The sequence below is a fragment of the Apus apus genome, chromosome 1, assembly GCF_020740795.1.
Source record: "Apus apus isolate bApuApu2 chromosome 1, bApuApu2.pri.cur, whole genome shotgun sequence".
Classification (NCBI taxonomy): Eukaryota; Metazoa; Chordata; class Aves; order Apodiformes; family Apodidae; genus Apus; species Apus apus.
Genome location: NC_067282.1, coordinates 97,078,637 through 97,366,994, shown reverse-complemented (window position 1 = coordinate 97,366,994; position 288,358 = coordinate 97,078,637). Strand labels below are relative to the sequence as shown.

The following is a 288,358-nucleotide window of genomic DNA, read 5'->3' as shown; positions in this document are numbered from 1 at the left end:
TCTTCTTTCCTCAGTAAGGGATGCCTAGCATTTTCTGCCAAGCCGACAGGCTCCCCAGCAGCATCTATTGTGGTTCTCCTTGCTCATTCATGTGGACAAGCAATGATTATTGACAATTAGCATCTCTCTTGATGAAGCCAAATTAAGTGCTGTGAAAAACCCAAAAGCCGTACTAAAAAAAAAAAAAAAAAAAAAGGAAGAAGGGAAAGAAAGTGCACACTGGCTAAGCTAGCATGCATGTCATTTAGATATTTTGTAATTGAAAAGCTACCTGGGCTTTGCTTTCTGACTTACTCAACAAAACCTTATTAAATGAGGCTCCAGGTGAAATACAGTAGTGATTAACACAGTATCCCACTGTGATAAAGCACAGTACTGTAGGGAGGTAGGAAATTAGTAGGTAGCAGAGACATTCACAACAGTAAAATGCAAGTTCAAAATAGGATTTCTGATTCATAGGCACAGTGCTCCAAAGGAAACAGATACAGTCATTATCTGTACTGGTTTGAACTTTGGCTACCTTACAGTCCTCTACCATCTGGGGAAAGCGAAGTCACAAGGTAGTACAGACGTATTGCCAGTACTTCTGTACTACATTCATCACTGTGATTTCTGAGCAGCTTTCTAATGCTAGATCAAATGTTAGGAAGTGATGTGCAGAGAGGAAGGAAGAGCAAAGGGAGTTAGTTTGCTTGCCATCAAAGAGCACAGTGGCACTCAGTCCCAGAACTCAGCACTTCTTGGTTGTTTCACCAGTTGGGGTCCACTTGCAAGGTCACAAATCCTGAAAAGCAGGAAGGGCACTGGCAGAAGGAAGGTGCACACATGTTCATGCATTAGGAGGAGGACATGGCATACATCTGAAGCCAGAGGACTGGTTCCTCCCAAGGCAGTTTCTTTAATTGCAAGTCCTGCTAGGGGGTACAAGCATACAGGTACTCAGCAGGGCCACAGCTTCCCCTTGTTCTGGGGGTGGTAGTTCAAACAGGTCTCCGTGCTGTCATGGGACCTGCAGAGAAACAATAGCCCCTACACTAAAAGTGTGCTAGCTGGCAACACCACAGCAGAGGATCAGGAGATTATTCCCAAAATATTTGAGATCAGCATTTGACACCATGCTTGTGGCCAGAAAGCTCTGTGAGATACTGTTTCTGCCTTCAGTTTAGGATTCCATCTGCAAACCTTCTCTAGAGCTTTGTGATTTTGTCTTACTTGATCAGAGCTGACCATTTGCTAAAGAAAAGTGTGGGCTGACCCTCCCGCTGAGTCATGAGGTTCAGACTGAACTCCCTTGCTTTCTAAACTCCTTCTCAGAGAGGAGTCTGGGTGCAGCTGGATCCAGTCTTAAAAGAAAAGTTTGGACACTAGGTTCTGTCAGAGTCTGTTTATTGCAACTCAAGCTGGGTACCTCCAAAGAGGAACCCCAATCATACTTTACCTGTGCCTTTTAAGGCCTCACAATCTGACCACATGCTTGATCATGTAATACGCATGTGACTGTTCATTCATTTACCTTCCATAATACTTACATCTTCCCTTCGTGATTTGTTTTGCCCTCCTCTATCCAAGGGTCTGTGCAAGGGTCTCTGTTCACCTTCAGTCACTTTTTGTCAGGACTGTTTCTCTGAGTTCACCTCTGGTTACTTCTTGTTGGGATAATTCTTCAACAGGCCAGTTTATCAAACCTAAGTTTCAATTAAACCATCTTACTATCATGTAAAACAATATTGACTAATCATCTGGCTGTCTGTGTCTCGTTTCATTGTTGTTCCAGGTAGTCACAGTAGAAGTTTCATTAAGGTTTCCTCACAAGAGTTCAATTGAAGCTTCATTTCTTTTTTCAGCCTAAGGCCTTATCTCTTCAGCTACCCATGCTAAGTTAAGTCATTTTGTCAAGCAGTTTTCAGTTTGCACAATTCTTAAACATTTATACAATTTATTCCAATATTCCTTGGATCAATCTACTAATCCAAATGCTCCTGTAGTGAATCAATCTCTACTTTCAAAACTGTCTCAGCAGCCCACAGAGGACAAAACTTAACTTGCCTACAGAGTGCAGTCTAGGCACCAGGCAGAGTGACAAAAGACATCCAGAAACTCAGGACATGAAGACTGGAGCTAGCAGCAAAGAAGCTGTGAGGAACTGTCCCACGTTGGCAAAACCAACTGCACCCTGTAAGCTGCTTAACTACCTTCAGCACTGGTCCATGCCAGCCAGGAGTGCTCATTCACTCAGCAGCTGCATCTCAACTGAAGTAGTAAACTAACAGATGACAGTTTAAACAGGACCTTGAGCCTTATCAATCGTCACAGAGCTGTAATTGCCAGAATTACTAGCAGAATAGGGGTTTGGAAGAAGATTGCCAGTCATATGCAGGCTGGTGACTAAGTCTGTTCTGAAATCTTCCTTCTCCTACAGGGAACAGCTCACCAGATTCAGCTGGGCAAGTCTTGGCTTGGCTGTTCCTTGTGCATGTATATGCATGGTTCAGACATAACAGCAGGTAAGGAGCCTTGCTGGGCTAAGGTTTGTGCCAAAGTACACAATGTAGACCCATTTTTGTCAATTCTCACTGCTATAGAATCCTTATTAGGAATCATGAGAAGGATACTGTGTACACAGAGGAGAGTTAAAGCATTACAAGTCCGACAGAAACGTACAAAAACTAGAGCATTAGCATCGCCTGAAAGCTCAGGTGGGCACATGGGTTAACTCAGGTGTGTTCAGCTCATAAGAACACTTAAAAGGGAATGCCCATGTGCTTCAAAACAGCAGAAGCACTCTTGTGGATGGACTCTGACCTTGGAAGGAAATTTGGCTGACTATGTGTGTGCCCAGCAGTGAGAGGACATAGGTATCAGATTGCTGGCAGTGAAAAAGTGTCCTGTACTGTAAGCACCTAGAGAACACATGCTGCCCAGTTTCCACAGAGCGACTGCACTCTCGGCAGGCTGCATCTGTATATCAAAATATATGCATCCTCTCAACATGGCAACACAACCAAGGAAAAGATGTTGTAGGGTAATTAGCTTCACAGAGCTACGGTTTGTTTTGTTTGTTGGTTTTGGTTTTTGGGTTTTTTTTGTGTGTGTGTGTGTGGGGGGTTTTTTGTGGTTTTTGTTTTTGTTTTTTTTTTAAATGTATGCTTAGAAAAGCACGGCACATGAAAGTGGAAGAAAGAACAAGTGGCAGGCACCAGTGCCCCCATGTCTCTCTCCTCAGGTACCATCTTCTTTGTCATCCTGCTCTTCAAAGTAAGAAGTTCTGCTGGGTGGGAGACTTCAGCAGTGTGAGCACAGCTCTGCCGCAGGGCACCACTAGGCAGATGTCACCAAGACCAAACTGAGGGCAAGAAGAGATGCATCAACCTCCAGTTGAGGTCTCAGGCTCTGAAGGCTCCTGAAACATACTCGTTGGAAACAAGCTGAAAAACAAATCAGAAAATATGCAAATGTTAGCAGAGCAAGAGTCTTTTAATACAAACATCCCCCTCTAACTAAGTGCTTCTTCCCTCCTGCTTGAGCATTCCTGTCTCTGCTCCTTCTTACCTCCATGGCCTCTATCCAGCTTTTTCTGCCTTCTGCCCTCAGCTAGTGCAGTCAGCAGCTGCACAAACTTCACTGTTGGCCATATTTGTTCTGATTTTCTATAGATGAAAGGGTAGGTAGGTGCCTATCTTTATCTCTGATTCTTCAGATTCCTCGGTGTTCGTACAGTCTTACAAGGGCCAAGGTCACCTCTAGCAAGCAGCACATACGCCACCAGCTCAGTTGCATGCACCAGCAACTACAGCCTGCTGATGTGATTCATGTACTAGGCAACCCAGCAAACCGTCTCCCTCTTTGCATGTCTGGGTATGCTGGTGTCATGCTAAACATTTGGAGTGATCAAACGGAGCAGGACTGAATCCCCACAGGTATCAAGTATGCTTTCTGTTCAGTCCTGAAGCAGGGATAATGGTGGGTAAAATCATTCCTCTCTTCTACAGATTACTTTCTAGAACTCTCAGCGTGAGAAAAGGATCAAGCAAACACCCCAGGACTCCTTGATTATTTGGCATGCATTCTTTAACTTATTTCCTGCTTTGTTTTAGCTATATATTCCATAATAAAAATAATGGGGGTGGGGGGACGGGAGGAGAAGGCAGAATCAGCATGAAAAATGTTATGTTGAGTCAGAAAATTGATCCTATTTTAATCAAGAAAAGAGGACTTGCTAAATCTAATGAAATATAGTGATGATCATTATTAATTTAGTGTAACAAAACAGCAGTTTCTGCTTAGGAGATAACTAGTGGATTCATACCCATATTTAATTTTCAAACTAATAATTTCTTCCTTACTTATTCATAACAATTGAGGAATGGCTGCTGCCAAATTAAGAAAAATGCACCCCCAGGAATTTAGTTTTGTTCATTTGGGCTTTTCTGAACATAGAAGGTGATGTTTTTACTAAGACATGAGCGAAGTTCTCTACAAACTGAAATCCTCACTGACCATGATTCTCATAATTTCTGAGAAAATCAGTGAGAATCAGTTATCTAGGCAAATTCTTTCAAAATGAAATCCTATTCCTTAGTTAGACTAAGTCCACGTGGTGTTCATCAACAGCATAATCTTATGTAAGTTTATATAGCTTAGATCTGATATACTGGGCCTTATGGTACTATCCTTTTCTAAAGAGAGGTCTTCACTACAACTGTCTCAAAACTGATGGCATATATTTTGCAGATTTCTGTACAGCAGCTAATGTTGTTGGGAAGCTTAAAATAGCACCTTTAGTGCCTTGGGAAATACAGGAGTGTTGGGAGTGTTCATTGTACCTTATTATAGGCACCTACCCTAGATGTCTAGTCTTCTCAGGCCATGCCAGAGTTACTGGAGAAAGACAGGCTTCTTTGACAGTGGTCCAGAGTGAGTAGCTCAGGTTTTGAATTGTACTCTCTCCCCCCAAAAAACCTCTCTCACTTTACAAAAGACAATCAATTCCTAATACTAAATCCCTTTGCTTCTTTGTTTTGGCTTACTTGCTTCAGGCACAGCTTTCAAACCTGAATGTCCAGCAGTATCCCTCAATCTATAGCTGAGCATGAGAACACTTGTTCTTCCTATGAGAAATGTGTGCATATTCAAGTCTTATTCTGCAGCAGAGTAAAATCAGGCTTCTTCAAGTCTTTTGGGAAAGAGAGAGCAGGTTGTCTGAGAAAGGTCAGATAATCAGTGGCTGCGGGATGCAAAGTAGCCAGGGTCAACCTTCTCTGCTACATGCTCTGTAGTAGACACTATGCTTCCCAGGTGACAGCCTGAGCCTTTCCTTTAGGATATTTTGGAAGGAAGAGATGTATCTTGCTCTTGGTATCCTCCCTTTTACCTCTTGTCTTCTATCTCTTAGATTCTTTTCTGGACTAGAAACACGTAGGCTGATTAACATGTGTGATTTCTGAAAGCAGTGTATGCCTGAAAATGTCCCAATTTTTCACACATTTGACAAAAACCACTTCCAAAACCTGAAATACTCCAACTTGTTCAATTCTTACATCAATATTTAAATATTCAAGCCAGAATGTCCCTCTTTTCAGAGGTAGTGAACACCCCAAAATTCAGGCTAAGTACCTAACGTTTTGCATTTGAACATGCCCAGGAAACTGAAGTCTGGTAGTTCACATAATTGTCTTAGAAGAAAAAAGGATGTTTGAGTATTTTTAAATGCAAGAAATCACTGGCTACAGCAAACCATTGGAGAGCCTAATTCACTAAATAAAAGGTCTTTCCATTTATAAAAACAATAGCTTTAAAAGATAATGACTGTTTCTATTCAGCTCACATAAAGGTATTTCATAGAGTTTTACATCTCAAGACATTTAATACTATTTTTATTATGCCAGTTTAGTGTTATTGTCATTAACTTCATCTATTCCTACTTGCTATTTAAACCCTTAACTTAAACCCCCATAAGTGGGAAAACGAGGCATTATATATGAAATGTCTAATAACCATGTCTACAGAGAGAGACAATAAATAGCATTTTGATGGAGAGTAAAAGAATATTTAAAGAGACAGGCTTATGAAATGAGTGGGAGTGGAGGCTCACGATCATATTTGATACTTCTGAGGTTATGACTGAGCATTAATTTTTACTTCTAAAGAGGCAGGAATAGTACTGCAGACTGTAAGTGAATTAATTTCTACAATTACTTCACTAATAGAAAATGCTGATCAAGCTCACTGCGATTTTGATCATTAGAATGGACCAGTTAATATATTAACAGGTCTTTAGTCTGTAATTTAAAATGAGCAGAAGAATCACTAGTAAAAAGGCTGAAATGAGGCCACAGCATTGCATTGTTTTTCCACAGACAGCAAGCATAAGCTATTCTGATGTCCTAAGAAGATAAACTAAAAACATCTCTTCACCTTATAACCCAGCTGCTCAATAGATTTATTAGGATGCCGAAACAGTTCCTGGCAGTGAACAGATAAACAATAATCTTCCATGCATACCAATTAAAAGGTGAATCAATTAGTCTTCCTTAATGGGATTCTGCTTCACAACAAAACCACAGCTGGTTTATTTCAAAATAAGAGAGCATGGAGCCTGAAAAACACTCCGAGCAGAATGAAATGCTGGCTGCCAAACATTTTTTTAATCCCAGGCCTACTTCTTGGAATTAAAAGAGCAAAATGTACTGCTATGAAAAAACTCTGTGTCCTTGAAATAGATTATTATTTGTATCACCAGACAGTGTATTTCTACTACACTAGACCCACCATACTCTTATAAGACAGCTAATTAAGTTACTGGAGAGCACTCACTCATTAAAAATATCCGTTCCAAATCATTAGAATCTTGACCTGTTTTCTCATTATCCAGTGAGACTTGTTCAAAACATTTAGACAAAAACGTTCAAACAAACCAGCTGCCTTTCTGTAAGTTTCACACTGCTGTTCATACTGGGAGTCAAACTTTGCTTGCCTTGCTGTGCTGATTCTCAGCTTTGGATCAATACAAGATCTCCCTTCCTCCCCACAATACTATCACACACAATAACTGGGCTGACCCTTGTTGTTTCTTTCCATCCTTTCAAGGCCTGCTTTCCAATGACTTACCCTTTTCTTTTTTCCCTCTGGTCCGTGTAAATGCACCATACATTTTTCCCTAAGTTTTCTTCCTACCCACTTCTGCTCCTTCACAGCACAGGTCGTCATGTACCCTGTAGGCTGGGCCATCCCTAATGTAGATATCTACATTATTTCTATCCTATATATTACTCATAATTATCCATATCTATAACAAATGCTCTTTTATATGACTAAACTCTTCCATGTGAGGTTATTGACACCAACTCCAGGAATAAAAATATTTTCAGCCTGCACCCCCAGAGAATCATAGAATGGTTTGGGTTGGAAGGGACCTTAAAGATCATCTAGTTTCAACCCCCCTACATGGGCAGGGACACCTCCCACTAGATCAGGTTGCTCAAGGCCCCATCCAACCTTCCTTGTGGCCTGGGATAGCCCCAAGGGAGGAGCTGGAAGTCTGAATACATGAGGATATGGAAAGTACACAAAGCTCCTGCTTCCTGGCTTCATTCGCTGTCCATGAGCAGTGGCTTCACACCCACCACTATCACTTCCAAGGATGGTCATGGCTCAGCTTTGTAGTCTTGACTAAAAACATTCAGACTTACCTGTCAGAGCCAGGAGAGAAGCACCTCTTCATTGTGCTGGTTGAGACATCTGTCTCAGGTTTGAAACATAACTTTGTACTAAGATTTTGTTATTTACTACTTCGTTTTGTCAGTGATTGGTGTCATGAAAACTATGAATGTCACCCTGATCAGTTCTCTGCATTTGCAGTGCAAGGAGCCAAGGGTGCCTCTCCCACCTGGGGGATTTGAGGGATTCTGCAGGAGTGGCCAAAAGCTTGAGGCTTTGACATTCCCCAGTTCTTCTCACCCCTTTTCTCAGCAGCAGTGGCTGGCTGCCAGTGCTTCTTCTCAGTGAGCATGGCAGTTTCTTGATTTCACTGCACTCTTGCTAGTATCATAGAATCATAGAATCATTAAGGTTGGAAGGGACCTTAAAGATCATCAAGTTCCAACCCCCCTGCCATGAGCAGGGAACCCTACCACTAGACCAGGTTGCACAAAACCTCCTCCAATCTGGTCTTAAAAATCTCCAGGGATGGGACATCAACAACCTCCCTGGGCAACCCGTTCCAGTTCCTTACCACCTTTATAGAGAAGAATTTCTTCCTAATGTCTAATCTAAATCTCCCCTCTCTCAGTTTAAAACCATTACCCCTTGTCCTATCACTATCTTCTCTCATGAAAAGCCCCTCCCCAGCTTTCCTGTAGCCCCTTCAGGTACTGGAAGGCTGCTATAAGGTCTCCCTGGAGCCTTCTCTTCTCCAGGCTGAACAGCCCCAACTCTCTCAGCCTGTCTTCATAGCAGAGGAGCTCCAGGCCTTTGATCATCTTTGAGGCCCCTTTTCTGGATCCTCTCCAACAGCTCCATGTATTTCTTGTGCTGAGGGTACCAGAACTGTGCGCAGTATTCCAGGTGGGGTCTGACCAGAGCAGAGGGGGAGAATCACCTCCCTGGCCCTGCTGGTCACACTTCTTTTGATGCAGCCCAGGATGTGTTTGGCTCTCTGGGCTCCAGTGCACACTGGTGGCTCATGTCGAGCTTCTCATCTTCTCATCTAAAAGCATTCAATCTGCTAGAGGGACCGGGAGGGTCACACATACTATTGATAAAGAGCAATAGCTACAGCATGATATTTAATGGTGTAGAGATGGGATTCCTCTTCTTACTGCTCCTTGTAAATGCCTCCAGGTCCATTTTTTCAGTCTATAAACTGTTTTTTGTACAGCTCTTATACAGCTGGATCTGGCTTCAGAGCCTGGATACAACCAGCGCAGTTGGCATTTCCTCTGCTATACAGCGTGCTCTCATTGAAGAAATGTTTCTACTATGCATGAATTTTTACAGAAGCCATCTTCCATGGTGTATGTTGTAGGTATTGTTTTACTTCATCTCTGGGAGAAATACAATCTTCTGAAATGTGCTTATTAGCTTCATTACACAAATAATATTTCCTATATACCTAAAAGATAAAACTTTGACAGCTGAGTCACAGAGAATGCACATGCCATCTAATTCTTATTTTTGTGACCAACAGACTTTTGAGAAAACAATGCCTTTTGTGACAGGTTCTTGCAAACACTGGGCCAGAGAAATCCTAACACATGCTTTATTCAGGCTAGCCATGAAGTTTGATAGTAATTTCTTCTGCTTTGGTGAAGCTGCCATCAGCACACGCCATCAGCACATACTCAGCATGGGAGAAGGAGGAAAAGTGCTGCATACTATGAATTAGTCTGAATCTGGAGCAATATAGATCCATGTCAGGGCTGTGCAAAATGGCACCTTATTCCCCTAAATGGACTTTCTAACACTGATGGCCACCCTAACCAGACTGTATGTCCCTTGGAGATGCTGAAGTCATCCAAGGAAGCAGAGGATAGAGTCAAGCTGAGCAGTTATTCTCAGTAAGTTATTTTATAACAAATGAACTTTGGAGAATAATCTACTTTCATACTCCCACCTCCCAGCAAGTACTCATGAGTCATGGGTAGAAATTAAGAAGCAAAGAATAAAACTTAAGTTGGAAGGTTACTAGAGCAATTTCTAGCATTTATAAGCTACATAATATAACATCATAGTTTTCTGAAATATTTTATTCTAAACAGGTGAAGACTTACGAGCCCAAGCTAGGAGTCCCTTCCATCATGTGTGCTTACATACAATTTAAGAATCTAGCTATGAGGACATGAGAAAGGTAGCCTAATTGCAAGAAGTGTTGAGGTAGCTTGGCATGAGGTTACTTCAAAAGGTATGCTGTAAAAATCACCCTAAATCTATTTTCAACCTTTGTATCAATGGCTACACATGCCTCCATTTAAAATTACAATTACAGGTGACATGAAATCACTATGCATTTCACTCAGCTTTCTAGACATCTCATAGAATTAATATTAGCACAAAAATTAAAATGTGACAACAATTGCTTTCACTACACCTAACACCACCTGTTAATACACCTCATGAAAATTGCAGCCAATCTTTGCAGTTTGGTTTTCACTAGCACCACTTTATCTTCAATGACTGATTAACCTTTCTGGAGAAAAACAGCCTTCTCTGAAGATGTAACTCTCTCCCCTTAAAGTGAGATCAAATCCATTCAACACTCCCACTCACACTGCTCTTGAGAAAAAACAGGGAGGAGAAAATATATTTTAAAATCATGACCAGATATTTCTTAAACAAGGTAAGGTGACATAAAAAGCCAAATCTTGCAAAAATATTTTGTATATCACTGTTCATAATAGCTTTCTCACTTGTATGTGTTCTTAATTCAGATCTATTATTTCCAGAACACGAGAGGAAATATTGGTCTTATGTAGTGCTGGATACCCACTCAGAAGTGCTAAGGTCCATTCTGTCGACATCACTGTGACTAAAAACCCTAAAAACAGAGGTCCAGAGCAAAGCAGAGAGGGGCCATGTTGAGGTTGAAACAGAAACCAGGGCAGGAGTCCAGAGGCCCAGGTGGACAAGGGAACTAGAGCAGGTTGCTCACCTTAGGGGAGGGTCCCATCCTCGCGGAGAACTCCAGGAGGAAGAGCTGGGGAGCACTTCTCCTGATAAGACACCACTTTTGCACTGTGAGCAGCTGGGCATGATGACAATATGCCTAGATACAGCTGGTCTGGTTCAGGGCACCAGCTGTACAGGTTAAAAAGCAGTATCTCCTGTATTTCTGATTGGTAACTGGGAAGTTGACTGGTAACTAACTGGGTTCTTGCTGCCCCTCAGATCAAAGCCCCACACAAGGAGATGGATGCAGTGCTCAGCATAATTTCTTGCTGATATCAGCATATTAAAACTGCAATGCAATATTACAAAGATGGTAGTCATGGAGTGCCAGACACCAAGAAAAGTAGATCAACAGGTAATACCACCTGGAATGGGACATAAATCTTCAATACGAGTTTGCCTTCAAAGACACGTTATCCCCACTACTATCCACATAACTGTACAAGAGCCAAAGTCTGCTTCACATTTCCAATCCCAGCACAAATGTCATAACACATTTAAGCCCCTTCTAGCCACAATGATGCAAATTCCCTGGTCAGAGAGTGGTACTGCACCACTCTGAGATGCACAACACCTTATGATGCTGAAGATGACCTAAACTCCCCTCATGCAGATGAGTCTCCCTAGAGCTGCATGGGGCATGGTGCTGAGAAGGGGGGAACTGCTGCATTCTCTTCCACTGCCTGCAGCCAGCACACCTCTGCCCTGGAGATCATCCTCCTCTTCCCTCTCACACCCCTTCCTCTCAGTTCACGACCCAAAGCCCTGGCTTTCCCCTCCAGCTCCCACACAGCTGCACTATGATGCAGTTGTGCCCAATGCCAGAGACTGACAACTTGTAGGGATGGCACTCAGCTTGCCCAGCTCTAGGCCCACAGGAGCATCTGAAAAAAGTGATCTCCAGAGGAAGACTTGCAAAAAGCCTCTCTGATGTTTAGAATCAGATATAGAGTGAAAACAATAAATAATGTAATTTCTTATAATGTATTTCTTACACAGTGAAGAGGAGGGAAGTAATTACAAACAAATTTACCACTTGAATGTTTATGTCCGGATTTCTAGACAATTAAATTGACAAGGTATTTTAAATAGCCCCTGAAAATTAACTTGAGCATCAACTACCCATTATAGAGAAGCAACGCAAGAGTCAGCACAAGCCTTTCCTTGGGTATAGCTCAGCGTGTTCTCACTGTTGCCTTGACAACCAGCCAGCTCTTGGCACTTGTACAATTGCTGTGGATGCAGCAACTTTCATGTGTCTTATTAGAATGTTATTATTGTTATAAGGCACAAACAAAAAAGCTGAAGGAACAGTTGTGTCAAGTTTAGCCTATGCACCCAGGTAAGCAACACTTAGAAAGTCTGACTTTTAAATAGCTACTAGTGACTGCCTAATTTTAGAGAACTGTCAATCAGCAAAAATATCATAGGTGCTTTGATTCCTTGATGGCAAGAAACCTCTAACTACCTAGACAGTCAGATGTTGAAATGAGAACTCCCTGTCTGGATTTCTGAGCCTAGGACACATCCTTGTCTTCTGAGACTAATCCCCTTTATTTTCTGAGTAGGTAGGCTGATATTCGTGCTAGTGATCCTATTGGTTACATTTACTTGTTTTGCAGAGCTTAAAAAATTCTCTTTGGTCTAATGTCTTGAGCATAACAATTCTACCCCAAGAATCCAAAAGAGGAGATTTTTAAAACTCTGAGACTTGAAACAAAATGAAAGCCTAGATTTCTCAAAGGTATAAATATACTTAAATTCAGTCTTCACCCTATCCTTTTTTCCACTAAATTGGAAGTCTGGCCATCATAATCTTCTAGACACCTGGGAAAACACAGTTATTTTAACAGTTTATCCCAGGTGGCAATGTTTCCTGCAATACACATAATAATCTAAATATAGTCTGAAAGCAGCCCAAAGCAATACTGCTCACATTTATTTGACTGTCACCCAGCCCCCACTACTGTTTCCTCCCCATCCATGAGAAAGGGCAAACCTGTAATTGAAACACTTCTGGGACATATTGTGCTCCCAGCTGCTCTGGTGTAAACCTGGAGCTATTCCATCCAAATCCCAGTTATGTAACTCCACCTCTGCACAAGAATAGTGTATGGCTCTCTATGTGCTTTTATCCAGTTCTTTGCAAGCATACTAGAAAGCACAGTCCCTTCATCTAACACATTACCAGATATTGATTTATAATGCACATTATAGAGCCTTGGCCAGAAAAAGCAGGCATGAATCAGCTGTGACAGCATGTCTTCTGCTAGCACACCATCATCCAGAGACCACTGGCACAGCCACTGAGTGGTGGCTGTTTACATCGTTGTAGGTTTTAAAGTTTAATGTCACGTGTATGGAGAAGGTATCATTTCACTCTCACCCTCTTCTAAGTAACCCACTAAGTTACCCACACAGTCCATGTTCATTAGTATGCAAGCAAACATACCATCTTGTCATTCTTCTTGCTCCTATTTATATTCATTAGATTATTAACATCTGTACTTTTTATCAGAGGCTCTTTTCATGCAACAGAAAAGACAGATGAAGTCATCATTCAATTGTAACTTTTAAGCTCAATTGTTACACACTTGATTTAGAATCTAATGGGTTTATAAATAGAGCAGAACAAACAAGACTGAAAACCTCTGTCTTCTCAATTTGAAGTAAACCTCACAAAACCCATCCTTTGTATCATGCTCCCCCAAACATCAACCATCAAAACACCATACTATTGAAAGGCTCTTGTCTGGGAAACACATAGGATGTTTTGCAATGAGTGTACATTGCAGTTCAGCCTGCAATCTGTCACTCATATGAAAGAAATTCTTTTTTGTAGGATCCTAGAAAGACTTACAAAGAGAAGAAATGTACTCAGTAGATACCCAAGTTGTTTTACAATCTCTCTAGTGTCACCACTGCACTCTGCCAGACTGACTACAGCCTCTTTGCACCTTCTGTGCAAAACAGCTTTGGAGCCACAGGATCCACACACTCGTGGTTCTTAGGGATGGTGCCTACCTCTCTGGAACATGGGATCTCATCATAAAACAAAAAGAACAACCCAGTCACAAGGCGATAATTGCAAGGATCATCAGAAAAACATTAGGCTGAAGAAGAAATAATCACATTTTTGTTCATATGTTAATGTAACAAATACACAATGGTGCAAATTCTCTTGCCTCTATCCAAACTGATCACGGTCGAGAAAGCATGAGGCTACCAACTACTCAGAGAGAATGCCACCTCACTGGTTTCTAGGCAAGCAAAACCTGAAAAAAAAAACACTGGACAACCAGTATGTTAGACATATTTTTTAATTAAGTGCTACAAAAATCCTGCCCCGATTGTAAAATGAAGTGATAAAGTTACTCCTTTTGGCAGTCTATTTTTGGACTTAGTACAATATGCTAAGAATGAACACATTAAACTTCCTTTAAAGCTTTATTTCCCAATCCATTATAAAATTATAGAAGATATTATTGCCTGGTGATGAGCATGTTCAGTACCACAATGAAGTACTAGTGAGAGATACTTTCCATCAAAGATAAAAACACTATATGAAAAAAGGCCCCCCAGTGTCCTGAGAACAGGCCACAAGGGATTTTCACTGCACAGAAAACATGGTGAGAAAACTATCAGTACTGTAGCAACTGCTTACAACACACTCCTCTGAGTAGTGCAGCTCCATAAGAGCTCCTTGGAGTTTGTAGGTAAAAAGGTATGGATGAGGACATGTTTCCATGAGGAACTATTTCTACTGTTCTCATTGAGCAGAATCCACTGGTGAACAAACCTTGCCCCACTTATCTAGACCATGGTGCAACCTGGGAACCGAGGATTTGTGTCTGTCCATTGGTACCACTGCCCCAGCACCTGAGGAAGAGGCCTTCTGCTTTTGCACATCCCCAGGTAATGCAGTATGCTGCAGACCCTTTCCTGACAGGGTAATTTGGGCACATCCAACCTGCTCTGGCCTTTCTTCAATGGCATCCCACTGAAATACTGGTCAAATTAAAAATCTTGTCACCCTCTGTAAAGAGTTAATAAGTCATTTACATTCACCATCTCTAAGTTAGACAGTAATGTGCAGATGATGCTTCCAGGAAGCAATTCTGCTCCCTCAATTCAATACCATTTCCGTCATAAGGTTGAAGATGTGGCACATTTCTTCCACCTTTCATTCTCAACCATGTACAGACAGCAACACGGACCTTCAAAAATCATTTGTTTAGCAATCTGATACCAAAATACTACACAAAGAAGACAGAATGAATCAAGGAAGCATCTGAGTACCGTGGTAGTGAGGGATGGTGTAAGGTCTTTAACAGAGTAGGCTAATAAAACAAATTGATCTACTAGCAAAATGAAAGGGGTAAAACTTCAAGTTCAAATAATTAAAATAAAGCTTCTTCTGAATGGCAAATGAACAAATCTGTTGAGTGCATGCTCTTTTAAAGTTTTTAACTTAAATCACAACCTTAAAGTTAGACACAAATTTAATTACTTTGTTCAGACAGAACCCTTGAGAGCTGTTCACCCAAATGTGAAGTGTAAAACGAAGTTTAATAGACACATTTTCAGGCTCTCTTAATTGTCACTGCCATAATTCAGTTTTCCCTTAACAACATTCAATGACATTTTCACATCAGCACTGCATCCTACAGCTTTCCAGAAAAGCAAATACTAGCAACAAAATACCTTAAAAAATACTGTGCTGTTCAAAGCAAGGTGTGGTTTGCAGGGTGAACTGTTATTATTATTACGCATAATTATTGTTACTTTATTAACTAGACAGCAGATCTAATCAGAAAAAAAAATTCTGGCATAAATTCTTCTTCGCTCAAACTATCATCTCCAATGCAAGGACAGAGACATTGCAATTCATTACAGAGAAAATACTGGATGGTGACAAGACTAACAGAAACCAAGGCCACCTGCAAAGACAGCACAAAGAAAAATGCCAGCAGAGACAGAGGAGCTGGGCAGCATACTACTCCTGTTGAAGAAGCTGCATCTTGCAACTAACACAAATGCAACAAGTGTGGTGTTCATCTTCTCAGTTCAATGTTTTGGGCAGAGGGTATAAAAGTAAAGTCCTGCCTTGCAGTACTTAGATGATGACCAAATGTCAGTTATTTTTGACCAGGTCTTTCTCTCCAACTTACTGTGTCCCCCTTTCCCAAAAGCCAGCACCCACTCTGGGAGATACTGCAGGCAACTCTGAGCACATGGTGCATGAGGGGAAGCCATTACAGTGGGAATGCAGAGGCATGTGCACGGAGCCAGGTGCTGTAGACCCCCAGCATAGACTAGGACACAGAGTGCCAGGGTACCAACAACTCCATCCCTGGCCGGCAAATCCCCACAGCGCAGCACAGCCTCCCCAGAGCCACACCAAAAAAATCAGATCAAGGGCAGCTCCCTGACCTGATCCTGCCACGCCTGCACCAACTAGATCGAGGCACATGGGGTTCTGCAGCTGCAGCCTTTAAGGCCGGTGCAGACTGTGGCATGCCTGTTGGTTGCTGAGTTCAGGTCCTCACTAAGATCAGTTATTACAGACTATTGAAAATTAACCTTGTTCTCTTCCATTGTCTCTATTTCAGTCACCATAAGGCAAAATATAAAGAGGAATATTAAGAATATCTGCTAGAGACAAGAATACAATGTGCAAAAAAATGTCCCTCACACAAATTGATTCCCCTTTGTGAAGTCTCTCTCACTTATCCTTGTTCATTTGTGTGTAAGTAATAGTTAATATCCAGCCTGGATTTCCCTTGTGTCCTGAATTTTTCTGTCTTCTTTAGTCAGAGCTGCCAAGGTTCATAAAATCAGAGCTCTCTATAATTAACTACTATATGAACACAAACCTCTGTACTGCTTTGCTCACTGCCAAATCCTCTCCGTCAAAGCAATGACTACTAAGGTAAAGGAAAAGAGAGACTACAGATACTTCATGGGTGTGGTGTATGTCTATGTACCCGCAAGGTGATAGGAACTGTGCTCCTCTTAATCTGTGGGAAGAGACAAAAAGAGAAGTTCAGAACAGGAACTCAACAGAGTCATGCTCAGTTATGGGTTCCTAAAAGAACCCCAAGATCATTTGCTACCTGACACAGCTATTGTCAGCTCAGCCTTTTAGCCAACACACCTCTATGCTATCTCTAAATGCGTGATCCCTGCTTTGTTTGGCCCAACTTCCGTGACATGTTCTCTGTCAGCCCAGCAGATGCAGCTGAGCCCTTCTTGGACCACTTCTGCTTGAAGACAACTAAATGCATACACGGTTCCTGAGGTCTGGACAAATTCTCTTAGGGGCTTTCTGGTACTCTGTTTCACTGAGGTTATGAACACCTGTGTGATCTCTTCATGCAAGGAAATAGCTGCCTGCAAAAAAAAAATAAAATTCTCTCACACACAGAAGCTGTAGCCTCCAAGCTTAAAGCCTGTTTCCTGCTTCTTTTGTGCATACTTGCTTTTCATTTGGATAACATATGTGTCACCACCAGCTCTAGTGTTCCCTAGACAAGTATAAAATAACTCATTCTATTTCAGAGTTTGCAGTACTCCAGCTTTTTGAAGAGATAAAAGCATACACTGTGTAACTAGTCTTTACACATATGGACAGGAATACAGTTAAACTGAACAATAAAAACATATGCTGGTGACTTAATCAGATGGAAAAAATACTTTTCCACCACTACTAAAGTCAAGGAGGACACCAGCTCTTCATTTCTTGTGGGCATCCTAGGATATATCATGTTATACATTTTCAAGTTTCCACCACTGTGCAATGACACTGAGTATCAGCTGAGGATGTCTCCCTGGCTGTCCCAGTCCTGCACAGAATAAGATGCAAATTATTGTCATTCAATTCAAGGAGCCACAGAGGATATTTAGGTATCAGGAAGTCCACGTTAAGCCAAGGCTGTATTCCTGTCCTCATACATTTGCTGTAGCACCTGGAAAGATACTCTATCTCTACAGCCAAGTCTACGCCTTGAGTGACCTTTTGCAGAAACGGTATTCAAACAAATCCCAAACTGGCATATTTTGCGCTACTCTCCTCAGTTGACAAAAAAGAAATTTAATTTGCACTAATTAGTCTGAAGTGATCGGAGCTTGAAATTAACTTCACACTGAAATTTAGAACCTAATAATGTTTTCTGTTTAACCCACACATGAGAAATCATGAGCTATACTGAGACTTCTCCTTTTAGACACGTTAAGTGTAGCATTGCCACACCTAAATTTTAGGCTTCTCACCCCAGCAGAGTGATAAAGACTATTTAAACTAGATTCTTACGTGATCTTGGAAAAACAGAATCAAGTGCTTCTAAAGGCCTTCAGAGGGCAGTTCAATAAACCTGGATTGACAGAGCAGAGTCCACACTTTCTTGTAAGATGATTCACAGGGTAAGCCTTGCAATTCAAAATGCTGAGTTGTATTTTTGCCTGTTGCATGGAAGAAGCAGATACCCTTTATGAGTTAGATTATTAGACACTTTAATTGCCAGAAGGGGACACTGAGTCTGCCAGCCAACCTCAGCCTACCACAGACATACAAGTGTTTTTTTTCTCCAAGCAGGAGATTGCCTGTTCATCCTTATGTTGTTAGTGGTAGGGGATGCAGTCCTATGCCATGCAATCTGTCAGCCAGGGAATCTGGGTGAATATTGATCTTGGCTATACTAGATATTTAGGGTTGGGTGACCAGGACATTGCACCTACAAGAGGCATTTCAACTGCTTTTTGCATTTGCTGATCGAGAGTCAAGTCTGTACTTGCCAGCCAACCTGGATTCCCTTCTACTGACTTCATGGAGCACGCTCCAGCAGTCTGCCAACACTGTATCCTGGTGTATGCACTCTTTCCTTTCTTCTTCAGCTTCTATCAGTGTCCCTATTTTTACACCAGTTTGAGGAAAACACAATTATTTGGCTGGTGTACTCAAAGCATATTGTTTGGACACAGTTTTGATTGTCACATGGCCCTGTCTCCTGCACAGATCCTCAGCTCTGGAATGCCCTTGGCTTCAGTAAGGCTATCCAACTTTTTTATCAAGACTCATAGTTAGCTTTAAAAATAAAGTTCATTCCCATCAACTCCAGTGCTGCAAGTGCTTAATTAACAGGAATGGAGACAAGAACATGCTTAAATCTTTTGCTAAATTAGTGTCCTAGAGAGGAACAGGATTAAGGCTCGTGTTTATTGATTGCATGTGATTTGAAACTATTGTACGTTCTACTGAAGTTTCTCATTAGAAAGCACAGCAGGTCATTAACTTTGAAGAGCACTATTTATTTTATTTCATTATATCAGAATGCGAGGAGGTTTTTGAGCTTGAATCTTTTTACAGACTCTATGCAGCTTTCTCCACCTATGAAATCAGCAGCTTTCCATTTGCTTCAGGGGCAAATAAACCACTGAACTCCAACCTGGAGGGAAATTTTGGAAATTAAGCACCTTCCCAGGCTTCAGCTGAGCCAGTTTGCCTCCCTGCTCCCAGCAGTCCAGCAGCCAGCCCTCTGCAATGTCCAGAGCTGTCCAAAGAATCGCAGGGCTCTGGCACCCAGTGTAACTTCAAGGGTTAAAATGCCTGCTTCACCATTCCTAATTGAATATGCAAATTGAAAAACCTACATTAACATCTCAGAAACGTGTGATTCTGTACCCACTAATGTTTATTTGCAGTTTGAACAGTTTGTTTCTGAAAGAAGCAAAAAAAAAGCTTTCAAGCTTGTCCATTATTCTACCAGCTGTCACTTTATTAAAAAGTCTGCAGTTATTAATAAAACTACTTTAAACCACTCACCAGAAATTCCAAATTTAAGAACAAGCTCTCTTCCCCCAAGGCTTCCTTGGAAAGGTTCTTAGCTTCACTGACAACCTCAAATACATGTGCCTCATCGTGCCAATATTCCTGTGTGCAGCACAGCAGAATCTAACAAGAATATGAACGCAGATTTTCAGATCTGAAGGTGAGGAGGAACAGAATGGATTTGTTCTGTGATAAAAAACTGCCAAAACACAGTACAGAAATTCTGAGAAAAGCTGAAATTTGAACTAAACATTTGGTTTTTGGGCTGTTTGTGTATATAATTGTGTAAATTAAGAAGTAAACCAGGAACAAATAAAGCACCTGATTTATAGGAGATGAGGGGAAAATGAAAGAATTGTAAAGCAGAAGATGTAACCGTCTCTTGTGTACCATAGAGGAATATATCAAGATTCATCTGAAAAATTAGTTTTAGGTCAACAGGAGTCAAGAAAGTAAAAATTTATTACCAGCCTCTGTCATCCCAGTTCCTCAGCTGAAGAAACAGACTTCTAATGAAAAAACAAATTACAGTAGAAATCCCCTCTCTTCTATAGGCAAAACCAAACCAAACCAAAAAAAACCAGAAATAAATTATGTTAAACTTATCAGTTCTCCATCACATAAATAAACATCAGGTTTACATGTGACATCAGGTTAATAATTTGATAAAATCTAAGGTATTGGGCAGTTGTCAAAGGTCTGCTTGTGTGGATTTTGATAACTGTGCACCTCTAGCTTACTAGGTTGCTATCTAGAATTCATCCAACTGGGACTGCAACAGTTCATGTCCATTTGTGCTGAGCAGAAAAGAAAAATGGAACTGCTGCTGTATTTGAGCCACAACTATCTCAAGTGTGGGGCCAATGAGGCAAAGACCAAAATGATACCCAGAACATAAGTGCTAAGGAAAGCCTGGAAATGGGGAAAGGAGACAAATGTTCTCTTTGTAGCACTGCTATCAGCAAGGAGGAGGGGGAAATCTGCTACACTTCTATTTCTGGAGAAGCAGATCACTGTGATCAGTCACTGTGATTATTTCCAGTTTAAAAAAACAACAACAACAAACAAAACAACAACATTTCCTTGCAGGGAGAAAGACAGAAATAAAAAAGAGAGGACACAGAGGGAGCTAACACAGATAAGGTTTTTTGAATGCCTCTGTGATTTTTTTTTTCTGGTGAAAAGAAAAATTACTTACTGCATCCAAAATGAGCAGTTGATCCTGTCTACATAGAAATACAAGCAATTAGTAGATCAACCACCAGCATGCAGGTTAGTCAGACTTCTTGCTCATAGATGTTTTCCACAGATTTTTATTTGGTTTTGGTGGTGGTGGTGGTTTTTTCCAGCATCTCATTCATCCTTAATTTCTTACTAAACATTAAAATTGTATTCAGTCTGTGCTGAACAGGCTGAACAGCACTTTCAGTCTTGTAAATTTTGACAGTGTTCTTGTTCCAACTGATAAGCCCTCTGTGATGGTGCTTCCACAATGTTCTGTGAAGAAAAGTAACACCACCAGATTGGCATGAAAAGGGGTCTTCCGTGTGAATAACTAAAAAGGAACAAAGACATTACATCTCACAAGACATGTCTTTCTATTTTGGAACCTCCCCCAGACTTGTCATTCATCTATTTGGATGCCCAAGAGAACTACCCCACCATTTTTCTTCCTGCCTTATGTTAGTTCAGCTTCTTTGCTCTCTGTTTAGTCAAACCAAATCCCATCAAATCTCACAGTGTAGTGTTTTCAAACTGTAGCTTATGTCATAATTTCCATTTCTTTCAGAAACCATGTGTCATCTGCAGGATCCTAAGTTCAGGGTACTTAAAAAAGGCCAAGTCTGGCCTTTTTAGAAAATTCCTTGTCGCTGGACAGGCAGATTGAATAACCCTCCTTTTTTTCACACTCAATCCTGAGAATGGTAACATCTGCAAGAAGTATTTAAGGGTAACCATAAGACATGGAACATCACTAAAAAGCAGATATATCTTTTATAGCAATAATGATATGAAAAATGTCTCATTTGTAGGGTCATCAGCATTTTCAGACTCTACCTCAACCAACAAGGCACCATTCAATGGTGTATTCTGTCCTAGGAAATTTGAAAAAACTCATTGTTTACATCTTTGGATGTTGCAAATTCTTATCTTCAACCACTGGAAATGTTTGAGATTAATTAACTCTACTTCCTTTACATGGTAATTCTGCTTGTTTGTCTCCAACTGCTTCCTTCAATTTTAAATAGATTGTCTAATAAATGTAGAGAGTGATGTGTGACAGTCATTAAGTTCTAATTGCTCTTTCACAGCATAGATCAAAAACATTCAAAATTAGTCAAACCAGAGGTTGAAAGAGCTGCCAAGAAAATTCAACAATAAAAGAATACAAAGCGAAAAACAAAATTAGCTCATCAGTTATGCAGAGAACCACACTGTGAAATGCCTTCTCCACATGACATTGTCCTGGACCTGACTATCCCAGCAGGCTTGACAGCTGGCCTCAACCCGGACCCCCACCCACAGGCCCAGGAGCCCCATTTCATCTCAGCCTGGAGAAATCAGTGTCTCCCTGCCTCCTGTGTGGATCTTGACTCTGTGCTGTGGTAGTTAATATCCTGGATGGATCCCTAGGACAACCATTGTAGCTTGTCCCCTGCTCCATCTCTGGCCCTGCTCCCTGGATGAACTTTGACCTCACATCATCACCTTGTTTCCACCTCTGACCCTGGTTGTGGCCCTCACCCCATCTCTATACTGGACCCCGAGGATGGACACTAGTTAATCCCCTCACTGCATTAGGAATGGTGAAATGGACTCCGTTTTCCCTTGGCTTTGTCTGCTGAGTCAGGGCATCGCAGACACTGGGGTCACCTTGGACCCTCAGGAGCAACCAGCTTTTGTTTTGCCCTGACAGACTTTTCTAGACTTGAATTTACTAACTCTGAGCTGCCTACCTTCCTTGAACAGTTGAGATGATCCATTTAGAAGCCACAAAAAATTGCTATTTTTGTCTCTTTTTCCCAGTTAACTTTTATAACATTTTGAAATGAAGCAGCAGCAGGACATTTTCCTCACTTCCTTTTACCTTGTTCAGCATCTCGTTTGTGACAGCAGGCTGAAGTCTGGGTGCAGTGTCTGTAGCAACTAATTCCTCCAAGTGTGCGATAGCTGGACATGAAGCTCACAAAAAAGCTGCAGCATTAATAACAAAAATCAAAACTGCAAAGAGGAGAAAGATCCTCTAGAAACTCTTCACAAAATAAGGCTTTTAGGAAGTTCTTTCCAAAATCACTTGCACCAAAATCTTCTGTGTCTTCAGAAATTCCTAAAATAAACTTACCAGCTACCTCTCCCTGTTGTCCAGCCCACTTGGTATTTCAGCCTCTCTCATAGTCTCCAGCACACTCACATGCTGCTTTCCAGAAAAAGCAGCCGGTAGATTTCTATGGTCCTCAGCCTGGAATAAGGAGGTGTTGCTCACACTCACAGTGAGTCCCAAAACAAGATGAGTTGCCACGAAGTACTGGAAGATGCAAAAAGGAAACTGCTATATCTTACTTCCTGCCCTGTTGTCCTTCATTGTAGCCCCAGCGTCTTGAAATGCCAAACAACTTGGGAATTAGTTTATTGCTCTATTTTCATTGTTCACCTAGGTTGCATAGAGCCTATACAGGTAAATGGAATATTTGTGCTGTTGTGAATTTAGACTAAAATATTTATGTAGCAAATCTATATTTTTATTTTAATGCCACTGCCAGCAAGATCTCACATGGTAATGTCACAGTACTACTACAGGTAAAAACTAAAATATCACAATTAAGGCTGTCAGCCTAGAAATCTTTGGCAGAACACAGTTTTATGTATGCGCACTACTAATGTATTAGAAATTAAGATTACAAAGAAATATGTGAATCGAAGAAATGTGTCTGTCTTTCTGCTAAAATTTTATGGTGTCACAGAATCTGTCACTGTGAAAAACTGAAATTATTAAGCTTTCAATAGAGTAACAGAGTGACTAAACATTTTAATACACATGGACTATCATTTTCAAAATGACAAATCTAAAATCAGGCTTTTAAGCTTTGATGCAGGGGATTTTCAAAAATACTCATGTGAGTTAAGAGTCTCACTAAATTCAAGACATGTTTCTTACTTAAGAAGTGCAGTTTCCATAGCTCTCATGACTTGCTGAAGCTATTAGAAAATGTTACCAGACAGATATGACATGGACAATGTTTATCAATTACCATTTTTAAGGGTGTTTTATTATTCACTGTCTTTTAATGGCAAGCATGAAGCTAAGCAGTAAAACAATTTGTATCTAAAAAGAAATTCTACTACTTATTACAAGTATAATAGAACAGGTACAAGACAAAGAATATTCAAAACTTAGAATTTTAATGTATGATTTAAAACTTGTCTGTATATATTAAAACTGATTTTTCAAAAGTATACATACAGGCATGGAGGTTCTACCAAAGACCTGACATGAGGCTGTGGAAGAACCGTTTGCTAAAATGTTTTTCTCTGTTCTAGGCCCATTTCTCTGCACTGATCCAAGACTAAGTCAGCCTAAATAAAATTATATCCATTATCAGAGCAAGCTCCAACCTGGTATATTTTTGTGCATGTAGATTGCCATATTTTCATATTATTTCTGTTAATCAAAAAAGTGGAGATCCTGTGTAACCAGGTGTCTTCAAAGGATGTACTAGATTTGCTGTTAACCACATCACTCTCATCAGCTTTGTGAAGCACCAATGCACTCCCTGTGATCAGGTAAATCTTGTCCTTCAGAAATGGGTACTGCCATGGCATGTATTGAGTCCATGCAGATCCAAATCTCACCTGCTTCTGAAGAACTACGTAAGCACTCCATGCTGGGACCACCCACCTGGGATTCAGCTATTTCATGACACATCCAATCTGTGCTGATAAAAGAAACAGTTCTAATTTAAGATGCTTACACAACAAGGGTGGATAGAAAATAGGTTGTAGAGAAGGTACAATATACCTTTGATAGCCTTTAGGTGGTTTCTTCATAAGGAAACTTTCCCTTTATAAAAACAATATAGAAAACATTCAGACTTTGAAATCACGAAGAACTTATCAGAACAGAAATATTTACATTCTGGTAGAAAACATAAACAGTGAGTAATTTCTGGGAGTGACTGGCTCAGTTCTTCACTGTTGTCAAATCAAATTAGCCTCAAAGAAATTAACTGAATAAATATACCTCAAAGGTAACCACAGGCTTCTCAGTGTAGAAGGAACAGAAAGACCCTAAATTTATTTTTTCTTCCATTCAGGTCACAGTTTTTTTTACACAGTCTACACAGTTTACATTTTCCTTCTTCCTGGAGGAATATAGTGCAAAAATTCCTTTCTAAACCCACTTTCTTGCCTGTAAACACTGACCAGCTGGGGAAGCCGTTAAGTATATTCCTGTTTGAAAATTGCATATTAAAACAAGGAGTGTTACTATAGAACAGCTTCTCAGTATTTTCTCCTTGATAAGACTTTTCACAAGGGAAATTCTCAAATGTTTCCTTGACAGTCTCAAACAAGAGTGTCTTGCCTCATTCTGTGGCTAGGCCTGGCTAGCCTCTATAAGAGGGTGTCATCTGACTCATCAAATGTCTACTTGTTAGACTGCTTGTTCACTTTTTCTCCAAAGCCAACTGAAATCTCAACACTGCCATAAGGCAACACATCCTGTCCTCAAACAACTGCATCAGACAGATTGGCTGGACCACCACCTGCAGCTGTCTCTATGGGTAGCCTAGACAGCGGGACTCCACCAAGCACCTGCAGTGTGAAACACTTGACATAGGTCTCCAGTGCCAGCTGATATTATCTATTGTGTCTTGCTTGAATGCCTCTCCAGAAGGTCCCTGCCCCTCCTACAGCTTCCGTGTCTTTTCTGCCAGCTTCCTATGAATGCCTCAGGTCTCCTACAGTGTCTCAAATCCCGTAGCATGCCTGTACTTTGGTGACTGAATCATCCTCTGCTTAGATGCCATGTGTTTGCTCTTTGACATAATCTATTACATATGGATACATTAAAATTATGTTCACTCTGCATCATTCCCATTGACAGAATTACCAGGACACATTTCCTTTTAAACAGGGGTTGACACAGTACTTTGGCCAGTACTACAGCTAAGGATGCCCACATCCTTGTTGCAAACATGTTTTGGGGTTCCTGTCCCCTATCCGCTCCTCAGTCCCAGTCTCCAGGCAGTATCATAAGCAAACTCTTAACCAGGCTGTCTCATTCTCCTTCATTTCTTCCAGCAACCCTTCACTTCTTTTAAATTTCTTGCCATTAAAAGCAGGGGTAATGGTACCATGGTCATGACTGACATCATCACTTCTTTTGTTGCTATGGCAATGAAGTCATCATTGTCATTGTCACCACTTATTTGTACTCATGCCAAGACACTTCAGTTCAAAACTGGAACCTTGTTCTGCTAATTTGAAGATACAGTAAGTGCCTTAGAGAGCCCAAAATCTAAACACAGGAGACTGAAAGTAGGAGAAAAAAAAAATAAAAAAATTAATGCAGACATCCATCTGCATAAGCAGTGTCTTCATCACAGTTTTCATTGAGGTGATTTATCTTGAAAAGTTATCAAGGCTGTAAATGGCAATAACTGTGCTAATATATGTCCTCCAACATAGGCCCTTGTCATCAGAGCCCCTGCATGAGGTTTCCAGCACCACGGGGGGACTTTGTCATGAGACCTGCTAAACAGCTCTGGATCCACCTACCTCTAGTGCATCCCAGTTTAAGCTCAAGCTGTGACAGATTCTTTAACAAATGAAGCAACTAACAAAACTCTACATGTATCCTGAGACATTTTTTACCCATGGCAGGATTTAATACAGTTGACAAGATAAAATAATTGATCAACATTAAAAGACAGTAATAATGTAATATAGAGATAAGCATATCTGTCACGTGAGTATTTTTAATTTAGTGGCTTAATTTAATATTTTAGGAGACTAATCTAATATTCTCTGTTCCTGTTTTGTGGATCCATCAGCATGTTTTAATCATTCTGTTTGATTTTCCGTTTTCCATTCATTTATGTCAGAATAGTACTGCTCTAAGATTTCAATAATCTAATCTGTGTTTTTTTTTCTTGTTGGCTTATAATTTAAATTTAAAATTTGGTTTGACCTTTGATAATTTAATCTGGTTCTTAAACAAGTAATATATGGTACTGGAGCCTAATCTCTGTAACAGGAGACAAGAATCTTCCTCTCTTTTTAGACATCATCTTTCAACCCTCTCAAAAACTTTACAAATGTGAATAGGCTCAGATTAACTTGTTTATTCTGAAATCAGCTTTCTGAACATCCAGTAGGAAAGAAGAGTTCCTCCTGACACACTGCTGACTCCTGCAAGGATTATGGGAGTACTTCACAGCGGATCTTAGAGCCACAGGTCTTCAGCATGCTCATGTGAAGTTTTTATCTTATTCCGTGTTTTACCTTATATAAGTGAACACACTTGCAAAAATAACACAAGCATAATGGAACCCCTGTGTCAGTCAACCAAATAAAAGAAGATAAATACATTAACTGCCTAAAAATGTAGGCTCATATATAAAGGTGTTATTACAAAGAAATAAAAATATGGTGAACAGGAAGGTTTTTATTTGCTACAATTAAAATTGACTGAACCATTATAAGAAGACCTAATTTTCTAAGTTTTTGCCTCCATGGGATTCTGCAGCAAAATATAAATTTTTATAATGATTGAATGCATCAACCTTGGTGAGGCTCCCTATTCAGTGACTATTATCTTAGAAGAAAGCAGGAGAAGGAGCACTTCCCTCAAGAGTTTGATGAGGGCAGGAAGTTAAAGTGAAAAACCTTACTGTAACTTCCATTTCACCTATATGCTGACATGTAAGTCGAACTCTACTTTCAAGTCTGAATTAAAAACAAAGTTAATCTTTTGGAGAGGCTATGCAGGACAATTTGATATGTGACTTTACAATATGGGAAGACAATAACAATACAGAGGCCAAGAAACAACGATTTCAGAGCAGTGTGAGATTATTTTGACAGCCAGTGAACTCCAATGTTAGCTGAGATAATTTAGTCTGCATAAAAACTTCAGGCATTTCAACAGTCTGTATCGCAACTGTACCATTTGCAGTGTTTTCATTTATTTCATGTCATAGGAAATTCTACCTGGAAAATCTCCATGTTTTTATTATACTACTAATGGTTTGTATTGCAATCCCATGACTTGTCTCATCAAGATTCCCTTGATGACTATCTGCCTTCACTTACTCTTGCTTCCAGTCCAAGTACACTTGCCTAGGCAAAATCTGTGGCTGCTGAGTCCTGGTATCACCCCCCAAGCTCCTTTCCCAGCTGTCTTCCTTTCTGTTGTTCTTCCCACTGTATTTTGTTTTCATCTCTGGAAATTATGTGCTAGGTTATAGCTTCAGTAGCAGAGCCACTGAGAACATCTCCCTTCTTTCCCCAAAGAAGAATGGACCTCAAGCAACCTGCAGATGCCTGAAGCTCTAGTAACAGGAAAGATCCTGCTCAGCTTATCTCTCAGCTGGAACACACTCATGGACAAGAAATTGCAGAAGGATACCTCTTGCTGAAATCCATGTTTAAGTTCCAAGCACACAGGGTGAATATTTACTTCAATAAAATATTATAAAATGTTTAACTGGAGAGAAAACCACATTTTTTTTCATAGAGCCTCTTATTGAAGGTAAATGAATTGAGTCAAGGTCTCCTCTCTCCTTCAAAAACATCCACCTAAGGCATATTGCTTGTCTGAAAAAGTTTCATTCAAGTGAAATTGAAGTTCAATGTGCATATAAGAATTAAATCATAGAATCATGGAATCGGTTTGGTTGGAAAAGACCTTTAAGATCACTGAGTCCAACAGTTAAACTAATTCTGCTTTTATGTACGAAGTAGTAAAAAACTTGAATAACATTGAATGGTTCCTCCTCCTCTAGTAATTTCAATTTACTTTCTTTGAGTGCATGGGGAACTATACTATCCCCGGAAGTTTGCCAGTGATATCTTACCCTTACTGGATGGAGGGGGGAACTTTGCAACTAAAAATGAGGAAAAGGCTGAGATACTTCATGTCTTCTTTGCTTCCATCTTTAATAATCAGACCAGCCACCAGCAGGGTATTCAGCCTTCTGAGCTGGAAGATAAGGATGGGGAGCAGAACAATCCCCCATAATTCAGGAGGAAGCAGTAAAGCATCAGCTACATCACCTGGACACTCACAAGTCTGTAGGGCTGGATGGGTTGCACTCAAAAGCTCTCCACTGGGAGACCTGGCAGAAGAGCTCACCAAGTCTCTGTCTATCATTTATCAACAGTCCTCATCCACAAAGGAGGTCCCAGACTACTGGAGACTTGCCAGTGTGATGTCCATCTACAAGAAGGACCCAAAAGAGTGTCCAGGGAGCTACAGGCCTGTCAGCCTGACCTGGGTTCCAGGGAAAACCATGGAGAAGTTCTACTTGAGTGGGTTCACACGGCAAATGCAGGACAGCCAAGGAATCATGCCCAGCCAGCATGGGTTCAGTAAGGGCAGGTCCTGCTTACCCAGCGTGATTTCCTTCTATGACCAGGTGACCCATCTGGTGAATGAGGGAAGAGCTGTGGATGTTCTGTATCTGGACTTCAGTACAGTGACTTTTACTCGGCACTGGCGAGGCCACACCTTGAGTACTGTGTTCAGCTTGGGGTACTACAAGAAGGATATTGAAGTGATGGAGCAAGTCCAGAGGAGGGCAACAAAGCTGGTGAAGGGTCTGGAGAACATGTTCTGTGAGGAGAGGCTGAGACAACTGGGATTGTTTAGTTTGGAGAAGAGGAGGCTGAGGGCCGACCTCACTGCTCTATACAGCTACCTGAAAGGAGGTTGTAGTGAGGCAGGTATTGGCAGGTATCTTATCTCAAGTGAATAGTGACAGGATGAGAGGAAATGGCCTGAAGTACCAGTAGAGGTTTAGATTGGACACTAGGAAAAAATTATTTACCAAAACAGTGGTCAAGCACTGAAACGGAAGAGTCACCATCCCTGAAAGTGTTCAAGAAACTTTTAGGTGTGGGCATGGTAGGTTTTTTGGGGTTGTGTTGCATTGGTGATGGTTTTGTGGGGTGTGTGGTGGTGTGGTTTTTCCTTTTTTTTTTTCTTTCCTTTTTTCTTCCCCCTGGGTGGACTGTTGGACTGGGTGATTTTAGAGGTCTTTTCCAACTGTGACAATTTTGTGATGAGTTTTCAGTAAATGTCTTTTTCTTTCTTTCTTTCTTTCTTTCTTTCTTTCTTTCTTTCTTTCTTTCTTTCTTTCTTTCTTTCTTTCTTTCTTTCTTTCTTTCTTTCTTTCTTTCTTTCTTTCTTTCTTTCTTTCTTTCTTTCTTTCTTTCTTTCTTTCTTTTTAAACAAAGTAATAGCTGAGAAACTACTGTGAATGTTTCATTTGCTTGTGAAGAAAGAGAGTCTGGCCATATTACCTTTGTGAACTAATGTTGTTCTGTGTATTTGGATCCAAAAATGACACATAGTTTCATACTTCCTACTGCATATATGGGACAGTCATTATATGCTACTTTAGAATCATTCAGGTTAGAAGAGAAATGTGAATCACTACTTGTGGTGTGTCAAGATTAACAGTTTGATGTAATATAAATACTCTCGGAAGTAACTGCACTTTTTAGAAAAACTGTGAGATTAAATTGCAATACAAATTAGCTAATGAAGAACTTAACTAGTAATTATTTAAATTCAAACACCTAATAAGAAAAAAAAATTAAATTACTGTTACCTAGCCTGTGAAAAAAATAAATAATTAATGCTATATAAATAAATAGAAAACCAAATAACTGTAGAAATGCAAGAGGTGTTATTCCTTAAAATGCAAAGTACATCCACTGCAAATTCACAGATACTGGTCCAGTTTAATCAAAGGAAAAAACACAATTGCTAGGAACTGCAAGCAAAACATTATTCTGAATAATTTATAATATTCACAGCACAAAATATATATTTGAACAGTTTCTTAATGAACATGACCTTAGTAACTCCACATGGCATATTTTTCTAAGACATCATTGTTTGGAAGTACCTTTGTGAACTGAAGTAAATCACTCAGCACATTAAAAAATGTATTTACATTTCAGAGGAAAGAAGGAAAGTGCCTGATAAGTGCTCTGACCCTAGTCTCAACCAATGTAAACATATACAGTGTTTAAACAGCCACTTGGTTGTAAGGAACTATAAACCACAGTTTGGCTACTGTCCTTCAAGAAGAACTCAAGACAGCTGTGGAGATACTTGCCCTCTTCCACCTCTCCACCACAACAGTGTCCATTCAGCCTCTCTTGGCTCCCCAGACAGAGCATAGTGAATGATTTTGGAGAATGCATCTCCACTCTCCCCTCAGTCAAGGGCAGGAAGATCTCTCCTGCCAGGAACACTGGTTTCAGCCTACCAGCAGCTCAGTCCCTATCCCATTCTCCAGTGATGTCACTCCTCAGTTTTCTCTTTGGTGGTGTGCATAAATTTCTGCTATTTAAAAAATACTTCATTTATCAGTTGCCTCTTCAACCGTAGAAGTTAAATAGAGGAGGGAAAAGCAGGCTGCTTCTTTGCTCCTCAAGTTGTATACAGAACAAAACAACTCGAAGGAGATGTTACCAAACTTAAATAATGTGTGTGAAACACTATGAATGGTGCTGGAGAGTAAAAAAAACAGTTTGTTTGCATTCTCAGATATCCTCTCCTGAAGACTTTCCAGGTTTGCGTGCTACAAAATCCATGTAATGTCACCATTCCCACAGGTGCATTTGTTCCTTCTATTCACCTGTCAAGCCAGTGCAACCCCAAAATGTGAAATTCACGCATGGGGCCACAAGCTGGGAGATGTCCATTCACATAACAGGAGGGCACATCTACTCCATGAGCAAGGAAGGCCACAAGGTATAGCTGCTGGAGGGGAGTGCAGGGATGTATGGAGCACAGCCTCTCCTGCCGTTGTGCACCAGGTGGAGTTGGGAAACAGGCTCCAGAGTTGTCTGTGAAGACTGTGTGGAGAGGAGCCCTGAGTGAAGGAAAGGTAGCAGCAGCTGCACTAATGTGTGAGATGTGGCATGGCAGTAGGCAAGTGTGAGGGGCCAGGTGCTAAATGATCTTGCACTCACCGCAGAAGACTTAACAGTTCTATTGGGCATAGCAGAAGGAGCAACAAATCCATCTGGAAGCCTTAAGTGCAGTAAGGAGTGGCAGATCAGGCAAGAGGTGTCACAGAAAGGTCCAATTCCTTGAATTCTAACAAACTGAGAATTCACAACTTTCAGCACATCAACAGGATAAAACAGGAGTGAGACAAGAGCCATGCCCACCTGTCTGCTCCATATCACCATACCTCCCACCACCAGAGACCACATGCAGTTGGCTGATAGGTACAGAAGAACACAGCTGCAATGAGTGTCAGCTATTCCCATTAACCTACAGTGCACTACTGTTTCTGCACAGATTTACTTCTGACTGGCTTGACACAGTAAAGAAAAGCTCTAGCTTCTTCTGCTTTACAGAGACCTGCAAAGAGAGCATAAACTGATTCCAAAAACAATTCCAAGATATCTTCATTCATCCTATGTGTCCTTTCAGAGCTTCCCAGAAATACACACACTGTCTGGTGTCTTCTAACCATTGCTGATTATTTTATAAGTATTTAATAGTCTCCCCCCAAACTGTTCAGCAAGAGGCTGATTTGTGACAAAGATCCATGTCCTATGTCCTTTGTCTTCCTATTTGACACAGTCTGAAGAGTACTGAATTATGGACATAGCTTCTATTTACCCATAGCAATACTGCCTCTGCTCTAGAATAATCATGTTGTTTCCAAAACAGAGAGTTCATTACAGGTATTTCAACAGATGATGCCTATTGATTTGGGTGTGATACATAAGAACCCTCACAAGGATCCCTACAGAATTGTGTACATCCACAGGTATGTGATGGTTGCAAGAGCATTTTAATGAAGCTCTTCTCAAGCTTGATGGAAAAAGGCAACTTAGTTTAGAAAAAGGCAAGTCTGAATTACCCAGTTATGGAATGGTCAGTCTTCTTGTTGCAGTGATACTGAAGTTCAATTTCTGTTGAAATGTGGAATAATTCTTTTTACAGAAATGCCCACTAAGATATACCTGAGGATAAACAAAACGTCACTGAAGATAAAAGTTCAGTTCCTGGCATCTCATTTCTTTTGATAACTTGATAAAGGAATAGAAAAGATACTTATTTCCAAATGTAATTAATACATATTTGTCAATAAGGATGTGTTATTTTGACTTTTTCATAAACCACTGAAAATAAACAGACCCAGCACTTTCAGAAGCCAGCTTTCCATCTATAACTAAGAGTGTTTTCTTTTTCTCAGAGGTTTGACCTATCTTCTATAAGGATTTCAATAACACTGTATATTAGCCTCTTTATTATGTCTAATATGTCAATCTGTCAGAAACACAACTTAAAATGCAATAACTGAGAAAAGAAAGTCACAAGCTTTAGCAAGCAGTAACTCCCCAGTCACAGCCTAATCTGAGAATACACTATGTTGTCATGCAATCCAAAGCAAAAGATTGGTAAGGAGAAACAGGAATGTGTCAATATTGCCAGAAATAACTGTGCCGATATGATGCTATGGTACATCAATTAGTGTTTAAATCTTGACAAAGATTTAAATGAGGAAAAACTAGTAAGGTTGCCAGCTAAAGGTAAGATGGATATGGGAATTACACACCTGATTTATATTTTTTACCCTGGTGGAGCAGAAGATAAAGGGAGAGGAGTCATTAAGATAATCTGCAATTGGGAACAAACTAGGCTTTGTAAGAGTGGACTCAAAGACATTTTTGGAGCTTCTGGTGAAACCCACTTTCCCAATTTTTCATGTGAAGCAGAACTAATGAGACTAATTTCCTAGAGATATGTGTTGTCCTTCTGGTCATTTCTGTAGTCCCTCTTTCTAGTACTTCCTGGATCTTGTAAGACACCCATCTAAACACGGGGATGCAAAAAGAGGTATGGATTGTACAAGCACAAGCCACAGTTCACAATGAGGTCAGTTATTTACAAATATTTTACCTATCATGAATATCTGTTAGCAGCTAATAGTTTAACAGTGCATAAATGCTGAGTTCTGCCACACTGGGGCAATAGCTTGTGTCTCTCACACACACTGAAACTGATTTTCACTCAAGTGACAAAATTTTACTTATCTTAACGACTAGCAAGTCAATTTGCCCAGCAGATTTGAAAGACATGGAAGGTGGTAAGACTCATTTATTTTGGAAACCAGGCTAACAAAAATAAATGTAAATTGCTTCTGACTTGATTCTGATATCTGGTTTGTGTACTTGATAGGAGTTCAAGGGAAGCAAGGGAGGATTGGTAATAATTATTGGTGATCTTTCATACACTGGCTCAGTAGGTGCTTTCTTCAGCTGGCAATACTCTAATGCGTAAATTTAGGTATCATTTATGGAGTTCATACCAGCTGTTTAATTTTATCTTCTTTGGCATTTGTTGCACACAAGATGTTGAGACAGGCTTATACTCTAAAGCTTTAAAGGTTCTGCCATCAAGGCTTTGGAAAAAAACACCAAAGAATCTTAAAGCATACAGAGCAGCAAGCAGAGACCAGGCTGCAAGACTGTTAGCGGAAAGCCTTTGATACTACAGGGGTTAATTCACCCATGGAACTGTGCAACACATTGCACTATTAACATTTAACTTGCCATTTGTGGAAGTTGCTCAGAGCACTACTTCAGAGTATAAAAGTCAGTAAACAAAACAAAACTATGTTATTGCATTCTGCAGCACTGTCTGTTCCCCAGCAGCGTAAATCAATGTCAGGAAACAGTGCTCCTGCAGCTGTAAGAGCTTAAAAGCAGAGAACCTTCTCTTCCTTGACCACTGATTTCACAGAATCACAGAATGTTAGGGGCTGGAAGGGACCTCTGGAGATCAAGTCCAATCCCCCTGCCAGAGGAGGACCACCACAGAATCTAGGGCAGGCCACACAGAAATGCATCCAGACTGGTCTTGAAAACCTCCAGAGGAGGAGAGTCCACATCCTCTCTGGAGAGCCTATTCCAGTGTTCAGAGCACCAAAATCACCAATTTGAGCATTTTAGAGAGTATGAGTGCCCTGATAGCATTATAGCTATAGTCAGCTCTGTGCAATGCTCTGGCAGGCTCACATCTTCTCAGTCCATTCCGTTTAAGTTGTGTCCCTAGGATGTGGCCTTTTCTCACAGGTGAACTATCCCACTATTTTGCAGTCCATGAGTATGAATATGAACATGAGATGTGGACTGCTGAAGGCCGTCGTTTTCTGGAGTATGTAATAACAGACATAGATATGGTGAACACGTAACAAATGAGCAAGTCTTGTGTCCAAGGTCTGCATGTTACAGAATCATAGAATGGTTTGGGTTGGAGGGGACCTTAAAGATCATCTAGTTCCAATGCCTGCATGGACAGGGGCGCCTCCCGCTAGACCAAGTAGCTCAAAAGCCCATTCACCCTGATCTTGAACACTTTCAGGGATGGGAAATCCACAGCTTCCCTGGGCAACCCGATCCAGTGCCTCAACACTCTCATACCAAAGAACTTCCTACTGTCTAACTGAAATCTACCCTTTTCTAGTTTAAAGCCATTCCCCTTGTCCTCTCACTACATGCCCTTGTAAAAAGCCCCTTCCCAGCTTTCCTGTAGGTGTCTTCAGGTACTGGAAGGCCACTATCAGGTCCCCCTGGAGCCTTCTCTTCTCCATGTTGAACCACCCCAACTTTCTTATCCTGTCTCCGTAGAGAGGTGCTCCAACCATCTGATCATCTTTGTGGCCCTCCTCTGCACTTGTTCCAACAGCTGCATGTCTTTCTTATGTTGGAGATTCCAGAACTGCACACAGTACTCCAGGCGGGGAGCATGCAACTTTCAAAGTATTTTTTAATATCTAATTCTCACCTGCCTTCTCAGATGTATAGGCTGTGATGGGTTTAATCCTAAGACATGCAGTGTCAAAGTCGTTAAAATGAATGCAATGTTAAACAAAGTCCTCAGTTCATTTGCCACAGATGGAATTATTCCATTTCAGTGCAGTCAAGGACCTGGTCATGTTGCAGAATAAATGAGACCAGATTAGGTTGTCAGTCAAAGAGACTCTTCAGTTCAGTTTGGTCACCTGCTAGAATATATGCTGTTCAGTCCTGTCTATATGAGAGCAGGCAGTCCTCTGGTACAAACACCTCCCTCCTCTATGTGGGTCATGCTCCCAGAGCCACTGCACCTGAAATCTGGGCGGTTGCAGGGCAGGACACAGCCACAGCCTTTACACAGACTAGAAAAATCAGGGGGTCCCAGTGAAGGGCTAGAAAACTAACGTGCCTCCTTATTGAATCCACTTGCATTTATATTTTAATTAGCCTAGTACTTTCCTCTGCCGGGTCAATAGGACACCTGTAAAAGTTCACTTATGACAAGGAAAATAACACCCTTGAATGAGAACTTTCTAATGAGAAAAACATCCTTATGCAGGATAAGGAGGTCATTTTAGATGAACAGGAATATGAAATTCCTGACGGATAGATTAATCTGAGGGAAAGCTAAATGAAAAAAAAGGAAAAGCAGACTTCTTTAGCAATTTGACAACAAGAAAACATTGAGGAGTACATTTATTACATTTGAAGCAGAAGGAAAAACAGATTAATTCTTCGTACATTTTCCACCAGCTAAACTTTCTGCATTAGTCACAGTTTACACTGTGCAAGAGGCATCTGGCAGATGCCACACTCTTTCCTTCCATGTCACCTGGATCTAAAAGCCGTGAACTTTTCCGATCCCTCTCCCTATCAGACTCCTTATATCTTGGGTACATGATCTGTGACCCACAAGCAATCTCTTGCCACCATGCAAGAGGAAGGCTAGAGAACTGCATGCAGCTGTAGTGCTTGTGCCTCTGAGAGCACCCCTTGCTCAGGAAACCCCTGCTAGAAGATGACTTCTTGCTGTGGCATAGTGCAGCAGTTTATTTCCCATGTTGTGATCCTGCAAGTCTGTAAGTGCCAGTGTACATGCTTCCCTCCCAAGCATTAGGGAAGCAGGAGGCTGTGAGTTTGGCTCAAGTTCTTTAGATCACCAGCTCAAGGTAATATTTCTTATTGAAAAAAAATCGTATGAAGGATGGCAAAACAAAGAAATTCTCCTAGCCTATGAACACTGCAATCCTCCGTAGTCTTTCATGTAACACCCGAAAAGGCACCTGGGTCTCAGTCACATCTTGAACGTGGTGTTGCCCAGGGTCTCATTTCTAACAGAAAATGGTTGTGTGCCAGTGAGACCAGACAGAAAGGCTGTTGTCTGTTCTGCCACTGGAAACACAGTCTGACCTTACCTCATTCCCAATTCTGGCAATACAATGTGCTATCCTGGAACACACCTGCCTTGGAAGAAAAAAATGCTGTAAAACATGGATTTCAGCTGAAATTCTGAAAAGGGTTGGTAGGGATATGTTGCTGGGTGGGAAGCAGCTCCAGGGCCATTTAGGAAAATGGTGGCAATGCTGGAAACAGTTGTTGTAGCCATTTTGGAAGTGGCTTGGTCTGATTCTGTAGAAACCAGAGCTGGTTTCCAAGCTATCCATCGTGTGACTTGTACTAGCTTCATTCCTCTCCCTATTGTTTCCTTCCACAGCAGAAGAGCTGTCTGTATTTAGTTAAAAAGACAACTCCTCCTCTACCTGTTGCTCCCCTCTGCTTGAGCACAGAACTCAAATTATCATCTGATCTGCAGCAGAAAGTCCTTGCTGGGGTCCTGGCCTCACGCCACAGTTGGTAGTCATGCTGTCTTTTCTTTTCCACCTCTCCACTCGGGTGAGAGTGATTTAGCAGGAGGAGACTCCTGAAACACTGCAGAAACTCGAGTGTAGCTCTGTCATAGAGGGAAGCAAGCACACTGATCCGAGCAACAGAAATGGGCTGGTGGGCTATGGCCCTCTCAGTCCTCCACATCACCTGGTGTTTTGTACTTGAGAAGACAGATTGGCTTGCTTCCCATGACTGGCATCCCTTACACACTACACCAACAAAGTACCACTGTGGTTAGGAGTACCGGTGTCATTTAAACCAATGAGCTGACCCCACATGAAGCACAGCACAGGACAAATCAGCCTGTTCTCCTTCTTCAGATTTATATCTCTGTATTTCTCTCTGGCATCATCTCCTGAATGTGTCAACATGACACAAGAGGGGCAAAACCAACCTTTTCTTTTCTCTTTTTTCTCTCAAATATCTCTATTTGCTAGCTCACCCAGATAGGTGCTGAAGCAATACAATAATGATGTCCTCCATACCAGCTTCTGCTTGGGCTGCTGGCTGCTTGTGGTGAACTTTGTGGCCTAGGGCAGGCCACCATTGCTCCGCAGCACATTGCAATTTGTAAACTCTTTGAAGAGAAGTTTCTCTGGAGTCACCTCTCAAGTTACAGGGATAATCAGCAATTCAACACTCGCAACAGTCCACTGTATCTGTGTCCCATCAAGTGGTTTCCCATTCTACTCTGTTTAATTATCCCTAAGAGTGCATCAAGAATTTGTCTTGGATCCTTTCCCAAAGGAAGATGCTGGCTGCCAAGAGTATCTCCTCACATATGGGCCCCCAGTCCCCTTACACTCACACATGCATGTTCCCACATGTCCGATGAATCAAAAAGCCTAGAAAAGAGTGGGCAGATTCTGTTGAGGTTACTGTACTCAGCTGCACTTGTTGAAGTTAAAATTGCAGATTTATTTTTAAAGCACCTACAGTTGAATTTAAATTTTATTTCCTCTAGCAGCAAAGTTAATGGGCTATATTTTTTTCTGCACAGAGCTGTAAGTTTCTTACCCTTAATGCTTAGTAAACATGAGATTGTTTTCCAGGTAAATTGCTTCCTCACTCATGCTCCAGCTCTCCTTTGGCATCACAATCCTGCAGCCTTCAAGCACTGAGACAGGAGAGGGTAGAATTTGCCACTTGGTCCTTTTTGGGGCACTTTGAACCTCTCAAAAACAATAATCCCATTTAACAGCATTATCTAAGCTCCTGTTAATTTCTGCATGTAAACATGTAACTCTGTCTACAGGCAGTACCTCTTAGGACACTGCAAGAGGCAACATGTAAGAGAGTACACCGCTGTGCAGGGGACAGATGTTTGTGACTCCAGTCCTGTGATTCTCACAGCATTTATGGGCTTCTACCTGTGAGGTTGCCAGGCTGGTTCTAATGTTTGAGCGAGCCTGGGCTTTGTATCACAGGGTGTTTTTTTAAAGAACAGTTTGCTGATTTTCCTTTTTTTTTTCTTAACAAGCCCAGCCCCACCTCCACCCTTGGTTCAACTTAATTCCTAGTATTGCTTTTAATGTGTAAGGAGATTTTGTGTTGATATTTTCACTCTTATAGTCAAGGAATAGTATTGAATTCTCCTCCAGTTACTCAAAGACACACAGACACAAGGCTCATAATTAATTCTATTCACTCTTGGCAACCAAATGTTCTGAAGGGGGCAACTGAGGAGCCAAATAGGTTTGAGTGATGTCTAAGGGACATTTTAGTACAAAATATTTTCTAGTGAAGTGTATTGTATTCAAGCTTGGAGCCAGGAGGAAGAGTTTTCCCTGCATCACAAGAATTTTTAATATTCTAAAAATTCTCTCCTATGCCAAGACACAGTATAGATCTATAAAAACCAACTCCAAAAATGAAAAAAACTGAACAACAACAAACCAACCAAACCTCACATTGTGTAGTTTTGAGTTATTTTAATGTGTTTTTTTCTTAATCTTACTGGTTTGGTTTGGTTTTTGGTTTTGGTTTGGTTGGTTTGTTGTTGGGTTGTTATTTTTAACTAGTTAGTGCTTGAAATTTCTTGGGGAAAAATATCAAAGTAGTCACTCTGATACTAAAAATGAAGTTTTCTGGATCAAAATAGTCCAATACAGTGTCAATTCTGAAAGTTTTTCCAAAACATTTACAGCCAGGCTACTCATTATGACTGCATCTGCTTTCAAATGTGTTTGGATTTTTTTGGAAAAAAACCCCAACAAAGCAATAAACCCAAAATAAACAAAAATTAAAAAGGAAATTAGTTGTTCAGTGAATTGCTGTCAAGCTCTATTCAAGATATCCAAAGTACAACATCTGATTCCATTCTGCATCACATTGTATCAACATTCTGCAGCCAAAGCTGCCTATTTCTACAGAGCATTACGAAGACCATATTTCCATGAGAGTCACTTGGACTGTGGGGCATATAGGAACCAGACCAAAAAAGTGAAAAATATGGGAAACAAACAGCCCAGCTGGCAGAAGATAACTCTGCAAGCTGACACTTTTTCAAAATGATATCAGGAATGTATGTTTGTCTCAGCAGTCTTTAGATGAGAAATAATCTGTCCCCCAGACCCAAGTTGGATCTGGCACAAATCCGTATCATATGCTCAGTCTAATTCAAAGAAATGTACTTGGTTGCTCACCCCTAATCCAGCTGAAATGGAGGCTACCAAGTTAGTGCACTGTCCAGTATAAAGAGCCTGAATGAGTACTTGGGGCTGAGACAGTCAAAATGCAAAGCTGTCTCATACATGCACTGCCTCATTGCAAAGCATGTGATTTTAATAGAATGTTCCATCACACTCTCAAATCCCAAGCTGAAAATTTGGAAGTACCTGCCTAATGATTAAACACAGAAATTAATTCACATGTTTTATACCTAGCACTGCAGGAAAAAAAATTACCACCTAGTGTGGATGGCTGACAAAAATATTCCCTTAGTCCCTTTGCAACAGTCAGGGAGTGAAGGCTGCAAAAACCTTCCTTCCTCTGTTCATTCCTAGAATGTAAGATGACAATAGAACATTATTACAGCCATGCACCAGGCAGATTTAAAAATTAAAGTCTGTATGTTTCCGTCGGGAAAAAATACACAATTTCCAGTCAGATTGCATTTGCCAGGAGACTGGGGGAGCTGGGGACACCAGCACAAGGTTAGAAAAAAAAACTCAAGTCAAATGCAAAGTGCAAAGAAGACAGAGGAGGCAGGTAGAAGGAAAGCCTTATTCAGTAGGGAATGTAGTTGCAAAAACAAGCTGTGCCTTCTGCTTTATGGCTATGTGCCAAATTTGCAGTTGCTTTCTTTCCCATCTTGACTGCAGTAGGCTGAAAGGGGTGCAGGAGTAATTCAGAACCTCAGGAGCTGGCAAGTGTCCACAGGTCTTCGCAACACAAAGCACAAAGAGACCCTCCTCAGGATTCACTTCAACAGTTGCATGTCCTTCTTTTGTTCGGGGCTCCAGAACTGGACGCAGTGCTCCAGGTGGGGTTTCACAAGAGACAAGTAAAGGGGAAGAATCACCTCCCATAATTTGCTGGCCATGTTTCTTTTAATGCATCCCAGAACATGGTTGGTTTTCTGGGCTGCAAACGCACATTGCTGGCTCATGTTGACCTTCTCATCCACCATCACCTCCAAGTCCTTCTCCTCCAGACTGTTTTCCACCCGTTCTCCACTCTGCCTCTATTTGTGCTTGGGATTGCCCAGACCCAGGTGCAGAACTTTGCACTTGGCTTTGTTGAACTTCATGCAGTTTGCACAAACCCAACTCTCAAGCCTGTCAAGGTCCCTCTGAATGGCATCCTGTCCCTCCAGTGTGTTGAGCTCATCACAGACTTTGGTGTCATCAGCAGACTTGCTGAGGCTGCACTCAATGCCACTGTCCATGTTGCTGACAAAGATGTTACACAGCACCAGTCTGAGTATCGTCCCTTGGAGAGCACCACTCATCACAGGTCTCCATCTGGGCATCAAGCCATTGATCACCACTCTTTGAGTGTGACCATCCATCCAGTTCCTTACCCAGTGAGTGGTCCATCAATCTAACTGGTACTGTTCCACTTTTGATACCAGGATGTCATGCAGAACAGTGTCAAAAGTTTTGCCCAGGTCCAGGTAGATGCCGTCAGTTGCTCTCCCTTTGTCCACCGATCCCATGACCCCACTTTAGGAGGCCACCAAGTTAGTCAAGCAGGATTTTCCCTTGGTGAAGCTGTGTTGGCTGCCACCAATCACCCCTTTGTTTTCCACGTGCCTTAGCAGAGCCTTCAGGAGGATCTGCTCCATGACCTTGCTGGGCACAGAGGTGAGACTGAACTATAGTTCCCTGAGTCTTCCTTTTTTCCCTTTCTTGAAAATGAGAGTTATCTTTCCCCTTTTCCAGTCAGTAGGAACTTTGTCAGACTGCCAAGACTTTTCAAATGTGATTAACATAGACTTGTGCACCTTCAGGTCCTTCTGATGGTCACAAACCTGCTCTTCTCCTACAGTGTGGAGATCTTCCTTTTTACAGTCCATGCCTTCACATTCTCTAACCTGGTTGGTCTGACCAGAGCCTAAGTAAACATAATTTGTAATTGCCACCAATTCAAAAGAAGCATTTTCATGTTTAGAGTTCTTGCATAAGTTCAACTCCAGATCAAGAGACAGAGTGCAGAAGGTTAACAAAATCCTATGGCTCTGACACTGGTGCCTGATAGGAGAAAATACAGACCACCATGATAATGGGAATAGTGGGTAGAGTGAGAACCATTCAAGCATCTTTTGTTAAATCAGTGCCTAGCTAAGATACACCTTTTGGTGTATCCCATGTCTGTAGCACAGCTAAATGTCATCAAGTTCTTTGCAATGAATGGATATAGTTTTGATAGGGTTATATGGGTATTTGTATGTAAAGACAATAAATGAATAAATCAGCTGATGAGGGGTGGGGGAGGTTTTTCTAACGACTGCTAAGTTTTTCCCATCCTTTTCTAGGAAATAAAAAGAAGGTTTTTGTAATTGTGCAGTTTGTCTGCCCATCTCCTAACTCCCTCCAATTGCTTTTGAACATTTCACATGAAATCATCCATATTTGGTAATACTGGGCAGCCAAACAGTGCTGATAGAACAACCACCATATCCCTAGTTGCAGGAGAAGAAAATTGGAGGCATCCATAAGACATAACTGTTGGGAAGCAGGTTTCATCAGGTTAGACTTGACTGCAGTTTTGCTACCATCAAAACTCTGAACATATTTATGTCAAGTGTGCAGGCAGTCTCTTGTCAGCTCTCAACCTATCTATACCTGCACAGCACTCTTCAAGTACTTTTTCAGCATATAACCGGCATAGCAGCATATAACCAGCAACACTCTTCCGGGTGGCTAGAAAAAAACCTGTGACATTATTTTTGGTACCTTGAGCTGAAAAACAACAAGAAATTTAACATTTGCTTCTTGCATGCTCTGTATGGATCCCAGACAAGACTCAAGATGTACAACAGTGGCCAATCCACCCCAGAAAGGTGAGAAGTTGCTCTGCAGCACCCCGCCTCTGGGTCACTGATTGCAACCTGCAGCAGTGAAGCAGAGCCAGTTTCAGAAGCAAGGAACTGAATGGACATACTTGAGACCTGTGTTTACAATACAAGAAGTATGCCAATAAATGCATTAACCACAGAATTGTAACTATCAGATACTGCAAATGGTAATGATGTCCATAAGGGAGGGAAGGGTGAAAGGCAGGTCATTTTCAAGTGCTCTGATATGACTGCACAGCTACTGCAGACTTCATTGCAGGTCTTTTGGGATTGGGATTTAGCCTTCAGCTATCTTACTATCTGCATATCTTAAGCTTACTATCTACATACTCTTTACAGGCTTGTTTCACAAACAGAAAAAAAAAAAGTCGAACAGCTTTGGCAAGAAAAGGTGATCTGTGCAAGAGCTAAATGGGACCGTCATAAGGTCCCAAAATGTAGTATTGCTCAATTTGTCAACAAATAGTTATCTCCTTAGCTACTGAAAAAAAGGAACTGGTGAACTCCTGTCTTCATTGAATTATTTATTATTTCCTATTTGCATCTCCATATTAATTACTTGTAAGAGGTTTCCTGCAGAGATGTCCTGTTTAGCAGATGTGACCTAAAGATTTTGCTTCCAAGAGCCTGTGCCAGAGAGTAGAGGTGGTGGGATTTGACTCATCTGCCCAAGAACGAGTACAAACTTGCAGCTCCCAGAGATTTTTTTCCTGCCAGCCTGCAATCTGCATTAATTTATTCAAGTGTGATATAAAAATAGAGCAAATATGTAGTATCTGATGGAGCGATGGCAGGACAAAGCAGATGACCTGCTGGAATTTACAAATTGTCTGTGACAAGTGAGCACAGCACCATGTTTCGTGGAAGCAGTGAATTGGACACTTGCCTGATTCAGCAAAGAAACTGTCTTTATTATTTGCATTTCACCTAAATTTTATCTGTCCCTTGACTTTATTTCCAAGAAGTTGGCTTTCAGTAGGCTGATTTTTTTCACCCTCTCCAAACTTCATCTCCTTTGAGATATTTTTTTAATTAGAATTTGTATTTATCAGTTGTCAAGTATAAAAAATATTTTGATTCAACATGAAACATAATTGTGCTACAACAAAGCTGAAAGACTGACTCAATAGCGAAAGTGCTTGGAACTGAACAGCCAGTCTTCAATCCACATTGAAAAAGGATGAAACTTTCCAGTATGTTGAAAGCAGAGCTGGCATTTAGTCAATGAAATGCACTCAAGTAAAGTCCTATTTTTAAAAGAAATTGTCAGGAGAGTAATTCTTAAATAAAATAAAATATCGGTTGTCAAAATTAAGAAAAAAAAAAAAAAAAAAAAAAAAAAGAACCAAAACCTAAGCCCAAGATGTACTCCATCTGGGGATCCTGAAAAGGAAGAGGGGATAGTGGGCGGGGTGAAATATTTTTAACATGCTTGCAACTACTGGCCAGACTCTTTATGCAGCTGGCCTTTGTCTCCATATTTTGCATTATTAGGACCAAATGCAATTGTACACAGTCAGGGGGTTGCATATTCTTCAGATATTAATCTAATGTAAATGTCCAGTGAAGTTTTGTGGCTACTTTTCATTGCTGGAATGCTGGTAGAACTGATTTGGAGGGTGGATAGACAGATAGTCTCTATGCTCCCAGATTTCTCTGGCTCTTTCACGTAGCAATGCAAAGATGCATTGTTTCTAACACACATCTGAAGCCATGCACAGCCCTTATATGTTCTTGTTCAAGAAAACTGCTTAGGGGAATAGATGAGCCATTGCACCTTAACCTTGTTTGGTGGAGAACAGAACCAGCTGGGTTATAATACTTCATAGTGTTTAAAAAGCGTTAAAAAAATTTGTTAAAAAAATTTGAGTACTTCCCTCTGATTCTTTACTGTACAGCAGGGAATACAGTACTTGGCAACATAGATGGGAGATACAGTTGGGACTGATTAGAAGTGGTTGAAAGGTTTCTTATTTGTTCCTAGAAAATCACTGTGGAATAGACCAGCAAATTAGGAACATAAAAACTAACCTAAAACCAAACCCTGCAAAAACCCAAAACCAGCCTACACAAAAGTGTTAAAATGGCTGTGTTGGTGTGAAGAAGGGTTTTATTTAAATGCAAACCAAAAGTCTTGATGGTTGGATTAATATTTTAAAATAATACTTTGGGCTTCACGAAATTGCAACCAAAGGAAAAAGATAGCAAATATTTTCACTACAGTAAGGGAAAAATGTATAGAGAGTTGACAGACTTAACAGTCACTGCATAGCACAGTTTCTGGAATACACTGAGTCTTTAGGAGAAAACTGAAAAAAATACTGAAAACCAAAGAAGAAATCTGAAAACTAGGTAGTGGACAAGGCTATTATACCATGTCTAGATGAATCACTGCATGAAAAATCCATCTTTGGAAGATTAAGCTAAAACTACAAGACCGCTTGATACAAATCATAAGCACAGAAGATTTAAGTGTAACATGTGCTAGATTTTTTAATCAGATAAATGAAATACACAGATGCCTTTAAAGTACATTCAATGTGAGCCAAATTTAGACCCAGTTTTGATCAAGGAAAAATAACAATGGACTTTACATCAGGGCCCAGGATGCTACTGTAATAATTTTAAATATAGACTGAGACTGTATTTTATTTACATGCTTTCTAAAACCAAGAATGAGTGATAGAATCTCAAACAAGCACAGTCTAGGCTATATTTTTGGAGTAATGAAGAGGGAGTGCCTGCTCAGCTGCCTTCCATGGCCAAGAATTTAGGATGTCTAGCAGACATGAATTCAGGGGGAGATAGTACACCATGTGAGCTACTCATATCAAGTAAGGAAAAGACAAATAGCTCTCTACTTCAGCAGCAAGTAACACAAGAGTCTCCCTTACAAAAGGTCTTCTCTGCCCTTTGCGACCCACCATTAATCATTAGAATCTTTGGTGCATTAGGAGCTGATTCTCCCAATATGAGAGTCTTCGCTCATAGCATTCACTGTCAAACCCTCAGAACTCTAAAATTAGTCAAACATGTGATATGATGTGAAATTTCAGGTCCTAGCAAGCTGCAACACCAGTAATACCTCAGGATGCCAATCACTGTAACAGCCCTACAGATCTGCCAAGGCATTTCCTTTCATCATGGTCTGCAGTAAAGGATTTAAGCTACCTGTTTTAAATCTACTTACTTAATTTGATAATTTAGAGCACCATGGCACTCAGCTGCTGTCACAAATTCATTTCAAATTCCTGCCAAGGTGGTGCTGGAACAACTGCATGGGAGAGGGGAGGATTACTGGTAGCATTGCCACTAGGAAAAGCTCTGGTGGTGCTTACCAACTGCCAGTGCCCCACACAACCAAAGGGCAGGGGTGGGACAACGAGGCAGAGCAGCCAAATGTGGCATCCTGGATAACATATGCAAAAGCTATCCCTAAGACAAGGACAACAGGTTTCCACCTTTATGTTCACCTCTACATCAAATTATAAGGTCTTTTTGTCAGGGGTTATGCCTTCACAGGAGGGCATATTCTATCAAATCCTGTGGCAGCATTCAAAATATTTTGTTGATCAACAGGTCTAGCATTTGCATTTGCACAGAAAAAAAAAAAAAAAGACATTATCATGACTTAATGGCTTATGTAGAGCTTTACAGATGCTGTCTTCAGTTAGTATCACTTACATGTTGGCTGAAATCCACCATTGTGCCACTCCTGATAAAAATCATAGATAGTTCTTAGAGCATGTAAGCCTGGAGGGTAACTGGTGAGCAGACATTGTACTAGTACTTTACACAAGAGTAAATGTCATCCCATATGCTGATGTGCCTTGAATTGTCAAAGCAGATGTTAACTGAACTCTCTTTTTTTAATAGTCTTCTCTGTATTTTAGTGAAAGAATAAAAATATTACATGCCTTTGGCTCAAAACATTAATGAGCTAACAACAAAAACACTCTTTATAATAATTCAGCATTCTTCTCCTTGTCATAATCCTGATTTTAAATGAGGACCATAGTCAGGTGACACAGTCCTTTGAGACTACTCTTTTCAAGGAAAGATGAATAATTTTTCCTGTTGCCACTCTTGTAGCTGGCATTTTCTGGAGAAAACCTACTGCAAAAAATGGGAAATCACATGAAATGTTAACCTTCATAATTCAATGAAAGTGCTAGTCTAATAATAAGTGGTGGATAACCTGTGTGGTTTTTTTGCCTATTTTAGAATCAAGATAGTCATATAGGCCATGATAGTATAAACACGTTTCCAGAGCTGGAAAGACCTCACAACAAAGGAAGTAGAATATAATAACCCAGGCTGTAGCTGAGGCTTCATTTAATAACCCACTCAACATCAGCAAAACAATTACTTTGTTGATTTCAATGGGAAGAGGATAGGATACAGCAAAAAAAGGTCCAGCACACAGCAACGAAGGAAGAGCCTAAGTTGAATGGAAAATCTGACAAGTCTGGAAAATCTGACCAAGTCTTGCTGATCTACATCTGCTTTCCATTGTAATTAGATGCCTGCATGTTGGAGAGCTGATTGATCATGTGTACTTGTGGGAGTCCTTGCAGCATCCATTTTGTCGATCACCTAAAATATATCATACAACAATTCCTTGATGTGTTTCTGTGCTTGGCATAGACACAGATAGACACAGCAATCCCTGGCCCAACATGTCTGCCTTGTGAAGTAGTCATTTTGCTCATTTTCAGCCACTGCAAACTGCAGCTTGTTAAATTCAGAAAAAGAAAATAGAAATGCATGCATGTGAAGCACTGTTCTCCCTATTCAATGTTCATGTAATTCAGCCATCGCACTGTGACCATCAGAGCACATTTATCTTTAAGCACATAAGTAATCATACTCATGTCAATGCACCTGTTCAAGTGTCCTACCTTCCCCATGTTTGTGTTGTATTGACCAGTAGGAGCACCTTTAAGCTGCAAGGAGAAAGAAGGGCTTGAAACATTCCCCATATTCTCACATCCACCCAGGATCCAAGGAACACAAATGCCTCTCAAGTCCTACAATGAAAACATAAAATCCATTCTCCTGATTTTACCCTCTGAGCCCTGCAGCAGGACAGCACTACAGAAACTTTGTATTTATGAAACAGAGGAGCTCAGCTTTGAAAACCAGAAGATTACACTATATTCAAAGTGGTTCTTATGCCTGAAGGGGACACAATATAGTTTTGCATACAGCTTCTGAGATTCTCTTTCAAGTAATCATGGAGACGTTTCAGCAACCAAATGTGAATTCATTCCTTTTCCTTGGATCTAGGAGTGTTTACTTTACAGGGATTGCTTATACAATGGTGTAAAACCACAAGGAAGCATGTTTAAGATATGCAAGCTGGAGCAAAAGCATTTTTGGCAGGAACAGAGCTACATGAAAAGGTTTGTACAGGTGTAGTGCAATGGACACAGAGGTTAGTGCTGCTGGTGTTAACACAGCCATGCTAGAAAACCATTGCTCAGTGCTTGTGTAATTCTCTTCTTCCCTAAGTCGGTTTTCCTGTTAAACGAGGACAATGCCCAAGTCAACGGAAACTAAAAAAAAATTACCTTTTTACACAGTCCAAGAAACAAGGGAAGCATCTCACATAAAAACTGAAAGAGGAGAGAAAACCTTCCTTGCTCTTTGCAGAGGAAGGCAGAAGAGGTGTTCTTTTCCTCTCACTCTCTTCACTCACTTCTGAGGATTATAACATGTCTACTCCCAGTACACAGGTATTGTAAGGGTTAGTTAGCTAATATTTGTATATTTCGCTGATGGAGAACACTATGCAAGCATTATCATTACATGGAAAACCTTACTGCAAATGCTATCCACAGCAAGTGGAATAAACCAATGACTTCAAGATGGGATGTGACTCATATGCCTATAATGATAGGCCTGAAGATGCTGATGCTTTCAAATACAAGCATCAGATATCAGATCAAGATTAATAATTGTAGTCCTGTTCTAAGGAGGACAAACGCAGAGGGACTTGGGCATGCAAGTACAGAGGAATCAAGAGTCAGCATTATTAGATGTCACCAAAATAATCCAAAATCACTAAAACTTTGCAATCACTTTCCACCAAGCATAAACAATTCACAGAGTTAAAACAAATGTTACACAAACAAATGTTGAGGGGTTTTTTAAGATATAATGATGGGTTGTTCACAGATACATTCAGACTTTGCTGGAGGATACTGGCTGAGACTATAAAATATGTTGCTTATCTCCATAAAGACACATTTTTAGCTTGAATTTGAAACCCATTCAAGTCAATGACAGCTGCCACTTCTACAAACAGTCCAACCAGGCCACCAGAAAAAACAAACATTGCCTTGCCAGGTTTATCAAGTAACAATCAGAGCAAAAATACACAAGCATTACTATAGGATAAGAATTTAATATGCATCTCCCCATTTCCTGTAAGCCTCCACTAACATGAATATTGCAGGCAGAAAAGGAAAGTTAATTGGAGTCAACTCAACCAGCTTTCATTGAAGAAGATACACGTGCATAAATCACTTCCTGTTTTGCAGGGAAATATAAAGTACACACGAATCATCATCATCTATCAGCTGTTGTATGAAGATCTGTTACCCTGTGATAACCTGTTTTGCTAAGTCCTCTGTAAATACAGCACATCTGAGTTTAATTTGTTGTAAAATCTCTCTTTAGTTCCTTTTCATCTGCTCAAATTTTTAATAAGCATAAGTGTATTCCTATATAAAATATAAAGGTAAGTTTGGAGGAGTTGTTACTAGGTCTGTAAGCAGTAATCACAACCTAACAGCTGTACAGGGTATTGTAGCTAGTGCATTTTTATGTTTCACAACTATGAAAGAAAAATGGTGGTCTTTTGTGGTCCTTTATGGAAAACCTGCACTTGTTTTTCAGTGTCCCCACATTCTCATTTGGAAGTAAAACACTGAAAATAAGAAACAAATTTGTTTATTTTGATCACTGCCATTGTCTACTCCTGATTCAGGATAAATGGAGACATTCAAGGATATCTGTAACTTCCCCAGCATGTACCAGTTGAGTGACTCGTAATAACTCTCTTCAACAATAATTTTTTTTTTTTAGTTTCTGCATTTGTCTCACAGCATCTAGACACTCTCTTGAAAAGTATACAACAAGAAATCTCGTTACTGCAGCTATTCATGTTGTCCATCAATGTTTTCAGGTCCACGAGGAGCACTTTAGATGTCACAACAAATTGGCAAGATAGCATATATAAAAAACTGATTTTGTATGGTAACCTTTACAAATGAGATTCATCTCACATAGTTTAGGCACCTCTTTAGTGTCAGGCAATTGTCTGGGCTCCATTTAGAGAGAGAAGATAGAGACAAAAGACTCCAAAAGGTAATATAGCTGTCTTCAGTGATGATAGACAGGGACTGGAAACCAGCATAGATTAACATCAACATGAGCTGAACATGAATAAGTGAGCCAGCTGAGAATAGTGTAATTAAAACTTTTCTGATACAGAATCATGCAAACAGCTGTCTCTGCATAGTAATGTGACTTAACATCAGGTCACTTTGCCAGAAAGCAGCACCCACCCAAAAAACAGTCCTGATGACAACGTGTGCATTTTGTGAACATACAGTTCTTCCAATAACTGAGAAATCCAGTACAGCATTTTTCAGAAATGTGTAGAGAGGCTGACCCAGCTGTACAACCCCAGGCTTCAATATTTAGCAGCATTGGGATTTTGTTGTACCTGCAATGACCATGTCATAATTTACCTATTACTGTGTAGGACTAGGAGAATGCACACGTGCGTAACAGATACATTTACCCTCTGCCATCGTCTTGCCCTCATTTTAACAGCTCTGAGAATCCCAGCACATGAGGAGGTGGTAAAGGATACTGGACTCTTTTCAGTGAACTCACAAACACAGGTGGCAGATGCCATTAATTTCAATCCTTAAATTGCTTCTGAAAAAGAATACTTTCAAAGTGCAGTTATGTAGTATTTGTCGATACACGTCTAATATGCAACAGTAAGGGTAAAAATCACTTTGTTTGCTACTAGGCAAAACATCAGTTGATTTGACATCTCAGTGCTGAGCTAAGCCCCAGATTTAAGATTTAGCTTGCATTTCAACACAAATATGTAAAATAAAGTCCTTTTATAGCTTTATTTTGAGAAGCCTTCATTGTTCTAATCAGTCACATTGTTTGAAAGGCACTTAAAAGAAACTGGAGCAAGATCCATATAGGTCATTGAATCACAAACTTTATACGACTCACCACCAGTGCAGAACACATTATCTAAAGGTAATGGTTGGTAAACAATTTTATTTTGACAGGGAGACATATGCTTTAATGTTGACTTACTAGGTGGTGTTTTAATTGTCATACATTAGTCTAGTGTTTGCACGTTGCTTTCTTCCAGCTCAGGCTCTGTTGAATGAGCTAAACATGTGGCACTTCCAGTGATCAGTTCTCAGTAAGTCCTGCATCCAGTCTTCTAATCCTATTCAAAGACATAGGTCTCCTTGTTTTCCTGTGTATGCTCCAAGCTGGGGAATACAAACTACCAAATTTAGTTTGAATGATTGTTTCAGACAGAACCTAGACAAAAGGTGCCACAGTTTTCATACAAGGCTTTTTTAATAAGTTGGGTTAAAACCTACCTTGAATTTGAGCTATTGTAACAGTGAACTGGATTTTAAATGAAAATGTTAAAGACTGGACTCTGGAGGCAGAGATGACAACTAAATTACTAAGTGCCATTGAAAATGGGCAGGAGTTGGGTACTTCATTCCCCTATATGACATTAATCACCTCCCACTAAGCCTTTCTATTAAGTACTCAATAAAACCTATTGTTTTCTGAACTTCACTTTCCTATCTGAGTCTTCTCTTACAAAATTAGTTGAAAACATTTCTCCAAGTGTTGGAGACTTTGCCTGTTTCTTCTCGGAAATGGCGAAGAGAACAAAAAATCCACAAGATCTTATTACACAGGTGGTGGTTATCAGCCTGAGGTAAAACTTTTGGAGGCATGTATACCTTCTGGATTGAAAATCAGCCATGGTATTTTAGTTTGTCTTCAGTTCATAGAAACATAGAGAATGGTAGGGGTTGGAAGGGACCTCTGCAGATCGTCTAGTCCAATCCTGCTGCCAAGTATGTTCACGTAGAGCAGATTGCACAAGACCATGTTCGATTGTTGGGCTGATTGGATCTTTGGGCTAATGTCAATGGTATGGGCTTCAGCAAGGCCAAGTGCCAGGTCCTGCACTTGGGCCACAACAACCCCAGGCAACGCTACAGGCTTGGGGAAATGTGCCTGGAAACCTGTCTGGCAGAAAAGGACCTGGGGGTTCTAAGTGACAAGTGGCTGAATATGAGCCAGCAGTGTGCCCAGGTGGCCAAGAAAGCCAATGGCATCCTGGCTTGTCTTAGAAATAGTGTGACCAGCAGAAATAGAGAGGTGATTGTCCCCCTGTACTCAGCACTGGTGAGGCCACACCTGGAGTATTGTGTGCAGTTTTGGGCACCTCAATTCAAGAGAGATCTCGAGGTGCTGGAGCGAGTACAGAGGAGGGCAATGAAACTGGTGAAGGGCCTAGAGAATAAATCTTATGAGGAATGCTTGAAGGAGCTGGGAATGTTTAGTTTGAGGAAGAGGGGGCAGAAGGGAGACCTCATCAGTCTCTACAGCTACCTGAAAGGTCATTGTAGAGAGGTTGGTGCTGGTCTCTTTTCGCAGGTAATTAGGGACAGAAAAAGAGGGAATGGCTTCAAGCTGCAACAGGGGAGGTTTAGACTGGACATTAGGAAAAAAAATTCAGACACTGGAACAGGCTGCCAAGGGATGTGGCTGAGTCACCATTCCTGGATGTGTTTAAGGAATGTTTGGATGTGGTGTTGGTGGATATGGTTTAGGGGAGAACTTTGTAAAGTAGGGATGATGGTTGGACTTGGTAATTACAAGGGTCTTTTCCAACCGGAATTGTTCCATAGTTCTGTGGTCAGGCAGGCTTTTAATATCTCCAGAAAATGAGACCCCACAACCTCTCTGGAAAGCCTGGGTCAGTTCCCTAGTAAGCAGCCTGCAAGGCAACTGGTTCCCAGTCTGACTTCTCATGAATGAACCATGCTGAGGCCTCGCTGTGAGCAGGACTTACTGTCACGCTCCCTCAACTGGTCCTAAGTGTTCAACCTACACTCAAAGTCAAGGGGCATTCAAAGCACCTTGTATTATACTCATTGAGCCTCAGAAGTGTCAAAAAACATACTTTAATCTGTAGCCATCTATACCTTTCTTGCCACATGTGTTAGATCACCTGATTAGGTTCATGTCCTGGAGTACATTAGAAAGGAGACTGTTTCTCCTCCTACAAATGAAATATTAATAAAGCCCTTAGTAATATTGCAATTACTCTTTCTACTACAACTGAATTGTGTAGGAATTATCTTCTGCTCTGCTTTACAGGTACATTGTGCATTTGTTCCAAATGCACTTTTTTACCCCTTGAAAATCACTCTTTTCCTCAATGAATCAGTGTAGTTTTGGCTTATTCATGGGGGAAGAGAGAGGGGAGGGAATTTGGCCACCTTGATTTAATTTTGCCTGTGAAGTGGAGCATATTTTGATTAGGGAGACACAAAGAGACATTTCATGTAGTGACCAAATATTTGAAATGTAATTTCCTTCTTACTGAGCAGTTATGTTGTTGTTGCTGTTGGAGTCAACAGTTAGAACAGCTGACCAAGTGATGAAAAGACCTATTTGAATGTGCTGTGACTGCAATTTTAATTTGAAATTTCCTGCTAATGTTTCATGAGTTTTCTGACAGAGATTTGCAGAATTTATTATATAGTAATTTTGAATAAAATAGAGTAAGCCAATTTTCAAATGCATAAGACTAGCTACCTGTGCAGAGTAAAATGCACAGCAGTACAGGTATAGTAAAATTCTGCATCTGGATGTTTAACTCTCATTTACTAATTGTTACTAAGTAGAGTTTTGAAGCCACAGTCCATGACTGGTCAGTGTGCAACGGATACATACAACCGGCTTTATTTTTTCTATATAGCTCTCAAGGCTACATTTTCCTTCTCTCTCTTCCTCTGCACTCCCTGGGTGTTCAGCAGCTGTAATGCAGTGAAGTTAATTAAAATAATAATACTAATAAAATATTCTAAATCTACAAGAGCTTCCTCTCACAGGGGGAGGCAGGCCTATCCCAGTCCAGATAATTTTGTACTCAGAGTGCCATGAACCTTCTTCACAGCAAGAAAGACTCCACTGTGTGCACCACTGGAGGGGAGCAGGAACAACTGCTGTCCCTCTGCTGTGAGGCTTTGTGTGGTTATGCTGGACAATGACAGACATTGGGAACTTTCATGTAAGCCTGAATTAACTAGGAGCAACCATAGCGTTTGTTATTTTATACACACACATGCACACAAGATCACTTGTAATCAAGACAGTTACTACCAATCTGAGACTGTCTTGCTGTACAATATGATGCCATAAAACTTATGTGATGCTCAGGCTCTAGAAGTAATTCACACAGCTTGTGACTCAAATAGGGCATGTAAGGTCTGCAACATTTTTAATTCAATGACAATACTCTTACACTTGAGAATAAGCACTATTTTCAGTGCTGTGCTAGACTACAGTCATAAACTTGTTGCATCCCATTAGTCCTGGTGGGAACTAAGGGAAACATAAAAAATATCTTTTGGTAAGGTAATGAAAAGTTTGATATCTGTGCTACAATAAAGATTCTTCAAGTTTATCCAGATTTAAAATACTATCAATGAAACAGATGAAAAAACAATATGAATTATAAAATATATAACTAAAAAAGGAAGTATATTAAGTAAAGTAGCAAATACAAAGCTTAGTTACTTAAATAAATGAGTGACTAGTTAGAGACAGGGGCTTACGTGGATAGCCATTTTTCAACCGATATAAAGATTAGTTAATTGATGAAAAAAAAATAAAAGGACAAGGCAGAGCTTTACTAAGTTTTCCTTTTTGACAGCTGGATTACACAAGAAGAAATTCACTACTTTCTCAATAACTCATTTCTTCTAGCTGTGAAATTAAATGTAAAGGCAAGTCTTGAACAGCTTTTCTCTTAAGGTTCATAAAATAAGAGCAATACTCAGAACAGTTACTAAAGAACATCCACAGCTTTTATGCTTATTATTTTTTCTGGTGATGTGCATAGTGGAAGCACATATCAGACAATTGACTATAGAATATTCTCTTCCATATTACAAGCAAGTGCAGTAAATTGATATAATACATGCAGTGTAATATCACCAATTCACACTAATGGCTGGCAGATGAATTGTGAATTACCATAGATTGCTGGCACCGTTTGACTCGGGTCCGACAACAACGCTCTCGATCCCCTCCCCCTCCCACCCAGGTAGGGAAGGAGAGAGAGAAAAAGAGACACAAGTGGCTGGATTGAAAACTAAACTACACAGCTTTAATTAAACACTAATGATGTAAGAGAATATATACAGTTATATACAGATATGTTCAGGTATGTGCAAGAGCCTCTCACCTCCCCCCACCCCCAGCAACTCCCCCAGCACTCCCCTGAGCTGTGAACAGTCTCTAAGAATCCCGGAGCTGCTGCTGGAGAAAGCGCAGAGAGATGAGGGTCAGGAGAGCTTGAACTTAAGGGTTGACGCTGATGGATGGACCGAGTCCTCCCCGGATGCCAGACATGGATGGAAGTGACGGAAAGAAGGAGAAAGAAGGAAGTTATCTTCTGTGATCTCTGACCTTCCTCTGAGCTTACGTAAATATATGGAATGGAATATCTCTGGCCAGTTTTACTGTCTGTCTAACTCAGCCTCCTACAGGGGGGTCATAGATCTCCATGTAGTGTCTGAGCCAGCAGAGTAAAGATGTGACCTTGAAGACCCAGCAGTTACAAAAACAAGCCACTGTTTATTATCATTCCTAGCTGGAACACTCTGTGACTAGTTAAAAGATAGCTTGCTGAAGAAAATAAAAAATCAGTAAAAGGAAAATTAGCCTCATCCTGGCTTAAACCAGGACAATTGCAAATTGATGAATAATCAAAGACAAACAATAAGCAAGCATAAAGCTTCACATAATATACCTTCTTCATTAATGCTCATAACCATCCCTAAGTTCTCTTAGTTATGTTAATAATTCAGAGGATTGTCCTAGGAAATGAAGTATATTAAATTTTTTACCAAGTCCCACAGTTCAAATAAAAAGACTTCACTAATCGTCTCACACATATATTTCATCAAGACATATTGGAGACTAACAGATTCTTGCTGAGCATCATCAAATGCACAGACAATAAGGCAGTGTTTCACTTGCATTTTAAAAACTTCTCTTCTTTTTTTTTTTCCTCCCAAGTTATAGGAAAAACAGTTGTTCCAAATCATCTCATTTATAATGTTGTGCACTCAGTCATGAAGAGGTGAGCCCATAGGGTAAATCTCATAAGAAATTCTGCAATATGTGAAAAATAAAACCCAGCCTGAAAAGGTCAAGCAGGTCTATCACACACATTTTTGCAGTAGCATGCTTTGGAAATGTGCTGTGCTACTGATGTTTGAAGGGTTTGAGTTTGAGTTTTTTCATCACACACTGAAAAATAATTTATTTCCTCTCTGAGTTTTTCACATTGCCACACTGCACACAAACTAGGGATTTTTCCCTTACTCTCTTAAGTATTAATTTTGTAATTTTTACACATATCATCTTGTAAGCTGCATGCTCTGCCTCTTGCTAGTCTGAGCTGCCTTTCGGAATTATTAAAAACAGTGAAGATTTAAATTGGTTCTTTGGAAGATAATAGGTTTGAGTTCACATTTATAAAATAGTGTTTCCACCTTTAATCATAAAGCAAAAAAAAATCATAAATAAAAAAAAAAGGTTGTTCTAGGTTTTGCAATCCTATTCTTGAAGCTAACAAATGCCATTTACATCTCAGCACTTTCCATGGTGACCAAGTGTTGAAAATGCCTATGTGCAAACATTCAAATAGTTATTTTGAGAATGGTACAATATAAAGAGAAAACTCTCTTATAGGTCTTAATTCTTATTTTGCTAAGTAATTTTTTTATTAAGAGAGTTTCAAGTAATTCTATGTGACCAGAGATCCACCTGGCTTGTTTAGGTTTTTTAATTTGCAGTCCTTTTTATTGTTATAATAATATTCCTCCTTAACTGCTAAAAGAGCGTATGGTATGCTTCATTGTTTGTGAGGCTTGAGGTCTTGGAAGGCTTTTGGGGGTTTGGTGTTTGGGTTTTTTTTTCTTTTTATGGATTTTTAGAACCCCAAGGTTGTATTTCTTTTATTCAGTTCCTGTCTTGTCATTTGTTGAGCTATAGCACATCCCATCCTCACATATTTTGTAGAAGGATGGAACACACAAAGCATATTTCTTCTCCTGACATTTTGTATCAACTCTTCTTCCAGCACCCTGACACCTCTATACTTACAGTCTCTATGGTGGCAAATTAATTAACATATGGGTGTGATGTGAATGTGGATTATGTAGAAAGGGGAGATGAAAATCTGTGTTGTCTGTTACCTTTATCTCTGCCCTCAAAAACAAAAAGAAGCTATATACGATATCCTGAGCTTCCAATCTGCTTACATATTGGGTTAGGAGACACAGTAGCTGGCATAACACCTAAACCTGCAGCTCACACTAAGGTTCTGGTTGACAGACTAAGGGGACATTGGTTCGAATGGAAGTTCTTTGGTAGAACGCATCTACTGTTCACACATCTTGTCTTTACCAGTCTTTCCTGTGAGCAAAAGATCACATATAACTACAAGTTCAAGCAATTCCTTCCCTGCCTAGAAATAATCTGATATTCCTACCTTCTGAGGAAAAATAATTCTGCTGGAAATTTGCTTGGTAGAACCATTCTTTGAATTAGGTCTCCAGAGTTTTGAACTGAATAAATTATTTGTTATCAGCAGCAAACGCTTCATGCGTATTTCTGTTTGCTTGCCTAATTAATTTAATCCTCTTCACTCATGCTCTCCTCCTCTCTTAGCCTTCCACAAACTTGAAGATAATGCAAAGTGCTGTAAGAATACTTCTGCCTGAGAGAATAATAAATGATTTCTCAAGAACAATCCCTGTTGTCTGAGTCTACAATTTAATGATTTCTCTAATGCAGGAGAAATGACAAATAACAATTCTCGATATGCATGAGGTACTTAACAGCATGCGGTGAACAACGTAGGTTGGGTTTAGACTGAAAAGGTCTTGGGCATCATTCAGCTCATCCTAAGGTAGACATTTCAAAGAGATTGAGAGCAACAGAATATCTCCCGGGAAATAACTAGCTATCTTCACTGACTACAAAAAGTCTCAGATTAATAGTACAGATGTAGATTCCTATGTTGGATTTGGCTGAAGTTGGGTAAGGGAAATCCCACCCTGAGGGCTTACACAACCTTTAGACAAAATAATAGCATGAATTCTCTAAGGAGAAATTACAAAACCAAAGAAATGTTTGTCACTCAGTGCTCTAAGGGTCACAATTCCATGTAAAAGTTCCAGTTTTCACTCAAATTATCATAACCTAAATTATGCTATAAAATTGCAGCTCCTATGACCCTTAGCTGTTGTTCAGGGACTGCAGGTTTCCAGTTCCCACACCCTTCCTCCACTGGATATGTTTCCTGGATAAGCAAAATCTTCTCAGATATCTCTCTGCAACAAGCTCTTTTTTTTCTTTTTCTTTTTTTTTTTCCTACAGTGCTCACTATTGTCTTTTGCTTCTGCAAAGGTGCTCCCTCCAAGTTGATCCCTTTTCCAACCCCTAAGCTCTCATTCACCGAACTGCATATAACAAACGTCCCATATTGGTCTCTAAACTGGAAAGATATGAAGGATGGACTATTAGGTGGGTAAGAAATTGGCTGGATGGTCACACTCAAAAGAGTAGTGGTCAATGGTTTGATGTCCAAATGGAGACCAGAGATGAGTGGCATTCCTCAAGGGTTGGAATTGGGATGGGTGCTGTTTAACATCTTTGTTGAGGATATGGACAATGGAATTGAGAGCATCATCAGTATGTTTGCTCGTGACAACAAGCTGTGTGGTGGGGTCAACACACTGGAGAGATGTGAGGCCATCCAGAGGGACCTTGACAAGCTAGAGAAGTGGGCCCATGCCAACCTTATGAAATTCAGTAAGGCCAAGTGCAAGGTCCTGCACCTGTGTCAGGGCAATCCCAAGCACAAATGCAAGCTAGGCAGAAAATGGTTTGAGAAGAGCCCTGAGGAAAAGGACTCACGAATTTTGGTTGATGAGTCATCTATGTGCACTTGCAGTCCAAAAAGCTAACCATGTCCTGGGTTGCATTAAAAAAGCATAGTCAGCTGGCTAAGAAAGCTGATTCTTCCCCTCTACTCTTTTCTCATGAGACCCCATCTGGAGTACTGTGTCTGCTTCTGGAGCCCCCAGTATAAGAAGGGCATGGAGCTGTTGGAACTAGTCCAGAGAAGGGCCATGAAGGTGATCAGATGGCTGGAGCACCTCACCTATAAAGACAGGCTGAGATAGTTGGGGTCATTCAGCCTAGAGAGGAGAAGGCTCCAGGGGGACCTCATAGTGGCTTTCCAGTATCTGTAAACAAGATGCCTTTTAAGTCAGCCAAGGCCTTCTGCTGATTATACCCAGCTAACAAACCAAAACCAGGCCTGCTGCTCAAGGACAAATGAAAGCTAAACAAAAGATGTGTTACAAGACAGGAAGGATGGAGAACAAGTTATGAATTGCCCCTAATAGTTACTGCCCTAACTTGGGGCTCATGGATGCAACTTGGCTCTGGACATCAGTATGTTCATGCACTGCAGCGGTGACACTGGCTGGACAGGGGGTCACGGGGGTATAAAAGGTGACAGGTTCAGCAAGTTGAGAGAGGCCTGCTCAGACGCTTCCTGCGTGGAACACCCCCCTGCTGCTCCTCGGACTTGCCCTGCTGCCGAGTCTGGCGCCGGGACTCTGCCTGCCTGCCTGCATGCCCAGGAAATGAGTCTGAGTGGTGGCTGTGATCGTGCCAGAGTTCTGACCCCTGGACCACTGGGTCCTTCCTGCAGCCATCGGGGCCGGGCCCAGACCTCCCGCTTAGGGAGGAGCTGCCGAGCCACAAGGGGCTGCACCCCCAAAACCATGGACTTTGGGACCCTGCCAAGGGGCAGCCACCACCGCAGCTGCCTGCCAAGAAGAGGAGTCGCCGCCGCTGCCTGCTGAGGGGTGAAGTCGCAGAAGCGTCCAGACTGTCGGTAGCCTCTGTGAGGGCATCTGCTTGCAACAGAAGGGACCTTGAGGAAAACTGGGGAGGGACTTTTTAGAAGGGCCTGTAGTGAGAGGACAAGGGGGAATGGCTTTAACTTGGAAAAGGGGAGATTTAGTTAGACATTAGGAAGAAGTTCTTTAGTATGAGGGTGGTGAGATGCTAGAACAGGTTACCCAGGGAAATTGTGGAAGCCCCATCCCTGGAAGTGTTCAGGACCAGTTTGGATGGGACTTTGAGCAACCTGACCTAGTGAGAGGTGTTTCTGACAGTTCAAGGGGTGTGGGACTAGAATATCTCTAACCTGTCTTGCAACCCAAACCATTCTATGATTGTATGATCAGTCTCTGCTTGTTCTGCTTTTTCTGTCATATTTCCGTAACATTTGGAGCTACAGATTACAAGAAAACCTTTGAGTGGTTTGGAGCTTTCTGGATTTCAGACTTCTCTGGTGCTACACTGCACCTTACAGCTTTAAAAAAATAAGCAAACTTATGGTTAGCTGGTCTCTGCTCTCTCCATTAGAGTCCATGTAGAGCAACTGTTGTCTAAATGCAAAAGGACTGCAAATGTATAAAATGCCAGCCTCTAACCACGGGTGTGAAAAATCTCAGGCACAAAATACTTGATACACCACACCTTCTTCTAGTTGACCACAATTTGGACAGGAGATTCAATATAAAAAAAAGTGTGTTTTTTTTCCTCTGTTCTTTCACACTCTGTAGGTCGTAGTTGTACTGCAGTTATTTTTAACAGTTTTCCCTAGTGAACCCCAAAATACATCTTCAAAAATCTCTTGATTTTTCCTTAGACTAAAATGTACACTGTGATTGAATATGAAATGGGCCTTAGAACTGATGCTGTGGCAAACACTTCTCCTTGCATTAGGCCTCGGTACCTGCAGGTATCAAACCTTTAAGTACAAAGCTGATGAAATCCCTGGTTAGAGTCATGTCAGCTCCACTGTAAATACTAGGCTTTTGCTGATGCTAAGTAGTCTAAACCCTGAGTCAGCTATCAAAACTCCACAGCTCATAAAGGATCAGGCTGTGCTTAATATCTTAACATTCACATATGAATTGACTTACAGCTCACATTAAGTAAATATATTCTTAGCTCTCCCCATCAAACTCTGTTAAGAGACATGGAAGCAATGATGAAACCTGTGCGGTAACTTTAGCTGTGTTCGTCATCTGACTTATTTACTGTTGCTAGGTAAAATAATTTTCTGAACGACTGAGTGAAAAATCACCCCTGATATATTGAAGGCAAAAGGCATGCATGAAAATGCAAAGGGACAGGATGAGTCAGGGTACCAGTGTGAAAATCTTTTCTAGCTGTGCCAGCAATGTACAACATTTTTCCCAGACCAACGGAGACTTTCAGTTAATGCTGCTTCTTTGAATGATGCTATAAAGAAAGTTGGCAGTTTTGGTTCAGCTGTCATAGAAAAAGGCCTCCGCATCACTCAAGTCACCACCGTGTCTAAGATCAACAGCCAGGTTTACCTGCAGTTAGGAAGTGGGAAAAAGGGTGAAACTAAGGGAGCAAACAACTGAACGACTTACCCCTGCATACACAAGTGGTCCCTCCAGGAAACAACTGCCAGGGAAGCTCTTAATGCTTTATGTGCTGTGAAGACCAAAAAAACCTCACAACAACGACAAGGGGGGGGATAGGGAAGGAAGGAAGTATCTGGGACTTTGCACCCAAACAGGCTCTTTATGATGACACTTTCAGCTGAAGCTGAAAAGAAGACAAGAATTTCCATAACAAATTTTCATTTACACATTCACATCAAGCTTAAGAAAAAACAAGAAGAAAATAAGTCTTGTCATGTAGCCAAGGTAATGAATTCTATCATGCATCTTTAATTTATATTTGGTGATGCAAAGTTTAAAAAAATGTATCATCTTCAATTATTCTGCAGGCAATATGGACACACAGAAATCCTACTCCCACACAACTCAGTTTTGAGGCCAGCAATATTAACAACTAAAAAACCTTAGCAGAATTTAAACAAACATACACTATTTTTGTGAAATTTTTCATCTATTTTTGTTTTTCTGATAATTTAACCTCAACAGTAACAAGAACAGATGCAGTGAGATGAGTTCTCAGCTGTTGAAAATTAAGTCCATGGGCATAATCCTGAACAAACTTAAACACAAAAAAGAAGTCTAGAGTATGGAAGCAAGCACAGGTGGCCTGGGAGGAATATAGAGAAAGTCTGAGCAGTCAGGGATCATGTTAGGAAAGCTAAAGCTCACATAGAATTAAATCTGGTCAGGTACATCAAGGGCCACATGAAAAGCTTCTATAGGTATAGCAGGAATAAAAAGACAACTAGGGAAAGTGTGGGCCCTCTCCAGAAGGAAACAGAAGACCTGGTTACTTGTGATATGGAGAAGGCTGAAGTATTCAATGACTCTCTTGCCTCAGTCGTCACCAGCAAGTGCTCAAGCCACACCACCCAAGGCACAGAAGGCAAAGGCAGGGACTGGGAGAGTGAAGAACCACCCACAGTAGGGACAGATCAGGTTCAAGACCATCTAAGGAGCCTAATGATGCACAACTTCATGGGACTTGATAAGGTGCATCTGTGGGTCCTGAAGGGACTGGCAAATGAAGTTGGTAAGCCACTTGCCATCATATTTGAGAAAGAATGACAGTCCAGTTAAGATCACACTGACTGGAAAGGGGAAGCACAATCCTCATTTTTTAAAAGGGGGAAAAAAAAAAAAAAAAAAGACCCGAGGAACTACAGTCAGTTTCGCGTCTGTGCTTGGCAACATCAGGGAGCAAATCCTCCTGGAAACTATGCTAAGGTGCATGGAAAATAAGGAGGTGATTGGTGACAGCCAACATGGCTTCACTGAAGGTGAATCATGCCTGACAAATCTGGGGGCCTTCTATGATGAGGTTACAGCTTTGGTGCATAAAGGAAGAGCAGCTGGTATAATCTACCTCTAATTGTGCAAAACATTTTATACTGTCTTGTGTGATGTCCTTGTTTTTTAAATTTGAGAAACGTGGATTGACCACTCAGTGGGTCAGAAATTGGCTGCACTCTAACAGTAACGATCAACTGCTCGATGATGACTAGCAATGAGTGGCATTCCTCAAGGGTTGGTATTGCAACTGGTGTTGTTTAACATCTTTGTCAATGACACGGACAGTGGACTTGAGTGCACCCTCAGAATGTTTGCTGATGACACCAAGCTGTGTGGTGCGGTCAACACACTGGAGGGAAGGAATGCCAGCTAGAGGGACCTTGACAAGCTAGACAGGTGGGCCCATGCCAACCTCATGAAGTTTAATAAGGCCAAGTGCCAGGTTCTGCACCTGGGTCAGGGCAATCCCAAACACAAATACAGGCAGGATGGGTGGTGAGACACTGGAAGAGGCTGCCCGCAGAAGTTGTGGATACTCCCTCCTTGGAAGTGTTCCAGGACAGGCTGGATGCAGCATTGAGTAACCTTGTGTAGTGGAAGGTGTCCCTGCCTGTAGCAGCGGGATTGGAACTAGATGATCTTTAAGGTCACTTCCAAACCAAACTATTCTAAAGTTCTTTGATTCTTTGATTCTAAGGTATTTGAATCACCGAAGCATGTGGCACAGAGAGGTAATTCTTTCAAATGAAGAACCACTTCACACTTGTGGTATTTAGTTGAGTAAAGTCTTCTCAAATTCTGAAAAATCAGACTTCTTACTAAAGACAGCTTTGCCCTTTCCAGGTCAAGAACTTTACAGCATTCCGTCCAAGTACTTTTATTTTGCTGCTGTCTTCTGTGAATCCATTAAAGTAGTAAAAATCAGCCTAGTAATCAGACTCATAGTGCTCAGCAGACCTAAGGCATGTACCTCTAATTTTCCCTCCTTCCCATCACTCCACTAATTCCCTTTACACAGAGGTATCTACCAGTGAACCTTAATTTGATTTAAAAAAATTAATTAATTGATAAACCAACAAAAATTCCATCTCAATATGCTTTCTTTTTATTTATTTTTGAGCTATATATAAAAATATTTGGGGTTTTTCTCTCAGTAGCAGGCAGCAGCAGGGCAAACAAACCAGATTCTGTGTCAGTACCTCACTCATAGGTCTCATACAAGAAAATGTGAACTGATGTGCTCTGTTCCAGTTTCTTATTAAGTAAACCTGTTCATTTGCAAATGAAAATGCTGAAACAAGTATTAACCATTACTCCTTCTAATAAATATTTAGAGCTGTGTTATTTATCACTGCATAAAATTCCTGCATGGTTAAAAGCTTATTCATAAAACCAAAGTTTGCTGTATTTCAGAGTAGCCTAAAAAATTATGTACACTTAGAGTCAGGATTTTTTATATATAGCAGAAATACAATTTACATTACACATGTGAATAAATATGGAAAGTGGAGTGTAGGACTTCCCTGTCATATTTATTTGGAGATAAGCTTTTACATATGTGTTTGTGTGTATGGAAAAGAATTAGTAAACCCATTAATATATTCAGTGTCCAGCTTCTCTGTTAAACTTATTTTTCCATAATCTTCCTGTGTTTACCCTATATGCAGTCCTGTTTAAATTAAATAGATATGTGGAAATACATAGAGGTTCCACATTTTGATCACTTTGGTGACCCAGTAAGTCACTTTGTTACTAGTAAATAACTGCTCACTGTCAGTACACCAAGCAAAACGCTTATAGTACTTTGTATAACTATGCTTTTAAAGATGTTAGCAAGCAGCAGTCATTATGCCTTGGTTGACTTGCAGCCAGTACTTGATGATGATAAGCATAGGATGTATACGGCAAAGGCTGGCATATATGGTTTTTAAGAATAAAAGCAGAGTTTTGCACCAGAAATGCATTTTTTTATCAGAATATAGAAAAATACATAAGTGAAAATTAAGCATGTAGCAATTTATAACTCTCAATACCCTTCTATCAAAAATTTTCACGAGTTAAATAAATTCCTTTTCAGGATACATTTTTCCAGATTCCAATCTGGAAACCCAATCCAATCCAACAGGAAAAAATTCTGTTTAGAAGAACAACAAAAAAATCTCCTAAGGCATCTTTTAAATTGTGAAGAGCAAGATAACAAGGGTACCCAGTGAAACTGTATATTTCTGTATATAAATTATCTGATTACTGAAGGACAAGAAGTAGAATACAATGCTGCAAATTACGGCCTACATCATAAGCACCATGAAGCCCAACATGGTAATACCTTCAAACAACTTCTTTCCAATAATGAATTTAAAACTTCAACACTACTAATAGAGCCATCTCTGTTTTATATAGTGTCATGTATCAGGGATGGTGCTCAATAGGTTCAACATTAATATTAATGAACTAAAATTAAAATCCACAAAGAGAGTAAGAGGGTGGGAAGGAAGCAAGGAAAGTTAGGAAGTTATGTTTCAGAAATTATGCTCAGAAGACTTCCTGTTTTGGTCAATCTTTTATGATTTCAATGAATCCTGAATCATATTCCTGAGAGATTTATATACTGCAAAATCTGCAGAGACATTTTTATAGGCACACTGATAAGTATTTCATTCAATGTTTACAAAGTATTTTAGTATTAAAATCTAATTAATAACAGAAACAACCGTAGTTTTACACCATAATTGCATTATGTGTAGTTCACCCCTGTTGTCTCCTTACCAGGTGGTGCGCTGGTATGATTTACTGCATATATATATAAAAGATGGATTTGTACTGAAAAAAAATCAACCTTCACTTGTGAAATGCATTTTACATTCCACTACTGATTTCAGGACAAAAGTCTGAAATGTAAAAGCTGGAAAATCAGCAGAGGGAAATAACAAAGGAGTATTATAGTGCCATACAAATGAATCATTGCAATTCATGCTCTTCACAGGCTATAGTTTTCTGCATGCTCAGCTCTCACTGGTGTAGCAAGAGTGGGAGACATAAAATCACTATTTATGAAATTTTTGGAGGACATAACAAGCGGTAAATAATATTGAGCACTGATCAGTTATACAAAGCAATCTGAATTGCTTGTTAAGCTGAACATATTGAAATGTTACCCAGATAAATACTGGAAAAACAAATTTATAGGATCAAAACTTGATGTTCAGCTATGAAAACCTGTAAAACCCTGAGAACAGACAATGGAGCTTTGACTGGCAGACTTATGCAATGGTCTCAAACTCACAGGAGTCACATAGCTCAACAAAATATATTATGTTAATATGTTATGTTACATGTTAACACACACATGTTAGTATGAAATTTGGAAAAGTAATAAGAAGATAATTTTACAATGGCAGTGTTAAGAGTGCTATGGGTTTGCTGTATTCAGCTATGGTCCACATTCCAGCAAGAATACATGAAAAATAGCTACAGGAAAAATAAATATACTCAATGGCTGGAGAAGTCACTGTACAGTTTGAGAGATGGGGATTTAACCAATTGAGAGAAGAGAAGAGAAGAGAAGAGAAGAGAAGAGAAGAGAAGAGAAGAGAAGAGAAGAGAAGAGAAGAGAAGAGAAGAGAAGAGAAGAGAAGAGAAGAGAAGAGAAGAGAAGAGAAGAGAAGAGAAGAGAAGAGAAGAGAAGAGAAGAGAAGAGAAGAGAAGAGAAGAGAAGAGAAGAGAAGAGAAAAAAAAATTTCTTGATATCTAGTATAGACTTCCTTTGGTGCAGGTTTGAACCACTCCCATGCCTCATATCACTGGATACCAGGTAGAAAAGATCAGCACTTCCCTCTCCACTTCCTCTCCTCAGGAAGCTGTAGAGAGCAATGAGGTTGCCCCTCAGCCTCCATTTCTCCAAAGTAGAAAAAGCCCAAAGTCCTTAGCCACTCCTCGCAGGACATGCCTTACAGCATGTTGCCCTCCTCTAGACACATTCAAGGGCCTCACATCCTTCTTATATGGTGGGGCCCAGAACTGCACACAGTACTCAAGGTGAGTCCACATCAACATTGGATACAGCAGAATAATCACCTCTTTCGACCAGCTGGCTATACAGTGTTTAATGTGTCGAGATAGCAATGTAACACAACTACTATTTCTAAATATCTTGAAGATGAGAAAAAAATTGATAATAGAAGAAACTTCAGTCTAGTGCAAATGGGTCTTGTGAATGATGGGTGAATAAATTCATATCAAATTTAAGACATTTCTTTTTAACAGAATTGTGATTAATGATATGAGAAAAATACCATTATGCCTTCCATTCACAAGAAGGTGAGGGCGATTATTTGGAGTATAAGCTGTAATCAGAGAGTCAAAAACTGGGTAAAATTATTTGATAAACCTTTTGTAGGATGCAATATAAGACTGGGAGGGGATCTTTCTAAACCTTAAAATCTCAACATGGTATTTATGGACTAAAGGTAGCTGACAGATTTATCTTACAAACACAGAAATCAAGGCAGAGATGCCATTTCTTAAGTCAATGAACTATGTCAATTTTTGCCCCCCCTATAACAACACAGATAGAAAATGTATGGGTTTTTCCTATTTTGTTTTCTGATCTTTGAGATCTATTTTTTTTCAGTTAAAGAAAATACTAGGAACAATGTCTATGTCTTTTTCTTCCTCAGTTATTATTCATACAATCACCTCCAGTGAAAGCAATTTAATCTTAAACACAAATGCTATTCATCACTGAAGCTGGGATGTTTATGGGAGTTAGAATTTTTAGTAAGATGTAGACCCATATTTCCCTTAACTCCTTAAGTGCAACAAAGAACTGGAGGGTTTGGCTGTTAATCCTGGAAAAATGACAGCCATAAAAAGTGTTGACTCATCTCACCAACAGATCTATAAAACCACCATTAGACTGCTATCACTAGGAACAACACTGTGTGGGTTGTGCATGTGCAAATGAGCACAGAATCACAGCTGGTATTTCTAATTCTGTCCCACCAGAGAGATATATGTTCTCAGAAGTATCTGAGATAATTACACGAACTAAGTCAAACCCAAATACTGAATTCCCAAGTGAAAAAAATCTTTAATATGTGTCATATATAGCTAGTGAACCGTTTACTTTCCATCTGTGTAGTGCCTTAATTTTTCTTGTCACATATTCTAATTACGAATAATGCTCATAATCAAACACTTGTTTACACCTCTTCCATCTACCGCTCCAAACCCTGCTTGCTGAGAGAGTAGACAAACTTGTTACTATAGCATTCTGTCCAGAGCGATAGCATCATAACTCAGCTTGCAACTTCAGTAAGCATGAAACCAGAAAATTATTCTTTTTTGCAAAGAAGTGTTTCAAAAAGTATTTTGTATGAGCAGAGTGGATACTACAAAATAAATTGCTTTTTGAGTAAATGATCTTTCTGTCACTGGTTTGTCACCTTATGAGGAAAAGCATTACTTTTCTTACTCCCTTCAGATACAATGCAATAGTTATAATTACAGATTTAAATGCAGGCTGGAGCTGGTCTTGTTACAGTGAATGCAATTCATATGATTTTTTACAATAGTAACAGTGAGAATACATCTTTTCTAACGTAGCAACTCCTACTGCAGCATTTCATCTTTCCACAATGCGGAACACAGAGGCTTTTCAGCACAAGAGGGACTTGGAGATTTCTATAAAGCCTTATGCATGTGAGAAGAGGAATTCAATGCCAAGGAGATGGAGTGAAAGGGTAAAAACTTGTGGCACTGTATACCAATTCAATCGCTAGAGCTCTGTTTATGCTAAATGCAACCCTGCAAGCAATTGACTCATGAGTAGCTCTCATGTTATATGCAAAAAGTAATTAACAGAAAAAGCAGGCTGGAGATAAATTCTTCTATAATTCAAGCTGTGAAAATATCAAGCTCAATGTTGAGTAGAATGAATAGAATTTATTTTGTTTCATTCATAATTTGTTTTCTTTAAAACTGTTTTTTGAAATATTTTTAAAATCGTTCACCAAGTTTTATATACTGTGATGGGGCATAGATTCTGAAAATACCTTTTAAATATGCATAGTAGCTGTGATATCTGTGATACACACTCAAGAAACGCCACTTCGTATTACATACCTATATTTACATACAGGTTTGTTAAAAAAAAAAAAAAAAAGAGCAAAATTTTGTTTTGTTTTATCCTAATCATATCCAGAAGATGTACAATCACAGAGTGAACAGAAGCCCAACCTCCAAGTGACTCGCTCCAGCTGTTGCTGCTTAACCAGTATTGGCCATAGTCAGGGCACAGTTCTGCCCAGATATTCATGCAAGTCTATTTCTAAAGGCATTAGGATTTGCTAAGAATGGGTGACTATAGTGATAACTAAATCTGAGAACTAAAATAATTCTTTTTGTTAGATTGCATACATTTTTCTCCCAATGTGTATTCCAATAAGCAGGGAGAAGTCTCTTATTCAGCACCTCTAAATAAAGATGCTGAATAAGTGACAGTTCATTTATGAAATATTATATAGTTTGGTATAACTACAGCTGGCAAAAAAAATTCCTTAAACATATGTGATTGTTTGCAAACATGCCCAGTGAAGGTGAAAACAATAATATGTTTTCTCTTTAACCTTTTGCACCTGAAAAATGTTGGATTTAAATAATGAAGTTTTACAAGTTACATTTTTTTCAAATACTCTGCTTAAAATGCACACAGAAAATATATTCTAAGCATACACATAAGCAGTTTTCATTGTATTGTGTGTTTGATAGATGGGAGGGGTTCATACAAGGCTTTAGGATGCATTTTTTGCAAAGCAGCAAGGCTCCATCACTGTGGTTACTTTTAAGTAGCTTTAGGGTTAAGCTGAAAGGCAAGTTGGTAAACCACGAATAAACCATTTGCCCTTAGAAATGTATTAAGAAGCAAGTTGAGTGCAAACCCATTAGGAAGGCTGAGAAGCAAACTCCAACTCTGCACAGCACTGTAGCAGGGCACCCAAATGTGCTCTTGTCTGAGAAGATGAGCTCTGCTGTGCTTTGCTTACCCCAGCTTTCTGCAGTATATCCCATCTGGTATCCCAGCTTTGTCATATACAAGCCTGACACCAGGCAAATAAGAGGGCTGGTGTCCCTCCCGTGTGGCTGCTAGAAGCACCTACTGGCAGAGCAGATGGGATTTGTTGACAGCTTGAACCTACATAGACTACCTGCCTGACAAAGCTGGGTCTGAGGGGGTTTGAGGGCCATCTGAGCATAAATCCACACTCTAGCCTGCAGCACTGTGCACGGAGACTTTTATCTGACTGACCAATTCCTTTGCAAAAGATAGGATATTCCCCTGGTCACATATCAAATGATTGACAGAGTTAGAAATATAATCCAGGAGTCCCAGGTCAAAGTATCCTAATTTATAACTAATGGAGACAGAAAACCACAACAGGAGGGTGAGGGTTCCTCGGTCAGACTTCTGGGAGACTCTGGCTGACAAGGAGCAGTATTTCAGTATTCAGTGAAAGTAAAAGTTTGATTTCTAAATGAACAGACACACTGAGAAATTATTACTTAAGGACTTCCTTAATATTTGCATGTTTTCTGTCTCCACGTCCCCCGCAGTTCAGCATGTCATTAGAACAGTGCTGATTTTAATGACTGGCTGCCAGAAAATGGTACAACTGGGAGAAAATGGGGAGCTGATTGTGCTGAGTAAGCTACCGTCATTTACTCACAGGGTGGACATGGAGTCACAAGTACAGAAAGTTCACAAGTTCAGGCTGTCTTCCTTGCTTCATCTTCCAAGTCATTGCTTCATTTTTCAAATTATTTGGACACCTCACATCTCAGAAGTAAGTGTGAAATAGAAAACAGTCAGCATTTCTATGATGCAACAGCCAAATCCATGTAGCAGACAAGAAGTCTTCCACTGAAATAAAACCAATGCTGCCCGTTACGGCAGCAGAAAATCAGAGTTGGGAGAACTTAAGGCTGGTTTTAAACCTACAAAGTTTCATATAGAATGAAACATCTAGCTGTTTATCTAAACAGGAGGTGTAGATTTTATATACCTACGCATCAGTATGCAAGTGAATGCTACAATTATAATTTTATGCATATTGACTTTTAATAAATTGTGCTATATAGCTGATGAGCATAAACCATACTGTATTATAATGCCATATTTTCATGATACCCACAGAATCACAGAATCACAGAATCTTAGGGGTTGGAAGGGACCTGGAAAGATCACCCCACCCAAACCCCCTGCCAGAGCAGGATCACCCAGAGCACATCACACAGGAACGTGTCCAGGTGGGTTTTGAATGTCTCCAGAGAAGGAGACTCCACAACCTCTCTGGGCAGCCTGTTCCAGTGCTCTGTCACTCTCACATTAAAGAAGTTTTTTTCTGATATTACGTGGACACCCATATATTAAGCAGCTCCTCTTTACCATGAATGGAGACATAAAAGTACGTATCAACTTCTGAAGTCATTTTACTGGAGAGTGCATCATGACTGCTAGGTTAGAGGGGAAAAAAAATCTTATGGACTGTCAAGACTCAGTGTCCTGAGAAGCTTCTGCCACCAACAAGCAAGAGAGCACTTCAGAGATGATAAAACACTACATAATTATTTATATTAATTTTTTATATATATATATATATATATATATATGAAAATTAGCAAGGTCATACATCCTTAATATTTAACTCATTTCAACACTGTTGAAGAAATGCTTTTTCAAAGACAGTTAAATATAGCCAACCAGTAAAATGAATCAGTCTATGAAGACATAGAAGAGGTGACCATGTAGGAGGTGAGGGGAAATTATGACAGTTTATGAAAAAGAACCAGAGAAAAGTGACAACTGCATAGTTCTGCTCATTTCCCAAGCAAGTGAGATGGTCTCTTGTAACCGCTGACACAGTTCTATATCCCCAGATAATTAGGGAGAGTTAATATGTTTCTTTCAATAAATGTGGGTTGAAAAATAAACTTCATAAATTAACAATGAGGTTTTTTCCCTACAGAGTCTAGGCAAAGTCATCCTGTGTGATACAAATGACACCAAAGAGCACATCATGCATTTGTATCCAAACATTCCCTAATTAGTATCAGCCACTAGCCTTCAGTCAGTGTATCACTGAGGTCAGGACTGAGGAGTTATAATCTAACCAATTTACACCTATCTCCCCACAGAGTCAGGACTGCAGAGTGGCCTCTAATCATAAGGGTTTCCAATGCAACCACAGAACATTGTATAAAGTCATGAGGTCCAATTAAAATTCAACTCAATCTGTACAGCTGGCCTGTGCACAGACCAAGGTAAGTTTCCTATTTAGCTGAAGGTAAACTAAGGCTACCTGCATGTGTTTCAATCAATACTCATTTTCAGTACGAAATTAGGGGTTTGGCTAAGCAAAAAAATCACTAAAATTATCTGCTGCTAACAGAAAATAATATGCTTTTTACAAAGCTGACTACCAGAGAAGTTTTCTTCTTTCCAGCAGAGGAAAACCACTTGAAACATTTTTCATGAAAATCCAGTTTTCCGATACTCCTGTGTCCCTATTCTGGATGGTGAGCTGAGCCACCCAAATCTCCAAAGCTGTGCCATGGGCCCAGGATGCAGAACAGGGGCTCAGTGAAAAACTGTGGTGGACCAGTAAACTAGTATTGTAGTCTATTAGCCCACCCACAAAACAGTGGTGACAGGAGACATCTAAACTGTAACATCTACTACACACAAATATGTCTCTTTGCAGCCAAAGTTTTTACACTGAAAAAATACCATTTCCTAAAAAATCTTATGACTGAAGCAAGATGGTCAAAAGTACAAGACATGCTGTTGAGGCAGAAAAGTGCAAACTTTCCTCTCAAAAACATCAGTACTCTCAAAGGACCTGATTCAAACCTATTAAGTCAATGAGACTCTTCTTAATAACACCAACTGGCTTTCCATCTGATCCCATGCAGCAGGATGGAAAAAACTTATGTGCATTAAACAGCATTTCCAGTGAAAGGGCCTTCATCCTCTCCTATCACAAAGTTGTAGTTCTGCTATTCAACCAGAAATCCTGATAGTTTAGCTCCATGTACTGTATTGAGCTCCATGTTAAATCTTTTAAATATTTTGTTGGACAGAGGGGAGCACAGAAGCTGCATGAGTGGTAGTTCCTTCTTTGCTTGAAAAATGAACTATTTGCTTTCAGTACTTGTGCTGTTCTAACAGAAAGTGATTTAGGCCCTGGCAAATCAGGAAGAATTCATCAAATTAGTGGCAGCTTAAACTGTCGAGTGCTAGAAAAGCCCTGACTGCTTCAGGCCACTGCCCAACATTTGTCGGGGGTACTAACAAAGGATTGAAAATTTATAGCTATCCTCCTTCTTTTTTATAAGACATTCTTCTAGATATCCCACTGAAGAGTAAGGATGCTGGGAAGCAAAACAAAGCCAGGAAGACATACTGATTAGCAACAGAACAGTGGCAGGGACAGGAGTAAAGTTAGGAAACAAAAGCAGTAAGAGATGGATACCAGAGAAAAAATAACCATCTAACTTGGCAGCCACTGGATTCCACCCAAGGAGTCTTGCCCAGAGTTCTACATGAAAGTGTGTCTGGGAAATAAGCCCATGGATACCTAGATACAAAGTCCTTTTCTGCAGTGCTTCTTCCTGGGTGGGACACAGACATCTACATCACAAACAGGCTGACCAAGCTACATACAATAGGAACTTCCCCGCACAGATCATAGCACTGAAAACAGCCCACATGTGACTTCACAAATGTAATTAGGCATGGCATTGGGGAATGAGAAGATATTTCTGTGTCTGATTTCATTGCAGTCTTTGGCTTCTCTCCGGAGGCTACCAGCAAGGTTACCAACAACTGCCAAGCATAGTGATGGAGTCATTATGGAAACACCTGTCCACAGGACCACAGCAATACAGCTCACCCTTAAAGGCAGCCAAACAACAGATGGTAGCAACTTTTGATGGCTACCAACATGGAGTGGATTTGAACTAGTGAGCTAGAAGTAAAATTATTCCCTTGAGCATTTTTTTTCCCTGGCTAACATTATATATTATTTATTACCTTATACTGAGTACTGGGGAAGGACCTGATTAAAAAACCAACAACAACCTTCTCCTTGTTGTGTAAGACAAAATAGAACTGACAAACTTGTATGCCCACTGTTTACACTTTATAGTAAGAGGGCAATTTCACACTGTCTACTACTGGTGCTTCAATATTTCCATACCCACTTTTGTTTGTTTGTTTATTTGTTTTAACTCAGTTCATGTCAGAATTAAAATGAAAAGTCTCATAAAAAATGTCATCTCTTCTTCATTATAAGGCGTTTGTGTCAGCCCTCTGTCTTCATTTTTGTTTTGTTATAAAATTGATCTGTTTACAAAATCAGGTCAGCTCTGTGGCTGGCCTAGATAAAGCAGCAGGGATCCACCCCTCACCCAGTCTCTGCTGTCCATCAGACAACCTGTGACTGTGCCTAGATGACTACTCCACACACAGTTGTAGATCTGGCCCTAATAACCTAACTCCTTCCACCAGAACCCCTCAAGGCACGGGATTTCTCCACACCTAAAATCATCCAGTCTGCTCTCTTTCAAACATCTTCCACCGTCTGCAAAGAGTAAGTGAATCAGAGGTGAAGCAGAAAGCTCAAATTTAAAAGCATCCAAGCAGATTGCTGAGAGCATACGTGGTATGGCAGTCATGCTGCAGCCATGTGTGGGTGGCCGGCTGCTTGCCTGGCTGCCTGCCTGCCGCTCTTCCCACTTGGGCCATGCACCTCCAGGATGCTGCCCTGCCATAACCAGCCTCAGTGGCACAGACTTCAGGAGACAGGCCCAGACCTCTTGAGTTGGGAGAGCTTTTGGATCTGTGGTTATTTAGGTTTCTATTTATGAGCCTGTTGTGTAATAAAAAAGTGTGCCGGGGGAAAGAGAGTGGTTTTTCTGTGTCTGAGACATTATTACTTGGAGAGAAATTAAATTATAAGCCCTTATCGCCACTTAGGAGTGGAAAGCGCTGGAGGCTAGAAACCCCCCTGGGTGAAATCTTAACTCTGTGGAAAGCAAGGACAAAATTACCATTGACACTAATGAAGCCAAGATCTCACCCTATATATTTGTGCGTGTGCATGTGTGTGGTTTACATTTTCACAGAGAACTGGGATTACTTGTTAACTGATGTGGAGAGACTGCAGCAAAGACTGCTCACAGTATCATCAAAGCTTATGGAAATGTTCATAAGATTCTCACTTCCTTTGAAACTGCCTGTACAAGCCAAATAAGAATCTCCTAAACCCAATATGTGTTTTGGTTTAGATACAATTCATTTGTAAAATAGCATGCTTGAGTGATCACATGCTCTTTGTTGTTTTCTGAGACTAGTATGCATTTGGGAACATGAAAGTAGGAGTTCATTATTCTGTGTTTTATTAAATCACATTAGTTACTGAGCTTTAAGTGGCCTTCGAAGTTGGAAATAAATCTCACAACTTAGTCTAGTAAATTTCAACTGTAGATATTGTACAAAAGCAATGTGACTGACTGTGAATGCATTATTTTTAATACAGAATTCATTATTTTGTATCTGTAATTTCTGGCTTTCCCAGAAGCAAGATGTATGCAGTTTTTTGTTACTCTTCAAGCAAAAAATAAGAATGTAATTTTTGTACTATAATAATTCCTAACTCATCCATTTGCTTATTCTGATATCTCCATGGAACTACATCTGTGAATTTTATAAAATTCAGCTGCCTAGTTTTTTTCACTTAGACACTTTCTGGCAAAGGCTGATCATCCAGTGATGCTAATGACTACAGATTCTTGGAAATGTAACAAGTAACTCCACTAGAAATCTACTGTAGAATATTGTTATTCTTAATATCTGTGAAGTTTCACATTAAGTTAAATCTGGGTATGAAACAATTAAACCAATAGCTTTTTAAAAAATCTAAGCTCTGAATTTAGACCTGCACATTTCTCTTTGTCGTTATACCTGAACAGACAAAATACTGCTTTAGAACAAACATCCCCTGAAATAACTTTTTCTTGTCCTGACTAGAAGCCTCTTCTGCTTTGCCCAAAGATTTCTCCTAGTTGAGTGCCATCCTTGCATTGACTTTTCTCAGTTTTTCTCACAGAGTCACACTTCTGCTCCCACACAACTCCTTGGTGACCTCCTTCTGACTGAATGAAAATGAATCCCTTTTTCTAGGTTTACCTCCTCAGCCCTTTTCTTGTTTCTCAAGAAGCAATACCACTCAGTTATCTTTCAGTCTTCACAGTGCACTATATCTGAGGACAGGATTCATTTCAGCTAATTCCAGCTGTTCTGGTGCAGGTTTCTAATCTACACTGTTTGTAAAAGCCACCAGAGAGCCTCCAGATAGGGAAGCATCAGCAGAGGATAATTGATCTCAGCATTACAGCTACTGGATCCTGAACTGCCCAGGTTGCTGAGGTTTACGTGCCTGTACCTTTTCCTCATGGCAAACTCCATAAAAAGGCTGAGACAATTATGAAGTTCAAAAGTCAAGGTTGTAGTTGAATACGAATGAGGGTGATGGACTTTTAGATGGTGAAAGCTGTTATGTGACAAGAAAACACAGAACAGAAATAGAAATAATTTAGTCGCTGCCTCTTCTCTCTGCCCCTGTCCTTGTTTCCATGGAGGTCTTCGACCAAACCAAGGAGTAGTGGGAAACACTAGCCAATCCTGCTGCTACTGCATCACTCTTCCTGCTGGCTCTCATCGTTATGGCACACATCCTTCCTGATCCTCTCAGCAGTTTCTCAAGCTCTCCTAGAACCAGAAGCCCTTAGTACCATGATGAGAATTTCTCCCTGCTTCTTCTGCCTCCCCTACTCATCGGTTTCTGGCACCTGTTTCCCTGAGAAGTCTCTTGATAAGGTACAACTTCTTTGAAGAGTTCCTACTCATCCGCTCTCCTTAGAGGAAAACCACACCACTGGGATTTATTTTTTTTAAGCACAAATATTTTCCATCATAATAGGATATGCTAAGACATGAATAACAGAATGGTTCTCCTTCTCCATTGTTCACAGAGAAAGTCTATTTCACTGTGCACCTAAATTTTAGATTAATATTAACCCAATAGTCAAAGATACCAGCATATGCAGTATATAAAATATCTTACTCATAAGATGACAGGCGAGATAACAGCTTTAGCTGTATCTGCTTTTCATAGATACAAGTGCTGGTACAATGTACGGAACACTGGAAAAAATAGGGTTTCTGGTTTGTAGGAGAGTTTTTGAGGATAAACTATTTTACAATATCTGGGTCCAGATACTTTAAAAACTATTTGAAAGCATAGATTATTTAAGAACACCTTTAATTTATCAACAGTATTGTCACCTTCCATTTTTTGGCCATGAAAACCATTGACCACATGATAGAAATACTTGGAGAGGCAACAGAAAAACTGGATAGCACATTCTGTCCTTGGTTTGTAACATGTCTTGCATCTATGTGTTTTTTTGAAGTCTTTGATCCTCTAGATCTCACTTTTGAATGCTGGAAGTCCAGCAAGCAAGAAAGCGGAAACCTAATGCCTTTGCATAGATCCAATCCAATCCTGTGCCATCTCAGAGATTTTAAAGGCCTCTTAAATATTGTTTTGTGGATTTGTTGAGTTATGAGTGTCACAGCACAGAACTTGATAAGCTTTAGCACTAATCCAAATCTTGCCTAGAAATAGCATGGATAGCATGCTCCTACATGCACCCCTATCCCAAATCATGACAGGATGGGCACATGAGTATGTGTCCTTGTGGGACAGATTTAGGGCAAATCCCTCTGGAGATGTGCCAGGTGAGGGAGCCCAGGAGGGTACCCACAACTTACAATATCCCTTTGCACCATATGGAAAGGGGTGTAAGAGAGAAGGATCTCACAGTCCAACCTGCTATTATGAATAACCAGTTCACCTCCAGTTTTTTGGCAGCATATGGTTGGGACCAGTTCTTTTAGCTGGGCTTCAGAAGAGACAATCATCCAATTGCCTGTTCCTGTTTTAATGCATTATCCACTAATTGTAAACTGCCTCTTGAAGAAAGCAGTGGTAGTGCTATTTGTATTTCACTGCCTTTAATTTCTCATGAAGCAAGAGAGAAGAGTAATGAACACCACAACTGGTGTGTGATTTCACAGACTTGGATGAAAAAAAATTGTGATGTTAATCCAGTTCCTTTCTGTGCAATGTCCTTTTTGCTTAGTTCAGAATTTACAAATCAAAAATCAAAATGCAGCTGTAATTATAGAAAAATGGTATCAGGTTGTAGTTAAACTGCCAGTGTTTACAATTGCTAACACTGAGCTATCCAGCAATAGTTTGTAACTGGCATGAAGCAACAAATTCCTTTTACATTAGTCCAAACTGTTTTTAAACTAAGCAGAAACCCATTCATATTTTTGCTCTTGCTTTAAAGAGACCATGTTTTTTAAATAATTCATTTTACAACCAGTAGGTTTCTGTAGCCAGATACAGCATTTCTATCCATTTCACCAGGCTCGGTGCCAATGCTTCTATAAGGGCACCCTCCAAAGGGGCACTTTGAATACAGACTTTAGCCCCTTTGGGAATTGTCTGTAAAGGATGGGTAGATGGAATCCATCTTCCTTAAAAGCCCGTCAGCAGAACTGTCCTCTGTGGATGTCATTCAGTGTCAGGGTGTCTATTTCTGATTGATATAATCAATTTGTGATAGTTTAACTCACTACCATGTTATATCTTAAAACTAGGGCAGGAACAAAAAAATTAGAGTAGCTATTTCTTACATGCCAAAATCCAAAGAAATACGATCTGCTTAAGATCTGCCTTCTTTTTGCTTTCTTCTTTTTTTTTCTTTTTTTTTTTTTTTTTCTTTTTACCTCATACAATGACAGTATACCCATGGCAATTTATGGGGCCTTTTTTTCTTAACTGCCACTAACCTCCTCATTGTTTTTTCCTATACACAGGTTTGTTTCTATTGATACAGATCTTTTGCATCCTTAAACTTAATGTCAGTTTATTTGCTCTTTGGAGAAGCAACAGGCAATGACACAAATGGCAGCTGTCTGGCTGAATTAACATAACAGTAAGCACCTCAAGCCCCTTTAAGAACACAAAAAGTACAGAACAGATAGAGGCAATATCAGCTTTCAAATCTCTCAATTCAGGGCCAACTCCCTGCTTATCGTGCTGAGTCAGCCTGATGTGTACTGTGTTTCAAAATATATATTTATTTTTGCAGGAGCATAAGGCTTTGGAAGTAGATATTATATAGAACCTTACTAAAGACACCAGTCTCCAGATAAAACTGTAATAAATAGTGCTAGGGAGAAAAGTAGCTACTGCAAAGCCTAATCAAGTATTTTGATTAATTTATACTTGCTGCATTTTGGCTGCTGTTTATAATTAATTTTATTATCTGATGTCTGTCAGAGCTCATTTTTCCACTACTTCTTTGTTTACTTAATTGGACAGTTTATAATAATCACTTTGGAAAAACAAGTTTTCTTCTTTGCTTTTATAACTGATCACATGAGGAGTGGCTGAGGGAACTGGAGTGGTTTAGTCTGGAGAAAAGAAGTCTCAGGGGAGATCTTATTGCTCTCTACAACTACCTGAAAGGAGGTTGTATCGATGGGGGGTCAGTCTCTTCTCCAAAGTAACAAGCAATGGCACAAGACGAAACAGCCTTAAATTGTGCCAGGGGATATTAGGATATTCAGAAATATTTCTTCACTGACAGGATTGTCAATACTGGAGCAGGCTGCCCAGGGAAGTAGTTGAGTCACCATCCCCAGAGGTATTTAAAAGATGTAGTTATGGTGCTTAAGGACATGTTTTAGTGGTGGACTTGGGAGTGTGCTAGCTTAACAATTGGACTTGATCATCTTAAGGCCTTTTTAAAACAAAATGATTCTTTGATTGTATATTCAATAAGCCTTTTTGCCCTTTCAGCTTCAATACTCTTCATAAAACTGGAAGGATTAACCCCAGGTAACAAATTAGCTTTCAAACAACAATGGCAGGGTGCTGAGCCTTGTTTCTCACTCATGGTCAAACACAGAGCTTCCTTCACCTTCCTCCACCTTTTCCTGCAATATGCAACCTATTCCTCTCTCACACCAATTTGCCATTTGAGTTCATAATAGTGAATTATTGCATCTATGGAGAAGTCCATGGCAGAAGAGTGTTTTGTGGACACAAGCAGTCAGCCCTGCCATGAAATTACTGCAGAATCACAGCCAATACCAAAAAAATCACAATGATTTTGCAGCAGGAAGGAGCCACAATCTTATCCAATACTTTACTGTAGACTTTGAAAAATGAGACTTACATTTCTGCTTTTGACTTGGTTGTTTATTTGACTTGGTTGGTTATTTCCTTTCTCCTAGTTGAACAAGAGTAATTCAGTGAGAAGGGGCCACATAGCCAAAACTATTCTATACTGCAGAGTAGGAAAGTATTAGTGAAATGTGTCAACGGCACAAAGTGAGGCACTACTGTCTATAAAACAGGAAGCCTGGGAATATCACAGTGACTTGTATGACCTTGAAAACTAGATTAATAGGTATGAGATGAGATTTAATGGTACAAATCTCAAAGTCATTAATCAAACAGATATTCCTGCCCTCAGTTATGAACATGTTTGGAGTGACACGGAAAGAGAAGGAATTGACAATATCCTCCTTAGTAAGAAAATAACACAGCCATGAGTGCAATATAACTGTAAAGAAGTAAATGTGATCCTACATCCCACCAGCTAGAATGTTTCCTGTAGGGAAAGAAGAATATTGTTTCTGTTGAACATGACATTGATGAGCCCTTAGCAGTAATGCTGTCACAACTCTGGTTCCTCCTGAACCAGTAAGATGAATTTAAACTGATACTGTACAGAGGACAAGCAGCACGCTGATAGGGAGAGTGGAGAGCTCATGGTAGAAGGGAAAATGGCAGGAACTGGTTCAGTTCAACCTAGGAAAAGAAAATCTAAGAGGGAATTAAGTTATTCACTATCAATGTTAGAGCAGATAAAGGGAAGAGAGAAAAGAAGTAAGCATAGTTTTAAATAACTGGAAAATTCACTAGCTGAACAAAAAGATTTCACCCAGATAAGCAAAATTTTCAAGTACAATGTCACAGTGAATTTCTAACCATAGAGTGACAGAATCTTAGAATAGTTTGGGTTGGAAGGGATCTTTAAAGGTCATCTAGTCTAACACCCCTGCACCAACCAGAGACAACTTCAACTAGATGGAGTTGCTCAGAGCCTCATCCGACCTGACCTTGAATGTTTCTAGGGATGGGGCATCTACCACCTCTCTGGGCAACCTGTTCGAGTGCTTCACCACCTTATTGTAAAAAATGTGTTCCTTATATCAAGTCTAAATCTACCCTCTTTAAGTTTAAAACATTACCCTTTATCCTAACCATCAAAGGAGTAATGCTTCAGGAATTGCAATAGGAATAAAAATAAATAAATACATATATACATACATAAAAACAAACAAACAAAAAAACACCCACCAGATTGGTTTTATGGTAAACAGCAATCATTAGAAGGGAAGAACTGTACTTCACAGTGCAGACAGATCCAATGACCCTGCACATTTTTTCTAGAACTCTAGGCAGTGTTGAGAATTCTTTATTAACAACATTTTGGGAAATGGGCAAGCAGAAGTAGAAATTGGAGGCAGAGGATACAGAAAGGAAAGACTAGATGGAGAAGCAGAGAAGCAGGGATGGACTGCTGTATTATATGTATAAGGAAGACCACAAATGCAGTATTTAATCTGACCTCCATAAATTTACCTGTTGAATGTTAAAATTCATAATTGATGAAATCCTAGCCAAATGAGAGCTGAAGGGATTGACTTGAGATTTAGAGTTGAAATAATTACTCATAAAAGGAGTAGAAGAGGATTAAAATTAAACAAGCATTCATTGAATAAATTTGCCTGTGGGAAAAAAACCACAATTTGATATGATTGATATGTGTCCTGCAATTTACAAAGAAAGAAAGAAAAATAGTCAGAAAGATGTCTGTCATCCAAGCATGAAGCTGTATATCAGGGAAGACAGTTTGCACATCAGATGAGGTACTTTGGGAAAAATGGGGAGATTTTGCTTCTGTGAGCAGCAAAATTCCAAGTTTGCCATTGCGTCTCTGCAATGGTTGCAAAACAGCTTTACATAAGCAGCTTTTATAATGCTCCATGAAGATCAATAGTTTTAAATTGGCTTATTTGTTTTGTTTTGTTCCCATGTTACAAAAGTACTTGATCACAGACAGGAAAGTTGCTTTGTTGTGTCAGGTCCTATCCAAAAATACCAGGAACGATAGACTTTACCCTGCAGAATACAGAAGACAGATAAAGGTCAAAGGGGAGAAGGTTATTAAAAAGTTCTCCGTAATGAATATTGGCAACTGTGACACCTAACTCCATATTTATAGCCATTTCCTATCTTGACATCCAGAAATGGGAAGGCTAGCAAGTGAAATAGGAGCTTTTGCACAATAAAGCAATCTTGAATATCAGGCAGGTTTTCAAAACAGCTGTGCTAGGTTTACCAGATTGCATTATGGAAATGTTTGATACCAAAAAATCATGCATTGATGTGTAAATAAGGAAAAAATGGGGGTGGTAGGCTGGGAAAGAGAATTCCCTCTGGTATTCTTCCTGCCAGAAAACAAAATCAGACAGCTTCCACCCACTAATCTCTCCTTATCTCCCCTTCAGTTTCCAATGGCTTGTTCTGCAAAATTTCCCCAACTCCAAGCAGCCATAAAACCTATTGAGGATTTAAAATTGCTGTTAGTTCAGCAAATTTTGACCCTTTGTCAATAATATCAGGTTGTGTGAACCAAAACTGTTTTAGCTAATCTTTAAGCAGACATTTCTAACCATAGATTTTTTAACTGTCATGCAAAAAAACTCCCAGTGTCGCCATATGGTCTGAAGCAATATCTAGACTTACACTTTCTAGGCCAGTGAGAAAAAATATAATAACGAGAAGCAAAGGAGTCTCTAGGCAAGGTGGCTTCTCCAAAACTGCCAGATTATTTGTTTCCTTTGCACATCAAAATGCCCCCAGGTCTGATCTTCATGTGTGTTTAGTTTATGATGGTGTCCAAGAACCATGGGTCAGGATCAGCTCACCATATACATACATCTTAGTCATAAAAACAGATGCTTTTTGATGCATTCAGGAGTGATTTTGATATCTCCAGGTAAGTGCTGTAATTTTGAGAAGAACACTGGACAAACTTTATCTTACAGCTAAACAGCAATCCTTTGACGAGGCAGATTAAAACCCACTGACTCTTTAAAACAGTTAAAACTCAGACTTTATGCATGAAACACTATTCTGTGGGCAAAATTCTTCTGCAGACATGTTTTTTATTCACCTACTTATTGTTTCCAGAAGAAAGGAGAAGCATATACCAAGAAAAGCAAACCCTTCAGAACCTGAAGGGAAGAACCAATAGCTCTGGCTCAGTTTCATCAGACCTCAAAACGTGTAATGCTGTTTGTCATGCATGGAGTTGCCGAAAGCACACAACAGGCAAAACCCATATATGTAGGACTGGCAAAGGTGACTTACAGTACCTGAAACCACAGTGTAGGTAGCAAGCTGAAGGCATTGCACGCACTTACAAATGTGATTTAAATAGTGCTAACGTGAAGCTATTGTCACAAGTTCACAGGATAAGGTCATAGGAATAACACATGCATTAACATTTTGTATTGGAAGCAGTAGCTCCACTGAGATACAAGCATCACAAGCTGGCAAGAATACATCAAAATCACTCCTAGAGAGGTGCTGACAAGTGTTTTTTCTATGTGTAAATGCCATGTTCCATTGGTAAAACAAAAATTGAAGGGGGATCAGATCCTAGATTATGCAGTTAGTCTCTAGATAATCTCAACACAACCTCAATGTGATTCCTATAGAATTAACAGGAATGCAAGAGAGAAAAAACCCTCCAGAGGGCAATTCAGAACAGGTTTATTCCCACTGACTGGAAAAGGGGAAAGATAACTCCCGCTTTCAAGAAACGGAAAAAAGGAAGACTTGGGGAACTATAGACCAGTCAGTTTCACCTCTGTGCCTGGAATGGTCATGGAGCAGATCCTCCTGAAGCCTCTACTAAGGCACGTGGAAAACAAAGAGGTGATTGGTGGCAGCCAACACAGCTTCACCAAGGGAAAATCCTGCTTGACTAACTTGGTGGCCTCCTGAAATGGGGTCGCAGGATCAGTGGACAAAGGGAGAGCAACTGACGTCATCTACCTGGACCTGGGCAAAGCTTTTGACACTGTTCTGCATGACATCCTGGTATCAAAACTGGAACAGTACCAGTTAGATTGATGGACCACTCACTGGGTAAGGAACTGGATGGATGGTCACACTCAAAGAGTGGTGATCAATGGCTTGATGCCCAGATGGAGACCTGTGAGGAGTGGTGCTCCCCAAGGGACGATACTCAGACTGGTGCTGTGTAACATCTTTGTCAGCAACATGGACAGTGGCATTGAGTGCAGCCTCAGCAAGTCTGCTGATGACACCAAAGTCTGTGATGAGGTCAACACACTGGAGGGACAGGATGCCATCCAGAGGGACCTTGACAGGCTTGAGAGTTGGGTTTGTGCAAACTGCATGAAGTTCAACAAAGCCTAGGTCAGGATAATCCCAAGTGCAGATACAGGCTGAGTGGAGAACGGGTGGAAAACAGTCTGGAGGAGAAGGGCTTGGAGGTGATGGTGGATGAGAAGCTCAACATGAGCCAGCAGTGTGCGTTTGCAGCCCAGAAAGTCAACCTTGTCCTGGGATGCATCAAAAGAAACATGGCCAGCAGGTCAAGGGAGGTGATTCGCCCTCTTTACTCATCTCTTGTAAGACCTGTAGCACTGCATCCAATTCTGGAAGCCCCAATATGAGAAGGACATGGACCTTATGTGAAAGTCCAGAGAAGGGCCATGAAGATGACCAGAGAGCTGGAGCACCTCTCCTATCAAGACAGGCTGAGAGAGTTGGAGTTGTTCAGCCTGGAAAAGAGAAGGCTCCAGGGAGACCTCATAGTGGCCTTCCAGTATCTGAAGAGGCCTACAGGAAAGCTGGGGAAGGACTTTTTACAAGGTGAGAGAACAAGGAGTAATGGTTTTAAACTGGTAGAGGGAGATTTAGGTCAGACATTAGGAAGAAATTATTTAGTGGGAGGCTGGTGAGGCACTGGAACAGGGAAGTTGTGGGAGCCCCACCCCCGGAAGTGTTCAAGGACAGGTTGAATGGGGATCTAAGCAACCTGATCTAGTGGGAGGTGTCCTTGCCAATGCAGGGGGAGTTGGAACTAGATGATCTTTTAAGGTGCCTTCTAACTCAAACCATTCTAGGATTCTATGAAGTTTAATTCAAGTGCATTGAGTAGGCCTCCATTTCTCTCCATGGGCTCCTTTCTCTCTCCAATGACCTAAGTGGAGCAGATTCCTAACCTAAATCCCTAAAGTCAAAGTAATATGTACCAGTCCTCTCCACCTCTTATCAACCCAAGTCTCTATTTCTACTGTTTAAAAAAATGTACTCTCCAAAACCAATTCCAAATGCCTCAAGCAGATGCAAACTTCAGTTCTTGAGATAAACTGTGCCCTCAGGCAAAGTACAAGTCTGGTGAATTCACACTGCTTTGGGACTATCTGTCCAAGGTGAAGTAGGAAGGATCCTGCATCAAAGCCCATTGACTGAAATCACCTTGAATAAGAGTTCATGTACTGCTTTGGCCTTCAACTGAAATACAATGGGACAAGAAATCTGTGCGATGTACCAGCTAGGCATTTGCCTGGGACCTTAAGAAAGTAGCAGGCATCTTTTCTGTATGTGCTGGCAGAAGTATTAATAGACTCTGAGCAGTTCTGCAGTGAGATTCATGGAGCTGGCTTAGAGAAAACTGCAACAGAGAAAAATAGATTGAAGGGGGACAGCAGGCTAAGTATAAAATAATTATTTGTGCACCTGTTCAAGAGCCATTTTCGTTTTTGTGCCCCAAGAGAAAGGTGCCAGTTGGAAAGCACAAGGGTTTGTGTAATTTAATGATGCTATTATGGTTCCAAGCTCAATGTAACTATCCATATGCTGCTCCTCCTGAAATATTTAACAATTAATAGAGATAAAAGGCCTTAACACACATCACATCATGACAGGATCATGGAGTCAGAAAGGATAAGCTCATACTTCTCCTTGTTCCACAGAAACCCTTTCTCTGTTTTATATATGCCCACTTTTCCTGCTGTGTAGACAAATGAGAGCATGAAAAATTAGTAACAAGTGGAGCAGGCTCTAGAAAAGCAGCTTCATCTTGGAGAACAGATAACTGTTCCAGAGGGTATGCTCCTAGCACAAGGGAAGAGATTTAAAGAACAGTAACTTGCAAAAAGAAATTAATAGTCATGCAAGTCTCCAAGGAAGAAGCTTCATATTGCTCTTTTCAGTGAGGTTCCCCTTTATGGAAAAAGCTTAAGAAACGATAACATTTTTTGTCAAGCACAATAGAAGACATCCACAACACAGATGAGATTTGACAGAGAAGAAAAAAGGTTCCCAGAAGTACATTAGGAAATGTAGGAAGGTATGATGAGGAAAGATGAGGTGAAAAAGGAAATTCAAACAAGGAGATTTTACAAGCTAAAGCAGTGCTGGTTTAAAATATTACATTTGTCCCAGAAGGAGAAAAAAATAAGATCACTGGTGATACATGGGCACAGAGTACAGAAGAGCTGCAGATCTGGGCTTGCAACTCATCTCAGAAGAAAAAAATATATACGTACAGAGAAACTGCTATGACTTGTGAAAGTGCAGATTGTTATTATCTATGTTACCCAAAAAGCCACAGCCCAATTCTGCTTCCCACCAAACAGGTGCATTAGTATGGAATACGAATAGTTTAACACAATGTAGAAACAAGAGGTGAAGCGTAAGGTGGAGTAGTCTGGAAAGGATCAGGAGTCAAAAAAGGTGATCAGGATGATGCCTGGAAAACGCCTTTGTTGTTCTACTTTTGAGCTAGGTTTTCTAAGAAAGGGAGGTTTAAGCAAGGTGTCTGTTAGTGTCTGAACATGTACACCTACCTGCCTGCTTGTCTGGCAGCTGCCCTCCCTGGCCAGGAACTTGCTACCTGTTGGCCAATTTCAACCAAACCAGAGAGCGGGAAAGTGATGTCAAAGATACAAACTTTCCACATATTAGATCAGTGAGGAGGTGGGTAAAGGCACAGCAAAATGTCCCAGAGGAGGTACAGGCTCGTTTGCAAGGGCGAGATGAGCCCTTATTATGCACCAGCGAAGTTCTGCGGGTCACAAACTCGGGCCTCCGCCGGTCACCTGGACACACCCAGGGCTCCTTGGAACCCTTCCCCGCGGGGAAGGCCGCACCGGAGGCAGACGAGAGGGTCCCGAGGCAGACGGCGGGGCTTGAGGCTTGCTGCCGGAGTTGGTGCCCGCACTCCCGAGACGGGGAGAGACCCGAGGCCTCGCCCCCTCCCACGCTCGCCGTGTCACCTAACCCCACGGGAGGCCACGGAGCTCTCCCGGCGGGGGCGGCCTCCCCACCGGCAGCCCGCCGGCTCCGCTGGGACCGGGGAGGCGGTACCGACAGCAGGCAGGGCCGCCCCCGCGGAAGGCACCCCGCCGCCCCGCACGGCCCGCAGGTGGCGCTGCCCGCAGCCGCGCTCCCACCAGCCGCCGCCGCGCCGGCCGGGCTAGCGCAGCCCCCCGGCGCCGGCCGCAGCCCCTGGGCCCGCCCGCGGCTGCCTCCGCGGGGCCGCGCCTCCCCCGCCCGCCCGCCGCGCTCCACGCCGCGCCGCCTCCCTCCTTTCCACGCACACACACTGGCAGGCACACGCGGTGCCACCGCGGCCGTCCGGTCGCCCCCCGCTCCCTCTGCGAAGCGGGCGGGAGTGGAGCCCCGGAACTGAGGGGTGCCGCTGCCCCGGCGGGTGCCGGTCAGCTCGGCGGCAGAGCGGAGCGGCAAGTGGGCGAGCTGAGTGAGGAATGGAGACGCCCGACAGCATCCTCGGGGCCGTGTGACAGCGAGCGGCGCTCACACAGCCGCAGGCACCCACCGGCTGGGAGCCGGAGCCGGTGCAGAGCCGGGCAGCGCCGCCCTGCCCCGTCCCGCGGGGAACCGGCATGGAGTGAGAGCAGAGTGCCGCCGCCAGGTAAGGTAAGGCTAGGAGGTTTACCTGGAGGGAGGCGGAGGAGCTACTGGCTCGCGGTTTGCGTTTCGGTGCCTTTGCCCTCACGGCTTGTTGCCGCCTCGTTTTTCCAGCACCCCCACTCCTCCCAGAATAGCCCTTCCTCTGTACTGGGAGGTATGGGTGCGTTACTTATGTAACCGGGGGGGCGAGCTGCCTCTGCCGCCTTCGGCTGGGAAAGCGGCGAGGTGGCGGCTGGGGAGCAGCAGCGGAGGGCTGGCACGGCGGGGACCCGGGCCAGCCCTGTGGGACCCTGTTTTCAGCTGCCATCGCGGGGGCCTCCCGCGCTGGAGCCCCGGCTCGGTGCCCTCGGGCAGAACGCTGCCGCCCCGACGGGGCCGGGTCTTTGCCGGCCTCCCCTCGCCTCGGGGCTCTACAGCAGGCACCCGAGGGCGGGGGCGACAAGGGATGGCCCGGCCGGCAGCCCCCTCCCCAGCTGCGCTTCAGCGGCAGCGCCGAAGCAGAGACGAACTTCAAAGCGGGGGTAAGTGGGTGGGGAGATACTGTTTTGGCTGCTCACGTCTCACTCCTCCTCTGGGAGGGCAGTGGGGGGTGGCCGTACTGCGGGGAGCTGGGATAGCACTGGGCTGCTGCAGGCACTGCTGGGGGCAGACGGGGCGAGGCTGAGGGGAGCTGGAGTAGCATTGAGGGCAGCCGGGACGAGGCTGAGAGGAGCCAGGGTAGAGCTGAGGGCAGCGGGGCCAAGCTGAAAGGAGCCGTAGGCAGGGTGAGGGGGCAGCACTGTCCCGGACCTGCTGGGGGGGCAGGGAGGAGAAAGCCTCTGCCGAGTAGTGGGTCAGAGGGAGCAGAGGGGAGGAGTGATGCTAACGAAAGGGTGCCCGTCTACTGTTGATCGGAGGGAGAGCGAGCTCGGTATCACCATGGCGACCTGAGGGAGGAAAAAGCTAAATAAATAAATAAATAGGAAATAACTCTCCCCTTCCCCTCCCTCGGCCCCCGCCCCTTCCCGGTATCCAAAAGTCCGATACCAAAGGTGAGGAGAAATATACGACAGGCAAAACTTTCATGTCCTGGTAAAGAGGCTCAGCGAAGCGCCGGTGGGCCATGATGGGGGCGGGGCAGCCCCACAGGGCGCAGCAAGCCGCGTATGAGGGGAGCCAAGTGCCCCCGAGTCGCTGTGCCCGGAGCCTCTCCTCCTGCCGCGGCTGGAGGGAGAAGCTGCTCCGAGGCGAGCTCCACATGGCTGCTTATCCATTGCTGTGCCCAGCCATGGCCCCCCGCTCCCCGCTCCCCGGCCGCCCCGCGCACCGCCAGCCCCCGCGCACTTTGCCGCCGGCTGCGGTCCCGGCCCGCTTCAGCACCGCGGACAGCGTCCGGGGCGGTGGCGTCAGCACCATGGTCAGCGCCGGGGCGGGGGCGGCGGCGGCGCGGGGCGGCGCGCAGGGAGCGCGGCTCCCCATGGCGGGCAGGGAGCCGGCCGGGGGCTTGGGATGGGGCCCACGCTCTGGGAGCACCGGTGGAGCCCCCAGCCAGTGTCCCCACGCCAGAAACGGCTGCCTTTCTCCGCTAGAACCAACGCCAAGCCGTGCCGCTCTCCAGCGGGTGGCAGGAGCCCGGGAAGGAATTACCTAGGACCACTAATCTTTCTTGAGCAGGAGCATGGACCAAACATGTTAACAAATGACATCTTTTAGACGAAATTCCTGGAGCTTTTTTCTTATGACTCTTTTACCGTGGTTCTCTGTAACTTGTTATGGCAACTGGCTCCCCAGCACGACCCTTCACATGCACAATATCCATAAAATCAGTCCTGCAGAAATTACAAAAAATACGTGTTCTCAACTCGTTTTCCTTAAAAAACTTCTTGAGGAATGGCACTTGGTGAAATTGCACTTTGAGAAATTGCACTTTTAACTCATGGAGCTAGCTCACTGCTGAGGTGCACAATTACACAGGTGGAATTTGTGCCAGACAGACACAATCAACTACTCAGAAAAACACCAAACCAAACAAAAAAAACAACTTCTGATCCAGAACAGTTCTCTCAGATAGTTGGTGACCTGTTTAAAGAAATATGCGAAGTGGGGGAAGAAAGAATTCAGGTTAGTAATAAGTCACCAAAAGCCAAGACATATTTATTCCACTGACAGGTTGTAAATTATTGGCTCAGTTTTCTCATATGTATCTCATGCTGGTAGTTACATATGCAATTATTGCTTCCGACCATGAAAAATATTCTAGAAAAGCAAATAGCATAATTAATAATATTCACTGGGGAAGACAGAGATGGATTAGTCACTTTTATGCTGTTCGCTATGTCAGGATGTTCTTTTTCCATTAAGTAAACAAGATTTATTTAATATTGCCTTGCTCCTGATAGGCAGTAAACTATAGATACATGTAGAATTATTGGTTTTCAATCCAAATCCCCACCCTCTCAAGGTTATGCTTTAACTATAATCAAGCTGTCAAATCACACCAGCTACTGGGTTCCTTCTTTGTCTGAGTTCCTTCTTTGTTATAAATTGTCTGTTTCAAATAAGTCCTAGCCTAGCAGAGACAACCACATAGGTGAGTCCTATTCATGCATGGGAGTTAGACAAGCTTTGCACTTTTGCAGACACCCTGAGCAAATTCTCTAATAATAGCGAGTTGAAGTAGACTTTTTAACTGTAAATCCACATTTTGCCCTAACTACAAATGGAAACCTGAATTTCTTAATCACATGCCTCACATTTTCAAACCTATCTCATAGGGAGTATGGAAATAAAGGACTGAAATGTAAGTATAGTCTTGGGAACTCATTTCTTTCCAGTAGGGAAATGAGGAAAAGTAGTAGATGCAGCTCTTCAGGGCAGTGAACAGATCATTTATAATATTGCAAGCTATTGATTTTGTTATATAAGGCAATAATCCTGCAGTGTCAGAATAATTTTATCAGACAATTACAAAATTATTTTGGCCTTAAGCAACATAAGAAAAAAGAAGAAGTATATAGGAACATCAACAGAAAACTCCACAACTTGAATCAGTTTAGTAAAAGACAGAATTCTTTGTGGACCTTCTGCCAGTGCATTTAAACCATGTTCAATATGACCTTCCCAAGATACAAAATTTCACTGCAGAAAATACTTACTTTTTCTTCATAAGCATGTATTTGTAGACTTTTTTATATTCATTTTACTGCAACATGGTATTTTGGAAGAAAGACAAGTGCTCTTCTTCAAACTATGCAGGAGAAATAGAATTTCATTTGTGTTTTCATAAATTATCCATCACAAGTGAATTATTTAATTATTTCACAGCTATAAGCTCTATTTTGTTCTTTCTTTTACTTACTAAGTATCACGAGCTCTGAATACTGTTGGTGTGAGATTATTTGATTTATCATTAACTTCTCATGGTATTTTCACAGACACAAATAGATTTTTATTCAGGAGTATTTTACATGCTTCTATAAAAGTAAGAAGTAAAATAATTCATATTAGCATTCTCCCAAATAAATTAAGCTTTGTCTTAGTAATAGCAGTTGAAGAGTTGTAGGGAACATATTTCTATTTTATTATTTATTTTATTTTCGTTGTTGTTAAAAGCTTGGGAGCTCTGTTCAGTAGTTTCATCATCTGCTTGCTACAGAATGTTGCCTTTTAATTGGATTAATTGAACACTTGCAGTTTTTAAAAAGAGATAGGTTTAGGTTAATATGTTTGTTACATAACTGGACGTACAGTTTTTACTGGTGGAGGCAGTTTGATACCGGAAAACAACATTCCTAGTATATTAAGTCTAAGTATTTAAATATTGATAATGGAAAAAGAGACTTCTTGAACAATGAATGGTAAATTTATCTAACAGTAAGCCCAAGAAAAGAGTTTTAATCTCATTCCTATTTGATAGTGACTTCCTGGAAGATTTTTTGGGTTTTTCACTAAAACTCTGCATTGGATGCTTTACTAGAATGCTACTGATATTCAAAATACAGTTTTATTACGTATGTATTATGAACAGCTGGAATAAAAGTACTGGACAATAGGATGTTACTAAGTCCAGTTTTTCACGCTGTCACGGAAGCTTGAAACCTTCTGACAGAGCCTTATGACAGTGTTGTGGAGTCTCTGCCAAAAGGACAGACCACATCAGGCCACCCCAACGCAGCATACTGCAGGAGGTGAACGGGAGCAGGTCTGTCCGTGCAGGGGCTGGAAGAGTAAAAACTGTGATTAAAAACTATGCGCAGAGACTGGAATTTTTCAGCCATATACATTACAATAGCAGCTGCAAAGTCACTGTCCTTCAGATATCTCCTAAGGAGACTCAGAGCACCATCCTCATTTAACTGCCTAGTAGAATATCACACAGGGCCAACGGAATTTGACAACTTAGGAAACACATCTTGCTTATATTTTAAAGGCTTGTTAGAACTGATTTTTGCTATCTAGTAACACCTACTCTATTCACAAGCTTTTACATGCAGCCAGCAGAACATCCTGCCTTCACGTACAGGACAAAAAAGAAGTAAATTTTAAAATATCTTAAAAGATAATAAATTTCTACCAGTAGATCATGTGAATGGACCCTCAGAGTCACAGTGAAATCAGTGAAGATCTGCATGAGTACAAGGTCCGTACATAGTCCTGACTGCAGAAGCCCAAATTCATGGTAGAGGTTGCAGAAGAAGTTCTAACGTAACTGAGAACTGCTTACAGAAGTTTGCTCCTGAGTACTAGTCAATAGAGTTTTGCATTTAAAAACTAAAAGGACAAAGCCCATGGATTCCCTTCTTCTATTTGGCAATTGCAACTTCAAGTCAGCTATTAATGGTATCTGGGTATGAGGTGCTGATGTCAGCATCCACAAGAATAGGAAACATACTATTACTGAAGGTCTAACTGACAATAAGATCAGAACTGCTTTCGTAAGACACATTGCCTTTTTACAATGGTATATATCACCTTAGTATTAGTGAAAAAAAAGGCTCATTCGCTCAGGCCTTAAAATGAATGAAAGTGTATGGCTGGAAGTGCATATTCATTATATATACCATTTTTCAGTCTGATATTATTTGCTTCCAAGAAGTATTTACTTTCATGTCACACTTCAGTTGGAAAATAATGTAGTCTGTCTATACAAGGGCAGAACTAGCCTTGCAGTCAGAAAACTCTAACCTTTCACAAGAGTAAATTATGATTCCACAGAGATATAAGTTTTTTAATGCATTTGCATTAATAGCACTGTATGTGTTAATGCAGATAGTGAAGGCTCATTCAGATACTTCAGCCAGAGAGCCTACTATTAATCCATACCACCAATGACCTACCCTTTCTCTTATGTGCACAGTGAGTGGCTCATATTCAGAGAGCTCAGCTTCAGACTTTGACATGTGTGTGGACACCCAAACCTCCCAACCAGAAAAGCCTCCTGACTAGAGGAAGTATCTGACTCATCCTAACACAGAGGCTTCAGGACACTGGCACAAATGTAAACGTGATATTTGCTGTTTAGTCTTGAGGCAGTGCCATGTGATCCTCTTGTGCCCTGTGGCTAAAGGCAGTGGTTGGAGTCAGCATTGAGGGGGGAAGAGGTACTTTAGCACAAGCTTGGATATGGTTCTACATCCCATCACAGGCCTGCAGAAACAGCCTTAACCTTTATTTTGATTTCCCTTCATTCCCTTTGATCTGACTGTGTTGGGTCTTTCAGTTAAACTGTGTCATTACAAAGAGAAGTCCCAGCTCTGATTGCTGTTGTCACAGCAGTGACAACATTTCATAGGCAAATATACACTAAAGATCATAGGTTTATACAGCTGTTCTTTATTATTCCATATTCATTTTATCTACATAGACTCTTAGTGTGTGACCTGAAGAGGCCACCATGCACAGGATTTGTTGGGATTCACTGGAGCAGAACACTGGGGCTTGTTTTCTGATGAAAGGCAAGTGTTGGCATTTGTGCTGAATTCTCAGTAAAACTTCTGGACAAGAAAACCATAATGTGCAGATTGAAAGGGTGAAATAGAAGGCTGAAAGAACGAACAAGATGATAAGAGTGCACAAAAGCATAGCTAATTCAATGCTCTAATCAACTGTGTTCTGCAGTGTTTTATCATAAGCATTCCTGCATTAGGCTCACCAGCTCAGAGCAATTTGCAGCATTGCAAGAAATTCTCTGCTTTTTGCTTCCTGTTCAAAAAAAACCCAAACAAAACTATCTCATTGTGTCTTGTCAATACAGAAAACATTGCCTGTGAAAGCAAAGGAGAAATTATAGTATAATTTAGTATTTATCATAATCAAGAACAGGCGTTCATTAGAAAAATGAGCAATTGCCAAATTATTCCTCAAAGTATTAATTTGAAGAATGAGAAAATAATGACATTTCCTACCTTCCTGCTTTTTCTCCCCCCAACTCTCCTGTTGACACACACAGTCTGCAGTTTCTATCAGCTTGTCAGATCAATTTTTCATTCTTGAAAAGAAGCATTTATGCTAAATGGTAGTAATTAAGAACCTTCTTCTTTCAGCTCAATAGCTATTTGGACACGGAGAGGTAATTCCCCATTGATTTCCATGGCCTCAGATTTTCACAGAAAAAGCTTCACTAGGCAATTCCTGCTTTGGAAGTATAGCCTCCCTGGGCTCCATATAGAATCATTGAAATTACAGAATCGCTCTGGTTGGAAAAGACCTTTAAATTCATCAAATCCAACCATTAACCTATCTCCACCAACTCCAGTGCTAAACCATATTCCTAAGCACCATATCTTCACATTTTTTAACCACCTCCAGGTATAGGGATTCAACCATCTCCCTGGGCAGCCTATTCCAGTGTTTAATTACCCTCTCAGTGAATAAATTTTTCCTAATATCCAATCTAAACCTCCCCTGCCACAACCTGAGACCATTTCTTCTTGTCCTATTGTCCCTTACTTGGGAGAAGAGACCAACCCCCAACTCACTGCAACATCCTTTCAGGACATCCTCAGCCTCCTATTCTCCAAACAAAACAACCTCAGTTCCGTCAGACACTCCTCATAAGACTTGTTCTCCAGACCCTTCACCAGCTTCATTGCCCTTCTCTGCACTTGCTCCAGCACCTCAATGTCCTTCTTGTAGTGAGGAGTCCAAAACTGAACACAGTACTCGAGGTGCAGCCTCACCAGTGCTGAATACAGGGGCACAATCACTCCCTTAGTCCTAGAAAAGAGCTGGACAACTCTGAACGGCAACACTAAAAAGCAACTTTAGTCCATAAAAGATCTAAATAGATGTCTAGAGATGTCACATTTTGGTGCCTTAACATTCATGGGATGCATCTCAAGTAATTAAATTAATGTGGCAATCTACAGGTGCAGAAGGTGCGATGAACTCCTGTCTTCAGAACTCCCATACAGAATGTTACCACTAAACTTTTTCATTTGCAAGGTCCTCCACCACTGTCTTCCTGGCTGGCTTATAAAAATCTCAATATCATGTAGAACGAAGGCTTAATTTTTTCTCCCATTGTTTCTGACACTCTCCAGCTGCAGCATGAAGTGGCTCAGCAGGCCTCAGAGGTGGCCTTCACTTAGTGCTGGAACGAATAGCAGGAGCAGGGAGGACATAGTTATGCAAGGAAATGGAAGGAAAAGTCTTTAGTAATTAAAACTAGTAGATGTCTACAGATATCAGGATTGTCATCAATTGCAATGGGCTCTGAACCATGGCCTGTGTGTCAATGCAGAAAGGAAAGAAGATTGAGCTGGTAGGGAAGTAAAGGAAGCTGTACCAGCTTTGATACAGCCCTAGTGCTCTGCTCTCCTTAGGATGCCACTGGCTTGTGCTGCTACAAATGCAGGAAAGCATATCAGTCAGATGGAAAATAAACAAAATGCCTCACTTAATTATTGGGAACTAGGGATTATCAAATCTTCCCCTAGCATCATTTTTACAGGAGAGGAGAAGGGAAGCTATTGGATCACAGCCCATAAGCACTACGTGGTGTGGTGTGTACATCAGACTGGGGCTGTCTCATAAAATGTAGCATCTCTCTTGCAATCCTTGGCTGTTGTGAATAGCTGTATAAGAATTCTAATACTTTCAGGTAGTTAACCATGTTAAATAAACTTAGATAAGTATTTATCTCACCCAAGTATCTGGCAAGGATATGAACAATCTTACAAAGCTGTTGTATTTCATCTATTAGGCATAACTACATTAAAGCATAAAGTACATCAGAAGTCTTTCAGGATTACAAACTACCATCAATCTACTTTCCAGAAATATACAAAAGTTGCAATTAAAATCAGAAAGCAAAAGAAACAACAGAAGATTCTACTTATGAAGAAAATATTCCATCAAGATCTGCAATGTTCTAGTGACGGGTACTAGGACTGCATGTAGGATATTTACAATAAAATTTTGTGGTTGTTGTAAGTTGTGGTTGTTTTGTAGTTGTTGATAAGTGTTGACTTTGCACTTAAGAATGCTATGCAGTATGTAAAAACACAGCTCTCACATTACTGTTCTCCGGACATTCATTAATATTGCTTTTTTCTCTAGAACTGGACTTCAGATTTTAAGAGGTGACCACAAACTTTTGTTGCATCCCAGTGCCAAATTCTGGGTCTGACTAAATTCTTCATTGCTAGTCAGAGATTGTGAAATTCTGTAAAAAAAATTAAGAAGGTAAAAATTTGGAAGTATTGAAAAAGAGAAAGGCTCAAAAGAGAAGGAAGAAAGAAATATGAAAAAGGGAAAGGAGAAAAGCCCTATACTTCCATATCCAGAACAACTGAATTAACAGTTATGGTATGGCTCACTGAAAATGTAGGTCTATTTGCAACATCTGCATGTTGCTGATCACTATTTCCCTTTCTCTACCCCCTGCAACTAAAAAATTTATTGTTTTAATTCAAATCCACCTCTTACCATATCGCAGGACTTGGAAATGCATTCCACAAGAGCTACAGCAGTTAATACACTAACTTAACACTAACAAAGCCTTTTCCTTCTGGATATATAAAACATAATTACAAAGGTATCCTAAACTGCCATCCAGAAAAGAAGTAGCACCCACCATGTATAAACAGCAAACATCTATTGCTGCCACAGTGCATTCCAGCATTGTTTGCTATAGGAAACAGCTTTGCTGTTTCATGAAACAGAAGACATTAAGCCAATGTATCTCCAAGCAGAATTTAACCTTAATGTGTAAAGTCAAAGAATTAAAAAACAAACAAACAAAACCAAAACCAAAACAAACAAAAAAACACCAAAACAAACAAAAAAAACCCAAACCAAACCAAACAAAAAAAACTCAAACAAGCAGAAATAAGAAGTTCTGGCTTGCAATGTTTACAAAGAACAAAACTCAATGTTTTTTGTTGTTTTGTTTTGTTTGTTGTTTTTTTTTAATTACAGCTGCATTCAGAAGCCAGACTGATGGGTTTGGGGAGTCACAAACAACTCACATCTTATAAGAGAATTAAGGTGCTGGCTAGTAGGAAACTCAGGTAGGCCCTTAGACATGCAGAAGAGAAAAGATGTATCATATTATTACTGGGGAAAGTAATACTAATAACAAAAGAAGCTGGAGGAAGCCTTGCTGAAAATTTATAGGAATAGTAAATCCTGGATAGCTATTACAGAAATAGAACCACAGAAAAAATGTTATCTTGTGTATGCCTTTTGGTCAAAGAGCATTAAGACTTTCCATTAACTTCAGTGGGTTTAATATCAGATCTTAAATGTAAATTTTAAATAGGGTAGTATGTAGAAGAGAGAGGTATGACTTACATCTTCCTTAGTACATCTCAGGATTACTTCATTACCTAAAACTGTCATCAGAAATCTTTGTATAATCCAGCCTAAACTTTGTTCCTATTTGTGCTCCATAATTTTAAGTGTGCAGCCAGCAGATACAGGAGAAAATGATCAACTGATCTATTCTAGAAAAGTCTAAAAGTATTCTAAATCCTTTCCCTTTATCATGGTTTTAAGACACAGTTTTTCACATATTGCCATACTGCAGGCACATGGTATTCCTATTGGAGTTTTGCAGCTCCCTGAGAGTAAACATAGCACATTTTCAACAGAGATGGCAATGTATCAACCCAAATATTCACCAGGAGTTGGAGCCTGAGTATTTCTGCTTGACCTTTAGTGAAGATCAGCCTGCTTTAGGGCAAAGCATGGATTTGGGAGGAAATATGAAAATATCTTTCCAGGCAGATTATTTTAAAATTAATGGTGTTGAGACTTGCATGGAATGTCAGCCAACAATGGTCAAGGTGAGCACAGCTGAAATGGTCATATCAGAGGCATAAAAAAATGTAATCTGTTCTATTTCCTCACACCCAGCAATGAAATATTGTAATTCTTTTTCAAAATTCAGAATAAAGTCAGATTTATGTTATTACTACTTTCCCTCTATTAAGTTTCCCATAAACTAGAATTCCAGGATCAGACTCGCATCAGTTTGTGGCAACAAATGGAACCATTCCATCAGCTATTTATACAAGCCACTATGATAAAGGAAAAACAGAGAGGGGAAAATACTTTATTCCTGAAAGAGATATGTGGCTCACAATTATGCAGGACTAGGTCCTGTGTAAAGAAGACCCTTTCAGTAGTAAGAAAACATTAGATCAAGCCTAATGAAAAACTACTTTCTTGAACAGTAGGCACATTAAAATACCAAGGGACATTGCAGCTATCAAGTGTGTTGGCAGGGCTAACCCAGACGGCTTAAGATAAAGTCAGGCTAAGGATCTGTGCTTTGCAATTGGTAAAGGAGATCAAACACTGGCAACTGAAATTACAAGAGATCTTCATTTGATCTTAAAAACAAGGCCTCAAGCACCACCCTTATGAGCAGAAGAGGGAGAAAAGCTTTTCATTTCTGTGAAATCTAAATTTCACAGAATGCCAGGTTGAAAGGGACCTCAAGGATCGTTTGGTGCAGTCATTCTAAGTAATACTATGGTTTGTATGAGATGGCTCAGCACCCTGTCAATCTGAGACTTAGAACTGTCCAATGTGGGGGAATCTATCACTTCCCTTGGGAGATTATTCCAACATTTGATTGTGCTCATGGCAAAAAATTTACCTCTTGTGTCCAATCGGAATCTCCCCAGGAGCAATTTGTGCCCATTACCCCTTGTCTTTTCCATGTGATTCCTCATAAATAGGGAGTCTTCATCTTTTTGGTAGACACCCTTTAAGTACTGAAGGGTGATAATAAAGTCTCCCTGAAGCCTTCTTTTCTCAAGGCTGAACAAACCCAGTTTTCTCAGCCTTTCCTCATATGGCAGGTCCTCCAGTCCTCTGATCATCTTTGTGGCCCTTCTCTGGACCCTCTCCAGCCTGTCTGCATCCTTTTTGTAGAGCAGGGACCAGAACTGAAGGCAATACTCCAGGTGTGGTCTGACAAGCACCAAGTAGAGTGGGACGATGACTTCTTTATCTCTGCTGGTGATGCCCCTGTTGATGCAGCCCAGCATCCTGTTGGTTTTCTTTGCCCCTGCAGCACACTGTTCACTCCTGTTGAGCCTGTATCCACCAAGACCCCCAGGTCCCTTTCCACAGGGCTTCTCTCCAGCCAGGTGGATCCTACTCCGAACTGCACTCCTACTTTATGTGTTGAGTGAGGCTGAACCCAAGGCGTATGTTCAGCATAATTACAGTCTAAAGACTGGATTTGTGTGTTGGCTTCATAGTCAGTTGAGCTTCACAGTCAATGATGTGTAATCAGAAAAAAACCAAACAACTCAAAAAAAAGCCCACAAAGAAAACTAAAAATATCCACATAAAAAAAAAATAAACAACCCAACTCCACAACTAAGTCTCAGACGTTTCTCTTCAGTTATAACTGTAATCATCAAATACTCAATAACCTAGAATTAGTACTTCTACTTAATCCCACGCTCCAACGTGGGAGGAAAAGAGGAGGAGAACAGGGTAGTTCTGGTGCAGCTAGATCAACATTTACTAACGATTAGTACAGAGGTCAAAATTAGAACTATTAGAACTGAAAGTTAAAACAAAATTTTGAAAAACTTCCCTACCTGATAAAAATGTTCATACAAGTAACTGCAAAATAAAATGGTTTACGTTTATTTTGCCTGTGAATATTTCCTCTATACCAATAATCCATGACCTAATCTTGTAAATCCTGCTGACTTTGAGATTGTGGTCCATGTGAAAGTACTTTTGTTCAGTGTATGTATAGGTAGTACTCTAACTGTAGTCCTACCATGGACCTCTAATAAACATAGAGAAAACCTTAGAATAAACATAGACAAAACCTTATTAACTTCACTTAATATAAGAATTATGAAATCTTTTCACAGAATTATAGAAAAAATAGGTTAGAAGGGACCTCTGGAGGTCTGTGTTAAAAATTCACCAGAGCCAAGCAGAAGGGAATAATTCCTTCTTTCAACCTGCTTGCTAATTTGCTACCAGTACATCCCAGTATATATTCAGCCTTCATCACTGTCAGAGTACACAGATGATCTATGTGCACCTTGCTGTGTGTAGAAAACATGGGTCCTTCCTGCAGTCTTGCTACCGAGTGAGTTGGTCCCCAGCCTGTATTGATGCATGGCTTGCATTTCCCCAGGAGCAAGACTTTGTATTTGTTCTTGTTCAACTTCATGAGTTGAAAGCCCATTCCTCTTGTACGTCTATATCCTGCTGAGTAACATCTCTACCCTCCCTGTGCATAAACTGCTTTTTCCAGTACAGTGTCATCTGGAGGCTGGCCAAGATGCCTTCATTTCTGTTGTCCAGGTCCCTGATGAAGGCATTAGCACTGGCCTCAACTGGTATCAACTCCCAAGGAGCACCATGAACTGTTAAATTTGAAACTACAGATCTTTCAATTTCAAAGATCCAGCCAATTTTCCATCTCTCCATGCAGTCTACCCATCCAGTCCAATTGTCCTTGTTTGGCTAGCAGAAGTTATGAGATAGTCTTGCTAATGATTTTGTACTCTCCTCATCCACAGACGGAATAATTTCATTGTAGAAGGCTGCCAGATTTGTCAAGAGAAAAATCCAAGCTGACTCTTCCTGGTCTTGTTCTTGTCTTTCATGTCTCTGTAAATAGCTTTTCTGAGAATTTCCTCCATAGTTTTCTCAAGGACTGAAGAAAGACTAATCAGCCTGTAGTTCCCTAAATTCACCTTCTTGTCTTTCTTAGAAGGAAAGCATATAATTTCCCTTTTTACAGTCATCATGGAACTTCTGACATATTTTCATTTGAATATTCTCATATTCATTATTCTCATTTTCAGTTTTCTTTAATTCCTTCAACTTTGAGTATGCTCGTCTCTTGATGCTAACTTGGCTGATTCTCAGGGTATAACTTGATTTTCTGTGTGAATACTCTATCATGTAGTGATTACTTGGCAATCATTTCCAAATTTGTGTCATATTTCTAGAACAGTTATATTTAATTTGTAAATCTTTCTCCTGCAGAAGTAGGAGCACAGCGTCCCAGCCTAGAATCGGATTTAGAATTTTCTTGTATAAATTGTTGCTTTTATAGAATTCCTACTGTCACCAAATACTTTGTAATCTTTCTGTGTGCGTGTGTTCTGAAACAGGAAGATAAAGAATCTAGAGAAACTTTTAACTCATTTGCAGCATAACAAAGGTAAATGTTAAAAATGTTTACTCATTTTCTTGGCAAATGTTTGCTGTGTGAGTAGCTCTGCTCACACAACATAGAGCTATCTGGGCACATGCAGTTTTACATAGGAGTATAGGAGTTTTGGTTTGTTTACTTCTCACTCCTTAACATGAGCTTGTTTACTTCTGATATTTTCAGCTGGGTATTTTTGATACTAGTCATACATAAAAGGTAGCCACTCCTTTTGAAGTGAAATAGAGCTTTCCTACTCATTTCAGCAGGAACACATTGAAACACTTAATTTTTTTCATGTATATCAATCTTCATAGAAGAACTTTAGCATAGTGGTATTTTCCTCATAGACATATCCTTGTGGGATAATAATTGAAAATGTGAATTAACTACATTAACTATCACATAATCAGTTTTTTTTTCTAAGATAGTCAATTTTCTGATTTGCTTATGCTGCTACAGTAGTGACTTCAATTAAACTACAGCCATTCAGTCCACTAATAAAAGCACAGCAAGAGCATTACAAGAAATACTGAAACAAATGCACTCCTGCTTTGCTTTAATTTTGATCAAATTCTTTCTTCAGCATCTTTCTTAGCTCCATGAATGCAAGTGTCTCTAGACTGTACCCTAGGCCACCACATCTGTTTCAGGTACTGAAATAAAATGAATAGTCATTATTTACACCCCCCAAGTGGCTGATCTTTCACTTGCCTTTTTTTCACCTTGCTCCTTACATCTGTAGAAAAAACAAACCTAAACAAGATGAAACAAAACAACAACAACAGCAATAAAAGGAAGAAGAATTTTTAAAAGGCATTTTTTATTGATTCAGCTTGTCAAGGCTTTTTAGCAAAGCTCTTTATCCCAACTGGGCCTTTGAAAAATGTGCCAAGGTTACCCTCCACACTTGGAGGGACTTCCCACATCCCTCCTGAAAATGTTCTTCGCTTTTTCTCAATGTATATTAATGAGAAAGCTCAGGATTGTAAAGGTATGTTGAAAAACGGACCTGTTACCCTGTTGTGAGAAGTAGGCACATTCTAATTTGCCCAGATTAGAAGCGAGTAAACTCCGTCCTCTAGTACATGTCCTCACCTATACTGAAATGGTTTAAATTTCTCCACTGGAATGTTACATGTCCCCAAGAACATGCATGGGTGAAGTGCTGATAAACACTAAGTAACACTTCAGATCACTAACCATAGGCAGACAGAGTACTCCAGTTTCTAAACAAAAATTAACTGTAGCCCTTATTAAACTGTATCCCTTCTACAGGCAATGGAACAAGATCAAAGGACACAGTCCTCACTTAAAAAAAACACAAATGAGAGTTACAGTTTAGGCAACAAAGCAACAGCATCAGGACAATGACAGAAAGAGCAATGGTGCAGGGCTCTGTTTATTCTCTCTCAGACTCATCAAAGACTGAGCGTTCAGGTGACATACATTCCATTTAAATTCAAGTAATGGTTTATTCTGATTACTACTTCTAAGTAGTATCTCAAAGTGAAGCTCTCCTGCTTCTAGCAATTCCCACAGAATTTCAAGCTTAGCATCTATACAATAGATGCAACATACAGCATCTTGCAGCTCTACATTATTGGCAGTGCCATAAAAAGAAGATATGAAGGAAAGCAATGCAGAGCAAAGTAAGTCCTGATTTGCATGCCATGAAATCTCACTGCTGTTTTATGGAATGGACCGTATACTAGAGGACAGAAACTTGGAGATTTGCTGAATATAGCCATCCCATACCAGGCAGAAATTTTATCCCCACAGAGAAGATTCCTCAGGATGTGTGGACACATGTATGGGAAGCTGACTCACAGATGAATTAGAATGTTTTCCCAGTCTTGGTCAGGTTCTTTGCTAACACAGACTGTATAGATGTTCTGTACTATACTGGCTGGATCTTAGTGCCTTCAGTCTAGTACTGCGAATGGGAAACATCAGACTCCAAAAGCTTCCAGCATGGTCTCCACGTGCTGTTCATGATCAAACAGATATGCCCACTTGGGGGTTTTTGAATGGCAGAAGAATGCCACAGTCAACTATTGCAAAAAAGTCACCTATTCACAGCAAACTGGGGCCAGAAGTATCTAGTACTATGTATGCAATCCTGCATGCTTTTTATCAGTTCACTGCATTAAATTCATGTGCTACAGCACTTCATTACATACATGGAGAGGTGGACATTTTGCCTGGTACAATTATCCTCCAATTCAAATAATCCCTGTTAAATAACTTCTTTCTATTAGCTGTCACAAACCAAAACAGTTCACCTTTGTAATGAAATTCAGTGCTTCATTCCACTGTCACTTTCCTCATCAAGTAACTATTGTCTTTTCATGCTGCTGCAGTATTGTATAACTAGCCATGTGCAAGAGCCAAGCTCAAAACAGCACAGCCACGTTCAGCTATCTATTTGGAGAAAGGTACTAACTCCCAGTTGACCAGTTGCCATTACAAAGTAACAGCGTTCAAAAGCCATAAGCATAATTCTCACCTGTCTTGAACTCCAGAGAGCCATGTATGTAACTGTGAAAATCAGGATGGGAAAACTTGACATCCACTTCACAAGAGTGTGAGCAACATGCAGAAATACTAGAGCAGGTCTCCAAAAGAGCATATGGGCATCAGCATGAGGCGAAGTAAATCCGCCCTCTCAGTAGGACTGGCTCCCTAAGGTGCAACATCATTATGTGCAACATTTGCACATACAGGGCATGATGCACTGGAGAATCAGGTCTGCTGTTGATAAAAGACAGTGCAATTACAATGAAAAAGAGAGTAGTGTTGGGATCAAGAAAGCAGAGAATGATGTTTTAACAGCAGAGTTCAAGAGAACCCATTAGCTCTGTAAACTTTCTTACATTTCAGTGAAGAAATTTTAGTCTTTCCTTCACCAAGAGGGTGAATTTCTCCCACTGTGCCTGAAGAGAGGTTAAAAGAAGACAGAAAGGTCAAATATCACGAGCAGCAATACCGATTAATTATTAAAATCCCAGTATTCAAGATGCACATAAGACCTTAAGCTCTGTTCTAGGTATGTAAAGCATACTGCAAAATGCAGTGCGGAGACTGAGCTGTGGCTGAGCTATTTTCAGACCCGAAAATCCTATGTGGTGGTACTCCATGGACAATTAGTTCTATCAAAAGACAGGACTACAGAAACAGGCACACCCTCATGCTAACACTGCTTTACAACTTTCAGAACCTAAGTTAGCAATTCCGTACAACAAATGTCCCACCATTAATTCACTGCAGGATTCAGTGTCTCCCTTACAACAAAGCAGCAGAATTCATATAGGTCAACAGATTGCCCAGCAGCAACCAAGAGCTATTAAATTCAAGTTTCAGGAAGGATTTTTAAATATAACATGTTAACAAGTATCACAATGTTCATAACAAAGGGTGATGAACACAGGCAGTTCCACAAGAGGTATCTTGTCTCTCAATTATTTGTCAACCTGCATCACTAAGGACAGTGACAGATGAGGTCAATTCTTCATCCCAAGCCAGAACTACATTTGCAAGGCCTGTATTTCCCATTCCATGTTGGTCAAGAGGTGAAAGATATTCAGCACTGGGCATGCAACTTAATAGAATTTCACAAGACTCATGAAGGAAGGCTGTGAGATTGAGCCATCAGATGAAACAAAGATCATAAACATTTTAATGAAGAAAAACTCAAAAACAGAGACACTAGAGGATTGTATAGGTTTTGCAACAGTACCAGTAACAGAATAAGAGGAAGAGAAGGGATAAAGTTAGCTACATCCATCCCTGGAGACAGGCAGTTTCCAGCTCCCAAGTAACACTCTGCTGAGATCAGGAACAGACATATTGTCCCGGTAGGAAGAAAAAATAAATAAATCTATTCCAAATCTATTACAAATAAAGTCATTAAGAATTCAGAGGATGCATTACTGCCAAGCAGCCTGAGTCTGAACTGAATGAAAAGTTGCTCAGACTTACCTGTACCACTAACCATGTTTCTTACTCCAGTTACTGATACTACCTTGAATGAAAAAATCAAAATCAATTAGGAAGCTGAGAGAGCTGGGGCAAAGGACTTATAGAAAGGAATATCAGGAGCATGGGTTTGGCCTGTTCTTTTAGTGAAGGGACAAGCTTCTGAAAGGATAAGTAGGGTTCATGCCCCCCTACTCACATAGTGTAACTGGGATGGAGTGTGGCTTTTCTGACTACAGAATGGTGTTACATGAGCTAGTCATAAGGAGTTACTCTTCCTGACAAAGACAAGGAAGATCAGCGTTGCTTATAAACTCCTGAAGAAGGATTTTTAACTGCCTTTGAAGGCAAAGATGACAGAAACTTTTAGGAAAAAAAAATATTCACTGAAAGAGTCGTCAAACATTGGAACAGTCTGCCCAGAGAAGTGGTTGAGTCACCATTCTTGGAGATATTTAAAAGATGTGTGGACATGGCACTTAGAGATACGATTTAATGGTGGACTTGACGATGTGCTGGGTTAATGGTTGGAGTCTATGATCTTAAGGGTCTTTTCTAACCTAAATGAGTCTATGATTCTATGAATCTTGGTATGTGTAAACACCAGTGACTTTGACAAGGACGTAAAATCACAAGAATGCATAGAGTCATTCATTAAAAGGTCATAAACAGGATGAAGTGAATGAGCGAGTCAGTTCACTGAACAAGTCTGATTATTTTCCTTTTATTTCCTTTGTTGCATTAGCATAGGCATCTTTCTAGATGATCAAGATAACAAGTTAGCTGGTGCAACAGAGGCTTGAAAAGGTGGCAATGATAGAAGAGGAAAGGATAGGGTGCTGACATATAAGGGATTTAAAATAGGTTGCTTAACTAGAAGGATCAGTAGATGAACTCTTGTGGGTAATTAGAAGATCACTCAGACTGCAGAAGCTGTTGATCACAGGATTTTATGGGATTTTTGTAGAAAACTCCAGCAGATAAGAAAGCTATCCTTCAAAGAAAGGGCAAACACCCACACAGGACCACACACACAGAGGAATCCAGATGAAGTATAAAGAATGTAGTAAGAATCAGCTGGGCAAACTTGTGAATTTCACATTGACCTTACAAGAAGGAAGCGTACACAAACTATGTCATGGCATTGAAGATAATTGCTGAAAGAAATAGAGGCTAACTCTGGAAGCCAAGAAACAAAAAGAAATACAGCTTGCAAGAGGTATCAGAGACAGCAAGGAATTAATTTGCAAGTAGATTAGTAGTAAGAGGAAGCTCTGGGTGAGTCCTGACCTGTTTCTCAACAGGAAGGAAAGCTGCAGATAATGCTCAGTAGGATAAAGAGTATTTGATGCATTTTTTTGCATCAGTTTTCACTGGAAAGGTGTATGGTGAGTGAGGCACTGGGATTGTTCAAACCAAGAAGGAAGGGCTTACCCTATAACTGGGAAAGTACAGGCTAAATGTGTACATAAAGCTAAATGTTTTCAAATAAATTAAGCATGAAGAATACACTAAAGAACTTTCTGAGACAACACCAAAGCTACCTGATATTTCAGAGAAAATGAAGGAAACTCTAGCAGATTGGGAAGAGCAATATTGTGCTTGTCTTTAACAGAAAGGATGTCTGGCACAAGAAGGAACAGAAATGTGAATTATGGACCACTCGTCTTAACTTAAGCTATTTAAAATATAGAAACTGCTTTAGACAACAGAAAATACATGCTGAGAGCTGCCAAAATGGTTTTATCAACAACACATCACATCAAATCAGTCTAATTTCATTCCATGGTAGATCAGCACAGGCTAAGAAACAAGCTGAGGAGGTCATACATTTTGATTTTATTAAGACATTACACCATCTGTCACAGTATGCTAACCTGGTCTAGAAGAAGTTTCCTAGTCATTGTTACAACACTATTTGTAAAACTGTTCCAGGGAAGAGCTATCAGTGGTTCACTGCCAGTATGGAAAATGCGTCAGGATGGGTCTGTAGAGCATCCAGTTCTGTCTTATAATGCATTGATGCTCTGAATGATGGAATCAATTATGCTTATAAAGTGTGCAAGCATTTTAGAGGATAAGATTAGCATTCAAAATTATCTTGACAAATTGAAGAAACGGCACAGGCTATTCCCCTTAAACAAGAATAATTGGCTACAAAAGCGAAGCGCTTGAAACAACTGGAGAACAATATACCTTTTCCAAACATGCTGGGTCTTACATATTCCATCCTGAAACATCTGATACTTTCTTACTCTAGGGAGTTAAGCACAAGATAAGCATCCAGCTTCTGAAAGCAAGCATCTAACAGCCAAGTTTGATCATGACTGATGACTTTTTACATTCTTTCTTATGCTTTCCTATCACTGAGTCTCCACTTAAAATGGATTCAAAGTTGTTTTATGTTGCTTTTAGCCAAATGTTTCTTCAAGGTGCTCAGCAATTTAGAAATGTAGGACAGCTGCTTTATCACGTTGCCTGTAAGTTACAGCAGACTGGTTGTGTCTGCCAGAAGCATCCTGCCCTATGAGCAGATGTTGAGAAAAGCTTAAGCATGCTTGGCTCCCTCACTGAGACATTTGGCAGAGGAGGAGGAGGAGAGAGGAGGCCTTTACCAAGAAAGGTTCCAGAACACCAACTGAGTCACTCTGGACTCAGGACCCCACAAACAGCTATGACTGGGGAGAAGCCTTGATGTCAGTCCTAAAATGTCACTGCCTTGAAGTCCATACAGCGTGTGGGCTGCAAAGGAGAACAGGCTGAGAAAACCATCAGTGCACAAAAGCATATTCTCATACAGAGGACACAAAAAATCTATGTCCTTTTCAGTCACGCATATTGAAGCAGCTGAATGTTCCTTTCTCACTCTTTGGGTGGCAATCACAAAAACAAAAAAAAACAACCAGCTGTTACGCCATGTTAATTTTTGTCACTGGCATCTAGCCCCTTGGCAAGATTAAAACCACTGTTGGCATCTTTGGAGCAGCTGGGCAGCAGAGCTGCTGCCTTTACTTACACAATACCATTCTGAATAACCTTTGAGCCTAAGATTTTGTTGCTTTGTAATCTATGTTTTGGCAGTCTTCTCTCCCACTCCCCCTGTTCAAATATAGTATTCCCCAATCCTTACAAAGTCTAGCATGTATCTTTATTATACCATAAGTTTTGATGAAAAATATCTGCAAACTCCATGACATCTATGACACCCATTTAATTTCCACTGCAGAAGGAAGGACATTTTCAGGGTTATCTTTGCAGTCTAACTTCTTAGTAGCCCTTTGAATCCAGGTTTCATCAGTAAAGAAAGATAAACAGACATCAGTGCTATGTCACACGTTTCACCTGTGTGTCTAAGATAAATACATAATTTTACATAAAAAATAAATACCTCCGATACTAGACATGTGATTTTAAAGTAAAAATGGCAGTCATTGGCAAAAAAAAATAAATAAATTGAAGAATGAGTACTATTAAGTCCAGCATTGACAGGTGGAATACGAAAAACTACCTCTTATTAGATTGCAGTTCTTTTGCTAGGAGCTGTATGTGAGTCTCATGGGGGGAAAAAAAAAATTAAAAAATAATAACAAAAAAGTTATCTACCTCTATGTCAGGTATGTATTAGGGATGGACCACTGATAAAATATAAACAAGTAGAAATACTGTGCACCTGCTTGGACATCAGATATAACTTTTCCTCCGTGTTACTTAATCATCATTAGGAAAGGAGAAATTAGTCCAAAAGTAAACAATCTGCAGCTTATCACTTCTGCAGTTAACACTCTTACAACTTGCATCTAAGTTGTAAGATGACACAATAAAATACTAGACACTGCTGTATCATGTAAATCCTATGGGTGGGTGTTCTAGCAGTAAAATGGGAGATATACTTAGTAACAAGAAAAGAGACTTATGATTCAAGGTAGAAGGGGAAAAGCTAAATAGAACAGTGTTTTGACACACTTTGAGCATTTTAATAGTTTTTATCATAATGTTTATAGAAAGACCATGTTTTTTCAGACGTTACCTCTTAGAAGTGAAGGTGAGAAATAAATTGATACCTTCCAGCTAAATGACCCTTTATGTCTCCAACACTGTATACATTTCATTTTCCCCATCAAATAAAAGGCTGAGTGAAATAAAAAATTTAAAATAATCTTAAATTAAGTCAGTTTCCAATTACATAGATTTAAGTGCTAGCTTGCCAGAACCAAGGGGATACCTTTAATATATTAAAATTGATTTTATATGACTGGGAATCTAAACACCACCCCACTCCCTAGATCCTATATGACAAAGAGTAGCTGTGACAAAGCCCAAGAGATAGGCTTTTCTAATGCTAAAAGTCTCATAAATATAAGAAGGGGAGCACAGCTAAGTCAGCCACTGTGTTAATAAACTAATGCCTGGGATTGTCTTCTGACACAGAAGTACTAGTACCAAACCCTCCCAGTCTCCAAAACTTATAGATATGTCCAAATTCTTGTCAGAAATGGGTTTTATCTTATATTAACTCCCAACCAATACCTGTGAGTGTGAGACTGCTGGTTGACCTAGGCCAAAACTATGTTCATGGGCACTCTAACAGTTCAGAATTACAGACTACTGAGTTCCAGTGGCCATAACATTCATGCACATTTTTTACTTACTTGTGTAGACAGAGCCTTGGAGGACAGTGGATATCTAAGCAGCATCTTAATTTGTAATGGGTCAACTATTCCTTTTAATCTCTGGGAAGGACGATGCAACTGCTCTGTGCTACTATTTCATCAAGGATACATGATGCAATTGCCAAAAATTGTCATTATTTCCAGTGTATCTTAATAAAAATCAGCCATTTCAGTCACACTAACTGTCAAAAACTTAGGTATCTAGAGTAAGTTGGATTGCTCCCTTTGCAGCCAGTCAATGAAGAAGGAATAAGTATTTTCTATCTCACATCCAGTTTTTAGTGGGGTAAAATGATCTCTGGAAGTGCCTATTTGCTGCCTGCTCATTGCCTGCTTGTTTTTGCCTCCAGTGACTACAAAAGGAGCAGAAATAATATCGTCATTTAAGAAAGAAAAAGTAGGTGAAATGAGTTCCACAACTGCTGGCTAAGATTTCTTTAGTTTCTGCAGGCTTGGTGAATATATTATCTATGGGAAACATGGTTGTATGGAAAATTCCACTGAAAGTTAAATTTGGTGTATCCTCTTGAAAAGAAAGAGACCTGTTACTAAAGGGACAATGCAGGTTGCTGCTAGAATTAAGCAGTTGCTGGTTTTTAGACCTTCGTTCAGTATCTTGGATTTTGCCAGCAGAGACAGCTTTCTGTGTCTGGAAGGAGCAGATATTCTAAAGGCCCAATGGTGTGGTAAAATAGTTCTTAAAAACAGTTTGGAGGAATGCATCCAATGTAGCTTCATGAATAATTTGTGAAATATCTGCTCATATTCCTCCTAAGATTTTCAAGCAGCATTGTGCTTTGTGGAATGAACTTGAAGTAAAATGATCCTGATATGAGGATATGCTATAACACCTTTTCACATTTCACTGGGTATATGTAGGGTGGAGAATAACTATCAAACATAGATACCAAACCTAAATGTTCTTTTAATAAATATACAAAAACTATACTAGATTTGTCAGATATCTGTATATGCTGTTTATGTCTCCTTGGGAATCATGGAAAAAAACTCTGCAGGATATATTTTTAGAATACTGCATGATTTCACGTGACTTGAATCTAAATTTAATCCAAAATTAAAATGAGTAGCTACATTATTTTAAGGGCCCAGAAGCTGGAGACCATTCCAATAGATAATTCAATACCAAACCAAAGAACTTGACTTTCAATGGGTACAAATGTAAAATATATCTTTACTTAACAAAAGAGGTGATTAACTAATTGAAAAGATGACAGAGTATGTCACCCAGGGACACAGAAGGGACTGCTATCTAAGGAAGAGAGAGATGTCATGCATTAAGCATTCCCACAGTGTGTATACATTTTAGAACCTTTTCATTAAAATAACATCATTCAAAGGCAACTCAAGTAGTTTATTTAGATTTTATGTCACTTATGGGTTGAATGAGGATCTATAGAAAGATGCTTAACTGTTGGCAGAGAGGATCAAAGTCCCTAGGACATCTGACGACACCAGTTTTTTTTCCATTAATAGGGGCAGTCAACTCCCAGGCATTAGTAGCAGACAGTGCTTTATCCCCAGGTCTGTGAAGCCCTTAGCTACAATTCTACATTTCTGGGGGCAGAGGTAGTAAACCAAGGGAAGAACATGACCCACAGATATCTTTTTTCAACTGGTTATAACAGTAGGGAACACCATTAATTAATTTGCTCTTACTCATGTAAAAAAGCAGGCCATACCACATAATCCAAGCCTAGTAGTTTGTCTTTGGCCAAAACATAGTTTTCAAGGCTATGTCAGCTCAAAAAAGTGGTAAATAATCATACCTGGCAGCTGAACACATAGGTTATTATACAAACATTACTGAACATGTGTGCCCCTCTGTTGTTTATATTTGTCTGACTCTGAATTCTCTCTGTTGTTTCTTGGTACACATACCTTCCTCCCATGTATCAGAAATATCTACAGTACCAATTGAACTGTGATTAATTACAAAACTGGAATTAAATTGTCAAATAATTCCATAGAGGCAAAATATGACAGTAACTTCCAGGACACACTGGCTTAAGCTCAGTATAAATTATAGGCTTAAAAGAAAAATGTGTTATCCCTTTTTCTAACCTATATGACCTATCAGCCTGTATTCAGGCAAGAGCCCTTTGTAACAATCTCCCATTGCCTCCGATGTTTCCTAGCTGACTGTATTCACATTCAGGTAGGCTGTGCTGAAGCCTTTTAAAACCACAATGCATTCAGTTATTAGTAAGTACAACAAAATGCCAGCTCATAATAAGTCAAGATGAAATATTTAAACATCCACTATTTTTCTCAGGTCTGGAAATTCTTAAATCTTCCCAAATGCACGATGTATGCAGTTCCATGCCTCTGCTTCAGCTTTGCAAATCTGCAAGTCACTGTTATTAACTGGCTTTTTATATTAAAAAATTTATATTTTATAGTCAGAAGTCTGTGGGGGACTTTGTTTGACTGTAAATAGCAATTTTTCCTCACCAGTTTTCACTGGGAATCACTCTGCTTTTCTCCACCGGCTCTGTCAGCATAACATCCCTTCCAAGCACACTGGAGGTACCAGACTCATTAATAAAATAGACAACATGCATAAGAAATGTACATTGTTATCTGGAGAGAAAGATTTCCCTCCATTTCTTATCTCTCCATATATTGTCTTTTCTGTTGATTTGCCATAACAGGAATTCGGGAACCAATAAAGAGGGAAGAAAGAAGTCCATTAAGATTACTGACAGAAATAACAAGGAAAATAAGTGTAGTAAAATCCAAATTCAAATTAAATTATGTGCAGACAGTATGTGTGTTTGTGCCCACGTTTGTGCATGTGAGCACATGCTCACTGTGCCTGTGCATTTGTGAACTAGTGTGTGTAAATTCAAAGGGACAGCTAATTCAATAGCTTGACTGCAAATAAGTTTGCGATAATCACCTTTCTTGAGAAAGTCAATTGCTAAGTATGTGTATGATCTGCATATGTGAAGAGCTGATAACACAGCACAGAGGTATGCAAAGGTTTGCAGGCAGGTCCTGGAAATAGCAGTTCAGATATGGGCAGCTCAACAGGTCAGGCTTAGCATTGTTCAAAAGAAAATTAGCCTGACCTGTGTCTGGTCATGTCAATGGTAATGATACTGTTCTAACATGCATGCTTCGTAAACATGAACGAGTCTATCACCAGTGGGGATCTAGAAGACAGGGCAATAATATGAGATACACAGCTGAAAGGGAGAAAAAATAACCTTACTGACTGAAAGTCTCACAAGATTCCTTCAGCACAGCTGAACTCAAGATTCCAGATTTCACTGTCCTGATTGATTTCTCACTCCTTGGAGCAATTATAGTAAATTTGAGGGAAGGGAACACTGCCACCATGTTCTCCTAAACAGGTCATCCTCCTACGTCTGCAATGAAAAAGCAAGCAATGCATCTCTGAGCCACAAATATTGCAAAATATTTGAATTTTCAGAAATCTAACATAATTAAAGCAAATTTAATGAGTCCATTTGACAACTAGGATTCTTTTTTTTCTGCTTTTAAATAGGCCATGTATTTTGTTCATGATGGATATTGAATCTTTATTGTGTGCTGTTGCCATTGAATGTGCATTATAATGGAAATGTAGAATATGCCAAGCCCCAGCATGTGTTTCCAATTAAGATTCTTCATTTTCTTCTCAGATGTTAGAATATGACCTGATTAGCTTTGCCATTTATCAGAGCTCAGCTTCTGAGCCTACCTTATTAAAAAACTAGTGTCTGACTTTGTATATTTGGAGAGGAAAGAACCATATTCCTCAAACATCAGAGATTTTTTTTTTTATTATTCCATTTGCAAAATGAAAAATTAGTGTGGGTTGGGGAAAACACTTCCAGTCTGTTTTGTGTCCTTGAGTCTCCCATGCCTGCTCGTACATTGTAATGAGAAGAAACTAGCACAGCTCTAACTGTAACTTACACCTTAACAGTGCAGGTAGTTGTCTATTTTTCAGGTACAACAACTTAACATAGTAGAATTTATTGCAGTAGAATTACCTGCAAATTGTTAAGGCTTAACACAATAGGGCAAGTTACTTGTTTTTATCTAGGATTCCTCAGTGATGCTATCAAATAAGGAGAAGGAAGAAAGTCCTTTTTTAAGAACTACTGTCCTTTGTCAGCTAGAAAAAAACAGTGTATTATTTATGGAAAGAAAACAATATGGAATCAGAGTGAAAGCAATTGACATGAAGAGTGGTAGATGAAGTGCCAGATTAGGTCTGAACTTTGAAAACATAGTTATTATATGTCATGCATAAAAAATACTCAGTATACCTATTAGGTAAATTGTATGTGGGCCCAGGTGAACTTCAGGAGGTTCAATAAGGCCAAGTACAGGGTCCTGCACCTGGGCCAAGGTAACCCAAGATATGAATACAGGCTAGAGGAGGACACACTTGAGAGCAGCCCTGTGGAAAGGACCTGGGTGTAGTAGTGGACCAAAAGCTGGACATGAGCCACCAATGTGCAATTGCAGCCCAGAAGGCCAACTGCATCCTGGGCTGTATCAAAATAAGTGTGGCCAGCAGATCGAGAGAGGTGATTCTGTCCCTCTACTCTGCCCTGATGAGACCTCACCTGGAGTACTGCATCCAGCTGTGGTGCCCCCAGCTCAAGAAAGATGTGGACCTGTTGTAATGTGTCCAGAGGAGGGTCATGAAAACGATCCGACAGCTAGAGCACCTCTCCTATGAGGACAGGCTGAGGGAGTTGGGGTTGTTCAGTCTGAAAAAGAGAAGGCTCCAGGGGGACCTCATAGTGGCCTTCCAGTACCTGAAGGGGGCTTACAGGAAAGCTGGGGAGGGTCTTTTTACAGGAGCTTGCAGTGAGAGGACAAGGGGTAATGGTTTTAAGCTGAAAGAAGAGAGATTCAGATTACAGATCAAGCCTAAATTCTTCAGTGTAAGGGTGGTGAGACACTGGAACAGGCTGCTCAGAGATGTTGTGGGGGCTCCATCCCTGGAGGTGTTCAAGGGCAGGTTGGATGGGGCTCTGAGCAGCCTGTTCTAGTGGAATGTGTCCCTGCCCATTCAGAGCAGTTGGAACTCGATGACATTTAAGGTCCCTTCCAACTCCAAACATTCTGTGATTCTGTGATTCTATGTACAATTATTCAGAATCATAGAATCATAGAATCATAGAATCATAGGGATTGGAAGGGACCTCGAAAGATCATCTAGTCCAACCCCCCTGCCAGAGCAGGGTCACCTAGAGTACATCACACAGGAACGTGTCCAGGCGGGTTTTGAATGTCTCCAGTGAAGAAGACTCCACAACCTCTCTGGGCAGCCTGTTCCAGTGCTCTGTCACTCTCACAGTAAAAAAATATTTTCTGATATTTACCTTAAACCTCCTGTGCTCCAATTTGTATCCATTACTCCTTGTCCTATCACTGGTCATCACTGAAAAAAGCTTAACTCCATCTTCTTGACACTCACCCTTTACATACTTGTAGACATTGATGAGGTCACCCCTCAGTCTCCTCTTCTCCAAACTAAAGAGACCCAGCTCCCTCAGCCTTTCCTCATAAGGGAGATGTTCCACTCCCTTAATTATCTTTGTGGCTCTGCGCTGGACTCTTTCAAGCACTTCCCTGTCCTTCCTGAAGAAGAAACCTTTTTGTGAAAGTTTTACTTTGGGTTTTAATTTCAAGTACTGGTCACTCATATTCAGGCAGCATAAATAAAATCTTTTTAGAGCACCCCTGCATGCCACAAAGGCAGGAGCCACCTCACCTCACCTGCCTTAAAGACACACACATACGTTTTATGCAGCCATTTTCAGTATCTTGTTCTGCACCAGCAACATGAAAGACTAGCTAGAGAGATGGGGAAAACAGGAGCAAGTTCTCCAGCTGAGAAAGGAAATGTTTTCAGAACAGAGCTGCATAGGCAAAGACTTAGCCTGGAGGTGGGTGTTAACATAACTTTTTTAAAAGTGACAGTAAAAATGAACTGCCCATAAATGGCAGGCCAGATGGATTTCTCTCGGCTTTCACGAGTTATGCCTTAAATACCACAATGCGTATGTATTTGGTGTGTGAGGTGATTTTCCTTCTGGGTGAAATATACTCCTAGTCATTGCACTCAAAGCTCTTGGTATTGATAAAGCTGTAGACAGACTGGGAGTTTTCCAGGCATTGAGATGACAGGGTTATGCTTTATTGACAAAGGTGTCTGTTATCTCTAGCTTTGTCCTTATGTTTACCCCAGACAGCCTGCTGTACACTTGCTCACACTGAACTTCACCTTCAGTGTGAACATGCCCATGTCAAACAGAATGAAGACTATGTGCTTTGGGCTTGTGGAGAAACCTACTGCAATCAATGAAAGGGAGGAGGACTTGTCTTACTAAAAAGTTAAACCTCTAGGTTCACCCCCTTCCCTGGGTACCCTTCTAGCCAACTGGAGGAAGCAACTACCTCAAGAGGACTATTCCCCATGCCATTTTTATGAGGGAGCAAAGCAGTGCCTTTTCTTCCCAATTGCCTATAGTGACAGACAGGATGACCTGCAATAGATGCTTAAATTGGGGGTGTCTGAAGTGAGGCAAGGTGAGTGCTGTTCTGAGCATGTTCACTCAGTGTGTTAGTGAAGTATAGCAAGTCCTCTATAAAGGCTTACCCTAGCATCCTACACAGTAAATTCTCCATAGAGACCAGTCTAGTCTAAGCAAACACAATCTGACCCTCTGGGAGTCCAACAGATTAGAAGGAAAACAAAAAGAAAAAGGAAAACAAAAAGAAAAAGAAAAAGAAAAAGAAAAAGAAAAAGAAAAAGAAAAAGAAAAAGAAAAAAGACAAAAGGCCATCAGACCATATATTACAATATGTATATCTGGAATTAGTTGTGTTTTTTTCAGAGCAGTTTAGGATGTCTCCACTTCTGCCTCTCCAAACCTTTTTTCAAAAATGCTCTTACTCCCAGCTTTGCAGAATTGTGTGGGATTGCAGTGATGCAGATTGTACTCTGCTAGAACTTTCTAGCCTGAGTTGTACTCCAAACTCCCACTGAGTTGCACTGGAAATTTTAGGCTTATAAAATCTCAGTGTAACTTTTCAAAGTGGGATAACATAACTTATACCATTTAGATGCTTTTATATATTAAATTCATTTTTGCTTAAGTTTAGATCCTGAAGTCTCTCTCATTACAAGTAATTTCCAGTAAGGTTACTGTAACTGAATGTAGAAAGGCTTAAGGTAATTAGTGTGCTTACTGTGGGAGGGAACAAACAGGAGCTATAGATTTGTGTGTAGCAATGAAGGGGAGAAAAAATGCAACAAAGCACATTTACTGCACCTTATGAAGGTTCGTCATATTGTGTTTCAATAACAGGAGTGTTCTCAAGAAAAAAAAAAAAAGATACAGGAATGTAAGAAATGTACAAGGTTCTGCCTTCAGAATCCTGCTGAGCAGTAATGGAAGTATAACTAATTAAGAGCCTGATCAAGGGCCAAGTGAAAGCCTCCCACTGATTTCAATGGGCCTTGGATCAGATCTAAGTGCGTGGAGTGTAAATATGACTGCATTAAAAACATGATGAGCCAATGTCTGCTTTCAGTCAGAGCTGGCTGCATTATATTGTGCCACATCCACAGCTGGCTCAAAGCTTCTCAGGACCATTGCATGGTCAAAGGTTACTACCCCGAAATAGGGAACTTGAACAAAGCTCCTCTTGATCTGAGAATGGTACATGGGCAAAGCTGGTAGAGAGAGATCTTGGGCAAAGCTGTGGTGAGCCAGCCTTGCTTCTACTTCTGCTCCTGGGTGGATGAAAGAGAAGAAATGAGGACCTCTGCAAGAACTTCTCCCTACTCAGCAGATGGTAGAGCACTATGTCCATTTCTGGGCTCTTTAATATAAGAGAGACTTGGACACACTGAAGTCCAATGAAGGGCCATTAAGAAACTGGAACTTCTGTGAGGAAAGGCTGATAGGGCTTGGTCTGTTTAGTCTAGAGAGGAGAAGGCTTAGGAGGACATCTTATCCACATAAATCAATACCTGAAGAGAGGTATTTATGTGGCAGGGCACAACCTGAAACACAGGATGCTATGTCTAAATATCAGGCAACACTTTGTTAATATGAGAGTGACCGAGAACTAGCGCAGGTTTCCTGTGGAGGCTGTGGAGTCTTCCATCCTCAGAGGTATTAAAAAAACATCTGTACATGGTCCTGGGCAACCAGCTCTAGTGGTCCTGCATAAGCAGGTTGTTGGACCTGATGACTTCCAGAGGTGCCCTCCAGCCCTAGCCATTCTGTGATTCTGTGAATTTGTCCCCATCTCCTCAGGCATACCTATCTCAACTCAGCAGCCTGAATTCCCAGAGCTCTGGCAAGACCAAGGTACAAGACAACAGTGATTTTGAAGTTCCTGGTAGTCTGTTGTTTACTTCTGTGCACAAAGCCAAACCCACTCTCACCAAGGATAGTGATCTTTCTACCACACTGTTCAGGTCTCCCTTTCTTGTTGATTTGTAAGAACTGAAAGTTAATGACTTGATAAGGAAATTACACCTATGTTATAATTTCTTTTAACACAGAGTCCTGATTAGTTTGATTCTAACCACTTTGTAGAGAACAGAAAATCTGTAATTACATTATATATTGGTCCTCAGGTTCCACAAATGCTTCTTTCTAATCCTTTAGCCATTTATAGTGTGTTAGTTTAGTTCTTAGCAAATAAACATTATCCCCAGCTTCCTAGTGTGGGCTGACCTACAGCACAGTCTTCGTGTACCTGAGGTCACTCTCTAAAGACTATGACATAGCTGACTACAAAAGTTGACACATCTATAGAACAGGAAAAAAACAAAAACAAACACACACACAAAAAACCAACCCACAACCTAGTTTGAAAGGCTATTTGTAGTCCACATAGAAGCACAGAGAACCAAACTTTTGATTTCCAGTGCTCTATGGTGTGTTACTTCTCTTTTTTTACATCTTTTTAAAAGTGTAAGTTCAAACTATCTGGGGGCTTTCCTGCATGCACTGCTTCAGAGCAGCCACACCTTTTCCCTACTCCAAAACATAAATAAATAAAAGCTTGCCCATGCAACATCTGTTTACTCCTTTGCATTCTGAGTCAGTAGATTAGACTCGGAGAGGAAAGGTAATGTAATGCATTAACATCCAGAAAAAAAAGCAAAAACAAACCACAACACAAACAAACACACAAAAAACCAACAGATACACACACACAAAAAAACCCGAACAAAACCAAAACCGCCACAACTCACTCATCCATAAGAAAAAAACAGAGAGTACAGCTCATTCTGGTCTTAGTTCTGTAATCAGCAAGAAAACTGCCATGTGAGAAACTATCCAGGGTAAAAAAAAAAAGAAAAAAAAAAGTATCTTATTTCCATTACTACTGTAATTCTGAGCTGTAAAATGCATGTTCTTTTCCTACAAAAAGGGAATTAGTAGGCAGAGAACAGGAATTTGTCAAAATAATTTATCAAGTCAGGCCTGTTATTAAACAAGTTAGTTGAAAGTCAAGGAAGTTAAATTAGTAGACTCTAATGCAATGACAAATATATTAAATGTCTGAAATGCTGGAACTCCTATGCCAGGCAAGTCAGATGTAATCCTCTGTTATCTAGTTCTAATCACAGTAAAAGCATATTCTCAATCCCAGCCAGAAAACAAAAACACAGGCAAAACTACAAGAGGACATATTATGCAAGCTAGGAAAAAAATCAACCATCCCAACGAGCAATAAAAAAGGAAAAATAGAACCAGGACTCCACCTGTATCCTTCCTTTCTATTCTTTAATCCACCATTTGGTTAATAAATGGTATGGCTGAATCCAAAACCTACCTTATAAACATGCAAAATGTGCAGAAGACTAAACTAACCTTGACAGAAAAATATACATAACCAATAATAACTGATCATGGCAGAATGGGTTCTGGGTAGAGGAAATACCTGACTTCAGATTGCCATTGATTTTGTGGGTGTCTCCTCCAGGTCAACTCATAGCATTGCCTTAAAATTATTCAGATTGACTCCTTAGGTACTATTTTACACTTTTTTTCAAAAAACAATGTTCTATTAATAACTAATTCCGATAATCAATCCTTTTTTTTCCTGAAAACGAAGAAAGTAAACATGAAAAAAAAAGAAAAAAAAGAAAAAAGATGCAAAATCAAGAAAAGGTAAAAAAAATCTTTGGAAAGAAAACAACAGCAAAAGTCTTTAGAACAAAAATGAAGATATGTTTCCCTTTGCATACAAGAAGTAATTTGTATTCTGAGGGGTTACATCATAATGTTGACCAACAAAATATATGTATCTCACTTGGAAAAGTGATTTACCCTCACAGACTTAAAAAATCTGCACATAAAATACCTTGAAACATAATGTCACCATTATCTTGCTACCACCAGTGGAAATCCAACCTTGTCTAGCAATGAATGAACGAATCATGTTGTTGCTCTGCTCAATGACAATAGAGTTTGGGTCTTGATATTACTAAGTAAGGGGTTCATATCACATAAATGATAGATAGATAGATAGATAGATAGATAGATAGATAGATAGATAGATAGATAGATAGACAGACAGACAGACAGACAGATCCATTCATCTAAATACACATACATACATCCATATATCTCTCTCTCATTATGAAGAAGCATGTAAGAAGAATCCTTATGTTAGACTTGTGCTGCAGAGAGTGGTTTTAGATACCACAAGAAAACCCTTTCTCTGTGTTTAGGTAGATTCATTCAAGCTCAACATGGTCAATGCAAACCTCTCTCCTTAGCTTAGCTTCCATGGGAAAGTAAAAAAAAACAACACAGCAACAAAGGAAAAGAAACTACAAGAAAATATTCAGAGAACATCATGTTTTAAATGTTGGTTCCACAGAAAGAAATGGAACAATTCTTCACAGTGACATGAAAACTGCGCCCTTCAAAGACTTAAGAAATTTCGAAAACATTATCATAAAGCACCAAGAGTTCTTAAAAAGCATATCAAAAACAGGAAAACTGCAATAGTGAGTTTTTCAGATTCTCTTCAGATGCTTGTGCAATCTCTTAGTTTAAAAAAAATTTTAAAACAAACAAACAAAAAAAACTCTAGATGAGTTCCAGTGCTATGCTTCTGACTGCATCCAAAAAGATAAAAGTAATACTATCTTTCATATAATTGTTTTCCCTTTTTCTGATTAGAAGACAGATATAATTTTTTTGGGATAGAAGGTAGGTCACAGTGGAAGTGTCTTTGGACTAGAGGTTATAAAAAATCAAGGACTTGTATAAAGAAAGGTCCTTATTCTATCCAAATTAATATTTTTTTTTTGTTATCCAAATCAGTCAATTTTTTAGACAATTAAACACCTTAGGGCACTCATGGAAAAACTGTATAGATTGGTTTCTATTCTAGCCAATTCTGGCTCAGAGCCTAAAGAGGTTACGTATGACCAAAAAAAATATTGATATTTCCATGTTACTTCTGAAATCTTTGCTTAATAGAAAGAATTGCTGACATTTTCTACTACTAAATTTAATTTGTCCAACTTGACAAATCAGTGTTTTAACCTAAGGATTTTTCAACAAGCATGCTTTTGGGCAACTGATAAGGAATGATAACCACAGAATTTAAAGATACCATTTTGCTAATGCACAATAAAGAATAACAGTAAACATTTATAAATAGTATCAGCATCTGAATCAGACGTTATTACACTAGTGAGAGACATGACAATTTGTTGACATAGCAGTCATGACAAGAATCATGGAATGGTTTTGGTTGGAAGGGACCTTAAAGATCATCTAGATCCAGCCTCTCTGCATGGGCAGGGAAACCTCCTTCTAGACCAGGCTGCTCAAAGGCCCATCCAATCTGGCTCTGAAAACTTTCAGGGATGGGGACTCCACAAGTCCTCTGGGCAACCTGTGACAGTGTCTCACCACCCTCACAGTGAAAAATTTCTTCCTAATATCTAAGCTATATCTACCCTCTTACAGTTTACAGCCATTCCTCATCATCCTATTGCTACAAGCCCTTGTAAAAAGTCCCTCCCCAGCTTTCCTGTAGCCCCTTCAGGTACTGGAAGGCCCCTGTGAGGTCTCTCCAGAACCTTCTCTTCTCCAGGCTGAAAAATCACAACTCTCTCAGCCTGTCTTCAAAGGACAGGTGCTCCTGCCCTCTGATCATCTTCATGGCCTCCTTTGGACTTGTTCCATGTCCTTCCTGTGTTGGGGGCTTCAGAACAGGACACAGTAACCCAGGTGGGGTCTCATGAGAGCAGAATAGAGAGGAAGAATCACCTCCTTTGACCTGCTGGCCACACTTCTTTTGATGCAGCCCAGGACACAATTGGCTTTCCGGGCTGGAAGTGTATATTGCTGTCTTATGTTGAAATTCTCATCAACCAACATCACAATTCCTTCTCCTCAGGGCTGTTCTCAATCCATTCTCCTCCCCAACTGTAACTGTACTTGGGATTACCCCGACCCATGTGCAGGACCTGGCACTTGGCCTGGTTGAACTTCAAGAGTTTGGTTGGCATGGGCCCACTTCTCAGCCTGTCGAGGTCCCTCTGGATGGCATCCCTTCCCTTCAGTATGTCGACAGCACCACATAGCTTGGTGTCATCAGCAAACTTGCTGAGGGTTTGCATGTAGTTCTGTAATATCATGCCTCATTTAACATAGGACGCATGAAATTCTCATAGAAATTATACTTCTTACTAAACTCCATAATTTATGTCTTCACTCCAAAATGTGAAGGTATTATCATACCATTAAAGACATCCTTACTTATCCTTATGGCTAGACAGTCGGGCCCAAAGAGTGGTGGTCAATGGAGTCAAATCCAGCTGGGGCCAGTCCCAAGTGGTGTTCCTCAGGGCTCAGTGGTGGGACGGTTTCTGTTTAACATCTTTATTGATGATCTCGATAAGGACATAGAGTGTATTAGCAGTAAGTTTGCAGATGACACCAAGCTAGGTGGGAGTGTTGATCTGCATGCGGATAGGGAGGCTCTACAGAGAGACTTGGATAGATTAGATTGCTGGGCTAATGTTAATGGGATGGACTTCAACAAGGCCAAGTGCCAGGTCCTGCACTTGGGCCACAACAACCCCAGGCAACACTACAGGCTTGGGGAAGTGTGGCTGGAAATCTGTCTGACAGAAAAGGACCTGGGGGTTCTAAGTGACAAGCAGCTGAATATGAGCCAGCAGTGTGCCCAGGTGGCCAAGAAAGCCAATGGCATCCTGGCTTGTCTTAGAAATAGTGTGACCAGCAGAAGTAGAGAGGTGTTTGTCCCCCTGTACTCAGCAATGGTGAAGCCACACCTGGAGTATTGTGTGCAGTTTTGGGCACCTCAATTCAAGAGAGATCTCGAGGTGCTGGAGCGAGGACAGAGGAGGGCAACGAAGCTGGTGAAGGGCCTAGAGAATAAATCTTATGAAGAACGCTTGAAGGAGCTGGGAATGTTTAGTTTGAGGAAGAGGAGGCAGAAGGGAGACCTCATCAGTCTCTACAACTACCTGAAAGGGCATTGTAGAGAGGTTGGTGCTGGTCTCTTTTCACAGGTAATTAGTGATAAAACAAGAGGGAATGGCTTCAAGCTGTAACAGGGGAGGTTTAGACTGGACATTAGGAAAATTTTTTTCACAGAAAGAGTGGTCAGGCACTGGAATAGGCTGCCCAGGGAGGTGGCTGAGTCACCATTCCTGGATGTGGTTAAGGGACGTTTGGATGTGGTGTTGGTGGATATGGTTTAGGGGAGAACTTTGTAAAGTAGGGATGATGTTTAGACTCTGTGATCCCAAGGGTCTTTCCCAACCTGAATGGCTCTATGATTCTATGTAAACAATAGAGAATAAAATATGTAACACATGCAGTGCAACACTGTCCTAAAAGAGTCTTGATATACATTTCAAAACTGTTCTTCAATACTGTCAGTACATACTTGGTGTTACTTGCAGCACAGCTTACAGTTTCCCTTTTGAAGAATTAGTATTTCTAGCACCAAAAGAGCAGCAAAACAACCTTTGCATGTTATTTACACATCATCACTTGAAGTAGTAGTTTAACCTCCCTTTACTAATTTCCAGGGAAAGAAAAGAGAGACAGGACTTTTTAGGGTATCTTAGTGCCAAAAGAAGTAGATGAGTCCCACAGAGTACTTTCAGAACTGTCTGAAAGACAGAACATCTACTCTCTTTCATTTCTTAGTGTCAGCAACTGCTTAGATCCAACCTCCGTACATGCTCCATACAGATCAATATTCTTTATAATCTGACACAGCACTTCCCAGGCTGCCAGAGTGTGAAAGAATAGTGAAAATAGACCACAAATAGAAGGTAATAGAAGGTGCCTTTTCTGATCAGTACAGCCTGTAAGGTTAAACCAAAGTAATGTCCTTCCCAGCAGCCCTGAAGGAGTTAACCAATTCACAAGGACTGGCAGACAGATGAATGAATTCCCTGTTGGAAGCTCAGCAATTCACTCTAGGGTACTCCTAAAAGGAGACTAGGTGTCTTCATGGGTTACAGTCTATTTAAAGAAAGTGATAAATGGCAACAGAGGCCACAAAATCTCCCCTGTCTCACCTCCCCCTTTCAGTTCTGCTCCTGATAGACTGTATACATATTAACAGATTTCTGTGTCTTTCAAGGGTATGTATTTCTGGCAAGGACATATAGTTTTCTGACAGGGTTTACAGAACATTTTGTTCTGCACCATGTATACACATGCTGCTGGATTCAATTCCTATTATATATTCAAACACCACACATAAGATTGCCATCACACAATCTGTCTTGAGCTGTCCCAATGAGCAGAAAAAGTCTAAACTGTGATGTAAAAAAATAATAACCCTTTACTTAATTCTTATCTAGAATCAGCTGGCCCAATCTTTCTGTACTGACAGGCACACCATGGAAGAAAACCACCAAGATACCTATTCCTCATCTCTCCTAATCCATTCTTTCATCCATTTACACCTGCTCATAATAACTTCATGGAGGCTGGTCATTTCAGGAACATCTATCCATAATGGAAGTATTCTGTCAATACAAGTATTCATGCCCTTCCCCATTATGCCACCACAAAATAATTTCAGTGGCATTTAACCATCTGCTTAAACAGGTGTGTAATTGCTTTCCTGACTAGAGAGGTTTTGCAGTATTTCTACCTTAAACCATGGTGAAGGCTGGCAAGGAGAGGAATAGACTTTGTCAACTATTCTAGATCACCAACAATTTTCAGCTTAGCCAAAAATACTACAGCACTCAATGTACTTTGTATAGTCAGCAGCAGGTCATCTCAGGAAGTACTTATCAGAACAAAGGAACTTACCTTATTGCAGAAGAAAGGAGAAAACAGGGTTAAATTAATTTCTAAATGGGATTAATTAATGCATATTTTAAGTAAAACTGGTACTCTTGTTCTACTACTGAACAACTTTGTTATGGATAAAAAGAAAAATCAAACTCATTTTCCATGGATGATGTAAAATCTAAGAGATATCCATTAAAAAAAATAAATTACAATTACAGTCTGTTCTATTCAGGAGAGTTACCTAGTGAGTTGTTCTCCAAGTCCTATCACATCCAGAGTAAGGACAACATAACTTTATACTCTTCTCAGAAGACAGAATGCTGTAGCAAAATGAGAAATACAAAGAACTGCACAGCAACAGAAAGTTGTGCAAGCCAGGCTCTGTGCAATACATTTAAATACAAATTGCTCCCTGGTGAAAAATTTTATCCTGTAGCTAGAAACTTGTAACTTAGCCAAATACACCAAAGACAACTATTACTCTAGAACCGAAACTGTGGCCCAGGGGTAAACATATTGACTGTTGTGACTTACCGAGGCCTTTAGGGAACCTACTCAACTTCAATGGATCACAGAACTGTAACCATTGGACCCTGAAGGTGCATATCCCACACCATCTGTGGGTAATCCTTTGAGCAGCAGAAGGCACAAATTCCTGTGGATCTGTACCATGTGAATTCTCCAGTGCCTAACAATAAGTTCATTCCAGGCAATGGCTCATTCTCAGCTGTTAATTTTCAAAGAAGTTCCAATAAATTATTGTGATTGAAACCTGTAACTGTTCTGAAATATGTGCTTGAAACTGATCTCAAAATTGTTGAAGTGTTGTTAGAAGAGAACCCGAAAAAAGACACTGTGGTCATTACAGACTTGTTTTGTAGTGTTGGTAGGAAATCAGAATAAGAAAAATTATATCCATGGGGTCATTTATAAATACATTGTATTTTTAAATGGCTGAATTAAAAACAAAACAAAACATAACAACCAACCAGCACAAAAACTCAGAGTCTGGCGTGGAAAATGGTATTAACATCAATGTCTCCAAACAGAAAAAATCAGACTTTTTTTCAGTCGCATCAAACTTTGCCGTAATGTCTCTATTAAAGTGCAAAAAAGTCACCAGTTTAAATTTTCCTTCAGTGCTGCCAGAAAAAAACACAACAGTGATTCATCCATCTAACTGCCATTTTCTTGGCTGGGGAAAAAAAAAATAATTACTTGGATGCACATGTCCACATAATCTATTTGAAACTATACATTGTCTCATTTCTGGAGTGTTTTTTTTCAGCTCTCCTCCCTCTTACACTGTTTTCATACTCTTCGATCAAACAAGTGGAAGCATCTTGGACCTTCAAGGTCTAAAACAAAACCACAAAAGCTCAGTTCTTTCAGCTTTTCCTTGAACATCATGCACTAACCCCTCAGTGTAAAGTCTCCTGCAAAAGGTCTGAATAGGCTGGCACCCCTCACAGTGCATTGTACACAAATAGCTGTTCAAGACCTGAGCACAGCACAGGTGTGTTAGCACAGCACTATGTCCCACCTAACACACTCTTCTTTTCAGTAGGCTGACTGGCTCCCTTAGGAGATCATGCCATTCTGCCTCTGATTTCCAAAGCAGATCTGTGCTCTACTGCACAACCCTCCCATCTTCACGTAACTCATGTGGGTTTCTCCTACCATTGCATGCCTTTGAGCTCCTTCAAGCATTTCAACCTCTGTGATGTTTCCTCCTCCATGTCTGGCATTATCCCTCTGTTGTCTTCCTCTCCCCTACTCTTGAAGCATGAGCTGCCTCTGCTAAAGTCAGGTGATTTCCTTAGGGTTAAGTACAGAAAGTTGCTTCCCACAGAAGATAGCCCTCCTAATATCTCTAGGAATAAAGCTCCACTCAATGTACCTATGCTTGGTAGAACTGATGAAGGAGTTCAGGTAGGCCCTGATGAAGGAGTTTGAGATTTTGGCTCATTAAAATCAGCAGCAGCAGCATCAAGAAGGAAAAGAGTAGTGAAGGAAAAGATGTATATTTTGAATACAACACATTCTGTAAATCAGAGACCTTCAGATTCAGAGAACACTAAGGAAATAAGGTTAAAGTCATGATGCATTTGAAGAAAATATACAACCGAAGCAATGAGAGTGCCACATTTGTCAGTGCATCTTCCAAGAAAAAAGCCAGAGGGGAGATCAGGTGGGGAGTGGGTAGACAGCTTCTGACTCTTTTTTACTTGTCTAATCTATCTCAGATTACTATAATGACTTTCACTAATGGAGATACTGCATGTAGCTTCCACAATGAAGAATGTACTGTATTGTGCTAGGCAGAATGAAGAAAGGATTTTAAATTGTAACATTAAAAGTTGTACTGAAGAATACAACCCAGGGCTCTCAAAGTAGTAAGACAGATTTTATTCACTAAACAGTTGCAGTGGGGTATTTCTCTTCTCAAATAAAGAAGTGTAAGATAATTATAAAGTGCCAGGGTTAAATATTCTTTGCAGATTTTCTGGAAGCGGAGCTGTGATGTGGTAAATCCGGTAGTTCTTGACAACTTTTAATTACGTGTTTGGGTATGCCAAAGTAATTTTCTGGACCTCTTTAGTAATCCAGTAATAATTACATTCTCCTTGAACATAAATTCCCCCATATGACCTTGTGGATAAGGTCAAATAGAGCCCATAAAGAAAAAGAAAGAAAGGAAGGGAAAAAAATAATAAAAACAGAAAGAAGAAAAACCACCCAACAAGAAAACCCACAAAACCCAACCAAAGGAACCCCTCCTAAGTAGAAAATTAGAAACTATCCAAAGGTGCTAGAGGTGTCCTGCTTGTCTGATAATGTGAGAAAAACTCCTCCTTCAGAGACCTGAGTAGCAGAAAACAAAATTTAATTACTGTCTGACAGCTTTCTCTATACACAAAGAACTGGTAGCTCCTAATGGGCAGGTGTCCACGTTAGAAAAAACATTAATTAGTATGCTGTTGGCAGGCTCAGCTGAGAAAAACATGACTAAATGAGCATGGAAACTAAAGTGCCTTCTGTGATGATAATTTCATGTACCCACATTTATCGTAATTTGGGATGTGATTTTCCATTTGGATCTGAAATCACTGAAAGGGTCTAGTTGTTGTGACAACACACAGGGATAATGACTCTATTCAAACACTCAGGGACTAATTTCAAAAGGTATTCATCACCCACCCCTTTAATGGGATCAGAAAACTTTTTGTAGCTTGGAAAATTTGGACACATAATTTCAGGGCAAAAAATGCCAAGTAAGAAGTATGAGAATACCACAAAGTAGCAGTAATTGTCAACACAATGAAAAGCAACATCAGAATTAACTTAAAATAATGGATTTCTTAAAATGAGGAAAAAAGAGAAGTATGAGAGGGAAGATGTTTTGTTTTCTGTTATTTACATGGAGAAAAAAACAACAATAAATATTGGTTCTGGGAATTACACATATCAGCAACTTCAGTAGCAGAAACACAAATTTAAATACCATATATTAAAACTGAATTATAAATTTTCAAGAAAAGTTGATGGTAAATTGTTCGGGGGTTTTGTTTTGGTTTTTGGTTTGTTGTTTTTTTCACAAGGACAGATCATAAGCAAGAACAAAATTATATGGAAAAGGCAGATTTAACTGGATTCTCAGAAGTATTGGATGAAACCTTTCAGAAGAGGCTGGTCCACCAGGCTGTAACACTGAAATGTCTTTCTGAGCTCCAACATACTGTGGGCCTGTCTGCAAAGTCCAACAGCTGCAAGCTAGGAATATCTGTGTCATTATGGTGGTGTTCCATAAACCTGATTTATCTGACCAGTTGCAGAAACAATTACACACCATCTCATAAAGCCCAAACACGTAATTTTCCACTCATGTAAGTGTTTGGAGTGCCTGCTATAAATTTTCAAATTGTTATTGTGATCACTGTGGTAAACATCATGCTCTTTTAACTTACTTGATATGAAACCCTTTGTAGCCATGATTCATACCAGCTTGCATCAAATTAGTAGTTACATAGCAATCAAATTAGCAAAGTGAAAATCATTCTTATATGAGGAATTACATCATCAGGGTTGATTTCAGAGGGTGGACAGAAAAATGAAGATACCTTTTTACTACTGTATACTTAGAAAAAAAAAAAAAAAAAAGGAGAATTTATTTCTTTCCAGCAGAATGCAAGCTAAGGTAGTCACTTCAATTTTGGGCTCTTCAAATACCACAGACAAGCCTGGTAAGAATTCAGAGCTGTAAACCCTGACCCTTGACTGAGACATCTCTGCCTGTACTGAGCCTACCTATGGTCTGACTGCATTCAGTAGATCTTAATGAAGACAAATAGCAGGTTTTGTCTGCACTTTCACAATCAGGGCATACATGCCTATGTTGGATAGCATTATCCGGGCTTCTGCAGCTGAAATTGCTCTGGAAAGAAACAGAGAAACAGTAAGAGATTAAAAATAGTCCATAAAGTTGCACATCAAGGCTTTGCAAAGCAGAACAAACTGTGCCACTGCATGGTTAAGAGAGCCTGGAACTGATCTGTGGTAGTACGAATGACTAGAAGTAGAACTTCATTTTTCTAGGAAAAAAAAAAAAAAAAATATATGTATATATATATATAAAATTAACTAAAAGATACCAAGAAATGACAAAATCTCTTGCCTAAAGCTTGTTCCAAATTTCTGTTAGCGAAGAATAATTTAGGCTTAAATTACGTAGAGTTTTCTGAAGTCTTAAGCATTTAAGAGTTATAAATCAGACATCAAAATCGAGTCAAGCTGCAAAACTCTATATTTATGTGTCTCGTCTGTTTTGTACAGTGGTATAAGGGTTATGTTAATAGGATGGTACAGGAATTTTCATGTGCTTATATTGTTATTAACCAGGTTTGCACATAAATAAATGAATGTTGGGCATAATCTAGACTTTGGGGAGGAGAAAAGGCACTGTTAAAATAGAAAGTAAAGATGTTTGAAAAATTGGATTAAAAAAAATATTAAATACTTCTTCTGTCTATATTTATGATCTCTAAGGTCCCTTCCAACCAAAACCATTCTATGATATGATTCTATGATTAAAATCTCATAAAATAGCTCTTAGGAAATACATTTTCAATTCTGAGTAATAATTAACTTCCTCTTAATTTTAAAATGCAGGAGACAGAGGAGTTTAAAAAGATAACTGTAATTTTTTTTCTCAAAAATGTAATCATTGTTAGCCAAAACTAAATGAAGAATAAGACCAAGAAAACCCCAAATTCTGATTTTATAACCAGAAAATTCAAAAAACAACCTGTGAGCATGTTTCAAAACCTTTCCATTATATGGCACTGTATGCAAGGTGCACTGGATATAAAGTGCCATCAGCTGTACTAGCTGAGGAACACATAGATTTGCTGTCTCTGACTTAAATCTTCAGTCTGATTCACACAGACTTTGTCCAAATGTTCCAGTTAGAGTGTACTCAAATCCCCAAGGCAAAATACAGATGTCTACATTGCACAGCACAAAACACTTCTAGGAAAAAACTTAAGTACTAGGGGAATAGTTATATCAGTGCAAGGGTCTTGCAGACTAATTTACGTGTTGACAGTCATTGTTCTTTCACAAACTGCTTGGGGATCTCTAGGCAACTTTGCACTGTGCCGAGAGGGCATAGCCTTACACAAAGCAGCCTTTGATTTTTGTTTGAAACTATAAATGTGAATGCTATCTCTTGCCTCAGCTGACAATGAGCTCAAGTCTCCCAGAGCAGTCAGAACCCTTTGTCAGCTTGGTCTAAATACCAGATGGGCCAAAGCAACAGTGCAAAGATTTTCACCCCACTTTGCATTTGTCTTACTGAACATTTTGTACTTCTCTGTCATTTATGATCACATATAATATTGTATACTGTACACCTTATTAAAATAAGCGTATCTCCACAGAGTCTACATACTTGAGGTGATGCTATGATTGAGCCTGTGCAGTTAAAGCTGTAGACAGTCCCTGCCTCAAAGATGTACAGTCTGTTTCGATAAGATTAGATAGTACGTGCTGGTTTAAAGGGTAGTGAGGGAGTCATGCACAGTGTGAAGGCAAAAAACAGCATGCTAGTTTCACAGCCATTCTTTTTGAAAGTGTGGGAGAGTGTGAAGACAGGGAGAAGGAAGGTTAGTTATAAAGTTAGACAAAGAGAAAAGGGAAGGGAGAGAGCATTTTAGGAAAGGTGATGGTCTTCCTAAGAAAAAGAGAGAACAACAAGAAGAAACAATATATGGAGGTGAGAAGAATGGGAGCAAACTTTCATCACAGCAGAAAGCCTATAATCAATGTCACGGCAATTTCAGAGTGAGGGGCCTTTATACCCCCTCTCTTTAGCCATATAAAGAGTAAGTATTTAGTTTGATTTAGTTACGTTGATTGTATTTATAATAAGTTGGGCACCTGCAACAGCAATTCATCTGCCTTAGGCACCTTGCCTACAACTCACCTTTGAAGGTGCTGACTTCCCTCTCTTGATGCTACAGGGAGTCTAAACCACTTGCTTAGACTGTATATCCACATTTTTAGTGGCTTGAACTTAGGTGACACGATCCCCAAGCCACATGACTGTTTCTGCTGCAGGTCCTATTACTATCTTCATTAGCTCTGAAAAGGTGGCAGACCAAAGGTCAAGGCTGTGACAAAGTGCATTTAGGGAAAGACAGTTTCAACCTAAGGTGGGTAGTTCACTAATAACAAGTATTCATATGGGAAGTGCTACACTGTCATATTCTGATTTTTCTGTGTACAAGACACCAACTTGAGAACACGGTCTCAGTTCTTAAATTCAGACAGGCTGGTTTACCTCAGCATTTGTCTTTTTTAATGTTTTTGGTTTTTTGCTGAAAAAGATCTGTGTAAGCCAGTCTGAGTATCAGCATAAGCAACCAAAGTTCAGTTTTTCTAAGGGAGTAGTAAATGGGAGGTATTTCCAGGTATTTTTTCAGTAGGACAGGGAGACATTTTCTTTATTAGCATTTTTAATCATCAGACATGTTGCTTGTTCTTTTTCAACATATCTGCTTTTGAAGATTTTAAAAATAGATCTAACAACAAAAGGCTGCTAAAATTGGAATCTGTGTGAGATACTTGGGTATTATTCAACCAGAGCCAAATCTGACAATGAAGACAGTTCTTGTTTAAGAAGTTTCATTGAATGAAGATGATCATAGCACAAAACAAAGAAAAGCATCAGTTCCCCTAGTTGTATGTTCATAATTTAAGTCTCACAAAGTATGTGAGAAAATAGAATCATAGAATGCCAGGTTGGAAAGGACCTCAAGGATCATCTGGTCCAAACTTTATGGGTAATACTATAGACTATATGAGATGGCTCAGCACCCTGTCAATCTGAGACTTAGAACTGTCCAATGTGGGGGAATCTATCACTTCCCTTGGGAGATTATTCCAACGTTTGACTGTGCTCATGGCAAAAAATTTACCTCTTGTGTCCAATCACAATTTTCCCAGGCGCAACTTACCCATTATCCCTTGTCTGTTCCGTGTGATTCCTTTTAAAAAGGAAGTCTCTGGCTTCTTGGTAGCCACCCTTTAAGTACTGAAGCATGATAATAAGGTCTCCCCAAAGCCTTCTTTTCTCAAGGCTGAACAAACCCAGTTTTCCCATCTTCTCCTCATATGGCAGGTCCTCCAGTCCTTTAATCATCCTTGTGGCCTCTCTCTGGACCCTCTCCAGCCTGTCCACATCCTTTTTGTAGAGCAGGGACCAGAACTGAAGGCAATACTCCAGGTGTGGTCTGACAAGCGCCAAGTAGAGTGAGATGATGACTTCTTTATCTCTGCTGGTGATGCCCTTGTTGATGCAGCCCAGCATCCTGTTGGCTTTCTTTGCCCCTGCAGCACACTGTTCACTCATGTTGAGCCTGTCATCCGCCAAGGCCCCCAGGTCCCTTTCCACAGTGCTTCTCTCCAGCCAGGTGGATCTCAGTCTGAGATGTGCTCCTGGGTTATGGGTTCCCAAGACCTTACACTTCTCTTTGTTTAACTTCATAATGTTCCTGCTAGCCCACTCCTCCAGTCTGGTTGATGCATTGGGCTCAATATCAACCTCTGGGGGACTCCATTTGTGGCCAGTTTGAGGAGGAACTATTTACTATCACCTTCTGGGTACAGTCCGTCAGCCAGTTCCCCACTCACCACACAGACCACTTGTCAAGGCCATAATGAAGCAGTTTCTCTAGGAGGAGGCTGTGGGGTCCTGTGTCAAAAACCTTGGAAAAGTCTAGGTAGACGTTGTCCATCACTCGTCCTACATCAACCAAGGGGGCTACCTTGTTGTAGAAAGTGATCAGGTTTGTCAAGTACAATTTGCCCCTGGTAAATCCATGTTGGCTTTTTTCAATCACGTGCTGCAATTGACTTATGACAGTCCCCAGGAGGATTTGCTCCATGTCTTTCCCAGGGACTGAAGTGATACTAATGGGTCTGTAACTACCTGGCTTCTTCTTTGAACCCCTTTTATAGATGGGGGTGACATTAACCTTCCTCCAGTCCTCAGGGACATATGCCCATCTCCACAACATCTCAAAGATTGTGGAGAGCAGCTCTGCAATGACGTCAGCCAGCTCTCTTAACACTCTAGGGTGGATGGTATCCGGGCCCATCGGGTCGTATGGGTCAAGCTCCTGTAATAGTTGACACACCAAATCTTCCTTCATTGACGGTGGGTCAGTATCTGCATCAACCTGGACTTTTGTTCCGAGGGCCTGGGACTCAATAGCACTGGCAAAGACAGAGGTGAAGAAGGTGTTAGGGTTCTGTTTTGAAATGGTTAATCTGTTCTATTTGGTTATGAGTTATTTTTACAATACACGAAGACAAGTAGTAAAAAAAGGCACGTTTTATGTGATCGTTATTCTCTTAAATAGTTTAAATAATGGCTTCTAAATTACTTCAGGCATGCTTCTATCTGTAAACTGTGAAATCCCCAGTTTATAAATATTCTTTAAGTGATTCTTACTGAAATTTGGAATTTAGTGCTATAAGAATACAACCAACCAGTTGAGATTTTCCCTTTGGTGGGCACAGAAGCAACAACTTCATGAAAATCTAAGTATGTATTATTAACAGCTGAAAAGACTAGATAAGCATTTTTAAGTCTCTTTTCTATAATGAATCTCCTGTTTTGTAATCCTTTCTACTTTTAAAAATAAAGTAGCTGCTGGTATCTCAAGGTAACTTACATTTCTTCTATTGTTATTCAGAATATATTTGTGAATTATGCCCTAAAAAGGAAAATAGTAGTTTCTTAAGAATTCTATCCAAAGTTTTGAAATTGGTAAGAACATTTCCACTGATTATAGAGCTTTTCACCATGCATTAATTGTACACAGCAACCTTACCTGCAGTTTGGAGATTTATATGACAAAGCATATGTAAGATTATCCACTCTGTCTTGAAGAACATTTCCTGAGATATAATTTACGCTGGTTTTCTAATGTACTCTTAACAGCCCTAGGTAAAAAGCTTTCCAAGCTTTTTAGAATAACATCAGTACATTACTTTCTTGCCAGGATATTGCTCTCAATTTTCAGTTTATATTTACACTTGCTTAGTTCCACAATGTAGGCTAGAAATGTTGTATGTCAGACTTAAATACTCCATTGAAATTACCTTAATCCATAATTTGTTAGAACACCGAAGGTGAGCTTCTAAAAAGCAAGCGGTTCATATAGTTCATTGGCTGTCAAAGTACAGAAGTGGAAACTCTTGTCGTGTTTAGTAAACCCAACTCGTTGTCTTAGAAGAGGTGTCTTTTTACTGGGACCTGAGGGAATCAAACAAGCGATCAGACATTCTGTAGGGTCTTTGTAATGGGAGATTAAAATTAAGCTTATATACTGCACCTTTTAGAGCACAAAGACTAAGAAAATATACTGCCTTTAATCCTGTAAAAATACCACATTACTTAAGTCCCATCTTTGGTCTTTTAGATACATAAAATATTTATTTATCAAATTATCACTGTGTAATGTTCGAAGTGGCTCCTTAATGGCTATTTCATATTACTGCTGAAGTGACCCGTACATCTGACAGCAGAAGCAACAAGTGTTGAACAGCATAAAAATGTAAAACAGAATTGTTCATAAAATACTCACCACCTTCTGCCACTCTTTCTACAAAAAATTAAGGATACTTAAATGCCTGTAGTTCTGAGTTTGCTGCCAAAGTTAGGATGTTTTAATATTAATATTTTTTTTTTTAGATTAATGTTGTCTGCAATCAATTTTAATAGTTTAAAAATGTGAAGTTCTTTAGGCTACTTACGAAAAATTTAAAACCTGCTACAGCTTAGATGTTATTTAAAATGTCAAAAATATAAAGTCTTATAAAGTCTTTCTATCTTTTTTGGATTGATAGTTTCATAGATATGAGTACTCTCTCTCCTGCAAACTCTCAGATTATTTTTTCTCTTTATCTTGTTCAAACATTTTTTATTTATTTCTGTTCTGGCAGATTCAAGTAAGTAACATTTGTTTATGCTGCTTCTGTTCCTAGAAAGTTTTCCTATCCTCCACATGCCATCCCCACTGCTTAATATGTGAATATTTGATCTTCCTAGTTAGAGAATAAAAATGTATTTGCAATGGATTTAATACACAACTCTGTGCTTTGTGGTTTGAATCTGAGGGAAGCTGACAAGCTTCTTTAGAATTCCTGCTTGATTTTCTGCCTGGAAAAAAACCATTTTTCCATACATACTTCAGAGACGAAGTGTGAATGATGAGTAAGTAAGTTAACTAAAAACTATGATGTTAAATGTAAAAACTATATTCTAGAACCCAGAGAAATAGATTCAGTTCCTCCTGCTGTCAATGCAAATTTTGTCCGTGTAAGGCATCTTACATCAAAACTACCAAGAGTGCTTTATGACATCTGAACACATTAACAAGCCATACTTACCCTTTCTGCTGGGTAACGCCTGTGAACCCAGCTAAGGTACACCCTCAATAAGCTCTGCTCACTCCATTGATTCAAATACTGTATTTTAAGCTCATCCCAACTGATGTAAATTGAAATCTCTTGTGCCAAGTACAGGATAGTCCTCTAAAATGTATTCTTATCCATTCAAATGCTGGGATCACTGCAAGGGAATGCAAATGACTTGCTGGTATTCTCACCTTTGGAGCTGAGGATGAAGCCAATTTGCTTGAGATGCCAGTGCTGGGTCCTGCACAGATATAGTCATTACAGTCCCTACCCCAATTAATTCCAGAAGAATTAATTCCAGAAGAAATTCCAGAAGAGTTAATTCCAGAAGAAAAGACAAAACAAGCAGGGGTGACCAATGATATTTCTTGGGATGGACAAGACAGAATAATAAAAATAAACATGATACACACTATTTTTTAGCTGTGGGTCAAAGAGGCATAAAAAACAGCTCACATAAATCTAGGCAGGTCTTACATACAGTTTAAGTTTTAGTAATAGTAAAATGCAATAGTACAGCACAAGTCATTGCCAGAGGTCTTAAAAATGGGGTAATACTCTATTTTTTCCCTTTTTAGGATATGTGTCCAGATAAAAATGAAAGTTCCTGTAGTGTTTTTCAAAACGAAGATCTCTGACTCCTTCCAACAATCCCCTCCACCTAAAATATGCTATGTTTTAGGGAGCTGAGTATCGGCTATTATTAAAAAACTCTTCGAGAGTACTGCATTTGCCTACACATCATTGCCTAACAAGCAGTATCTAATTCATTACTGTAAAGCATTTGAGGATGTCATGAGTATAAAGGCATTATGTAAAATTAAAATCTATTCTTCTCATTTAGTAGTGTTTCAAACACAACACCATTTCCATGTACCTTGAAAAGTAATTTGAGATAGCCCAGAGATTACTCTATCTAGAATTTCAGAAAAGGTCTTTGCTTCTTGCTCATTGAATTTGCATTTAGTGATTTACTAGCTATTGCCTTAAAGGAAGTATCAACAAAATTACTAGGAATTTGCTACTTTCAAAAATAACAAAAAATTCACAAAAAGTGAATGTATTTGAGTTCCGATCTGTAGCTCAGCCAGTAGAGGACAGATGAAATATTATTAGAAATTTTAACTGAAGTCACAGATTAGTTCAATAGGTTCCTAGCATGTCAGCACAGCTCTGCACCTATAAACTGGCAAAAGTACAAGAGAAGTTTCAGCCTTGCAGTAAACAGACAAGCAAAGATAATGATCTTATCAATTTGTGCCAGCTGAAGCAAACAGCCATTGAACAGGAAGCTACAGGATGTGCCCGTGTCCTTCTCTCAGAAAAATTACAGGAAGATCATACATTTTCTTGCCCAAGAATTTTTTCTTACAAGGCAAGTGATCTAGGTTCTCCATGTTTTGGCTTCCATGAGGAATTTTATGCAATTTTCACTCCCTGTTCAGGTATGACGCTGAAAATATGCACTAACAGTTGGTGCTATTGACATCTTCTCCTGCATCCTTTGACAGAACTTGTGGCACACCCTGCCACATGGGAAATTAGGCAAGGACAGCTTTATACAAAGGTGATAGATTTTCTTTGGCCAAGAAGTGAAAGAGTGATGTGAAGGCCACACTGTTTGGCCACTGTGTTGGCACTAAGAGCAACATACTAAACACATGAATGTTGCGAAAACATGATAGTAATTTGAGATTAAATTCAGTGCAAATCAAGACACCACAATCTGGAGACACTGTAAGATTCATCAGCTCTTTGTTTGCCTTAAGGGAGCTTATATAATGGAATTGCCTTCCAATCTATCTGGCTGTTCAGCAAGAGAAATCACCGCGAGTTTATGATAGTGTTTACATTTCACAAGAGTGTCAAACTCTTCAAAGTGAACCAAGGCTAGGCACATAGCTAAAGGGAAAAGAAAAAAAATAAAGTGGCTCCACTGGAAAAGAGTTTGTAGCGCAGCTGAATGGAAGACCTCACCAGCAATGCAAAAAGTACAAAGAAGCATGTTAAATAGCCATTTTTACTAGTTGAAGTTGGCATGCTTCGCATACCAATTTGCATTTCATAAGTCTCGTCTTGCATCACAACAATATTATGTATCATTGCACTGTACATGCACATCATTTAAAATACAAAGAGCAGGTTTTATTGGTTTTTGTGCAGCCAGAAAGATGGTAGCCATCTCACACAAGTATGTAAAGGTAGCACATGTCGTCATAAAAACCAGTCTCTTACAAAAACAGAGTCTGTCTCTGCTGCTTCCCTGAAATTGTGAAAGATTTGGGTTCCTGTCCTCAGAACAGGTACACTATCAGTAACAGCCCAGGGATTCAAATCATTCCACACTGACTACAGAGCTACAAAAAAAATAAAAATAAAAATGAGCCTCATTGTGTTAGGAGAGATAAAAAAGTAAGGCCTGCTTTTCTTGATGTCCTTTCTGAAGTGTTAATTCTTGTTTACCCAGTAATCTCAAGAGGGAATACTACCACAGCCTGCTCTTAAACAGGAGTTCTTTCCTGAAATGAAACACTGTGTAGGTTGTTTCTTTACAAAAAAACCCAAAAAAAACCCACCAGACAACAACAAAAAATGGAAGTAAAACAAACTAAAAACAAACAAGAACAACAACAACAAAAAGAAAGAAAGGAAGTCTTACTCTGCTGTAAGTCTATACTCAAAATCACATTCCAGTGGTCTCAAGTAATTGCTAGAGGAAAAAGTACACTCTGTTAGTGTTTGCATTTACCAGCTTCTTCAAAACAAATATTTGATAGCAGAACTCAGAGACTCAAAAACATAAAACTTTCTACTTGTATATTATTTTTAATATTTTCACTTTAAAAGGAAATGACATTCTAGTCTGCTCTGTCCTTACGATAGAACTTATCATTAGTAAAAAGTATTTAATATATGCAAGAGCAAAGTATTAATATTTAAAATCACAGCTTGTTATTAGTCTAATAAATCCAGCCTTCCATCTGCAGTGTTCGACATTTATCTTCCCCAACTGTTCGTTCCTGATAAACTCTAAGTTCTCTAGTGGAAGGAGGTGTTTTAAGGTCACATTATAAAGCAATGTGGACACAAATTACTGATGATTTCCACAGTGCTGTGTTTTCGTTTGATGATTAATACCATGCAAGAAATTGCCATACAGGACTCAGGACTTTTCTATTTTTTTTCTTTTTAAAAAAACAAAACCAAAACAAACCTGCACTCCTGTGGTATGTCTTTCTTACTCCTTTTTTTCTTTCATAGTAACGCATGAATCTGATGCTGAATGCTACATTATCCGCATGACTTAGGGCATTAACCTCACCACAGATTCAGGACATAACCTTAAACCTTTCTCTTAATATGAATTCTCTAAGGGGTATGCATACAGTTGTGAAGCATTCATGCATTCCCGTGCTTTCTATTACTATGAAATGTGAGCTTTTTGTCAGCTGAAGTCTAGCTTTCTGAAGTGCAGGTAATAGTGTATTTGGTACAGAAAATATTTCTTTTAGATTTTTTTGCACCAAACACAAGCCAGTACTGTGATAAGAAAGAGAGAGCAGCCTCACTGCATCTTCTCAAAACCAGCTAGTTAGAGTTTGTAAAGTTTTGAAGTGCTGGGTGTTTTAATTCATCCCAGACTCTGGCTCTTTGGGCCAAGAGATTGGACCCAGCCTCTGTTGTTTTGGCTGAGGCACTGGGGGCATTGGTCCCTGCTCAGGGGAATTCCACCAAATCCAAGGGCTCTTAGTTGACCAAGCTTTCTGTCAAAACAGGCTCAGTTACACAGTTACCACAAGTATACGAAACAGGAAAACAAAGTTATATTTTAAAAATTATGCCAAAAAGCAACCGATGAAGACAAGCAGGTGTGATTGGGAGTCCCTCATGTATGAAAGAAATAAATGAAGCCATATTTCAGTCAGTTCACTTCAGTGTCAGACCCAGTGCCATACCACTCACTTCATCTTCCATCTGAAATGTATTTATTTCTAAATTTGTGCTTTCTTTCCTTCAGTATGTCTGGTTTGTGGGGTGGTCGTTTCCACATCCTACGTCAGGAGATCCTAACACACTTGCAAATTTTAGTGCAAAACACAAAACCGAGAAAGATTTCCTCCTCTGTTATCACTTTGATTGTATAAGTTAAATTACTCCAACTAAATACACATGCATACACATAAACAGAGAAATGAATACAAGTTTCACACTTCATAGTTGACAAAATCCAGAGACTACAAGAAAAAAGCCTCAAAGGTGAAGACTATCGAGAAGTAAAGTTAAATTTCTAGATACAGTAGAAATACATAAAGAATTAATGTCCTTCCCTCTAATTGCCACTTGCACTCAAGTATATTTGTATTTATGTAACATGTATATATGTTTGTTTTTTTATTTTGTCTGTTCCCCCAGGAGAAGTCCAAAAGAGAAAAAGAGATGGCCAAATTGACAGAGTCAATGAGTGAGTACAAATAGGAAGTTTAACCACCTTCTTTTTCCATCTGTCCCCCTCGCTTACATGATGCAACAAAACCAGAAAATAGTGCTTGCATTCAGGGATCTCATTCAGCACTCCTAACTTCATCATAAATCATTCCATTCCTAAAAAGGAAAAAAAAAAAAAAAAAAAAGGAATTCCCTAAACAAGGACTGCTATTTTCTTCATGCACTATTTAAATCACCTGTATTTGGACAAAAATCTGGCATAGTAGCTACTACGTGGTTGACTTCATGAGTCTGACTTTTATTTAAATAGAATGTAACTCCTTGCAGATTTAACACGTGTCTAATTTACTTGATTCAGATTAGTGCATACATTCCTTCACAAGCTCACAAAAGACTGCACTAAATCCAGTAGCAGTATTTAGGATTGTCACCTGTGCCAGATTAATCCAAGAGGAATTGTGCCCAGACATATGCCTAGGAAGCTTTCCATTGATTTTACTCATTTCTAAGAAGTGTGCATTGTCTTAAATATGTAACCAAGAGGAAATAGCACTTCTGCCATAATCTGGGATCTAGATAAAAGAGTAGTGTTTATCAACACCTGTAGCTGAAACACTCAGGCTGGATAATCTATTTCTAGACAAGTATTGGAGACAATTTAAGATGAGATCCTGGCAAACCACTATCTCTTTACCAAAACGTATCTAGCTCTACAGTCTATGCAAACTTAAATAAATTAACTTTAGAAAGGAGAAGTCTTTCACTTTGCTTAACCAGAGACAGAAACACAGATATGCGTAAGACTCATTTACATTAGAAAGTTGTTTCCAGTCATTTTTTTATTTTCTATTTGTGTACAGAAGGACTGTTTCTAGGGCAGCACTTCCCTTCCTTTTTGCTCTCCAAGTTCAATTTGCTTCCTTTTGAAATCATTTTCTGTATCTCTTACATATGCCATTGCAGGGCAGAGTCACCACTACTACCTATAAACAATTATTTGCCTATCAGAAACAAGTTATATGATAAAAAGTTGCTCTCAAGACCTGGCAAAATTCAGGTTTCCAAGGAAGATACATAGACGAGATTTTCAATTTTTAGAGCTATGAGCAGTACCTGCAGTATTCATAAGTAGGAAGACATATTTCTTCATTGTGCAGCACAGCCTAGGTGCTAACAGTGGAAAGGCCAACATTATACTTTAACAAGGCCCAAAAAGACAATGATACCAGAACCTAGAGAAACCCTCTGCTATAAAGAATGGTTCTTTTTCTCTGTTAATCTCTGTGGACATACCATGTAATTCTAGAAACATCCTGTGACCCCACCACTTCTCTGGTGTTTACTGCATACTATATAATTATGTCTTGATGGATGGGTGAGAGATGGGTGGAACTGTGGAGGAACATACTATCAAAGGTGGGAGTAGATAATTAGTATCTGCCCTGTGCATTAGGTAGTTGCTGGGGTTTACACAACCTTTCTGAAAAAAAGCAAAGGAATCTCATCAGAAAGTGTTACAGGAAAGCAAGCAGACTTTCTGAATCGTCTGAAGAGTGAGAGGAGGTGCCTACATGAAACTTTATAACTCATCTGGAGTATAAGCTCAATTGAACTGTTCAGTTCCCTTAGGATTTGTGTTTGTCTTGAAAATTAGTTTTATTTGGCTTCTTTAAGAATGCTTCCTACAAGGATTCACTGCTGCTTTGTATGAGGATTTGTTCATACTTCATGGAAGTTTTTTATGAAATTTTAAGATTATTTGATGACATTTTAGAATATTTTTAAGAAACCATAATGTGTGTTGCAACCTGGAAAGAAAATTCTTAGTGAACAAAATTAACACAGTGCTCATTTTTAAGCTAGTGCACATAAACAGGAAATAAATGGGATCGGGAAGAAACATGCTGGTATCAGCTGGGTCTCAGTGGTTTGGACTGCAGGTCCTTTTTCTCATAAGCAAGAAAATAAAGAAAGGCCTTTGAGGCTTTAGAGGGTGTAAAAAGCCTTAGACATGACTAGATCATGGTACCAATATAACAAAATTATTATCTGCCTTCCATTTCACCCAAGATTTTTGCTTCTTGTCTCTTTCATCTGTTCATATCTTTGCTTAGTTCCAGAAAAAGTCTGTCACCTTCCCTCTACTGATCTATCTTTTTCTCTTTGTCAAAGTGCTCTGATGAACTTACCAAGCACTGCTCTCTGCTCCTCCTCCAAAAACATATCTTTTCCTGCAGTATGAAAACCCCCATATCTGAGATTCACATTACATTGCATGCTAAGAGGAAGACTGAAAGAACACTGTTGCAGTAGTTGTTCCAAGTCTATTATCTTTGCCAGCAAGGGATAACAGTCTGCACAGAAATACACATTTTGTGTTTGCATTTGCAAAGGATCTGTCACATTGTAGGGAAGACTGGTAAGGAAAAAAAATATTTAATACTTTCTGTCCTACTTCTAGATGACTTTTATGATGATGGAAAGATATGAGGTATCATGACAGTGCCTGGTACTTGTGCGTTTTGAGAGCACTGTCTGCCTTAAAGCTTAAAAAAAAAAAAAGTGAGTCAGAAAATCTTTTTAATATCACAGTTTCAGTGCAAACTAGAAAGAGATGTTGTGCTGAATTTTTTGGGATAGTCCCTTAGAGCTGGTATAGAAGGAGAAATGCATACCAAATAAAACCCAAGTTATCATTTTACAGCACTTGCATAGAATTAATAGAAAGCCACCATCATTACATTGAGCCCCAGGGAGCTGTCCAAGAATTTCTTTATAATGCCTTAAAATCCATATGCATTTTGAAATTTCTTTATAGCCTGAGTTGGGCAATTTACTTCATATAATCTAAGATCACTTAAAAGCTGAGCATATAAATGAAACCAGGAATGAAATTATTTTCCTTATGTTTTATTGTTTTCTTCTGTTCCTGTTGTTCTCATGCTTCCCATTCACTGGTGGTCATTTTTAACTAAAATGTTGCCATCATATTACCTGCTAATAGCTAAAGCACAGGAAGCAAGATAGAAAAGCAAATATTAAGCAGTACAGGAAGGTATCAGATGTTCAACCAGATATATTTGGCCAATATGAAAACTAGTTATTCAGAGGAATATCCTGTACCAAAACTATTCAGTCCTCAGGAATGATCACCATTTTGAAAACTCTGAAGAATGAGAATTATTACGAGACCTTTAGAGGGTAGCCAGATATGATGATGCCTTGATAGTACTTCAGAAAAGTCCTGTTAGGGTCCAATGTTATGATACTATAATTAATTTTCTCTCTGGTCCTGCAGTTTTTCCTTCTGCTATCTAACTAGTCAAGTTGTGTAACATGTTCCTGAACTGCCTTGGGTGAAAGCAAGCTGTCTACATCACAACCCCTAATTGGCATGTGTAGGATGCCTACCTTATGTCAGGGGCTAAGCTGGTTGCTTCTTTTGGAACTGTCATGGTTTAACCCCAGCTGGAAACTGAGCCCCACACAGCCGCTTGCTCACTCCCCTTTGTTGGGATGGGGGAGAGAATTGGAAGAGTAAAAGCGAGAAAATTTGCTGGTTGATATAAAGGCAGCTGAATAGGTAAAGCAAAAACCATACACACAAGCAAAACGGAACAATAAATTAATTCACTACTTCACACCAGCAGGCAGGTGTTCAGTCATCCCCGGGACAGAAGGGCTCCATCATGCTTAGTGGTTACTTCAGAAGACAAAAGCACTGTAACTCCAAAAGTCCTTCCCTTTCTTCTTTCCCCAGCTTTATATGCCAAGCATGATGTCATACGGTATGGAATATCCCTGATCTGTTGTTCTGGTTATGCACCCTCACATCTTCTTGTGCACCCATGCACTAGCAAAACAAGGGTTCCTTGATCTCTTAGAAACAACTAAAATCATCAGTGTACTATCAGTATTATTCTCATATCAAACTCCATACCAAAGCCAAAACATAGAGCTAGTCTAGCTATTAATATGAAAATTAGTTCTACCCGAGCCTAAATTATTCCAGCCAAAACCAGAACAGCAACATGATGGGTCATCAACTTCCATAGCACCTGCAAAACTCTCCTCAGTGTTGATATTTCTAAAAGCCCTGCTAGAGGTGTGCTCTGTGCTGAAGAGCAAATGAGAATATGAATGTGTCACTTGCCTTTCATCCAGACTGAGTTCTGAGGACTCCAGGTCCCTGGTGTACGGATGAGTTAGTACAAACTCTTCTCCCTAAGGTAACAAAGAAGTCCAAGGTCTCAGTTCTGAATTGTGCAGAAGCATAGTCATATGTTGACTGCAGCATAATCAATGCTTGACATGAGTAGAGTGAACTTGCTACAGGCTAGAATAAAAAATGTACATGGTTTGCTGCCCTAGAGCATTTAAATAGAGAAGTGACACCCAATTAAGATGTTCTCCTGCAGTAGAGGCCCATCAGTAAACAGTCATGTTCATTCTGCTTCCCAGTTAAGCCATATGATATGCCTGCATGAGGACAGCCAAGGGCACAAGAGTTGGTTTAAAATAAGGATGTTCCTTCATTTGTTACAAGAATGTGTACTCCAAATATCTGTATAGTACTTCCAAAAGCAGTGAAATAATGACTACTGACAACTCCAGACAAAAACATCTAAATTATGAAAGCCATTAATTTTACTCAGGGGGGAGTGGGGGGATGAAATCAAGCTAACTTGAAAGAATTTCAGGAGCAGACAAACCCTAGGAGAGATCTGGTTTGTGGTGGAGTGCTTTTCCCAAAAACTCTTTCCTGTCTCCAGTGTTTGAATCTGAAGTATCCCTGTTGGTCTCTTGTAGTTGCAGAGAGGGTTTATAAAGAGAAAAATGCTTCTACTTCAAGTTACTTTAAAGTCACAGCATTTTCAGATTTGTGTGTGCTAGACTAGTCTGGAATTTTTTGAACAGTTCTAATTATTCTGAGTTATTGTTTTGTGACATATAAGAAAAAGAATGGTATGTTACAGTAAATACATACTTATACTTTCTCTTGCTATAGGATATTGTGGCCTTTCAATTTCAGCTCCCTCCCCCCGCCCAACCCCCCAGTACTACACCTTTTATCTTTGTCTTTTGTTCAGAAATATAACTTTTTTACTGTCACATCACAAGTTGGTGGTCCATGCATAAATGCTATTTTATGCAAATGCACCAGTTGTGCATATGCAGAATCAGGACTTTGAAGAACTGATCCTAAAGCCTGAGTTTCCATCTCATCAGTCTAGAACACTAATGCTCCTGTCTCAGAAAGCATTTTTAAGTACAAATATCCAGGTGAACATTTTTCACTGATACCAAGTGCCATCAATTTGTTAGAAAGAGCAGATTTTTACATTGCAAATTTCAAGTGCAAAAACTCCAAAACATTTTGAAAATTCATTCAAGAAATGCATTTCCCTATGCTTGAGGAAGTAAGAGGCATTTCTTTTCAAGACACTCAGTTATTCTTTTATGGTTCTTCTTTTTATAAGGGCAGCCAAAAGCAAGATAGGAAGGCTGGTTTTCCCACAATGTATATTTTCATAATCTCTTACTTTTCAGTAAAAAGAAGGTTCTGTTGTGACCATTATTTCTAGAGGAGTATTTTTATGGTAAATATTAAGCCATAGAGATAAATTTTTTAAGTGGAATATCTAATTGCTGTTGATTTGATACTGTATATGTAGGTTAATAACATTTATTTCAAAATTAACTCCATAATTTTTTTGGCCAAATTTAAATTACAAGGAAACAGAAAGTTATAGTTGTTGTGGTTGTTACTGTTGTTATTTCAGCAGAAATTAGCTGATGCATATAATGAAAAGAACAGAGAGAACAATACCATTATCATTAAATGAAAGTACAGCCTATTCTTTGTGGTAAAGGTCAGGTTTTGAAAGAAGAATGAAATTCTAAAACAGGAGTTCATTATGCAAGAAAGCAAGAAGTTATATTATTTCACTGATACAATAGCAGGGATTTAGAAGAACTGTGGACTTATATATGCAATAAGAAACAAAAGAAACTTGTCTTAATCAGGAAGCTGATTGACAGGGTTTTCAGTCATCATTATACAATGACGTGTATTTGCTTTGCATTCTCTGAGCTTTTAAAGATATTTTCTTTAATTTCTCTCCACAAGTGTGAGTGATAGAAGTGTTTTTTCCCAAATGAAAACCAAGTGTTTTTCCTCAAATGAAAACCAAGACTCTCATATAGTCATATTATTTCAGAAGCACAGATTTTTAAAAAACATATTAAATCTTGATAGCAGTGCTAATACTTCTTCACTAAGCTAAAGTCTCTGTGAACATTAAACTCAAAATATGGAGGATAAGGTAACCAAGTGCTGAATTATGAATGCAGTAATTTATTTATTTATTTATTTCTAGTTAGGAACAGTGAGTACATATAGGCTACACTGTATCACTTCTGACTGAAACACGGGGTTTCCTGCTACTTACACCTTTAACATTTATTCTGTTGAGGTTACAATTTTCCATGGTGGGTGTGTGTTTCAATACTTCCCTTACTTTTATTAGCTTGGGATCACACATTTCTAAAACAGAGGCTACAATCACTCTGAAACTATTTAGGAATTCTCAGTGCCCTTCTTTTGCATTGCCATGGCCCACAGCACAGCATAGCAGGGGTTTTCGTTCATTCGTATGCTTCCCAGAGCAAACACTCAACTTCTATACTGAATCTAAGTGTTCTAGAAACAAAGGTATGACATAAAACACCTTCACAGCTTCTCTCAGCCCTCCTTTCTATGAACCCAATCCACAGTATTGCAATAACATCTTCTGATCAGCAGTAGGGCAAAATTGTGAATCCATATGAAACCTGGTAGGAGATATGTTTAGGTCCAAGACAGTCTTTAGAGGTTTGGTTTCTGGCCATGACCAAAATTAGTCTAAGCACATGTAGAAATTTCATATTGAAAGCAGAAATAACTTCAGAGTTAAGCACCAGTTTTTGAGGACCTCAGTAAGGGACTGAATTGCCAAAAACATCAGTTAGGTGGTTAAGGCCTTTTTTGAGACAACGTTTTCTCATTCAACCCTTAATAATATGGGTGTGTTCACATCTGGGCCAGTTGGCATTGCACTCTTAACTGTCTGTTTCCATACATTTGGGGCTTAGCTTCACAATTTTAATGCTCTTCTAATGCAGATCATTTCCTATATTTATTTAACATGCACTTAAAACTTCCAAAAGTGCTAACCAACCATGGACTTCAGTTGGAGAAGTGAGCAGTATGCAGTACTGAATAAAAACCCACACTGTGTATGTAAAGAGCAGGAAGTTCATATTCACTAAGGATAATATAGTCATGAAACATGTCTACTCAATTGTCTTCACAGAGAGCAGATGAGTTCAATTAAATGGTGAAAAACAGGATCAACGTTTCTGCAAGCTGTAGAAAACTGTCTGGCCTGGATCAGGCTTATTGAGCGATCAAGCAGATAAGAGACCATAATGGATTTGAGTTCACGAAATAAGCACAGCATGATGAGTAGCAAAGAATGCTGGTCAGCAGTTAAGGGAAAAACAATCTAGAAGAAAAAAAAAAAAGGTATCTGAGATGTACAAGAACAGCTGTTGAACAGGTAGTACCATAAATGTACTGCATTGTGAGACCCTTAGACTTTGAAAATGAGTTGCAAAGGTATCCAGAATCAATGAGTGGGAAATATCAAAGAACATGGTAGAATAAACTATTTGATGTGAAAGAGAAATGTCACACTTCACTGGAAAAAGGGCTGAGTTGCATTATTCAACACAAACAATGAGAGAAAGGTGTTATAATGGTATTTTTGACAGATGTTGTTTAAAAGCCTTATAATCAGGTATTAAATCAATCCCTAAAGATAAACTATGTTCTCCCTATATTTTTCAGTTACCTCCATTGCTCATGAAACCTTTAATAGGGGGTAACAGGGAATATATTAAACATATTACATGCAACATGATGCCTACAAGTCAAACTCTCTCTTGTTCACAGAACACATTAATTCGAAGTGTATTATTTCTGAAGCACTGCCTGCATTCATAGCTCGGGCTCTTCCAGCTGTACTTAATGCTATTCCTTTTACTATAAAATATCTTGAACTACATGGAGGAGACAACAGAAAAGACTCCAGTGAGAGTCATTGCCAACAGTGAGAGAGCTGTTAAAAGATAAACCAGCAAGAAGCAAGACATCTGTAAGACCTGTCCTCCTTTGAGTCATTGCAGCACTGAATCCAGATGCAGGGGGAGCAGTGACTGTGCAACTGGGCTGTTCTGCAGCCCAACATCAGTCTGTCCCAGACTTCAGGATTGTTCCCTTGCAGCCTGAACCCAGGCATATCTCAGGCACATCTCTCTACAGAAAAGAGAGGATGCAGTTGTCTGCACCTGCTGATTCTCACTGTTAGCAATGTCCCTGGCATGAAATTCTGCCACACAATGAGAGATTGATCCTTCTTCCTATTATCATCCCTCCTGTAAATAATTCTTCTCTCCTCTTCAAATATTTGCCAGCTTGCTGAACCCCTCTCGAATCACCTCATGGTTAAACTGCAAACTTGGATTAGCAGCAAATGCAGGTATGCAGCTCGTACTCTCCTAATTGGCAATTAAAAAGAAATGCTTAAGAAATGTGGTGGGGTTTTTTTGCTCTCTACACAGAAGCAGCAAAGTTACTTTGAGAAGCCTAGCTCTTGCATTGGCATATTAACTTTCATCTGGAATTCTTCCACTCAATATTGGAGTGGGAGTTCAAACTTCACTTTGTATTCTTAGTTTGGCTTAATGATTTACATCGCACCTGACCATTGTTGAGCTATGTTAACTCATCAGAATCAATATTAATCCAAAATAAAATCCTGTGTTTCCTCAGGATGCACACAAGTAATTTCAGCTCAGCTGATCAGTGGATGGAATAGAACTTTAGATAGATGTATTTCTCCTTGCCCTTCCTGATAGCACCAATTGTGGAGAGGGGAGATGGCAAAAGACAGATATCAGTAAACCTTAATGCCATCACATCTGAGGAAATACTTTTCATAAAGCATGCAGCCTATGGAACACTTTGCCACAAAATACTATGGAGTAGATAAAGAGTTTTTAAAAAATCCTGGTAGAGGTGGGCTGGTGGGCTACAAACATGCACTTTAGGAACTCAGATATTAAAATATTAAAGAGTTAGAAGGACATGATCCACTAGGAGGAAGGTTAGAAGGAAGTGATTCATTAATTAGTAAAGACTATGCAAAAAGACATCAGTCTGCTTGATTTCTCTCTCCCTCTTCATAACCTGTTAACACTACCTAATACTATCCCCACCAGTAGCCCCACATTAAGAGTGCCTCTCAGCAGTTATAGCTTTCCCTGTCTTCCTATTGTTTTAGGGTTGGGGAACCTTTTCATGCAGTGTGCCCGTCTGAGCTCTAAGCATGGCTACAAAGCTATTCCTGTTTGGTCCTGAGACCTTAGAGAGTCTATCAAATTCCCGAAGTCCAGGTAGCAGCTTACAAAAAAACAGAAACCCCATGACAATTCTGATGCTGGTAAGAGTCACTGGCCACTGGTACAAGGGCTTTCACTGTGCCCTGTCCTTTCCCAGCTGGGTTCTTCCTCACCCAGCTAATGTGGGGACTGATGGTGGTGTGACCAAAGACAAAAGAGACAAAACCCACAATATCTTTGGCTTATGTAAACACGTACTTTCTGCTTCACCTCCATCAAGTCAGTCAAGTTAAATGGTATGTAAGTGATTGGGCTCAATCCTTGGGTTAAATTAAACTGGTTGTTTTATCTATGAGGTCAGATTGGTCAAATCTGTATCTATGCATCTTCATGCACATAACAGTATCAGGCTCTGTTCTGCTATAACTGATTGTGAATGACTGATACAGAAATTATCATGCTTCCAAATCATGACACTTCAAATTACTGTTTTCATTCATTCACAAGAACTAAATCCATAAAATTATTGTCATCATCTGACATATTTATCATTGTCAAGCTGAGCCTACTATCTCTACATCACTGCTTTCCTCTGTTGCTCCTAGGAACTTACACAATGGAGTCACATCACGTGTCATGAAGCGTTTGCTAACCCAGCTGCAAATCAAAAGGACAACAAAAAGCATGATTCCTCATCCTTAAAAGTGGCACTTTTTCTTTGAGTTTAGAAAACCTATACTTTCACTTGACAGATTTGGGAGGCAGTTTAAATATCTTGTTCTGCTCTGTTTTCTAGTATTACTTGAACAGTTATTTTAATGATAGGCAAAGAGCAATCTCCTCTGAAACCTACTGAAACACAAGATGATGTATTGGCACACACTTTCTTATATATATATGTATATTTCTAATAAGGCAGAAAAGAACTATCTACAGACCTCCTGCTAAGTCAGTTTGTTTCATGCGGCATATTGCTCTTGCATGTGGCTGAGTGTCTTTTTGATGATAACATTATTATTTAGGGGAGTACTACTATTTAAGGCACAAGTAACTCATGCTGTGGTACTAATTTGTGGGTGAATGCAGCATATTTTTAGTATCCATTCAATCATATGTGCTGGGCTGTAATGTTTAAAAATGAATACATGAAAAGCATGATACAAAATCCATTAAAGTGAACAGAAAAACTCCTATGGTTTTTCTGCCTCCCTAATTTTATAAGGTGCCCATGATGTTAACATGAAAAGGAAGGAGAGAGACTCGTGAACTCTTCTAAATTATATCTTTTTGTCAGTAGCTTTGAGCTGGTAGACTCCCTGCATGACCCAATTGACTACTAATCAGGTAGAAGAGTTAACACAGTAGAGAGACTACCAGTATCAAGGCCTTAAATATCATTGTGTTGCCACGTCTTGAGCATGGGATAGGTTTTTTAATCTTGGCACTGCCTTGCTTCATTCTGTGCCCCTACTGCAAGAGATTCTGCTTTGGGGTTCACCACGCAGTTGACTTCTATTTACAGAACTCTCAGAGGCTTCTGGAAAAAAAAAATAATAAATATTTGGAGGTATAAGGGTAATAACCGTGTTTCAAAGCAACTTGAAATGGTCTAATTTTAAAGCAGCTTTCTTCAAATCAGTATAGTTTATCTTTTCTTCTCTTTTGGGGTAGATCTGAAGCAACCATGCAGACACCTTCTAGCAAATAGGTGAACTGGTAGCAAAGCTTGAGTCAAGCTGTTAGAACAACACTGTTGTCCATGGTTCAGAAACACCTGTAGAACTTTGTGCAAATGTCCATGACAAAGAGTCAGAGGTCCATAACTGCAAATCCCTCTGAGATGCAGAGCCACAAGGTCTCTATGGCCACTTTCACAGCCTGAATAGGAAAGCCCCAATGGTAAACCTCCTGGTCATGAGGAGCCTTATTTGAAGCTCTGAAGAAAGATCATTGGTGGGAGGAATTTACAGTGGGTTTTAGGCTTCATTCTGCAAAAGTGGTTCAATGAGATTTGGTGTGTCAACCCATTTACAGGTGGGTCATCTCCAGTAAGTGGCAGCTCCATCCCCAAACACCTCAGTGTTCAGGAGTGGCCAACTGACTCCCTCTGCCTCACTAGGAAAGTCCAGTTTGTCATGAAACATCTCACTCCTGCCTGTTCCTGTTTTGGACACCTCAACTGTAATCAAACCCTCTTCTTCTCCCTCCCTTCCACCTCCACTTCCAAATCCTTGACAAAAGATCTTGCAGTTTTGCATCTTCCCACTCAACAGCAGAAAGCCTGGAAATGTTTCTTAAATGCTGCTGAAATTGGTCAGTGAACCAATTATTTATTTATTTATGTATTTATTTATTGAGTTGTCACATTGAATGAGTGATAATCAGAATCTATAATAGTATGTGTTAGAACTCTGGGTTAAAATCCAAGTCCTATCATTAAAATTAATAAAGGCCTTTGCAGTAAGCCTTACAAGTGTTGTTTGCTTAAATGCAGTTATCTTTTTTTTTTCCTGGTGTTAAACAAACAGTTATAGCAAAATAATTTAATAATTTAGAAGAAGAGGAGGCCAAAAAGCAATGAAATTATACAAAATTTATAATGTACACAGAAAATGAGTGCTGGGAATGTGTATTTTTAACTTCAGCAGTGCTGTTAGATGATGGGTTTTAATTTTAAGAAACTCTTTTCAAACTTCCTTTGGAACAGAAGAGAGATATACCACTGTGGGAAAACCTTTTTTTTTTTTTTTAAGTACACTCAGAAGGGGAATAGGGGAATCTCATCTTTATAAAGAGATTATAATTTCAAATGAAGTCTGCATTGTGTGTTACTATAGAAACTCCCATTTTGTGGCGTGTTTGTGGGGTAAAAGTCAAAAGTTGCATTTTAATGAAGGTAGATCACACATTAACTTCCTCAGTAAAGCAGAATGAAATAGAAGCTGCTACCAAAAATCGAATAATTACCCAAAATAAGGTGAGCTAATTAAGATTATGGGGAAGGGATATTAAATCCTTAAGTGACAATATGTCCTGTTCATTTTTCAACACTAGTCTCCGCCCTACAGATTATGTATTAGCTACTGCAGGAGTCTGATGGATTGAGAAGCTTGTTGCCATGGCAATCTTTGCTGCTTTGCTGGTATTCCCTACTGAAAGTAAAGGATTTTTTTTTTTTTTCTACTCAGTTAGACAAATTGTCTATATATAGCAAGAGATGTTGGAGAACTGAAACAGAATCTGGTGGGGGGAGGTTGGGGGAAGGACTGACATTTATAAGTCTTAAGGAATCACAATAGACCACATATCAATGAGGAGTGAAGGGGGTTGCTGGGAGAGTGAAAAAGAGAAAGGGAGATGGATGGGGAGAGAGATGGAAGGAAAGAGGGAAGGAAGGGAGGAAAAGAGTAAAAGGAGATAAAGGAGTGAGGAAGGGAGGGAAAGTTGTCTCTATCGTACGCTCATAGTACATCTAAGTTTTAGGGGCAGGTAGGCCAGCAAAGAACAGGTAGTGTTGCCTAAGACAAAGATGTAGCTGATGCTGGTTTGCCATGCTTGAGGTAGTTTACAGCTTCAGGGAAAGCTAAGTGATAAAACCCTGTAAAATGGAAAAAAACAACAACAACAAAAAAACACAACAAAAAACAGCAATGGAATTGCTTATCTCTGATATTTTCAGTTTTAATTACAATTTGAGCTCCAAATATAAGTGACCTTCTTCTGTTCTTCTTTTTTTTTTTATCTTTTCTTAACCACATTTTTTAAGCAAGGTGTTGATATCATTTCCATCCTCCTCTTGGCGTGTTGAAAGCAAATGTGCTTCAGTCAGATGTCTGGGAGTACTGTCTCTTATGTATAGTTCAGTCTTTTGCTCGGAGGTGTGGGAAGAGTGTGACAATGTGCTTTCATTTTAATATTAGCCCATCTCAGCCAAGCATCTATGGGTTATTACAGAGGAAAAAAAAAGATTGTTTTGCATCTTCCTCTTTTCCGTTCCTATCCCTTTCATACACAGAAATGCACCAAGAAATCTACAGTATTTGATCTGAGGCTTAGAAAGACACAGTTACAAAAAGGCTGACCAGGCAGCTCAGTCCTCAGTGTTAATTCACTTGTGGTACCCTTGTTCACTGTTTCTTCCTGCTTTTCATGCCAGTCACGTCTTACAGTTTTTAATTTTTACAGTATCAGACATGTACACTGTACAAAATACAATCTGCAGCAAATCACTAATACACTCTTGCACCAGAGAGTTCACACAGACAAGAAAAAAGACTGCAATGAGGAATATGCTCTCCAGTCACCACAATTGACTGTCAGTTTCATGACTGTGGGATATCCTGAGGAAATGCACTTTTGAGGAGTGTAGGGTGAACAAAAAGAGGAGAGCAGGTCTATAACCAGGGTCTGATTTTTTATGCTTTCTGAAGGGCAGAAGAAGTTTCAATTTAATAAAAGAAAGAAAAAGTGCTAGCAGAGAGACAGAAAAGCTTGCAACACAGTTGCAGCAGTGAACAGTGGAGGGGATGTGAGAGTACCTGTGTGCAGAAGTAAGGAAGAGAAAATCTTAGCAGTAGCTTTACAGGCTGTGTTTCAGGTTATATGTATTATACAGAGTGTGTAGTAGAGCAGTTTTAGTGATGTGATTAGATATAAAAGTCATACAAGATCATTATAAAAACACTTAACCAAATAGTGAAGACGGAAGGGAAAACAGGGGAATTAAAGATGATACTGAAATTATTGGATGCTATGGAGACAGAAATAACAGAGCCTTCCATTTACATCAGTAACTACAACTGGGATTGAAGGCAAGAGACGGCCTTTTCAAAGAGAAAAAGAGCAAGAAGTCCATTCTTACACATATTAACATCCAACTATCAGAGACACCCTAAGAAAATTAAACTTCATTATGATGAAGTTGTATCAGAGAATTCATTACAATTCAATAGAAACAGAGAAGAGTTGGGAGAGGGAAAGGGGGGAAATCTTAATATCCTATTTTCACCTGTATAGCCTCATAATAACCACACCTCTTTGAAAGGACAGGTAGTAGAACACAAGTCCTCACATAACTCACAGTTCAAAACCACCACGCAAAGGGCTGAGGGACAATGAAGAGGGATCAGAAGTAGAGAGACTTTTAGGAAAGAGGGATCAGGTTAATGGGAGTGAGGCTAAGGTGGCAAATTTCAGCAGGGAAGGAGGTAGGTTTTAACTCCTATCAGCAGATGTATAAAAACCACACAGTTGTTCAATCAGAGATTGGTAAAAGAGGAGTTGCCCTTGGGTTTTTTGTTGATTTTTTGAGTTGTTTTGTGTTTGGTTTGTTTCTGGGTTTTTTTTCCTGAGGGGAAGGTTTTCTCTTTACCAATAACTCTCACATGAAAAAATTAAGCATATCATGGAAGGAAGCATAGTAGAATCAACAGGAATGAATGAGAGTCTGTAAAAAAGGAAGAAAATTTTAAAATCTCAAAAATGACGGAGATCTAAGTAGAAAGAACAAGGGAAGTGTACAGAAAATTCATTACAGATCCACAAAAGCATAAAAGGGATTGATAAACTCTTTTACTGGGACAAACAAGCTGAAGCAACCTGAACAGGAATGGTTTTAGAGAAGTATCCCAAGTGAATGCTTTATAGGTGTGACAGAAGAAGACAGAGAATTATGGCTGTCTGAGGTATCCCTTTGGAAATCCTTAGCCACAGGGTGTCTCTCCATGATCAACACTTAGCATGCCAAAAGTATGAACTTCCTAATCATCATTATGTTGCTAAGACCTACCATTGGGAATCATAGAATCATTAAGGTTGGAAGGGACCTTAAAGGTCATCAAGTTCCAACCCCCCTGCCATAGGCAGGGAACCCTACCATTACACCAGGTTGCACAAAACCTCATCCAACCTGGCCTTAAAAACCTCCAGGGATGGGGCATCAACAACCTCCTGGGACAATCTGTTCCAGTTCCTCAGCACCCTTATAGCGAAGAATTTCTTCCTAATATCTAACCTAAATCTCCCCTCTCTCAGTGATAGGACAAGGGCTAATGGTTTTAAACTATCTTCTCTGATGAAAAGCACCTCCCCAGCTTTCCTGTAGGCCCCTTCCAAATACTGGAAGGCCTCTATAAGGTCTCCCTGAGCCTTTTCTAGGCTGAACAGCCCCAACTCTCTCAGCCTGTCTTCATAGCAGAGGTGCTCCAGGCCTTCGATCATTTTTGGATCATCTTCTCTGGACCCTCTCCAGCAGCTCCATGTCTTTCCTGTGCTGAGGACACCAGAACTGGGCACAGCACTCCAGGTGGGGCCTGACCAGAGCAGAGCAGAGGGGCAGAATCACCTCCCTGGCCCTGCTGGCCACACTTCTTTTGATGCAGCCCAGGATGCAGCTGCTCTCTGGGCTCCAGCACACACTGGCAGCTCATGCCAAGCTTCTCATCCACTGCCATCCCCAATTCCTTCTCCTCAGGACTGCTCTCCAGCCATTCTTTCCCCAGCCTGTATTTGTGCCTGGGGTTGTGCCGACCCATTTGCAGGATCTTGCTTTCATCCTTGTCAAACTTAATGAGGCTGGCACTGGCCCACCTCTCCAGCCTGTCAAGGTCCCTCTAGATGGCATCCCTTCCCTCTTGAGTGTCAACCACACCACACAGCTTGATATCATCAGCAAACTTGCTGAGGATACACTCAGTCCCACTGTCAATGTCTCCATCAAAGGTGTTAAACAGCACTGGTCCCAATACTGACCCCTGGGGACACCACTCATCACCTGCCTCCATTTGGACATTGAGCCATTGACCACAACTCTCTGGATGCAGCCATCCAGCCAATCTCTTATCCACTGAGTGGTCCATCTGTCAAATCCATGCTTTGTCAGTTTGGAGACCAGGATGTCATGTGGGTCAGCGTCAAACACCTTGCACAAATCCAGGTAGATGGCATCAGTTGCTCTGCCACCATCCACCATCTCTGTCGCCTTGTTGTAGAAGGCCATCAGAGTGGTCAGGCATGACTTGCCCTTAGTGAAGCCCTGTTGGCTGTCACCAATCACCTCTTTACTTTCCATGTGCCATAGCAGACTTTCCAGGAGGATCTACTCCATGACCTTACCAGGAGACTGACTGGCCTGTAGTTCCTTGGGTCTTCCTTTTCCCCTTTTTTAAAAATAAGGGATATGTTCCCTTTTTTCCAATCAGCAGTAACCTCACCAGACTGCCATGACCTCTCAAATACGATGGACAGAGGCTTAGCAATTTCATCTGGCAACTCCCTCAGGACCTGTGGGTGAATCCCATCAGGTCCCACAGATTTATGCACCTTCAAGTTCTTTAGATGGTCACGAACCTGCTCTACACACATGGTGGGGGGTAATTCATTCTCTCAGTCTCTGCTTTCACCTTCTCTGGCCTTTGTGTTGAGGTTGGAGCTCTTACCAGAGAAGACTGAAGCAAAGAAGTAATTGAGGACCTCAGCCTTCTCAATATCCTGTGTTGCTACCTCACCTGTTTCCTTCAGGAGAAGGCCTAAACTCTCCTCAGATGTCCTTTTCTCCCCATCATACCTAAAGAAGCTTTTCTTATTGTTCTTAACATCCCTGGGAAGATTTAATTCTAGCGGGGATTTGGCTCTCCCAACCTGCTCCCTAGCTGCTCGGACAATCTCTCTGTAATCCTCCCAGGATACCTGCCCTAGCTTCCACTCCCTGTATGCTTCCTTAACAAAGGAAGAAAACTACGTGTCTCACAAAACCATATTGTGCCATTCCTGGGACACTGTGCTTAAATAAATGCCAACTGTAGGTTACTCTTCCAATATTTTCAATGGAAAATGTAAAAAAAAAAAAAAAAAAAAAAAAAGAAAAAGAAAAAAGACTGGAACAAAGATCTGTGTGGGATGTGTAGTGTCAGGTATTCCCAAAGTGGCAACAGAAGAACAGATGTGGTATTTTAGCCTTTGTCTCCCACCAGCAGTGGGGAAGCTATTAGAGAAGCGTCTGTTATTGATTCACGCTGTTTAGAATCCATTTATACTGGCTGGTTTTGGAGACATTCTAATTTACAGTCTGTCATGTAAATTGTTCTTGGTCTGTGAAATATTGATCTATTAGATAGACACGCCATGCATGCACACTGAACACATGGACTCAAAATCCTTGGGGATTTTGCTTTTTAAAAAACAGATTATTGCCCACGTTCACTATCTACTTGTACAAACAACTCAGTAATTTCAGCCTGCAATATTCTCCTCAAATCTCTTCCCACATAACTAGACGTAATACTTGATGTTCAAGGGATTAAATACCTGACTTTTTTCATTTAAAGTCAATTAATTTTCATGTGCACAAATGTTGCAGTTTGGACAGTTGCTCCATCACCCAACCCCACCAGGGAGGGGGAATCAGAAAAGGAAAGGACAGCCAAGGGTTGAAATGAAAACAGATTTAATAGCATAATAATAATAATTATGAACTAATATTAACCCAAATCCCAATATAAGATACAAAGTTATACTCAGCTACCAATAGCAGTCATGAGCTGTGTGCTTCTAGCAGTGCAGACTGAACACCCAACCCTGCAAGCATGACAGTTCTGGCCAGAAAACAACAGCCACAGCAAGCAGAGAAGCAGGTCTCAGGTGCAGGATGACCAACAAGATGGATGGGACCCTCTCCGTAAGGCAGCCATAGTAGGAGCCCAAAACATCCTCACAAACTTCCCAATTTATAGGAAGGGTGGCATATATGATATGGAATACTTTAGTTGGCCAGCTTGGGTCAGTTGCCCTGGGCTTCACCCCCCTAACCTGCACCTGTATGGTTCAAAACTACCCTCAACCTTGGTCACTACAGAAACCTGCATACCAGAGCATCTTATCTCTTTTGTTCTCACAGAGCTGGAATCTGCAGTCTCTGAAAACTACAGCTTCTCTAAACAAAAAAAATATTTTAGAATTCTGTCCCAGCAAAATCAGAACAACAAAGTATTTCTTAAATACATTAGATGAATATATATGCATGCATATATGCACTGATTTGTGCATGTAGAAATGCATATATACCTCATACAACCTTTGATTAGATTGTTTAGTTTGGAGGAGGTAGTGATGGATGGACTTCTTGGATGAGAATTTGTTTTGGCTTTAAACCTTACACTGCCAGTGACATAAAAGAGAAACTACATACAGCTGATCTGTAAATGACAGTGGCATATGAGAGTAGCAGGGAAGAAGCAGTTGTGTATATACATATCCTGTGCCCATCAGTCTGCAGTGAAAGCCTTGAAGCAGCTGTGGTTTCAGAGCACCCTCAAGCTCCAAAGTGCCAGTGCCAACATGTCCAGGTCATACCACTCACTCACATATTTCCTTCTGGGTTGTTCCTCTGGACTTTCAACACAGTGAGCAAGCACTTTGCAAACAATAAAACAAGTTATTTCTGTCTCCACCTTGCAGACAGAAACTGAGACAGGACCTCCGACTCACCTGGCAAATGCTACTAGAGGAACCAGAGATAATGATTACAACTAACCATGTCCTGAGCCCCAGTCCACTGGCATCCCAGTTGGCCTTCTGCCAAAGGTGCTAAGCCTCAGCAATGTCAGGTGCAAAGGTTTGGTAAGTGAGATTAAAACCAGAATCTCCAGGTCTCAGCTGAGCACCCAGGAAATGAGGAATGTGTGGTTCTAATGACAGCCAGCCACAACTTTAATCAAGTATTTCTGTAAGCTTTCAAACAGGACAACTAAGTGAGAAGTTAGGGACTAAAGGGCTATCTAAATTCACAGTCATTATTAAAACGCCTGTGTTTTTATGAGTGAAAGAGAAATTAGATGTACCACCAGCCACCTTTTTCACTGCATAACCCTGATTCACACACAAAAAATCACTCCTTCTGCAGGTGGAGATTTCCCAAAGAGAAAGCAAAGCAGAATTAGAGACCATATTTTAAGTACTCATGTCCTAATTTTACTAACATCACAGAAAAAAAATCTTTCGATACAGTTATTTTTGCATACTGGCTGTTCTTTTTAAAAGAGGAAACTACCTATCATCATACAATAATGGGATACAGATAGAATACACGTGTGTGTTCCATCAACAGCAGATTAAAATACAGATCCCACACTAGCAGCAGGCTCCCTCCCCCACTCCATGGCACAGAAATAGCTGCTTAAGTGGCAGAAGGCAGCTCTCATCTTGCTTGAACCAAGCACTAGAGAACTAAAGTCATTGAAATAGCAGTAGATATGTACCCTTGCACCAGTTATTGTGATGGGCAGAGATGCTGCTGAACTTGGGTTCTGATTCTGCTGCCAGCTCTTGTTCCCTCCCATGAAAGACAAGGTCTAGCTTTCATTAATGAAGACCCTTGCTGAAAAGCAACTTCTAATGCTAGACACCTGAAGAATGCACTTCCTTAGTGGCCCAGTGGTTTCTGGCAGAAGTATGCATGGCAGTCATGACCAGATACCCCCACGGTATCTATTTCTCATGACTCTTCAGCCTCTGTTCAAAAGAACTGAGTTACTGGAGCTATGTACCCAGTCCTATAAACAACTGAAGGATTTGAAGGAATACTGCCTTTTTTATGGCATAAATCATAGGCAGAAAGTGGCATCCAGAAGTCATTTACTAAGATAATGTGAGGGAGATTAACAACAGACCAGGACAAGGCAATTCTAGCCTCCAAACATAAATGTCTTTGAAAACAGTTTCAGAAACAGATGCTATAATTTTCAAAAAAAATTATTTGAGGGAAAATAAAATAAAATAAAATAAAACACAATGAAGCAGTAGAGAGAATTAAGCTAACTCCGAATGTCAGATACCTGCAGCTACTGGAGGGATGGAAAAGGCTGATGGAGCTTTCTGCACCTTCTGTGGTGGCAGATGTTCACTGCAATACAATTGTATTCAGAGATAATCCAGTTTCTTTTCTTTCACTTTTTGGTAAAATTTATGGATTACTTCTTCCCACTAGTCCTATGAGAATAAAGAAACTAGACTTCATAAACTGAAATAAATATACATGGCAAGAGGTTGTTAAAATGCCTGTTGGAGGCTTAACACCAAAGAAAGGTGAGCTGGCAATGTATTTGTACAACATAAGAAATATGTTCTTAGAGGATCACTGAGAGTATGTTCTCACAGATACAGTGGAGAAGCACTTTAATTTTTTCTCTCTCACTGCCTACAAGAAAAATAATTCACCACTCAGCCTTTGCACCAAAGTGACAAACACCAGTTAAAAACAGGTATGACAAGCACGATACCTGAGATAATCACGTGTAGAAAAAGAATGTGATTTTTTCAAGCATTTCATATTCACTTTCAAAAAACCAAACAGCATTAAACCAGTGTACTATTTCACAGATACAGACATAATTTCCTCAAATCAGCTAAATAAGTTTCAAGAAGACCTGAGGATCTGCCTTCTATCTACGTCTCCCACTCCAAGGGTGATGAAGCAGAGCACTCCTACCTTTATAATTTCAAGATCTCAGTAATGCTAATTCCCACTGTGTTCATGATAAAATCTAGTCCCTATTCAAAGATTGCAACTTTATCTTGTGTTTCTATCGAAGAATACAGTATATTGATATGTTTTTATCTCAGACTTGAATTCATGGAGTAGACTTTCCTATATATTGTGAAAAGAGCAATAAGAATTTCATCTTAAACTGACCTTGAACTAAGGTCACATGATGGACTAAGCAAGCTGTTTGGAAGCTAGATTTCAATGTAAGGAAGGTCTATTTAACAAAGCCAATAGATCTGGAGTCACTTTGAGCATCCATATATACACAGGCTCTAAAATAAAAAGAAATCAATCAGTTCTTCCATAGCATCTATTAATGCAAAGCAATAGTTTCCACCTGAAAACTGAAAGTATTTAAATGGATTAAAGTCCGTGAGCACCATCTTGAGAATGAAGTGACAAAGTTAACATAGTCTTGTTTTACTGCAGTAATCATTTTGTCTATGCTGGTGTAGAAGATTGATGGGGTAACTCCTTGTTCTTTCTTCCTGTAGTCATTATTTCACATTATTTTATGTTTACCTCAGTAAATGCATCCCAAGAGCAGAAACATGTCACCAAAGATTATTATTTGTTACTAACTTTATTATATAAGCAATACAGTTCATAAAAAAGAAAGTTTTGCAGCTGCATTGGCAACACCCTAATTAATTGTCATTTACAGATATATTCTAACTAGTTTTGATGGAAGGCAGCAAAGAAAAGCTATTCTCAAATCTTTAAAAGTGGTAAATATTATGAAGACCATGAAAACATTACAAGTAGGAATTGTTACTCTGTATAGTGTGCAATTATGTATTCCAGCTTTATAATACAAATAAAATGCTCCATGAAAAATCCCTCTTAAGTACTATTTTTAAGCCTTTTAATATAAACAACTCCACAACTTCTCTGGGCAGCCTGTTCCAGTGCTCTGTAACCCTCACAGTAAAGAAGTGGTTCCTCATGTTGAGGTGGAACATCCCATGCTCTAGCTTGAATCCATTGCCCCTCATCCTATCCCAGGGCACAATGAAAAGAGGCTGTCCCTTCCTTCTTGATGCTCAGCCCTCATATATTTATACAAATTAATTAGATCCCCTCTTGGTCTTCTCCTCTTCAGACTAAAAAAACCCAGGTCTCTCAGATTTTCCTCATAAGGCAGGTGTTCCAGTCCCTTGATCATGTTAGTTGGACTCTCTCAAGTAAATCCCAGTCCCTTTTGGACTGGGGAGCCCAGGACAGAATGCGATACTCTAGGTGAGGTCTCACTAGGGCAGAGTAGAGGGGAAGGAGAACCTTCCTTGATCTGCTGCACACACTCTTCTTAATGCATACCAGGATACCATTGGCCTTCTTGGCCACAAGGGCACAGGTAGGTACACACACATAAGACAAATTTTCTAAATATTCGCCTTCATTACACATTATATCTGAGGTTGCTATAGAGGTGGCATCACCAAAGTAAATAATGTACTAGCTGAAATTCATTTAATGCATATTTCAACAAGGTTATATAGGCAATAATTCAAATCACTGCTGTCTGGGAGATTCTAGACTTCTCTTCTCATTTAGTGCTTATGCAAACCCAAATGCAATGGATAAATCCAGAGGCAGTTGAGAGAGATACTTTGCAGGCTTCCTCTGACAAGTTTGCTGTGCTCCTCATCTTCACATTCCCATGTCCCTCCTGGTCCTGCAGGTCCTGGTTCTCTCAGACATGTGGTAAAGAGCAGTCAGTTATTCCAACTTCACACCTGTGCAACTCCACTTGTAAGCTCCCCTGCAAGATTCATTTCAGCATTAATGGGCTGTCATTATTTCCCAGTAGTGCAACCAAGCAGAACATAAGCAGTGTGGAGGAAGTCAGAGTTTGTAGGTCTCGGAGCCAACAGCTGTAAATGTGAGAGCCACCAAGGAGCTTCATCTTGTCTCAGCGTGTGTTCAGAGGCATTTGGGTGCACATATTCTTTGCTCAGCCTAAAAAGCCCATCACGATACGTTACAGAGACAGACAAGGTGAATAAGTGCCTTCCTTCCCATTACACCTCCTTGTCTTGTTCTGCTCCCAGGATAGCATTACTCATACCACAGGGTAGCTGGCAAGTTTGGCACCAACGTTCAACAACTGAGATTCCTGAGGAAAAACAAGTCCTTCCTGATAGCTTTCCATCTGTCTGTGTTCCCTCACTGGCTTCTGCACTAAGAAAGCCCACAGTGTTGTATTAGGTGCCCACACCATTTTCTAAGGACAAGTGCAAAAATTACAGTTGGTTTATGATACATTTTGCCCTCAGCTGGGAACATACAGACTGAATCATTAACTTTTTCCTCTTTCAGTGCTTTCCACACAGGAGGCGGTCACATCTCCTACCACCACTCAGAACTTGGCAGGAATGTCTCAGCCTCTGCAGAAAGCCACCTGTCTCCTGTGGCTTGGCTTTACTTGCTGAGAGCTCCCTATCGTACCACAGACAAGATGTGAGGTGAAAGGGCTGGAAGAATACTTAATTCCCCCATCACAAGGATATTACATTTTCCAGAGAAAAGAGAAGATTCTGGTGACAGCAGTCTTCATATCAGTAGTAAGCAAAAACCTAGAATTCTTAAAAAAAACTTGCCTGAAGATAAACCCCAGACAAAACTGAAAAATAAACATTCAGTCCTGTTAGTTACAGAGCAGATAAAAGGTGCTTCTTAAATTAAAGGTATGTGCTAAATCTTCAGTAGCTGTTACAAGGTCTATAAATAAAGAGCTACAGGTCTATCAAAAGCCTCTTCGGTCCCAGTCTTCCCATAGGGAGCCTGGGTTTGGAGCTCATTGCTAAGAAAGCATGAGCAGGCTGAACTGCAGGCTGAATTTTGGTATTCCAGCCTTCCTGTCTAAGTTCTAATAAACTGTCAGGAAAGGCTGTAGGAGAAATTCACCTGTTTATGAAATGCTTAATGATATGTCATCAGTCATAATTTTGTTGTTGCTTTAAACTCGTAGTTGTCTAGTGTAAAATAATGGCTACATTTATAATAAAAATAGTCTAATACAGAGGTTTAGAACTAACAGCCCTCCTAACCCAACTGACAAATGTCTGTGTTCCTGCTACAATACTCTTGAGCACCTTGTTGCACTGGACTGTTGAAAACAGAAGCAGAATTAAAAACCTCAGCATCATTTAGACATAAGAAATAAATTGTTTACAGTTAGAAAAATCATTCACTGAAACAACCTTCCTAGGGATGTGATCAAGTCCCCATTCCTGTAGATTTTCCAAATGTGATTCAACAGGGTGGTAGGAAATCTTAGCAGGCTCTCTTCCCAACAAAAGGCTGGATCATATGATCTTCCAAGATCCTTTCCAATCTCAGCTATTCTACAATTCTATGAACACATTTTGTAAACTGAGTCTGTTTTCATGATGAAATAAACCATCAGTTGTTGTAGAATTGGATGGAGGGAAGTGAGAAACATGTTGCCCATATGAAGGAACACACCATCCTATTAAGGCTATCTATTTACCTTTGCTCATCTTTACCCTTATCCTTATTTAGCCTTTCTCTATTTATAATTATTCATATAGTCACATTACTTTCATACAAAATGTAGTTCTCCTGGATAGAACAGCCTCCTTTCTCAGGAAATTAAGGTCATATAAAATCACAGTTTTGTTTATGAGAAATTAGCCAAGAAACATCAATACCATTTTTATATAATTAGCCATTACATATATTTACTCTTTCCAGTATTCCAGGACAGACTCTAATGTCCTAATCATGCAATAAGCTTAAATGGTGTGGGTAAATCATTGCACTTTGTTGCTGAACTGGTGCCTCAGGATATATCTGCAGTGCAGTCCCTGCTGTGACCATAACTTGTGCAAGTATTCCCTGCTAGTTTTAAACCAGCTGGTTCAGACGTGTCTCACAGTGAAAAAGCAACAGCCTGGAAGTTCACACCAGGCACAAAATCTGCCTGATAAAGTGACAGATCTGGCAGAGGGTGGTAAAGGCTTGTCTTTGGAAAACTGAGGGTGCTCCCAGCCGTTGCTATGGTGGTCATCTTTAGGGGCTCTGCTCAGAACTCTTAAGCTGCCCAGCAGGCAGCTCTCCAATCTAAAGTTCACAGCATAGCATATTAAAGGAAATAATCAACAGTCTCAATGACATTTCAGGCTCAGTTGTACCCTGTTTTCAATTAAGAAACTGAATAACTTCTCAAGTGATTAGTCTGGGCTGAGTGGTGTCAGCTCCTTTCCTTTTCAGTGGCAGTAAAGGCAGCTCAGCATCCAGGGTTTGGCGGATCCTCCTGTGAAGGTACATCACTGCACTGCGCTGACCCCCTGGGGCCCTAAGCACCCCTTCCAGTGCCTTCAGTGCCCTTTCCTGGGACCATCTGCCTCACTTCATGTTGTACTGGATTAGGGTTAGAGATACCCTCACAATTTCACCAGAAGTCCTGGGAAGGTCATCTCAAATGTGGCTCAAGGAACATATACTTATTTTTAAGTGCAGTGTCTTAAATAAACTCACCGTTCTGAGAAGTTCACACTCTAATAGCTTTGACAGAATCTCAACCAGCAATATAACTTGTTTGTAAAGCTGTCTGATAAGGAGTATGATGTTCTGTATACTCTACAGAAATTGAAAATACAGTCCCTGCCCTGGGGCACAGGATCAGAGAAACTAAAACCACTTACGCAACTCAGACCAAGGGATAATATAGCAGTGAAGTACTGGAGCTTTACTTCTTATATTATTTATTGATTATAAACTCACTTCTTGCAGACATTACAGATTTTCTGCCTATTTTACACCAAAATTACAGATCCAGGAAAACTATTTCGCTCCTATTGACTGAAAAATCAGATATAAGGAAGGATAACAACACTAATTTGTGCTTAAAGAACTTCATTACACACAACATATATTACATACACATTTTCAATTAGAATATTTACAAATATTTACAGAGAACTTTGATTATCAAATGCCTTCCACGTGTCTGAAAATCAATCCAACTGTATATTAATGTATTGTGTGCATAGTTTATAGGTATTGAAACATGCTAAAAGTCAAGGAATTCAGTGATTAAAGCAAATTTAAAAGAAAATAGATAGAGAAACAAATTCCTAGACAGCCTACAATTTGAAGATTCTGACAAAACCTTAAGCTTTACTGAATTCTGCAAAGATAAAATAATCAGTTTGTATCTTCCATAAAGAACCTGAACTTCCATTTCGATTTATCATTAATACAGCAAGGAAATTTCTTGCGATAATCAAGTAATAATGATTACATTTTAAAATGCTCTTTTAAATGCCAGCTAGGAGCATAATGAGAAGCTCAGTGCCCGGTGCAGTGAAAACGTGCCCTGTCCAGTCTGTTCTGCTATCCAAGCAGGATGTGAGCAGTCTATTAGACTTCTGGCATGACAACCAACGCTACCATAGGGCACTACAGAGTGGATTAAAGACAGGATTATTTCCAATTTTAACTCTGGGTCTGAGTCAAGCTCTTCATATTACTTAGCATTTGTACTTTCTTAGGTTTAATAATACGTCTTTAGCTATTTGAGGGCAAAAAGAAAACAGTCGATTTACTATGAAAATTTGTCAATGAGAACTTGATTTTTTTTATTATTGCTTTTTATAGGCACTGACATATTATTTGAGCTTCTCAGAAACGTAAGTTTTACCTTTCCATAAAACTGCAGGATGAGGCAGTGTTGTCTCCTGAGTTGCAAACACAGGCTTTTCTTTTAAAAACTCTGAGCTGAGCTGTGGTGCACTGCAGCAGAAGAGTGTGTGTTTGAAGGGAGTAGCAAAATCAAAAGCCCCCAGTTACAATGAGCATGTGCCAGCAAAATAAGAAAAATATGCTGATAGGACTTGCTAGAGATCCCAAAGGATATTTATGGAAATGTGGGGAACAGATTTTCTGGGATTTGTCCCTTGGGCACTAGTGCAGTTTTCTTCCAGGAACACATCACAACATAAATATAACTAAGGTTGTTAAGAGAAATACCTCAAGCAGTCTCAAATGTTCATTGCTAGCTCCTCAAATAATGCAAATATGCCAGTTATCCAGAGAGGAATTCTAGTCTCATATACACATGCTACACAGGAATCCAATACAGTAGTAATCCCTTGAGCCTAACCCTGTTGTTCAGCTCACAAACAGGAAAGGCTCTGCTACGTTTTGCCTTCACCAACAGCTATGTTTCACCTCATCTGGAAAGGTGGAATAGGAACAGGGAGCTGTTAGAATCAAATTGGCTTTAAAATGGTACCTTCTCCACATGTATTACCCAGTACAAATACGTTTTTTTCGGCTTGACAAGAAAAAGTACTTTTCTTTCACAAAGTCTGGTTCACCAGGTGCTATAGTTCATATGTCATTTGGAGCCTGAGTGTGATCATCACCTCTCCATTGAACTGGAAGCAGCCTGGTGTCCGTTTGACCTCTAAGCTGGGAACAAACAACTCCAATAAACACACAGTTCAGAAACTTAATTTTGCTTTTCATGATTAGTGCATGCACACCAACAGTTACCTTGTTTGTGTGCGTGTTCAGTTCCAAGAAATACGCCAAGCAGGTAGATTTCTATACATATTTGTAACAGAGGCAGTACTGACGCAGAAGGGTAAAGGCAAAGTGGAGTCACTGTTCCCCAGCATGAAATACATTCAGCAGCTTCCTGACAGGCAGAGAGATAGTCCAAGGCACCTTACAGGCCTGGTAGATCCCCTCAGGCCAGAGAGGCAGAATTCTGTATTAGTGCTAGGAAAGGCCTTCAGGGATGTGCCAAACTGCCATTAACTAATCAGTAAGCAGCAAATACAGAGTAGCTGCTCCTACTGCCTTCAGTTGAAAATGCCCCAGAGTGATTCTTTCATTGAATTCTCAAAGTCTGCTTAGGTACAGGGAGAATTTTTGTGTGTGCTGTGAATTCCTTTGCAAAGAGTAACTATTTTGAAGGCAACTCAGAAATAGTGCTAAGTCTCAGGATGCAGACAATACAGCTCCATGTCAGCTGGCAGTCACTCTGACAAGTAGATGATATGACAGGAGGATCCAGAATTTGTCTCTTTTTCCCTCAGGCATGCACACACAGAATGCCTAACCACCCTCACTCTACAGTGTTAGAAGAACAACACAGAGCCCACGATTGTTACTGTCAGCTCATAGCAAGGAGTATTTCTGAGGGAAAGCAGAGGGGTTTTTTTCTTCTAGATGGAGCTGTGTGCTTGCCAGCTGGGTGAAATATGTCGTTCATAGAAGCAGAGATATGAGTATCTTGAAGTACCACACCAGCACTAAGGCACAGACAAGAAGAATTTCAAATCAAACTTTGCCCTGAAGCATCTCATGATGTTTCGCAGAGAAGCTTCAGCAATGGAATTCATGGTCATGAAACGCAAATAGAATTGAACTCTAAACTACAGTACCAAATACACAAAGACCATGCTGGTGATGGACATAAAATACAGAATATGCTCTTGTTTGTCATTGGTAGTAGTATTATTATGTGCCATTTTATTTTATTTTGGTATACCAAACTGTTGAATTAACAACATCTTGTACCTGTTTTTTACTAGGAAAATATTAATACCTATATGCATGTGAACAAATAGATACAAGTCTATATACACAGACAGATCTGCATGAAGTCTCCCCAGCTGTTTAGCACAGAGCTAGAAACAGAATCCAAATGTCTGAAGCTTGCTCCCTCTGAAAAAAATAGCCAGGAAGATGCCAGGCCTCCCAAATTTCCCCAACAAGAGATATTAAGAGGACCTCAGATCCCTGGGAGTCTTATCCAATGGTTATTACTGAAGTGCTAAAAATTATTCAGCCACTCACAAAAACTCTTTAGCAACAAAATGCAGCCATCACGTTTCGTGAGGGCTTTCTGTGTGTGTGTGTCATTTTTCTGACACTTTTCAGTTCTTTGTCTGTTGGTTTAAAAAAAAAGCAAACAACAGTGTCATATAACCATTAGATTTCTTTCTTCCTTTGTTCAGCTTCCAAAATGCAATTATTCCTTTTGAGACGTAGATTATCTTCATCTATTTTAGTGGCATATGACACCTATATGCAGATCAGTAATTTGCAGGATTTTTTGGTGTCTTCTTTTCGTAACTATCACTGAAATCCTTTCCAAGCCTGCCACATCAAAGCACACCATCATTCATTAGATGTCCTTTGGACTGTGTCATCAAGAAGGCACTTTTATCAATTTGCATTTTAAAGCTAAAGCATGCATGTGTATCTATTCTCTCTTCCTTCAACTTACATTCCTTATGGTCTTGTAGGCTGTAGCTTGGTCTGAAAGTTCCTCATACTCTCTTACCAAGTACTGCACTTGGAACACACTGGAGCTCAGACTGGAGGTCAGTCATGAGGAATTGCTTTATAAAATTATCTAATTCTTACCCAACAGGACACAGAAGCCAGCAAATGAAAAATGAATTTGTAGTCCTTTAGGCCCATCATTCCTTTACAATAATAACTTCTTCTCATTTCCCTGCCTCCATAAAATGTGGCCAAACAGGAAAATTTACTGCAGCATCATCAAACACTGATCACTTGGAAAATCCACCCATATTTTCATACTCCGCAATTTCAATTTACCCTTTTCTTGAAGTTTTGCTTTACCTGACATAGCCCAGGGGGCATTTTATGAAACATCAGAATAGCCGATGACACCACCTACCTTCCAGTGCTGTATCAGAAAGCTTCTCCTCCAAGTTTTCTGCCAGAAAGCTTCTCTTTCAAAGCTTCTGGATATGTTAAGTGTCCATTTTAGAGACTCTGAATTAGGGACCTCTGGAGGAGATCCTCTCCCTCTGTTGTCTACAGAAAGAATCTGAGGAGCTCAGCATCCAAGCTGATGGACCTTAGAACTACATGTATTCTTTTCAACTATAAGTTTCCATGTTCACATTACAAACCCAAGCAGATAACCTTCATCTAAGAACGCATAATTCTTAAAAATGAACATGCTTCATAAGACAATTTGTGAAGGAAATAATGGATTTACTAAAATCAAGAGTGGTCATCTCTTTCCTATTATATCTGACAGAAGTTTCTTCTTGCAAAGCTGTAGTAAAAGTGCAAGAGGCACGAAAGTTTCAGGCAATATCCGAAGCAGGTGATTCACTCAAGCCAGCCAGGAGTTAGGGGAATCTGTTTCTGTCCCCATACACTGTAGGGGTTGGCTGTGGTTTGCTTTTGCCTCTGTCACTGTTACGGGTAAAAATAAAAGCCTTTAAAAATCATCTTAGCCTTCCAAATCAAAACCAGTAACTTTTGAAAGCTGTGGACAAACACAGAAAAAACAAACCCATAGTTTACAGTTTCTTAGGTGTAGCATTCAGATGCATGGCTGCATGCTGCAGTTGACCAGTCACTCATTTATTGTGACAGTAAAAGAAGCTGCATGTGAGAAGATAAAATAAAGAAAACAAGTAGTTACATTTAATACACTGCTGAGGGCAACTAAGTTCCTTTACAAAGTTACCTCTGAAAGGTTTGTTTCTAAGGCCCTTAGCAAATATTCAAAATACTGTCTTGGTGGAATAACAGTAGTTTTGTTCTCTACCAGATGACTCTCATGTGCTTGCCCTGTCTGCTTAGAAACCCAACATTTAGGCTATTATTTGTTGATAAATGTTTTTAGACCTTTCTGTTGGTCTTACCCCAGGTTCTCTTGCTGTGTGACACTATACAGTATGCAATATCCCTTTGATCAGTTGGGATCTGCTGTCCTGGCTGTGTCCCCTCCCTACCTTTTGTGCACCCCAGTCTGCTCATTGGTGGGATGGGGTGAGAAACAGAAAAGGCCTTGCCTCTGTGTAAGGACTGCTCAGGAATAGCTAAGAATTCCCTGTGTAATCAATAGTGTTTTGCTTATAGATTCAACACACAGCACCATATGAGCTGCTATGAAGAAAATTAACTCTGTCCCAGTCAAAATAGTTGGCCATGGGCCACTACCATCAGTGTGGTTGTCTGTAAACCAATGGGAAGAGTGAAAGGGAAGCCTGTGAAGGAAATTCCAGCTCTTGGAGGAAACTTGTAGGAGAAAGAAATGTAGTGGTGGACCAAAGAGAGCCTGTTGAGTGTTGTGCACTCAGCCCACAGGATCTTCACAATGTGTCATTTTCTAGTGCTACTAAATATGGAATATAATAGGAGAACAGTCTTTCAAAACATCTGAAACCTACTTCTGTTAAAATCCTTTTAATTGCTTAGAATGTTTTGCAAATGCCATGCACCACATACTGTATTTTGGATCTTTGTAACATAGTGAAATTAGAAGAATTTCTGTTACAATTGAAAGACAAAGTCCCTCTCCACATAAAGGAAGACACTCAAGAGGAAAGATTTGTGGTGAGAGCTTACCTAAAGAATACAGAGGAACATATACCAGTTGCTAAGACTCCAACACCATGAGACAAGAAAGACCCATGTGTGTCATTTTCCTAGTAATCTTTTTCTGATGAGCCCTTTAAGATGGCTTTTAAGAGTCTTGCACCCTACTGGCTGTATCCTTTGCCAGTCATTAGAATTGGCTTCTTTCATGTGAAAATGCATCAAAACTTCTTTATAATTCTAACTTTTTCAGGGAGGAGAATGCAATGTGACATTCTTTGGGTGACATACATTGACTCAAGACATAGCTGTCTTGACTCATATAGCTAAGGATTCAGTTTTAGTAACACAGGTTGCATCACAGCTTTATACAGAGTTCTCAGGGTGAAGGGAGAAGGCAGAACTGAGGGCAATATCAGTTCCCTAGATTATCTTCCCCTTTTGACAGACAAGAATATTGTATTTTGCAGCTATCATCATATTTCTTGTTACACCATGATTTCCGAACAGAGTCCCCTCCTCCATGTTTGTGACCCAGCCACTTCATGCTAAATCTGTTGCTTATGTGCAAGAGGCACATTTAGTGAGTGAAAGGCTAAATGTTTGATTTCTGTGGGCATGAGCTTAGCCTGAAGTCCATGTGATAGCAGGGTAAGTAAGAAGAACATTAGTTGCAGCAACGTACTCACTTTAGTGTCGAAGCCTAAAGGAAGGTTTGTTCAGTGAGGCAAAGCAAATGGCTGAGCAAAAGCAAAAGGTGCTGATTTATGAGTTAGTCAGCTGCTTAGGAACATACATGCTTCTTCAAGAAAAGTTAAACCTCTCCATTAAGAAATGCCGTGACCCTGATCCTGTACAATCAGCAATGCTCTCAGGCTGGAGCTACCTTGATTCTAATAGGCTGCCTCCTCTCTTCACTGATCACTAATAAAAGATGGAAATTAAGATCATCCTCTACAACCTCACAGCATATATTATTAGAAGAGAAACACCCTTTTCTGGATTCTTCAAGTTTAAGACAACCTAGAAGAGGATTCTTAAACTTGGAAAAGATGGTAGACCTGTTCTTTGCACTACTCATATCAGTGCCAAACTGTGGCAGTTTGCTCAGAGTCCCACAAGTCCTTCAGGGAGCACAAACCAACCCAAGAACTAATGTCAGGAAGATACAGTCAATAATTCAAGCCAACTGAAAGGATAAATAGGATTGTCTATTGAGAGACACCAGACAAATGTATTTGGCTTACCAGCACAGTGAAAGAATCTTCTGCCCATTTAAGTTACTGCTCTGCTATCCAAAGGGCAGCTGTGGGAACAGGGACATTTGCAGTCTCTGGAAGCAACCAGCTGTTGGACTACCTCAAAGCAGCTCAAAGACAGATGCTTCCCTACTTTTAATTACATGTCACAGCCTGGGGGAGGTGCAGAGGGAAGAAGATTGGTGTCTATTCCCAAGGCTTTTTTTCTTCCTTTTTACCTTCAATCTGTCACATATGTCCATTCACATCCATCATATAATTTCTGTGTTCCAAGTAATGGGACTACTGAAGAGCAGAAAGGAACAGTACAGAGGAGGAGATAAACCCCTGAGAGAGAAGATCTCTCAAAGTGTTGTTCTCTCCTTTGCCATTGCCAGTCCCATTACTGGAGAGGAACTAAATTATGACCCAAGACTGTGAGTGTGGATGCAAAATCAGTCCAAAGTGGTATGTGCTCAGTCACCACCTTAGTTCAGCTCTCTTATGCAAACTTTTCCTACAGGAAGAAACCCCTTTTTCCCCCCAAGGGTCCTGAGTCTAGAATGTTTAGTATTATGTTAGTTTGTCAACTGTATCCTGGGCTGCATCAAAAGAAGCATGGCAAGCAGCTCAAAGGAGGTGATTCTCCCCCTCTACTCTGCTTTTGTGAGGCACCACCTGGAGTACTGTGTCCAGTTCTGGAGCCCCCAACACAAGAAGGACGTGCAGTTGTTGAAGTGAGTCCTGAGGAGGACCTCAAAGATGATCAAAGGGCTGGAGCACCTCTCCTATGAAGACAGGCTGAGACACTTGGGGTTGTTCAGCCTGGAGAAGAGAAGACTCCCAATACACCTCATAGCAGCCTTCCAGTACCTGAAAGGAGTCTACAAGAAAGCTGAGTAGGGACCTTTTACAAGGGCATGGAGTGATGGGAAGAGAGGGATGGGTTTCAAGATGAAAGAGGGTAGATTTAGATTAGACACTAGGAAGAAATTCTTCACTGTGAGGATGGTGGGACACTGGAACACATTGCCCAAAGAAATTGTGGATGCCTCATCCCTGGAAATGTTCAAAGCTAAGTTGCATGGGGCTTTGAGTGTCATGGTTTGGGCACAACACGACAACTAAAGGAACAGCGACATGGCTGCACACACACACACACACACACACTCTGGGATGGGGAGGACAAAGCTCTTGGGTTGAGACAAAGGACAAGGAGGGTTCTTCACCGATCAAGGTCCCGGGCAAAACAGACTCAACTTGAGGAAAAATAATAATTTAATTTCACACTCATCAGACACACACAGGACACAGACAACACAGAGAGCAGGGCCTGCATATGTTACCCCACCCCTCCCTTCTTCCCGGGCCCAAATCCCTTTGTTGCCAGTTTCTCTCCCTCCTTCCCCCCAGTGGCACAGGGGGACAGGGGATGGGGTTTAGAGTCAGTTCACAGGCTGGTGGTTCCGGCTGCTCCTTCCTCCTCAGGAAGAAGGATTCCTTACAGTCCTTCCCTGCTTCCCCACGAGGTCCTTCCTATGGGAGAGAGTCCTCCACGAACCGCTCCTTCATGAGTCCTTCCCATGAGGTCCGGAGCTGCTCCAGCCTGGGCTTCCCACAGACTCAGGGGCTGCTTCAGAAACAGCCATCTCCCCTGGCGCCGGGGTCTTCCACAGCTGCACAATCCACAGGCAGCAAATCCTCTGGCCACAAAATCCAAGTCCACTGGCCAATTCCCCCCTCCTGGCACCTTCAGGAAATGTTCCACCACGTTCCTCCATGAGTGCAGGGGACAGCTGCCATCTCGCCATGAGTTGCAGGGAAACTTCTGCTTGGGCACCTTCTTCCCCTTCTTCCTCACCAGCCACCAGCACCACTCTCCTCCTCCAGCTCAGCTCTTCTCCCCCAAGTGCTCCTCTGCTCAGGTGTTATAGCTGTTCTTCATATCTTGATCAGTTAATCGCTGAGATGCATCTATTGTCCCTCTAATGGATCTTTGGCTGGGTTTGGGAAGCAGGAGGAGCTTCTCGGTTTCTTCCCAGAGCCATTCCTGTGGCTCTTCCCCCACTACCAAAAAACCCACCAGACCTAACCAAAACATTGAGCAACCTGGTCTAGTGGAAAGTGTTCTTGCCCATGGGGGATTGGCACTAGATGATCTTTAAGGTTCTTCCAATCCAAACCATTCTGTGATTCTATGATTCTATGAAAGTGCATCAACTTCTGTTTCAAGATTAGTAGGAATTGGGGTTGTAAATTATATAAAGCATCAACTACAGAAAATATTTAACACTGAGAGTAATAGGTGCTTACCTGGGACAAAACTGGTAATTTTGCTCTTGCATGCCATTGTCTTGTTGGTTCCAAGCTCCACTCTACAAATAGGAAACTTAGTTCAGTTGCCTTTGAAATTAAACAGCTATATCAGACTTAGCAGTTTGAAACCAAGAAGTATCAGTCAAATGTCTTTAATTATTTACATTCTCTCCTTGTTCTCTCCTTTCTCCCTCCTCATTTTCCACCAAGTGATAGAAAGCTAAGCCATCCGTTGTGTCATGGAATATCAAGTCAATTTTCTTGTGTTCTGCAGATATGACTCATGATCTCATAGGTCTGAGCAGCATGAAAATGACAACTGCAATGTGATCTAAGCTGCTCCAGAGACTTGAGTGATTGATAAATAGACCACACTGGTGCATTGGATGCAACAGTGCACGTATTTGACAGTGCTCTGTGGTGGTTGGGGAAGTCTTCGTAAGAGTAGAAATAACTTTTTTCCCAGTGTGGAGCTAAAGTCCCCTAGTCCTGACAGATTTCTCCCTTTCGCACCGTCTCTCACGACCACCCATTAAGTCCATCCAATAAGTTTGTTCAGAGCAGACAAAGCTACCTGCACATCACATCTTCAGTTACTTTCACTTGACCATCAGAGGAAGTAAGTCAAATGTGTCCTAGGTACACATGTAAACAATAAATAACTTCACAGAAAACTGTGATATACCAGAGCCTGTTGTTTGTACAAACAGGGGTTTTCATTACACATAGAATCTTTATTGTCACTATTATTGTTGACAAAAGTGGTTCTTTTGGTTATTAACCAAAAATATATTTCAACAGTTGTCACTGCAGATGGAAAACTGGCAAGACACATTGGCAGAAAAACTTCTCAAGCCAACACAAGAACAAAACTCTTGCAATATTATTTCTGTCTTCAGAAGCAAGCAAAACTAGTATCCTAATTCCCATTAAATACACAAACCTAATGATGGATTGTCAAAATAACACAAAACAAAATCTTATTAAAGAAACAGATGCCATCAATGACAACTGCTCATTGGTAGTAGAATTATCAACTGCACAGAGAAACCTTTCTGCCAGACTTGTTATGGCAGAAGAGGTATCAGGAACATTTCTAAGGAAATCAGATCACACTTGATTTACAGCAAGTGTGAAATCCACAGCAATGCTTCCTCTCTTCCCAAGCACAGTCTTGCTGAGTGTATCTCTTTCCATGCAGCTGGATCCCTATAAGGCCCTGTAAAGACAATTCAGCAAAAGCCTTTAAAATACTCCCAAAAATATGCCAGATTCTTGCTTGGAATGCTGCTCATATCCTGTGTTAACTTCTTATGGCAGGCTACCTTCTGCTACAACCATTAATGTACAGAAAATGCAGATTCATATAGAATGCCTGACCAGGAACATTCACACATTTGTAAAACTTCCAAATATTGTTTTATCAAAAGCAGAGTGTATCAAAATCCCTCTTCTGTAACAGCTGGGCACCTGCCCACCACCTTCTTCCCAAGTCCTTCCAGTTTTTCTTCCTCCATCCAGTTCTTTGGACAGTCTTCCCCCAAGGTATCAGAAAGACCTGCAGGCAAGTAAATTGGTGCTCAACTCAGCTTCATTTCCTCTTGTACTACAACTGTCTGCATGCAGATTCTAAGCAAGGGGGAAAGATCTTGCCTTGCCCCTTCTCATATTTTACTGCAGGGTAGCTTGAGAAAGGAAGGGTTTGTGTAGGACACTGCATGATACTCTTCTCTCTGTGCATATTAACTGATACTTGTGCTATATTCCATTTGAGTAGGCTGACTTTAAAAGGGAGAGCAAGAGCTATAACCCCCCTTTGTATTTGGTATTAATTGGCATAAAACAACCTGGTGGCAAAATTCCTATGAGGCTCTGAGTTGCAGCTTCCCTGGAAAAAAAAAAAAAAAAAAAAAAAAAAAAAAAAGGATTTAACCTCCTTTTTCCCCTTTTTTCTTTGTTATATAGGAAAGAGTTATTTTGTCTAAGAAAAGTAAATCACTTTCTGTCTTGGCAGTTTAGATTAGCACACTTCCATATTCATTTTCTGCCACCTACACTTCATTTGGCCTGTTGGCAACCCCAAAAACAAACAAGGAAAATGCAAAAAACTCACCAACACGCAGACCTCGCTCCCTGGCTGACAGCACTGTGGGAAGCCTGGTAGCACAGGAGCAGCCTAGATCCCTTGCACATTTTGAAGAGGTGCTATAGCTTGAGCTGTTTCATTATAAAAGGGCAACCATTAGGAGAGCCAAGAGACACTAATGAAGCCTTGGGCATTATTGTGCATTGATTAAATACTCTTTAATGTCTCAAAATGACAGGAAGAAAAGGAGCTCAGGGAAGCCCAAAGGAGCAGAACAAGTCAGCAAGGCAAATAAATCTGCAGTGATTCTCTCATACTAAAGGAGTTATTTCGATAGCAAAATGGCAAAGAGCAACATGCAGCACTACTAGGAATTTTCTAGCATCTGCTCATTTATCCTAATAAAAAATATTAAATGCATTCAGCACATGTAACAATAGCTTTATCATCTTCATTTCCCATTCCTGTAGGAGAAGAGAAAGCTCATATCTTATGGAAACTTTTATTCTAGCTAAATTTCTCATCATGTGAAGTTCTTCACTTCCTCCTTCTTCCTGAGTTTCCTGTATATTACCTGTATTTACTTATCAATCACATCTTGCACATCAAAATATTATTTTCTTCCTTTTGAAATAATTCCTATCAGACAAAAGCAATTAATATACAAGTAAATAGAATGAAATGCAAAGCTAATAGCAAACTTACTTGTTAATCTGCTAGCTTTGTTTTTTGGTAGGCATCTTGAAGATAAGTCACAGTGGCTACTCATTTGAATATTCTTTGTGGGTTTTATCTTTGAAGATTTGAGTTATGGCTTTTGCACATTGTCTAGATGAACTCATTATTGTTTAGAACAATAGTTTTTAGAATGTTAATCCTGATTTGAATACACTGAGTATAAAACACCCTCACAGGTATTCTTAAGAAAGTCAGCCATACTGACATTGCCTTTCCTCACTGAAGGAAACCTCCTTGCATTTCCAGAAGGCCTGGCTACATGGGTACACTCCCAGCTTCTCCTTGTCAGACAACAGCTTCATGGATCATTCAGGAAAGTCTGGGATTAGTTAACCTCAGAACACAGGATAGACTTGGATTTTCCACTGTATCCTGGTGATTTGTTTATACTTTGAAGTAGTTGAGTTTTAAAATCTATGAAGATAGTAAAGGGGATGATAGCTATTATCACTGGAGCTTTAATGATGGAGTATAATTAGGTGACATTTCCAGGAGGACTGAGTCTAAATGCCATCACTGCTCCAAACAGTGCACACTTCAGGGTTTTCCACTTTTGGCCAATGTGACATTGCTGCTAGTCCAGGGGAAAGCAAATACTGGGTTTTCCCATCCTAAGCCTTAATCTAGCATTGAGGAAGACACAAGGAGCTATGGACATCTCTTCAGCTTCAGGAGCAATTTAAATGTGGCCAAATTAACCTAATTGAAGTTCCCAACTGTATTACCTGTTGTTAAATCTGCCTTTTAATTCCCATTACAACAACATTTTCAGCTTGTTTTAGCTCCCATCAGAGTAACTGCTTGGGCTGAAATGTTCCATACTGAGGATCAGCTTCAGTCAAAGCATTTTACTGGATGTGGCAGGGAGAAAAACAGAGAAATTAAGAAATGTGCTTATTCAGAAGGTCCAAGAAAATTTCACATTCCCACCTGCTTCAGCCCATAAATTATGGAAGAGCATTTAAATACACACCACCACCATCTCTTGGGTCCTGTCATATTCATTGCACAAATATACGTAGTGCTCATTTGACCAGAAGTTATCCAGTATTTTGTTTTGTTCTTGTTATTCAATGTGTCTTTATACTCTCTTTCTTGCAGGCCATTTACCCATAGGTCAGCAGAAAGAGCTACTGACTTTCTCATGTGTTTTGCTACAGAGCCAGAGTAAGACAAAAGAAAACTGACAGAAATTTGCTCTGGCTTGCAGGGTTTGACCTTATAATAGATTATGTGGAATAACAGATAATTGAGTTAGGCTTGAAAGCAACAGCAAAAAGAGATATGATAGTACATAATTACACTACTAAGGAATATCTCTGTCTCAGTTAACACTTAGTTCAGTTAATGGCTCAACTATATTCTAAAATAATTTGTTACATTACTCCAAAAGCCACATATCTTCTGCATCCTCTTCCTTAGTCCCTCTTAAGAACTTTTTTGTCCCTACAGCAAGAATAACTTGGATTGTAACCCTGCAACTTGTTCTTTTCATATGTGTCCCTGCATCCATGTCAACCCCTGCTGAATTCAAAAAGGAAGTCACTCAAATTATGCATTGTAGATTTAAAACCAGAGCTCTTAGACCTGTTTTCACTATACAGAGCCTTAGGTACCTACAAGAGGCAACTGCATTAGAAAAAAGTATTGCCATCTTGTGAAGACAAAGGAAAGGAGACAGCACATTGAAAGATTACCCAGACATACGGGCCAAACCTTCCCCAGATAGTGCTGAACTCTCTCCTTTGACAATAGAAACAACCTGTTGATACTAAGGTCTAATTACAGAATCACAGACTTGTAAAATCATTTAGGTTGGAAAAGACCTTTCAGATCATCAAGTCCAACGCTTAACCCAGCACTGCCAAGTCCACCACTAAACCATGTCCCTGAGAACCACATCTACACAGCTTTTACATACCTCCAGGGATGGTGACTCAATCATTTCCCTAGGCAGCCTCTTCCAGTACTTGATAACCCTCTCAGTGAAGAAACATTTCCTAATATCCAATCTAAACCTCCCCTGGCACAACTTGAGGCCATTTTCTCTCATCCTATCACTTGCTACTTGGGAAAAGAGACCACCACTCACCTGGCTACAGCCTCGTTTCACGTAGCTGTAGAGAGCTATAAGGTCTCCCCTCAGCCTCCGGTTCTCCAGGCTAAACAACCTCAGTTCCCTCAGACCTTCCTTGTACGACTTGTCCTTCACACCCTTCACCATCTTCATTGCCCTCCTCTGGAGTCAGTCCAGCACCTCAATGTCCTTCTTGTAGTGAGGGGCCCAAAACTGAACACAGTACTCGACGTGTGGCCTCACCAGTGCTGAGCACAAGGAGACAGTCACTTCCCTAGTCCTGCTGGCCACACTATTTCTGATACAAGCCAGGATGCTGCTGGCCTTCTTGACCACCTAGACACACTGCTGACTCTTATTCAGCTGGCTGTCAATCAGCACCCCCAGGTCCTTTTCCACAGGCACCTTTTCAGCCACTCTTCCCCAAGCCTGTAGCATTGTCTGGGATTATTGTGACCCAAGTGGAGGACCCTAAACATGGCCTGGTTGAACCTCATATAATTGGACTTCACCCGACAATCCAGCCTGATTAGACATATTAACTGTGGTATACCTACTTAGGCAAGATGGAAGCAGTGGCCAAGAAAACCAAAGATACATTTATGCTGACACGTATTTCTTCAGTGCAGACATGAACAGTCTGAAATCAAGTTCCAAACTCAGCAAGGGTACATTTGGCCATGCCTCTGCTCTGCACGTCCTGATCCTTCAGTCACCATGCACTATCTTCATATCAAGTATGTCACACAAAGCATCTGCAGGATGCCATGTGTGATCATACAGCCATCAATTTATATGAGAAAAATCACATGGTAAAACCCCACCAAAGTGTAGACATCTCCTTGATCAAGGTTATGGTGAAGAAATATGCCTAAACTAAGGCTTGAACACCTATATTTCTTTTGCAGAAAGCAAGAGCCATAACACATGAAGAGCCTACAGAAGTCAACTTATCTCTTGCCACTTTCTCCATAAGACAGTTTTCAGACCGATTTCTTGTATCTTACAGAACTGTGCAGGCTGTTATTTGCACTCTAGTATTTGACAAGTGAGGACTGATAAAAAGGACACCAAAGAAAAGAACAGAGTTAGGCAGCTTCATGCAACTCACACCACACAGGTAAAATAAAACAGTTTCAGAGATACCGATCTGCTTCCATTAAAAGAAACTCCCCAACAGTTCCAGAAAAAAGCAAAACAAAACAAAACTGACTACAAAAAATGAACAGAATTGTGTTATTTTATAGTTCTGCATCATCCAGGCACAGATAAGGGCTGACGGCAGCTCCAGTAGGGTCAAGGAGAAAGAGAGAGTGATCTTCTTGTGCAAGAAGACCAGCTTGAAAACACATGGTGCTGTGCAGGTCATGCTACAGCTCCGCTATGCTTACCCTTCTCAAATAAATCCATACCTTCAAATCCACAAGGAATACACACTGTTCTGTACTGGAAGGTGGATATTTTTCTTACTTCTTTCTCTACTGTTTATAAGGTCAAAAGAGACCAAAAGATCTATATAACACTTGCAAAAATATTTCATCTAGCTAGTCCTGTAGAGGGGTTATTACTTTGCTAATGCATTCCTCCTACACTCCACTTCCAAACTAAAAAAGAACCTTTCTGCCTAAAAGCATGTTTGTTTGTTTTCAACCCCAATTATATGAGTTGATCTATTAGAAGATATAATTACTTTCTACAGGCAATGTGGAGTCACCTTACCTCCCATGTGAGACCAACTTCAGGAACAATTTCCCACCCTGTTAAAAATAAATCACTCCTTTCTTGTTTAGGTTTCTGTTAAGGCTTCCAGCCTTGCCAGTCCCATAATTTCTTCCTGTTTCTGATTCTGATTTCTATGCAAGCCCAGAAGAAAGTTGTCAGTATTATAAGCAAAGAAGAAATACATCTCAGTACTATCTTAGAGAGGAGGAGACGCAAAAAAGCAACAAAACCCCAGAATAGAAAGACAGCTCTTTTGCTGAACTGTTTCTTTTTGTATCCACATGTACCATAGCTCCTAAATTGCCCATGCATCTCATCCTTCCTTGCACCTGTCTCAGCTTTCAAACCCAGCACTTCACGCAAAAGATATGCCTAACAGCATATTTGTAAGTGCTGAGAGATAAGGGGAAAAGCTGCCTCTGATGTCAGACTTGGAGGCAGGGTGTCTGCAGACTGCAGTTTCCCCCATAGGAACCATCAGCTGCTTGGCATGCACCACAGGCTTTGTCATCGTTACCACAGGCTCCCTACAATCGTCCTTGTAAAGCAGTTCAGAGAGAGGGCAATGAGCCGTTTCCTGGGGGGAGGGAGGGGGATCATGTACAATATCTGTCTAAGGAAGCAAATGGGCAGGATGTGGAAGAGATCCCAAGAGAACCCTAATCAAGACGGTATCAAACTAACCTGCCATATGCTGAAGGATGGTAACGCTAAACTCCTTTTGAAGTTAGAAGTAGTTCAAGTCCTTTTCTATTAACGCACATGTAATAAGGCTACATCTTAGTGTGGGTTCTGCTGGTTTTAGTTTTTTGCCCCACACTGCAATATTTGAAGTGCTTCTTAAGAATAACAAAAGTGGGGAAATTACATTCATAGTTTTCTGTTTCAAATATTGATATGTTTTTACAAAAGTGGGGGGAGGAGTGCTAGGATGTACATATACATGCAAATAAACATCTGGGAACTGATCAAACCATTGAATGCAGGAAAGTTTTGGCAATCAAAGACTATGCATGCAGAACTGGGCACAAAAGAAGAGAAGAATATATCTTTCATAGGAGAAGACGTGAGGGACAAGCAGGCAGCCAGCAGGCAAAAGATGGAGTTGTGTTTTTCAGCAAGCAGTTCTCCATATAAAAGGGAAGCCTGCTTGTCAGGTCAGACAGTTTTCACAAGGAGAAAAACAAGAAGAAAAAAAAAAAACAAAACAAAACAACAAACCAGAAATATGTTCAGGCACTGGCATATGGAGGGGGATTTCACTTCTCACTGCCATGATATGCAGTACAGCATTCCAGCCCCATACAGTGCAACCCTGGTGGCACAGAGAAGTACCCCCCCTCCTACTCCCCAAGTGATGCCCTGGCTCTGCAGGTCACAGAACCCAAACCTTGTTTGTAGAAGCCCACAGCCCTCCTTCCACTTGTGTAAAGCAGCTAAAAGCCCTGCACTAGGTAGCTTCATTGAGTGAATGTTTTGTTTTGCAGCAGCTGACGTGGCTACCTAGCTAGAAAGCATATTACTGGCAGCTGTCTGCTACTGGCACACTTGCACAGCTAGACGAGGAGGTAGCATTGAGTGGCGAAGAAGTTAAGTGTAGCCATCTTGTATCAAATGTGTTCAGTAGCAACCTTCCTGTACCTGAAGCTGGCCTACAAAAAAGCTGAGGAGGGACTTTTTACAATGACATGTAGAAACAGTACCAGAAGTAATGGTTTATAAACTGAAAGAGGGTAGATTTATGTTAGACATTAGGAAGAAATACTGTAGTATGAGAGCGGTGAGACACTGGAACACATTGCCAGAGGAAGCTGTGAATGTGCCCTCCTGGAAGAGTTCAGTGCCAGGTTGGATAGGGTTTGGAGCAACCTGGTCTAGTGGAAGGTGTCCTTGCCCATGGCAGGGGGGTTGGAACTAGATGATCTTTAAGGTCCCTCCCAACCCAAACCATTCCACCATTCTATAAATGCATGTAGTCTGTGATGTGTAATTTCCGTTGTGGAAACTATGTGGTGCAGTTCAGGCCCAAGACAATGAGAGACATCCAAGGCACACTACAGAAATCAGGATATCAGGCAGCAACAAGAGGCTGAGTCAGCACCTCAGCAAGGAAGAAGACAGAACAGCTGTTTAAAGTGAGTAGTATTTTACCACAATTCAAAACTCTCCTGCTATGACTGAGCAAGCAACATTCAGACTACACCTCAAAGAGGAACCTAGCAATGGCTGACATTTACCTCTGGAGGCATGCTCTTTGTGAGCTTCCCTGCTGAAATTAAACACACTCAAGATGCTTTTGGTCTGTTGTGTTCTTGAGTATCATAAAGTCAGTGTCTAATACCCAGAGGTTATCATCATGGAAGATGTGAACTTTAATTTTCTTTTCAGTCTTGGCACTGCTAGAGGTAAAAAAACAGAGCAATCTGTGAAAGGATTTCAAGGGAGTTTTCTTCTGGCATACAGATGCTATATCTTTTGCTGAAGTGAGATACATACAAATCTGGTAATTTTTTAATAAAAAGCAGGATCTTGTCCATTTCCAGAACACAGACAAGCTTCCAGCAAAATCAAGTTACATCTTCAAACAATGCCACATCCTTTCTCAATTAAATGAAGTACGTATTTCATCATAGCATCTGGCAGGTGCAGAATTACAAATGACTGCTGCAGTTGTTTTTGCTAAAAACCTTGTTTGTGCCATGAACAGAATTGTTTTGTGACTTTATTTGAATACAAGGTGATTTCCTTATCCTGCTGCCCTTAGGACATTCAAAATATCACTGTTGCATGGAAATCTTGCTTTCTCCTCCTTCATCAAACAGAAAAAAAAAAGAGTCTATTATATATATACTTTCTAATCCAGGCAATATTTTAAGCTGGTGCTGATAGATTTGGAAAGGCAAACAAGCAAATATGCATGCCAGATAGTGCCTAAACGGAGCCGATTTTCCTATTGGATGTCTATTTTTTAAATTGTGACAAAAAGGCACTTTCAGCTCAGCAACCTGCTGCACAACAAATGCAGAGAATCTGACAGTGCTGGAACTTGCACATAGCTTAGTGGGAAAGAGCAGGGCATCTTGGCAAATTTCTGGTCCCAATGTGAACTGATAATCAGTGGAAGTAACTTCAGGTTGTCTGGTAAGGCCCTTGATGATTCTGTTATTGTTTTATTCCCTGACTTTCTATTATGACAATAGACTTTTTCTACAAGGAATTTTGACCTAGCCAACTTTATAAATCAGAAAAAAATAGGATTAGCAAAATCATATGCAGTTGATTATTTAAATTAAAAGCATGGACATCTCTCCTCACTTGAAACATGGTTTTCTTCTTCCCATAGTACTCTTAACAGCACACCTTGATTGAGATCTCTAGCTAACATAGATCAACATGGCTATAGTAATTACAGTATCTACCAGCCAGAGATTCATCCCTTATCCTATTTCATTTTCTCAGCCCTTTTAAGAATGACAGACCCATTCTTACCTCACTGTAACACACACTTTCTCACCAAGAGGGAGTTACTTATGTCTCAATCCATCATTAACTTAGGCCCAATGTTTGAAAGGTTTGTGTGTTATTGCCACACTTTCATGATGATTTTGGGGGGTTGTGTTCATTACCCATGCTCTAAGCATGGTGAAGAGGGAACCTTTAATGCAGCACATACAACAGGTCTGTGCAAGAGGAACCCACACCCAGCACCTGATGCAGTTGGCTATGGAACTACATAGGTCAGATGCCACAGTCATGGCCCTCTTGGCCTCAGCAGCAGGGGAGGGTGCCTCTAACACTTCCTCACGTGGTGGTGCCCCATATGCACCTTCAGTGACAAGGACAGCTGTGAGTTTGCTCTCAGTAGTGTCCATGTGTGCAGGTAAAGGACCTGCAAACCACCATTCCCTCTAAGGGAGCTCCCAGCTGCAGCAGCTCAGTGCCTTCTCTCTCATCAGTTTTCCTCCCTCTCAGCTGTCTATCTTGGACTCCCCATCCCTGGCAGTTTGCAAATTCTCATGCAGCAAGATAGTGCTAAGAGCTTCTTTGTGCCTGTGGTTACAGAGATGTAGGAAATGCACAACTCCAGCAGAGTCATTACAGGCCTTTCATTTGCCAAAGGCACTCCAGCTGTGCAAAGAACTACCCACGTGCACAAGAGAGATTTCCTTTAAAAAGAACACAATGGCTGGGAGACCTAAAACTTGACAACATCTGTCTTGCAATATAGAGGGTTAGAAGTTTATTTGTGTTTTGAAAAGGATTTTTTTAAAGCTGAGGATTCTGTTTGAAACCCCAATAGATTAGGATGCGGTTGGTTTTGCTACAAATAAGGCGGTGTATTCTTTTAGTTGTATTTCCTTTAGGAAGCCCCAGAATTGGAGTTTCAGGAAGAAAGAAAGCATTACTTAATTTCTCTATTCTCCTGACTCTCAGAATAGTTTTCTTGTATTGTCTTACATTCTTCTGGGGTTTTTTATTTCTTGGATGTGAGCCTGTTACTAAGAGACTGAATTGCTGTTACATATGATTACAGGGATTGTACAGGTTTGATCAGAACTTGAGTCCACCAGAAATTTGAAATTTTAAATCAATAGCCTTAAACTCAGGAAATTTCCAAGGCTTGGGTGAATGTACCTAAAATTCATTGAATGTTTCAGCCCCTCCTCTTTCTCCCACAGTCTTCTAGAAAACGCTAACAAATGCACTTAACTAGATTCCAGAAAACGCTGGCGGTCACCATGAATGGAAAAACTGAGAATCTCTTTCACCAGCTGCATCATCGCTGCGCATGGTCTTGATCAGAAGAGGAATATCATGTAGGCATCTTATTTAAGAGTATTATCTGCTATCTAGAGGGAGCTGTACAAGCAGTGTGAACCTCATGAGGTTAAACAAGGTCAAGTGCAGGGCCCTGTGTCTGGGAAGGGGCAACCGCTGGTATCAATACAGGCTGGGGGGTGAAGGGATTGACAGCAGCTGTGGAGAAGCTCAACATGAGCTGGCAATGTGCACTTGCAGCCCAGAAAGCCAACCTTATTCTGGGCTGCATCAAAAGAAGTGTAACGAGCAGGTCAAGGGAGGTGATTCTCCCCCTCTACTTCTCTCTCATCAGAACCCCACTGGGAGATCTGCAACCAGTTCTGGAGCCCCCAACAAAAGGACATGGACCTGTTAGATCAAATCTGGAGGAGGGCCTCAAAGATGATCAGAGGGCTGGAATACCCCTCCTATGAAGACAGGCTGAGAGGAGGCCTTGAGAAGACAAGGCTCTGGGGAAGACCTTACAGCAGCCTTTTAGCACTTTAAGGAAAAGATGGGGACAAACTTTTTAATGCAGCATGTTGTGGTAGCACAACAGGTAACAATTTTAAACTAAAAGAAGGTAAATTTAAGTTGGACATAGGGAAGAATCTTTTTACAATGAGGGTGGTGAAACACTGCAACAAGTTGCCCAGAGAGGTGGTAGATGCCCCATCCCTGGAAACATTCAAGGTTAGGCTACAGAGGGCTCTGAGAAGCCTGATCTAGTCAAGGATGTCCCTGCTTATTGCAGGGAGGTTGGACTAGATTACTTTTAAAGGTCCCTTCCAACCCAAACTATTCTATGAATCTATGATTTATACTTTGAGCATGAGGCTGGAAGTCAAGAGTCAGGACTACACTGGTTATAAGGTTAGTGCTCTACTAGTTAAGATTATGTCTTTTTAAGTCCTTCCTTAAAGTACAAAATACACTCCTAACTGCCTTGGAAGTCAGGAGCACATGTTTTGCACATAGAAATGTGACAATGGAATGAAAAAACTTCCAGGTCAGCCTTTCATGTGGACCTGTGGAGGGTCTTTATTTAGTTTTGCAAACATACTGTGTTAACTGTGGATGGCTGGTGAGGTTTGACTAAGCAACATGTTGCCAAGCAACATCCAAAGGAAAGAAATAGAAGTCATAGAATAGCTTGGGTTGGAAGGGACATCCAAAGATTATCTAGTCCAACCCCTCTGCCATGGACAGGGACATCTCTCATTAGATCAGATTGCTCAAAGCCACCCTAACCTTGAACACTTCCAATTATGGAGCATCCCCAACGTCTCTAGGCAATTTGTTCCAGTGTCTCATCTTATTTATATCCAATCTAAATCTACCCTCTTTCAGTTTAAAACCATTGTGCCTGGTCCTGTCACTACAGACCTTGGTAAAAAGTCTTCAGCTTTCCTATAAGCCCCTTTATATATTGAAAGGCCACAATAAGGTCGAAATGTGAGAGATCCAGTTTTAGCTTTGGGCAACTGAAGTCATAGTCAGAACTGGAATTTAACACAAAAGTTAGAAACAGAAGCTCTGTTCTTTATTTACTTGTTCTTCTCCAAGTAGGAAATGTGTGTTTAAGGAGCTGGGGGAGGGGAGAGTTTAACATTCTCCATGAACCCCATGGAGTGCAGACAGAAGCACAGACTTATCACCGTATGTTAATGCATTTACTGAGTACAACTTTTTAATAATTTTCTGTTGCGGAGAGTGAAAATCTCATTTGGCTGTGATTTGCATTGTGCCAGCATTAGACATTACTCTGCATTAGATCAAAATCAATGCTATCACCAAAGTATTTGTTCCTTTCATTACTCTAAATAGCATTTTTTCCTAATATATTGACTCATTGCAGTACAAGCAATAAAAATCAGTAAATACTTCTGGTTTATTTCAGGGCATAAACAACCCTAAATTCATCCCCTCTTCACAGAAGGGTAGAACCAAACAGGACAAATTTGGATAGGCTTTATTTAGCACATCTGCTATATTTTCCCTAAGAGCAAAGAAAAGGGGCTATTCTGGGGAGAGGAAAAGTGAACAGGACTAGTAGAGATGGAGAAGGCAGTGGGATCCTGTCCATTTGGGTACTTGCCAAGAGAGAACAGTTCAACCCATCTGAATGTTGTCATCAGGAGTGAGGTGGCAGATACCAGCAGGTCCTGTGCTTAACAGATAGGAAGAGTAGATGTGACAAAAAGGAAGTGGTAGAACCCCATCTAGAACAGAAAAGAGACCAATCTGTACTTTGCATGTTGTCACCTAACAGCATAAACTTTCTGCTTTACATCATGCTTTATGTGCTGCACCCACCATCTTTGTCTGCGAATCCTCCATGGCAACCAGGCAATCAGGTCTAGTCATCATGGGTTTATGAAAGGCAGGTCCTGCTTGACTAACCTGATCTCCTTCAATGACAAGGTGACCAACTTAATGAATAAGGGAAAGGTTGGGGATGTTGTTTACCTGGACTTCAGTAGAGCCTTTGATGCCATTTCCCATAGCATTCTCATGAAGAAACTGGCTTCTCATGGCTTGGACAGGTCAGAAGTGGTGTTCCCCAGGGCTTGGTATCGGGGCAAGTCTTGGTCAATATCTTTATTGATGATCTGGACAAGGGACTCCACTGCACCCTCAGTAAGTGTGCAGGTTTTTGCACCAAGCTGTGAGGGAGTGTTGATCTGCCTGAGGGTAGGAAGGTTCTACAGAGGGACCTGGATAGGCTCAATCATTGGGCCAAGGCCAATTGTGTGAGGTTCAACAAGGCCACATGTCAGGTCCTCCACTTGGGTCACAATAATCCCAGGCAATGCTACAGGCTTGGGGAAGAGTGGCTGAAAAGGTGCCTGTGGAAAACGACCTGGGGGTGCTGATTGACAGCCAGCTGAGTAAGAGTCAGCAGTGTGTCTAGGTGGTCAAGAAGGTCAACAGCATCCTGGCTTGTATCAGAAATAGTGTGGCCAGCAGGACTAGGGAAGTGACTGTCTCCTTGTGCTCAGCACTGGTGAGGCCACACGTCGAGTACTGTGTTCAGTTTTGGGCCCCTCACTACAAGAAGGACATTGAGGTGCTGGACTGACTCCAGAGGAGGGCAATGAAGATGGTGAAGGGTGTGAAGGACAAGTCGTACAAGGAAGGTCTGAGGGAACTGAGGTTGTTTAGCCTGGAGAACCGGAGGCTGAGGGGAGACCTTATCGCTCTCTACAGCTACGTGAAACGAGGCTGTAGCCAGGTGAGTGGTGGTCTCTTTTCCCAAGTAGCAAGTGATAGGATGAGAGAAAATGGCCTCAAGTTGTGCCAGGGGAGGTTTAGATTGGATATTAGGAAATGTTTCTTCACTGAAAGGATTATCAAGTACTGGAACAGGCTGCCTAGGGAAATGGTTGAGTCACCATCCCTGGAGGTATGTAAAAGCTTTGTAGATGTGGTTCTCAGGGACATGGTTGAGTGGTGGACTTGGCAGTGCTGAGTTAAGTGTTGGACTTGATGATCTGAAAGGTCTTTTCCAACCAAAAGAATTCTGTGGTTCTGTGATAGCAAATCAGATTGACAAACACATCAGTTGACAATAAACTTTTGGGTTTTTACAAAGTTCTCTGTTTTTGCTAATGCAATGATCTCGTGTCCACTTAGAATACTGCAACCAGTCATGTACTCGTGGGGAAAGTAGATCGTCAGACCAGAGTCTGCCCTGTGGATTTAAAAGGAGCAGATGTGACCTCATTGGGCCAAGAATACTGAATGTCTGACTCTCAGATCAAAGGCTGCTCAGTGCTTAATAGTCACATTAATGCCTTCTCATATCAGAGGTAACCCAGAAAACCTCAACTCCATAATGTATTAGCCTGCTTGTCCCAGAAAATTTCTGCCTTCGGTCCCTTGCTCCCCAGTGGTTTGTTTAGTCTTGATGTAGGGCACAACAACTGGCAGTTCCTGGATGGAAAACAATGTTATAAGCACTGCTCTGTCTCATACAGATCTTGGCTGTTTCTCAGAACTATAGTGCAAGGGAAAAGATGAAACAGCTCGATGCTAGTATCAGCATCTTTAAATATGAGACAGAAAAGGCATAGGAACAATAAAGCTTTGGAAACATTTTGCAGTTCTTTCAATCAAGGATTTGTTTTGCTTCTCCTCACCTCCTAGATTTCTTCTTAGGTTCCCAGAGTCCAAATGAGCTCACCAGAGATGTGCAAAACTGCAGCACTTTCTACCTAGTTGGCACAAAATCTTTATCCCACCCTATATTACCTATGGTGGCTTCAAGCTCCAAGTAAATGGTCATGGGGAGAGTCACTGGAAATTCCTACAGCTCATCTGGTCACTGTATCTTATGCTGTATCCACACATAGCTTAATAGGGACCAGGTGCCCTAGTAAGTCAAACTCATTGGAATGGTTCTAACATACATTTTCTTGAAAAATGTTTTTCTTTGAAAGCCAAAATGCTTGGCAAAATGTGTTCCAGTTTCTGGAAAACTGGCACTGGGAAAGCGTTTCTAAGGCTTTGAACTGGGCTATAAGGTCAGAGGGACTGCAGAAAGGAAGCGAGATTGAAAAATCTGATCTTGCCAAGACAAAAAGTGATGTTTTCCACAGATCCATTTTGTAAAAAGCATTAAGGATCTTGTTTTCCTTTAATGCAAAAGAAAAATGTCACAACCTCAGAAACTGTCACAAAACCTGTTGAAGCTGCCATGAAACACAAATTGTTCCCTGGTCAGCTTTACCCACAAGTCTTTAAACATCCATAGGTTGAACTTTAGGTTTGCAAAGGTGCACAAAAATCAGCAAGTGTCTTGCACGTGGTTTTTTCTTGCAATACATCTAATACACCTAGAACTACACTACTTGCCTTGGGAAATCTGAAATGAAAGCACCCTCTGGGAAAGCCAGGTGGGTTTTGGAGTCTTTCTGACCTACATGGAAGAGTGCTTAAACCGTAACAAATTAAAGCAAGGCATGTAAGTCCCACTGCAGGTGTAGTAAATTCCATGCGCAGTAGTGGATTGCAGGACTGTGTCCCTGCAGGAAAGCAACACGTTTTGTGATTTATATGTTGGCATGCAGCAGATGAACAGCTACAAGATCTACTAATGTTATGGTCATGATCACAAAATAATTTTCATGTTGGGATGACAGACTCAGAACTGAAGCAAGAGCTTCAACCATTTTCAGTGTAAAAAGCACTTTTTTGAAGTCTCACTTTCTTGAAGGTTGTTTGGGGTGATTTGCTTTGCTTCTTAAACCTTGTTGATTGTATCTAATTTACAGGCTTCCACAGACAGTAGGTATAAACTGATTTGCTTAGGCAGATACTTGCAAGGAACAATCAAAATGAAGAAATGCGCATTTGACATTAAGTCTCTGTTGACTCAGGTACTTTTGATTTCTACAGAACCCTTTGCTTCTGGCTTTGTTAAGCCTGTTAATTTACAGCTTTGAAAGCAACTGGTATATTTTAAATGTGTATGTTGGTAGCAGTCCTAAGTGAATTACACCTGAGTGCCAAGTTCCAGTGTATGAGAAAACATACTATGAAGAAGGTTTCCCGGATTTTGTAGGCAACTCAGTAGCAAACCCAAAGATGTGACTAAAAGCACTTAATCTCACTTCTGCAGATTAGCAATTTCAAAGTCCTGTTACTAGGTTTTTATAATGAGCTGACACTAAAATTTAAGGGTGCATTTTGGTGGTGACTGGATACCTATTAAGCACTTCTTATTTCAGGTGCAAGCCAACTATGCTTAGAAACAAAACTTCACAAAGCATCTCTACTAATTTTTGCAATCATTCACCTAATGTGTATTACAGAATTGATTAAAATTAATGTCTAGATGGGGATATCAAGCAGGGATATATTCAGGTTTCCATTACTCAACCCAGACTGAAAACGTGAGCAGGCAGTGAAAGCAGAAAAAATACTCCTGAAAAGTTATTTTCACCGTACTGCCTACAGGTCTTTGAACACTGTGTGTTTTTCACTTTGTGGAACCACATTATGTAAGAATCTTAATGCAAAAGTGGAGTTTCTTCTCTGTCATGATTGCAGAGGCAACTTAAAAGTTCAAAAATCAAACTGCAAAGAGGAGAAAAACATGAATGTAATCGCCTTTGCCTTTTAAACTTAATCAAAGTGGAAAATTATGTTGGTGTTTGCCCAGTATTAAGAGCAGACTCAGACTCACTATTTGTTAAAAAAAATTAACATAAAAATAAGTTTTAAAAAGCTTTTTATAAATCTGTAATAACAGAGTTAATCAACTTAATTTCCTTTGTCATTCTAATTTATATTTCTTTATATTTCCATATTTTTACACTTTAGGGAAAGAAAAACATTTTTAATATGCTTTGATAAAATTCTGCAACCTAAAGCTAGTATTGGTTGAATTAAGCCTTGAACTCACTTTTTAACTTTCACCTACAATGTTCAGCCCATAGTTTGAGGAGGTAGATGACAAGGTTCTCAAGCAGTGAAGAGGTGAATGCAGGTCTACAGAACATAGTCAGGTGCTATTATTCATAAAGCTAATGCACAGCATCCTTCATTTGGTCCTGTGGAACTTGAAACAGCTAGACAAAAATCTTTAGCGCAGTTTATTCAACACATCACATCTTTCCAAGATTAAGAAACACAAAAATGCAGCAAAGTATGATGGAGTATTGAATAATCCACTTGGAAGTGAGTTGTGCAAGCTTTTCTTAATCACTGCTTGCCACCAGTTAATGGTCGGTTTGTTGTTCATTTTAAGAGCCTGTAAACATTAGCTTCTGGTATCATTTTAGTAAGATTGTATTTATTTTTTTAAACAGCGTCCTGAGGCTAAAATATGTTAAAGGCAAAGAAAATAATTCTTTAAATAAAAAGATTCAGCAGAGACTTGTCAGAAAGGGCTTCACTAAGTGTCAAGTGACTTGAATATCCCTGCCAGGAAAGCTGTATTGAGTGAGCAGTACCAGTTCACCACAGCTGTGAGAAAGTATTCTCAAAACCCTTCCCAGAGGATGAAACCTTGTGCTTCATACCAAAATGGCAAACACGACGAGAGAAAGGTTAACCCTGTGGTAATATGAGCAACTTGCAATAACCCAGCCTCTCTCAGCAGAATGCCAACACTCAGAACTTTTTAACAAAAATCCCTCTTTGCCATTTTCCTTCTTGACTGTGCTATTTCACACAGGCACATTCATGCCAGTGGACTACTTTTCAGACAGGCCCGTTGAGGAGGTGAGCTCCCATGCACCCTCAGCGGATGCCCAGGCACAGAGCACAGCTGGAAAGGTGAGGCTGTAATGCAAGATTTCAATGAGCAGTGGGTGGCCTCTCTGGGTTAGGACTTCTGGCACAGCATTCCACTAGTACACAAACAGGTTGGGCAAGAGCTGGGCTGCTGTCTTCATGGAGCAGAGCACTGCTGCTGCACTGCATGAATGCACAAGCTTGGGGCAGCCCCAGTGACAAACTCAAACCAAGCCAACCATGGAACAAGAGTGTCATAGAATTTACATGACTAGCCCCAGCTGGAGAACCAAGCCCAGATTCAAATGCAACACATTGAATATTTGCAGCAAACTCTCTAGGACCGGTCCATCAAGGGAAAGCAGAAAAGGAAGTAAGTCCCAGAAATATTTATCAAATGCTTTCCAGCATGCGTGCCCAGAAATCACGAGATTTCTTGTGAGTAGAAAATGAGGGGAAAATTATCAAATAATTCACCAGAAATTATCTTCTGCTCTCTGTCTGATACAGTTTTGGAGGAACTTTAGCTCCGTGCAGAATAAAAACTGCCTCATATGACATATCATCTCTAACTCAGCTGGTTTTTCATTTTCTGTGTGAGGCTTTCCTTACCAGCTGTAAGAAGTTCCACAAGTGGGCAAAGACCCCAAGCAAAAATCCAACAAAAGAAGTTTACCTCCAAAATTAGAAAAGAATTGTTGGAATAATACATCGCACTTAGGGTGTTTTTTTTTTCCACTGTCCAACCGCTAGAGGAGACAGGAGACACCCAGTCAGAGCAGTACGTGAATTAACAAGCAAAAGACAGCACGCCGAGTGTATCACCACATCTAATCAAAACATTTATGTGAGAGCTCTTGGAAGGACAGAATGGAAATCACAGACACCACGCAGAAATGCTCTAACCTAAAAAAAAAAAAAGGGGGTCTGCCTTGCTGTTCTGTAGACAGAATTCTCCTGGGAGCAGTGTTATTGACACTACAGCTCAAATTTCTAGATGGAGGAACCTGTCTATTTTCCTCAGACAATAAAATCTGTAGTTGGGCTTCCTCCTTCTCCCAAGTTTTTACCTCTAATTCAAGTAAAGAAAAGGAAATTAATACTAAGTGATAGGATGAGCTTATGTCTGAAAAACAACACATATGTTTGTTCCTAAGAATAATCAATATTGTTGTAAAAATTGCAGTGCACGTTCTGTTTCAGTGAATGCGTTTATAGATGTACACAACTAACTATGTCTGGTAGTGCTGCAAGTTGTAACAGAAGATGAGCACTGAACATGCTTGAAGGAAAATAATAATAATAATAATAATAATAATAATAATAATAATAATAATAATAATAATAATAATAATAATGTAATATAAAACTGCAGTACAAATAGTCACTGTTAATAAAACTGTAGCAATGTCAAAACATTTAGCTCCTTAATGTCACAAAAGGAAAAGTTAATTTTCATTAAAGTTCACCTGAGAAAAAGCTAAAAAAAAAAAAAAGTAAAATGCTATCTGAGAAGGAGGAAACATAAAAGATGTAATGGAAAAATCAGTAACCCTTAAGTCAATGTCCAGTTTTAAGGCAAAAAATTTTCAGACCATAAGACTTCCTCCCTTGCCTCCAAAAATATTGCTCTCGACAAGTGCTGCTCTTGACAAATGCCACTCTTGCCAGAAAATGTCCCAATAGCTGCTACATGGTCAAGTGCAATTTTTAATATGCCCTCTGTCCACAGATGAAGCAACTGAATACAAGCCACTTGTTTTCCTTGTTAGCAGCTTTGAGTTTTCCTTCTTTCTGTACTCTAGGCTTCATGATTGCAAAATACAACCCAAGTTCTCAATGGCATCACACATTTTACTACAGAATGCAATCTCTACAAAACCAGAGGTCTGGGTGTTTTCTACTTTCCATTTCTCCAGTGATATTTTCAGGTTTTTGATTCCTGACAGTTTTGCTTTCAGACCTCTTCTTCTTCCTTGGTGTGCACCCCAGTCTGAAATGCACCATTGCACACCCACTTGAGTACAGCATCCTGTTTAAAAGTCTAAAGGGTTTCCTTACTGTTGGAGATTTTGGGGGAGAGGGCAGTCTAAAAAATATTATTTAGGGTGCAAAAAGGAAGATAAATATTGTATGAGGGAAAGGATAATTAATTTTAAGTGAAAAAGGATTACTGAGAAAGGTACTCCTTGGAGGAAGTGACTGGATTTATAATGTGTAACTAGACCAGCACTCAACATAAAGCTGCCAACTAGCTCATCTGAAATGCTATAGCAGGTTGACATCCCACAATAGAAAGCAGAGGTAATATTGATAGTCTTAACATCTATCTTGGCATGAATAATTACTTTAATGCTAAGTGATGAATGCTGAAATACATTGTTTAGGCAGAGCCTGGGTAGTAAACTATTTGAAAAGGCAGATCAACAACTCCACTGTGGCTTCCCTCATTTCTTATTGGCTGTTACTGTTTTCCTCCAAGATTAACACTGTTTACAACCCAGAGATTTAATACCCTTTCAAACCTCTGCTTTTCACCCACAAGTAGGAAGATCAATAGCTGCTGGATTATTTAGTGTATTTGTTGAGGAGAGTTTAGCATTTGATAACTTCAGGGTACTTGCACTGATGTATTACAATAGACAGACTGACACCTTGACAACTCCTTTGAAAACATGTGAGAACAGTGCACAATTCAAAAAAGATCGTGAGGACATAAGACACTAAGATGGTATTGATTTCCACCTTTTATGTAACAAAAAACTGTCCTACAAAGCTCTAAAAAATAGAGAGCTATAAAAATGCAAAGAAAAATTACAAGGAAAAAGAAAAACAAGACATCCAAATGGGATTTAGCATTCAGAGCCATCCCAGTGCAACTTGGAGATCAATTGTATTTCCCTTTTTTTTTTTTTTAGCCAGAAAAGTTGATGAGAATGAAAAGTCTAATGAAGAGAAATCTAAAACATCCCGACACACAACCTAAGTCTTCTTTGCTGACTTGTTCCATTGCAACTAACCTATTATTATCTCCCATAGGTATTAAACTCTACCTATGATTTCCCTCTCTTCAAATCCCTTCTTATAAGAACAGATCCCCATTTCCATTCCAAAGAGGTACCATACATCCACCGCTTTGTATACACCAGAAACTGTGAAGTGTAAGCAAATGCTAGTAATATCCCTAGTCAACAGAGCGATCAGCACAATTCTCTCACACTGATGTTTGCAAAGGTCAAGAGAAAAACTAAGTGCTTTCAAAACTTCTAATATTCCTTTCTATAGAAGTTTCTTCAGAATTTGCAACTAGCAGGAAGCCTGGCAGTCCTCATCAAAGTAGATTTATTAAAGCTAAATATCAGCACGTACATTAAAATTAGTTAATCACTTGTTATGTTTATATATTATTTTTTTTTTAAATGCTCAGGATTCTAGAAATCCCAAAGAGAAAGATGCATGCCAGTGCATCTGCAAAACTTTTCACACACGAGTAACCACTACTCAAATTGGTTCCTGCTGGAGCACCACTACAATAAGAAACTGAGAACCTGGAGAATCACGACATGGTGATGGTCTAAGCAGAGTCAATAATGGCATATTCTTACTTGTCTCCATATTAGAACTGAGATGTTACAGATATTTATTCTTCTTGGAATATTAGAATACTCACATCAGGAGAAGACTATCCTTCCTCAATTGCATTTCCCTTTGCTTTTGCACCATGAAAATAATTAGAAGTTTCTTCACAGTCTTTGAAAAGAGACAATGAGCAGAAAATAGAGACATGGGTGCTCCTGAGTCTGTATGATAGCACTGAAGGGACTGTAGGGAGGATGTGTGTAACAAGTGCCTGAGTACAGCCTTTCATATACAGGCATGCAAGTGTTTGAAGCCAAGCCCCAGCCCAGTGTAAGAGTTTCTTACCTGACATTTAGCTTCCTGGGGGTTGGACTAGATGATCTTTCGAGGTCCCTTCCAACCCCTAGGATTCTATGATTCTATTAGGCTATCAAAGACAGGGAAGGCTAAACCCACCTCTGAACTCTGTGATTCAGACACACGCTTCAGAGCCCACCAGCTTCAGAAGTGTAGAAGTACATTAAACCCCCCACAACACCCTTCTCTCTAAATTGGACAGGTACAGATTTGATGGATCCAAGGCAGACACACACATTCTTCTTCTCATATTAAAGTCAAAGGGCAGAGAGGTTCAGGTGTTGACTGTTCTAGAGGATCCCAGGTCTCCTTCCTTCTCTATTGCATTCATTTGTAAGTAAGTCAACTAAATGTCACTATTTAAGAACAGATTTGCATACAATTTCCTTTGTTTGTTTCACTTACACAATGTGAGTTGGTTTGGATCTATAAAACACTTCTAGGCAAAGGCCTAGAAAAATGAAGACTCATCACCCTGCAAGAAGGCTGGGCTGCACCATCAGAGGGAAAAGCTGCATGAGCTGCCTTTCCCCTGTCTTCTTGTCTGTACATATGACTCTGAGCAGACTTCATAGAGTTAACCAGATAAACCCAAGATCCCTTCACCAAGACAGTTGTTTTTTCCTACTAACCATTCTGCCCTTGTGCATTATGGACAGGTCTCGCTTTTCAGCATCCAGGTACTAATGGAAAATAATCTCTCCCTCAGCCCCCTCCTGTGCAAATTCCCTGCTTGCATTATTCCTGTGGGCAAGCAGCCAGTGAAGCAGCTTCCCACACCTCTTCCTTGGCAACCCCCTCTGCCTTGTGCATGCACTGCTTGAAGTTAGCAGGCACAGAGAGCCCAGGAGTCCTCACCAGCATCCAGATACCTCCACAGCAGGGATCCTGGCAGAGCCTCGGTTGTAGGAAATAATCTGTCCTGGAGTTTACTGCATTACACTGACAGCTTTTATATTCTTTCTCCTCTGCAGTTGCATCTTGTAAAAGGGAAGGAAAAAAATTATCTCCCAAAACAGGAGTGTTACAATTCAGAGCTGGCTACCCATTTTTGACAATTGCTGGGTCCTTGTTGTCAGTGCCAAACCCCAAAGCATCACAGCAATTTATCTTCTCTATATCCCCCCATGAAAGCACTAAGCCCTCTTCAGCAACATCCACTTGGAGAAAAGTATGTAAGTGCCAGTAACACAAAGTGTCCAGGGCAGGTTCTTCCCATGCTTTGGGATCTGTCGAGAATTTGAGCACTTAACCAAGCAAAAAAGGATTCGAGGCCAATGCTGGGTCCAGTTTTAAGTGCTTTGCCAGGTCAGAGAACCCATGCTGCATAATTGCCAGTCTCCTACTTTGTCCACTGGTCCTGGCTTCACATAGGAAAACAGTGTAGGCGTTCCCTCCTAGGGATACCGGCTTGTTCTCCAGCTCAAAGTCACTTGACCAGAGGCCAATAGTTTCATTTTAATATAAGTAGGAAGAGAACAGAACAGAAGGACTGAAAACAGTGACAGCTTTATGAGGAGGTGGAGGAGAACAAATGCTGGGAGTCTTTTTACTCAAAAGGTCAAAAAGGTCCTTTAACAATCACTACATCTGTTGCCTACCTTACCACAGCCCCTGAAATTTCACCCTGCAATTCCTGACTAAGCTATGACTTCTCTTAGAGGAGATTCCAGGCCACCCTTATTTGCATTAATGTTCCTAGGATAACACCATGGCAGATTAAATGTATTCAGCCTGCCAAAGAAAGGGAGCATTTTGTGAACAGCACTGAGCACTGCTTTTCCCCCGCCAATGTGGAGATAACATAATATATCTCTGCCTCCTACAAGCATACTTACTAGTGCATCCAGCTGCATTTTTTTAGCTCCTATTTTTAATTTTGTCTATACCAAATAACATCAGCATGCTTAAACTGTACTGAGAGGATCAGCAGGATGGGTGAGGAAGCATGGTTCCTTATTGACTTGACAAAGGTGGCTTTACCAGAGAGAAGGCATACTCATGGTAAATATGAGGACAAATAGTCAAGGTAATTGCAGAAGAAGGAGGGTGAAAGCAAGCAAGCCAGGCAATTTGTTCAAATTGATCACAGATGAAAAACAAGAGGTTGTCCATTTAGCCACAGCATCCTTACAATAGGAACTTGTTCTTAATTTACATGTGAATAGAATTTTGTCTGATTGCCTGTGATCAGGTCAGCCACAAAATGCTGAAATCAGTTGTAACTAATAAACATTTACCACAGTCAGCTGTTTTTAGTATCTTGCCAGATGTTGCTAGCAGAGCTTACTCTCTGTAAGAAGACAATGATAATAAATAAATTAGCACAGCGAAGATGTAGTGCCTGCCATGCTGTGCACGAGATGTAGTTCTGTACCAGTTCAGGGTACCAGCTCCTTGTACAGATCAGAGCTCAAATTGAAGATTAATTGAGAAACGAAGTTGCACTTTCTTTGGAACCTGTACAAGTAACACCTAGTGTGGGTCATTATATGTTTCCTTGCTCTTTCTGAAGACCCATAAGTGACATTCTCTGTATTTTAGAGGTGACAACTGAATCCCTGGAAGGCTTGCATGATCTTGCAGCAGCAAGTCTCTTTGGTCCCTCTCCCCTGCTTACCAAACCTCAAAGAAACTTGACTAAGACACTCAGGTAAAGCTCTCTTTCAGGTTTCTATACATACACAAAAATAAGGAATGTGAGGAGACCAGTATCTCCTGTTACAAAACAGTCCACAGAAAGCACTTACATCATTATCTTTTTTTATTAAAACATTAGCAGAGGTGTCAAGAGAATGAATGTCCCATTGCATTACTGTAACACACTTATCCAGGCCACCTTCCCAGTGTTAGGTATGTGAGCAGGTAAATCCTACTTGCTACCTGTGACACCCTCCACCAAGAGAAAGGCAGGCTGTGACTAGAGAAAGCAGTGCTTTTTCCACTTCATTTCAGTGTTGCTGATCATTTCAGGTTCCTCGGGGAACGCTGATTTACAAACTCATTGCTCTCTTGGGCTTCAGAGGAAAACAGTACTTTTAGGGCTATCTCCAGCAGCCAATACATCAGGCAGAAGGAAAAGCAAGCTCTGCTACTGCTCCCTATTGCCAGCCTGAGGAAGTGTCAGATAAAAATGTCTCTGATGCAGCTTCACATACCGGCCTTCCAGAATGAAATACCAGTCGCACAAGCTGAAGAGGAGTAACAACCCCAAAATAAAGGGCTTAGTCACCATTTCAGAGCTCGGTGTTTGATGGAAAAAAATGGTGTTTGTATACAGATAAGAAAGAGATTCCTGTGTGTCTCCTCCGCTTTTCCTGAATGCATGTTCATTGTTTTGTATTCCATGTATCTCAGGTTCTCATTATTCACACACGACTCCCACATATTCTGTGTAGATTGGAAATAAATATGCATTTGTTAACACAAATAAGGTCCATATTGGGATATATGGGACGTGTGAAAGACAGAGACAAGCTCAAAATCTTAAGCCAGTCCTTAAAACAACTGTAATAATAGCAATAAAACTTCCCAAAGTGACAAGGTCAGAGTAAAATTGCAGATTTTCCACTGTTATACACACAGGTTTTGTCTGAGTAACTCTCAGCCACACTGACCCTTCTACAATTTATATTGCAAAGGAACTCTTTTCTAAAGCATCTCTTTTAGCATCATCTAGATGTGCCTGAAAGTTACACTGAGACATAGGCTATGAGGCATTTTAATGGCAAGCAGCTTATTTAATGAAAAAATGATGCTTCGATTATTCTAGCTTAAAATCTGTATATTTTGGCCAAACTTAGCAAATATTTTTCAACTAAATATTTTTTCTAAGGACAAAAGTATTACCATTATCTACAGAAACAGTATTGTATTTGTAGGTTAGGTTAATAAAAAAATGCAGATGTCATTCCCAAGAGAGCCAGTAAGATTTAAGACCCTTTTTATTCTCCTTCATTTTTCCTTACTCCTAACAAACACCCTTGGTAAGCACCACTCATAATGGACAGGCCAAGTTCAAATCCTGTCTTTGCCTTACAGGCAAATCCAAGACTCCTCATCCCACATAATGGCCAAGTTTGTGTAGCATAAAAAGAGGAACGTTTTATGAATGGCACCTGCCTTTGCTCCTCCCTGCCTTATGAATCTGTAATTTTTCTGAACACTACATCATAAACCTACACTATTGTTATTTATAGGCAGGCAGAATAATTTTTTTATCCTATTTTGATTGCCAAATATTCTGAAAAAAAATCCCATCCAAATCAATATGAGGATATTTTTCATTCTTTTGTTCAACCATAATCTGAGACACAGTTGTTTACAAAAACATTGAAGGCAAATGGGGATGCCTGGTCAAAGTCAGAAAAGAACTGATCAGATTGCTTCTGCATACTAGCCATGAAAAGAACTGCTTTGAAATTTTTATTTTTGCCAAGAAGTTCTTTGTGTCCATCTTGTTCATTGCTGGCTAATTACCACCTCTGCAGACAATCTACATGGTTAGATCTCCTTGGAAACTAGCAAATCTAGGAAAAAAAAAAAAGTCTAAGATTCTATATTTCAACTCAGAAATAATTTTATAGCAGTAAAGTAAGACTCCATCTCCTAGGATGTAAACTAATCAGAGTATGTTCATGAACAACAAAGTTATCCTGTCAGAATAGAGATAAAATATCTTTCTTACCATCTGTCCACTTCTTTTGAACCCTCTCATTAACCTCAGAGGACATGTCAATGACTTCAAGAAGAGAAATGTATATTATACATCTGGGAGAATATAAGAAAAGTGCTCTACCATGCCATGATAGAGGGAGCATGTAAGCCTGGTGGTCCAATTCCCACATATTTCCATGCAGTCCTACTTTCTACTTCAGACTTCTCGGACGGAGCATCCCTGCTTTATCCTTTCACTGGATATTCAAAGGCCTCTTGTCTATGGGCTTGCCAAACCACTTTTGAACTTCCTATTATTGTCCAACTCCACAGCCTTCCATGGGCAGCAAGCTCTGAAGCCACTACCTGCTGTTAAAGGAATACTTCCTTGTAACTGTTTTAAAACCAATCTTCTACTAGGTGAGGGAAATCCACAGTACCATGGGATTCTCCATCTCCGTGCCATGCCTCTCCATCTTCACCCTCTTTAGACTGAAGAGTCCAGGCTTTTCTTACCATCTCTATGATTGGCAAGTGCTGGGACTCCTTTACTCCTTTGACTGCCCATCTCCATTGCCTGCTACCTGAGTACATGAACCATGCACATACACAGTACAATAAAATGCTACCCAGTTTTACAAAGTGGTTCCTGGCCCTAAGAAGAAAAGGACCTGTGACTATAAACTTGCTTGCTTGCTCTCTGGAAGCCAAGCAGCCCTTGGGCCTCAGGTCTCAGATGGGAAATAAGGAATATTAAGATTCATCTTGACCATCCATAAGATGCTAGGGGATCTGTGTAGGTACTCTATCCTCATAGATGGTACATCCAAGTCCCAAGGCACTCAGCACCAGCTGAGACCTCAGATGAGAGTCAAGGAGTTGAGTAAGACTTCAGGCAAGACACTGAAAGGAATTGTCATCTGTTTTTCTCTGTCCCATCATAATTCAGCCCCACCATTTGTACTTGACAAAGAAAAGGAAGACACAGCTCAAGCATAAAGGGGCTGGTTGCCTCCAGAATTGAAAGGAGTGAGACAAATATGTGCGCTGTAACACCATCTCATCCTATTCACTAACCCAAGCAAGTCGAAATACTACAAACTCTTTCTTTCCCATCACCCTCTCAAATACAAATCCAGTCCCTTTTCTCTTGCTGTAGTGCCTCCTTCCTCCTTTCTCACCAGCTGCCTGCCTGCACTTTCTGTTTCTACCTGTTTAAAAATACCTATGCCAACATCTGAATATTTCACTCTGCCTTCCTATCATCCCCCCACATCTCTACCATCCCAGGATTCTAATTTCTTTCCCACACACCCATGTCCTCTGATGCTCACACATCAACACTTACACCAGGTTAACACAGTCAGCTTTCTAGGGAAGACCCTATAAATCTTTTGTCATTTTGTTACAAATTAATCCATGTGCATTTCTACCACTTTATGTGCTGTGGTCTGGAAGCTCTCTCTTGCAACTGCTGTCCACTTGAGAAAGCCTGAGCATTTACAGAGCCACTACTTTCATCCTTGAGACCAGCCAGGCTGGCTCCCATGGTGCTTGAGCTGCCGGGGAACGCAGGCACCAGGGTGGGCAGCTGAAACTCCTGGCAAAAGCATTACCCTTCTGCTGTAGTCCTCAGCCTCAAAAACGGGCTTAGAGTTACTTTTAAACAGAAAAAAAGCCCAAAGACCTACCTAATACACAAGCTAATTTGTTTGCAAATGTTCCACTCTTATTTCATGCATGGAAGGCTATTCTAAAACAGCCAAGGTTTATTTTTACCATCTCAGTTTTCAATTTAATTTTGCTTTTGGATGCACAGGAAGTGTGTTCTTGCTACCAGTCTATTCATTTATCAAAAGATCTCCTCTGTGAGCTCAATACTTCTGCTTACTGCACAAGAGCTGTTTTCTCTTTAAAAGGTCAGCTCCTCTATCAACTATTTCTTTAAGTGACAACAACTACATGCACCTGACTATAAAAGACATAGAATTCACATTTTATTCCAGCATATTTATTGTTTCACCTAGTAGCTCTAATAAGAAAAAAAAACTGTATTTCTAATGTCTATGAACAAATCCCTGAAAGACAGCTCATGCACTTCAGAGGTAGATCTTCTCCCTATATGAATCAGCAGATAGGTGAAAAGCAGAGCTACTCTTTTCTCTCAAGACATCTGAAGGCTATGAAAGCTTTTAATTATTTGTGCTCGTGCTGAGCTTTGCTGTCTCCAATAAAGACAGAGGGGCTTTGCTTGGTAACTAATCTAAAATGACAATTATTTAAGAAACGTAAAAACAGTTCAGCCTATTCCAGTAAGATCCATACATACTGTAGAAAGACATTAAATCCACACTAGTATTTTATTTTTGTATTAAACTCTGCATTCAGCCACCCAGAATCAAATGCCATCAAGACTCCTTAACAAATTGACAGAAACTGGATGTTGTAATCTAGCCAGCTGGGAGAACATGACAGCCCAGCACCATCAAGTCTTTTCAGAAAGGTTCCAGTTACCTCTCAAAGTACCTTACTTTTAGAGAGAAAACTGATGATCTAGTGACTTTTGCATGGGACAGTTTTGGTGAATGATGGGTCATTTTCAGACAGACTAGGTAAAACTACAGGAAAAGTTAAGAACAAATAATAAAGACTTTTACATAATTTTTAACAAAATAATAATAAAAAAAAGTATAAAACCCCTACCTGACTCAAAATAGGCATTACAAAGCCTTTCATAGAATCCCGCCATTTTGAGGTTATTTTATCCTTTTGAACAACTTCATTTCCTAAAGCTAGGAAAAAATTTACTGTGGAAAAAAAAAAAAAAAATTAAATTCTGAAACTGTTGCCAAAAGCTCCTAGACTTCAGTATTTCACAGATGAAATACCACATTTTTGAAAATATGAAATTAAATGTCTTATCCTACATAAAATATTAGGTAAAATCCTGTTGGTCAAATTGAATTAAATTTACAAAATATTTCAGTACTCACATTCTTTTTTGCTACCTATTTCCTTATAAAAAGAATAATAGCAATTATAGCCATTTCATAGCATTGATTTTTTTTCTTGAACAAGTTTATAGACCTATTTTCTCTATTATGTAGCTTAGGTGAAATAACATAGAAAATGGTAGTTAAGACACCATTGAATTGTTTATTTCAAGACAAAAGTTACTGTTTGTTGACATGGAAACATTTTTTGTGGTTTTGACTTATATTTTCAGTCACGTTGGGTCTGACATTGTACTTGCCTGAACACACAATTTAAAAAATTACATGTAGATGGTTATAAAATCCCTCATATCTGATGCTCACTGCAGAAAGTCTATATGGGCTTTCACTCATTTGGAACAAAAATGAAAAAAAATCTGGATTGAAACCAAACATACGTTCATTCATTCTTATATTCAGCTACACAATTTCTTGGGGAAAAAAAAAAAAAAGCAACCAACCAAAATAAAACAAAAAAGAAAAAAAAACTAAAAAACAAAACCTAAAAAAAAAACCAGTCAAAATATTAGTCAATTTTATTTTCTTGCACTCCACTTGCTTTGTAGACAAAGCCACAAACTCTGACCTAAACAAATCTGTTGTTGAATGCGGAAGTCCTTCTATCGCATATGAGCATCAAGCAGATCCAACCTGAAGCAGCACTCTTACTGCCTGAAAATAAAAGCATACAACCCTTCAGGTTCCACACAAAGCAGGAGCAATTTTTTTAGAAGATACTTCACAGGCACATTGAGTGCCTGTGGAAGCTATTGAGTGGAATAGCTATTTGAAAAAATATTGAACTGGAGCTTTGGTGGCAGCAGCACTCATAAAAAAGAAACATTTCTTGTAGCTCGTTCTTCTATAGACTCCTTGGCATCTAATCGTGTGATTAAGTCAGTCTGTTTTCATGACATTGATAGGAATTTCATTTTTCTGAGACCTCCACACACTGTTAAATGCTGCTATGCCTACCTTTCAGAAACTAACTGAAGATCTGAAAGAAACATAAAAGCCCAAATATCAACTGAAGTTTCAAAAGTGATTGGGAGAGGCCAGACAGAGGGATGGATAAGGCTCGTTTCCCTAGGAAATATGGCTAAAATACTACTCTGCACTTACTCGTTCCAGATTATCAAAACAGCATAACCTGAAACAAAACCTTGACCCAGATAAAATTATGAAGTTGTTTTTTTAAAAATTCTTTTTCTAAATGTCTTTTTAAATGTCACTTGCAGCCTTATTTCTCAGGTTTTTTTTCTCTACAGTCTATAAACTGCACAAAGTAGATATGGGAAGTCAGTAGCAAGAAACTAGGTCTTTGTATTTCACTGTGACTTCTTTTGGCAGGGAAAAAGGATGAAACTAGTGATGGCCTAATTACTTAGCTTAAAGAAACAGCCAAAATCCTGGTATCAACTACAGTAAGATATAGAAGAGGAGAGGGATGGAAAGAACATGGCAGATGTTCCAACACACTGTGTAATTGTAAAAGGGGTAACTGCCTGGTCAATGAGAAAATTATATTTGTGAGGCAATGTTTGGATGGAAGAGTCTGGTTTTATACATTAGATAAAATGATCAACATCACTCAGCTCAACTGACAGAAAGCTGTATAAGTCCACCAATCACCATGTCGAGAGACAGCAGCAATCACATAAATGTTGTTTCCCCAGCATCTATGAGAAGAATTATATTAATTTTGATTCTCAGGTATGCAAAAAAGTTACATTAAAATCCTGCCTGGTTTTTGTAAGGGAGGAGCACCATGCTCTTCTGAAAGACATTGCCTAGAAGTAAAAGTCACTGAAATCCTCTTTTGACTTTAAAGAAGTTATGAAGAAAGATATCAATTATTTTACAGGTGCAGAATTATATGAGTCCAAATTATCTAAACAAAATTCCCAGCTGATCAGCTAATTTTAGTTTCTAGAGTTTTTAGTTGGGAAAATTCTAATGGGAAAAAGTAATGAAAAGGAACTAATTCTCCCCATCATTTATCACATAACTTGAGAACACTCTTTTTCCATAAAATCAGTAAGGAAAAAAAGCAGAGATTGAACCAGCAACTTCCCCAGAAAGCTGAGCTGGAAATCAACAGTTCAGATGCAAAAAAAGAAGCTGCAGAGAAGATGAAGTCATAGTCTTCTCAAAGGAGCAATGGGCACAAGCTCCAGTGAGGGAAATTCCAATAGGACACAAAGAAAAAAGTCCCGAATGTGAGAAGTGCAGCACTGGGACAAGACCCAGGAATGCTGTGGAAACTCCCATCTTTGGTTCTAAGCAATGCAATCTAACTTTGTACTTGGTCCTGTGTTGAGAAAGGGGTTGGTTGAGACACCTTTAGAGGTCCTTTCTGACTCAAAATATTCTATTATTTTAGGCAGGTTTATTATTATTATTATTATTATTGTTATTATTATTATTATTATTATTATTATTATTATTATTATTATTATTATTATTATTATTATTATTATTATTATTATTATTATTATTATTTCTAGCAGAGTGTGTAAACACAAACCATTTAAAACTTACAGCACTCAGATCAGTGTATTTCCTTCATGCAGTCTCCTTTTCTTGGTACACTCCAGAGGGATGAAAAGTTGAGTTCTTAGTAAATCTCTGAAGAAACAGTGCATCTGACAAGTAAAAATTTTTGCGTTAGTACACTGGATAGTAACTGACAGAAACAGCTGGAGTTGAGTAACTGCAAAAAGAAATCTCTCACGGTGGAACATCAGACAATGACGTTACAACAACTCAGTGAGACATACATCTGATGCAGAGGCATCAGAGAGAAAGCATGTGGACAGTATTTGCAGCTATTAAGGCCTGTCAGCACTATGAATCACTAATGATCCCTATTATCTCTGCTACAGCAGTTAGCAGTTTGCCACATGGAAATACTAGTCATGAGCCAAGGTCTGATGTCGAGAGGTAGCATGACTCAGGGTGGGACACCTGGGCTGTCTCTGCTCACTGACCTTGCTCCACTGCTTGCAGCAGCAGTGACAATAGTGTACATTTTCAAGTGCAAAAAAATGCACCCTTTCTATCTTTCTCACTTTCTCAGAAGAAACACTGCTTCTGAGGAGGCTGTTTTCTGCATTGGTTGTGGATAGGACAAGAACACTACAGCAAAGGAAATCAAGATCTGATTTTTTCAAAAGAGAGAATACCTCTCTGCCTTCTTTGTACATTGCTACAAGCAATTGCATGCAAGAGTCTCTGATTTTAATGCCAGCCTTGCACTCTCATCGTGGCCAGGAATCTCCACTCTGCCTTTCTGGTAGTCCTTCAGTCTACCTAGTCTTCCATTGGTAGGCCATGGTTTTCAGAGTAACCACTGCTCCCTTCATCATGTTGAGCTTAGTTTCCATTGTTCAACATTCTCTGAAATTGCATGGGAGATATATTCGTATCCCTTTTGTAGCTCTAGGAGTGTGCCCTTCTCAGAGTTTCCTATTTAGCACTGTCTTAAGGTGAAAACATCTTTGCTTTTCCCTTTATGATGAGACCAAGGAAACAAAAGTGAAGAGGTTGAGCATGAAGAGGTAGTGAGCACTAGACAAGCATAATAGACCATCTGCCATAAAGAATAAGAAGGAGTTTTTAATTTAACATATAGCTTGTGACAGACATTACTTGTACCATCCAGAGGAACATGATGACTTAAGGTCATGACACAAGCCAGAGCACATGTGCAATATCAGCAATAGTGCATACACATGCTGAGTCTGAGCAAAAGCACAGCATCCAGACTGCACTGACCTGGGCCCCCAAAAAACACTCTAGACATTGGTCCCAGTCACCATATACATAAGGGGGTCAACAGCCAGCATAAATGCTAACATAAAAAACAAGTTAATTTATGTAGATTTATGAGCTTTCAGGAGATCCCTTACATGTTCTGAACCACTAGCTCAGGCTTTTCTGAAAGCCAAAAGACTGGTTAAAATCATGTCTAACTACACTAAGCAGAATGGAGCAGAGATATGTAACAGCAAGCTCCCCTTATTCCAGAAATCTCTTTTCAGTGCCAGGTTTTTGCACTAGAGATGGCTCTAAATTAGCACTGACTCCAAGCACTCAGACTTCAGGTAGTAAACAAGTTTCATAATCCAATTTGGGATCCCCAGCCTAATGGAAGGCAGAAGATGCTGATAATCAGCTGTCTCCACACATTTTTGCAAGTTTAGAATGTGTAGCCTTTTTACACTGCCCCATATACATTAAAAGCCGAGGCTGCTTGTGCTTCCCTGTGCTTCAAATGAGGCTACATTTAGCAAAGCAGATGTAAAAACAGCATTCTGGAGCCTTTAATGGTAAATTCTGTAACTAAATTGGTTAGAATCCCGGATAAAATCTACGAGGGCAAATGACTACCAAAAATGGAGTCATGTTTTTTTCAGCTCATGTATCAGCTACATTTTTCATCCTCCAAAATAAAAGGGCCAAGAATCAGAAATTAATAGAGATGTTTGTACTGCATACAGGAAAAGCATTACTCATGTTTATTTTTTGTTGCTGTACAGGCTTAACAGAAATTAAAGTAGTATAACATTATTTTAATCCAGTTGGATTAGAAGGCAATGATGAGGAAGGTAATGTGAAAACCAAGGTATCATCCTTACAGCCTCTTTTTTAATCATAAATATACTTCAATTTGCATTTCTTTTCTGGGGAAAACTGCTGCATAAATAAATTTAAATCACATGCACGCTCTCTCTGAAATTCTATTTATGGTTCTATGGGTGCAAATAAGGAATTTTATTCTTGAAGAAATTTGTCAACTGAGTGTTTATTGAACATTTCAGTATTTCAAAACAAAGACTAGACAATGTTCCCAGCCAAGTCAATAGACAATCTTGCATTGATTATAACAGTGAAGGACCAGATCCTAATTCCTTCTTTTTCAGAAGAAAATTTGCATTTTGTGATAATGACTACTTACAACTGTTAGCGGATCATAAAACCTCTATATTTTTTTTCTGTAAACAAGACTCTTTCTCCTCCTGTGTAGTGGTAATGCACAGTGTCTTGCAGTATGGGTTATCTGGTCTCACTGAGAGAGATACAGACTGGTTTCGTCAAACAGGAAAATCCCCATCCAGCCTGAGAATATCTGCCCCTGTGGCCTCAGTGCTCATCAGAGCTGAGATTTCACAAAGCTCTGAAACAGTGACTAAAACGAGGCAGATGTCAGGCAAAGCATTTCAAAGGCTCCCCATCTGCTTTCTCTCTCACACTTATCCTTGCATCACAGGCAAGAAAAGAAACAGAAAGGCCCAGACATAGAGCAGAGTCTTGAACATCGCAGAAAATGTCCTGGGCTGTGCAGTGTTATGCCTTCTTCTCCTGATGCCAAAGTCTAACAGCCTCACAGAAGCAGTGGGGAATAGAAATAGCCACCTGGTATTGCCAAAAACTCCAGAGACAAGTTCAGTGTCAGGCAGACTGATAATAACAAAACTGGGAGGACTGGCTGATTCACAGGAAGGTTGTGCGGCCATTCAGCAAGATTTGGAGTTTAGTCTAGAGAAGAGAAGACTGAGAGGGGATCTTATTAATGTATATAAATATCCGAAAGGTGGGTGACAAGAAGGGGCAGCCATTCTCTTTCTGTCATGCCTTGTGACAGGATGAGGGGCAATGAATTCAAACTAGAGCACAGGAAGTTCCACCTCAACATGAGGAAGAACTTTACTGTGAGGGTTATCAAGCACTGGAACAGGCTCCACAGAGAGGTTGTGGAGTCTTCATCTCTGGAGACTTTCAAGATGTCTGGATGCCTTTCTGTGTGACCTGCCCTAGGTGGTCCTGCTCTGGCAGGGGAGTTGGACTTGATGATCTCCAGAGGTCCTTTCCAACCCCAAATACACTGTGATTCTATGATTCTAAGGCACAATTGTGATCACAGCAAATGAGAGGTGAATACTGAAAAATGTTCACAAAAAGCAAGGCTGGATCTTACAAATGCGAACATTTGCTTAACCTAAAAGTGGGCCTCATCCTATTAGGAAAGTGGGGAATTACCTGTATGCAGACAAAAATCACAGACAAAAAAATATGTCTGCTCAACACTTGTGTATGTGCAATAAAGCCCATGAGAACACTTAGTAGATCGTAAGTTATTTTTTTTAACAGTGAATTTTCAACAAATTTGCATACAAACCATTCACAACTGTGTTATAAAAGATAAAATCTGTCTACTTAATCACAGTGAAACTTAAATATGAGGAAAAAACTTCTTTACTATGAGGGTGACAGAGCATTGGGACAGGCTGCCCAGGGAGGTTGTGGACTCCCCTTCTCTGGAGATATTCAAGACCCACCTGGATGCAGGCCTGAGAAATGTGCTCTAGGGGCTCCTGCTTTAGCAGGGGAGTTGGACTAGGTGATCTCTGGAGGTCCCTTCCAGCTCTGACAGTTCTGTGATTCACTAAACTGGATATCACTTTCTGTTACAAAAAGGTCAGTTAAAATTTGTAATATTCTCTGTTGAAACTCCTAATTATTCTGCTAGTCATCCTACAACTCCAATATAGTATATGATTAAAATAAGTTACAAGTATTTAAATTAGACAAGTATGCCCTTTACATACCTTCTTTTGCTTTGATTTGTACAGTAGCATGACAAGATCTCTGAAGCATTAGTGAAGTACAACAAAAATCACATTGCTAATGATAAAATCATTGCCTAGGGATTATAGTAGTATGTTACATTCACAGCCAGGAAGGTCATAAGAGCATCTCCTGTAAAGCTCACAGTTTGTTGTTGTTACTGATTTAATGTTCTTTTGCAGACATTCAATAAAATTACATGCTTGGAAACATTGGGCTGTGCCTTTCCAATGCTGTTCTGGAATGACAAGACCAGGACACCAACACTGGTTGCATCTTTACTAGAAAATATGTTCCTGAGCAATGGCATCCAATCGCTTTTATGATAAAACTCCTAGGAAAGCCCCTGGCATGGTTTAGACCAGTGCAGAACTGAGTACACACAATTCCTGGCTACATTTCAGGTGTTAGCATGGGACACAGACTATTTCTCATGAGCAGATTGCGTGAGACTACTGTGCTTTGAAAACAATGGGAGTTCAATAACATGTGTGGGTTGTACCACTTCATTTAGCCTCCATGCTAAAGAATACATGTAGGTACATTTAATTTACTAATATAGCCATAGCCAGCACACACTGTTATGATGAAACACAAGTGAAATACCCAGGGACTTCATCAGGAGAACTCCTTGTAAATTGCCAGAAATGAAAAAAGTCACTGAAATCTCATATGTGTTGTATGCAACTGCTTAAGGGATTCACTCAAACTAGTACTTTGAACAGCATGCTCTGAATGTGGCTAAGTTGGCACCGTATTGCTACCTCGCCATTGTGTTCAAACAAACATAATGTTTACTGGGAGAGTAGGAAGCATTCAGAAGAAGTGTATATATATATTTTTTTTATTTATTTATTTTTTTTTGCAGTGCAGATTAGTAGTATGCATATATTTTTGTCATGAAGAAAAGCAGAGAGAGTAAAAATAGCTCTCAAATGAGAGAGGTGCTATTCACTCCTCTGTTCCTGGAACTATGACAGCCATTATATAACCAAAATGAAAATTAAATTAAATTAAATAAACAATATAAGCTCATTGGGTTGGCATCAGGTAAAAATATAATTAGTCAAAGTGTTTTGTGGCAAAGGCGCTAGCAATATGTGTCTGTTCTTTAGCCTTAGTGATGAACAGGGATCCTGCCATGTGTTTGGAACTTATTTATCAAGCATTTCCATGGAAACACAAAGATGCACAATCCTTGGATCATTTATTTCAAGAATTGCCGCTCCCAAGGTTCACTCTGGAGTGAGAACTCAGACCAGGAGAGGGTGACAAGCTATGATTCTGATCTAGAAACGTGCCCCCACAGGTATTCATTGGGTCTCACAGTAGGAGAATATGCATGAGGGAAAGAGTAAAACAGCATCTTGCATAAAGAGATAAATATTAAAAACTTATTTTTTCTGCTCAGAGACTGCCTGAGAGTTGACAAATGACAGCACTGAAAAAAGTCTGAAGAATTTGCAAAATGGCTACATGCCCCCAAAGAGATTAAAGTGGCTGTAAGAGTGTTAGCAAGATGCAATACTGAGAGAAACAGGTTAAATGCAGACACCAGGTTCGGTCGTCCAAAGCTGTCCCCTTACATATCCAGATGGGAGTCAGCTCTGGTGCAGCATCTCAAGGTTGAAATTCTCCCATCCTGGCAGGGGCAGGTCTCTGAAGCCCACTTGCAGTGACAGTGACAGCCCACCACCATATGCTGGGGAGCACAGCAGCTCCTTGCTCCTGCTGCAAAACCTCTGGTTGCTTATGAAAATGTGGATCTTGTCTCTGTGGATCACCTCAGGTACTGTAAAAGACAGGAAAGGCTGGTTACAATGTACAAGGGCTTAATCAACAAAGCATTTTGGAAGCATCACTAAAATTTGTTGTACTAATAAAAAATACTTCAATGTTAGCAAGTATTTCTACAGGAAATAGATTTCATATGCGAAGCAGGCTAGATGGGTACAGTGTGTCAGTGGTGGGCATCCCTGAATGAGGATGTCCCTTCAGATTTCTCCTGATACCACTAATAAAATCAGCACCTGTGTCTCCTCCAAACCATGATATGATTTTTAATACAATTTGCTATTTCTGGTAAAAGACACAAAGGGAGGTCTAGGATGTGGTTGCCTTTAATAACAGGGCCATAAGTTGATATATTCTCAAAGGCAACAAGGGACACCTGCACCTTGTCTCTGTGTTCATGCCAGGCTCTAACTTGGAGGGGAAAGGAAAATATTCATAAAGCCTTAAAGACAATGAACCACATTAAACCAACATTACTAGTCTAACATAAATTACATTAAAGCTTCAAATGCCTGAGCTTTCATAGGCTGCTCCTAAGTATTTGCGGGGTCTATTTCTGCAGTGATGTAATAGAGAGTTAAACATAAAGTGTGAAGCCTTAACTTCAAATTTTCTGGCTTTAGTTTTATTCTGCCTCACAAAGTGCTTGCCATGCCTTTTTATTTTGTTCATTTTGTCATACATTACACAGCATTAATGATAATGCAAGTAGGCACATTGTCACCAACTGGGGTAAGCTCATTCAGAACTGACTGCCTAGTGACACGACTTCCAGTGCTGCCTCTACCATCAGCCTGAATAACACTCTTCTTAGACACAGCAGCAAACTGAAAATCTGACACAGGATGGAATGCAGTCTTTAAACACAGAACTGCTATCAGGTTTCCAAGCTACTGTCAGCCCTGAGCCTTTTTTTTTTTAACACAGAAAAAGCTACAGGGTTGAACAGGGGCTTGGCTGGCAGAGCAGATTGCCAGAAGGAGAGATAACCAGTCTCCAATCCATTAGTTTTTCATGGGTATTTCAGTAACCCCTAAAACTTCACAAGGGCCAGTGATCTCTTTCCACAGGGATGAGTCTGTGCATCCTGAAAAAGCTACAGGAGCTGTGAGACTCTACAGATGATCTGCTACATAACACGTTTCTAAGAGTGAGAGACTAAAATGCTCTTCAAACCATACTGACCCACCAAGAACAGCCCCTTGTGTAACCCTCTCTCTAGACAAGAGGCCAAGTTTCCCTGGTAGCTCGTCCACATGAAAAGGTTTGGTTCCACTGAAGAGGGAAATGTCAGGCAGAGACACCCAAGCCCATGGGGTGCCAGGGACAGGACTGCTGTGTGCAGCAGGAGCTTTGATAGGTTTATGCCTCCATTTCCCAGCCAGGCAAGAGGTACTCAGAGGCAGCAGGAACTCAAGGAAATGAAGTGCTTCCCAACCCAGGCTGCTTAGTCCCAGCTGTCTGCTTGAAGATCACCACCCACATCAGGACTGGGCAGCTCACACCTGGGCCTGCACAGCAGTAACATGAACTGTGATCATTGTAGGGTGAACTGGCCACAGGCAGGCCAATGCCTTGGCTATTCAGAAAGAGAATCTCCGTAAACCAATGGTACAACATCACATCAGTGCTACTGTATTCAGAGCCAAGCATCTAGGCAGAGCCAGCAGAAGTTTTTCCCTTCACAGCCTGGCACCAGAATGATAGCAGTTAGCCAGAAGGGAGAAAATTAGAGGTTTAAGAGCTGAAATCCCTGCAGGAAGAATCACCAGACTGCAGTAGGGTTTTCAGTGGAAAGACAACATTTACCCCAGACCTCCCCAGATACTCAGCTTTGTGCAAAACCCATTCCCTTAAACCGTTCTCTTCCTCAGTAAAATCTTTTTTCTGGAACATAAACATGGTTAAATGATTTATCTCTGAAGCCTGGGAAGCCGAAAAAGAAACAAACAAAAAAAAAACAGTTATTGTCATTTCTGGGTTTTAAATGCTTGTAAGACACAGGGAAATGTTGATTGATTTTCTGTGGAAATGTGCTTGAATTGTTCTTGGTATATATTATACTAAATCTTGCTTTCCCCTCAACAAGAGTAGGATTGTTTCTTTCTAAAGAATGCTGGGGTTTTTTTAACTGATTATACTTGTTTAATACTTTCCCCATAGCAATGCAATTGATAGATACAACAGCTCAACAATTGCTCATTTTCTGTGCTCATTTTGTGGACTGGAACCCCCAAGCAAATCCATTCCCTGATTTATATCTGCTGTATCCCAGAAGATCTTCCTTGGTGCATAAGAAACCTAATTTATTAAACTGTAAAGGGGAGTGAGGGGAAGAAAGATCTGCTTGAACACATCTTACAGAATTTAAATATAGGTGTGGATAGGATGACCTGATAGATAAGAAATGAGAGAGTTTTCCTTCAAAATATTTCTATTTAGCAATAAATTGAGGATGCTTGACATCATTTGACTTTTGTGTAGTGCATTTAATAGATGAACAAAGAACACGGCTAATAACTTTATTGATTAATAGCAATTTCATGCCCATAATACAGGAAGAAGTTTTGTGTTGACTTAGAGATATAATAAGAAAAATAATGCCTGCCTTTTTCTTGTTTGTTTGTTTTCAATGGCAGCTAACGTACTGGAAGAAGACTCAATGGAGCAGGACATAGAGAGCCCTGTCACTATTCATCAGCCAAAGTTGCCCAAACAAGCTAGAGAGGATCTGCCAAAAAATATAAACAAAGAATGTGCCAAGAGAAAAATCCAGAGGTATGTTAGGAAAGATGGGAAATGCAACGTCCACCACGGGAATGTCAGAGAGACTTACCGTTACTTGACTGACATCTTCACTACTTTAGTCGATCTCAAGTGGAGATTCAACCTGTTGATTTTTGTCATGGTTTACACTGTGACCTGGCTCTTCTTTGGAATGATCTGGTGGCTAATTGCCTACTTGCGAGGAGATATGGATCATATAGGGGACAGCACGTGGACCCCATGCGTCAGCAACCTCAATGGGTTTGTCTCAGCCTTTTTGTTCTCAATCGAGACAGAAACCACCATTGGGTATGGTTACCGGGTCATCACGGACAAGTGTCCCGAGGGAATTATTCTGCTTTTAGTGCAGTCTGTTTTAGGTTCTATCGTCAACGCTTTCATGGTTGGCTGCATGTTTGTGAAAATATCCCAACCTAAGAAGAGGGCAGAAACCTTGGTTTTTTCTACAAATGCAGTTATTTCCATGCGGGATGGAAAGCTCTGTCTAATGTTCCGAGTAGGAGACCTTAGGAATTCACACATTGTAGAGGCATCAATACGAGCCAAGTTGATCAAATCCAAACAGACAAAGGAGGGGGAATTTATACCACTCAACCAGACAGATATCAACGTAGGTTATTACACAGGGGATGATCGTCTCTTTTTGGTTTCACCACTGATCATCAGCCATGAAATTAACCAGCAGAGTCCTTTCTGGGAGATTTCCAAAGCCCAGTTGCCCAAAGAGGAGCTAGAAATTGTTGTAATCCTAGAAGGAATGGTGGAGGCAACAGGTAACATTTCTTATACTTTGTATAAGGTAAATGCTTTAATTTTAGAAAGGAAAATCAATGGGTTTGCTTCACATTAAAGGAATCGCTTCAATACTGGATACATTTGAAAAAGATAACAGTTATCTGGTTAGCTTCAAAATTAAAAGCATGCCCAGTTTGTGTGTTCCATCTTGCCTAATGGAATTAGTGTTGTTTCTGCTCTGTTTGGAAAACGGTTTAGCATTTCTCATTTTCTAAATTTCTCACGCATGTCACCCAGTTATTTGTCATTCTATTGCAGGAATACCTCAAGTAGTAGGACCTTGTGGGATAAAATGCTTTAGAAAAAAAAAAAAATCAATACAAAACTCTGTTTGTGATTAACAGGGAAGCACCATAGTTCCTGCTGCATTCAGTCACATGCAGGTAACTGCAGAATAACTGCCTCACACATGAAATTCCCAGCCTGTTTGGATCCAGTAAGAAGTGATAATATGTTCAGTTTTCTCTTTTTGCTTGTTTGTTTGCTTTGTTTTGTTTTAACTTATAATATGGGGCTTGTTCCACTTTAGTTCACAGAAGATCTGTCTGATTTTGTATTTCACAGCAGCCCCCTACACGCTGCAAAAGCATACAGAATATTTAAAGCTGGTATATATAAATAAGGAATGTTACAACACCACGGTCTTGTCAAGAGGCTGTTTGGTCATTACCTACAATTATACAGCAGGACATCACGTATCACTTGACCTGGAGAAAACAGTGCTTGGAATTCACAGCAAATGGACTAGCAAAGTTTCTTCATTGTACTAAAGACAGAATAGTAGGAGGATGATTTCTCTAACATTGCTGCACCTCCTGCAGTCAGAATCCTGGTATACTTGTTTTATGAGCTGGAGAGATTATTATTTTTTTCCCATTAAGAGCATCAAACTCTAAAGTGAGTAAATATAATCAATATAAGGGGATGTTGACTGTAAAATCGAGAAAAGATGTGCTTGAGGAAAAGGAAACACTGAAACACAGAAACAGAAGCACCAGATTCACCATTTTTTCCTAGTGCTGTAGCAAGAGCTAGAGAAGTTTGAGGATGCAGATTACATATATCTGACAGAGGTACAACCTTTCTAACCCTGACTCCTGTTTTGCAACTGGAGCCAGGAAATAAAGAGCAGTCTCTTACTAGAACATGTGTGTGTGTTTCACACATCTATTATGTGGTGTCAGAAGAAAACTGCATTTGTCACCATATAATAAATGTGTGAGACAAAAATGGAGAAAAAAAAAAAAAATATATATATATATATAATTTTTTTTGAAAGGAACTTGGCACAGAATTTGAAGTGGTAAATACAAGGCTTCCAGATTTTCCAGGAAGTAGGTGGTACTGAAGAGAAATCAAGATGAAATGTTTAGTGTTTCTGATATGTGCAGTAGGCAAAGAGGTTCTAAACATCCGCATCACCTTCAGGAGAGATGATGGGGAAATTGCTGTTTGCTAGCTGAAAACATTTTGGAATTTCTGAGTTGCAGGTAAATGCACTTGACATCCGAAAGAGCAGTGGTTATTTTCAGGTTTACTGAACACCATGTTTTCCAGAAAAATGATTGGCAAGTAGTAGAAGAATAAAAAACATCTCATCAAAAATACGTGTAAGGTGAAAAGACAGTATACGTTTACAATGCATCAAATATAGCTTTGTTGTCTTATGCCTTGTCATTCTTCCCTGTTTAACCTTCCCTCCCTTCCCTCACCCTCTGCCCTGCACACTCAGAAAGCTCTCTGGGCTCTCCTCTGCTGCTATGATGCTGACCACCAGCTTCCACTCAGCCAGTAACAGCCTTCACCAGAGGGGTCTACCTCTCAGACTGCTCAGGCTGGCAAATTGTAACCTAAAATGCTAGAGGAGTCCACATTAACAAAGAAACTGGATGCAGTGATTTGAAAACCCACTGAAGCCATCCAGGATTAAGGTGTTACTATGGCAATGGAGAGGTAGCTACATTTCCCATTTTAAGCTGCTTCATTTTGCTCAGTTTGGGTGGGCTCTCTAGCACACAGCTACACAAGAAATTAGGAGAGGGCACCAAATAATGCTGCTTAACTATCGCATCATGAAGATCAATGTCGTAATTAACAGCACAACTTCTAAAACACATTTGTGTGGAAGTCACCACTTCTTCTGTGCTTTGCCCACATATAATGGGTTATTTTTGTTGAATGTGCAATCAAGCCAACTTTCTACTGAAACTAGAGATTTTCTCTTTTTTTAAATTAAAATATTATCCGGTTACATCTTGGCAAACACTGAAAGCTAATTTAAGCCATCACATATTGACTTTTCTTTATTACACCAAATATAGAATGAGAGCAGAAAAGAACTTGCTTCTAAGTTGATCTCCAGTTCTGGAGAGCAAGGAACACACTCCCCATCATACCTGTCAACATTGATCAAAGTCATGGGATATAAAACCTTAAAGCTAAATTTTATGTCCCAAAAACTGTGACCTCAAGTACAGCAGTATCGTCATTTGGTATCTTTGCTAAGTGCTCAAAATAAGATTGAGAGCATAAGCTGCATAAGCTGCTCTCAAGTTTGACCAGTGAAAGCAATCCTTTCTTTATATTCAGAGCTACCCCACTTTGTCAACATTTACCCCTTTAATGAGACACAACACAGTAGAAAAAAGGTAAGTATATACATTTGCTATTATTATTTGGTGATATTATTCTGTATAAACTTTTACTGAGCAGGTGATATCATTCTGTATGTATATGACACTTTCCACCTTAAAGGCTCTAAAAGTGCGTCTATCTCCTGTGAAACACAACTGTTTATGTAGTGTCATGTGAGCTCTGCATTGCATCCTAGGACAGGAAATGAAGAATAATGCATCTTATTAAATTAAATTTAAAATAATTAACCAAACTAAAATTCAACAGAAAGATCAAATCAAGGACCCCCGAATTCCTTATCCTTCACCATACCTTTCTGAGATGCAAGAAGTGATAGGTATGTCTTTACTAAGGCAGATACCAAAAGATCAGCTTAGGAAATATCACTATACCTTGACTATTCACATTCATTTTACCATGAAGATCACTTTGAGGGTGAAATCTTCAACAAGACATGAAGTCAATCTGACTACTTCACATGACATCAGCAAAAACTCAGACAAAATACTGTTTTTTAAAATGCTTGTTATGGATCCTTCCAATATGCAATTTTCCCTCATTATTTACAATGAAATTCAAACACACACAACCCTTTGGGTTCAAAGGATAACACTCTTGCAAGGGTTTACTTCTGTGTTTTCCTGATACCGAAGTACATCTCTCAAGTGTCCAAAAAACCCAGTCATGCTGTGAAGTACAGTAGGCTGCCATGAGGCAACCAACAAGCATTCAGAGGGCAAAAGTCCAACCAAGATTTGCAATATCTGAAGGAAACAAATATCTGTTATTTCCAACTTTTGCAGCCCTACTTTCATTTCTCTCTGTGCTAACAGCAGGTAGGAGTGCCAGCGCAAAGGAAGGATCAATAGTAACTCTGCAAAAAATTAAAGTAATATGCACCTTTAACCAGGAAGCTGTTTCTGAGAAGCTTGTGCTTTTTTTTAGTGTCAGACTACAGCTGTGGCATTGACAAAACAGCCCCATGCCGGCAAAGGCTCTGGTCCCACACTTAGCCCTAAAAAGTAGGATTCTGGCATCCCTCCACTCCTTATGGAAGAGCTGTAACATTAAATGTAAATTAACTAACTGGGAAGAACATGACTAACACACCAATCTCAGTTCAGCAGTATATGATATTTGCCATTCAAAACAGTTGATTTATACTGAAGTGCCACCACTATTTTCATACTGTTTTCTGGAGACCACTTAAGAGATTTGTTAGACATCAATTAAGACATTTGTTAGAGTATATGCACATTTAAAGTAATGGCATTGGATAAAATCATCTTTTTTTCCTTGAACTAACAAAAAAATTTAGGCTCAAAGACCCTGAGCCCTGTCTCCCCTAAACAGCAGGCACAAAAGCTCAGATTTGAAGAACCTGTTTATTTGTTTTAAATCAAAAAAGAAATCTACAATCAAGAAAATTTTTTGCCTAGTGAAACCTTTTTTTAAAGGAGGTCTTATCATCATAAAGAAACCAGTCATTTTTTAAATTTAAACAAGCCTTCCAAAAGCATAATTCTGACATAGGAAATAAACAAAGACCAAGAAAAGGAAAGTCTTTTACATTTTGGAGGTGAAATGAGAAAATTATGTATGTTACAGTAGCTAGAGAAATTGAGAGAGAAAGAATCAGAAATTCAGAGAGAGGGATTTACCAAAAAAAAACCAAAAGGAGTAGTATCCTAACAGCCCATAGCCTTGTTGGTAAGGTGACTCCCGAATCAGCCTGGTTCAAATTTCTCCTCTAAATCTGCATTAATTTACAGAAAACAGCATTTTCTAAAACAGAAAAGGAATATGAAGTATTTCAAACTACTTAAACCAGCAAGATGGTCAAACTTTGTGACGTTGTATCTGGTCAGTAGAGTGCACTAGATGACACTCTAACAATTTTCTCTGGCTAAAAGTAAAAACATGAAAACTGAAACAGTACTGAGGAAAAAAAAGTATCTACACATTTGTATCTGTCAAAAAAGTAAGCAACAAAGCTAAACAGATCACTTTATGTCCATATGGATAATTTTGCAAATAAGTTTGTAATAGGGTGCATTTATAATTCTGACACATGGGCAGCCTGAGAGCAGTACTTGCAGAATGGTTTATAGATACATAAACAAACACACTTGCCAGCTGTGGAAAGCATTAAAAAGTTCATATGGATGTTTATTTATACAGTAAATGATGTTATCGACTAGACGAACATTGTATAAAGCTGTTCCCACTCTTCACTACAGCTCTTTAACGGACTGATTTATTGTCTTCTTTATTTTTTTCCCTGATAAATTGCTATATTTATCCCTTGCCCTTGCCCAGTCCTAACAAATACCTCCCTTTGATATATATGTTAGCAGTTCCAACTTTTCAAAACATCTCAGCAGCCTTTGCTCTCTCTCCAAATAAACCGTGCTCGGGCTACACTTTTTCACTACAATTTTTTACTGGTCTTCAAAGAAGAGATGTTTATGCTCTCAGATTGTTTCTTAAGGGGACATAGATGAAAGTAAGAAAGGAACCAATAATTGTCCCTGCCAAGTGTTTCTGCAAGGCAACTGGTAGATTCGATTGTGCTCTGGCATGTGACCAAACTACATTGACTGAAATTCAGCTTAAACTGGGTTAAAAATAAATGGTTTCTGCTCTAAGCTGAATCAGCATCATTTCAGGAATGGTCAGAATACAATGGCTCTCCAGTCCTTAGTTTTTCTTTCTTTCTGCTTTAAGAGTTTTAATATCTCTCAATGCTAGGTCCTAGACCTGGATATCTAGATTTGCCTTCTCATATATCCCCATTTCCCTACTGCTTGCCAGCAATCCTTTTCATTTATGTTCCTCGTTCATATTTTCTTTTTATTAATTCTAACAAAACTTTTCATTGTTATCAATTCTAACACGGAAAATTAGGGATGGCAGCATGAGTGATTGCAGTTGTGAGCTGGAGTTCTGAATGCCAGCAAAGAAAGGCACTTCAATTTCATTGTGATGTTTCTTTCAGGATGCTTTCTGTACAGGCAGAAAAGATCAGTCTATTTAGTGAAGGAGACTATAAGGCTTAAATGAGGCAATTAGAGTTTCGCAATAGTCAAATCAATTTGCAAAATGGAAAGAAGTCAAAGAGCAAAGTTAATGAGAAAAGAGATATGCTGATTATCAGTATTTCAACCAAAACTTAGGTGAAAAAGTCTGTATCACTTTCATGGTAGGCAGGGAAAAGGGATTACATTTTTTTTTTAACAGCTTCATTCTCTCAATAGTGCTGTACTATACAAACGTGTCTGAGTGTTTAAAAATAGCCTATTGTCCATCTTTCATACCTTTCTTACCAATTAGTCGCTCTGCTCTTCACAACTAGAGCTGTTCCCTCAACCACCAATATTCAGCTATAATGTTTAGATACACTTTTCAGATTCAGGTAGTAACTCATACTTTAAAAAGATCACTGAAAAAATAGGTTTGAGACTCCTCCATATTAAAAAACAGCTCCTTACAGCTAATTAGATATTATTAAATAATTCTGACCTGAACACAAATCAAACTTGCAGAAGAAGAGCTTCACTTTGGATGTCCTTGCAAACTCTACTAGGCCACTCTGGGCAGAGAGGAAGGATAGTTTCCAGTTCTTTGCACACTCCTGCAGACCACCCTTGTCAGCACTGCCCCTTTCCTAGCACAGCAGCATGCAGAGAGAGATGGTCTCTGCCCCCAGTCCTTCTCACTCCTGTGCCTACACACATTATTTCTTGCAGTGCTCATGATTTTCACAGCCAGTGGAATTACAGGCTCTCTAAGCTGTTCTGTAACACTGGCCCTGCTGCCTTTTCCCCAGCAGAAGAGCACTGTGGGAAGCTGTGCTAGTGCCCTCCTCGTTGACCAGCCCAGACCTCAGCATCCACCACCAGCAGACTCCTCCTAAAGCACTGTGGCATCAGATGATTAACAAACACAGTGCCTCTAAGCATACCTGCAAGCAGCTGTGGTTTACAGCAGTTTTAGCACAAAAGCAAGGCACCTGAGAAGGTGATACTGTGGAGTCCTTGGGGCTCAGACACCAAGGAATGACTGTGTATTACTGGATGAACTAAGAAGATAGACTCTGAGCTGTGCTAGGCAGCGATTTTGACCCCTGTGCCCGCACAGTCTCAGTGACAAAGATCTCCTCTTTGCAAAACCAAAGGAATGACTCTCCACAAAGGGCACAGCACCATTAGCCAGGTCAAAGGGTTCCCCAGGCAGAATTAGCTCACTGAACATTTTTCTCCTGCTTATAAAGTGGAGAAGAGATTTTTGAGCTTTTCTGAGAAGTTCTTCAGGACAATGAAGTGCCTTTTACATTTCTAAGTACTTTAAAAGACAATAGCTATTAACCTGAGCATGCTCAGTTCATTCACTTGATCTTGGAACAGTGTAAATGAAGAGTCAGCACTGAAACAGCTGATTTGGGAAAGGAAAAATGTGTCTATAATTTATAATTTTAGACTTTTGCTTTTGGTCATCCAAGGTTGTTACCAACCTGGATAGAAAGGCTCCTCAGCACCTGTGGTGAAATCCCAGGTACACATTTATTTGAGTCAGGGCAGTGTCTCACCCCTGGAACTTTTGCCCAAATGAACTGATTCTTTCCAGTTGATTACCTTGTTCTTTCACATTTGATCTCCAGATATGAAGCATTCTTAATTAGCCTGCATTCCAAAACTGCGGGAAATATTTCTTGTCCATATCTCTAAAAGATCTTTTAATTTCACTCCTTGGTGCTTATTTACTTCTAAATGTGTAATATTGACTCCTGTTCTGTCTCACTGAATCGGAATGAAAGAGAAACATGTTACATGACACTCCTTAACAACACGAAGACCTCTCTAAAATTACATGTATCAGATTTTAAGGAATGTAAGCAGACAGATTGTTCATCTTCAGCAGAAAGTTCTCAAAAAAATTAATAGAATAGTAACTGTAAAGCTAAAAGTGACCTGATAAATTGAAGAATTAATAAGCAGGGATGATAAGTCTATCAGAAATTTAAAATTAACATTTGACATATTAAAAAGAAGGTGGCTATGGACAGCAGCTAACCCAACTCGCTACATAAAGTACATGAAAAAGACAGAAGACTGAAGAGTATATGTTTACTAAGCTAGAAAGCTGCTGCCAGCACTAAAAACTCCTGTTATGGCATAGTTACTGAGTTTCCTGAGGCCAACACAAAAAAGCCCTCAAGGCATTCCAGCAAAAAAAAATCACAAAGAATTTCAGTGGTCTCAACCACGGCATTGCAATGAAAATCAAGCACAAGTTCAGACTCACTGATGTGCTCTGCCAGTTTTTCACCACCCTGACACTACAAAGCAGCTGACCCCTAGTTAATCCATGCAGAAAAAGGAGCTTCAGAGAGCTGCTTGTTTGTGTCACTGAAGAGGAACCAAGTGACACCACGCTGGTGAGCCTGTGCCCACATCCCAGCAGCAGTGTAGGCACCGACTGCAGCATCCACCCGCGGGCTGCTTATATTGAGCAGCCACACATTTTTCAGAATTCCCACCTGCAATTTGTAGCAGTATTAGTCTGTGCTGCACACCTAGAGGAAGGCTGGCTGCCTTTTTTCACTAAGAAATATAGTCCAGAGCTTCTCTGAGAGAATACGCTACCAAATAACCGTATCCAACATGACATGCTCTCAGCTTACAGGTCAGGTTAATTTAACAAGTCATTTAACATTCAGTGCTACTGTCCCAGTAAGTGATGCTGAACACCCATACTTTAGTATTACAAAGTTGATTTTAACATAAAAATCATTTACTCCTGTAACAATGTGTACAACTGCCAAACAAGCTGCATTTTCCTGTTCGTATTGTGACAAAACTTTTGTTTAGAAAACCAATTCAGAAGGAATATTTGGATCAGCTCCACCGGCTTCTCAGAAGTAATAGTGGAGAAGGTAACACACACTCTATGGGATTTCCTGCCCTGCAAAGGATGCCAGGCTGTAGGCTCGCAGACTCCTCCCAGCAGTTCAATTTTAAAAAGCCATGAACTGTATTTCCTCAGAGAGAGATGATCAGGAGTTTACCTCCCACCCTGAGCACCAGAGGAGGGCGATGTCATACAGTTAGGTCAGTGTGAATGCAGGCCACTATCATAGCAAAGGGAGGGGAAAGGGCAGCCAAGACATCTGCTTCAGGACAGTTAATGGCACTGGCAAAGGCTAATAGGCAAGCCAAAGCCCCAGGGATTTGTCATTGAATTCATAACTGTTACTAAGTGGTGTTGGAAGAAACTAGCACGTCCCTGATATTACCAATGTGACAGTGAGAATAGAAGAGGAAAAGACGAGATGAGGAAGAAAGCCAGCAAGAGCGATTGCCTACCTCTGCACTTAGGTATAGGCTTCCCGAGAAGATGGATGGACTCAGTTTCACACATACAATGAAGATTGCTCCCACACTAAATTAATCAGAGTAAAATAAGTGAAAGTCTCTGCAAACACAGTCCTAGGCAATTCATTAAACTACAACCCTTAGAACAAGCTATTGAACAAGCGAATGACATGCACCAACATAAATCCTTATGGGGAATAAAGACTGTCTCCTGGCTGCCTCCTGGGCTGTGTTAGTAGAAGCATACCTGACTGTTCCTCTCTATCTACCACCTGTGGGGCAACCTTCCATGTGCTGTGTCCAGTTCAGGGCTTCCCAGTACAAGATGGACATGGACTTAACTGGAGCAAGTCCAGCAGGGCCACAAAGATGGTCAGGGGCTGGAGCACAGGACATGCACTAGGAGAGGAGGGGAAAGCTGGGACTTTTCAGCCTGAGACAAAGGACAGTACAAAAGGGATGTTTTCACCATGTGAACCTACCTAGTGGGAAATAACAGAGAAGATGGAGGCAGGGTTACAGGACAAGAGGCAACACGTGGAAGTTGCAACACAAGTAATTCTGAGTAGATGCTGGGAAAAATGGGTTGGTCTGGTTTTTTGTTTGTTTGTTTAAATAAAGCTGGTAAGACACTTAAAGAGGGTCCCAGGGGAATCATACTCCCTGGAGATATCCATAATTTGGCTGCATAAACCTGAGCAACTCAAGCCATTTGGCTGTGCTCTGTGCAGTGGGTAGGGCCAGGTGACTCCATAGATCCCTTCCAGCCTAAATTAGTCTGTGATTACAAAACTCAAAACCAGCTCCTCCCAGTATTTTATAACTGTGAAGAACTGCATGGCTTTGAAAAATGAAGAGCTGCACTAACAACTTGCATTGTTCTCCCATGTTGCCATTTAAGAAATTCTGTTACATACTTTAAAGCTGTTCTGTGGCCACCTGGAGCCACTGGAGACAGCAGTGCCTCAGAGGGGAGGCAGAACTGAATAGGGAGCATGAATTTGTTGCTGTGGGCATGCAGTCAGCCAGTGCAACCAAGCTTTACTCCAGGAGGTCTGATGGATGAAAAAATTTTAAACTTGTAAGGCTGCACTCCATCAGACAATTAGGCTTTGAATAGTGATCCAATGATTGCACTAACTCACAGCCTTCCCTACTTGTCCTGGAGGCTGTCTCACTCCCCTGGCCACAGTCACACTCTTTTGCATCTTTCTGCCCCTTTAGACAGTGAAGGAGGTTGAGATGGGCACCCAACATTGCTGTGATTGCCTGCCTCTCTCTCCATTGGCCAGGCTTTGTGTGATTCAAGCCACCAATACAAAATTCAACTACAAGTAATTGCTCAATTATCATTATTGTTATTATCATCATCATTACTGTCTTTATCATCACCACGACTGTTAGCCTTGTATGTAACAACAGAGTCAAGACGTTTAAGATTAGTCTTTGAGGGGAACCCTAAGGCACACAAGGGTTGCCAACTTTTATTCCACATTTCTGACTGATGCAGTATAATGTGAACTGAAGAGACAGAGGCTTACCGCTACAGAAGAAAAATCAATCTGACTATGGCAGAGCTGCCAAGCACAACCATCACAAAAAAGATATATGACTCAGCCAGTCCAATTAAATTGTGCTGGCACTTTTTTTCACCAGTCATTAAGTTCATTTTTTTCACTCTTGCATAAGTATAATTCAATTACACTTGGATCTTCAAGTTAGGAAAATTCCCCTTCCCTTTTCATAATTTTCAGATTATTTTTCTATTAGTCTCTTTTTACAGTGAGAAGACAAGAAATTAGATACTTTTTCAGGTAATAAGTTCAGCAATGAGTTTTTGACTGCCAATAGGACTGTAACAGATGCCGTGAAAAAGTGTAGAAGAGTCCAAAGCCAAAGGTCTTGAGTCAATCAAGGATTCCTGTCTGTCCAAAAATTTGCTTCAAAGGCAGCAGTGACATCTACACAGCTGTGAAGTGGAGGAGATTTAGTTTTGCAGTCTGAGGAAAATGCCCTTCTTCTACCACAAGTCGAGGACAGGCCCTCTTGGGAAGACAAAGGCCAACATCTGCCTTCACAACACAACTGCCCCACATTTTGCCAGCACCTAATTTATCAGCTTTGGGGCTTTACGAGTGATTGATCTGGCCTCATGCTGTGTGCCCTTATTACAGCAACTCAGTCTTTTCCAGATCACTTTTGTAGAGTATACATTTTAGAAATATAGACTATAAGTACCATTACAGCTGTGGGTCGAGACCACAGCAAAGCTGTCACTCGCCGCACTTCCATCACGACCTGTGGTGCAGGACAGGGCAGGAAAGGGAGCCAACACCAAGAGAGAGATGTTGACATCAGCTCAAGGGAGGCATCACAGCAGCTAATACAGAAGGAGCACAAACCCACCCTTCACAAGTGGCCTCCTCCAACTGTTGCCCAGAAGAACAGCTGGTCTGTTCCCTTTTCTGGTTTTACAATTAGATTGCTTTTTATTTTTCTTTCTACAGCAAAGAATAATGAGGCAAAGATCTACAACCTTTCAAAGGCAAATATTTCAAAATAGAACCTGTACTTATTTTTCAACTGAATTAGAAACAGTTGAATGAAAGTTGCCTGTCTGTGTTCCAGAACAGCTTACTCTATAACTGTTCAAACTCTTCTTTAAGACTCTCCCCTCAGGGCTTGAATACAACTACAACAGGGTTTTAAAACCTTCTTAAATTAGTCAAGATCCAGGGTTCAAGACCTGAACATGAATTAATCTTAACCTTGCTGCGTCTGCCTTTACCTCGCAAAGGGATGTAAATACCATTCAAGTATTCAAAAGTCATCAGTGGTGGAAATCCAGTCCAGAAACACTTCTGATAAATGTGTATCATATGTTTAATTTACAGCTTTGAGCCTGATCCAGAGCTCTCCCAAACCTGTGGAGTAGGTCTCAGTCTCTGGTGGCCTTTGAATTAAGACCCTAAAGGAATAAATTGAGCTGCGCAATACCTGTCAGCTCCTGAATGGCCTCAAAGAAGAAGCAGTTAAGACTCTATTTAAAAGGCAATGGAAGATTAGAAGCAGATAAACACTTATAATCTAGATAAAGTACCCATACTGGAAGTTTTGTCTATTAAAAGGGGACTTCATACTGTTTGAGGAGACTCCATACCTATGGGAGGAACCATGGTATCAGGCAGGTATCTTTCCTTTGGGAACATCATATTGCAGCACTCGTGCAGTTGTTCTGTTCTCCACAGCCACTGTTTCTTCTGCATACGGATGGAACAAGCCATTCCACAAAGGCAGCCACAACTAATCTTTAATCATACAAGCTGTTCACAGCAAATACAAATGCTGCTATGTATGAAAATGCTCAGTCCATCAAAATATACCTTACTCTGTCTCCCTTTCTTATGTACTCAATTCACAGCCTCCTTCCATGCTTTCTGTCTGTCATATGTGGTTTAGTGCATAATCTGTTAGAAAGAAAGGAACCAAGAGCCAAAATTTCACTGAGTATAGCAGGTCCACTACAAACATGTGCTAGTGATTTCATTTAAAAGATAACAAAAGTAGAGCAGAGAGCTAGGGACTCTTGTAAATGCACACAGATCTCAAGGCTGGTCCTTTTTAAGGCAGCCAAGACAGTCATCCACTCACTCTCAAAACTCTTTTCATTATGCTGTGTAACTATCCCATCAAGTAGGCCAGAAGAAAACTGAGAGAAAAACAAATCAAATCTCCCCAGGAATTACTCTGTACATTTTTTCCAGGTTGAACCCTTCTTCCTTCAGAAGCAAGGAGGTTTCTTAAATATGAAAACCTGTTTATAATATGAGGTCTACTCTATATAATAATGCTATTCTAGCATTGTCATGCTCCCCTTCTCCTAACTTTTTAATATTCTCTCTTTTTAGAAGGATTCAATAGACAGACAATCTTAATATTTCAAAGTAGTCTTCTGAAAAGCCGAACAGCCCAACTAGTGATGTTGAAAAGACAGCAGTCAAGTTTTACTCATGACTACAAGGCAGCCGAAAGAAAATCCACAGAAAGCAATAAATAACCATAGTAGTTTCTATCTAACAACTTACACAGCATCATTTATCTGAGGACTACAGAACAACCAAGGCATGATAGGTTAGTGCTATGAGTCTCCCATTCCCGTGCCCTTAAACCAGCCTTCATTTCCAGCTTCATGTAGTGCTCCACTGTGACATGGAAACCCATGTTGGAGGGAACACAAAATGATGACATTCGTCTTTTGGGGACCAAAACAGTAATGTAAATCTCCACTGATGCAATAGTAGCACAGAGGATAGATGTGAAAAATTATTGCCTGATTTGCACCAACCCCAAAGGGGATTTCTGTGACTGAGGAGGACTGGTATGAAGAATTGCAACAAAGTGGAAAGATGGCTCATGACACTTGAAAGTCATTTAGATATAGGGTACGAGACATGTCTTTAACTTGCTATGGCAATACATCTTATACATTAATCTGGGTAAAGTATAGGTGTGTGTGTGCACACGTGTGTGTGTGTGTGTATAAAACAGCTGGATGAAAATATATACAAAATATTTAAGTCATGGTGTCTGTCCCTGAGGATGTGAGAGATCTGTTCAGCCAAAGTGGATTCTTGTCTGAGTTGTTTCTTCTGACATTTCAGCAATTATTTATGCTAAGCCCACCTCAGAGCTCCCGAAATTTGGGAAAATGAAGACAGAGTGTCACGATCCAGTATTTGGACATGTGGTAATTTTTTTATGATCTTGCCAAGACAAAACAAAGGTAACACAACATCAGGTGCACCAGGAGGCACAGGGGCTGGTGTGCTGTCTTAGGAGAGATGAAGCAGAACCCCCTTGCTTTCTAACACTCCTCACCGCAGCGGGAGGCTGGTGCAGCTGGATTCTGCCTTCCCTCTCCTGGGATAAGCCACTCAGCAGCTGCACCCTTTGTTGTCCTGCAGAACCTGTGAAAAGGTGTAAAGCTGATCCCAAATGGTGAAACTAAAATGCAAACGAGGTCAGATATCATGTGCACAACAAACTTTACTGGAGTAACACAACAAATTCAATAGAGCAGGTAGGATAAGGAGGAAAACAGAGACAGAAAAGAAAGCAGAAAGCAGAGATGCAGAAGACAGTGCGAGAATAGTTACCACCATGGTCCAGCGACACTGTCGGTGGGGAACTGCTTCCCTGCACTCATAGTGTCCCAGATTTGTATACAGTTCTTGCCCACTCCACCCCCAGTTTTCTCTCTGTACAGGTGAGAAAACCCTTGTATCTTTTCCATGCTCCTCCAAGATAGGAGTTGGGGGGGTATGGTGCTGGGGCCATGTCCTGCAGATAGTCTTTGTTTGGCTAATTGATGAGATCAGCCATTGCAAAACAGGAGGTTGAGACAACTGGCACCACAGAATTAGTTTATTGCAGTGGAGGTTCGGTCCTAGGAGGTGGCTTGAGACTGACACTCTTTATTTTTTCCTGCTAAGTCGGTGGTTTTCATGGAATCTCAAGGCCTGGTTATCACTGGATATTCTGCTCCCAGCACCAGATGTAGAACTCCTTTGTCTCCAATCTCAGCATGTCCCAAACTAAACTCCCCGGTTCTCAGGTACACATCATGGGGGAGTGGAGTAAAATGGTTTGGTGGGTTGCTGAGATATCTTTTTAGTCCATCAACAAATCTTGTTTAACTCCTACATGTCTCAAGACAAACAACAGATATCCTGAGTGCCTAAGTACATCACTTATCTCTTGGATTGTTCAAGACAAGCACTATACATCCTGGATGTCACATAGAGCAAGAAGTAACTTCTAAAAACATAATTAATAAATATCCAATGCTCTTTGCACCTAACATGAGCCACTGCTTTGAGTGTGTGATGGAAATGTGAGACTGTTCAGTGCACTGGTGTCAAAACACCCATCTCACAGGACAGCTGTTTCCTCGCTGCTCTGTGGTCACCCAAAGACTGGTGGTTCAAAACCTGAGAGAAAGGAGCCTAGAGAGATGAGTAAGGCAGAATGCAGCAGCCCCAGCTGCAGAATAGAAGTTCAAATTGTCATCCTCTCCAGAGCAAGATTTCTGTATCTGGTTTGCCTCTCAGGAGTCTATACAACAGATACAGAGTGATGTTAAACAGGTTTTATGGATACCTTCTTTATCAGGCAGGCAGGCACTTCTCTCTTTACAACCCAGACCCTTGGGAACACACTGTGCTTTCCCCCAGGCACCTGGAAGGATGTGAGGACACAAAAAAAATGTACGGTCCTGCACAGGTGCGGGAGGTATCACACCTGTGGGACATCATGGAGTTCCAGGCAGTCCTGAGGCATCTGGAGTCTGCCCTTTGGTAGCACCCTTCAGCCTCATTTCCCAAAAAATAACAGAACAGGGCTGTCACTGGCCATTGGGAGAGTAGTACACCTTAGCCAGACACCTTCCAGGTAAAAACCCTACACTACAGTACGATATTGCATTATCTCCACTATTCCAACTATGAAGGACTTGAGAAGATAGGGAAAAATCAATTTTAAAGCAATTTAGTATATAATTTGAGGATGGACATAACTTACTTAAATGGACAAAACACATAACATACCTGTAGGTTGTTTAAACAAAAGGAAAATAAAATAGCACTGAGGAGGAACAGATTTACTGGCAGAGATTAGCACTCAGTGTACATTTGGTGATGTGAAGAAAAAAAAAAGCAAGTTGGCTTATAAATACATATTGGAAATTATAATATGTGTTATCATATCTTTATTATGAGACTCTGTAGCATCACACTACAACTGAATAATAAAACTGTGCTGATGTAAAGAGGGTATTCCAAGTAGATGGTGATAATATACAGCAACTGTATTTTCCATATACATTGTGTAATTACACCAAGCTCAGTCTAGAAAATCTTATGAAAGTAATGTTTTAACTGAGTTAGTACCCTTCTGTTTTCCAGACTGTAAAATCTTTAACTTTAATTATCATGAATCTAAAGGCCTGGTGCTAAAGGGACCCTGAAAAGAGTTGCAGTCTGCTGAGGAAAAAAATGTTATTTTTCTCAATTCATTTTTAACCACAGATTGTTAGAAAACATGAGTTTGTAAGATTGCAATAAGTACTAGGGAAAGTATTTGGACAGAAGCCAAACAAATACCAATGGTCACTCAAATCCCAGAACAGGTGACAAATCAATAAGGGGGTCCTCTAAATAATTTTGTAGATGTGATTTTTACAGATGTGGGAAGAAAGGCTGGATAAAAGTAGAGGGATTGCTACAAATCAAAATATACTTGCTCATAGAGAACATCAAAGGCTGTTACACAGCAGCTGGTTGTCATTCTGGTTGCAGTTCAGAGCCAATTATCTTTTCCAGTGCAAACTCAGAAACCAGTAATTGTGCTAAGAAAAAAAGTAGCTGTTTCTACAACCTGACACAAAGTTTTCAGAGCACAGACTATGTTTTATTTTATTCTTATACCAGTTTGAAAGTGGTACAGGTTTGTTAATGAGGAAAAAATGAAATTTACTTGTGGAGAAGTTTTGTTTACAACACAAAACCATTCTGATAGTAAAACACAGCATTTTGAATGGTATTGCTATGGGCTTCTACCCAGAGGACACTGGTTTATATTAAAATGCTGAGACCCTAAGATGAAGCAGTTGCCAGTGTGTGCGAGAACACCCTGAGTTTACTGAAATCAGTAGAAAAATTCCTGTTGCACTGAATTAGGTCTAACTGCATCACCAACAGTGCTTGTTACACTTGCATTATCACTATACTGAGATTTTCTCGCATCCAGACCATATGATATTACGTTAAATCTATCTCAGATGATGAATTCATTAGTTTTCAGTGTAGGCTTTTTACTTCCTCCCCCCTTTCTCAGGTTAGAGTAATTGAAAGCAAGACCATTTGATTAGGGGAAAAAAAAATAATTAAAAAATCCCAAATTATGCAAAATGCTCTTTGTTTCCACATTGGAATAAGATATGGAGGAAAAAAATGTTCAGATCCAGGTCTTTTGGTGTCACTGGGCTTTGGGTTGAATCCACAGAGAGAAACAAAGAACAGGCCCAGTCAAGAAGCCATGCTCCAGAAGCAAAATATCTTCAGTGGGCCACCAAGAGAGGACCTGAAGCTTCAGAGGTGAGACTTGCTTCAGGACAAGAACAGACCTTTTGGCATCAACTGATGCCCAGCTGCTGTAGCTCAGGCACAGGAGCACAGTCTCCCAGCAGTGCTGCCTCTGGCTTGCTCTGGGCTGCCACCAGTGGTGCCAGCTTTGGGCACTCCTGCACATCAGGGTCCTCAGCACGTGCCTTAAGCCAAGGTGTAAATCAAGAGGCTGTTGGCACACACCAACACAACAGCCTCTCTAAGGCTGCTGGGCTGAAGCCTCAGAGGCCAGCCTGAGACCCCCACATGACTCAAAGCCCACGAATCCTGGAAGGTGCGAGTTATCCGTGCTGGAGTAGCTCTGTCCCCCTGCAAAAAATAGGAAGAGCATTGCACAGCCTTGAGGTAGGAGTCAGATCAATCCAATAAGAATGAAACAGAACTTATAAATGCATCAGAAAATAGATCCTGGGGTGCTGTATTGCGGAGAGGCAGACACTGGTGTGACCTGGGTGAGAGAGCAACTCCCTCACTTCAACCTCTGTCTCTTTGTTTCTACATCTAAAAAAGTGAGCTCAGTCCCCCTATACCTCAGCTGTACAACTCAGTAAGAACTCAGACTCATTTTATAGGCAATTTGCATGCATGTGAACAATTACACAGAAGGCACATCAGCCCTGCATCTAATGTTGATAATGTACTTAGTAGTAACAACCCTCCTTTCCTGGAAGAGAACATTAAACCTGTTCAAAATACAGTATTTTTTCCAAATGATAGTATTTCTTCCCACCTACAGCATATCTACCTTAATCATCTGACTCCCACATAACTGGCTCGACTTCAATGACAGTCTCCTCTACTTGTTTAAAAGTCATGTTATTTCCACTGCCATCAAAAAGGCATGATTTTCAAGTGAAGTTATAAAGTTTCCAATACAAGGAACAGTGTGTGGGTGCTACTGAAGTAGACTCTCAGGAATGAAAAAGAGATTCCCTTCCTTCTAACGGAGAATTGGTTCTTCCTTCTCTCTGGGACAAAGAGACACTTTTATTTATTACTATATTTTGGCTCTCTCTACAAAGAAATGAAGCCTGTGTCCCAGTGTGAGCCCAGTGTCAGCCAGATCTAACCTTGGCTCCATCAGAAAGAAAGTGGAGCCTTGCCCTCTGTGTGTCCTTCATGGTGCTGGATCAACAGAAAAATACTCCATTATTTTAACTAGCTTGCTTACATCCAGCATCCTCTAGCCAAAACATTAGATAATGGACAGCTTACAAACCAAATTTTCTCCTGGAGGCTCCATAAGGCCATCCCACCTACCTATCTCCAAACCAGAGTTCAAGTGAATCCGATCCATTAAAGCTAAGAGCAATTAGGTCTGACTCATATGCCTGATTCCCCCCTTGCTGCTGAGTCCCTCATATGGGTCACAGGAGAAAAATTTTGGACTACTTTCTGAGAAAGCAAAGGTGAAAAATATCTCTTCAATTTGGACCTACAGCTTTTCACCTCAAGCTTTGTATCTGTGCTGACAGCATCATGGATTGCAATCAATTCTACTGAGTTCCAGATACTTTTATATCAGCCCTCATGTGTAAGTACAGACTTTGTCAAGTGACACCAGTTTATTAATTTTGTGTCTTGGATCTGAACTGAGAGCTGAGAATGTAATCTCAAACCACTTCTGTGGTTTGTGAGACTTTCAGCTTCTTTTCCACACAGCTCTCTCAGCAGCTGTCAAATCACTGCAGGTCTTCATTTGCTGAACCCGACCTCCCTGAAGTTTCACTTCATTAATTGCCCTTTTCACAATATCTTTCAGCTCTATTCAGTCCCTCTGAATTCAGCATGATGAGTAGATAGAGGAATGTTCCAGCTGTTACAGCAAAGAAGGTTTATGAAAACTGAATTATGTAGCACCTACACTATTAATTAATTAAATATTCCAGGTTCCATCTTAAGACACTGCCATTGTTTGGAAACCTGTCAGAGCCCCTTATCAAATAACAGCCTTCATTCAGCTCCATATATACCTGATGGTTTGTCAGTTTGACATACAAGCAAGCTGTCATTCTCTGGGAAGGAGAGAAAGATAAAAAAATAGAAAAATAAAGAAAAAGTAAAGGAAGTTTTCTTATCTTCCCTGCTGCCCTCCCTTAAGGCAGATCTGCCACACAAAGGCCACATTTACATCAACTCAAATTTGCCTGAGCTGATCAGCTCAAAATGCTGAATTGTACAACTGGTAGCAGGATGCTGTCTGTGCTGCCCCTGCATGGCAGTCCTTCAGGAAAGTGCAGCATGAGAGTGGGTTAGCAGCAATCTTTGGGTTAGTCCAGAGATTTTGTCCCCTCTAGACTACCAAAGCCTAATGCAGAACAAAGAATCAGCCCTCATCACCACCCACTTAGATAGTCATGACCCCTGAGGTCTTGTCCCACGAAGCCATCCAACCCACTCATGTGGCACAGCTGATTGACCCTCTACTTCCTGGCACTTGGCACAGCAAGAATAGAAAAGGAAAATTCAGACTTACCTTTTCATCTTGTCTTCAGCAGCTCATGTACCCTGGGGAAAGCGCCCCAGTGCATGTACCCATGGACGGCTGAGCTAGGTGATCTTAGAGGTCTTTTCCAACCATGACAATTCTGTGATTCTGTGAAAAAGAAAAGATGCTCTTGACCATTCAAGCTGCTATTCTGTTCTTCAGATTTCTCAGTGTTGTGTCCTTTCCCACAGCCCCTTCCTGATTGCCCCAAGAAAAAACACTCTTTTTGTAAATGATGGTTTTCCCAGGAGGAAGCGTATCCTGTTGGTCTCATTGCTGTCTACCCAGGAAGCTCCTTTTTGTGCCAGTCTCAACAGATCCCTGCTGCTGCAGTGTCTAAAGACTCTATGCAGCCCACCTGAACTGTATCAGAAGTGGTCCATAGCATCACTGCATCAGGAGAAGTGTGTGGCAGATGCGATAGCTGGGTTTTTTCCTTTATCTTAGACCCATGCTATTCTGTGTTTGTATTAAAAAGACAAGGTCAAAAATACCTTCAGATGAAAACTATTGAGTTTTAGTTGTCACTGGAATTTGTTTCTGTCTCTTGCCTCTGCAAAAACAAAAAAACCTCCATTTTGACATTCCTTACCCAGGATGGAAAGAGTTATTCTAATCTCAGGTAATAGAGTCATACAATCATAGAATGGTTTGGGTTGGAAGGGACCTTAAAGTTCATCTAGTTCCAACCCCCTGCATGGGCAGGAACATCTCTCTGGAGGTTGCTAGATCTAGGTTGCTCAGAGCCAAATCCAACCTGGCCTTGAGCACTTCCAGGGAGGGGGATTCCACAACTTGCTGGGGTAACAGGTTGCAGTGTCTTACAACCCTCACATTAAAAGGTTTCTTTATAATGTCTAACCTAAATTTCCTCTAAATAAGCATCTTGAAAATGAACACAGGTATTTCTCTTGCTATAGAGATCAAATGACAGGTAAGATGTGTCTCTGGAAGTGCTTTGGCACTCAGCATGGATTGAACCTGTGATGTTATGCCCTGCTAAAATGTATTGCATTGCCCAGGTAGGAGATGAAAAAGATTTAGGCCCAAAGTCAGTCCATTTGCCCAAAATGTTTATTCCTTCAACTTCCAAACAGTGACAATAACCTCAAGGTCATGTGTAGAAAACAACCAGTCTGAATCGAAAGAGCAGGGAGCCTGTTCTAGACTTTTGGATGATCACACAGCAAGTTGAAACTATTGCTACATGTTGGCACCAAGTTGTAACAGTGATCGGTCTGATTGTCTATTCACTTTTTTAGATTACCTGCTCATGTTGGTTTACCATGGGGGCTCAGGGGTCTCCCTGTGCACTCAGTCCTTCTTTCAGTGTCTTTCCATGGCTTGGAGTTGGACTGACTTAAGACAGCAGATTAACACTGGCCAGCTAAAATTATTACTGCTCCCTACCAGCCTTCTCTTCTTTCTGACAAGCATTATCACAGCAGGTGCTGTTTTAATGGACACCATTGTTTCTGCACCCTATGGTTTTCCAGGGTATCTACAAAAACCTTCCCAAACCCCTGGTTCAGATCACTGTAAATATGGAGTTAGTAAGTGAGTGCATAGCAGGATTAGGGTAGGTGATGCAACCCACAGCAGTAGCCTTTAGTTTAGACTCCCCTTTTACTGCCCAGTGGATGTGTCAGTGTCCTGCTGGGTCAGCATCCTCTCTCGGGTCCCAGAGCAGCTGGTGCCTAACTCAGCACAGTGTGCACTGGCCACAGCCATGTGCCAGCAGGCATAACATACATACAAAAAAAGGGAATTGGCTGTTTAGTCAACACAGCTGAGGAAACAAGTTGCGAAGAATTATTTCTCTCTCACTGTTTATCATCCCTGCTTCCAAGTAAGCAGTCAAATGTAGCAGGGACACACATCTACCCATTGGGTGGGAAAGCAGTGGCAATGCAAAACACCATTTTGAGTCTTTCAGTGCTCTTCCAGTCTTGGGAATTTTTGCTCCATCAGTAGCTTCTCAAATTACTTTTGCTGTCAGCCCTAAAGCAGTAGTCACTCTCAACCAGGGTGTATGGTTACACCTCTCATCCTGCTTCTTCCCCAGAGGTCTTTGCTCCAGATATATCAGGGCTCATGGAAGATCCTTTCTGTCTGACCTGTATTGCCCAGCAGTTCCCTGGAACAGGGGGCTATCCCCAGTGGGAGAAGGAGACTGCTTCAGTGCCCTTTTGCACCACTGAAGCAGCATAATGCAGCATTAGCACTTTGAAGGATCTAGTCCATTAACTTTTAAAATTAGCTCACCAAGGGAGATGGAAGCATTTGTGGGAAAACATGACGGTCAAAGCTTCTTGCAAATCCAGACTGTCCTCCTCTAAAACATAATACCTCATCCATTATATGTGTAGCTTTCTCTCTTAACTATGTCAGTGTAAAAAGTCTGCAAAGTGAATTTTCTTCTGCAGCTGCCATCTTAAACTCCATCCTTCTCCTGTTAGCAGGAGAGTTGCGAGCTACAGCATTTTTCAGGAGTTCTGCATTGTCCAGGCTCTGATTTTTCTCCTTCTGAGATATTTTTTCACAGCAACTTAGAACAAGGTACAACAGCACAAACAGCAGCAAGCCAGCCTGTTCTGGCTTGAACAGGACACTGTATGTAGTGAAAAGCTGTTGTGGCACTGTTGGTAGGTATTGCAGAGGTCACAACGATGAATTAGCCTTTTAAAATATTAATTATTCATCTTATGACATCCTCATTACCTTGGGCTTATTTCCTTTGAATGAGTTCTTTTGTTGTCACTTCATATGTATTACCACACTTGGATTCAGAAACATTAATGTGATCCAGTAATCCTATGAAAAACTGGAGAATTTCCCCAAAGGTAAGGGATCCTAAAGAGCAACCCAGTTACTACAGAGACTTTTGCAACCCACTGTCATCTAAACTTACACCACTCCCTTCCAAAAGCCCAGAAATGCAGCAAGAAAATACTTCTGACATTTCTGAATCTTGGATTGGGCCATCACATTATCATTAGCTCTGGCCCCATCAGCTGGCTGGTTGGAAGCCTGTAGAAATGGGATCACAGGTTGACCCAAAAGGCACACATCACAGCTAGAGCAGTCAGTTCATGAAGGAACCATGTCATATTTCTCTTTCTCGTTATCAGCCAGGGAAGCGAATAAGATATTAATCAGTTTTTCCTTTACTCACAGATACAAACACACATTGACACACAAAAAAACCTGGCCAAATTCACAAAGGGTTTGTTAAATGATAGTCTTCATACTTGACCAAACTCTGAGGAATGCTCCCTGAAATACTGGGCTTGAAGTCTGTATTCAATCATGGGAGCAGCAGATGATTAGTTGTGCCATTATCCCTGTGCTGACCGGCACCTGAGACGATCATAGTTTTTTTACATTTGCATGCCTGGTGAAATCAGAGCAAACCCTTTGCTCTGTGATTAATAATGCGTTAAGCCACAGATCCAAACTATTTCATCTTTTCAATGGTTATGGGAACGTTTACAAGACTGATGGCTGGACCATATACTGCCAACAGGCTGGAAGAGCTATCATTTATTACAGGGCTTTCTTGCAGCCAAAATGTGTAGTAGTCCCCTGGTAAACTGTGCAGAAAAAGAATTATGAGTTTTCATACAGCATTTTACCAAATTAGAAATCGAGTGAAGCTTTCTGCACTACCATTGTTTTTATGTGTAGGGAGAAAGAGGGAATGCCATTAAACTTTCCTGAAAATGTAAAACCCAAATATTTCTGCACTGTGATGGTACTACAGAGCTTCGCTCATTGTGTTGGCTGATTTAATCCAATCATACCGGAGTATTTTGTGGTAATGTGTTATTCAGTTTCACCATATGCTTATAATAGCCTGATCTATCTATTGTTTCCCTGATATTTTCTTGTAACAACATCTTAACTGTCCCAGTGCCTCTCTGAAGTCTGCTAATTGTCTTTTCACTGCTGCCAGTTAAATTCTCTTCTCCCCCCTGCCCCAGTATGATGGAAATAATTTTCATTTGATGATAATCGACAGATTTCATTAAGCATTTGTAGGGACTGAGAATTTCCAAGGCTCATACATCAAGGATTTGCTATTTTGGGTACAGGAGAACCACAAAATCACTGACCTGGCTATCTCTGTTCATCAATACATATCTATGTGTCTGCACGTGTGTGTGCACATGCCACAGCCTCGTGTTTTCACAGCAGCCCCAGGCAAAATCTCTATAATTCTCATAGTAGAAATTTTTCATTTGCTGCTAAAAGACAAGGAGAGCTCCACTGCACAGGCAACAGGAAAAGGCTGAGGAAGCATAATTGTGACTCCAGGAAAACATGTTCACATTGCATGATGTGATCCATCTCAGCTTTCTGTTCCCAAAACAAGCTCTGTAGTTTTGTCATCCATACCCACTGCTGCTTAAAGTAAAGGAGAGAAAAGGTCTTAGGAAAGGTTTCGAGCTCTGATGATGATGATGATGAGCAGAAGCTTGCTTTGTGTTGAAATAACAGAACCTGAAAAAAATGCTATTCCAAAACAATTGCCCTCCATGAAAACTGCATCAGTGCTTTAGGCCAAAAAATCCTCCTGGCTCACATCAAAGGACAGCAAATAGTCAGCATGCCCTCAAATAACTATCAAAATGCATGTATCCTCACCACAGTAGCACTTCTTTGCTGCACAACATTTATGAATCCTCAGGGCAAGTAACTGTTCTCTTTCTCAATTTCCCCATTGGTAAAAAAATTAGTATCTCCTTTCCTTTGAGACTTTCAGATAAAAGGTCACAGAAAATAAGAGCCAAATATTACTATTTGTTTGAGCCTCAGCAATTTGTTCCCTGCTGAGCTTCTAGCTTCTGATGCAAATGTATTGACATCATACATTCAGCACTTGTATTGTTGTATTTGCATTGACCTTCATTTCCAGCAACATCAGAATAAAATGTAATTTAAAAATTGATAGGAAACACAAGAAGCAAATAATCCAGGTTGTACCGAGCGAGTAGTGCTAATGCTTCATGCGCCAGTTCTGTAGCGGCTTCTTAAAGCAAAGTGTAATATCAGGGTTTGGACTTTTCAAGGTGCAGTTACATTATTAAATTCATTTCCAGTACTCACATCCATGTTGGGAATAAGCGACTGCAGTTTTTTCTCCCTTTTCTCTTTAGAAATATGTGATTGAAAAGAAAAAAGAGTCTTCTTGCTTCAAGACAGCTCTGCCCACGTTGATCTCAGATTAGCCAGGCAGGAGTTCAGCCTCAGTGAGGTGATGAACATTTACTCACATCAGGGCCCAGATGCTCAGCTGGGCTGAGAGGAGAAGCAAGGGGAAGAAACCAAGGTGACCCTAACAATCCGTCATCTGTCCCAGAAGAACCTCCCAGGTCTAATTAGGTAATAAAATCAGTTTCTGCTTCTTTTACTTCTTTGGTTTAAAAAAATCTCTTCTTGGAATAAATACAAAGTGAACGCAGTGGCCATGTACTGCATTTGGCAGCTAGGGAAAACTTTTGTTGTGGTGGGAGGAGAGAGAAGGGCTCACTGCATGACACAGAGCTGGTTTGATTCAGCATCCTTCTGATGCCTTCTTGAATTCCTCCCAAACTCACATCACTTTCATCCGCCTGCCTTGTATCCAAACTCTTGCATTTTTCCTCCCAGGCGTTGTGATGTACACTACTTGAAGGAAGCATGGCTAGCTTTAAAGCCATCCTTGATCTCTACTCCTACCCAAACCTGGTTCACTGCAAGCATGAAGGAGAGAAGGACTCAGCAAGCTTTGAAGGAGACCATGCCATGTTTTGCTTCTTTCCCGTCCCATCAAGCATGTGTTAGGAGCACAACAGGAGCCAGAGGATGTTGCCTTACAAGCAGACATCTGCTAGATTGTTTGGGACTTGATAGATTGTTTGGGACTTAGCAAGGATCCCACGGAGGTGTAAAACTGTGGAGATCTGAGTCAGGTACACAGTCTGGAATAGCTACATCCTGATGGAAGATGCTCCTGGTTTGAACTGCTGTTGAGTGAGACCAGAATCTGGATCTGTGTTTTCCATTTGTTACAACACGCCATTTCCTAAAATCTCATGTTAAACACTTGTATGCAATGTTGTAGACAGATGTTTTTGTCTAGAAATGCCTGGGGTCCTGCCCTCCTTGCACCCCCATTTACATCTGAAACTGGGAGCCTGGTTTAGTTTATTCTCTGAGAGGTAGGATATCATCAGAGTGAAGAATGTCCAGTTTTAGCCAATTGCTCATTGTACAAAGTACATATCAACAAAGTGCTCCAAATTAGCAGTGGTCTGGCAGCAGTAATAAAAGCTGCTAGAAAGGGACTGTGTAATTGTGCTTGTCACAAAGAAGAATATAATCTGCAGCTGCTGTATACAAATGCCTCAAATCCATATGAGAGTCAGAAGAAAATCAAGTAAGATAGTAAGCTCTAGCTCAAGGAGAGGACAGCAAGGGATCTCCTTCAAATACTAGATTCCTGCCACAGACACACAGCATCCTAGTGGTGTCTCATCTGCCTGCCTTCCCACCCAGCTATTTCAAAAGTAATTTTTGCAGTAATCTCTCAACAATATTTTCCTGGCATTGCTTCTTTTTTCTTAGTCTAGATATATGCGCACTTCAGAATCTTTGCAGCCTATCTTTTCTGGTAAAAGAGTGCCATCTCATGACTGCTACAGGGGAATGAAACAAATCACAGTGGTAAAGCTGAAAACCCTCCAATCAGGGCCAAGGAGGACTCCACAACTCAGGAAAAACAGACAACGTTCTTCAGGCTTTTATATCCAGTGCTTCTTGCTTCAAAAGCCCTGACGTTTTGTTTCAGGACTCTTCTGTGCTATCATCTTAGGCACCTCTCCTTTGGGAACTGCACAGAGGAGCAAGCACCGTATCCATATTTCCTTGCTTCCTTAGACAGCTTACAACATACCTAGCCACCTCTTCTCAAGCTCATAATTGTTTCCTTCCTAGAAAAACGAATGTTTCTCACCAAGATAAATATTGCTAAACTAAGGAGTAGTTTGGGGTGCTATGAAGTCCTAATGACTCTTTATTTCTTCCATAAATTAAGTGCACGTGTAAAAGAAACTCAGAATTTCTCCCCTTCATCACCAGCTGAAAATATTTGAGGCAGAACCAGACATATTCTCATGGATTGATTTGTCTATGCTTCTCCCAGAAAAGAAAAAAAGAAAAAAAAAAATTACTTTGAATATTTACAACCAATGAAGAAAAAATAGAGCAAAATAACTTTTTGCTGGTTTTTTGCTTCTTTTTTTTTTTTTTCTTTTAAATTAATTCAGGCACTGAGGAAAGCACTAGATTGAAAAGCCCAGGGTTTGAAGTGTGTTGTTCTTTTTTTTTCCCAGAACAGAAATATCAAGACAGCAGTACTGAAGTTTTCCTAAAATCCCAGCCCTAGTGCTGCTGTTCTTCTTTATTAGACTCATTGCTAGATGCTAGGCAGTAATTAAAGATGAGAATCGGCTTCTTCCTCACCACCTCCAATAAAACCAAAGTCAGTTAAAACCAACTGAAATATTACTTTTCCTAAAATGGTCATTGATATACTAGAAGCTGTATTAATAGCACCTGTTATCAGACAGGATGCCAAACAGCTAAAATATGGATACAAATTTTGACTTAAATTGAGTATTATACAGTGTTCTGGAAGTGAAAGTTTTTACATCTCATTCCCTGAGGCAACCAGTTTTTTCTCAGTCCTGCAGTTCAAGAATATGCTGCTACTGTTCACAGATAGCCAATATTATTAACCCAAAAGCATCAGCTTAGTAAGTCTCATCCTATGAACTGGGAAAAAAAAAAAAAAGGAAAAAAAGAAAAAAAAACACCGACATCAAAACCCACTTGTTATTCAGTGGCAGGATTTTAACAGCACAGATTATTTTCTTTGCAGAACTACTACAAGGCCTGCAAAAGTTCATAAAAAATCAGAGCTGCATGAAGCTTGGGATTGGCTGAATCTTTTGTTACGATAAAGATAACAATAGCTGAGCCAATAGAAACTAATTTAGATTTTAATTAAAGATTATTGTTGTGACAGATGAATTCTTAAGCTCAGTGTGTTTAACAATTTCCCTTAAAAAGATTTTTATAAAGGAGTTCACCAACCGTATTAATAATAGCATGACAAATAATTGGTTGCTTAAACCCTCTCTCACTGAGAAAATGGAAAGGTATAAAATCTACTCTCCAAACTTACCATTTGAAATACTGGCAAAATTAGCTCAGGTATTCCTCCTCCCAGGAGGAGTAAGCAGTAAGTCAGCCCTGGGCCATGTGCAGCGTGGTGGTCCTTCAGACTGGACCACAGCACTGAGCCCCTTCAGTTCTTACACTGAAAACCTGTACGACCAGGAATGTGCTTCAAAATATCTGAGCAAAAATTCTCTACCTCCCAAGGGCTCTACTGCCAACAGGTCATAGCAGCAGGAATGGAGCTAGAGGCAGGTCCGTGCTTAAGTCACCAGAGAGAAGAGACAAGGAGCTACCTTCCCAAGTAAGGACTGGTCCAACAAACGTCACCAAAGGGCAACACCATTGAAGGTCTGAGCTTTGTCCAGAATGCCTAGAGAGGCTGGTTGCTTGTTTGTTTGGTAAGGAACCAGAAAGCAGCTGTGCAGTTATTAGCCAGTGCTACAGAGCCAGACTGATCCAGCCCTCACACATCCCCAGGCCCTGCTGCGTTGTGTAGGCTGCCATGTGATAAGAGCTGGCCTTCTCCAAGTGTGGCCATGACAGTCTCAGCAATGCTGTCAGGATTTAGAGCTTTCTTCTGAAAACCACAGAGCACCAGCCCTTTTGGGACTCTTTTGGGTGACATATAAACCAAAAATATCATCTCTGAAACTAAGGTATCTTTAGGAAAAAATCTTTCTTCAAATTGTCTCTTCTAAAAGCAAGTACCACCTACCCATGTTTAACTTGTTTTCCAGCCCACTTAAAAGGATGCACCAACTGCCCAGGCAACCCCACTGAGATGTTTTGTTGCTTACCAAATTCCAAGTTATTTTGGACAGAACATAATTTCTCTTTATTAATGCTGCATTTCCAAACATCACTTCTTACCAGCATTTGTTTGGCAAGAAAAAGTGCTTTATCCTGAACTCTCTTTTATCTCCTCCTCTGATTTCACAACTAGCCACAAACCTAGAGACAACCTCCAGCATACTTTGTGGATGATTCACAGATTTTGTTTTCAAAAAGCTACTGATTTTCCTTATTTCCTGAATTTTACAGCATGCCAAGCTGCGTGTTCACACTGTTTTGTCTTTAATCCTGGGTTCACAAACATTTCCACAGTAAATTGTGACATTTTTACAAAAAGCTTAAAGTCAGTAAAGTTCAGGACAGAGCAAACCTTGGATGCTCTGTTCTCTTTGTAAGTAACATTTTAAGAGAAACAAAAGCCATCCAAAGACACAGACTCAAATTACATGTTTAAGATGTCCCCACAGCAAGATGACACATACACTTTAACCAAATGTTCATCTCACAGTCATGATAGCACAAGTGTGCAGTAGCTACAAGCCATTACATTACAGCTTGCTTCTTTCACAGCAATCATGATTCCAACCAAAGCGGTTTTTCACCCATTCATCCCAGCACATTAATGTTAATGTGGGATTTTAACAATGCCCAAACATGTTTTGTTCTAGTCTCAATCCCAGTTATCACAGCGTGCTCAATACATGTTCCTTAGCAGGGTTCCTTGTGCTATGCGCTGTGTAGCATAGAGCCAATACAGCAGCCAGTCACATTTTTCCACAAAAGATTGGCCATTTTGGAAGAGCTCCCGTGTAAACAATGCTTCTACCCCTTTCCAAGGCCAAATGCATTTAGGGTCTGTATTCTCAGCAGTTTAGCAGGCAACCTGCAGAGCACCCAGCCCTCCTGATGCAGTCCATGAGCATTGCTGTGGGAGTCTTGCTGCAGGTGTGTCTGAGCGTTTGCGTCTTGCAATGCTAGCCTGAACATTTTGGAGAAGAAGCTCTTCTACACATAAAAGCTGGAGTTTTCAAAAAGACATAGGGTTTTATCAACCTGTGAAGCTTGATGCATTTTTCCTTTCTTCATTTCCTACCTGGGATTTATATCTACCCTGTTCCCATCTTCTGCCTCCTCAGCAAGGAGTGGAGAGAGGCACCTGCTTGTGAGGTGCTGAATGCATTAAACCTCTGGGTTTATGCAGAACAGAGAAGAACAGGGGCTGTTCTACTGCCCTCTTCCCCAAGATGAGTAATGTAGCAGCTCAGGAAGCTCCTATTTCAACCTTCTTTTATCCAAAGATAGATTTTCCTGTGACCTCCCCTCCCCTTCATAAAAGGTGAGGGAAGGGGCAGAAGACTCAGAGCCCATGGAGGAAATGGGAGTCCCGTTAGCTACTCTCAGCCTGAGATCACGCTGCAGGAAGCCAGCTGAGGCATTGCACACTGATGTGCAGCTGGGTGTCCCCCATCCTCTCTTCTCCTGGTGGTTTTATGAGATGATTTTCCCCAGGAGCAATGAACCAGTGACTGGAGAGAGACCATACAACAGACTGAGTCCAAAGGGCTTTCAAATGCAAAGGCAACTAAACTGAATATTTTGTGAACTGAGTATTTCCTGAATTAAAGATGTTGCTTTCATCTGTGGAAAGCCGCAGAAAGAGCCAACAGGAACTCATGTAAAAGCTGTGATTCTTGCTGGCTGGTCACCTCTGTTGTGGAAGCAACCTAGCAAGACAGTTGGATATGTCCAAAACCATAAACAGGACTATTAGCCTTAATGTACTGCCAGGAGTCTTCTCCACACCTCCTACCACCTAGGATCCTCTCAGCTCCATGCCATTCCTCCACCCTGGTGGGTCAGCTTGTGCCGCTTAGCAAAAAATCCTACCAAGACACTGTTCCAGCAAGGCAGCAGCAGGCAGCTCAGCTGGAGCCCAGTGCCTTTGCTGCCTGCTCCTGGCTGTTTGCCAGGGAATTGCGGAGCAGGCTGCTGGAGCAATGCACCAGAGGAGAGCGCCCCATCTGCAGGCCGGAATTCCGAAGGAAGCCTGCAGACTAATAGCAATGTATTTTAAAAAGGTCAGAACAGGTCTTCTGTTTACTCAGCACGTTGCATTTTGAAAGCAGAGCCACCGAAGATATAACCAGGTACTCCAGATTCTTTAAAACAAAATTCCTCTATATCCTCCTGGATGGGCATCTGCTAGGAGAAATAAAGCACTTCAGTGTCTGAGAAAGCACTAAATCTATAAATGCATCCCAACAGTTAAACACAGAGTCGGATACAAAATCCTTGTACTTCATGTTTCAACTCCACTGAATTGAATCTCCCGTTTCCAAGGACTCCAAGTCCAATTCTGGAACAAGCTTCTCTCTCTGGTCAGATGCTGTGTTATTTGACGTATATTAAATTTCCACAGATTTAGTCGACAGAAAAATGTCATCATCTTTCATTTAAAAAAGCACAGCTGAAAAAATTATTAAAATTCATACACATCAGGCAGCTTGATTTGCTGGGCATGGCCTGAATGTAAGGCTACACGAAGGTTAAATATTGGCTGAATAGTAATTGTACTATTTCTTTGAGAAGCTGTTCATTGCAAATGTATATGGTAGTGTTAGCTAAAAGTGGCAGCACATTTGAGATTGAATCAGATAAGCTTTTATGCCTTGTGCATGTACCATTTCTCAAACTAAGCTACATGCAGTTAGAAAGCAAGAAATTAGATGCAAAATACTCAATGAAGTGTATTTATTTCCTGATAGGAGAAATATTAGTCAAGTAAATTGAACATTTGTAACAGTATTTTTCCATTAGAAAAATATAATTTCACTGGCATTGAAATCTCCTACAGGGGGAAAAAATGAGCATTATTTTAATATTTTGAAAAACACTAAAACATGGCCATCTTTTTCTAATTTGGATGTTGCATTATACAATATATCACATTTGAAGAAGTCAGAATGAAAAGGGAATGCTTTGACTGATGGAAGTTGGACTTCATTTAGAACTTTATATCAGTTTATTTATACTTTACATTTGTTTTCGTCTTGTTTAGAAAGAAGTAGGTTTTGGAGTGTCGGAAAGCCCCATTGACTTGAAATTATGGCTTCTCACCACCTCAGTTTCCTAAGCATATTCACCTCTTGTGCAAACATGACCTAATAATAAATGCCTTCGCCCACAGAGGATGTGATTTTATTACTGGTGGTGGTGGTCAGGCCAGCTGCCCCAGCCCACTCCATGGCAACTTGCATTTTCTCATGTGGAGCTTGTCCCAGTCCAGTCGTCAGCTGTGAGACAAAGACAGCAGCTACCACAAAGGCCTCTGATCGGAATTCACAGATGGTATTAGATAAAAGCTATAAAATTTCAATATAGTGATAAGCTTCTTGGTCTGATTAAACAAGAAATATTTAAAATAAAAATAGTAAATTACTTGACTCCTTTACAGAAAAGAAAAAAAAACCAGCAATAGTTTTAACATTAAAAAAGGAAAAGGAAACCAAATAACAACAACAATGGAATATAATTCCTTATATTCTTAGAAGAAAAAAAAACTGTCCCCTCTCCCTTCCTCTCCCACTCACAGACTCCTCTCTCCAGCCAGTGCACCAGGGCCAGAAGCAGCCATGCTGCCATGTAGTCGGGACACGGAGAAGACATGCACACCATTCCTAAGCCACAACATGAGGATGACATGCACAGATTCCCAGGCATGCTGAAGCAAAGATACTTTAAAATGCTGGCAGGCACCTTTCCAGCTTTTACTTCTTTCAAGAGCTTTAGACGTTGCTCAGGATGAGATAAACATCCAGTTCCTGGGTGTGTTCTGAATCAAGTTATGGGAGCCCCTGGGAATTTCCCTTTGATAGATCTGAATGAGAAGATATGTATATTTATGAGGGTTTTTATTGTTTTCCTGACAGATGTACCTAAATTTAAAAAAAGGAGAGGGAAAATATCTTACTAGAGCATGGTATTTGCAACATTTTCCAGCAATAAGAACTGATGCTTCATGCTTTACAAAAAGTGGTGAGTTCAGGGTACAACAGGACTTTTTTTTTTTCTTCATTAAAGAGAACCAGTTAACTAGTACAGAATGTTTCTGACAATTACTTGGTAGGACTGTGGAAATTTTATTCTAAATCTCTGCTCTTTTTGAGGCAATCATTTTCACATCAGGGAGAACTGTTTAGTACAAATTTGACAGTGGAAGTCTAAATGAGGAAGGGAATATACTGCAAGCACATCTACTGGCTTTAAATCTCAGCATGTCCCCTGTGGCACACCAGTAAAACAGAACCAGCAAAGCTAGGTAATTTGCCAAAGCCCACACAATGTCTGCAAGAGAACTAAGATATCAATCAGGAGTTCTTGACTCCTAGCCTTTTGCTTGTTTTTAATATCACACATTGTTTTCTTATTCTCCTCAACATTTAAAAATAGCAGACTGACAAATCTTGGACCAAATATATTTGAGACCAAAAGGTCATCCAGGCAGAGACCATCTCTCTGCCTTGTAACATGCTGCTTGGTGATATTTACTGAATGCAAGAGCAATGCTTAGATACAAACCTAGAAAATCACTTTTTTGAGCACCATACTGGAGTTTCAGACACTAGGTGCACACTCATCTAATTACCTCAATATTAGTGCCACTGTCACAGTGTTTCGGTAGAATTCCCCCATCTTCTCACCCTTGTTCCAGGCAAGGTGCAAAAGTCAGCTCTAACACTATGGGTCAGCACCTGTCCCTTCTTCATAATTCCTACGGCAAAACAGTTTCCTCATGACCACTGACACAGAAGCTGTAAGAATTAATCTCAAGAGCCAGAGTTTTCTACATGTTAGGTTTTGATTTTGAAAGGTTCTTATGATACAGAAGTTTTTTACCATGTAGATCAAAACCTCTACAGTGATACCTCAGCAAAGGATGTTAAGAACAAAGACAGGGAGAAATCAATACAATAGGAGCACAGACATGCACATGGAAGTCTCACCTGCCATCTGGAGACCCCAGATCAGATTCTGGCCTCCTGTACATGACTGAAACTCCACTCATCCCAGAAGTGGGGACATCACTGTTTTCTGTGTACACTCAAGTTCTCTGCTGCTGAGGTCTTACTCCAGGTTGAACTGCAAAGCAAACATCCCATGCAGTGTTTGAAAATGGGTTGTTCTTAAGGGATATCCTACTCAATTTTGTGCAGCAGAGTCTGTTTGGTTCTGCTACGTGCCAACCGGAAATCACTGAACCTTGAAATTGGCTTGACACTGTTGCTGTCAGCCAAAAGCATGCACTTAGTAATGGACCATAATTCTTGCCCACTTCATGTAGTTTAGATTAATTTTTATCACAGCAGTGGAATGTGAAAATAAAAACTTGTAATAAAGACTGTCTCAAGTAGAACAAAAGCTGAATGAGGCTGTTAGTATGTGTAATCTGCTGATGTAGAAAATCCAGACCTGAAAACCACTATGGTTCAGCCCAAGAATGTATTTGATTTTGTGATTCTGAAGCACTCTTTTTTCACCTGAATTTTTTATAGCATTTTATTTTTTAAGGGTCCCATCACAAAGTTAAATCTTATATGGTAAGACTGTATGACACAACATTTTATTGTGTAAGCTACCATGAAATCTTAAATTAAAGGCATCGTGAAGAAATGCATCAAGTCACTCTGGGTCATCCCACCAAACCCTCGTAGCACTTGTTACACAGTGCAAAATATAAGCCTGTGTAGTAGACAGCGTGAACAAACTGTAACCTCAAAATAACTGCACAGGGCAACTTTTCAAGAGTCATGAATCTGGAGGTGGCATCAACTTCGTTATTAATTCTAATCAGTCAAAGGTGGGGTTGTAACCTTCCCCTCACATCAGCAACAGCTTAGCGAAGTTATTCTGTCCTTTTCTTTGACTGCATGGTGCAAACACTGAGCTTGATAAAACCTTCCATTTTAGATGAAAGAAAAATTGCTGATGGGTGCACTGAAATAGTGTCCACACTCCCAGTCAAACAGAGGGAGCCACTGCAGCCTGTGCTCTTGAGAAGAGCAGCCCACATGTGATCAGGAACCAGAGCATGGTCCCAACTTCTTGGAGTAAACAGGGCATAGGGTCAGGGATGTGACCAAATCCTCTACAGCATCCCCACACCAGCACAGGTACCTTCTGACAGGAGCCCAGCTGTGTGTAAAATTCAATGCAGATAGAAAGTGACTTAATAGGCTGGCTCCTGCTCATGAGCCCCTCTGTGCTCTGGAGTGTTGCTCAAATCTCTGTGCAGTTCAGCTCCCCACCTGTTGAAGAGGAACAATAAGCATTTAGAGGCTAAATCAAGGTTTTAATTACACTGGTTGTATGATAATGAGACTATACAAAGTAGTAACTAATTGCTGATTTCAGATACACAGAGCTAATCCCAGCACTGTCAGCAGGACCTTTTTTATTCCTATTTGAAAACAAAACAATCAAAATGTTTCTGCGTTAGCAGGGGGAAAAAAATTAAAATGTCTCCTTCATCAAACCTCCATAATTTAATTTGCTTCCCATGCTATAACAAGGACCAGATTTCAGCTTACAATGTGCCTTGCATAGTTCTGACTCAGGAACAAGGACAAGGGAGAGATAAGAACAGTATCCACCATGTTGTGTGTCTTTCACAGAGAAGTGGCAGCTCTTATGGTGCTGGTTACAGCCCACAAAGCTTTAACTGAACATTAAATATAATAATCATTTTTTTAAAACCCACAATGAAGTAAGATGACAATTAATTTTACTACCTAGGTACCTTGCCCAGCAATCAAGTATTTGCACAACACTCGGTGGTGATTCCCTAGCCTGTGCAAACATAAAACAAACAGACCGAAACGCTGTCATTAAGACCTAGCAGAAAGTTGCGGTTTATACAAAGGCTCATTAGCGCTCGTTAAGAATGCTTGAAGGAGTGAGACAGCAGTTAAGGACAACCATCCAAGGTCTCATCAGCTCACGGCATATTTCAAATGCAGTATGCAACGAGGGGAACAGGTGCAAGTGCTAACCCACTGCAGGGCAACCTAATCCTGCCGCTGCCATCCCCCCATGCCAGGCAGCAGTGACAGATGGTGCAGGACACTGCCACCGAGCTGCCATGCCAAGGTGGAATGGGATGGGCAGGGGCAGGCAGCTGTCCAGCCCCGCAGGAATTCTCCTCCATCACCACCTGCTGCCCCAGCTCTGCCCAATGCCCATCACAGCAGGGCCTGACAGTCCAGCCTCAAGGTTTTCATTGGGTCCGACATTCATTCTCAAATAGACCATTCCTTCCAGTTATAGTTTGAATTAATTTAAAACAAATGATTTGGTGCTCTTAATTTCTCGGTTTATTTTGAAAAATTCCACTCAATGCTGAGCTAAGTAGTTCCAAAGACTCCCCAGCTCTCACCAACCCTGAAGGCATCCAATTAAAATGAGACACTAGTCAAAACGTCAAACCACAATAATTTTTAAAGCCATTGTGCAACAGATATATGGCTACATATAAACCACACTAATTACTGAAGAAATTATGCAATACTTGACAATCTAAAGCCTAAAATACCCTCCCTCAGGATGCAGCCTCCCCTGTCAGCCAAGAGCATGTTCAGAACTTACAGTAAATAATAAAAGTCTCATTTCCTTTTACGTGACAATTATAATAATAATGAGTGTGGTTCATGAGTATAACGAAATGTGTGGATTAGATTATTATATATGATAAGGGCTTAAAAGCAGAAAAAACAGTCCAGAAGCTCTACTGACTGTGGAGCTGAGGGACCTCTGAGCCAGCACAGGCAGAAGCTGGTGAAGCTGCACCAATTACAACTACAGAAATCTCTCTGCTTCCAGACTCATGCTATTGCACTGGCAATCGCTTCAAGGGTCTCCACAACTGTGGCACTTTTTAATATGGAATCCTTACAATTTTTTTTCTGTATTAACTTTCTCAAACCTTTAGATAATAATAAGGCCTTTATAAAAGGTTTCTTCCATACACTTCTCTCACTAGAAAAAGTATTTTTCTTTATTTCAGCTCTCCTGCTTGAAAAATCCTAACTTTTTCATTCTAGTTCTGAAAATATTTTGTCTATCCAGGCAAAAGAAACAGGTATTAAATCACTGTTGAATGGGAGACTAAATTAAAAACTAAGACAGGTCAAATTTTCAGACGAGGGTTTGTTTTTACTGAGATTTAACTCAAATGTAATTCGGTTCATCTTCTTGACTTCTGCAGAAAATTGCCCCCTTCTTTTCCACCAGTTAAATGAATTTTTTCAACCCAAGCAGCAGGATCACTGAGTACTTGGTCTGAGCACAGGAAGGTAACACTGTTTCAAAAGCCCTCCAATTCTATTTGTTTTAATTTAATCTCTTTGCCCTTGTAACAAAAACTCTAAATTTCCCTCTCACTTCGAAGTTAAATTTCAACAGTAGAGAAAGGAATTACAAACACATGAGCCTTAGAAATGGCACAGTCCTCTTAGGAAACCCATCTAGGGGTGATTGCTCTTGGCCTGCCACCAAGGAGCAACAAAGGAGCAGGTAGGAGACCAGCTCAGAGGGGTGCCAGGGACAGCAGAGAAAGCACCAGCACCAGAGCACTGCTGGCTGCCACCCTCTCTGTCTCTCTCCCAGGGAAGGGAGATCCTACCCAATAATGCACCCACGCTTCTGGGTCTGCCCAGAAGAGCACTGCAACAAACAAGTGACCCTTTGGGGAAGGTGCTGCACAATTAGTGCATTTCTCATATGCATAGTGCTCTCTGAGCTACCCAGTTCCTCTCCTTCAATCATTGTACGGGAAAGATCTTCAGACTAAAAATCACAGAAAATCTCACAAGAGATTATTTTGTTATATGGTTTTGTGTCCTTCAGGCCTCCCCATTTGTGAAACGAACAGAAAAATGGTAAGAACTTTCTATTTCTATTTGTGCACTTACGAGAACTGAAAAGCAAACATATCTTGGCCTGTGAAACAGAGAGAAACAGAGGCCTGAGTATGTGCCAGGTAAGAGAAAAAAGAAATTCAGCTTGGTATGCACAGTAGAAGTATGGTCCTGCTTCTGTCTATATCAGGTAGGTACAGTGCAACAGTTTTCATGCTAAATCTCCCTGACAGTCACCCCACGGGAAACAATGGAGAAGCTCTGAAGTATCACGTCACAGTAGCAGTTGGTAAATGTCTTTTTAAACATAATGTTATCAGTGAAAAAGTTAGAGTACCAAAAAAACGCAATTTTCACCCATCAGAATCAAGTTATCTGAACATGGAGAGGAGTTTCAAGAGAATGAGGGCAGAGTTATCTAGAGCAGTTTGCACCACCCTGAAAAAGTTCAGAGACATAACTACAAATGTTTAATCTTGTTGAGTGTCTCCATGTGACTTAGTATGATGCCAGCAACACCGAGAAATTATGTGCATTTCTACGATTGCCATTTGTGGCCCTCAAATTAAAATAATTTAATTGCTTATTATTATTAGTTCTAAATAACTGATGAATGGCAGGCTTGTCCAGGAGTTATGTATCGTTATTTACCAAGTATTTGACATATCCTGCTTAGCTGACATTTACTTACTAATACATAGTTTATAATGTGAAAATCATTAAAGGAAAACCATCACATTCTCTCAGTTTTTTCCCATTTTGTTGGCAGCATGTTTTTGCTTCTTAAATGCACTTCTGATCCTTTTCCTGGTCATCCAGGTTTCCCTTTCCACTATTAAGCATTAACATTTTATTGTAGTGTTTCCCTGAGTTGTCTGTCTGAGATGGTGCAGGTTCTTCAAAGTCACAGGTCCATGCCTTAGCCAGGTGTTTCTTCACCCAGAGGACACTCTGGACTACACTTTGAGCTTGGAACAGCTGCCTTTATGTGCACCTCTTAAAGATACAGTATCTTACAGATTTTTTTACCCTACAGTAGCTCCCAGAGTGAGGTTCAGCAGAGCTTCAAAGGAAAGGTAACAAAGACATTAGTCCCAGCTTTCTGAACTCAACTCCGCAAACTGTCACAATGTCCTTCAGGAGCTTTGCTGATGTTTGTGTACTGGCCACCAGCCCAAACCTCAAAGCAGTGTATAACTAAAAGGCAGCTCCATTCTTTAGGGGAACCAAGTCAGGCCATGAATCACAGGTTCAGGGTTTAGCTCCAGCAGAGAAAAGCTTTTGCATAAGTTCCTCATTTAGCCTGGGCAACTGTTGGACATGACAATGTGGGTTCACTACGCCCCAGGGAACCAAAAGACGGCACAATGCAAGTCATGTACGCTCTCAAAAAGCCATCTGAGACTTGGCAGTGGGTGAGTTGCTCCTTGATGAAATACAGGAAAACCAAGTGCATTTAATAAGAAACGTTAATCTTTGTTCACAGACTCACCACTTGATATTATATATGTGAGCAGAAAGACAGGTCATCAAATAGATTACATGTTGTCACATTACTTTCTAAGCTCAACCTCTTATGATGTCAAACCTATTTCTTTTCTGTTACATATCTTTTTATAAACACGTCTCTGCCTAGATGAATAAATAACTAAGGATTTGGGAAAGGAGTGGTTCCTTATTACAGCACTTCTTCTTTCTCTGTTACAGGAATGACCTGCCAAGCTCGAAGTTCATACATTACAAGTGAGATCCTTTGGGGTTACCGTTTCACCCCTGTCCTCACTCTGGAGGATGGATTTTATGAAGTTGACTACAACAGTTTTCATGAAACATATGAGACCAACACACCAGTTTACAGTGCCAAAGAGCTGGCAGAGATGGCCAGCCGAGCAGAACTGCCTCTGACATGGTCTGTTTCCAGCAAGCTGGACCAGCATGCTGAGCTGGAAACTGAAGAAGAAGAAAAGAATCAAGAAGACCAAAACGAAAGAAACGGTGATGTGGCCAACTTGGAGAATGAGTCCAAAGTGTAGAACCACTGGAGGTGTAAGGGCCACACCACCTCCTCTAACTTCTTCTTTGCTCCCTGTTTCTTTCTCCCATGTGCTTTTTTTTTCTCTTCCTTATTATTCTTAATTCCAGGAAAACAAATACTCAAGTTGCGAAATATCTACCTGCCCAATTTGAACTCAAGAAATTCATAGACTAAGCAAAGGTGTGGGTTAAAGCTGCAATACACATTATCATGGTGGAATGTCAATCCCCACCCAGGCAACAATTTCTGCCTTCCTCAGCACCTCTCTGAGTTCAGGCCTCCAGCTTTATTCACAACAACAACAACAATAATAATAAAGCCAAAAGTAGTGAGATTATAGACAAGGGATTTAAAAGGAAAGACTAACTAATGGTCATTAAAGTAAGGGGTTTTGCCTCCAGTTTACATGTATTTCAGGACGGTTTCACATACTGAGTGACAAGCCTCTATGATATGGGCATTGCAGCTTTAAGATGAAGGTGAGCAGAGGGATCTGCAATCCAACACGATACTGTACATATGCCTTATGTAATTACTTTCTCTTTACATTTAGTAATAAATACCGCATGTACAAAAGTACTGTAGTAAATAACTTCTAAATAATGTACATAGATATGTAATTAATGTAGGTTTAGAAACAGAGTTCTAGAAATACTGGGATGCAAAAACTAACTACCCATTGAGTAGGCATTTCTCTTCTAATATTTGGATTGTAATACTGATTTTTTTCCCCCTATATCTATGGCTCTTCTAGTGCATGACATTTTCTTCAGTGTACCAGACTGGCAGCTATTTAGAGTACCTCACTGCTTGCCAAACGGATCATTTTACTGACTCTAAAAAGCCATAAGTCTGGGAGAGTGCAGGGTAAAGAAATTGTAACCTAATTACTGAAAAACTGTGAAAATGTTTACAAACAAGGCAAACCATTCCTGGTTAATTTCTTTGGCAGTTCAACAGAAAATTTAAGCCAAGGCAAACTCATGGCAAACCAGATTTTCCTGTATACTCTAAATATAGTGAGCATGTTTCATGCAGAGGTATTATCCTTTATGTGCAATACCTAGTGAAACTTCTCCTTTCTCCTCACCCAAACCATGGGATATCAGCAGAGCAGTTTGTTACACAAACAGCACAAGCCATTGCAAACCAAATGTTGCACCTTAGCGAGTAGATTTTAGCTACTCTCCTGGGAAAGAAACAGCTGAATTACATCTGAAGCAGTAATCAATGAAATCCACTCGTTGATGGTGCCAGTGCTTGGCCTGTCCTGCAGAGTCACAGATGGTGGGCCATCCCTAGGAACATGCTTCAACAGGGTTTCTCAGCTAAACACAGAGTTCCTGCCACCTGTGCTCAGAAGAGTGGCTCCCTAACAACTTTCTTCACCTTAGGTTAGCTCCTAGGCTGTTGTAAATCTGTAAATCCTGTACATTCTGACTTGACAACTTTAAAATTAATGGGGCAGTGATAATTTGCATAGCTTACATGGCCACACTCCTGTGAGCAAGGTTGCTGACATGCACAGTCCCAGTTTGATGGATGTGCTCTCTAAGGGGCTGCTCGCGTGGTGTGGCATTGCCCAATGCTAAGGACTGCTCAGTCAGGCCCAGTGTGCATAAAATATTACCTGTGGAGAAGAAATTGTGTTGCTTTTGGTGAGCTTTCACTCAGGCCCATCAAGAATGGCATTTCTGTCAGCAAAGGAGAAGAAGCTGCAGCCTTAATTTTGTTTTTTATACCTGCCTACTCCAGAAAGAGTGACTCACTGAAGAGAATCTGAAGCATTTTTTGTACTGAAACATTTATGTTAAAATAGAAGAGAGAAAATATAACCTCAGGAGAAACTTAGTGGGCAGGTGGAAATTTTGCACTGTGATATAGCTTTCACATTAACTTCACACTTATTTTCAATCCTTCTTGCTGAAGCAACTGCCCCTTGCTAATTTTCACAGAGTGTGGCTAATCAGTGGGGTTTCTGCAGGTTCTCTAGCTGTGTTTTGTGCTGAGGTGGGCAGAGCAGGGGGTGGGGAAAGGGATGCGTGCCAGGGACTGGCAGATCAGGCTGGATGGAAAGAGTTTCTTGTTTCAGTTCTGAACAGTTCCCCTAGAAGGCTTTCACAAAGCAGCACGATGTAAGCAAAGGTGCAGAATATGGATTTTTGCTCCCTCCATCTGGGATGGCTGGTTCTGCCAACTCAGTGTAGGTTACTTATGCTTAACTTTTGTGAAACAACACTCATTTTGCTACAGACCTTTTGAATCTCATTCTTCTGCCCCAGCATCAGCAGCTGCCGAGTGCTCCCAGTTCATCTATGCCAACCTACTCATAAGGCCACCTGTGAGAGGTACTGAGCATTTTTAAGGAAGGGTGGCTCCTCAGCTCCACTGGAATACAGAAGCCTTATAGCAGGGGAGCAGGGGGAAGTGCTGCATCAGTAGCAATGAGCTGCCCGCCTGTATTTGTCCTAGAGAAAGGAGCATGAGCTGAAAGCAAACCATTCCTCTGAGGATAAACCTGCTTTTTGCTCTTGTAATTTACTAGGCCACTCTATAATTTATTGCTGCAGTTTCACGGAAGTTTGCATTACTTAGGACAGCAGCTCAGGGCCCTAATTCAACATTTTTTGTGTCCTGTAGCACAAAAAAAAAATAGACTTTCTGCCACTGGGGCATGTGCATGTGTAAGCTATATTTTTGTGAATAGGGCACTTAAAGCTTAAGGTGTGTGTGTGTTCATTTCTCTCTTTCTCCCCATCTGTATTTTATTGTCTTTGGTATTAATGTAGGACGGACTGTAAAGTTTATGAAATCTCATTTTTGTAACATAAGCTTAAAAAAAATAGAAGCCTCCAAAACTTTCAACAGGGAAGCTTCACGTAAACTTTGTACTAGAATGTCCCTATCAAACACCTCTATTTTTCTACTATGATTGATTAAGCAGTTTAACAATGTATTTTGTGTCAATGATTTCAACTGAACTGGTAAAAAGACAATTAAGAATTGAATGCTATTAATTAACAATGGATTTTCAAGCCGTATATGCTGAGTGGTGTTTTCATTATCAGAAAATAACTTAACCTGGGAACTTCATCTCCTAATCCTAAACAAAATACTATGAAGTATCAGTGCCCTATGGGAATATTTTTGGAAAATCACAATTTAAGGAACGTGAATAATACAACATTTTTATGTAATTGACTACACGATTAATCAAGACCCATTACATCTCTATATACTTCACTAATACATTTTAATGTCTTTTTCTCAGTACCTTATGATTTCCAGGACCAAAAGAATTTACAAGATCAATGTGAGCTCTCAGTAATCTACTGTAATGCTCAGTTCTTTCTTCCAGTGAACAGAAATACCACAGAGGTGCTTTGTGCAGACTTCATGCACAGTGTCACACAATGGTTCTGACTCCTTCTCACTTTTTTTTTCCCTTTCTTTAAAAAACACACTAATTGTTTCTGCTCTGCTCAAGTTTCCAAACCAGATCTTTCAGATGTTGATAATAGACACAGACATACTGCTCTTAAAATTTATACTGGGCGAGAATTTGACCTTCAACAAATACTTGAAACTCTGGTATATTATTTCTTAATAAATACCGTCTAACCAGCATTAAAATAAATTTAGGAATTTATTTTAAAATAAGCATCAAAAAAGCAAACATTCTTCTAGCAATACATAGCTGTTACAATCTAGATCTTTGCCCTACAAAGCCATAGTCATTGGCGTTGATGTGAGCCAGCCCAACAGATTTCATTTCTGTCACCAAAGGTGAACATCCGCTTCTATGAAGGGCCTTGCTGCAAGAGTGTAGGCAGAGAGGGGCTGAGTCAGAGCTCTGTGTACCCCTTGTGAGGCAGAGGAAAGAGGTGACATGCCAGAGGAAGTTCTCCAGCAGGCACCTGCCACACCAGGCAGGCCAAGGTGCTGGCAACATGCAGGAGGGAAAAGGTTGATGGGTGGTTTGAAGCCGACTTCAAGACAGGCTCTGAATTTAATCCTGATGCGTGGAGGTGCCCAGATCTGAGGTTGCCCATGGTCCTCTGCTGGAGTTAAAGGGGAAACCTGGGCCTTTCAAAACCAGGAAGAAACCTCTCTTCTCTTTTCAGCTACAGGGCAGAAGCTCCAATTTCACTGAGATGCATTGGGCTACTACTGCAGGAAGACTTGCAGTCAGTGTTCTCTCCAGCCCAGGAGGTTCCAAGCAGCATCCCACTTCTCCCAGGAAACTAATAATGCCATAACAGCAGCAGTAGAGCCCCAGCCCCTATTCCAAGGGCTGATTATTCTCACACTAGCCCAAGAAAACTTTGAATCCTTGTGTTTTAACGGAAGAATGGAAAAATCCTCATACCCTGGGTCCATAACAGCCAAATCTCTCAAGGCCTGGGTTCAATGGGCTCTGAACAGCACCTACCAGACCAGCCTCGCCAGGTGGTGGAAGTGAAGGGAAGCCAAGTTCTTTTATCTCCCACCAGATTTGCTGTCAGATGAGTACAGCAGGACACAGCCCTGAGATGAGGCACAATGTTAAGCCCAGAAATTCTGGCCAGCAGGAGGAAGGGGTACCAGGGCTCCTGTCTGTTGCAGACTTGAACTTAGGCAAGTGATGAATTTATACCACTTCCTGTTAATGTGGATGTGAATTAGAGGCTTGACGCTGAAAACTTAATTTGTAGATATGGCACTGGGAGGGTCAGGCACCTTGGGTAGGACAATTCCTGTCAGCTACTACCAGAGCTTCTGACAGTAAAACAAACTTTTTACTATTATGGAACTCTCTGTCCATCAAAATAACTTTTCAGAGTAGTAGTCTCCTTAACAGCCATGTTGCCTCACTCAGACACTTTTTAGGCTATAAATCAGACCTAATGAAACAAGAACAAAAGTTGGCTTCTCTTCCACTTTTGTTACTTCAACTCATGAACATGATGTTTGGAAACACATGCTTGGAAAGGAGGCATAAATGTGGGATTTGTGCTGTAATTCCTTAAAGACAAGACCTGAAAGCTGTTATTTATTACTTATATTAGATGATGCTCTTTTATGCTTCTTGGGTGAATTTTAAACTTCTAGGATTTGGCTTTTTGGAGGCGAGGGGTGGAGTTTCATGCTTCATTCTGTGCATTTAGTTCAAGCTTACTTTTATTGATTTTCATTTTTTCAGATCTGCTGGCTTTCCAGAAATTATGACCTAGTGGCACCTCCAGTGCAACAGCGTACTTATTTTACCCCTTGCCTTTCTCCCATTTATTGTCTGCACACTGATGCTCTGATACAGTCCCACACAGACAGCACACAGTCATCATATCCCAGGGTAGAATTCTAAAGAGACCCGAGTATCTTGCTACTTCATCTCAAGTGTGAAATCTGTTTTCTATTCTAAGGAAATTCACAAATATAAACCACAGCCCTTCCTTCATCCTCCCTAACTTGTGTGCCATCCACACAGAATAAAAACTTGAGCATTTCAAATAATATTACCTGCTTTGAGGGTTTTTTTGGTAAATCAAAGATAGCTCCAAACTCACAGCTGCTGCTCACAAGCAGTCCTCTGGAAGCTATAGAAACCAACTTGCTTTAAAGTCTGTTTCAGCCACTCTTCCAAGCCGCAGAGATATTTTCCCTCAGATGATTATAGGCTGTCACATCCATTTTCCTGGAAGATTTAAACTGGAAGAACTACTGGAGAACTGTTATCCCACTACACTTTTCTCCACATGCTTTTCACAGTCTGTTGGACTGGAGTCAGGAAAGGAGGTTGCCTGGCACACAAGTGTGACTCCTTGCAGCCACCCTCCGTGGCTGCTTCCACATCATCATGACCAGGAGGACCCAAATTCCTCACTGAAATATCCATACTAAAGGATGCGTGATGTGGTGCTTGACATGGCCCCACTCTAGTTCAGAAAGGAAAGCAATGCAACATACAGTGCTCAATCCACTCCACATGCATAGCACATCATATGCAGCCTTCTGCTGAGCTGAGGAAATGGAGCTGGAGTGTAGCAGCTCTAGCAGGGCTTCTTAAAAGCCTCAGAGATCTTCCCAAGAATGTAACTAATCAAATTACGCTCACAGTTAAAATGACTTTTTCTTTAAAATATTATATCTTAATGAGAAATCTTGAATCTGAAAACAACAGAAAGATTGGGGAACCCAAACTGCCATGCTTTGAATTCATTATAATTAATCTTGTTCAGGCAGTGATAGAAGTTATTTCCTTCTCACAACAATGTTTCTGGTTTAGATGGATGGAATGCTAGAGCTAACCTCCTAAATCTCTGCTTGTCATTTTCAGAAATGTTGAACATTTACCAGCTCTTACCAAGATTGTTAGGAATTAGGAGGTATTTTTGTGAAGAGAAACCATCTGCTCAGATGACGACGTTAAGAACACGGTGCTGCCTTTTAGACTCCCTGGGAGATGATGGGATCAGAAGAGGTCTCCACCTCACTGAAATGCCATCCACAACAAATACATGCCGAAGTCTTAAAGAAACCACACATGTTGCTGTAGTTTTTAAGAACACATTTTTAGGCACCCTAGGGATCATTAGAAGCTCTGTCAAAAGTTCTAAAGATACTACCAAACAAAAGTGAAGAATTACTTGACTCTCTTCAAGGCATTTTCTTGAAATTGTGTTAAGGCATGGCAGCGGGGCAAGAAGAGGAAGCTGCACAGCTTGCATTTGTGCTGTAGCCTCTGTAGGAAAAAATGGAAGCCATAACTTAGCAGAGAAACCAGCAATCCTCGTTTCTAATAAGCTCCATAGTTAAAAACACAAGAAAACAGGATAACGTATTTTCCAGTCAAAAGGTAAAATGGTTCATAGCAAATACAAAAGATCATTTTGGAAATGCCCTGGAAAAGCAAAGGAAGGAATACAAATAAGTACAAAGTCTAGAGATGAAATCCGACAGAAGTCTTGGCCAACAGGCAGGGCCACTGCAATCAAGACTTCACAGCTAAGCCAAGCCACGCACCATTTTTTACATTTTATACACAAGTATTATTTATTTGACATGCACAAGACTGCTATTAATAAATACAATAAATTAAAGCATGACCAAAACTATTGCTTAAAAAAGCTGGCTAGCCAAATTGTCAAAAGAAAATCTGCGTAATTAAAAGAAACAAAGGAGACCATTCATCACTTAAGCCCCACTCAACACTTTTTCCCTGCTATGAAATGCATTAAAGTAACACCAACAAGAGACAACATTGGTTTCAAACTTACTGAATGCAAAAGAAAGGGGAAAATGTTTAATGCACAAAAAACATTTTTCTTCTTCAAGACCCCATCTTTAGAGTCTCTTGCAACCCTCTACATGACAAGGAAGAAATTAGCTGTATGCTAGCTAGTATATACAGTACTGGTTGTAGGAAAGCTTTTCTCCCTTGAGAGGTACAAATTCAAAATGAAGGTGAAGAAAAATCACAGCAAAATCAACTAGTTGGGTAACTAGTAGAAGTAAAAGGTGTTAAGCTTCTGTTTAGCTGCATTTCCCAGAGAAGAAACAGCATAACAGAAAGAGTAAAAGAAAACTACATAGAAATTTTTCTGAAAAACAGCGAAGAAAAATGTGACTTTATCTAGTAAATTTCAATAGCAATTTCATTTTTCTTGTGTAATTGTGGTGTTTGTTCTTTTGTTGAGTCAACACTGATTGATTTGCTAAAAAACTCCATGGCCATAAAGATATGACCTTTCAAAAGTCAATCTAGTTTTGTAAAGAAATAATTCATTGTGGTTCTTTAATTATTAATTACTGATTAATCTCTGGACTAATACTGATAATAAGAATCAGATCAATACAGTGAACTGCTTCAGAAAAAAAAAAATAGTTAAAATTAATCTCTTAACAATTCAGAAGGGAATATTCCATTCACAGCTTTTCCCCCTCATATTTCCAACATAAAGTAAGGAAGCATTTTGATAGTAGAACAAGACTCTTGAAATAGGTTGGAAAATATATTTTTACTCAGCTGGGCAAATAATGAAAAAATTCACACCATCAAATTATTGTGATTTTACCTACTGTAAAAAATTAATATATATTAATATTTTTTTTAAAACAAAATACACTGCTGGAGATATCTAGCAGTAAGAAATCTGCTACCAAGCTCACACTTACAATATGAGTCAGTCATTACCATGACTCTGATAGCAGCTAAAATGAAACTATTCCAAATATAACATTCTGTACCTTTCCACAAAAATGGACTTGCAAAGGGTTTGGATCAAAATGTCAAGAACCCACCTGGTATTTGGGAAGTGTAGGCTTCACTTCCTGCTGTAACTGACTCAGACAGAAATTTTTAACCTTCTATCACCTCAAATACAGAGTTGCAGAAGCTCAAGCCAGATCTCCTTCCTCCCCTGGCAGCTTCTACCCATCAGGTTACAAATTACTAGGAAATCTGTTGCAATCTCTGAAGAGCTATCCAGAGAAAATAAAAACTGGGGCTAACCTGAAAAAAAAATTCTGAGCAGATCTACCATAAAATTTTCACTGAGATATAAAGAATTCCTGGCTCAAACTGGCACTGTGTGTCTAAAGCCTGAAAGGCAATACTTTATTCTGGTCTACCTGGAACGAGTGGACAGGCATTTAAGATATGAATGATTAAAAAATTATCATAGCTGACAGCCTGTGAGTAGCAGGAGAAAGGGTTGTGAGAGAACAGGGATGGAAATCATAGAATCATAGAATGGTTTGAGGTGGAAGGGACTTTAAAGATCACCTAGTGCTTGCATGAGCAGGAACACCTCCCACTAGATCAGGTTGCTCAGGGCCCCATCCAACCTGGTCTTGAATGCATGTTGGCATGTTGCAGCAACAGCCCCTTTGAGTTGCATCCAAAACACCAAGGGAGCACTGACATTTTTTCTGCCTTATGCCTGTCCTATGATAGAAATGCCATTGTGAGACATAAAAGGCAACAAAAGTAGAAAAAAAATAAAATAAAAGGGGAGGGGGTTAAAGGAGAAAAATTTTAAAAAGGAAAAAAATGAAAATAAGGACAATAATGTGGGGAAGGAAAGATTTAAAAAGGGGGGGGTAGGAAAAAAGAAAATAAAGGTAAAAAAAGAGCTTGCTCCCACTTCTCCAAATGGTGCTCTGAATATCTCACTAACTTTTATTCTTTGCATTTTGTTTGTTGGGGTTTATTAGTTTTCTTGTCTTTTGCCACCTTAATCTGATAACCGTGTTTCTGATGTTGTCCTTGATAAACACCATTATAAGACCCATTCTGCTGGTGAACATCATGACCTGAGAGTATCATCAGCAATAATAAATTAAAACTTATCATCAAGTTTTTTTTCTTGACAGATTAAATAAGCAAGAGCACATAATCAACACTTTTCTTGGCTAGAGCCCTCAAACTGGGGAACATTCTCCCCTCGGCTTGCTAAGTTTCCAGCAGCCTAAGCTGCAGGCAGCCAGTTGGTAACAAGCCCTCGACATTGTCTTCCTCCCAGTTTTTCTCATGTGGCACAGAATGAACCTCACCTGAGCACAGTAAGAACAAAGGCAAACATCTTGAAAATTATGTGCCCAAAAATATTCATGGTATGGCTCAACAATGTCCACTTGACACACAAATCCACCTAAAACCACTTTTCTATTGTGTAGCATGGTCATTTTACAAAAATTAGCTGTGAAAGTTATTTTTTAGTATCAAAATGGTAATTTAACAGCTGATTGAACTACCAAATGCCAGTGCTTTACAGGTCTGTGACAGAATTTACAAGTTCCCTATATGTAACATTCCATTTTAATATCACCTATGGCTAGAGTTAGAGCCTGAAAGGCAATTATTATCATTTTTTCTTCCATTTAATACAGCAAATGGACAAATTGAAATTAAAGCAATTATTTTAAATAAACATCAGTTTAGAAGGCAGTTTATCTGTAGTCAAAAATTTCCAGCCTGAAGTCAGCTACATAATTCCTAGTACAGTAAGAAATAATAACATAATCAGAACTCCAGTTTTATGGTGTTGATGGAAATTTCATACAGTTTGAAGTGAGACCTTTCCCACACTTCTTCATTTTGAGACGTGTTTGCAAACTTTAGAAGCTTTTTAGCAAAACCTACTAATAAAGACCCTTATTGTAAAACACTTCAAGGCACAGTCCTCTTTCTTTTGATTCAAGTATCAAATAAATTTTGTCTGCATTTCTGCATAAATCTCAGAATGTTAACACAATTAGGGTAGAAAATTAGGAAATTTTATCTACCTTAAAATACTTACATAGAAGTTTATGAATAAATTAGTAAAACTACACATGGATGTGCACAAATCATCTTAGTCAGTCAACAAGGAGGAATCAGAAAAACACTTCTGGGGAAGGTGCTGTTACCTACTTACTGTCATAGCAGTGTCTATATAGTTATTTTGTTAGGTAAGAGAAGATATGAGGTATGTATGCAAAAGTACTAACTTGACTACTACTCTGCCTTTGCATGCTTTTGTCTTTCCCTAGAAACAATTTTGATACACCTGTAAATGAGTAATGATGGAAACTTGTTTATTAAGAAAGCACAAGAAAATAATATATTTAGACAACTGATTCATTTTTTAATAAAACATATATGAAACTAGTGTTTCAGGAAAATTGTTTACCCACTTCAAAAAGAAGGATAGTAATAAATAAATTATTTTCTTCAGAACAATAAACCGTTTTGGACACTGTCTTGAATTAATTGGCTTGTGTTTCATTCATGGAAATACTGATGTGCTGTTAACAGGAGAGCCAGATGGCTACAGGCAAGAGGTGAGAATGAAGATCTGCTTTCATTAGTTGATAGCCTAGAGTTCAGACTCCCCTTTCTGCATCTTGAGATTTCCTGCCTTCACCTGCAGGCAGGTGCAGATCAGCCTCCAAGGACTGCCCTAGAAGGAGCTTCATTAGTGCTAGCAGGATACTTCAAATGTAACAACGTTTCATTGGATTATAGGACAATGGGATGAAGACATTTTCTACAGTCCATATGTTTGCAGAGTTCTGGTTTGATTTACGTGGGAAAAACTGCTAATGCAAACTGCAAATACAGAATTTTAAATAACGGGGTTTGGTGAGTAATGGTCTGGGGCCCTGAGACATTTTGAAACTGCTTTTCAGCAGTTTTCAACAGTTGCAGTTTCATGTGGCACTTTCTCACATGATATCAAGGTTTATTTTCCTTTATATTTTCTCTAAACATTACAGCACTAATTATCATGTAATACACTACAATCAGTTTTCAAATCAGCAGCTGTTTCTTTAAATGTGCTTTATAGTTAAGCACATTTTAATTTACCAGAACTCAGTTTTCTCAGTGGCAATTCATCTTTCTCCTCTGTACCACGTCCTGTGTCTCTTCAGTCATTTTGCTGTACTGAATTCTGACCACCCATTGCACCACATCCCAAGTCTTCTGCTTCTCATTGCCCAGGTTCTTTATAATTTGCTTTTTTTTTTTTAAATCCCATAAGAATTAACTCCAACTCAACCTTATTTGATCATTATTTGAACTGCGGAATAAACTGAATTAAGTTGAAGCAACGTAAATTTTGAGTTAAGTGTCATAAACCGATTCAGTGCAATCAAAATAATCTACTTCAAATTATACCATTAGCTAATTTAGATTAGCTTCCTGGATAGACAAGTCTCAGTTATAAACATAGAGACAACAGACAGATAAATAAGAAGAGAAAAGCAAGTGATGCAGCATCATTGTTAAGTTGGGTAAGGCTTCAATATTAGTCAACATATAGACTGACCAGTACTAAGATTTTTGTAACCGTGACAAAAAAACAGAAGCTACAAGGAGGAAAATTAAAGCTGTGAATAGAACTATTCTGTTACTATTTATGGAGATTTATTCTCCAATGCAAAAGAGACAGAAAAGGAAGATGAGGAGACTGGATAACTTACCCTTACATTTATAATACAGACAATTGCATTTAAATAGAAAATTAATTTAAAATTTTGGCCCATAAATCTGAGTTTTGCCAAAGCTGACTCCTGGGACAGAATAGGCAGGACTGAAGCAGAGAGAGGTAGATTACAGAGGTATCCATACAGATGGCTGCTGATGGGTTTTTTTGTGAAAGTATGGGATGGGACAGGAATGGGTATAGATGGGGAGAGAAGAAGGGGTTCAAGAACAGACCAAATAAATTTCCACAATAAATTTTGGAAGGACTGAGGTATACACGTGTGATTCTGTATGTGATGCCTCTGTAGAAATGCTAATTAAGTAATTCTAGAAAGCAAATCCCAAGGACACCTCACCAAACAAATCCAGCAGAAGGAAGAAATCAAGGCAATGGCAAATTGATGTTTCTAAGGCCACAATGTGCCTCCAAAGAAAAGGCCAGAGACAGATGGAGCATCCTTCCAAGATCTGCTTGCAGAGGAACCTCCCTGCAACCCTATGAGGGTGCTTCTGTTCAAGAACTGGATGAGGACAGCATGGAAAGAGAAAAACCACAAACAGTCCACTCAGCCAGTCAAGGGGGATGAACAGGAGGAAGATGGGCAAGAGCGTTCATGCTGTGATAAAGTGTCAAAAAACCCAAAGTCAGGAAGAAAAAGGGGAAGATGGAATAAAAGCACATCTAAGAAATCAGAGACAGAAGCCCTCCCAGGGCCAAGGAAAGAAGAGAACTACCTTTCTATGAGCTGTTTCATCTGTTCCCTGAAGTTCAAGCTGGTTTTCACCTTTTGGCAAGTACTCGGTTCATGTTTGCTTTCCGTACAATAGGAGATTGCACTTCAAAATATTCAATAGCATCATATCCCCTCTAAACTGAATACTCAGATTGAACTATTGGATTCAAACTATTTTTTATACAAATCATGAAAAGCAGGTAAGAACGTAAGCAAATTCAATGTGCAAAAAAACCCAAAGCAACAAAAAACAAACGAAAACTCCAAACCACAAAAAAACCCAACAATCCTGGGAACATGAATAAATAAAATACATACCAACTCCTGCCGCTGACTTCTAATACACATTTTTTTCTGAAGTTGGTAAATAACTGATAATCAGTTTCTATTCTTTTGTTTTGCTATGGAAACAAAGAGGAGAAACAACATTAACCATAATTCACTTCCCTGATGGTATTAAAAGACAGAATAAACTCAGATATAGCTTTATAAGACATTGATAGATTATTAACCCCCTCATGCCAAACTTCACATCATGTTAGATAACTTCTGTAAAAGGACCAAGAAGAGGAAAAAAAATCGCTGTCTCTTCAGACAAAATGATGTTGCACAAACCCAAGAAAACAGTTGCTGTTATAAAAACTAACCAGGAGCCTACAGCCTACAAACAGCATGCATATGTCATTAGTGCAACATGCAGCAATAACACTGGTTAGGCTTTGCTAAAAAGACCTTTAAGAAGAGCAAGACAGTCACATTTTCACCAACATTTTCATTTTAATTTTGTGGGGTTTTTTCAACAAGAATTGAAGGTATTGTGACAGCAATTTAGGAAATTTTGTCTTCGAGCACAGGAGTGGAGCTGTGCACTTAAGGTCATGGGTGTGTGCAAATTCCTTTCCCAATTTAGAGCCTACAAACGCTATAAGAGCTACTCAGCACATTGCAGGATCATCTTAAAACCTTTTGGTTTTGTAGATGGCTCATCACTGAATTCATTCCTCACTGAACGATAATAACCAGGGTGTTACCAGTCTAATTCCAGACACACGCTCAAGCCGCTGCCTGCATGGAGCCATTTGCTATCCAAGAAATCTGTGAGGGAAACCACATCTCCCTCCAAGGGAGTGATGCTCTTACACAACCACCAGAAGCCATCAGCAGAGCTGGCTGAAATCCTTCTAGGGACACTTCCTTCATTTGCAACTGAAAAAAACCACAACAACATCTTGCTGGTTTGGTAGGGCTCTCCTGGTTATCCATGACCGAAGCAAATACAAGGAGTATTTATGTGAAATAATCTAGTTCATAGGGGGATCTTTTATTTCGCCTTGGTCTTGTCATCATCCATGAAAACGGATGCTTTGCTTTACATTTCTTAAGACTCAGGTTACTTGAAAAGTCCAAGGGACATACAGGAAGGTGTCTGTGCTATTTGGTACTCTATGCCAAATGGTCATGTTGTTGCTGGTTAACAATTCTCCATAATAACATTCTGTATTTTTATATTATGACTGAAAAGGAGAGGAAATATTTATTATTTTTAAAAAATACTTTTCCTAGAAACTAAAAAATTGTGTGGGAATCACTCAAATGTGTGCAAACAGATTTCTTCAGCTTTCACTGTGAAGAAAAGGGGGAGCTATCAGCAAGACAGGTCTTCCTTCACTTGTATTTTATGGGGGAAAAAAACTCTTGTTAGCTCTCAAGCCAGCTGGCACAGTACCTTTTCCATTGAGCCTGCACTATATTTTTTCCTTCCATGTACTTGTCCAGATTCAATAGCTGAGAAAATAAAAAAAATTGTTCCTGCCCATTGAAAATTATAATTGCATCAGAAAAATAGATGGATTTCATAGGGGGAGGTTTTGGTGGGTTTTTTTATCTAGCTTAAATTTTTCATTTTCTTTGAGCTTCATCCACTCTTTCATCCTGTCACGTTTCACTCTTGACTGATGTGTACAAGTGTTTCTGCTTTCTATGCTATATCGAATGTAGTCTTGCTGCAGTCATCTGATACAGCAGTTCAGCTATTTCTGTAAGGTTTTTCCTCTGGTTTGAGTTTTGGTTAGCTGCAGAAATCTAACTTGCTTATGGACCTCTGATGCACCAGTTCTAGAAACTTGCATTTTATATTCCATTACTCCACTGACATGACTGAGAAACATCCCCTGCAAACATATCTTACTATTTTTACAAATCCTTCTAATAGCATTACATTCTCAGGTTTCTCCCATCAGTCGCTGTGGGATTTTTTCAATGTCTCATTATTATTAATAGCTGTTCATCCTTCATATCTCTTACCTCAAATTCACTTTCAGTTATTTCTGTATTGACAGTTGCAGCCTCTGCACTTTAGGATATGTCTTCCCTTTCTTGAATTATGCTGAAGCATCGTAGACTGAGTTAGCACTTTTGTCTTTCTCCACCCAGAAATGAAGCACAAATTCCACCTTTACTACTTGGTAGTAAATGGCTTTTTTAATTCTTCAGTGAATGTCAAAATACACTTTTAGTTTTCCCAAGCTGAGGAATTTAGCCTTATGAAGGTTTTTTTGCTCATATTATACCTAGACAAAGTCCAGAGCTGCTGAACTCAAGCTTACTTCCACTGGTTCTCATTTCTTCAGCAGACTTTTGCTTTGTCTCTGTACTTCAGACTAGTCACAAACTACACAGTGGTTTTCTTCAGTTTCCAGAGTGAATGAAAAGAGATAACCATTCAGAAAAAGTACAGTATATCACCTTACTTGCTGTTTAATAAATGTATCTTCAGTACCATACCAAAATAGATCTCACTAGAAATTTCCCTTAAGAGAAAAACTTAAAATGAAGCTTAAAAAAAAAAAAAAAAGAGAGAGAGAGAGAGAGAGAGAGATCAAATGCTGAGGCACTTGTTTTAATTGGCTTTAAATTCTGCAGTCCAAATGCAAACTATGAGGCCCATTATAATTTAGATGGCTGGTGCTTCTAAACATAGTGTCAGAATTCAGTGAATGAGGAGAGGGCTGGCAGGCCAGCACACAAGCTGCCAAGTGAAACAGCTACTCCAGCCGTGCTGCAAAAATCAAACACACACACAGAGCAGTAGCTATAATTAGACACGAACAAACCACATCAAATGTGTTAAGAACACACTTTAGTTCAAATATTTCTTAAGGTTTTTCAAGTGCACCCTTCTATTTATTTGGACTGAAATCTATTTCAGATAATGATGAAGAGTTAACTTGCCAGGGTTTTCTTCCCTAACTAGAGGAAAAACAAGTCATTAGAAATGTGCATGCTTAGATCTACTTTTTTCTGGTTCTCCTATTACCCCTCCTAAATCCTTTGCTCTGTCATTTGGATTTTAAAACACGCCTTCTTCAACTCACAGCTGTGTGACTCTGGCCAACGTTCAAAAAAGGGACAGGGATCTTTTTATGCAATACAGCTAAAGCTGAATGTTGATTTGGTGATGAAGGAGAAGGTTGCAGGACAGACACGCTTCGATAAAGCCTTTACATGGACATAGAAAAGAGCAGTAGTATCTTCTCCCCAACTACAGCAAGCACCCAGGTTTCTGAGAGAACTGCTACTGTAGAAAGCAGTACAGGCAGCTTTTTGTATCAAGAAATAGAAAGGAAGTTTTCTCCTAACTTTCAATAATTAAAACTGACTAATGCCCCTAAGATTGAGGGTGTTCATTCTCTTCAGTGTCTGTTATTTGTTCTGATTATGCATTATCTATATGCTCTCTAACCATTTCTTTTCAGTCCTTGGTCCCCATGAGAGTTATGGGGGTGAGTTACATCAGCTTAACTGAGCAAAGCATAGGAAAGCTTTACCTTTTTCACTTTCAACTTCAATTTCAATTTTTGAAAGAAAATGATTTCACAATATTTCACCTCATGAATAAAAAGGCAAGTAAAAAGTTTCAGTGTGCTACACCAGGGTATACCTTTAAGTTCCTCTACATGCTTTTGCTCCTTCTCATTAAAACAACAGCCCAAGCCTTTTCAGTCTCCCTCTGTGAGAGCTTTTCCATTCCCTTCATCCTTTCTTCTCACACCTCTCCAAGTCCTTCCCCTGGACCTTTTCACTCAGCAGCAGATATCCAACTGTGGGCAGCGTGCCGTTCAGTGAATTCCCCTGCTTGATGAGGGGCCTCTCTAGTTTCTCACAGCTTTCATGAACTTTGCCCAAGTTTACCACCCTGTGTCATTTACGGGATTTGCCATTGTGTTCTTCACCCTCTTTCCAAATGTCTGGTAAGGATACAGGTCCTAATCCAGGACCTTTTGCTTGTCACTTTAAATACTGTTACTGCTTTCATTTGCACTGTAGTAACTTCTGCCTTCTAAAACAGAGATCTGCTGTCCCTCCCTGCCCCCAGGCTCCCATGGAGCACCTCCACAAGAGCAGAAACCATTTATACATGTGGCTTCAAGCATTCTGTACACAGCCAAAGCTACACAAACAGGGCAGGAATCATTCTGTTCCCTTTTCTTTTCAGGTGATGGAAAAAGGTAAAAGACTTACACTTCTTTGTCAAGAATAACATTTGCTTGCTTTTCATTTCAATAAAAACCACAGCAATTACAGCTCAACTTTCCATTATTTAGAGAAGTTCAGAGCACTTTTATTCCTATTTGTTCTATTATTAGACACTACAATTTGGTTTACCACTTATCTCCTCACCATCACTTCAAGAACCTGTTCCACACTCTGGTTTACTTCCCCAGCCAACAGCACCTTTACTAAGGAAGTCAAGAGGACATGTCAAGCTTTGGAAGCAATCTGACCAAACAAACACAGGCTTAGGGCTTCCGGTCTGAATTTACACAGCAATTAAGCTAATGTCTGGTTAAATGGTTTATGGCATTAATCTTCCTTTCCTTTTCCATGATACACTCTGATTGGGTCATCTACAAAATGAGTTTACATGGGCTTAGTGTATTCTTCAAAAAAGCATTTGCATAGCGTCAGAGAGAAGGTACCACTTATTACCTGAAAGGAAGAACAGAGAACGTTTTTAAGCAAGAGGCTCAAAACCTGTTTACACTGCAGATGAAATTGGTCAGCTCACCACAGAAATGTGTCAGGTTCAAGTCAGACATTGCACCACCAGTCATCAGTGCTAAGAAAAGATATTATTTTTGCCTTGGACATAAATATATTTCAACTGAAAAGTCATAGAAAAATGAAGTCTGCACTTCAGCACTTCCTAGGTTACACAATTACAGACAGCTCTACTTTGAACTACAGTGGACTGTAGTTCAATTTTTTTCCCTGAGCAACACTGGCCGTTTGCTCAGTGAAATTTCATATCAGTTCTCTGGGAACAAAGTTCTCTCTCCCTTTTTTCACTCCTGTAAACCAAAATGCTGTAACATTGCATTAGAAATGCAGTGAAATGCAGAGAAAACAGTGACATATTTGAAGAACTAGAAAGTATTAATGAAGCATTTAGAGTGCTCAGAAATGGACTTGAAATGTGCCTGCATAGGCAAAATTGACAACACATGGAGGACTAGAGTCTCCCTGCTCCCCATCACCCAGTAGTAGAATTAAGTTCTTCTCTAGCTAAGACATCTTTATCAGATCTGTCTTCACATAATACCCTGTCAGACAGGAAAGTACAACTACCTCCACTTCACAGGGGAAGCAAAGGCATGGAACCTTTGTTGTAATGTAAGCTTGATGTATTAGGGCTCAGGATGACGACTGATTGTTTAACCATTCCTCCCTCAGGGGAAGGAAACTGCATCCTTTTGGTTTTCCAATACTTAGTCTATTAGCTCTCCTTGCTGAAAGTACAGCCAGCTACAGAGGTCATACTCTTGAAAACCTTTACTTTCAGAGCAGAAAATAGACACGGCCAAGAGGAGGGATAAGCTCAGGGCAGCATAAGCACTCACCCGAAAAACAGGATGCTCCCTCCTTTCTCAGAAATGAGAATTAAGGAGAGGGGTTTTGGATACATGTCAGAACTTGTTTTCTCATTGCAATTTCATTGGAAACAAGACTTTTAGTCTAGTAATCTTCAAAGTTTCATGATAAAATATTAATATGTAAACTATTAATAATTAATTTTATTTCTGCCCATAATGAAATGGTGTGATCATTATAAATCCAGACCTTCCAGAAATTACTTGTGCCTTTGCTTACCTTCTAAGTGTACAGCTTTAAGTGTCAGACAACCACTTTCAATAGTAATCTATGGAGTTTCTGGAAGCCTTACAGAAATGGCACATGCATACAACGAGTACTGCGAGCCCAGGGAAGCCAGTGCACAACTGGCACAGTGTGTGCAATACAGTAAGTCTTGGCTTAACTCACTTTTTGTGGGTCTGAGGCATTCAGGATGCTCCCAGCTTTCCTGTGTATGTAGAAATAACAGCACAACACACGTCCTGGTTTGAGCCAGGATTAAGCCAATTTTCCTTTTACTGATTTTTTTTTCCTTCAGTAACCTTTCTTTTAAGTAGTAGCAGAGCATTCCAACTAAGACTGAAAATAGGGGAATGTTTTTGTAACTGCTGGGTCTCCAAGGTCACACCTTTACTCTGCTGGCTCAGACACCACAGGAGGATCTATGACCCCTCGTAGGAGGCTGAGTTAGACAGACAGCAAAATTGGCCAGAGACATTTCATTCCATATATCTATGTAAGCTCAGAGGAAGGTCAGAGATCACAGAAGACAACTTCCTTCATTTGACTCAGTTTGACAACAATGCTCTCGATCCCCTCCCACCCAGGTAGGGAAGGAGAGAGAGAATGAGGAGAGAGACTTTACTGGATTGAAAACTAAACTACACAGCTTTAATTAAACACGAATGATAAAATAAAATGTATACAATTATATATAAATGTATTCAGGAAATGTACAGAACCCCTATTGCATCCCCCCCACCCCCAGCAACTCCCACAGCATGTCCTGAGCTGTGAACAGTCCCGAAAAATCCTGGACTGCTGCTGGAGAAAGCACAGAGTGATGAGGGTCAGGAGATGCACAGCCTGGGGGTCAACAGTGATGGATGGACGGAGTCCTCCCCGGACGCCGGCCATGGATGGAAGAGAAAGGAAAAAGAAGCAGGAAGGAAGTGAAAAGTCCCTTCCCAGCTTTTCTGTAGGCCCCTTCAGGTGCTGGACGGCTGCTACCATGGTGGGTTTATAATCTTGGACACAGATGGTGTGACACACAGTATCACAGTAGGCAGGTAGATGGATAAACTTTTACGTGATTAATGAATAACGGCTTGTTTTGCTCCTTCTTTCCTCTTTAGCCCCTCAGAACTTGTGTTCTGTGATGACTTATCCTTGAAAGCAGAAGTTGAGCACTTAGGTAAGTAAGATTGTGTCCCTCCATTTGTCGTCTTCTGCCAGAACTAGAAAAGCTTGAGAAGAGGAATCCTTTGTGGAAATGGAACAAAGCAGTGGGCAGACAGTGCAGAAAGACTTCTAAGGTTATAGTAATGAGGAAAAAGATGTGAATGCAGAAATATGATTGAAGTAGAGCATAGTTTTTTCTGAGAGTGATCATGATACAGTTAAAGTTTCTTTGTGTTTCTTTGCTACCATTCCTAATCCATGAGAAGCATCAGTGATCATAAGAAGGTATATGAGGACAAAAAATGTGTTTTGTTGTTTCTCAGCCACGTTGTCCACTGTACAGCTCAAAGAAGGTAAGAATAAAATTACTACTTCTGCTCATAGAAATTATTACATTTACCTCCTAAAGGTATTACAGACTGTTCCACCAAAGCGGCCTCTAGATGGCACATCTGAGAACATTAGAACAGCAACCAGAAAAGCAAGCTTGTTTAAATAATAATCTCTTTGAGTGTTGAGAGGTATATCATGAACACACAGTTACAAGCTGCAGTTGTATTGTCAATACACGCTAAAAACACACCATTCCTGGTCGTATTCTTCTAAATAAGTTCTATTTACAGAAACATTTTTGCACCTTTCTGAAATTTTATTGTAATATTTGACCAGAGAAAAGTGACTAAGCAAAGCAGAATCCAAGGTGCCATAAATAGTATTTGATTTTATGGCAAGATGGATAATTACAGATAAGGCTACATAAATGACCTTATCCTGAGTTCCTATTTTAAATAATTTATTCAAATTATCTATAATTACTACATTTATCAACTAAACCAACTCAGATAAGTTCCACTTAAAATTACTAAAATCCCAGTGCTTTCCACTCTGAGAAAAACATATTTTTTTTTAAGCATATGCTTTGCACTGTTTTTAAAACACCCAAAAAGCCAAAAAGTCTAGTGCCAAACAGCTCTTGGGGTTGGACTAGATGATCTTTCGAGGTCCCTTCCAACCCCTAAGATTCTATGATTCTATGAAACATTTGAACAGGAAATATTTTGACCTTTGATAAATCGCCCATGCTGTACTTTGTAAAAGAGGCAATGAAGAGCAAGGCATAAAAATTACAACATCAGTTCTGTTATCAAGGAAAACTCCTGTCAAAGTGGCAGAGATCTGACCAAATGGAAGGCTTCTTTACCCTCAATAGGTCAAAACTGCAAGCAAAATCTGCCTGGAATGGGGGGGACAATGTTAAACTCACTACGGCCAAGGCCCCTGCAACTGGTCCTTGGATGAGAGCAGCATGTTAACCAGAGGTTAATCTCTGCAACTGGATTATTAGTTGAGTCCCACATGGTATAAAGTAGCTAGAGTAAGAACCTTGGCATGACAAGCCCTTCAGCATTACGAATAAAACTACTGGAATTTGTTATTATTAAAAACATAAACAGGAAGAAATAGTGAACAGGCAGATTCATTTTCAGAAAGAGAAAGACTAGATATGCTCACCTGAGGGCACAGAAAGATGAAAAATTAAAATAAATGGATTTACCATAGATGCCAAAAGCCCTTGATGTGAGATACAGCACATGCAAAATATCAGAATAATCAGAACTGTGCAAATGCCAAAGAGCCTTTTCAACAACGACTTGTTAGATCAGGGTAGAAAATTTGTTTCAGAGGAGTTTGTGTCTGCTGCCCTTGAACATCCAAGCAATCAAATGTCATTTCAAACGAGCTCCTGGAACACAAGTTTTATGGACTTATGCTTGACTGTTTGCACAATTTGTGTGAATATTAATCTTGTAATGGAAAACACCTCATCCTCTTCAGCAATGAGATGATGTGGCAGAGTCAGGTCTTAAGTCTTCAAGCACTCCAAATAGAGACAAAAAACAAAATTTTGTGCTACGTTGCAGGGTAAGAAAGGCATGGGCAGAGGGAGGACTGACTCTGCCTTATATCTCATTAATTCATAGGCTACCTCAGGTCTTTAAGGTTAAGTAGGTTGTGGTGACTTCTCTACGCTGGTTACAGGCCATAAAACTCTACATGATCTCTGTATTTCCCTTATATAAGATACATGTTTCACTTGAATCTGCAGTTGTCGTTGAAAGGCTGGTACCAAGGGAGGACAGTGGAAGGCAGAGAGTACTAATCAGTCACATCCGAGAAACCATAATTTGAATAAATATTTTCTTGCACTGCAAAATTATAATCTATACTCGAGAACTACCTTTAAAATAAAGCTATATATCTACCTAAACAATGGATTTTCTCAGGGTCTTTACACTTCACTGGTAGACATCCCATAAGGAAAAAATGCAGGATAGTGTTGTAATATAGATAAATGTTGACTGGAAATATGACAGAGTCCTCCAGCATAATTTACTGGCAATTCAGATTATAAATCTGAACTGCAAGAGCAGAAAATTAGCTTAATAATTCAACCACAACTTAGCCGTTCTCACTTCCAATTAAACCAAATATAGTGAAGCTTAATCAGCAGATTGTTTTCTTTCAAGAATTAAAGCTGAAGTTCTCTAATTCATCTCAGGTTTCCATTTCACATTCCAAAAATCACTGTTACCTAGTCCTGATTAGTTTTCTGGGTTTTTTTTTACTATCTCCTATCACGCTTTGATCCATTTTCTGCCACTTTCTGCAGCCTAGAAAAAGCAAATTTCAGCCTACTGACAAAAGACTGCTTTCCCATGGTTAATTTCACAAACTTTAAAGTAGTTCAGTTTTCAGGCTTTCAGATTGAAAATATTTTTTAAATAAATCAATTTTATTGAAAAGCCTCTCTTGCTCCTTTTGCCTTTCTTTAGGTGACCAAAAATAGACAATGAGAAAACTGGTAGAAGGCTGAATAAAGTAAAAACTTTTGTGCCCCCCTCGCCTTTATTCTTTGACCCTTTAAAAAAGACTAAATAAATAAGTAAAATAATAACGAGCCTCAGGAATTAAGGTGGAAAAAGGTTCTCTCATTCACTCTCCCTTGTACTTTACCATTAATGTTCCTTTATGTATAATTATTCTTCTTTGAAAGTCTTTGCCTTCTTTTCTGTTGCATCCTGTCTCAAATTTTCATTTTGTTGTGGTACTGACTTATTTCTTCCCCAATAATGCTTTATATTTTAAAAAACCAAATTATGCTATAATTTGTATTCATTTCATTGTGCTTCTTTGCTTCTTGGTACTACCATTAGCTTTCTTTATTCAGTCTCTCTCCTTCTTCTTCCTTTAACTCTGTGGTTTAGATCCAAATGTTTGCTTTCAAACTGTAACTAATATAATTGTATCATGCTTATATTGATCCTAACAAAAGTAAGTAATTTTTTTTTTTAAATAGAACCAAATGTGTCTTCTGGCTGTGTCGTTGCTGTTTGTTTTTTGTAATTTGTTGTAAAGTAATACCCAGAAGCCTTGAGTTAATGCCTTTCTCCTTCTTTCTCCCCCAAAAATTATAAATCTGAGAACATGACATTAGCTGATTGTAAATATTGTGTGACACTCAAACACTGTCATAACATGATCATGACAAAAAGTTAGCAATCAGGTAAGTTTCTGTGATGACAGATGAATGGCATGAGATTAATTTTCCAGCCTTTCTGAAAGGGATTTTTTTACGATTGTATTATTTTCTTCAACTAGTAACTTGTGTGCCTACTGCATTTTTAGCAAAAGTAGCAAAAGGGAAAGTTGTTGGTAAGTCTGTATGAAACAAACCCCACCAATGTAAAACCACTCTGTGTCCATAGACCCCACAGAGATGAGTGAGGCCTGCAGAGCTGCCTCCAGCAATTTGCATCATTTTGCCTGCAACCTAGACATTTGAAAGCATGGAGTGCTACTGTAGAGAATACCTGGACATTTCCCTCCCTTCACAATGACCGAGACCCCTGCATTAACTCCCCACTCGAGTTTTCATCGGCCTTCCTTGCCCTTGTGCTGCCCTTCTCTAGTTTTCAGCTTAATAGAACATACTTGACCTCCATTTCACATCGCTCTCTTGTACAAACAGTGTTACTCCTAGCCCCTCTCCTTTTCTAGGATTTGTGTCAAAGCCACAGGCTATACATTTCTCCTTTTGGATTCTATACCCTTCCAAATGAATCTTGAACCCTCAGTGCTCAATAAGGTAATTTCAAGAGGTGGGGGCACAGTGCTGCTTCTTCCTTTTCTTTCACCATATCTTCTATTCTGAAATCACATCAAAGAAGTGATACCCCTGTGGTGGTATGGGAGTATCTCTTTGAATCCCTTATGGACAGGCAAGATTAGAATCCCACCTCTCTCAAATCAGAGCTGTATCCTTTATTCAAGGACAAAATGTTCAGTCATTACATCAGACCTTTTATTGCCTTGTGTCTGTTTGCAAATCTGTGACTGTAAACATAAACATTATTTTGGATCAGCCAACTACATTTGAAGTCTTGAAAACTCCTGATCAACTCCTTACTATAGTCAAGTGATTGGAATGGATTTAACTGAAGAGAAAAAAATGGCAGTAGCTTTGAGGTATCAATTCTTTTTGCCTATATACTTCATGTGTATATTTTATTTCCTTTTCCATGTACTGAAGCTAACAAGAGGTTGACTGGAATGCTTATGAGGACAGGAAAGCTGTGAAAAGGGGGAAAGAAGGGAGAAAAGCAATGGGGGAGAGAGGGTGATAAGGGGAAAGAGAGCAGGAAGCAAAAAGAAAGGAAGTTATGTGAAAAGAAAGGAAGTTATGTGAAAAGAAAGGAAGTTATGTGAAAAGAAAGGAAAGTGAAAAATGTGAAAAGGTGCAGGTATTAAAATAGTTTTTAAAGTGGTGAAAAAAAAAATGTGGAAGAAAAAAGTGAAAGATTTCCTTCTCTAAGTGGAAGTGAGAAAGTGAGACAAATTAATAGAAACAAAAAAACCCCTGAAAGATGCAAATGTTTGAAAAGAAGGAAAAACAAAGATATTAAAAGAAAAATAAGGAGCGTAAGAAAAATGAACTGCCAAAGGAAAAGTGAAAAAAAGAAATGAAAAAATAGAACTGAAGAGCAGAAAAAAAATTGAAAGAAGCAAAGCAAGAAAGGACTGAGAAGTCAAAGGAAGCAGTTAAATGCAGGGAAAAAAATGAAGGGGAGGGAAGGAAATCCGGGAAGGCAGTGAAAAGAAATCAAAGCAGCTTGTATCTTGGACAAAGCAGCTGGGAGAAGTGGGGAGGAGAAGGGAAGCAACAAGCGGGAAAGAAAAAGGAAGGGTGAAAAGAAGTCAAGAAACAGTGAAAAGAAGTCAAAGCCATGAAAAGCATGAGAGAGGAGGAAGAAACATGGAAAGGAAAATCCGTGGGAATGGGAAGGAGGGGCAGGAAGAAGAGATCTGAGAATCAGCAGCATTATGTCAAAGCAAGGAAAAGCAGGCAAGGAAAAGGGAAGCATGGAGAAGGAAGAAGGAAAGGAAAACAAGGAAAAGAAGGGAGGCAAAGGGAGGAGGGAGGAGATAAAGAAATCTGAAAAGCAGTGATAAGAAGCCAAAGCAGGGAAAAAGAGAGCAAGAGGAAAAAAGTTAGGAAAAGGAAGGAGGAGGGAAAAACCTGAAAAGCAGCAAAGCAGGGAAAACCAGCAAAAAAGAATTCAAAATAGTGTAAAGCTTTTAAGAAGTAAAAGCAGTCAAAGCACAGAAAAAAAAAGAGAAAAAGTATAGGTGTAGGAAAAAACTCACAGGACAAGGGGTCAATGCAGCAACAAGCAGGGGTAACCACAGACCAGAAAAGCAGCCTAAGTTAAAGGCAGTGAAAAGCAGGAAGGGGAAAAGCAGAGAAGGGAGGGAAAACAAAACAAAACAAAGAACACCTGAACAGCAGCAAAAAGGAGAACATGAAGTGAAAGCAGGAGCAAGCAGCTAAAAGCAAGGAAAAGCAGTGAAAAACAGGGACTGAGTAAGAAGAGAAGGGGAAGGGGAAGGGGAAGGAGTAAAAGATCTAGAAAGCAGCAAAAAGGTTAAAGAATTAAGTGGAGGAGCAGGGGGAAGGGAAGGGGGAAAGGAAGGGAAAACTGAAAAGCAGTCAAAGCAGTAACGAGCAATGAAAAAAAGGGAAAAGACTGGACAAGTGGTTGAAGAAAAAGTCAAAGCAATGAAGAGGCTACAGAACATGGAAAAAACGGTGTGGAAAAACAAGAGAAAGGAAAAACACAAATAAACAAAAAAAACCCAAAACAAACAAAACACACAAACCAACAACAACAACAACAAAATCACACACCTAACAAAAAAGAAACCCTAAAAAAAACCCCAAAAAAGCAGTGGAAAGCAGGGAGAAGAAGAAAAAAAAGGCAGAGGGAAGACCAGAAAAGCAGTGAAAGGAAATTAAAGCAGTGCTAAACAGGGAAAAGAAGGGGAGGGGGGAGACTTGAAAAGCAATGAAATTAAATCAAAGTTACTAGCAGGGAAAACAGTCAATGCAGTGAACAGCAGGGAACAGGAAGGCAAAACCCGGGGGGTGATAGGGTGGAAAGCAGGACAAGACCTGAGAAGCAGCCACAAGAAGTCGAAGCACTGATAGGCGGCAAAAAAACCCAAGTCAAAGCAGTGACAAGCAGAGAAAGAAGGAAAAAGACCTGAAAAGCTGAAATCTTAAAGCAATGTAAAGCTGGGAGAAGGGGGGGGAAAAGGCAAAGCAGGGAAAAGAATTTAAAACATGAAAAAGCAGGGAAAGGAAGTCAAGCCAGGGAAAAGCAGGGAAGGGAAGGAAAAAGCTGGGGAAACAGTCAAAGCAATGGAAAGCAGAAAAAAGAAAGAGCTGAGGGATATTACAGACCAGAAGAGCGGGGAATGTAAATCAAAACAGTGACTAGCAGGGAAAGAATGTAAGGCAGCAAAAAAATTTGTCTGACAACTGAGGAGAAGGGAAAAACAGGGAAAAGAGAAATGGGGAAGTGGAGGGGGAAGAGAGAAAAAGAATGAGATCTGAAAAGGAGGAAAAAATTCTAAGCAGTGAAAAGCAGGGAAAAGATGGGAGAAAGAAAAGACCTGGTAATTAGTGAAATTAACTTGAAACAGTGACAAGCAGTGAAAAGAGCCGGGGGGAGGGGGCGGTGTTGGGCAAGTAAAAGCAAGAAAAGCAGGGAAAAACCAAGAAGCAATAACCAGGGAGAAAAGGAGCAGGGAAAGTAAAAGACCTGAAAGTCAGTGAAAAGAAAGCCAAAACAATGGCAACCAGGGGTTCTGTGGAAGGAAGGCAAAAGTATGGAAAAGATTAAGAGAAAAGCAAGCAAGAGACCTGACCACCAGAGAAAAGTCTGTAAGTACCGAAAAGCAGGGAGGATGTGGGAATAAAAGCATGAAATGGAAGGGAAAAATAAGGATAGAAAATCAGGAAAACAAGGAGGGAAAAGCAGAGGAAACAAGTAAAGCTCATTGAAAGCATGGGAAATGAGGGAAACTATCTGAAATTATCTGAAATGCAGGGGAAAGGTCAAAGCAGTGGGGGGAAAAAACAAACAAACAAATAAGCAAACAAAAAAACAAAGGGAAAAGCAGTATAAAAAGTATCAAAACAGTAAATAGAAAAGAAGGGGGAAGGAGATGAAAATCTCTGAAGAGCGGGAAAAAGATCAAGGAGGGAAAGACAGCAAAAAGGTAAGTAAGGAAGTGAGGAAAAGGAGAAGCAGGTAGAACACGAAGTAGTTCCAAGCAAGGAAGAGACCTGAAAAGCAGAGAAAAGGTCAGAGAAAACCACAAAAGCAGTGAAAACAACTCAAAAGGGAGAAAAGATGGGAGGGCATGTCAAAGCTGGACTAAGAGGGAAAACAGAAGGTGGAGGGGAAACAAAACAAAAAAAAAAAAAAAAGAAGAGACATGAAAACCAGTGCATAGAAGTCAGAGCAGTGAAAAGCAATTAAAATAATATAAGGGGGATAGAGGGGTGCATTCAGAAACAAACAGGGAAAAGAACTCTAAGCAGTCAAAAGCAGAGAATACCGAAGTCTAAAAGAAAAGTATGTTAGAGATGGGAAATAATGTGTAAGCAGGGAAAAGCAGGGAGGGGATGGGAAAGTGAGTGAAGGGAAGAAATACACCTGAAAAGCAATTGAAACGAAGTAGAGAAGGAAGGGGAAAGAAAACTGAAAAACACTGAAGTGAGGAAAGGAAGTAAAGAAAACACTTGAAAAACTGTGAACAGGGAAAAAAGAAGGGGAAGACAGTGAAAGCATTGGGGGGGGGGGGGGGGGGGGGGGAGGAGGAGAAGAAGGGTTTGGACGACCTGAAAACCAATTGAAAGAAAAGCAGCATAATATAGGAAATATAGGAAGGAAAGCGATGCAAAACAATGGTGGAAAAGGAAGTGAAGAAAGACTGGCAGGAGAAAACACACAGGAATGATGGGAAGTGAAAAGTTAACACAGTGAAGAACAACAACAACGAAAAGGTGGGGGGTGAAGAAACAACTTGAAACACTGGACAAAAAGAATGGAAAAGAACAGAAGTCAAAGCAAGGAAGAGATCAGAAAGCATCAAAATGGAGAACCTGAAGGAAGCTGGTTTGAGATTGGCTTGGGAGGAAGCCAAAAGAGCAACAAGAGGGAGAGGAAAAGCAAGGGAGAAGGGGAGGGGTCTGAAAGACCTGAAAGGTATTAAAAAGAGGGGGGTGAGGGGATCAAGGCAAACAGGGAAAGCATGGCAGGAAGAACAGGCAGGAAAACAAAAGCAGGGAAGACAAGCACGGACAAGACAGGAAAAGCTGTCAAAAGACAGGAAAAAAACAAGTAGGAAAAAGAAAGAAACAGTGAAAAAGCAGAAAGACTGGAAAAGCAACAGAGGAAAGCAGGGAAAAGCAGTGGGAAGAGCAGGGAAAAGACAAACAGGAAAAGCAGGGAAACTAAACGCAGGGGAAAAAAGGCTGAAAGATGGGAAATGGAGAGAAACGCAAAAGCTGAAAAGCCTAGCAAAGTGGGGAGAAGGATTAGAGTGGAAAGCAGAGTAGGAGGTGGGAGCGAGAAGCTTGAGAAAGGACAGGAACTTCTAGGGCGAGAAAAGGCCATGCAGTGTTGTTTCTTAAGAGGGAAATTAACTACATTTTCTATTGAAAATAAAATTAAATGGGTATTAAAATTATTTTAGCCAAATTTACTATATTTTACTTTTTCTTCAGACAAAAAGTTCTCATTATTCCCATGAAAGAATTCTGAGTATGATATTTCTGATTTTTAAAGCTCTGGCTCCTGTGATTCCTGTATTTGCCTTCCCACGTCACTGTGGCTGTGTCAGGACACGAACCGTCATATACTGTCACTGTATCAAAGTGACCTCTAGAGACAGAGCTGATTTCAAGGCAGTGCCACTGTGATGTTTCTACTTGTAGCATGTTTCATTAACAGAGCAAATACCCTTTTACAAACACAAAGAATAGCATTAGCTCTGCGTACTGAAGTTACCCGACTGATTGTAAGAGAGCACACAGAGTACAACAATAAAGTGGATTATTTCAGTGCAGAATAAACTTATGTACAGCATTTTTCTTGGAAGAAGTGCTAACTTGGCTAGCCTATGGGGAAAAAAAAAAAAAAAAAAAAAAAGTGGTAAGATTTCCTCATATACAAGGCAAATGCCTTGTATATGTATTGGTCAGGAGACCAATTCAGATAAAAATGCATGTGTTCCAGCCCATTGCAGCAAGGAGGGGAAATCCCAGTGATACTAAACTGCACTAGCCCTGCAATGGGAAAGAAGACAAGTGCCACAAGCTTTGAAAACTAAATTCCCTCAGCTTATTCTTGACTCCAAGGTCTCTAAAAGGAGTTTCTTTTGAGTGCAATTTATGAAAGGGTTTCTTACCCTGAAAATGCAGAATTGCTGATATGCTTCCTTCAGGACCAGCCTTTCTGCCTGCTTTACCCTAAAGAGAACTACTGTTCATCAGCATCCTTGCAGTCTCAAAATTATTAACTCAATCTATCAACTGTTGACACCTTATGCTGGGAATGAGTTAAGAAGTTCCTGAATGAGTTACAAGTTGGCAGGAAAATCTGAAGAGAGAGGCTCTGGAACACAGAAGCAAGGGGTATGTGAGAGATCTCTTCCATTGGTGAGGGGGAAGAGAGATCTTGAAGAAGGCAGCCTAGGTATTGAGGTTTCCTCCTTGACAA

General features: G+C 40.2%; 1 protein-coding gene across 4 annotated transcripts; it reads left to right on the top strand.

The window, feature by feature from the left end:
* The first annotated feature begins 88,339 nt into the window (after nt 1-88,339).
* KCNJ6 (potassium inwardly rectifying channel subfamily J member 6) lies at nt 88,340-261,264 on the top strand. 4 transcript variants are annotated; one of them, XM_051644169.1, is made up of 4 exons: nt 88,340-88,402; nt 141,411-141,459; nt 217,644-218,564; nt 257,903-261,264. In XM_051644169.1, the coding sequence occupies exons 2-4, from the start codon at nt 141,435-141,437 to the stop codon at nt 258,226-258,228; spliced, it is 1,272 nt and encodes a 423-aa protein (XP_051500129.1). In that variant the 5' UTR covers nt 88,340-88,402; nt 141,411-141,434; the 3' UTR covers nt 258,229-261,264. The 4 variants fall into 4 exon arrangements, with proteins under 4 accessions (XP_051500129.1, XP_051500130.1, XP_051500131.1 ...); XM_051644170.1 differs by having other exon boundaries at nt 88,340-88,407; XM_051644171.1 differs by lacking the exon at nt 88,340-88,402 and adding an exon at nt 88,910-88,922.
* The last annotated feature ends 27,094 nt before the right edge of the window (nt 261,265-288,358 follow it).

What these genes read in the sequence shown, in the direction of transcription:
- KCNJ6 (XM_051644168.1), top strand. Translation starts at nt 187,743, where the DNA reads ATGGTCTTGATCAGAAGAGGAATATCAT. An exon ending in GATCAGAAGAGGAATATCAT is followed by an intron (nt 187,771 to 217,643) that starts GTAGGCATCTTA and finishes TTTCAATGGCAG; the next exon opens with CTAACGTACTGGAAGAAGAC. An exon ending in AGGAATGGTGGAGGCAACAG is followed by an intron (nt 218,565 to 257,902) that starts GTAACATTTCTT and finishes TCTCTGTTACAG; the next exon opens with GAATGACCTGCCAAGCTCGA.